The sequence below is a fragment of the Mustela putorius genome, unplaced genomic scaffold (assembly GCF_011764305.1).
Source record: "Mustela putorius furo isolate JIRA1106 unplaced genomic scaffold, ASM1176430v1.1 tig00537227_pilon_pilon_pilon, whole genome shotgun sequence".
Classification (NCBI taxonomy): domain Eukaryota; kingdom Metazoa; phylum Chordata; class Mammalia; order Carnivora; family Mustelidae; genus Mustela; species Mustela putorius.
In genome coordinates, this window is record NW_025422368.1 from 12,642,438 (window position 1) to 12,930,795 (window position 288,358).

Here is a 288,358-nt window from a genome sequence, read left to right on the forward strand (position 1 = left end):
TTTGGGGCGCCTGGGTGGGTTAATCTCTGCCTTCCGCTCAGGTCATGCATGATCTCAGGGTCCTGGAATGGAGCCCCACATGGGGCTCTCTGCTCAGCAGGGAGCCTGCTTCCCTCTCTCTCTGCCTACTTGTGATCTCTATCAAATAAATAAATAAAAATCTTTAAAAAGAGATTATTTCAGTTTTTAAGATCACTATTTTACAGAAATTTGGACTTGCTGTGAAACTAGGAATATGGGTAGAAGCACTACAAGCTGAGAGTAGAGGAAAATATTTTATGCAGAAACCAGCCATGTGGGTGAAGGAAGAGTTTCGGGAAAGGAATACATGAGTTTCATCTGCTCTGTTTGCCAGGAGGCAGCTTTTCTGATGGGGAGTCTGATAGGGAGGTAGGGATAAAGTGGGATCCTTGATTGCCAAGCTATGGTGTCTGAGAGCCTTAGCAAGATACCGGATCAGAGTGGTAGCCTGGTGTCAGTATTTTATTTTTAATCTGGTTGTATATTACCGAATGGATTGGGGTTGGGGGTGGGTGGAGCTTCTGGGACCCGTTAGAAAGTTATTGCCAGAGTCTATTATGAGATGAGGCATCTGGTACGTTGAGGTAATAAGACTTGGGAGATAAGTGTTCTTTTCTTAGTCAACAGATAGCATTCAGGGAATATGTAAACTCGTTATTTTAAAAAAAGGGGGGGCTTATGAGTTTTTGTGTGTGTGTGTTTTTAAGCAGCACTATAGAGTACTTTGCGGGGGGGGGTGTGTGTGCAAAAGAGTGCATTTGGAATTAAAACCAAGGTTAAATTCCTGGCTTTGCCATCTTCTAGTTATATAATGCAGAAGTTACCTAACCTCTTGAGTCTCGGTTTCGTTTCCTCTAAATTAAGGGCGACAATACCTTCTCGGTAGGGATTTGCGTATAAAATCAGTATTTTAAGGCACCTAGCAATGGCGCTCAATATTGGTTCCCGCCCTCCCCCAGGTATCCCTCGGGCTGAGTCTGCGGAGCCAAGGACCCCCGACCCCCGAGGCCGGGAAAGCGGTTCTACCTGGAGACCGCGGCCGGGCACTCCTCCCGAGCCCGGCTGACCTCCGATCGCCGGCCCCACCTGGGAGCACACTTCCCGCGGGATGACTGAGCATCCTCCGCCAGAGGGGCTCGGGAGCGGATGGGCACTCCCGCCAGCCCGGGAGGCGGTGGGGCAGCGCGGAGAACCCGGCGGAGAGGCTGCAGCGGCCACCCCCACACCGTCCGCCCGCGAACTCGCCGCGGGTGCTGGGCCGCGCTGGCCGCGTTTGAAGTCTCCGGCGCCGCCGCTGGTTGGCCGGCGCGGGTCACGTGCGCCCAGGCAGGAGTTTCCCCGACAGCTGGAGGCTGCGTGGGATCCGGCGGCGGCTCCCGAGCTCGGCGGTGCGGCCTTCCCCGCCCCCTCCTCCCTCCTCCCCCGCCCGCTTCCGCCCGGCTTATTATCCTCCTTATTGACAAACAGAGCGGCCGCGGCGGCGACTCTCGGCGTGCGTTTGTAGCCAAGCCATGGGAGACAAGAAGAGCCCGACCAGGTAACAGCGCCCGGGCCCCCGGGCCCGGACTGTGCAGGCGGCGGGGCCCTCGCGCCGAGCTTCGGGCGGCCGTCTCGCTTGCCGCCCGGGCAGCGGGGCCAGAACGGGGGCGGCGCCGGCGCCGCTGCTGCGCTAGCGCTGCCGCGTGAGGAGCCGGCGCCGGCCGCCCCACAATGGAGCCGCGATGGCGGCGGCCGGAGCGGCAGCCCCGGGTGTCAGAGCGGCGGCGGTTGCGGCCGCGCCCGCGCCCTCCCCCTTCCTGACTTCCCTCCCACTCCGAGCCGGAGCGCGGTGCGCCGGGGGCCCGCGGGGCGGGGGTCGCGGAATTGGGGCGGGGGGCGGGGCGGGGGCGGCCGCAGGGCCCGGGCGCCGGGCGCGGCCTGCTGGTGACCCCGCGCCGCGTCGTGTCCGGGTTGTGTCCTGCAGGCCGAAGCGGCAGCCGAAGCCGTCCTCGGATGAGGGTTACTGGGACTGTAGCGTCTGCACCTTCCGGAACAGCGCCGAGGCCTTCAAGTGCATGATGTGCGATGTGCGGAAGGGCACCTCCACCCGGTGAGTCCCGGGCCTGCCCCGCGCGCCGCCGGCCGCCCGGGTCGCGGCGCAGAGGACGCCCCTGCGGCTGCCGCCCCCTCGCGTGACACTCGCAGACCCGGCGGGAGGAGGCGAGACCGAGGTGGTGGCCGCGATAGGAACTGGGTCGGATTGATCGCGACCCGAGCGATGGTTTGCGGTGAGGGGTCATTGAAGAGGCCGTAACGTTATTTGCTGCCAAGAGAGAATAAATTATTTAAGAGAGGCATTAGCTACTGCGATTTAATTCGTACTGCTGGGTATAATGCCCCCCCCCCCATTCCGGGTATAATAATGTGGGCTGCATTGTTGTGTTAGTGTGTAGGAATCAAAGAAAAACCATGAAATCCTCTGTGGAAGCAGAAGATGTAATTTAATTTCGTTCTTCAAAAAAATAAAAAGTATCTGATTATAGAATATACAATAGGTTCAGCTTCCTTTTTTTAAATATAGACGTCTGGAAGGGTCAGATCAGGATTTTGGTTAGTACTTTTATTCTTATTTTCTAAGATTTTATAAATAGTTGGAGGTGAGCCCAGTCACAGGGACACATTTTCACTGAAAGTATCTGAATATTTTTAGTTTGATTAAATGGCAATCTATTAGACTATACAAATGAGATGAAATGATCTCTGCCTATTTTCAGTATTTTATTGTAGGCTTATGTTATAATAGCTCAGTCTTTTTTAAAAACCACTTAAGTGAATTAAGTGGATAAAGAAAATCATACAGGAAATTCAAAGTCTGACATTCTTGATCTGCCAACACTTGGTTACAGAGTTCCTTTGCCTTTATAGGAAAGTAGCCTTTAATTTGTTATAATCATGTGATTTATAGCCTAATACATATTTTGGGGGGGGAGTTTAAGTTTTATTTTTAAAATTTATTCAGTTTATTTAAAACAAAAACCAGTTCATCCATTTCTGTCCTCCCACCTCCAATCTGATATGAAAGTCATATGTATAGCCTAATATTTAGATATAATGTATTTTGATATTAGAAAGTCTGTTAGAAACTATGCTCTCACAATACTGTACCTATACTGATGTGATATACTGTTGCTTTTAAAAAAGGGCTACTCAATATTGACATGAGATTTATATATTCTGTAGAAGTTAGATTTCTAAAAATGAGATATCCAGATTTTTAAACACCATTTATAACAATTTATTAAAATTTTAAAATGTAGAGAAAAGTGACTGGCAATAATTCAAATTTTAAGATTTGTTTAGTTAAGCTAGCTGCTTTTGACATACATTTTTGTGGATCATAATATGCTTTTTTTACATTAATTTTTGTTTACTTTGGATAAAATGTATTGAGCATTTTTCATGATATCCTTTAAGAAGCAGAATTTAAGACATCTTCTAAATCCAAGGGAATATAATAGACCATTCTAAAAAGAAAGAAAAGCACTTATTTGCTGAAGTGAGTGTGGCAACTATTTTTGGACCCGTGATTTAAGTGTTCTGAAAAGTGGAGTATATCTTTATATAAGGTTGGATTTGGTTGAGAATATGTTTGTATATCTGTGTTAGTACTTTGTACTTCTTAAAACACTCCAACAATTTTTAGAAAATGGTTTTTGGAGGCAGGAACTTTAAAGTGGAGATAATTATTACATCTTAATCTCTGGTACGATGTTGTTGCTTTTTGTTGTTCCCTCTCTATTTTCTTGTAGCCATTAGAAAAAATACTGAAACTAGAAGAGCCTATATGTTTATTTGCAGGGACAGCAAGGAAGGGGGGAAGCTGTTGTCCTACTCCACAGCCAGTCTTGGGGTTAGAGGAACCCTAAGAAATAGAGTAGGTGGTGGCAGCTCAGAAGAGAAGAAACAGGCTGAATACCTGGCACCTGGAAGAAGAAGGAATAGAGTGCACAGGGGAGTTGGCCCAGGACAGAGAAGTGGGCCTAGTTTAAAAGAGGCTTGAGGCCCACATTGGGGCCCCTGATATTTTTTTACCAGTACATCTGAGCTCTTGTAGATCCAATTTTTAGTGGTGGAAACATTACTTGAGGAGGACTCAGAGAAGCATTGTCATTTGGATTGAAACTGAAGAGGCTCTGGGCAACTCACCAGAAGTCTAAGGGACACTCTGTTCCTAAAAGTAAGTGTTCTACAGTACGACCCTCTTAGCTTCTTCCTTCTTCTCTCTGAATTGTCTCTTCTCTTTTGATTTTTGGCCCTAAGTTAAACCTAAGAGCTCTAATTTCTGTGTTATCTGTTATTTTCCTGCCACTGTTTCTGCAATTCAGAGTGGAATCCATGTTTGGATAGAATATGGGAACAAGGCATTGTTAATAGGACAGATTGACTTCACCACAAAATATTTCCCTCTCTGGTAATGTTAGAAAAACAGGATTACAGAACACTAGTGAGAAGCAAAAGTTTTAGGAGCTGGAAGAAATAATTCTATACAACTGACATGTTAATTAGCAGTTAGGGTAATTTCATGTGTAAGGTTGGTGATTCTCAAAGCAGGGCCTGGATAGCGGCTGAGCAGGAGATATAGTTTGCTAATGACTTGTTTGTGTGACTGACCTAAGGGACTTGAATTGCTTGGGTCACACTGACCTTTGAACTGATTTTGCCTGGAAGTCGCCACATGTGAGGCCAAGTCTCAGCCATTCCAGACATTTGAAACGTCTTTTCTTTTTAAATCTCCAGAGAAGATGGAGCCCACGATTTCCTTCCAAAGTCTACTAACAGTTTTGTCTTTAAGGAATATTGAGTTCAAATCCTTTGTATTCCAACAGAAGACACCCCCCCCTTTTTTTTTGGCTATATCCTTGGTAGGTCACGATTTTCTGCAGAATAATTATGCAGTGAAATGAGGTCATATTCATAGTAGCATTTTAAAATAAAACATGATTTGAAGTAGCTTCGGTTTCTAAATTGATCAGTTATATTCTTTAAATTAATGCCATTTCTATGATTAAATTTCAGTTTGTGCTTGCTGGCCTTAAGTAGTTTAAATTTGATTAATCTCTTTTTTTATCCAGAATCTAAATAACTAGATAGTTCAAGTACCTGAAGTTTTCTACTTTGTGCTCTTTTGAGGGAAGCAATGATAAATGTCATACTGACAGGAAACATTTAAAAAAGAAAAAGCTACGGTGACAAATTACTATCAAAGGTACTATACAGCCTCCTTCATCTTTTTATCTCAAGTTTTTATATAGAAAGAAATGTCTCACATATAAACCTCAGAAATGTTAGGAAATTAAAAACCATTCTAAATCATCAAAGAAAATTTACTATAGTGTGAATAAGGGTAGTATAATCAATGTATAATGATTGAGTTAAAATGGTGTCTTAACTGCCACTTCTTATAGGTATGGAAATTACAGGTGGCAGATAATTTAAAAATGAGAATGATGAAGCAAATTTTTGATTTTGAAATGTGATCTCAATGAGAACATATAAAACACCTAGTCTATAGTGGGCTTTTCAGGTGTAATTTAAAGTATAACAGGTAATGTTTATTTTCTCCAGTTAAGTTGCAACAGTTCCCTTAGGTTTTTTAGAGATGTTGTTTTAGAGAACAATGAAAAAGATTTCACATGGAAGAAAGGCCACCTGTGTTCTTAACCATTTCAACTACTTCAACGTTCAGCAGTGTTCACTGAACATCTTAGTTTATATAAGGGTTGAGCTAGGTATTGGGCATACAATGGTGAGCAAATAGATGTTTCTTTGTTTCCTTTGTAAAATTTTATGATTTTTCAGAAATACCTTGAATAGTATCAAATACCATACATGCAGTAGTATTAGTAAATCTTCATGTATACGTCAAAGAGGTTGAGATTTTCTCATTTTAAAAAAGTAGTATTTGGACACCTGGGTGGCTCAGTCTACTGGGCATCTGCCTTTTGCTCAGGTCGTGAGTCCAGGGTCCTGGGATTGAGCCCCACATCAGGCTGCCTGTTTGGCAGGGAGCCTGCTTGTGTGCGAGTGCACACATGAGTAAATAAAATCTTTAAAAAATACGTTAAAAATTTTTTAAAATCATATTTGTAACTGAACACAGTAATATATAGGATCTGACTGTTGGTAAAAAGGTACCTTATTTCAGCTTCTGTAAAATGGAAGTAAATTGTTTTAAGATTTACATTTTGAAGAAATCTAAAAAAAAAAAAAACCCAACTATTTGATAAAAAATCTTTTCAGTATTATTGTTATCATAGTTGCTTTTTGTCTTCTAATTTGAGGTTTCCTGCAGATTCTCCTACTCTTGATGTAGGAATGGGAGAAAAAAATCGAGGGCCATCTAGGTCCGTTTGTTTTTCAGAAATGCAGAGTTCCCCAATCTTCCTTATCTGTCTGAGGAGACTTTCCAGCTACTACACAGCTGTTGTTTAGAGATTCTTTATTCTAGGCGCTTGGTTGGTTGGTTTTTCTCTTTCTATCTTGGGTTAGAGTAATCACAGGAATTCTTTTTTTTTTTTTTTTTAAGATTTTATTACTTTACAGTGAGAGAGGCAACAAAAGCAGAGGGAATGGAAGAGGGAGAAGCAGGCTTCCAGCTGAGCAGGGAGCCAGATGCGGGACTTGATCCCAGGCCCTGAGATCATGACCTGAACTTAACGCTGACCCATCCAGGCACCCAGGAATTCATTATTTACAGAGAAATTCCTAAATTGATTAGCAGTTGGATTAATGGTTTTCAAAAAGTGTGATCTGAGGAACCCTGGGGATCCCTGAAACCCATTTAAGGAAGTCTGTAAGGTCTGAACTGTTTTCATAATCATGTTAAAATGTTACTTGCCTTTTTTCCTGTGTCAACACTGCAGTGGTAGTACAAAGGCAAGGGTGGGTAAAACTGCTGGGCCCTTAGCATGAATGAAAGCAGTGGTAACAAATCGCTATCTTATTTATCATTATCTTCACCACTATGCATGTGAAGTAAAAATAACACTAGTTTCACTTAAGAATGTATTCTGTTTATGAAGCAGTAAAAGTTACTAATTTTAGGAAGTTTCATGTCTTTTTTAATATTGTTTGATGAACTGGGAAGTTACAAGTAAAGTACTTCTGTTGCATACCAGAATATAGTGGTTGATTCAAGGGAAAGCATTTGTGTACTTGTTTGAGTTGCAAGAGGAATTAGCTGCTTTTTTCATAGAACACCATTTTTACTTGAAGGAATGCCTGGCAAACTATGGGAATTCAGACTCAGGTACATAGTCGATATTTTCCTGAAAATGAACATAGTGAATCTGTCATGTCGAGGAAAACAATAGATAGTATTTGTTTCCAATGATAAAAATTGAACTTTCAAGTGAAAACTAGAGTTTTTGAAAATGTGTAACTGTGATAGTTCCTAGTATTTTAAAGATAAAGTAGGTGGTGATACCAATGAACGTAATATGATAATTTATCATGAAATTTGTTGATATTTGGAAGATTTGCATAACTCCGTGAACCAGTATTTTCTAATAATGTATGATGTTACAAAACCATGCTAGATAATCCATTTAAAGTACAAAATAACGAATAGATTTTAAGGGTCTACCATGAAAAGTTTGTTGTTGTGGTTTTACATGTCACATTGCAATTAACCTTTGAGAAATAACTACTTGTGTGTTTTCAGAAATAGGCTATTAAAATACTCCTCCCTATTCAACTACCTACTTGTAGGAGTCCACATTTCCCTCATATTCTTGAACTGAACCAACCTACTACAACAAATTGAATGCAGAAGTAGATATGACATTCCAGATGTCTTCTGTTAAGCCAGATATTAGAGGTTTGCAAAAGTATGCGAGTACTACTCTTCACACAGAATTACTATTGTTTTGGAAAATACAGGTTTTTAAAATAAAAATATTTATATTAAAATGTGTTTTTTATTTTTTAATGAACTACTATATATTAAAGTTTTAGTTGTTTTTATTTCTAATATAGTAATTTATTTCTTGCTAGATAAGGCTTACATAAACAAAAGCTTTTTTAACTTTGAGAGTTGTACAGAGAGCCTGAGACCAAAAAGTTTATGAACTGCTGGTGTAGGGCTTGCTAGCTTAGGTTTCTACAGTCCAACAGATTTTTTTCAGCAGAGATTCTTTTCCTTTCATTTATCCTTTGTTGAGTAAGATCTCCCTGATAACCTAGTGACCTACTTCTTAAACTCAGTGGCCTATCTCACTCTTCTTTCCATGTCACCTCCATAGTATTTGATGTTGGTAGCCTTTTTTTTTTTTAATTGAAATTCTCCCTTTTTGATGTCTCTAACACAACTTATTCCTAGTTTTCCTTGTATATCTCTGAAATCAATTTCTACACACTGAAAGCTGGCTTCTTCTCTATATACTTCACTTTGTACGTGGCATAAACTTTCTGGCATCTAAGCCAGAAACTGTCATTGTCTCAACTTTGATTCTAATTTATCATCTCCCATGCCCTGTCTTTGGATTGTCTCTCATATCTGTCCTTTTTCTAGTTTATGTTGCTGTAGTTTAGAAGCCTATGTCATTTCTCTCATGAATTATGACAAATTGGTCTCTTCTCCACAATGTTGCTAACATTATCTTCAGTATGTTTTTTGAAACTATGTGACTATGCAGGTCCCTTTATTTAAAAAAAAAAGTGAGAGACATCTCTCCAGTGAATAAAGATCTCTTCATTGACTAAAGGTTGAGATCCTGAGGGTGGTATTCAAAGCTATATTATTTATCTCTGAACTGTCTTCCTACCTTTGTTTCCTGCTGCAAATCCCAACCAATCTAATGCTCGATCAGCACTGAAGTGTTTTCATCAAATGGCCCTTCTGAAATTTTTTGGGTTATAGCCTCCTCACCCCAACTCTTTTATTGATTCAGTCTATGTAAATGTATATGTAATTATTCCTAGAGAATCACCATGTTGTAGTAGTATCATCTAGATGTTTATCTGCCTTTCTGGGCAGTCTTACCCTCTTTGGTATCCTCAGAAGCTAGAAAAGTAGTTGGAATATTATAGGCACTTAAACTTTTTCAGCCAACGTTCCTTTAAATTTTACTCTTGCTATTTGACACCTAGCATTGCTTTTCCAATAACTTTTTTTTTTAAAGTTTATTTATTTATTTTGAGTAATCTCTATGCCCAGCGTGGGGCTTGAACTCAGGACCCTGGGATCAAGAGTCACACCTTCTTCTGACTAAGCCACACAGGCACCCCCCAATAACTTTTAGGACTGTATAAATGTTATCAGACTATTTTGTTTATAATTTGTAGGTATATATTTTAGCATTACTTTTTAAAAATATTTCACATTTTTGTCTTGTATTTTGTTGCTATTATTTCGTTCAAAGCAAGTGTTTACAGTAGACTAGTAACTGAGATGAGTGACCCTGAATCTTCATATCTTTTGTCTTTAAACATGGAAATAGTATTTTTATAATATAGTAATGTTATAATACAATATGTGGTTATTTTGAAGAATTAACATAAAGAACTATTGCATCTCTTTTATGTACTTTTTTCTGTTACTATATTTGTTCTTGTCATATACTTAAAAAACATGTATGTGTGCAAGTAAAAAAATAATAATTTGCATCTCAATTCTGAAACATTTTTAACTTTACCATTTTTAATTTAACATATAACAATATATTAGTTGCATATTTCAAGGATGATATTGTGCATGAATACCTTAGCATTTTTATGGTATAATTTTAGAAAGTTGCTTATTATTCTTACTTCACAACACTTATATAGGTCTTGTTCAGATTTTTGAAATTTGCGTAGCATGGCTAAAAATGGGAAGTATTTCTTGACTGAAGTAAAGTACTAAAGTCATGAAAGAGTACACTATATTATGAAATATATTTTATTCCTTGACTAAATTTTAGATTTTCTGCTGGGGGATTTTAAAAGTTAGATAGTTGATATTGAGGGCTTGTCCAAACTAGAATATGCCAAACATAGATTTGTGATATTTGAGATTGTTTAATTGAAAAATAGTTTAGAATTCAGATTTTGCATTTGATGAATTTACAGTTTTAAGTTAACAAACAAATTAAATTTAATTATAGTTAAAATGGAACTAATTTTTACTTTTTATGATTGAGATAATCTTTTACTTATGAACTTGTTACTTTTAAAGATGAATCAATTATATAAAACAGCAGACACCTATACAACTGTAGAAATTAGGCAGACATTAAAGAAGTAATGGAATTTTCCCTCATCTTGTGCTTCTTTACTATTTCTAGTTGTCCAGAGTCAGACTAACAGGATTACTTGCTGATATTTTTTACAGTTCTGTTACCGTTTTGCCTACTGAGGTAACTGCTTATTCTTCAAAATGTAGTTTATGTCTCTGTTCTCTTTGACCCAACCAAAACATGCCTTCCTTTATCTTTTGTGCAAAGGATACATTATATGTACCTCTGATTGTGATCTTCATCAAGCTTTAGCATTTCTTTATAAATTTAGGCTTGATTTTTGTCTTTCTCATGAAGCTGAATATTCTAAGAGGACGAATTATCCAGAGAGAGGAGGGTGGCTCTTTGGTTAAAGTTGTGAGAGTAGCTGTATTCTCATTTTAGAATCTGAATAGTACCTCAGTTTGTGATGCTTATCGTCTTATCATTTAGCACATTAGAGTTGTGCTACATGTATGCATTTACTCTCTTGATGAGTTTAAGGGAACTATGAGCTTTTTGTTACCTTTTTCAAAGATACTTGACAAAGTACCTGGGAAATAATAGGTGTTCAGGAAAAGTTCGTTGAGAGAGGAGTATACATACTAGAAAGGAAAAATTGTAACTTTTTTAAATATATAAGCTTTGAAGAAGTAATTCTTATGCAGGTTGTGTAAGTCATTTGGAAAAAGAACTCTCTTGTATACATGTATGAATTATCAGAAGTAAATGGTCATGAGCAAAATTCTAGAATTCTGCCCAAGCCTCATGAAACCATACCATATGCCAGGAATTATGCTAGGACTGTAGAATCGTGGATGAGACCCAGTTCCATACTCAAGAGAGTTTGAATTCTAGGAAAAATAGATAAATGGTATTTGGTAATGAGTAAAAAGAAGAAGGAATTTGGAATTAATTTTCCAACATAGTCCTAGTTTTTGGAGAAGTCCTGTGCTCAAGTTAAGAAGGAAATCAGTTGGAGCGCCTGGGTGGCTCAGTGGGTTAAAGCCTCTGCCTTCGGCTCAGATCATGATCCCGGGGTCCTGGGATTGAGCCCCGTGTTGGGCTCTCGGCTCAGCGGGGAACATGCTTCCTCCTCTCTCTGCCTGCCTCTCTGCCTACTTGTGATCTCTGTCTGTCAAATAAATAAATAAATAAAATCTTAAAAAAAAAAAAGAAGGAAATCAGTTATTGCTGTAGTCATTATGAGTCAAGCCCTTTTGGTTAAGTGTGTTTTAACATCATGGCCAATTTCTAGTTTGATCAGTTAGCTTTCTCGTAAGAAATTTAAGCCAAATGAAGCTGCCATGTCACTATTAGGTAAAACCCTCTTTTTTCTTCCTGTATAGGTTTATGTGTATATAAATATGAATATTTTTAAAAGGAACTGCTGTTTTTAAGGTGATAATTGTCATATAATTGAAGTAAGATTTCAGAGAACTAAAATTATTTGCCTGTAACAAATTTACGTAGGATGGTATAGATTGTTGTATGTATAGATATTGAATAGTTAGTAATCCCAGAAACCATCTTTTTTGAGAATAGAATAATTTTATAATGGAACTGAATTTAACATCTTTCCCAGCTATCTTACTGATTATATTTATGGCAGTGATTTTCAGTGTGCTACTCAGTTGTTTTGTTTTGTTTTAAAGCATTGTTGAGAAAATGAAATGAGTTAATTTCTAAAAAGCCTTCATTAGATTGGTTCACTAAATGGTAGCCATTACTATTAAGGTATATATTTGAAAGAATATTTATAATGTATTGCTGTAAAATTAATTTTGTTATTGGTGGTTTCTGGAGGGTAGGAATTAAGTGAAAGCAATATCTTTACATTATTTATTCAGGTGGTGATTTTCTGTGTTCAGAATGTTTTCCTACATATCCTTCCATTTGCTGATCAGATCACCTTATGTGGAGGAGAGGAAGATGGTCATCAAATCACAAATTGTGTTAGAGCCTAGAGTGAAATGAAGATTGACTACTAGTTGATCTTTTTAATCCTTTTGTCTTTCATAAAGAGATGTATAAAACTCTATTTGAGTGAAAGACTTCGTTGCTTATTATTTTCTTTAAGATATTAGAGGACCAGCATATTTTGGTAGAAAGATTAGCATTTTTTTTGTTCTTTTTTTTTAAAATTTTTTATAAACATATATTTTTATCCCCAGAGTACAGGTCTGTGAATCGCCAGGTTTACACACTTCACAGAACTCACCATAGCACATACCTTCCCCAATGTCCATAACCCCACCCCCCTCTCTCAACACCCCTCCCCCCAGCAGCCCTCAGTTTGTTTTGTGAGATTAGGAGTCACTTATGGTTTGTCTCCCTCCCAATCCCATCTTGTTTCATTTATTCTTCTCCTACCCCCTTAACCCCCCATGTTGCATCACCACTTCCTCATATCAGGGAGATCATATGATAGTTGTCTTTCTCCGATTGACTTATTTCGCTAAGCATGATACCCTCTAGTTCCATTCACGTTGTCACAAATGGCAAGATTTCATTTCTTTTGATGGCTGCATAGTATTCCATTGTGTATATATACCATGGAAAGATTAGCATTTTGTAGAGTATTAAGTTTTCATTCAAGATTTAATGAAACAGGTTTTTTTAAAAATACACATTTTCATTTTCCTTAAAAAATCATCTTTCATAGCTTGAAATTTTAGTGGTATTGCAAATACGTAAAATATGTCCTTGTGATTTTAAAAATTATTTAACGAGTATTTACTGAATACTGACCATGTTTTGTTTATTGGCTTTCATGGTTGTTAAAATCTCTGACTTCCGTTACATGATCTATGATAATATCTAGAAGATTCACTCCATTTTGCAATATTGTTAATTATGGGAAATTACAGAATTACTGAGAATTTTAGAGCTGGAAGAAACCTTTCAAGAGCTTCCATGCTGTTTAGTCATTTCCTGAGACAGGCTAGTTTTTATAACTTGAAACCTTAGTAGTAGAGGGAGAAGATTGTCTTCAGAGGAAAGATCTTGAGGGGTTTGGGGTAAAAATGTTGGTATTAAAACTTTTGAAATAGGTTGAGGCCACCATTGTTTGCAGATCCTTCCTGATTGGAATTTTGAGCTCAGTTTAGAGGATTTCTTGTTGCTATACTGAGAACTGCCAGGTAAAGCATAGCAATTTGCTGGGTGAGGTCTTTTCTGTTTGTTCAAACTCATGGCTCTAGCCTAGTATCCTCTTGGCAGGTAAGAAAACCGGCCTGGAAAGATTGTAACTGTTTAAAAGTCAATAGCTTGTTAATGTCAGATTCAGATATTTGGATTTCTAGTCGTTTTTAATCACCTTGCTGTGGTAACATTTAAATTTGTTAGCAAGTAACTTCTTAAGGATTTCTTCTTATAGATTTCATATACCGAGATCTAGTGCTGTATGTCTTGATACTTTCTAACATTAATCCTTCTTCTTATAACAAATATAAGAATTTATCTTAAAACTGGGCTAGCAGTATAGGAAATGAAGAACAAAATGACAGCCCCCAAAATAATGAGTATTTTTGAAGTGCAAATGTTAACAAACTTCATTTTGGTGTTTTTTATAGTAACACTTTTTTTGCAGTGTATCCTGACTTCTTTGATATCATAGTATTACTTAGAAGAAAAATCCCTATGAATGTAATTTCCGTCTTTTATGGCGACAAAATAAAAGTCATTAATAGTATAATTAATAACCAATTTGACTACATGTATGTATATGAATGTATGTGAATAATAAAAAGTTTGTGCAGTCCACTGGCAATTTTTAGACATGAGTTAAAGCACTTCATTTTTACATGTTTTGTAGTCTAATCAGGGTTCTTCTGCACACTGTCATACTTCATAGGATGCACTAGGGACGATCAACCTATAACAGCAGCAGGTAGCTTATATTTGATGCCAGCAAGGTGATTGCTCAAAAAGTAGAGCTCTAGGCACATTTGCAGAGAAGGCAAAATTGTTTTGGTCTTCTATCATCTTTTTTTCCATCCTTTTTTGCTATTTATTTTTGGTCTCCCCAGTGCCCAAAGTCTCCTCACTATTATTCATTTCTAGGTTGCCTTTTTTTTTTCCTAGCTTGCTTGCATTCTGAGCGGTTCTGATTCCTTTATTTTCTTCACTCCACCAACAGTTTTTCCTTTACTAGAAAATCTTTTTTGTTTTATCTGTTCTGTAAATCTGAATAAAGTAATTGTTTCAAGTGTAACTATAAAGAACCTGAGTATGGGGGATAGTTATTTCTTTCTTAAGGTAGTAACTCTCATTCTGATGATAAAAGTATTACTTGTTCATTGAAGATACTGAAGAAATTGAAGGGGGGGGTGCCTGGGTAGCTCAGTCGCTAAGCGCCTGCCTTCAACTCAAGTCATGATCCCAGGTTTCTGGGATCTAGCCCCGCCTTAGGCTCCCTGCTCTATGGCAAGCATGTTCTCCCTCTCCCACTCCCCCTGCTTGTGTTCCCTCTCTAGTTGTCACTCTGAATAAATAAATAAAATCTTAAAAAAAAAAAAAAAGAAATAGAAGGAAAATAGGAATGCCTGTCATCTCTCCAGCCAGAGATAGCTACTTCTAAAATGTGTTTCCTTTCTTTAAACGTGGATATTAGTGTTTTTTTATTTATATTAAGTTTAGTGAACATACAGTATATTATTAGGTTCAGGGTAAAGTTGGTGATTCATCAGTTGCATGTAACATGCATTGCTTGTTACATTAAGTGCCCTCCTTAATGCCAATCACCTAATTACCCCTCCTCCTCCATCCACTTCCCCTCTAGCAACCCACAGTTTTTTCTCTAGAGTTAAGAGTCTCTTATGGTATGTGGTACGGTGAGTGCTGTGAATTGTGTAAGACTGATGAATCACATACCTGTAGCCCTGCAACAAATGATAAATTATATGTTAATTAAAAAATTATTTTTTAAAAGATTTATTTATTTATTTATTTGACAGACAGAGATCACAAGTAGGCAGAGAGGCAGGCAGAGAGAGAGGAGGAAGCAGGCTCCCTGCTGAGTAGAGAGCCCAATGGGGGCCTTGATCCCAGGGCCCTGAGGTCACGATCTGAGCCGAAGGCAGAGGCTTTAACCCACTGAGCCACCCGGGTGCCCTAAAAAAAAATTTTTTTTTTAAGATTTTTATTTATTTATTTGACAGAAAGAAATCACAAGTAGGCAGAGAGGCAGGCAGAGAGAGAGGAGGAAGCAGGCTCCCTGCTGAGCAGAGAGCCCGATGCGGGACTCGATCCCAGGACCCTGAGATCATGACCTGAGCCGAAGGCGGAGGTTTAACCCACTGAGCCACACAGGCACCCTCCCTGTCTGTTTTTATCTTGTTTATTTTTCCTTCCCTTCCTCTATGTTCATGTTTGTTTCTTAAATTCCATGGATATTAGCATTTAAAAGTGGAAGTTGAGGTGTCTTTCTTTAACATGGGAGAAAGGAGGAGACTTCTAAATCAGGGGAGTTCTCTGACTTCCCAAGATAGCTCTCACCTTGACTTGATTCTTTCTGCCCTTCAGTATGCTTCACAAACACCCGTCCTAGGGAATACTTTTTGGGGGAAAAAAAAAAAGCCAAGATTTTGGAAAATGCGGTGTATCCTTTCTTTGGAGTTTAATAAATTAAAAGTTCTGAGAAGTCCTCCAGTAGAACTTGTTTTAGCTTAGTTCGTTGAGCAGTTCTCAATCGCACCTGACTGGTTTTTTGTTTGTTTGTTTGTTTTATTTCCTCTCTACTATAATACAGAACTTGTTGGGGCATACTGTTTTGTAGACCCTTGCTACTGAAGGGTGGCGAAATACCACTGGCATAGACATCACCTGGGAGCTTTTGGAAATGCAGAATCTCAGAGTGCCATCTCAGTGTCTGACTCTTGACCTCAGGGTTGTGAGTTCAAGTCTCACAATGGGTGTAGAGATTATTTAAATAAATAAAACCTTAAGAAAAAAATATAGAAGCTCAGGTCCCACCAAGGATTTATGAGTCAGACAGAACCTGCATTTCAGCAGGATCTCTAGATTATTCAATATGCACATTAAAATTTGAGAAGCACTGCTCTAGTTTTTTTCAGGATAAGCTAGTGAAGTGGGCAAGGCTTTGACATATTCATTACATTTGAACTGCATTTTCCAAAGGTCTTTACTCTTTTGGGGGTGCATGTATGGGTGTTCATTTGTGTACAGGCAGGTAAGGATGGGTGTGTCTGTTTATGATGCCTCCTCTCTGGCCAACACTTCCCTCATGAACTCTTATGTTCATAAGTGCCTTCTCTGTTAACACTTCCTCCTTCTTATCCCTGTTTCTCATATCCGTACACAGCCATACGTCGTTCACCCATACAGCTCATTCAGGCTTGACTTTGGGAAACCTGTGAGAGGGCAGGTATCAGGAAGTAAGTGAGTAGAGAAGATGTGTTTGCCAGTTAGAATCAAGTAAGAGGTTTCTTGGGAGTGGAAGTGAGCTAGCCTTCCCTCAGGAGAGCTCAAAAGTTTTTAATTGTGTTGATTGGAGCCCTGAAGTCTTATGAAATTATCTCACTGCTTGTCACTGGGAGCAAGCAAGTTGGGCTTCATGCTCCCACACTCCACTTCAGCCACATCATCTGTGCTTTTATACACTTTATTTATTGGGATTTCTTTTAATTTTTATTTTTGAAAGATATTTTTCTATCAGAACATTTTTTCTTTAAAAAACCACTGCCCTCTTCCATCCATTTAGTCTTCTACAACTAAATTCTGTTCAGCACAAGGCTAGGTTAATTGTAACTGGACTGCTTATCCTCACATTTCAAAGATGAGCTAATAAGTTTAGTGTAGTGATGGGTGAATTTGAAACTTTCTTCCTTGAAAAGCCTTTTATTCCTCCCTCTTTCCAGATTTTATTTATTTATTTGGCAAAGAGAGTACAAGCAGGGAGTAGCAACAAGCAGAGGGAGAGGGAGAAGCAGGCTTCCCACCGAGCAGGAAGCCTGATGCAGGGTTCCATCCCAGGACCCTGGGATCATGGTCCAAGCCAAAGGCAGATGCTTAACTGACTGAGCCACACAGTTACCTCTTTTTAAATTTTTTATGTGTATTCAGCATAGTGGAAAGCAAAGCAAAAAACAAAACAAAACAAAACAAAAAAACCCCACAAAAAACCCATATATATGTATGTATTTCAGGGTTTCCTGCCATTAAGTACTATAGTGCTATAGTGGTGAAGACTTTGGACTCTGGAGCTTGATGGTTTGGGTTTAAATATTTGTCCTACCCACCACTTACTGCCTGTGTGATCTTGTGAAAGTTAATCAACTTTTTGAGTCTCAGTTACTATGTTTATACAGTGGACTTGATAATAGCACTTACTCATAGAGTTGTGAAGATTGAGATAATTCTTATAAAGTACTTAACAGAGTGCCTAGCATATAGTAAGTCTTCAATAAGTGTTAGCTTAAACAATCAAATACATGAATGGTGATATAATTTAAGTGTATAACAGTCCCCTTTGTCAAGCATGTGGGTTCACGTATGCTCTAACAAAACCAGAGCATAAAAACAAGTGTTTTCTACTAAAAGATAACATTTCCAGAAATTGCTTCAGGGAGAATTTCACCTACCTCTCCCCCTACCTCCCCCTCTTCTTGTTTCCTACCCTGTTTGTGCCTGCAGGGTGTGTGTGTGTGTCCTAGTAACTTAGTGTGGCTTGTCGCAGAAACATTGGGGCTTACCAGTAAAAGTTTTAACTTTAGGGGTGCCTGGGTGGCTCATTCGTTAAGTGTGTGCTTTCAGCTCAGGTTATGATCCCAGGGTCCTGGGATCCAGCAGTGCATGGGGTTCCCTGCTCAGCGGGAAGCCTGCTTCTTACTCTCCTACTCCCCCTGCTTGTGTTCCCTCTCTCGCTGTGTCTCTCTGTCAAATAAATAAATAAAATCTTTTAAAAAATAATAAAATCAAAAGCACTTTAGTAGTACAATAGTGGTAAGCAGTGTCTATAGACTTAAGAATTGAACAGTTAAAAACAGCATTTTTTTAACATAGTTTGCCATAGTTAAAGAATAAATCTGTTTCCAGGATTGAATTGTCAGAAAGCATGTTGATTGTCTTTTTAGGCCACTTTTATCTTCTGGTATATTATGCTGTTTCTTCTACCTTGCACTCTACAGTCCTTCACAGTTTCTTTCTTAATTTTTTTTGTAAGATTTTATTTACTTATTTGACAGAGATCACAATTAGGCAGAGAGGCAGGCAGAGAGAGAGGAAGGGAAGCAGTGATGCGATGCGGGACTTGGTCCGAGGACCCTGGGATCATGACCTGAGCCTAAGGCAGAGGCTTTTTTTTTTTTTTTTTAATAGTATGTTTACAAGTCTTTTTTTTTTTTTTTTAAGACTTTATTTATTTCTTTGACAGAGAGAGAGAGAGCACAAGTAGGCAGAGAGGCAGGCAGAGAGAGATGGGGAAGCAGGCTCCCCGCTGAGCAGAGAGCCCGATGTGGGGCTTGATCCCAGGACCCTGAGATCATGACCTGAGCCAAAGGCAGCGGCTTAATCCACTGAGCTACCCAGGCGTCCCTAAGGCAGAAACTTGAACCCATTGAGCTGCTCAGGTGCCCCTCTTTAATTTTTATGAGTGCTCAGGTATCATCTCTCAAGAAACATTTCTTTATCTCTAGGCCAGAATGAATGTCCTTTCAGTTACTCTTGAAGCATTCTATGCAAAAATGTGATGATTGTAATTACATAGTATATTGAAATCATTTTGTTTCTGTTTCCTTCTTCTTTCCAGGATTGTAATCTCTTGGAGAGCAGTATCATTTGTCCTGGAATCACATTTCAGCTTAAGTCTCCACCTTGCCATTTATAGCCCTATAACCATATGGCTTTATGGTGATGATTCAGTGTGATAAATGATGTAAGGAACTTAGCATAGTTTTTAGTTAATAATAATGATAATAATTATAAGTTATATTAGTAAAAATTCCCAGTGCCTGTCACTATGTCTTGCATAGGTATTGATAATGCTTGACTGCAGAGGCTCTTTATCATTTATCTGATTGCCGCTTTAAGCTGTTTTCCACTTCTTGTTTTCTAAGGAACATTTATATTATATCATTTTATTTCAGGAGTCTGTGAGTTGGATAGAATATGTTTTATTATGCCCATTTTACTTGACAAAAGAACTTGTATTATTCAAAGTTATCTTCTTACTCAACTTTTTCAACAGTTTAAAAAATGTTTTCTTTTGCCATCAGTATAATATATTGTTTAAACCACAACCAATAGCATTTTATTCGTATGTCATGCTTGCTTGTTTGTTGAATCTGAACTAGAGGTAGAGAAACCATTTAGTGGAAGCCATTACAATAGTTTACCCAAGAGATAGTAGTCCTGAACAAGGACAATGCCAGTGGGAGACAGAAATGCATAGATTCTAGATATATTTAGAAGAAAATTTATAGGATTTGATGAGTGGCTGGATATGGTTCTGGGAGGTAGGAAGTTGGGTTGTATAGAGGGAAGAATCAAAGATGAATCCCAGGAGTCTGGCTCAAGTAAGCAGCTTTGTAAATGTGTTTTTCATTGACATAGGAAATAGGAGGATAGACAGTTTTGGGGAAAGATAGTATTTCACTTTTAGATTTGTTGAAGTTCAGGTATCTGAGGGAAATCTGAGAGGGAAGATCTGTGAGACAATTGGCCATGTGGGGCTTAAGTTTATGAAGGAAAATAGGGCTATAAATATATACTTGGTAGTCATCAGCATACATGATTGAGTTGAAGCTTTGGAGTAGGCAAAACAGATCAAGGAGAGAGCAGATTGCATAGCATGAGAAACTTGAGAAACATCACTATGTTTTTGTGATGGTAGAAGAGTGTCCCACCAAGACAAGGAAAGAATTAGAGAAGGGGAAATAGGGAGAAAGAAACCTAGGGGAGTGTAATGTTACAGAAACAGGGAAGAGATTTTCAAAAGGAGAGGATGTCAAAAGGTGAGCCATGTCAAATGGCCTTTCATCAGATAGAATCTTAATTTTTCCCTTGCATTCTGTGTAATGTTTATTTTAATAGGTGTTAAAATTTTTAAGTTTTAACAAGATAATAATTGTGCATAATGCTTGTACTAGGCTTTTCATGAAAGCTACAGTAGTTCTATCTATACGTTAAATAGAGGAAGTTAATATTGATAGGTCCCGACAGGAGATGAGCAAAACTGTGTTAGTAATCTAACTTTCTCAAGGAAGAATGCTCTGATTATTTAGTAAAATCTATCATTAAGCCTGTACTTTTACAGGTAGCTCCTCATTATAGGTACAAAAATTAATAGACCTAATTTAAATAATTGGGTCCATCTTGGTACCAAGAATTTTTTAAGTGCTAAGTAAATGTAATTGCATAATTGTGCGGGGGAGCATGTATGGTTTAAAGAAGCTCTTCTGTTTTTAGAAGGAATGAATCATAGCACTCTATTGATCAGCTAACCAAGCAAATCACAGCACTTTTCATAAAACTGTTGGGTTCATAAAGTAATAGTTATCTGTGGAGCATATTGGGTTTGATGTGGTTGTTGATTCAGATTTTATGAGTGCTGAATAACAAAGTTATTATTTAGAATATAGGCAGTAGTTTGAAAACTATCACTGTTGACTTCAGACTGTATTGGAATTTATGTTAGAAAAATTTGCCATTTTTTAATAAAATCAGTTGTATACAGAAAATGTGCACTTAAACGTTTTACAGATGGTTATTAAGAATTGCTTTGAAAACTAATACAGGTTTTAGAATTTGGTCAGATTAATTTTAATATCAGAAGTTGAGAAAACAATTACAGAGTAAAGAAAGGTTAGACATGCTGGCATAATTGTTGTCATTGAGAGGACCATTAGCTGTTATTTTTGTGTGTTAACTTGGATACTAACTATAGTTGGTGTATAAGGGATTACATGTGATGCTTCTAACATTTTGGACTAGGATTAGAAAAATGTTTCCTTGGACTAGAAGCTATAAAGAATAGATGATATTAACTGTCTATGGAAGTATACCATTTTAAGATACAGTTTATAAAATGTGCTTAATTAAGGGACCTGGGGTAGCTGTTAAATTAGGAAGATCAAAATATTATTGAAGATCAATTAATGTGATTAAGGTATCCTTAGGAAGAATGAGTAGAATGATGTAAAAGAAAAACCACACAGCATTATAGCAGTGGAGAGTTGGTTAATATTTAGCATAGTATAAGGTGGTACGAAGTAAGATGCTATTTGATGGTCACTAGAATACTATATTCTGGGGTCATGGTAATGTAGTCATTATTATATTAACTAGTTCTTCACATCATTCAAATAAAAAAAGTAATTTGTAGACGCAGTAACTGGTTTCAGGGCTGCTACTGTACCCTTAGTCTGTGCATTATGCAAGTCTCTGTTAATGCTTTGGCCCTGTCCGAATATGTTGATACTGGGAAGGAAATACTCTGACTTATTAATCAGTTTGGTGAAATTGGTTGATAGAATTCTGTCATTGAATTGTATCTGCTTTAGCTTTAGGTTGAATTTTTGGACCTAAAAACCAAGAACCAGATCAAAATTGGGACCCCATCCATCAATTCATAGGTATTATTTTTCTTAGTTCCCATTTAGACAGCTAATTGGCTTTTGATTTATCACTTTTAGCTTAATACTAATTACTTATGTAAAGCTTTCTATATTAGTTATCTATTTGTGTACTGTATAACAGATTACCCCAAAATCAATATCTTATCCCCTCACCCCCCCTTTTTTTGAGTCAAGAATTTGGAAGCAGCCTATCAGGTGATTCTGGCTCAGGGTCTCAAGCTTAACTGAGGGAGGATCCATTTCCAGACTTATTCATGTGTTTATCAGACTTTAGAACACCTGCTTCCAGGTTACTCATGTGGCTGTCAGCAGGCCTCAGGACTCTGGCTGTTGGCCAGAGACCTCAGTTTCTTGGCCTCATGGGCTTCTCCATGGGGCTGCTCACAGTATGGCAGCTTGTTTACTCCAAAGCAAGGTATCTGAGCGAGAGCCCCCCAAGCGAAAGCCAGTCTTTTTATAAACTAATTTTGGTGTGATATCCTGTTACTCTGCTAAATTCTCTTCCTTAGAAATGAGTCACTAGGGTGCCTAGATGGCTCAGTCGGTAAAGTGTCTGCCTTCTACTAAGGTCATGATCTCAGGGTCCTGGGATCAAGTCCCACATCCGGCTCCCTGCTCAGTGGGGAGCCTGCCTCTCGCTTTGCCTCTGCTGCTCCCCCGCTAGTGCATGCCCTCTCTCTGTCAAATAAATAAATAAAATCTTAAAAAAAAATTCTTCTGTCCAAAACAGGGGTTCTAGGGAGATAGATCTTCGCTGCTATCATCCTTCCCCTTTAGCTTCCAAACAATTTGAGTATTAGTACCTTTACCATCAAATGTCAGTCAAAAACATAAATAAATACTGTTTTTCTCGTATTTTCATTTTAGGATGTGTCAACAGTTGTAAAATTCTAGCTTATAAAAATCAGGTATTTCAACATGGAAAGCAATTTGTATAAATGTTTCTGGCAACTTTTGAAGTCATGTAGCTTCCTTTAGTAAAGTAAGTCTAATGTAATAACTGGTTTTGTAGTATTAGCAAGATATAATCTGTATGTTGGTGTGATTATGCTATTAATTAGTTTAGTTTTGTAGTATTAGCAGATGTAATTTTTATATTGTATTAGATAATAATTTATATATTGGTGTGATAATAATAGTGATTTATTAACTGCTGCCTGAAATATTTCATTAGTTATTTCCAAATTGTATGTATTTCTAAAAAAAATCACAAATGTATAGCGGTATTTGGAATTCAGTTTTTTTTTTTTTCCAAAGATTTTATTTTATTTATTTGACAGGCAAAGATCACAAGTAGGCGGAGAGGCAGGCAGAGCGAAAGGGGTAAGGAAGCAGGCTCCCTGCTGAGCAGAGAGCCTGATGCGGGGCTCTATCCCAGGACCCTGGGATCATGACCTGAGCAGAAGGCAGAGGCTTTAATCCACTGAGCCACCCAGTCACCCCTGGAATTCAGTTTTAATATTAACATGTTCTTATGGCTTTTATGCTGTTAAGTTGTGATTCCTAATTAGTAACATAAAGTACTTTGTTTATCTTGCAGTATAAAGAAAATGTTTTCAAAATAATTGTGCCAAAATAAATAAGTTTAGAATTTCTTTATGTATTTCTTTTAGTCCTTAGACTATATCCCTCTAAAGATATGTAGAATTATTTGAAAACCATTTCTGGGTGGTTATGTCAACAGTTTGATACATAGTGAGATTCTGGGCATTGTTTCCAAATGTCTGTTTGCTTGTTTTATTTATTTATTTTTAAAGATTTTTATTTATTTATTTGACAGAGATCACAAGTAGGCAGAGAGGCAGGCAGAGAGAGAGGAGGGAAAGCAGGCTCCCTGTTGAGCAGAGAGCCCAGGGCAGGGCTGGATCCCAGGACTCTGGGATCATGACCTAAACTGAGGGCAGAGGCTTTAACCCACTGAGCCACTCAGGTGCTCCTTCAAATGTTTTATTTACCTTAATTCGTTCTACTGTCCTGCAAACTAGGTTCTGTTGTTACCTTATTTTACTGATGAATAGAGTTTTTGCCATCTTGATTTTAAGTTAATTTACGTTAACAAGAAAATAGTACTGGTTTTGTTTGTTTCTCTATGGGTTGCTGTACTGGGATAAAACTGAGGGAATGAAAATTTTAATTAGGAAGTGGGATTATAATTTGGAGACCTTGAAGGTAGTATATCATGAGACTGAAAGGGCAATAAGTCATAAAGGACTCAATTCAATTCAGATATAAACATACATACCCCCCCATGTTTGTTTACATATGAGCCATCAATAACATCACTTAAATATGTGTGAATATGTATATAATATTAAATTTTGTTATGCTGTTACAAGATTCTAAGTCCAGGATTTACTGTGAACAACCTTCTACAGCCATAATACCTTACATTAGAATTTTAAATCTTAATTGATAATTAGAAAATAAAGTGCCTGTAGTCATCACAACCAGTTGTAATTTAAATTGCTTCTAGCTAAAATATAATGTTCGAATCAGTGAGTAATATTGGAAGTGAAAGTTAACTACCACAGTTTTTTCTGACCAGTTTTTTCACAAGTTCAGATTGATTTTATGAAGTAGATTTTCATTACTGAAATGCTTGATTTTCATTCTTAATTACTGAGTACCTTTTTGTGGATAAGTGTTGTAATTATTAGAGCTTACACAAGATAGTTTTGAATAGAGCAGCCTAATTTCTGGAATTTCTTTTCTAAGTTATTTTGATAAAACCCATGTAAGTTGAACTTACAGCATGATAACAAACAGCTTTCAATGCTGGTCTCTAAGTGACCATTTTGGTTACTTTAAAATATTTTCAAGATATTTTAATTTTCTTGAGTTACTTGAAAAATGCAGTTGATTCTTTTAAAAAAAATTTTTTTTTAATTTTAAAGATTTTTATTTATTTATTTGACAGAGAGAGACACAGTAAGAGAGGGAACAGAAGTAGGGGGAGTGGGAAAGGGAGAAGCTGGCTTCCCGCCAAGCAAGGAGGCCCATGCCGGGCTCAATTCCAGGACCCTGGGATCATGACCTGAGCTGAAGGCAAAGGCTAGATGACTGAGCCACCCAGGCACCCCCAAAAATGCAGTTGATTCTATTTTAAATTCATAAGATGAGTCTAAGTGGAGACTGAATTTGCTATAAATAAAAATTGGAAATTTTTAGTTCTTAGTGACATCTTTTATTCTAGTTTATACCAAAAGGATAAAATATTTGGATTATTGCACCTTATCTGTTTTATTAATCCAAACATGTAGGACCTTTGCACCAGGTGCTTGTTCACTCTCAGGTAATAGTAGTTAATTAGGAATCTAGAAGAGGTGACTAGAGGATATCCTTTTGGTATTTATTTCTGTATTACAGTTAGAAATGGAGGTCTGTATAGTGTCCCTGTCTGCGTGAATGAGTCATTTAAAAGCAATGTAGCAATTACTATTTTTTAAAACTCAGACTTATTTTAAAAAGCATATGATTTTTTCCAAGACAGTTTGTATCTTTAAATTAAGTAGTAATATAGCAAAAATCTTGACATGTGAAGTCAACCTTACTAAATACAAACATCTCATAATGAGTGAAATGTAACATTTTCATTAGAATTACATTTTCAACTTGTTTTTGTTGAATGATAAGTTTATTCACCGTTTTATCCTATTTACTTTTATTTATTTAGTATTTAGTTTTTTAATTAACATATAATGTATTATTTGTTTCAGGGGTACAGGTCTGTATCCTCCTTACTTTTAAAACAAAGGAAAACCTGGGGCACCTGTTGGACTCTTGGTTTCAGCTCTGGTCCTGATCTCAGGGTTGTGAGATTGAGCCCCATCGTGGGCTCTGAGCTCAGTGTAGAGTCTGCTTGAGACTTTCTATCCCTCTTCCTCTGACTACCCATGCTGTACTTGCACTCTTTCTTTCTCAAATAAATATTTAAACAAAGGAAAAGCTATACATTATCTTTGATTTGTTTCCATTGAATTAAGAATCATAAAAACCTTACTTTTTTGATGGTAGTAGATGATTATTTAGCAACATAATGGTAAGAGGGAAGAGTATTACTGAAATATATCTGTAGCTTCAACAGGAACTAGTGTTTGAAGTCATCATTTCTGTAGTACATTAAAGTAAACATGCACCTGATCATTAGGTATTGAGTTAAAGGTAATAGAATATTTTCATGTAAGCTTGAAGATGAAATTCTTCTGAGGAGACCTTTTTTTTCTTTTTGTTAGAAGTCAGTGGTTTTTTTTGTTTGTTTTGTTTTGTTTTGTTTTTAATGACAGGACCATTTTAGGCAGTTATTTAAAAAGCATAACAGTTAATCAAAACTATGGCCGTACTACTTTGTATAAGTTATTTAAATTAAAATCTGTTGTTATTGTTATTTATCAGTGGCCTGGCATACATTTATATGTGTGTGTGCTTGGTTTCTTAGAGGTGACAAATGGCTATTTTAAAGACTTAATGAGTGATAAAAGGGAATTGTATTGATGTTTTTTGTCTGAAGTCTCATAATTTGTTAGTTCACTGTGGCCTCTTCACCAAAATTTGCTGAATGTTAATGACAGTGCTAGTTAAGAAATGGCAGATTTTGATCAACTAATTATCCTTGTACTAATATTAAAAAGTGGTGGTGTTATAGTAAAATGAATAGTCTAATAGCTGATATTTTTGTATATTAAAATATAGCTGACATTATAGTGGGAATTTAAAAACAAAACCATTTAAATCATATTTTCTTTTCCTTCTCTTTCTGATAGTGCCAGACGTTTCTGTTGACATTGTGGTTGGCAAATTGTTTTTGTATTTACTTTGGGGCATGCAAGTGCAGTTATTTGGTGAATTTATGTCTCTTTCCTCTGTAGTACTGTGTATATTAATAATCTCAAATAAAATTAATCTTCTTATTCTGCTAGAGAAGAAAAAGCTGGATCACTTACCAGTAACTGGAGTTCTCCTATTGGGTAATCTCCACAGATCCACATTCTTTGAAGTTATTGTGAATGCCTCGAGGACCAAGGAACCGTTGAAATTTCCAATTTCAGGAAGGTAAGCAAGTGCACTGAAGCATGTCTCTAGCATCTCCCAAATCCCCTCCCCCCAACTTTCTTACATATACGTCTGTACTGCATGCCCCCTCAGTTCCAGTGGATGCCCATCAGGAAGATTCTCATGCTGGACAGAAGGGCAAGAGAGGTGGATCTGTGAGGGAAAAGACCCAATAGGATAACTCAAGTTACTGGTGAGTAATCTAGTTTTCACAAACTTGAGATTTTTTTTTCTCACATTTCTTCTCTTTTTTCTCATATTTCTTCTCTTTAATTACAAAGAAGAAAGTTGTTTGAGATAGCTTCATTTTGTTAATTTGATGTAGATTATGGAATTTATTGTATGGATGATAAATACCTTGTTCTTAATGGGTGTATGAATAAGTGTGACAAGAGTATAATTTACATAACAGCTGTTTATAAAAATTATGTGTCTCTTACCTTTTGGTAAATAGTGTAATACTCAAAGTAACTTAAGGAAGCCATGTGTTGAATTATTTTATAATTTGTGATGTTGCTTTTATATGAAGTAAATACTTAAACTGTAAAATTTATGCTTATGCCAAATTTGGCCAAATTCTTTTGGCATAGTACTGAACAACAAAAAGTAATTTTATATTAATTGACTAGCACTTCTTACTGATATGCTTTTCAGTGTACCTTTTAACTTCATTATAGGTATATTTGGGAGATAATTCAGGGTGTGTTACCGTTCTGTTTACCACTTCCTTATTCATAATAGGTGGACTTATTAATGTGATGGGTGGCACAGTTGGTTAATTTTGAGTCTGTTCTTCCACAAGTACCAGCCGATTTATTGAACTGGCATATAAATGTTAGAACTGGACAGAATTCCTTGCTTCTGATTTCTCTCTTTCTCACTTACTCTGCTTTGTTACCAGTTTATCCTTTCTAAAAGGGCACTTTTAACCCATAAAAAAAACTGTAGTGGTGCTTTGCTCAAGTTGTTTTATAAGATTTTCATCCATTTGCTGCCTACTTAAGGCCTCTCATAATCCAATCCCATCCTGTTTATCCAGCTTTTATTTCTTCACTTTGAAACTTTTTTTTGGTCTTACTTGTTTACTTGTTATATTTACACTTTGGAGCTTGTGCCTTGCCATTTTTAAAAAATGACTTTTTATTTTACTCTTCTATACTCTAGGTTTGAGATCATGTTCCATCCCTTACACAATTCCTTTTGTGCTAGTATCTCTCTGTAACCTCTGTTTCCTCGGTAGAAAAATGAGATTGCTATGAGGATTGAATTAATTAATTTGTGGAAGGTACTTAGAACAATGCCTAGTAGCACATAGTAAACACTCTTGTTAACTATTATTTGAATGTAGGTGGAACACTGTTGCGAATATGGATATAATTTTTGTGTCTATGACACATTTAGCCTTTAAATATTAGCTGTGGGTGCTATTCCTATTTCTTTGATATGAAACTCTTACGATGATTTGTATGATCATGGAGAACAAGGATAGGATTTTAATCATTTTTAATTTTATTTAATTCCTAATGTCAGTGACTGGGATTAAATTATACCCATTAAAAATGGTTTTTTATGTAGTTGACAGAGCAAACTTACTTTTTCAGGAATATATTTACTAGTTTCCTCATTTATAAAACAGGGTCATTTGGCTTATCAGTCTTGTTTGTATTGCCAGTTTTTCTTAAGAACAAGTTTTTTTCCCTTTGAAACTGGAATAGTGAAATTATAGTTGTTTAGTGCAATATAAATTTCTTCTATGGGACGTTAAAATAGAATGTATAGTTTTGAGAGAGTTAACTAGTTTGGCTGCACTTTAAGACTTTGTGTAGTGTTAGAAAACAGACTGGGAGTTCAGTGTACTTGATTTTTGAGGTTCAAATATCAGAAGATTATTGCTTGATTTTCAGAAATGTTTGGGCTTAAGAATACCTGTCTGAAGAAGCAGTAGATGAAATCTAATATCAGGTTGCTGAAGAGAGGGAATGACAGATTGAGTGTCACTTTTAAATAGTCACCAGAGAACCAATTCAGGTCCAATTAGAGAAGCCAAAGTAAAGGACATTTAGGTGACTTAAGTGCTTGTTTTGAATTTCCTTCTGCACACCAAGCTTCATTGTTTTTTTGGTATGATAGTGCTGTAGTATATTAAGAATATCCTTATTCTTTATTCTTTAGGGATACATGCTGAAAATTTTAGAAGGAAATATGATGGGTTCAGAAAAAAAGTATGGGTATTTGGGTGTGTTGTGTATATGTGTATGTAGAGAGAAATACAGAGATAAAGCAAATGTGGCAAATGTTAATAATTTTGAATCTGGGTGAAGGATATATAGGGTGTACATTATAATTTCAGCTTTTCTGTGGTTTTGATATTTTTCAAAAGTTAAGAAAGTATTTTTAAAAGAACTGTATTGTGTTTCAATTTTTCTAATTCTAAAATGGGAATAATAGAACTTGTTCTTTCTATGCCTTGATACAGGTAGGCACAGTGGGGGTACCTTTGGTAGAATAGTACTCAAGAGAACTTTTAAGAAGTGGATTTTTTTTTTTCTTGACATTAAAGAAGAGTTTTATAGCAGACAACTTTCAAAGTACAATTCACATAAAAGCATGTTAGCTTAAAATATATCCCTTTTTTTAATTCAGAGCATATTGCATTATAATTGAACAAGAGCAGTCAAGAAGCAGTAAATACGTAGAAATATATGAAGTAATTGAAATAGAAAAATATAGCTGGTTATAAAATAACTCCGTAAATAGAAAAGGAGATTAGACCTAACTGAAGAGAGAAGTTGTTAATTTCAGGATAAAACTGATAACTCTTCCAGGACACCTACAGCAAGATAAAAGAGATGAAAAAAATGGGGAAAAAAATGCTAAGCCACCTCATAAGCAGGTTGAAAAGCTCCAGTGTAGGTCTGATTAGGGTTCCAGAACAGGGAATACAGAGAATGGTGGAGAAGCAGTATTGAAGAAAAAATGACTAAGCATTTTCAAGAGTTTTTTTTAAAAACTTTTGCTTCTGATTTCTCTCTTTCTCACTTACTCTGCTTTGTTACTAGTTTATCCTTTCTAAAAGGGCACTTTTTTTTTTTTTTTTAGAATAAAACATAGAGGAATGTTTAATACAAAAAGTTTGGTTATATTTGGCTCCAAGTAGTAACATGACGTGGAAAAATTACGAATAAAGTCAAAAGGCAATATTTAATAAGCAATATTTGCAATAGAAGTCATGAAAAAATTCTTCATATAAAATTCTTCATATAAAAATAACAATTGCAAATCAAAAAGAAATAGGGCAACAACTCAATAAAAAATTTGCAAGAGACAGGAAGGAATAACTAACAGACAAGGTAAAAGTGGCATTTTAAACATATTAAAAACAAAAAGTTCAACTTCACTCATAAGCAACATGAATATAAATTAAAGTATTGTCAATTTCATCTATTAAATTGGCAAAGATATGGTAGCTAATGTTAATACATTCTCTGAGTTTTATGGACAAAGAGATGGGCAGTCTGTGAAAGCTTTGGTGGGAGTGTAAATGGGCACGATCTGTTCTGAGGGCAATTTAAGGATATCATTCAAGATCACAGATGTTTGTATCCTTATGATTAGAAATGAATCATAACAAAAGCATTGTATCAGGGGTGCCTGGGTGGCTCAGTGGGTTAAACCTCTGCCTTCAGCTCAGATCATGATCTCAGCGTCCTGGGATCGAGCTGCACATTGGGCTCTCTGCTCAGCAGGGAGCCTGCTTCCCCCACTCTCTCTCTGCCTACTTGTGGTCTCTTCTCTTTTTCTCTGTCAAATAAATAAATCAAATCTTACAAAAAAAGCATTGTATCAGAACTTGAAGGGTACAGGAAAAGTGGTGCGTAAGGATGAATTTATACCTTTAAATGCGTGTATTGGGTTGAAAGAAAATAAATGAGCCAGATATTCGACTCAAAAACTAACAAAAAAAAAAAAAAGAAAAAGAAAAGGAGAAAGTAAAAGCTAAGAGAATGGAGAAATAAAAATAGAATTTAGTGAAGTAGAAAATAATCAACAATAAAAACAATAGCAATCTTTATTCAAATCAGAGCTGGTTCTTTTTAGTTGACTGAGTTCTGGATGTCCTCCTCAAAAAACAGATGATGCTAATAATAAAATTTAAAATGAGATATGACTACAAACACAATTATAAATTTAAAAATCACAAGAAATCACATATATAAATATATATTACACACATATATATACATGCACATACACATACATGTTATGTGTGTGTGTGTATATGTGTATGTGTGTATATTTATATTTTTATATATATACACATATATATATATATTTTAATCTAGGTGAACTGTGTTGTTTTCTAGGGGAAAAAAATCATTCCAAATTGTAAAGAAAAAAATCTAAAGATATTTAAACTCCATTAAAAAAAATTGAAGTTGTAGTAAATTTTCCCAAAAGGAATAGGTTTTTAAAAATAAAAACTTTAGGGGTGCCTGGGTGGCTCAGTCAGTTATGCATCCAAGTCTTGATTTTAATTCAAGTCTTGATCACAGGGTTGTGACCTAGACATAGACCTATGTTGGGCTCTACGCAGAGTGTGGAGCCTATTTTAAAAAATAATAAATAATAATAAATATTATATAAATATAAAAAATAATAATAAAAATAAAAATAAAAATGGGGGGTACCTGGGTGGCTCAGTCAGTTAAGTGTCTGCCTTCGGGTCAGGTCATGATCCCAGGGTCCTGGGATCGAGCTCTGCATCAGGCTCCTTGCTTGGTGGGAAGCCTGCTTCTCCCACTCCCACTTCCCCCGCTTGTGTTCCATCTCTGGCTGTCTCTGTCAAATAAATTAAAAAAATATATATTTTTTTAAAATTTTTTTTTAAAGATTTTTATTTATTTATTTGACAGAGATCACAAGTAGGCAGAGAGAGAGAGAGAGAGAGAGAGAGAGAGGAGGAAGCAGGCTCCCCGCTGAGCAGAGAGCTCGATGTGGGGCTCGATCCCAGGACCCCGGGATCATGACTGGAGCTGAAGGCAGAGGCTTTAACCCACTGAGCCACCCAGGTGCCCCCCAAAAATATATTTTTAATAAGAAATAAAAATAGAAACTTTATTGAGCTATAATTCACAAATCCTATCATTTATCCATTTACAATGTACAATTAAGTAGTTCTTAGTTGTGCAGCCATTACTCTGATGTTTTAGAATATTTTCTCACCCCAAAAAGAAACTGCTATACCTGTTAGCAGTCAGTCCCAATTCTTCTCAAACTCTTCAGACTTAGGCAGCCACTGATTTATTCTGTTTCTGTAGATTTGCCTACTCTAGACACTCCATATAAATGGAATCATTCAATATGTGGCTTTTTGTGACTCACTTCTTTCAATTATTATGTTTTTAAGGTCCAACCATGTCATACCCTGTATCAGTGCACTTTATTCCTTTTATGGCCAAATAATATTTCATTCTGTGCATGTACCACATTTTGATTATCCTTTCATCATTTGATGGATATTTGGATTTTTCTGCATTTTTTGCCTATTGTGAATAGCTGCTGTCAGTATTTATGTACAAATTTTTGTGTGGACATACATTTTCATTTCTCTTGGATATATACCTAGGAGTGAAATTACTAGATCATATGTAACTATGTTTAACCTTTTGAGGAACTGCCAGACTGTTTTCCGAAGTGACTGCCATTTTATTTTCCCACCAGCAGCTTATGAGTTTTCTAATTTTCTACACGCTCACCAACACTTTCATTATCTTTTTTATTTTATCCATCCTCATTGTGTGAAGTGGTATCAGAGGAATAGTTTTAACTGTGATATTTATAATCCTTTTTCAGATATACTTTTGTTGAACAGATAATTCTATTTTCTTTTTTTAAAGATTTTATTTATTTATTTGACAGAGAGAGATCACAGTAGACAGAGAGGCAGGCAGAGAGTGTGAGAGAGGGAAGCAGGCTCCCCGCTGAGCAGAGAGCCTGATGTGGGACTCGATCCCAGGACCCTGAGATCATGACCTGAGCCGAAGGCAGCAGCTTAACCCACTGAGCCACCCAGGTGCCCCAGATAATTCTATTTTTATACAAAATGATCCAGATAATAGAAAAAGAGGGAAAGCTATCCTGCCGTTTATCAGACAAGTGTACTCTGGAAACCTAAACTGGAAAGAATATACAAGGGAAAATACATTCAGTCTCATGTATGAACAGAGGCATAAAAATTTTAATTAAGGGGGCGCCTGGGTGGCTCAGTGGGTTAAGCCACTGCCTTCGGCTCAGGTCATGATCTCAGGGTCTTGGGATCGAGTCCTGCATCGGGCTCTTTGCTCAGCAGGGAGCCTGCTTCCCTCTCTCTCTCTCTGCCTGCCTCTCCATCTACTTGTGATTTCTCTCTGTCAAATAAATAAATAAATTCTTTAAAAAAATTTTTTTTAAATTAGGATAAGGATGTAAGGATAGTTCAATATTTGAAAATTATATCCATGTAACTTATAATATTTAGGGGAACAATATCTTTTTTAAGATTTTATTTTTTTGACAGAGAGAGGGAGAAAGAACAAGCAGGGGGAGCAGTTGGAAAAGCAGATGCCCCAATGATCAGGGAGTCTGACATGGGGCTTGATCGCTGAGATCATGACCTGAGCTGAAGGCAGGCGTTTAACTGACTGAGCCACCCTGGTGCCCCAAGGGAACAATCTTGAAAGATTTAGTGAAAGTTTATGATAAAACTCAGTGCCCATTAAGGTTTTGAGAAAAAAACCCTTAAACCATGACAAGTGAACTTTTTGCTTTCTGTAAAGTCTTTTAAACTGCCTTTCAAACAGCAACATTATGCTTAATAGTGAAACCTTAGAAACATTTCCGTTAAAGTCAAGAATCAGACAAATATGTCTTTACTAATAAGGAAAAAAAAGAACTAAAATCCAAAAGGATTGGAAAAGAGGAAAAATGAGTTGAATATGTTTCTAGAAAATTTTTTTAAAAACACTGTATTGATAAGAGAATTCAGTGTCACTAGATACAAGATCAAGATTCAAATTGACAGTAGCCAGTTAGAAAATAAAAAATTTCTCCTAGGGGCACCTGGGTGGGTCAGTGGGTTAAGCCTCTGCCTTCAGTTCAGGTCATGATCTCAGGATCCTGGGATTGAGCCCCACATCGGGCTCTCTGCTCAGCGGGGAGCCTGCTTCCTCCTCTCTCTGCCTACCTCTCTGCCTACTTGTGATCTCTGTCTGTCAAATAAATAAAAATAAATAAATAAATAAAATAAAATAAAATAAAAATTTCTCCTATACAGTGAATTCTATAAACTACCCGAAGTGATATTAAAGGACATAAGATTAGACCAGTAAAGGCAGAATATGCCATATTTATGTTAAGTATAAACATGGTTTAAAAAATTACTTCTCTGTGATTTATTATACATATAATTTCAAACAAAAATCCCAATAGTATTTTTTTTTTTTAAGATTTGATTTATTTATTCAACAGCGAGAAAGGGAACATAATCAGGGGAAGTGGAAGAGGGAGAAGCAGGCTACCCGCTGAGCAGGGAACCTGGTGCAGGGCTCAATCCCAGGACCCCAGGATCACAACTGGAGCTGAAGGCAGACACTTACTGACTGATCCACCCAGCCACCCCCAGTAGTTTTTTCTTTTTTTCTTTCTTTCTTTCTTTTCTTTTTTTTTTTTTTAATAAAATTACCTTCATATACAAAAGTAAAGCTACAATAACCAAGACAGTTCTGCAAGAAGAACAGTGAGGAGGGGCTTGCACCATTGTTTAGCAAGACTAATTTTAAAACTTACAGTATTTAGAATATAGTACTACATAGTGATGAAAAAGAATCAACTGCTGTACACAACATGGCATGAATCTCCCATGCTTAATGTTGAGGAAAAGAAATGAGAAACAAAATATTACATAATGGGGCACCTGGGTGGCTCAGTCGGTTAAAGCCTCTGTCTTCGGCTCGGGTCATGATTCTGGGGTCCTAAGATGGAACCCCGAATCGGGCTCTCTGCTCGGCGGGGAACCTACTTCCCCCTCTCTCTGCCTCACCTCCTTGTGATCTCTGTCTGTCATATAAATAAAACAAATTCTTTAAAAAAAAAATGACATTTTGTATGATGTCATTTATAGGAAGTTCAGAAACAGCTAATCTGTGGTATTAGAGATCAGAATAGTGATTATCTTGGAAACATGGTTCTAATTTGGAGGGAGCATTCTGGAGCATGAGAAATGTTAATATATTGATCTAGGTTGGATCCCATTGGGATATACATTATTTAAAAATCAAACTGTACACTTTATGTAAATTAAACCTCAGTAATAAAAGTAAATAAACTTATGGTAGTTAAAGTAGTATAACCTTAATACAGGAAAAGACAGATTAATAGAGAGTTCAGAAATGGATCTATACATATTTGAGAAGTTGGTAAGAGCTAGAGATGACATTTTCTATCAGTCGGGAAAGAAAGAGTGGACTATTGAATGAATAGGTTTTCTATATGAGGGGGGAATACTAGGTCTCTGCTTCAAATGATATGCAGAAGTCAGTTCTATTTGAATTTTACACTAAGTGTAAACAGCTGTTTGATAAAGAGCAAAGTATAGAAGAATATGTGTTTTTAGGATGTGTGAAGTGTTCTTTAACAAGTCAAGAAAAGAAGATAAGGACATTAAGGATAAAGGATCTGACTACCTCAGAAAAACTTAGGTTTACTAAAATAGCATCATAAACCAAACTAAAATGTGAGTGGCACAACTGAGAGATAGGTATAAGGTCTGTAATACTCAGTGGATTCGTGTCCAGAATATATAAAGAGGAAAATAATAAGACAGATGATACAGATGCTGAGAAAATGAACAATGGATATTAAGGCAATTCACAACAGAGGAAAGGAAATTGGAATGCCTAATGAACTGAAAAGATGCTTAGTCTCATTTGCAGGAAAATGCAATTAAAAACTTATGAGCCATTAGTTTTTACCCATTAGCTCAAGATCGGGTAAGTGTTACACAGTTGAAAGGTGCATATCCTAGTATCCAGAAATTACTGTTTAAGGTATTATTAGTCTAGAGAAATTTACACATTTGCCCAGGGAAATTTGTACAGGGATATTCATTTGGAAAAAAATCTAAATATCTGCCAATAGGAAGCATAGATAAATAAAATATAAAATATTTAAATAACAGAGAATTACCAAGTCTATGTTTAGATTCTTATCATGGGTGACTATTTTTATACTTTAAGAAAAAAAATATATTGTTTATGCCCAGGAATTGTTTTAAGCATTTATAAACAATTATTTTAGTCCTCATAAGAACTCAAAAATAGGCAGTTATTATCTCCATTTTATATACGGGAATACTGAAGCATACAGAGGCAAAAAACTTACCTACTTTCAAAGGTGGTGAATGGCAAAGTGGAGATTGAAAGTTGGGATTTGAATCTCAGTTGCCTGGCCCCAGAGTCCATTATGCCATGCTGCCTTTTGATGTGTTTAAATAAGGAGAGTGCTCAGAAATGTAAAGTCAAAGTAGAATGTGTACAGTGCGATCTCATTTACACCAAATTCATGAGGGTGGTTACCTCGGGATGGGGTTGGTAAGAGAGGGATACCTAGTGATAATGGTGAAAGCAAGCTTTATGGAAATACATGTTTTTCCTTAAAGAACATGTATATAATAGCTTTTAAACACCTACAGTTAATGTATATATAACTTATTTTTATTAAAAAAAAAACCTAGAAGGATTGATCTAATTGTGTTAATCTGCATTTATTCTTGATATTTGTTTATGGTAGAAAAAGAAGCAGTGTCCCTAGCAGAGTGACTGTGATTTAGTTTAGTTCTAAGATGGCAGCACATGAGCACCAGTCACTGAGTTGGGTGCTAGGAATAGGGTAGGTTTTGTCATGTCTCTTTTTAAGGAGTTAAAAGTTTTATAGGAAGGAGATAAATAACTGTAATTCAATATGTTATATATAGATCTGTTTTCTTCTTTGTTTCTCCATCTCCCTTTTCCCACCCTTTCCTCCAAATACAAATAGAGAAGGGGGAAACATCCTCATTTGGGGCATGGGAAACAGGCAGCGAAATGTCAGTGGCAATTCTACATCCTGTTCTTTTACAAAACTACCAGAGAGTAAGCTCGTGGTCAGAGATTTAGCTTGTTCACCATTGTATCTCCAAAACTTAGTATAGTCCTTGTGCTTAATTGAATAACTGGTGTGCTTCCCTCTCAGTTAACTAGCACTTAAACCCAAATTTCTCCTTAGTCGTCTGGGACGTTTTCCATTGGTTCTGTTTCTTCCAATGATTACCAGAATCTATGGCAGTTTGATGCCTTAAATTGATGCCAAAGAGCTTTGACTTGAGAAATATTTTAATCTGTGGGAAATTTTGGCTTTTTAATTTCATTGTGCTGAGTCCAGTACATTTTTTTTTTTTGAAAACTCGTAGTCTTCTAATATGGGGATAGTACAATTGTTTTCCTGTATTCTCTGTCTTTGGGTCAGTGCTGTCTTGTACAAGTATTTATGTTCTATTTCTTATTTGTGAAATTCTTAATTTCCTAAAATCACATTCTCCTCAAGTTTCTAGATGGATCATGGACTGTTGCCAGATGGTATTAGTGTTTATAGTGTGAAAATCCTAGTGTCTTTTAAAATTTCTCATGATAACCTCATCAAAAATAGTTGCTGTTGTTTCCTTTCAGCCTAATGAGAAGTGTGTTTTCTTTGGTAGCAAATTGGAGTCAGTGTTAGGTGAGAATCTTTCCCAAAAGAGCAAATGTGAATACATTAAAAATTGCTGAGAATGGGTAAATTTGAATAAATCATAGTGAAAGGTGTTTATTTTACTTTGTAAATTTAACAATTCGATTATAATTGAGACAATCCTAAAACAAGGCATGTTACTCTGCTGGATGGATTTAGTTAAACTATTGGTCAGATCCTGTTCCATGTGTACATAGTGCTGCTTTCTTACTATATAACCCTTTTGCCAGAGATAACATGAAGAGAGCCTGGTTACCATTTGGTGGAACAAGCCTGCTGGCTCAAGCCTCTGCCCAGAAATTTGATTCAGTCTCTTTTCTGGACAGTCTGGTAAGCTCTCATTGTTCTTCATGTTAAAATCATCTTATTCAGGATGTACCCAAGAGAAACTTAATACTAAAGGAGGAGACAATATTAAATTCAATGAAAATGTTAAAATAGTTACATTAATTGAAGACTCCACATTAAAGATGACTAATTTTTAGTAACACTGTCCAATAGAAATATAACAACAAAAGGGAGCCATATATGTAATTTAAAGATTTCTCATGACCAAATGAAAAAAGTGAAATGTAACAGATGAAATTAATTTTAATACTATACTATATTTAACCCAGTATATCTAAAAAATTATCTTTCAAATCAGTGAGATATTTTATGATCTTTTTTATACTGAGTCTTTGAACTCTGGTCTATATTTTATATTTATAACACATCTCAATTTGGGCTAGCATGTTTCAAGTGCTTACTACCCATATTTGGCTTCTGTATTATATAGCATAGACTTCGAACATCTGAAAAAACATTTGGTTATGTATATTTATCCTTCTGTTACTTCTCACTAAAGGTGCTTTGAGTTTCTTTTTTCTTTTATTATTTACCTGTTTGTGGGTGCTCAACTTTACTGTTGATCATTGGTAACCTGAAACCTACTATCCATTCCTATGTTTGACAGAACATTTAGGTCTTACTATAGTATTCCCTGATACCTAGGTCTACTTAATTTCTTCATATATATTTATTATATTTATTTGAGAGAGGGAGCAAGAGTGAGTGGGGGTAAGGGAGGGAGAAGAAGGGGGAAAGAATCTCAAGAAGACTCCGTGCTGAGCATGGAGCCTGACGTGGGTCTTGATCCCATGACTCTTGAGATCATAACGTGAGCTGAAACCAAGACTTGGATGCTTAACCAACCGATTAAGCCATCCAGGCACCCCATACTTCCCTACAAGCTTCCTATAAAAAGCTCCTGCTTTTTATTAGAATGTCAGATTCAGACCTACTATGTAGGCTACTCCAGGTGGGATTAGACATTATTGCCCTTGTCATCTCCCCAGCAGGGTAACAGACCTCTTCTTTCTTCATTTAAAGTCATTGTTCTGAACCAGAAGTATTCCTTATATGATGACTTTTAAAGAAGGAGGAAGTCCAGCTCTTTATGGGGATTGGGTATCCATTCTCTAAGATACTGATCGCTTGAAGATTTCCAAACAAATCAGTTTTTCTCTGTTTCTTCCCTTATAGATACTATGAGAATGAACATGTTGCAAAATAAAAGAATATCTAAGGTATAACACATATGACTTGACATTTTGATATCCGCTTGATTTTACCTTTCCTAGATGAGGATTATTTATGAGGATTATTCTCAGCAAATGAATTTATGACCTCTAATAGTGATTATCTCTGTGTCCCAATACCAGCAGAAGAATCTTCTATATTTCATTTCAAACAGTGCTCTTGAATGGGATTACTTGAGCTCTGAATATATAAATGCCCAGATATTGGGGTTTCTTGAGCTACCTGCTTTTTGTTCTTAATTGTTATTTTTTTTTTTTTAAAGATTTTATTTATTTATTTGACAGACAGAGATCACAAGTAGGCAGAGAGGCAGGCAGAGAGAGAGGGGGGAGGAAGCAGGCTCCCTGCCAAGCAGAGAGCCCGATATGGGGCTCGATCCCAGGACCCTAGGATCATGACCTGAGCCGAAGGCAGAGGCTTTAACCCACTGAGCCAGCCAGGCGCCCCATGTTCTTAATTGTTATTTAACTTTCATACATCTTTGAAATTTCCAGTATTCTCAGCCTACCTCTTTTGTTACTCTATCTCCTTCTAGCAGAATCTCGATCCCATTCTGTTTCCTTTCCAGTCCTGCTATGCAGGCATACCCATTATTGTTGGTAGGTATTGCCAAGCGCAGTGAACAGAGCATTTATTAAGGTAGGGTTTTTTAGCAAGTGTGGTAGTGTATGGTGTGGAATTAGCATTGGAGGGCCTAGTCTGTTGGTAAAGTGAAGCATAGAATATTCTCATTCTCCCATCCACTGTGACCATTCATCCTGTTTAATTTCATTGCCTCTACCTAGGTGAAAGCAGATAGTTGCTAATTGTGGTCGCTGGTATGATGGGCACGTTTTTGAGTTAGAGGCCTAGAACACTAGGCAGCATGTAGTAGCAACTGACTATGATCAAACTAAAGACTGGCGGAAGAGGGTTCTAGGATTAGAGCAAGGAAACACTGGATTTGTTTTATTCTTTTCTTTCCTGTGATTGGATAGTTAGTCCTATTTATGCCATCATGCTAATGTTCAAAAGATTCAGGTTTAGCTTCATCTTTGAGTATTTACTGAGACTGGTGAAGCGCCAGGTACTTTGTTAGCAGTGACCAAGATGGACATGTGCATTCTCAAGCAGTGGTTACTTGTTATTCCCCTTTCAATGTCCAGGAGCTCATTCTCTCCTGCCTTTAGGTCCAGGTCAGAGGCCTCAGCTTAGTTTTTGAGTTTCTGTAGTAGAAACTAGAAACTGATGACCAATTGTACCAGTTTGACTCTTAGTTTTGTTTGGTCCCCTCAGTGTTGGTCTACATCATGTTTCAAAGAAATTGAATTGCCACTATTAAAAGTTCAGGAATTTTTTCTTGATATTTTAAATTTCCTGCTTTTTATTTGTTTGTTTGTTTGCTTGCTTAAAGATTTTTTTGTTTTGTTTTGTTGTTGTTGTCACTAGTTGGAAGGTCTAGCAGCCCTGAGTCTTGTTGTTCATTGCAAAAGTTTAACCCACTTAGAGGGGACTTTGGCTCTCCATAGTTCTCATCATTCCCTGGTTGTCTCCTCGGTGTTGGTTTTGCCTGGTCCTCCTCACTCATTTTTATTAATTATCCAGTCTCTGTAGATAATTGAGTTTGTAACTCCTGTCCTAGGTAATCTCATATCTCACTACTCTAAACTTTCTTTTCTTTCATATGAAGTTTTTAGTATGGCCAAGAGACATCCTTATGTAAAGTCTATAGTCCATAACATGGCTTACAAATCTTTTCATGGCTTGATTCATGTTTATTTCTTTAGCCCTAGCTCTTACCATTCATTCCAGTAATGTTATGCCTCCCCCGTACCCACCATCCCCCTACCAGTGATGTGCTGTATTGTGTTTCTAGCCTTTGCACACACTCTGATCTCAAATACTATTTTGTCTTTCCTCTCATCCTCTATCCCCACTGCTTACCACCTCCCACCCCGAGTTTGGTTAATTCCTGTTAATTTCATGTCTTAGTTTAGATGTCACATGCTTCAGAAAGCCTTCCCTGTTCTCATGGGATCTGCCTTGGTATTCATCCTATATTATTTCCATAACTGCCTGCATTTAACCTAGTCTTAGCACTTGCCAAGTGTTTTTGGTTGTCTGCTTTCCAGACCTGCTCTAGAGATTTTTATTTTTAAAGATTTTATTTATTTGACAGAGAGAGATCACAAGTAGGCAGAGAGGGAAGCAGTGGGGGTGGTGAAGCAGGCTCCCTGCTGAGCAGAGAGACCCCGATGCAGGGCTCTATCCCAGGATCCTGGGATCATGACCTGAGCTAAAAGCAGAGGCTTTAACCCACTGAGCTACCCAGGTGCCCCTGCTCTAGACATTTTTAAGAGGATGTCTTTATCGCTTTTGATTCCTAAGGCCTGTCATAGAATTGGCTATATAGTAAATATTTCTTTAATGGCTCCTTTCTTTTAGTTCTTTTAATAGTTTCTGAGTCTTTGCTTATGGAATTTCTGTTGTATGGAATATTCTTTTTATTCTTCCAACTCTTGTTCATCCTCTAAGCTTCAACTTGGCTGGGGGAGGCTAACCTAAGTATTTTTTTGTTTGTTAGAGGACTAATTTCAGTATCTACTTATCTTTCACTTCTTTAGGTTCTGGGAATACTTTTTAAAAAATGTCTCATTTTAGCACTTGCCTTGGTTTCATGTACATTAAGTTATATTTAACGTATCTTAAAGTGTTATTTGCCAGTAACTTGTGCTTATTAGTAGATTGCTAGCTAAAGTAATTTAGTGATTAGATTCAGTTTATGAGCCAAGGTGCTACTATCTTAAATAATCTCCCTTGTTTATTGAGAACTCTGACATCTAGCCAGAAGTTTTATATCTCTACCTAAATTTGTTCTTCCATTTTATATCTCTACCTAAATTTCTTCTCCCACTTTTCCCATAACAACAGTGCATGTATCTTAATTGCTTGGTTTTTTCCGTTTTCTCACACTCAACTGGTGTGAGAAAACTGGTGTTTAGAATCCCACCTCTCTCACCCTCACCTGTTGCCACCCTACTATAGGCTACCATCATCTCCTGCTTGCCTATTATAATAAGTTTTTAATTGGTTGCTGTGATTATAGTGTGCTTTCAAACTAAGGGTTGAAACCATGTCTGCCTTGTTATAACCACCTGTTGGCATATCTTAACTAATACTGGAGTTGAGAAGATCTTGATATTCACCGTGTGCATGTTTAATATGTGACTATAAGACAGTGTTTTTAATAAGTTAGGCATGAACATTTCTCTTTTTTTGCATGATAATTATTAGGCAATTATGTAGGTGACTCTACTTTGTGTCTTTTTGGAATTTCACACTTTATATGTGCAAAATTGAACTTAGAGTTCTCTCCCCTAATTCTCCCTCCCTTGACACATACTCTTTCTCTCTGCTTCTTTCTCTCTTACTTTCTACTTCCTGCTGTTCATCTGCAAATCCTACATGCTATATCTCCAAAATGTATTTAGAATCCCACCTCTCCAGAATACATTTAGAATCCCACCTCTCTCACTCTCACCTGTTGCCACCCTACTATAGGCTACCATCATCTCCTGCTTGCCTATTATAATAAGTTTTTAATTGGTTGCTGTGATTATAGTGTGCTTTCCTACGATCTGTAGTCTAAATAGCAGCCAGGTAGTTTTTGTTTATTTTATTTTTTTAGTTTCCAAAGCTCATTTAAATTTGATCCTTGCAAACCCCTTTTTAGAATCACTATTATTATGGTAATTATTATTGCAATTATTTTACCAAGAAAGCAGAGTCCTTGCAGGTTAAGTGACTTACATGAGAACAGAAGCCATTCATTAGTAGAGCCAAAATTTAATTATAGATCTTCATGTCTCAGAGCTTTGCCTTGTGGTCCACAAATTCTAAATGTGATGACTTGAGAATCCATAAGGACATTACCTTAAAGTCTCCCCTAGGCAGTTTTCCAAAGGGATATGTCATTCATACTATTTATAGTTACTTTTTTTTAAAGATTTTATTTATTTGAGAAAGAGTGAGCACAAGGTGGGGAGGAAGAGGAGAGGAAGAGGCAGGCTCCCCGCTGAGCAGGGAGTCTGATGTGGGGCTCAATCTCAGGACCCTGGGAATATGACCTGAGCCAAAGGCAGATGCTTAACCAACTGAGCCACCGAGGTGCTCCTAGAGTCACTTCTTAAGAGTGGTTTTAAGTTCAGGGTTAAATTAAGCAGAAGGTACAGAGATTTTCCTTACACCTCTTGCCTCCACAGCTGCTAAGTACCCCCCCATTATTATCTTTCCCCACCAGAGTGGTACATTTGTTACAAGTGATAAACCTATACTGGTGTGTCATTATCCTGCAAAGTCCATTGTTTATATTTGCGTACACTCTTGGTGTTGTACATTCTTTGAGTTTAGACAAGTATATCATGACATGTATCCACCATTATAGTGTCATACAGGATAGTTTTACTGTCCTAAAAATATATTTTTTTAAAGATTTTATTTATTTATTTGACAGAGAGGGATCACAAGTAGGCAGAAAGAGAGAGAGATGGGGAAGTAGGCTCCTGCTGCGCAGAGAGCCCAATGTGGGGCTTGATCCCAGGACCCAGAGATCATGACTTGAGCCAAAGGCAGAGGCTTAACCCACTGAGCCACCAAGGCGCCCCTGTCCTAAAAATCTTTGATGCTCTGGCTGTTCATCTCTCTCGTCCCAATCCCTAGCAACCCCTGATCTTTTTACTATTTGTAATTTTGTCTTTTCCAGAATGTCATATAGTTGGAATTATATAGTATGTCACCTTTTCAGACTGGCTTCTTTCACTTAAGCAATATCCATTTAAAGTTGATCCATGTCTTTTGATGGCTTGATAGCTTATTTCTTTTTAGTACTGAATAATATTCCATTGTCTGGATGTACCACATTTTATGTGTCCATTCACCTTTTAACAGGTTTTGATAATTATGAATAAAGCTGCTATAAACATCCATATACAGGTTTTTCTGTGGCCATATCAGCTTTTTTGGGTAAATACCAAGGAGTATGATTGCTGGATTATATGGTAAAAATATGTTTAGTTTTGCAAGAAACTGCCAAAGTATCTTCCAAAGTGGTTGTTCCTTTTTGCATTCCCACCAGCAATGAATGAGAGTTTCTGTTGCCCTACATCCTTTCCAGCATTTGGTATGAACAGTATTCTGGAATTGGACTATTCTAAAAGGACAGCAAGATAATTTTTATTTTAACTTTAGTCAGGTCATGTTATTCTTTTTTTCAGAACCTTCCCATTCTACTTTGAATAATATTCTATGTTCTTTCCATTTTTTTCAAAGGAATGTCTTACATGATCTGGTCCTTTGGGGTTCCTCAAACTACTTTTACCATTTCCTTTCTCATTCATTGCAGTTGAGACATTTTGGCCATCTTAGTGTTCTTCAAATATGCCAGCCTTCTGCCATAGGGCCTTTGCAATTGGTCTTGCCTTTCCTGGGATTTTTCATATCTAGATACCTCCATCGCTTACTCCATCACTTCATTTAGGACTCTGCTTAAATAACCTTATTGGTGGTGCTACTTCGATTTCCCTATAGAAAAATAGCATTTCTGGGTGCCTGGGTGGCTCAGTTGGTTGAGGGACTGCCTTCAGCTCAGGTCATGATCCTGGAGTTCCCGGATAAGAGTCCTGCATCAGTCTCTCTGCTCAGCAGAGGGTCTGCCTCTTCCTTTGACCTTCCCCCTCTCATGCTCTCTCTCTCACTCTCTCTCTCAAATAAACTCTTTTAAAAATAAGAAAGAAAAAGAGAAAAAAAAATAAGAAAGAAAAATAGCATTTCTGTGTAGTTCTCTTTTCTCATACCCTGCTTAATATTTCTGCTACTACCTAAGAATATTTCATGTGCATGTGTGTGTACATGCATATATTTGCATATAATTGTGTGTGTGTGTGTGTGCGTGTGTAAGATATATATGTTTGCCCATCTTTACTAGAATGTATGTATGCTCCATAAGGGGATATTTCTGTACATCTATAGAATAGGACATGGTATATAAATGGTGTCTAGTAAATATTGAGTGAGTGACTGTATTATACCAAAAAATGTTTTAGCGTTACTGATTTAGAATATTATGGTAGGACACAATCATATACGTAAGAAAGGCTTAGTTTTATTTTATTTCACAACTTGTAAGCTTTGTGAGGCTAAGGATTTTCTTCTTTGCTGTATTCTTATGTATAGAATGTTGCCTGGTGGCAATATATATTTAATATTTATTGACTCAATGAGTTTATGTAAAGGAACAGCAATATCTTTATTATGGAAATAACCAAATTATACTGTATGTGCAAGTAATTTTTTTTTAAACATGTGCAAGTGATCTTGAATAGAACTAGGAGTAGACTATATAACTCCAAAGTTGGTAGAAAGGGGAGAGGAAGAGTGATAATACTACCTTGATTAAAATCTTTTGGATCCATTTATATCTGTGATTTGCTAGCTACTCCAAGCCACCATCATCTCTGGTCTGGGCTACTGTAATAGTGTACTACTTGATCTCTCCAATTCCAAATATATCCTGCTCTAGTTCATTCTCTACACAACAGTTTTAAAATGGAAATATGATGGAAATCGCCTTTCTTCTGAAAATATTTCTTTACTGTTAGAATAAAATTCAGGTTCTTTAACTTGGCCCATTTGTAGAGCTAGTGTGGCCTGCCTCCCTTCTAACATTAGGCAGTTCTTCCTCCTCATGACTGCATGATGTCATGCAGTATTCTCCAGTGTCACAAAGTCTCAGTTACTATCACTCATTAAGTTCTTTGCTGCCCTTGGACACTGAGGGCTTACTTTTTGCCAGATCGAATCTTTCTCCCAGTCTTTCATTGGAGTAACTCCTTTGTATTATTTAAATCTGAGCATGTCAGATCTTGTGTGCAGTCTTCCTTGAAAGCCTTATCTGCCCTCATTCCTGTTACGGTTGCTCATGGTGTTGGAGTGGACAGGGAAGAACAATGCCAGTTTGTAATTATATAGTTAGCTAACTTTTTTGTTTGCCATTGTATTCCTAATACTAAGCATGGTGCTTGGTGCATAGTAGGTCCTCAGTAAACATTTGTTCAATATATGAAATAACTGTATAACAAAAGATGGAAAACAAAAAAAAGAGCATGGAAACAAATAAATCCCCAGAAAACATAAAAAGAAGACCATATGTGCTTATTAAAACAGTAAATACCCATGACAATAAGCCCAGCTATTAAGCAAGACTCAGATTAGGTGAAATACAAAACCCAACTATACAGTGGATATTAGAAACACATCTAGAACAAAATTACTAAGAAGGCTGGAAGTAAACTGATAGTCAAACCAAGATACTAAGCAAACATAAGCAAGAAATTAATCAATGGATGGTATTGATAGACGGAGTTGAATTAAAAACATAAACATCAGGGGTGCCTGGGTGGCTCAGTTGGTTGAGCAACTGCCTTCAGCTCAGGTCATGATCCCAGGATCCTGTGATTGAGCCCCAAGGTAGGCTCCATGCTCAGCAAGGAGTCTGCTTTTCTATCTTAGAGAATAATAAATAAATAAATAATAAATAAATAAAATCCTAGGGGGGAAAAAGCAGTGTGAGAAAGAAGAGGGGTACCTCGTAATCGTCAAGGATATATATAGTTACCAGTAAAAAGATAACCATAAATCTTTATAGTTTAAAGATGAAGCATTGAAGTATGTAAAGTGAAAACTGAATCCGAGGAGGAAGAGAAAAAAAATACAGCAGTAATGGGAGACTTTCAGTCCTTGCCACATCAAAGAGATAAAAAATAAGGTATAGGTAGTCTGAATCATACAATCAATAAATCTGATATAGTAAACATACTCTCACTGTAAAAGAAAGAACACCTTTTTAATTTCCCAGGAACATTGAAAAATAAGTACTGGAAAGAAAATTGGAAAAAAAAGTAAAAATATTATCAACCACATATTCTACAATGAAATTTTAAATTTTTAAGATTTTATTTAGTTGACAGAGCACAAGCAGAGAGGAGCAGCAGGCAGAGGGAGAGTGAGAAGCAGCTTCCCCACTGATCAGGGAGCCCAATGCAGGGCTTGATCCCAGGACCCTGGGATCATGACCTGAGCTGAAGGCAGACTGCTTAACCGACTGAGCCACCCAGGTACCCCATACAATGAAATTTTAAGTTAATAACAAAAGCAGACTCAGAAACCAAACCACAAAACCTTCTCAAACCTTAAGACAAAAACCTCAGACACTTGAATTTAAAAATGTAAAAATAATCTCCTAATAAAATCTTAGGTCAGGGTCTAAAAGATACTGCAAATTGGCAAATTTAATCTATCTAGAAAATAATTACAATGAAAATTAAACACATAAATAATATATGGGACACAGGAAAAATTATTTCTAAAATGTCATTACTAAAATACTGAGTTAAAATAATGAGTTAATTTTCAACTAAATTTAATAAAAGAACAAAATAGGGGCGCTTGGGTGGCTCATTTGGTTAAGTGACTGCCTTAGGCTCAGGTCATGATCCTGGAGTCCTGGGATTGATTCCTGCATTGGGCTCCCTGCTCGGCAGGGAGTCTGCTTTTCCCTCTGACCCTCCCTCTTATACTCTCTCTCTCTCATGCTGTCTCTCTCATATAAATAAAATCTAAAAAAAGTAAAATAAAATTTAAAAAAAAAAAGATAAATGTAAGGAAAGCTGGAAAAAGTAATCTTAAAAGATAAAGATAGCAAGTAATAAATTAGAAGGTAGTTAAGATAAAACCAAGAGCTGGTTTTTTGATAAAAAGAAAAATAAGACCAGCTAAGAGCATTCTTTTTAACAAAGGGAGTGAGTACAAAAATCGAATTAGAATTATGAAAAACAAAGCAACTATAGATATAAATAATACTAATATAATTAGAATGGTTGGCATAATAAATTAGAACATACTGGGAAAATACTGTTTTCTAGGAAAATGCAGATAATCAGAATTGATCCAAGAGGAGACTGAAAACCTAAACCTGCCAGGCTCAGATGGTTTTTCAAATGACTTCTTTCAAACCTTTATGGGACAGGTGATTTTACTCATATTAAACTGACCTCAGTTAGAATTGGAAAGAATTGAGTCTTCTTATTAAAATAAGAGAATCTGGGGCACCTGGGTGGCTCAGTGGGTTGAGGCCTCTGCCTTCAGCTCGGGTCATGATCTCGGGGTCCTGGGATCGAGCCCCACATCCGGCTCTCTGCTCAGCGGGGAACTTGCTTCCCTTTCTCTCTCTGCCTGCCTCTCTGTCTACTTGTGATCTCTCTCTGTCAAATAAATAAATAAAATCTTTAAAGATTTTATTTATTTGTCAGAGACAGAGGGAGAGAGTGAGTGAGCACAGGCAGACAGAGAGGCAGGCAGAGGCAGAGGGAGAAGCAGGCTCCCCACTGAGCAAGGAGCCCGATGCGGGACTGGATCCCAGAACCCTGGGATCATGACCCGAGCCGAAGGCAGCTGCTTAACTAACTGAGCCGCCCAGGTGTCCCTAAATAAAATCTTTTAAAAAAAAAAAAAAAAAAAAAAAGAATCTACCACAATCTAAAGTTGCTAAGATTAAACAGGTTAATGCAAACACAATTCTTAGAACAATGCTTGACGTATAGAAAGCACTCAATAAATATTACTGTCACAAAAATAGAGCAGTAAAGCAGACGTGAAATTGATAACACCCAATAGAGATAATCATAATAAAAGAAAACTACAGATCAGTTTTATCTAAAAATATTGATGCAGAAATCCAGTAATATAAATAAAATATACTATATAATGATTAAGTGGAATTTATTACAGGACTGCAAAGATGAATGCTCTTAATATAATTGAACATATTAGTTGATGAAGGAGGAAAAGCTATATGGTCATCTCAGTAGATCTTTTTTAATTTTTTTTTTAAAGATTTTATTTATTTATTTGCCAGAGATAGAGATCACAAGTAGGCAGAGAGGCAGACAAAGAGAGAGGGGGAAGCAGGCTCCTTGCCGAGCAGAGTGCCTGATGTGGGGTTTGATCCCAGGACCTTGAGATCATGACCTGAGCTGAAGGCAGAGGCTTAACCCACTGAGCCACCCAGGGCCCCATCTCAGTAGATCTTGAAATGCAGTTAATAAAATTGTACATTTATTCCTGAAAAGTCTTTAATAAAACCTTTACTATTAAAATATGTATCTCGGGACGCCTGGGTGGCTCAGTTGGTTGAGCAGCTGCCTTCGGCTCGGATCATGATCCCAGTGTCCTGGGATCGCGTCCCACATCAGGCTCCTTGCTCGTCAGGGAGCCTGCTTCTCCCTCTGCCTCTGCCTGCCATTCTGTCTGCCTGTGCTTGCTCTCTCTCTCTCTCTCTGATTAAAAAAAATAGTAATAAAATAAAATATGTATCTCAGAACCATAGTTGGGAAAGTAGTTCACGGAGATATATTAGAAATAAAGTGAAATTAATAGAAACAAAACAAAAACATTCTCTTATCAGAAATATTTAACTTTGTTCTAGATGTACTAAAAGTTATAGCAATTAGAGAGTCATGATATAGGAGTAATTCCCTAGCCCTTTCAGTAACATCCAGTGCTTTGTTCTGGCCATTTAGTTAATGTGTGTTCACTGACTATTGTGCTTTTTTGAATTTTCACCCATTTTCCAGTAACTCCTATCCAACACAGTCTTAAAATGTTCTGGGAAGCTTATTTTAGTTTTTTTTTTTTTGTTTTTTTTTTTTAAGATTTGACTTATTTATTTGACACAGAGAGATTAGAAGTAGGCAGAGAGCCACCCAGGCACCCCAAAGATTTACTCTTTTAGCAAATTTCAAGTATACAATATTAACTATAGTCACCATGCTGTACATTAGATTCCCCAGAACCTACTTATTCTGTGTAACTTAAACTGTGTCTTTTGACCAACATTGCTCAGTTCTTCTACTCCTCAGCAGCCATTATTCTATTCTGCTTCTGAGTTCAACTTTTTTAGATTCCACATATATATGAGTTCATGCAGTATTTGACCTTCAACAGCCCATGCTTTCTATAGGTCTCAATGTTGAGATTGTGATGACTCAAGAGTCACCATTCAGAACTACACACAACATGTCTCATCAACATAGCCATTAAGAAGTTTTGGCCATCTCCCCTTATTTGAAAGGGCAGTTTCAAACATTCTATCTAGTTCTAGTTGGTAATTCTCTGGTCTCCTATCTCATTACCAGTTACCACTTCTTGATAGATCTGCTTTTGGCAACCTTAAATGATCACATTCACAAGCTTTTGGCAACTTTAAATGATCACATTCACAACTCCCAATACCAAGCTGTTTCTAATTTAATATCTACCATAACCAAACAAGAATCGAAAGTTGCCAAGAATAAGAAGATCTTATCAAATTGGTGACCATATTTTATAAAACAATTGTTTTCTATCACTATAATGGACTGCAACATAGAAAACTGCATAAAACAATAGAGTTGTAATTTTTTAAAGATTTTATTTATTTAGAGAGAGAAAGAGTGAGAGAGGGAGGGAACACAAGCAGGGGGAGTGGAAGAGGGAGAAGCAAGCTTCCCATCAAGCAGGGAGCCTCAACTGGTGCTTGATCCCAGGACCCTGGGATCAAGACCTGAGCCGAAGACAGACACTTAACGACTGAGCCACCCAGGTGCCCCTAGAGCTGTAATTTTTATTTATCTTTTAACTTTTTTTTTTTTTTTAAGTAGGCTACATGTCCAACATGGAGCTTGAACTCACAACCCTGAGATCAAGAGTCATGCTCTATCGACTGAGCCAGCCAGATGCACTTAGAGTTGTCATTTTTAGAGCTGCATAAAGTACTCCCAGAACCCATCAGTTAGAGTTCCCTAACCCCTCTGCAACCAAAGCGGCTTTGGTTTTGCTTTACTAATTAGAATTCAGTCAAAATTCTTTTGAGTTTTTTTTAATGTGAAAACTACTGGGGCGCCTGGATGGCTCAGTGGGTTAAGCCTCTGCCTTCGACTCAGATCATGGTCTCAGGGTCCTGGGATTGAACCCCAAATTGGGCTCTGTGCTCAGCAGGGAGCCTGCTTCCCACCCCCCCCCTCAGCCTGCCTCTCTGCCTACTTGTGATCTTTCTCTCTGTCAAATAAATAAAATCTTTTTAAAAAAAAAGTAAATCTTTAATGTTCTCATCACCACCACCACAATGAAGCCGGTGGGTATGTTAATTAGCTTGATTATGATAACCATTTTATAGTGTATTCATATATGAAATATAACATTTTACACCTTATATACAATTTTTGTCAAATGCACCTTAATAAGGCTGGAAAAAAAAAGTATGAACTTTAGAATCCAGGAGCCTGGGAGTTGACTATGACTTGGAATGTGATCCTGGCAGGTTTCTTAAACATTTTGATATCTAGTTTCCTCATCATGTGAAAAGGGATTTGAAATGAAATGAGTTAGTAGATGTAGAGCTTAGTTTGATTCTTGGCACACATAAGACACCCTTCATAGCTTTTATATGTTATACTGTTTATTAAAATGGTGAAGCATGTAACAAATTTTAGGAACAAAATTGAAAGATTTGGGTTTTTTAAATGTATGCTTTAGTTAGCCAGAAAATCAATTTTATTTAAACACTTCCATTCTCGATTACTCATAACCAAAATCTTGCTGCATTTCATTTAACTGAAGTATAATTAACATCTAATAAAATGCATAGGTCTCATATTTTCAGTTTGGTTGAATCTAACTTTGAATATTATTGTGATAGTATCTTTCATTTGTATCAAACTACTACTAGTGAATTGCTAAATATAGTTGATAACTGTTATAACTTAGTAAATTCTGTGTTAAGAAAACTCTTTTATGGGGACACCTGGGGGGCTTAGTCAATTAAACAGCTGCCTTCCGCTCAGGTCGAGATCTCTGGGTCCTGGGATCCAGTTCCCTGCTTGGTGGGGAGTCTGCTTCTCCCTCTGCCTGCCACTCCCCCTGCTTATGCTCTCTCTCTCTGACAAATAAATAAAAATCTTAAAAAAAACACACCAAACTCTTTTATGTAAACTTTATTCAAAAGTTCATTTCAAAGGACTGAGTTAATTTGTAGTCATTGTTGGTCTGTATTAACTCAGTGGCAGTAGTTTTTTAATAAATTGGGTTTATTCGTGGCCTGTCCAACAAAAATTTTTGCACGTAGCTTCCATTTGTTAGTACATATTCCTCTTTTTTTTTTTTTTAAGATTTTATTTATTTATTTGACAGACAGAGATCACAAGCAGGCAGAGAAGCCAGCAGAGACAGAGGAGGAAGCACACACACACCACACCCCCCCCCCCCAGCAGAGAGCCCAATGCAGGTTCTGAGCCCAGGATCCTGGGAACATGACCTGAGCCGAAGGCAGAGGCTTTAACCCACTCAGCCACCCAGACGCCCCTGTTAGTACATATTCTATGTGAGATTACAAAGGTAGTCTTCTCATATTTCTTTTTTATTTATCTCATTTGGGGAACTTAAATACTTCTGTTCTTTTTTTCTTTTTTATTGAAGTATGGTTAACACAAATTGTTACGTTAGTTTCAGGCGTATAACATAGTGATTCCACAAATCTATATTTTATGCTCTGCTCACCACAAGGGTAGCTACCATCTATCACCATACAACCCTATTACAATACCCTTGACTGTATTCTCTATATTATACCTTTCGTCTCCGTGATTTATTTGTTTCACTACTGGAAGCCTATCCCTGCCCCTCCCTTTCACCCATCTTCCCCAACCCCTCCCATTTCCCCTGAGAGAAGCTGAGAGTTCTCTTGTGTTTGGTTGAGAAATACTGAGAATAGAGGGACATTTGTCTTTCCTAAATTAGAACTCTGTTCATCAAGAGAAATCCATCTCTTCTGTAGTCTTTTCTTCTCTTCTTCAGGTAAGCCCCTTTTTGTTGCATGTTTCCTTATAGTAGCTTTTATTGTTAACCTTAATTTCCCCCTTTTCAGTTATTTTGGGGTATGTCTTTATGACCTGTTCATTTGAAAGTAATTTAGTCCTGGGGTGGGTGGCTCAGTCAGTTAAGCATCTGCCTTTGGCTCAGGTCATGATCCCAGAGATCCTAGAATTGAGCCCCATATCCATCTGTATCCCTCTGGATTCCTGCCCAGCAGGGAGCCTTCTTCTCTCCACTCATACTTTCTCTCTGCTCTCAAATTAACAAAGGGGCGCCTGGGTGGCTCAGTGGGTTAAGCCACTGCCTTTGGCTCAGGTCATGATCTCAGGGTCCTGGGATCGAGTCCCATATCAGGCTCTCTGCTCAGCTGGGAGCCTGCTTCCCTCTTTCTCTCTCTCTCTGCCTGCCTCTCCATCTGTTTGTGATATCTCTCTGTCAAATAAATTTAAAAAAAAAATTAACAAATAAAATATTTTTTAAAAATGAAGTAATTTCGGGGCGCCAGGGTGGCTCAGTGGGTTAAAGCCTCTGCCTTCGGCTCAGATCATGATCCCAGGGTCCTGGGATCAGACCCCGCTTCAGGCTCTCTGCTTGGCAGGAAGCCTGCTTCCTCCTCTCTCTCTCTGCCTACTTGTGATATCTCTCTCTCTGTCAAATAAATAAATAAAATCTTAAAAAAATATGAAGTAATTTAATTCTCTACAAATCAAAGCTGTTCACTTACTGTTTGTGATATGAAATGTTCACTTACTGTTTTGTGATATGATTTAACTGATTAGAGCTAAATCTGTCTTAGTGAACATACAAGTGTTATTCAGAATACTGTTTTTATTCTAAGAACTATGGTATTAGATCATAAACTTCATATATAGCCATTGATCCAAATTTTAGAGAACTTTATGAAGACTGAATTAGATCTGTTAGCAGGTAAAGATAATAATCATTTGTTGGTTTATGACTACCTTAATTGTGACAAATGTAATAATATGTAATATGCATATCACATACACACACAAAATGTAATATGTAGTATAATCAAAAGGAAGACTAGCAGTGATTGGTATTATTAGGTATAATTCTTAAAAATTTTTTCTAATTAGAGCATCTCTGAAAGAACATTTTTTAAAATTAGAATGAGGGTACCTGGGTGGCTCAGTCAATTAAGCATCTGCCTTCATCTCAGGTCATGATCCTGGGGCCCTGGCATCAAGTCCGAAACGGGACTCCCTGCTTTGAGGAGAGCCTGCTTTTCCCTCTGTCTCTGCCTCTCTCTCTCTGTCTCCCATGAATGAATAAAATAAAATCTTTAAAAATAAAATAACAGTGAAATTTGTGATTATAGGTATCTTGAATTAAGTAGGAAAAAATCTAAAGAAAATGACAAAAGTAAATTGTATGATATTGTATAATGTATTAAAACAAGCGTTTTGTGTTATTGTTGTTTTTTTTTTTTAAACAAGCAGTTTTCATCAAGATTTTTGTTCTAACACTTTCAAAATTAAATGTAGCTTGGGGCGCCCAGGTGGCACAGTTGGTTAATCATCCAGCTCTTCGTTTTGACTTGGTTGTGATCTTTGGGTCCTGATCTCAGGGTCATGAGATCAAGCCCAGCTTTGGACTCTCTGCTGAGCTGGACCCTGGGCTGAGCACGGGGTCTGCTTAAGTTTCTCTTTCCCTCTGCCCCTGCCTTCCTCATGTGCATGCTCGCTCTCTCTCTCAGATTAAAAAAAATGTTTTAAAAATACTAAATGTGGCTTCTTTTATTATTTAGAAAGAATGTGCTGTTGTAATATATACATTATTGATTCTTTTGTTGGTCTTGAACTGATTATTTATATATGAATTATCAACAAAAGGTGCTTATACTGGGTTAATTTTCTTCTGATATATAGTGTGGGTTTGCTTACCTTTCCTGTCTATCTGTAGCATATACTGTCAATTAATATTTACGAAATTCCATTTAATATTAATATTACCATAAGAAACATAATCAGGAAAGTATTTCTAAGACTCTTGTATCTGCTACCAATACGTTATATATAATTTTATAATATATAATGTGTATAACATTTCAATATCATATTATGTATAGATAATAGGTATATGTGTACAGATGTGTACACATTTACACCCTCACATTTATACATACACAAGGCCACAGAGCAAACTTGAAATAATGTTTCTGTTATTATGGCATCATCATGCTTTTAGGCATCCAGCCTAAGCCTTGAAGTCACTGTATACTCTCCTCCCCTCTGTCTCCACAGCCTCGAATCCAATAAGACTTGTGTTTTTCATCACATTATCTCACATAGCCCATTTAACCCCTAAAGCCCTACTTTCAACCCTTATTGCTTCTCTCTCAACTGTTGTAATAATTTCCTTATGGTTGTCCTTAGTTTAAGTCTGACCCTGATGCCCTTTCATTTTCAACAGTGAGGATTTGAAAATGGATTCCTTTTTTAAACTTTTCATTAAATAACATTTCTTTTTTTTTTTTTAAGATTTTATTTATTTATTGACAGAGAGAGACACAGCGAGAGAGGGAATAGAAGCAGGGGGAATGGGAGAGGGAGAAGCAGGCTTCCCACCGAGCACAGAGCCTGATGTGGGGCTCGATCCCAGGACCCTGGGATCATGACCCGAGCTGAAGGCAGACGCTTAACGACTGAGCCACCCTGTGCCCCTAAATAACATTTCAAATATGATAGAATAACCTGTGGATTGAACTTGTGGTAGGTAGCTCCCTGTTCCTTCAAAATGAAATTCAGACTTAAGACCACTTAATCTATAAATCAGAACTTTTCATAGCCTGGTTCCACCTTGCTTTTCTAGCTTTGATTCCTACTATAATCTCAGTATTCCAGCTATACTGGATTACCTACTAACTATGGGTTTTCTGAAAATGCTTTGGAAATTCCATGCATCCTTTTGACATTGTGACTGCTCACAGTGTTCTCTCTGCCTTAATTGCCATCTGTTGAAATTCTGCAGCCTAAGGCTCGGTTTAAGTATGAGCTCTTCAGGAAGGCTTCTCTGACATTTTTCTTTTCCACTCTGACTCTCCCAGTTTTAAGTGTGCTCTTTTAGTGTTTCCTACCTCTCATATTTATTTCACAAATACTCACTGAGAATATATTATGTTCTAGGCCATTATTGGATTCCTCATGTCTGTTTCTTCTTCTAAATTTGAGGCTCCATGATGTTAGGAACCATGTTGTCCTCCTTAATTTAGTCCCTTATTGCATTTAGCAGCGTCTTGTGTATAGGTGAGGCTTTGAAGGAATAGTCATCTCAACAGTTGACCTTCAGTTATTTTATAGTAACTTTATTATATAATAAAACCATACAGTGAATACTTTAGTTTTTAGAATTAAAAAGTGTATTTCTGTTTTTTATTTCAAAAAGTAAAACATTTTGTCAAAAGTATAGAGAATATAGCTAAAGACAAAAAGAAGAAAAGTAAAATCACCTTAGAAACCTGGAAATAATGGTAGTCTAAAACTTCTTTTTTTAAGTTGCCAAGCTTTATTTTAGGTTTTACTGGTTACAGATAACATATCTAACCCTATTCCGTCCATAGTATGCAGCCCTGCCTCAAACATTTTTGAACATTTCACATTGATGTATTCTATTCACTTTTTTTTTTTAAAGATTTTTTTTATTTATTTGACAGAGAGAAATCACAAGTAGATGGAGAGGCAGGCAGAGAGAGAGAGAGGAAAGCAGGCTCCCCGCTGAGCAGAGAGCCCAATGCGGGACTCGATCCCAGCTCCCTGAAATCATGACCTGAGCCGAAGGCAGCGTCTTAACCCACTGAGCCACCCAGGTGCCCCTCTATTCACTTTTTAGTTTAGCTGTATTCCCATTCTGCTCCCTTTTGGTCTCATCTGTATTCCTATACCTGAAACAACTCTTTTCACATGGATTTTTGCAGACAGATTTATTATATATTTCTGTTTAACAAACTATCTCAAAACATTTTCTCACAGTTTCTGTGAGTCAAGAATTTGGGAGCAGCTTAGCTTGATAGTTCTGGCTCAGGGTTTATCCTGAGGTTGTAATTAAGATGTCAGCTGAGGCCTGCAGTCATCTGAAGACTTGACTCAGCTACAGCATCTGCTTCCAAGATGGTGTAGTTACACTGGCTTTTGTTGGCAGGAGACCTCTGTTCCTTGCTATGTGTACTTCCCCATAGGCCTGCTTCAGTGTCCTGATAACATACCTGTTGGCCTCTGCTAGACTGAGCAACCCAAGAGATGGAAATCACTGTGAATTTTATGACCTAGCCTCGAAAATCCTACTCCGTCATTCAGCAGTATCCTCTGGTTACATATGTCAGTGCTATTCAGTGTGGGAGGAGACTATACAAGGATAGGAATTCTAAGAGAGGTCCATCTTCAAGGCTATTGCCAGTTGTCTAACTCTGGTCTGGAACTGAGCAACAGAGCGGTGAAATAAAAAAGCCAAATAATTTTTTAGTTTTTTCCAAATTGGGACTTCAGAGCATAAAGTCTAAAGTTTGTCATTTTTGTTTGAAAATGACAAAGTATGAAAGACTTAAACTCTCATAAGGATGCATTCCTAAATCAAATTTTAGTGGTATCTTCACATATTAGCTTTTAGATTTTTCATATACTCAAATATCTGAATAACCTCAAAAATAAAATAATAGTTCATTATTAATCTTTAATAATAGTGTGGATAAATCAGTGTGTTAAGGTGTTTTCATGTTCACAATGTTTGCTCCTCACAATATTGCTTCTCATAATTATTGGCTTTTAAATGAAAAATGAGACTTTAAGTGTCATATTCCACAGACAATCTTATTTCAGAAACAAGCTCTTTTTTTTTTTTTTTAAAGATTTTATTTATTTATTCGACAGAGAGAGATCACAAGTAGGCAGAGAGGAAGGCAGAGAGAGAGGAGGAAGCAGGCTCCCTGCCGAGCAGAGAGCCCGATGCGGGACTCGATCCCAGGACCCTGAGATCATGACCTGAGCCGAAGGCAGCGGCTTAACCCACTGAGCCACCCAGGCGCCCCAGAAACAAGCTCTTAAACATGCCATTGAATCTCAGTCTTTCACTATCCTTGGAACGCAGAGGATATACAAGCATACCACAAATTTTTTAAAATTAAAAAATCCTAAAGTAATAAAGATAGTATTTTTTAAAATAATAGTTATTATTAAAATAAGTCATATCTGCAAAAAAGATGTTTTTCTCTAGGTTTTCTCTAGGGCTCATGAACATGAACTATAGATTAGGTTCTACATTATGTATTTTTTTTTTCTGCCCTTAATTTTGCTAACTTAAAATGATGTATTGCTGATGTGGTAATAAGCAGTGGCTTGCTCAGGTAATTCTGGATATTCAGACTGAATATGACCCCAAAGTTACAGATAATTTCTTAGGCTGTTTTGGTGTTCTCAGACTCTTAATGAACCTTATCTCACTAAAATGCTTAGAGTTTGAATATTTCAGATTGAGGCGATGACAAATGTATTATTAAGTACTTCCTAGTTATTTTTAGTAGGAAAGTCACTTGGTGATCAACCTTACACCCACTGTTTGTCTTTTTCTTCAACTAAAAATTATTGTATTGCGCCCTAAATCAATATATTCGTGCTATTCACGATTCTAGATATATTGCTCAGAAATGCATGCCACTTGAGCAAGTCTTAGAAATCACAGGGGTGACTGGGTGACACATTCTGTTAAGCATCTGCCTTCAGCTCAGGTCATGATCTCAGGGTCCTGGGATCAAGTCCCACATCAGGCTCTGCACAGCGGTGAGTCTATTTCTCCCTCACTCTCTTCCTCTATGATCTTTCTGGCTCTCACTGTCTCTCAAATAAATAAAATCTTAAAACAAAACAAAACAAAACACAAGAACATTCATTTCAGATGTTATCAGTGTCTGAAAGAAATGTAAACACTTTTTCCTGCGACAGTTTATATTAAGATAGAAAACTCAATATATTAAATAATATTTTCTTTGTATAGGAAAGACATTATAGCTGTTCTGATAACATTGAATCAGAATTGGGAGGTGTATTTTTGATTGCTGTCTATGCATTGAAGACTAAAGCAAATTAAAGATTAGGCAGTCAATTACAACCTCTTTCATAAAAGCTGCATACCTACACAAATAGCTGGTGTTCTATCAGTACTGATCCCAACCCGCCTAATGCAGCTGACATTGTAGTTCATGGTTTTTAATATAGTTTCACTCTACTGGCAGTAACTTTTTTGTAGCTTGGCATGTCAGTGATAAATCTGTCATTGATCACTTTTCTCTCAAATAGGTTGTCTATAATGATATAAGAAGAACTGATATTTTTTCACATTTGTGGTTCTAACTGTAAAGCAAAAAATCTGCTATATTGAAAGAAATTTGTGCCTTCTGCTTTCTCTTCAAACATGTCATCACATTTGTGAGTTTTTTTTTTTTTCAAAGCTTCTCTTTATAATGTTTTTGCTGTTGTGAGTACAACTATAAATGATGCCTTTGTGGTTTTAGACCTCTTTCTGTTTTTGGTGACAGAATTAATCAATTTTACACCGAAGCCTATATTTTGCTCTTGTTTTGTAAAAAGTACTTGGTTCGCCAATAATTTTGAAAGTTGTTCAACAACTTTAGATGCTTAATGCCACTATTTGACAAAGGAGTATATTGTGGTTGGTAGAGGTAAAAGAATGCTGGTTTGTTAAAAACAGTTTTTAGGTGTACTTTTCATTTACGCTTCTCTTTCCAGGTACTTGGGCATCCACAACAACACTTACAGATTGACTTATCCCAGTCAGCTCTAATTGACATTCTATATTCTACTGAAGTCTTGTTCGGTGTTTATATCATTATTCTGAATTTTAGCACTTCTGGAATTATTTTCATCTCTACTTCTATGAGCTGAAACAATTTTTATGAGTTTGGATTGTTACAAAATAACAGGATTTCAGTGAAAAATCATTGATCTTACCTTTTAAATATATCATTATAACAGGCTGTCTCTATTTGACTGATTGATAGGCCTGCCAGTGGTGCACAGACTGTGCTTTGGGAATGTTGTGCCAAGCTGTTCTAGAAGCACAAGAAGTAACAGGTCTGGGTGGTAAAAGTAAAGGAGAGGTAAAATGAAAGAAGCAGCACTGCTGTCTGATGATGACTTTGAGAATCAGTGTCTTACCCACACTGGATCAGGAAGCAGAGGAAAGGCAGTAGGGTGAAGGAATAAGGAGAAACAACACACAGTAAACTGTGTGACAGGTATAACTGACAGCATGTAAACTACAAAGGAGTGAAGAAATACCGACTAGAACAACTGTATGAGGACAGTAAGTGAGGGACAAACCCAATAACTTCAAGCAAAGGACAGTGTGTCCCACACTGCAGGTGCTATAATTTGATGATTGATTTATTGTAGTCAGATGGTGAGCTAAGTAAGTACCATAACTTCTATTTGATACGTAAAGATTCCGTGGTATATCAAAGAAACCATCCTCTGAGATAGATACTAGATTTTCTGTAACAAAGAATGGCATCTCACTTCTTGGAATGGTAGTAGGTGTCAGTATGTGTATTAGTTACCCGTTGCCACATAACAAATTACCTTAAAACTTAGCTGCTTAAAACAACAATTACCTCATAATTTCTGCCACTTAGGAATCTGAGTGCAACTTAGGTGGGTGCTCTGATTTCAGGGTCTCTGACAGACCTCAGTCATCTCAAGGCATCGGTGGGGGGAGGGATTTCTTCTAGTCTTACTCACGTGGCTGGTGACAGGCTTCAGTTCCTCAATGGCTGTCGGACAAGCGGGCCTCAGTTCCTCACTGCTCTGTTGACCAAAGGCTTCCCCCTGTTCTTTGTTAAGTGAGCCACTCTGTAGGGAGTTCACAACAAGGCAAGAGAGTGTGGGCAAGATGGTAGCTTGAGTCTTTTAGTAACCTAATTTTAGAAGTAGCATCAGTTAATTTTGCTGTATTCTGTTTGTTAGAAGTATTTTACTAGGTCCAGCCCACTCACAGGGAGGGGATTAGACAAGAGCATGAATACTAGGAGGCAGCGATTATTGGGGACCAACTCAGAAGACTACTTAACACAGTAATTTTCATGAGTGAGTAAATTAATAAAGGAAAGGAGAGAAACTTAGGAAAAATAGCTTGTGCTAATAAGTTCTCCATAAATAAAGGTTGCAAGAATGGAAAGTATACCATAAAAGAGAAAATCTCCAGAGAAAACTTATTTTAGCTAAAAATAGACATATTTTGATCAGTAGGTACACTATCCATATCACATCATATAGACACGTAAACTCATCCATATCAGAAATGAAAGGGTTGGAGAACATGAGTGCTGTTCTCTGCAGACTCTAAATCAAATAACATCTTTTAATACTGCCAGTCCATATTTAGAAAAAATAGAGTCTCCAGATTTGATGTTTTTCAGTCACTGGTTCTCAGCTTTCCCTGCACGTTGGAATCACCTTGGAAACTTGGGGGAAGGGCTGGCGGGATGCCAAAAAGGGATACTTGGTCTCTCACCCAGCCTAGATAAGTCAGAGCCCCTAAAGGTGGGGCCTGGACAGGGTCTATTGCTTTAAAAGCTTGTGAGGAGGGGTGCCTGGGTGGCTCAGTGGGTTAAAGCCTCTGCCTTCAGCTTGAGTCATGATCTCAGGGTCCTGGGATCGAGCCCCACATCGGGCTCTCTGCTCTGCAGGGAGCTTGCTTCCCTCTCTGTCTCTGCCTGCCTCTCTGCCTACTTGTGATCTCTGTCTGTCAAATAAATAAATAAAATCTAAAAAAAATTTTTTTTAAATTAAAAAAATAAAAAGCTTGTGAGGAGATTGCAGTGTGTGGTCAGGGTTAGGAAGGGACCCTGCTGATTTTTTTTTAATTTAATTGAAATATAATTGACATTAGTTTCAGGTGTATAACATAGTGACTCAACAATTACATACATTAGGAAAGACTTGCCACCATAAGTATAGTTACCATCTGTCACCACACAAAGTTAATTACAATATTATTGACACTGTTGTCTATGCTGTACTTTTAATCCCTGTGACTTATTTTATAACTGATAATTTAAGTGGTTCTTAGTGGAAGGATGCAACTATGTACCCTTTCTCTGGTTTCATATAAATTGAAAAGGAGATAATTTTATGAAGAAGCTTTCTTCATTCATCATGTATTTATTCAGTGCCTAGTATATGCATAGCACTTATGGGGAGTAAAAAAGTAAGTAGTTTAAAAATGGGAGTAAGCTAAACTTTATTTTATTGTTATATATGTATTTATTATGATTATCCGACAGTCTACATGGTCTGTTGGGTTTCAGGGAGGGGAGAGATGAATGTAGTCTAAGAGTAGATAAAGAATGCTATTTGGAAAAGATGGGATCTAGGGTGCATTAGGAAAGTAGAAGGTGAAATGCAGTAACTTGCTTCACTTGACAGATCCAGATCCTGGAGTCCAATTTGGAGAGATCTGACGATTTAACCAGCACTTTGCTCTTATTCTGTAGGCCAGTGACTGTACAAAATGAGCAATGGAGAAGCTTTGAAAAATACCAGGTTTCACTCCTGAAGATGTTTATTTGGTTGGTCTGGTTGGGGCCCAAGTATTGTAATTTTTTATAAGACTCCATGTGATGCTGATGTTTAGCCAGGGCTGAAAAACTGCTATAGGATCACTTAAGGTCCCTGGAAATTTTTGAATGGGAGTGCTTAGCATTCACCTGTCCATTAAAAACACATTAGGTATTTTTTTCTGCAGGCGCAAGGCAAATGGCAATAAACCAGCTGAAACAAGAAAATGTCCCTGTTTATGGTCATGGTAGTGAGCTTATATTCTTTTCTGGTAGGGGAACACAGGCCATAAAATAATATATAATGTGGTAAGGGCGCGTGGGTGGCTCAGTGGGTTAAGCCTCTGCCTTCAGCTCAGATCATGATCTCAGGGTCCTGGGATCGAGGCCGCATTGGGCTCTCTGCTCAGCAGGGAGCCTGCTTCCCTCTCTCCCTGCCTGCCTCTCTGCCTACTTGTGATCTCTCTGTCAATAAATAATAAATAAATAAAATAATAAATAATAAAATCTTAAATATATATATAATGTGGTAAGTAAAACCAAGTGCTTTGAGGAAGAGAAAGCATAGTCATAGGGACAGTGTAATGGACAAGTGGGCAGTGAAGTTGTAGAGGAAAGTGCCATTTTATGTCAGGAAAGACTTAACTGTCATTTGAGCAGAGACCTGGAAGAGGTGAGAGAGTGAGTAGATAGAGGGGATAGCAGGGAGAAATCCCCAGGCAGGAGTAGAAGGCCAGTGAGGTTGGGTATTATGGACTAAATTGTGCCCCATCCCCTTATATTTGTTGAATTACATTGAATCCCCAGTGTGACTGTACTTGGAGATAGGGCTTTTAGGAGGTAATTCAGGTTAAATAAGGTTATAAGGATTGGTGAAAGGTATGATAGAATTGGTGGCCTTGTAAGAAGAGGAAAAGAGCGATCTCTCTCTCTCTTTTTCTCTTTCTCTACCATGTGAGGACATAGTGAGAAAGAGGCTCGCTGCAAGCCAGGAGGAGAGCATTCCCCAGAAGCCAGACCCTGCCAGACCTTGATCTTGGACTTTCTAGCCTCCAGAATTGTGAGAAAATAAATTTATGTTGTTTAAGCCACACAGCCTATAGCATTTGTTATGGCAGCTCAAGCTGGCTTACACACAAGAACAGAGCATTTCAGAGGGGAGAGTATAGAAGATGAGGTAGGAAGAGAGACTAAATCATGTAGGGTTGCAGACTAGCATCTGCTATGACTAGCACAAGAATTCTGGATTTTGTTTTCAGTTACCATATAGTCTGGTTGCCAGAGTGTTAACAAGGGGTTTGGGTGGGGGAGGAGGAACCCAATGAATGATTTTAAGCAGAAGAGTGACGTAATTTGATTTACATCTGCAAGGATCACCTGGCTGCTTTATGGGAGAAGAGTCTATATATAGCAAAGCAGTTGAGGAATCAGGCAGGATGTTACAAGGGTGGCCTCAGTGAAGTTGGTGAGAAATCCAATTCTCGACATATTTTGAAGGTAGAGTGGAAAGTAGTTGCTGGTAAACTAGATGTATGTGAGAGGGAATGTGGAGAATGAATATTGCTTCCATGTGTTTGGTCTGAGCAGATGGAAAGGTGGAATGTATTTACTCAGGAAGACGTCAGAGACTGGAAGAGTGGGGAAAGGGTGGAATCAGAGAAGTATTGTTGAATAAGCTGTCATTTTCAGTTGCTACTAGACCTTGAAGTGAAGATGTACATAGTTATGTAAAATCTCGAGTGTAGGGGAGATATTGGAGTTGGTAATAAAAACTTTGGAATATTACTGAATAGATCAGTTATTCTCAACCTTGGATGCGTTGATTTATTTTGGGAGTGAGACTCAGGCATTTTTTTAATTTGATTAGTGGTTAGGTTAAACATTTTGTAGAACAGCTTTTATTGAGGTATCACTGATGTACAGTATACTGTATACAATTAAAGTGTACTATTTGATAAGTTTTGACATATGAATACACCTGTGAAACCATCACCACAATTAAGGTAGTGAAGATATCCATCATCACCAGAAATTTCTTTGTATCCCTTCTCAGTTCTTCTCTCCCATGCCTCTCTCTGATCCTCAGTTGCTAGGCAACTACTGATCTGCTTTCTGTATAGATTTGTTTGCATTTTCTAGAATTTTATAAATGGAATCATACAGTTTATAGTCTTCTATGGTTTCTTCAAACATAATTGTTTTAATGTTCGTCTGCGTTGTTGCATGTATCAGTAATTCATTCCTTTTTGTTGCTGAGCAGTATTCCATTATATGAGCATAGCATGATTTCTTTCCTCATCTGTTTGTGGACATTTATTTTTAGTTTTTGGCCATTACAAATAAAGCTGCTATGAACATTTGTGTAGAAGTCTTTTTATAGATTTGTATTTTCTTCTCTGAGTAAATCTCTTGGAGTGGAATGTATCACATTTTTTCTCATGTTTCAGAATGAGGGGTTTTGTCTGTGCATGTGTGTGTGTGTGTGTGTGTGTGTGTGTATCTTTAAGGAAAACTCTTATGCCCACAAAAGATTATTCAGGGACTACTTCCATTATTAAAATTAATGTTCAATTTAGGTTTCATTTATAAAAAAATCTAGTTTTTTCTTAAATGTCTGTTCATTTTTACAAATCTTATTCTGTTTATAAAATTTAACAGAATTTAACTTTTTCCCCCTAGGCATAGTTATTTCTATTTTAATTTTTTTTTTTTTAAGATTTCTTTATTTACTTTAGAGAGAGAGTGCATGTATGCAAAGGCAGGGATGGTCAGAGGAGGAGAGAGAATCTCAAGCAGACTCTCTGCTGAGTGTGGAGCCTGATGAGGGGCTTGGTCTTATGACCCTGAGATCATGACCTGAGCTGAAATCAAGAGTTGAACACTTAGCTGACTGAGCCACACAGGTATCCTATATTTTTAAAAAGTATTGGTGGTTAAGTCTAATGTGGAGCCTGGACTGAGTACTGTTGTACAGATGGTATTTAAAGCAAGGACTGAATGAGGTCATCTTGAATAGCATTTCTCAAGTTTTGTGTGCATAAAAAATACCTGTAGTTCTTAGGCTAGGTCTGAGAATCTGCATTTGTGCTCATCTCTCAGGTGCTGATGCCTCGGTTTGATTAGTGGACCACCCTTTGTTTAGCACTGTCCTAGAGGGTTAGTGCAGATAGAGAAATATGTGAAGACTGAGGCCTGATGCACTCTGAAGTTTAGAAATTGTGAAAGAAGGAAAAGAACCAATAACTGAGACAGGGAAAGAGTAGCTGGTGAGGGACAAGAAAAATTGTGTGGTGGTCTAGAGGCTTATGACGAAGGTTCTGCCCAAAGTGAAGGAGTGGTAAACTCAGTTAAATGCTGTTTGAAAAGACTGCATGAGATGAGTGCTATAGTTGACTAGTGCGTATGGGGAAGTGATTGTTGGTGACTTTGAAAGTGAGTGTTAGTAGAATGGTTGGGACCAGAGCCTGATAGAGATGAACCTGTGAAAGAATGGAGGAAAGAGGTGTGGAAAGTAAGTATAAATAAATCATTTGATGCTTATAGTAAAAAAGAGAACAGAGAAGTGGGGCAGTGGCTAGAAAGTGATATGGACTTAGGGAAGAGTTTTTTCTTTTCCTTTTTTAAGGAACAGAGACCTGTTGTTATCTGTTTGTATGTTGAGAGGAATTACCTGTTTACAGAAGAAGTATCTTGAAGCAGGAGAGAAAGGAGGTCAGTAGCAGGAGTAGTGTCCTGGGGAAGAGCAAGTAGAGACATGGCCATAATTGGGAATATGGATAGGGAAGTTAGAGGATATGGGCCTAGATGAAAGCTTGTGGAAATTTTCATCAAATACCTTCTGTTTTCTCTGTGAAATAAGAATCACCCCATGATAAAACAGCACACAATAAAAGTAAGTTAGTGTTCTGTCCCCAGTGTTTCAAACGGTGATTTGAACACTATTTAATAAATGTTTGTTAAATAAATGAATGGAAGGAAGAGTAATCTTGGATTGGAGGGAAGAAGACAAGAAGTCAGTTAAGTAGATAATGTAGAAGGCTGCTATTGGGTTGGGTGAGAGTGGTAAACACGGGAATGATGAGGTGGAATCATTCTAATAATGTGAAAGAGAAATAAACTGAAAGGACTTGATATTTGTTTGGCTAAGGGGAAGGGAAAGTTGAGGAGGACCTGTTTATAGCTCTGGAGATTGTCCTTAGTCTTTCAAATTAAGTGAGCTGTGATGTCCTTTAATGATTTGAGGGGTTTGTCAGCGATTTAATTGCTGAACACTCTAACCTAGTTTTTCTAAAGCTGATGTGTAGTCATCTATTTTGTCTGTGCTTACCAAGGACTTTCTTAGTAGCTGCCAAAGAAGCAAGTATCCCCTGCTGCCACTTCCCAGTAGTTTAGGGAAAAATGTGTTCTAGGCTTTTGCAGAAGTGTTTGATGTTGAAAATTAGACCTCAGAGTAAAAAGTCTTCAGAATACTCAGGTTTTTGAAATGATGGTATAAGCACACTTAGGCAGGTGACAAGAAGAAAGAGTATGTTGAACCTGAGCATAAATTTAGTTGGTATAGTGTGAATCCTTGAACCAGTGGTTTTTGTTGTTTTTTGTTTTTTGTTTAAAGATTTTATTCATTTGACAGATCACAAGTAGACAAAGTGAGGAAGGGAAGCAGGTTCCCTGCTGAACAGAGAGCCCAATGTGGGACTTGATCCCAGGACCCTGGGATCATGACTTGAGCTGAAGGCAGAGGCTTTAACCCACTGAGCCACCCAGGCACCCTTGCACCAGTGATTTTAAATTGTATTTCTCACAGCCACACCTCAGGGATAACTGATGTTCAAGGATGAGCACTGAGCAAATGGGGATTCAGGAGTCTCCACATCAACTTCATATTGAGATTCCTTGTAAAATTTTGTTAGCATGATGATTCTGCTGCAAAAACAGTAACAATTTGAATATCAGTAATATTTGAATTTTGTTGATAAGTCAAATAGTTCCGTGATTAGCAGAGTAGATTATTTATTGAAGGTAGAGAAAACCACTTTATAAGAACTCTTTTATCTTTCTATTTGGCAATACATTTTTATAGAGGGGCACCTAGTGGCTCAGTGGGCTAAGCATCTGCCTTTGGCTCGGGTCGTGATCCCAGCATCCTGGGATAGAGCCCTATATTGGGCTCCCTGCTCAGCAAGAAGCCTGCTTCTCCCACTCCAGCTCCCCCATGCTTGTGTTCCCTCTCTCGCTGTTTCTATCATAAATAGAATCTTTAAAAAATAAAATAAAATAAATTTTTATAGAAAGCAGACATGCACATTAAACCCTTTATTGCATTTTCATGAAAAAGAAGTGAATGCCTCAGAAGATGACATCAGAAATTTTTTCAAGAAAATGAATTCTTGAAAGTTGGCCCATAGACAAATCAATTACACAGTTGTTTGATAGTTGTATTTATGCATCGTATCTAACTGGTATTGTTAATGATCATTAATAACGAAGTGTTTATTTGAGCTTCTGTACATGTAAGATCTATGCTAGGCACTGGGCATACAAAAATAAGTGAGATATGGATCTTTTCTCATGTGGGGGGGGTTAGAGTACAGTTGGTGGGGAGATAGAACACAGCCATATAAGGATCAACAGCATTGCAGAGTGATGTGGAAGACCCAGAGGTGCTGCAGTGGCTCCATAAATGTTTGGTGCACATTGCTTTTAAAAATATTTTAATCATTAAAATCCAAAAGAACATGTTATATAAATGTGTTCTATGCACCAAACAGAACATGCTCAAAAGGAAGACCACTAAAGGTAATTAATTTATTCTGCAGGTTAGATTAGCTCATTCTTTTTTTCTTTTTTAAATTTCAAAATAAAGTAGCAAATCCTTTATTTGTATTTCTTGAACACTGTGAGTAAAGACAGCCCTAGCAACATTTTTTTAGTTCTCATTTTCCCTCCTTTACCTCTGTCCTCACATAATCATTTTGCTTCCAAGCTGCAGTTCTCAAAACCTCTCTCATCCAGTCTTATTTCCTTCTTATTCTTTATCACAAAATCTCAAAACCCGATTCATTTAAAAATAAAAAATCTACCTTAGAGAGTCATTGAACACTGCCGAATGCTCCCCAGACTAAAGGACCTAGAAATCCAGGGAGTTCACACTGAGTAATTTACATCCCTTCTTGCTTTTTAACCCTTTGTAGGCATTGTGGTACTAGAGCTTTCTGATGTGTCTTCAAATGATAATTTCCTAGATGAGTTTTTTGCAAATTCAAGAAACATTACATGAACATTATATTTTTAAGGACAGAAAGGAAATGTGGTTTCTCACATTAGGAGTCATTCAGCAAAAAGGATTTTATCATGCAATATTTTGCAACAATAAACTTGAACCATCTTGTTTTGCCATAAGAAGATGTGATGGTAGGATGCCTGGGTGGCTCAGTCGGTTAAGTGGCTGCTTTTGGCTAGGTCATGATCCTAGGGTCCTGGGATCGAGTCCCACATCGGGCTCCCTGATCAGCAGAGAGCCTGCTTCTCCTTTTTCCTCTGTCTGCTGCTCTGCCTACTTGTGCTCTGTCAAATAAATGAATAAAGTCTTTTTAAGAAAGAAAAAAAAGATGTGATGGTGTTCTTTCATCTTTTATGACATTTGGCATCAAAATTTATGTGCTATGATTTGTAAATAGACCATACAGAAGGATAGGTACATATACCTAGTCTAAAAATGAAAATGGTGGGGCACCTAGGTGGCTCAGTTGGTTAAGCGACTGCCTTGGGCTCAGGTCATGATCCTGGAGTCCCAGGATCGAGTCCCACATTGGGTTCCATGCTTAGCGGGGAGTCTGCTTCTCCCTCTGACTCTCCCCCCCCCCCATGCTTCCTCTTCCTCTCTCATTCTGTCTCTCAAATAAATAAATAAAATCTTTAAAAAAATAAAAAACCAAAATTGAAAATGGTGGGTGCCTGGGTTGCTCAGTGGGTTAAATAAAGCCTCTGCCTTCAGCTCAGGTCATGATCTCAGGGTCCTAGGATGGAGGCTGCATCGGGCTCTGCTCAGCGAGAGCCTGCTTCCTCCTCTCTCTCTCTGCCTGCCTCTCTGCCTACTTGTGATCTTCTCTGTGTCAAATAATAAATAAATAAAATCTTTAAAAAAAAATGGAAATGGTAATTTTGGAGGAAATAAAATGGTTGTCCTCACTTCAAAAAAAAAAACAAAACTATGAACCATCAAGGTTTTTGAAGTAAAATGTTTTGATAATGCTGGTGCAAAAAGTGGAAATGAAGAGAAGCCAAAATCTACTAGAGGTGTGTTTGAAATCATGAAATCAGTATTTCAAGGTAGGTGTGTTCCTAAGAATAGGCATAATAGCTGATGAGGAGTAAGTCAAAAAACTTTGTCTATTTTAGGTCTATATACCTTCAAAACCCCATTATTACAGGTTAAAAGTTTGGGCTAAGTATGCTTTAAATGCTTAGTAAAAATTTAATGTTGGTTGAATTTTATTACTTTATTTCTTTTTTCTGTAAATTATTCATAAAATGACTTAAAGTATTTTTTTTTTTAAGATTTTATTTATTTACCAGACAGAGATCACAAGTAGGCAGAGAGGCAGGTGGAGAAGGAGGGGGAAGAAGGCTTCCTGCTGAGCAGAGAGCCCTGAGACCGTGACCGGAACCCAAGGCAGAGGCTTTAAACCCACTGAGCCACCCAGGTGCCCCAATGACTAAAAGTATTTTTTAAAAGGGCTTGTGGTGATGGCTCTTTTTCCTGGTGTACTGACAGTTTAAACATGAACTAAAAGCTCTTTCCACATTGTCTATAATAAATTCTCATTCTTTTTTCTGTATTACAGTATACTGGTTTTTTTCTTCTTAATGCTTTTGACAAAACTCACTTTCCTTTTTCTTTCTTCCTTTTTTTTTTTTCTTTTACTTCTGCATGGTTTTTATCTCATTTGCTATGTAAATTCTGTGAGGGCACAGATTATGTTTATTTTATCCGTAGTGAATCTTCAGCATCTTACCTATATCTGACTTGTGTGAGTATGCAATAAATTTGTTAAACAAAACAAGGTTGCCACTTACAAATCTACCTTGGTTAGATTTTTCGGGTTTTGTTAGCAGTGTATTAAGAGACTCATAACGAGTTTAGGTTTAGTTCAGTTATTTTTACTCACTGAGATTTATTGTATTGCTTCACTTTATATTTTAGTGTTATGAAAATGACTCTTTCTGAGCTATGAGTGATAGCTTTTTTCTTTTAGAAAGAAACCAGTAAATACTTTATACCTCACTTGTTTTGCTTGTCCCAACTCGACAAAGCTAAATTGTGATGAGGTTGATCAAGCTTGAGACATTTTTCTTAAAATATTTAGCATATAGAATTTTTGATGTGGGGTGATAGGATAGAAGGCAGACAGGTAGTTAGAAATGATATATAGTAAGTCAGCATGTACCACCATTCTTCCACCTGCATGGAAAGTTAAGCAGCTCCTAAAAATACTTTGTCTGATGAATAGTAGATAGCCATTACATTATTGTTAAATTTGCACTTTTTTCTTACATTACAGTAAATCAAAGGACCTGCAAAATTTTACATAGTCTATCTGGGCTGTTTATGAAGGATATACCGAGGCATATGAAGATTCCCTCAATTTCTAAATATCATATTTCACAAGTAACAGCTTAGTCATGATATATGTAAATAGGAAGAGGACAAGAGAATGTAGTTAGGATATGGTAATTAACTAACTAGATGATCTTTTGTCCTCCATACTGCAAAACCTCTGGCGTTATAGGTGTATTGTGAAAACTATGAATGAGAAATCACTGGACATAAAAGGCACTTCTTAAAAATGACACCCTGCCCCTTAATGAGTTAACAATCTTTCACCTCTAAAATTTCCCACTATTTTCCAGATTTTTCTCTTTAAGGAGAAGAAGGATCATAGTTTAAATCTTAAGATCCCTAGAGATATGAAGGCTTTCTTTTCGGTAGGGCATGGTATTGAGTCACTTTATGATATGTTAAAAAGGTAAGCTGTGCTCGCCTACTTTCAGTGAAGCATCTTTAAAGTGCATTCAGCCTCTAGAGAGCAGCAGAGAACTTCATTTCAGTAATTAGTCTACACACACACACACACACTTGTGTATTTTTATTTTGTGCTTCTTTTTTTCCCATAGTTGAATTAGATCAAATAATCATAGAGCGATGGAACACAATCGTAATCTTTTTTTTCCCCCCAAGATTTTACTTATCTGACAGAGGGCATGCACAAACAGAGGTCGCAGCAGGCAAAGGGAGATGGAGAAGCAGGCTCCCACTGAGGAGGGAGCCTGATGTGGGACTCAGTCCCAGGACCCTGGGATCATGACCGGAGCCGAAGGCAGACACTTAAGTCAGATATAGGTTAAGTGAATGAGCTATTCAGGCACCTCACAATCATAATCTTTAAGAGAAAATCAACCATCATTAAAAAGAGAATAAGGGAATGGAACATTGGACATTTAGGAAAGTCTAGGATAAAAAGATATCACTACTCAAGAACAGAAGTAAATATATTTTTTTTCAGAAGTAAATATTTTTAAGGGAAAAGAGAACCACTGCAGAAGATTTGTTAGTGATTGAAAAATAACAAAATCAATAACTACACTAGGTACATTAATAACGCACAGTTGCTTATTAGATCACTTGTCTCATATTTACATTTGCTCAAAGGAAAGCTTTGCTTATATTTTTATTAAATCTATAAATCCAACATAATTAACATCAAGCTTGTCAGTCCTTCTGATTTAGAGTAGACCTGTTCTTGGCTTTCCTGTAACTGCCTTAGTCCATTTGAGCTACTATAACAAAAATATCATAAATGGTATGGCTTATGAACAGCAAGCATTTATTTCTTACAGTTTTGGAGGCTGCAAGTCTGAGATCATGGCACGAGCAGGTTAGCTGTCTGATAAGGACCCACTTCCACATTGCCAGCTATTTTTTCAGATGGAAGAAGGGTCAAGGGATCTCTCTAGAGCACTATCCATGAGGGCTATACCCACATGAACTAATCACCTGTCAAAGGCCCCACCTCCTAATACTATCACTTTGGAGGGGTAGAATTTCAACAAATACATTTTGGAGGGAACACAAACATTTAGTTCATAGCACTGTCCTAAAATTTCCCATTTCTTTCAGTTTTATTCCCATTTGGAGGAGAGTTCTTTATCCCTCTTATTGAGGTAAACATCTGATCATATTTTCCTTCTGAAATGTCCTCACATTCAGTGCTTCAGTGCCATTCTCCTGATGAGTATAGACCCTTATTACTATTACTTCATTCCCAGTTTGATTTGGTAGTCTTCTAGCTTGTCTTCAGAGACCAGCCTCTCACTTGACCAGTTTAACTAATTGTTCGTTCTGTGTTGGTTTTGACTTGGATGGTGTGCGTTTATTGAATAGTTTGTTCTTACCACTGACAGAATAACATTTAGAAGAATTTTAGATTCATAACTCATTTAAAAATAAATTATATATTTTACTCAACCTCGTGGTTTTATGAAGCAAATCATGCTCTACTAATACTTTCATATTGATGGGCCATTTAAAAGGGGAAATGATTCTAGGAAGATTCTGGAGAGATAAAGTTTCTTAAATATGAATAAGACTTGATAACAATTGTAAGAGACCTGAAGATGGGGAATTAGGATGTCCCTTTCTCACATAAAAGTGGGAGTTGAGGAACAGTGTCACATAATAGATGGGTACCCACTTGGAGACAAGTCCTTGAGGGGTAAGGAAGTGATTGATCATGTTATAAAAAATATTCTGTACCTAACTACAGCACAAAGGGTTATATTCCTGAAAATCTTGATCAGAGAACCTGTGATTGAGATAGTCTGATCTTACAGCATTAAGTCATTAATGAACACAGGTCATTGGTGGATAAAGAAATGGATTAATGAATACAGAAAAACCTTGAAAAAATGTGCAATTTTACTTGAAGGCAGCACTAAATCAATGATATCTTGAGTAGTAATAATGGCTACTCAATAACTAATGTCGATTTATTGTTGGTAGAAACATCAGGATTTTTACTCTAGGTTCAAAAGCATGTAAATTTATTTTGATATTTATAATTTTATTTTCAATTTAATCAACATTTTTGTTAATTTATTTTGCATTAAATTTTAGGATGGAGGGAGTGACACAGTACAAAACATATTAAAGGAAGTTGTCAAACCTTCATTTGTTATGGAAGGAAGACATTCAGAGATCCATATTACCTTGGGAGACCAAATGATGACTACACCTCAGTTGCATTTTATATCTTGGAGTGACTCTCAATTTTAGGTGACTCACTGTTCACTAGGCAGTAGTTTAAACAACTCTTCTCAACCCTGCCACACCTTTGAGCTTTCTTTTCTCTTTCCATTTCCAACATAATTGAAAGATTTATTAATTCTTGTTGCTCTTACTTTTTACTACTTGTTTACTTCTCTGTAGTGAATGGTTGATCCTGGCCAACCATTGAGACTGCTCCTTAAAACACATCTTTCTTCCTTGTTAAACCCGATTTTATTATTCAGCAACAAATACTAAGTATTTTTTCAGTACTATGCTAAGTGCTAGTTATACAGTGGAGCATAAAGCTAATACCTTCTCTTTTCTTCTGGAGTTTTACATCCTAGAAGAGGAAACAGATAATAAAATTAAAATTGCAACTTCTCAGGGTGCTTGAGTGGCTCAGTGGATTAGACCTCTGCCTTCAGCTCAGGTCACAATTCCAGGGTCCTGGGATCTAGCCCCACATCGGGCTCTCTCCTGGGCGGGGAGCCTGCCCCCCCACCACCACCCGCCACTCCCTGCCTGCCTCTCTGCCTCCTTGTGACGTCTGTCTGTCAAATAAATAAAAATTAAAAAAAAAAAATTGCAATGTCTCCATTACTCCCTATGTTCCTTATTTTCCTGTAGCATTTGTCAACATTTAAGACTCTGTATTCATTTTTTGTTTGATTCCACCTGCATAATGTTGGCTTCATGAGGGCAAGGCTCTGTTTTCCTAGAGGAATATTTGTCGGTTAAGAAGTGAAAAAGGGGTGTGTGTGGGTGGCTCAGTGGGTTAAGCCTCTGCCTTTGGCTCAGGTGTTGATCTCAGGGTCCTGGGATTGAGCCCCACATTGGGATCTCTACTCAGCAGGGAGTCTGCTTCCCTCCCTCTCTCTCTGCCTCCCTCTCTGCCAACTTGTGATCTCTGTCGAATAAATAAATAAAATCTTTAAAAAAAAAAAAGTGAAAAAGGTGGGGACGCCTGGGTGGCTCAGTTCTTAAGCCTCTAATTCGGCTCAGGTCATGATCCCAGAGTCCTGGGATCGAACCCTGCTGAGCAGGAAGCCTCCTTCTCTGTCTCCCACTCCCCAGCTTATGTTCCCTCTCCTGTCTCTGTCAAATAAGTAAATAAAACCTTAAAAAAAAAAAAAAGTGAAGGGACACCTGGGTGGCTCAGTGGGTCGAAGCCTCTGCCTTCGGCTCAGGTCATGATCCCAGAGTCCTGGGATCCAGCCCCACATTGGGCTTTCTGTGCAGCAGGGACCCTGCTTCCTCCTCTCTCTCTCTGCCTGCCTCTCTGCCTACTTGTGATCTCTGTCTCTCAAATAAATAAATAAAATCTTTAAAAATAAATAAATAAATAAAGTAGCTTTCCTAACACTTTCTCTGCCACTGTAATACCTTTCCTCTTCAGGCTGCTGCCAGTAATCTTTGTAAAATTCAATTCTTAATTTCTTCTGTGATCTCTTATCTTTTTTTTTTTTTTAAAGATTTTATTTATTTATTTGACACAGAGATCACAAGTAGGCAGAGAGGCAGGCAGAGAGAGAGGAAGGGAAGCAGGCTCCCCGCTGAGCAGAAAGCCCGATTCGGGGCTCGATCCTAGGACCCTGGGACCATGACCTGAGCTGAAGGCAGAGGCTTAACCCACTGAGCCACCCAGGTGCCCCTCTTATCTTTACTTTTAAGGGTAAACCAGATTCCTTAGCTCATTATTGAATTTCTTCCCATCCAGTTAGCCTTGCTTTTTTTTTTTTTTTAAATTATTTACTTGCCATTCCCTGCTCTCCATCTCAAAATTTATATGGCAGCAATACCAATATTTGCACTTACAGCTTCTTTGTGAAGTGGGGGCTAGATCAGAGGCATCAGCTAACTCAGAAATCAGTTAGAAATGCAAATTATTAGGCTCCACCTCAGGGCTTTCTGAATTAGAGACCCTGGGAGTAGGACTAAGCAAGCTAAAAACAGGCCTTCCAGATGAGCCTGATATACCTTAAATTTAAGGACTATTGCTTTAATCCATTAAAAAGTATTTCCTTACCAAGCTCGGCCATTAATTACTGTGTTTTCAGTATCACTTTCATTTGTGTAACTTTTAATCTATATCATTAACCCTGATATCTGTGTCAGTTCTACTTCTTAAATTCTGTGGAACATCTTTCTTGGGTATCTGTCTGTGCTTCAGACTCTGTAGGCTCTAAACGAAATGCATTATTCATCTACTGAAACCTGTTTTACATGCTGTGTTTCCTATTTACTCCTTCAAAAGATTCCTCCTTATAGCTTTGAGTGATAGTGCAGCATTTCTCATTGGTTTCTATTTTGTCTTGTTCTAGAGGAAAAACAACAACAACAAAACAACAAAAAGATTCTTTAATAATTCTGCTGACCAAAAGAGGGTCAGGACTTTCCACGCAATAGAATTACTATGTTTTGTAGACCATTTGTTAAAATGTATGTTTATCTTCTCTCCCTTAGTCTTTCATTCCTCCCCCTTCTCCTCAGTCTTCTTTCTGTCTCTCAGTTTCAGAATTTAGAGATTGTTTACTTTGAATCTTGACCTCAGTTGCCCAGATTCTACCATAAAGCTGGAGGGATCTTTGACCCTGCGTCAGTAGAGTCACAACTTGGGTGCCACAACTTGTGGCACCAAAGGGTGAAACCAAGAAGCATTTTTGATATCTTGGTGCAATTTCTGCAGGAGGTTCCCAATATTTTTTAAAGGAATAAGTGAGTAAGTAGGCAAGTCTCAAAAGAATGGACAGATTGTCAGGGTCGAAAAAGCATGATGAGATTGTGACTAGAGATACAAAAAACTTCAAGGATTTTAGCAATGAAGAGTGAGGAATTTTGACTCTCAAGTATTAAATGAATAAATGAGAGATTTTTAGAGGAAAGACAAACCGTCATTATCAAAGATGGTTAGATTCTTTTTTCTGTGAGGGAGAAGGGATAAATTTAAACATTATTTAGTATAAATTTTCAAGTTTAATTTTTAGGACTCATGCTTATTTATATGTGTGCTTCCCTGTGAGTGCTCAGTTTGATATACTTTTTTAATAATTTTCACATTGATTCATGTATTGGTTATATTCTAATGGTTGACCATATATTTTAGTTTATAACTTTTACTGTTATTATAGTTCTGTTTTTGTTGGATAGGAAAGACAATAATTTGTGTGTGTGTGCATGTGTGTGTATGTAAAATCTATTAAATTGCACATTAAATTATCTCACATGAGGAATTTTTATACTTGAAAATCATATCATTTATCTATTCTTATAATTTGAGCTATTCTCATAAGGAATATATATTCTTAAATTATAATAAACAAAAACCTTTCTTTTTAACATACACACAGGAAACCTCGACCTGTCTCCCAGTTGGTTGCCCAGCAGGTTACTCAGCAGTTTGTGCCCCCTACACAGTCAAAGAAAGAGAAAAAAGATAAAGTAGAAAAAGAAAAAAGTGAAAAGGAAACAACTAGCAAAAAGAACAGTCATAAGAAAACCAGGTAAATTTGTGAAATAATAAATGAACCATTTAATATTCTCTGTTAACATTGATATATTCATATGTAACATGGACATAAAGGATTTCATCTCCTTTATTATAAAATATGAAAGTGTCTTTCTGAGCTTGAGAGGTCTGTTAGAAATTAAACACAGAGGCCACTAATATAAGCTTAAACGCTTGCCTGCCTGCCTGACTTCCTTCCTTTCTTCCTTCCCTCTTCTCTCTTTGCTTACTAGACTCAAAGACATTTGTGTTGGAGCTGATACTTTTTCGGTCATAAAGCCAGGAGTGACATTCATAATACTGAACAAATATTTGCATGGGCTTTAACCGGTTAAAATCCTCATGGGTATCGGCAGAACAGATAATCATGATGTCCTTCTCAGTGCATATCTCTGGAGTAACAGCCTTGCATATATAACTCTGCCTTAACAGTTATTAACTTACTCTGCAATCCAACTGTGTCATTGCTTTTCTAAAACATTTATTTAGTAAAATTGATAGGCTGTTTGCAAAACTATGATAAAGCTTTAAAAGCACGATTAAGAGACCATTGCTTCCAGAGTATTCATTTGTCATGTTGAAGAAGATTCATCAATGATTGGTTCAATTAATGTTAATGATTTGAAACATTTAATTATATTTTTGTGGCTAGTTCATACATGAATCTAGAGCTTTAAACATAGATGTATTCATTTTGTTATTTTTACCTAATTTATCCATTATATGTTCAGAAAGTTGGTAGAGAGAAAAGCTAGTTTAAAATTTTATCATCTTTTGTATTTAGGCCAAGATTGAAAAATGTGGATCGGAGTAGTGCTCAGCATTTGGAAGTAACCGTTGGAGATCTGACAGTCATTATTACAGACTTTAAGGAGAAAACGAAGTCCCCGCCTGCATCTAGTGCTGCTTCTGCAGATCAACACAGTCAGAGTGGCTCTAGCTCTGATAACACAGAGAGGGGAATGTCCAGGTCATCTTCACCCAGAGGAGAAGCCTCATCATTGAATGGAGAATCTCATTAAAGTTTATTTTCTCCAATTTCTTCGTCACTTCTGTCATAACATGCAAATACACAGATTATGCCAAGAAGTACCACATTTTCATGACAAACATTCATGCACAATCCATAATTTGCGTTTTACACAAAATAGAAATTTGTTAGAATTTGTTAGACTTCATTGCAATCTATGCCTACCAAACAAACCTTTTCAGACCTGACATTTTGGTCTCCACAGTTCAAGGTGCCATGAAAATGTGGTTGAATTATTCATTATGCAGTGTTATTGGTAAGTCTATTTTCACTTTTAGTTTAGTGAATTCTAACACATAATTCTTGAATTCTCCACTATTGGCATGTAACGAATTTAAATTTTTATAACATAGTGCAAGCTGCCTAAATATGTATTATTTGAGAATTGTGAATGAATAGTTATATGTATACAAGTCAAAGATCAACTTAATCAACTATTGCTGCAACAGGATTTTCTTAATGGTTATCCTCTTAAATACACCTGCTGGTACTTGGTGTGGTTAAATAGGAAAAATTGTTATTAAATAAAGAATTTGTATGAACCGTTGCCAATGTTTTTGACACATTTTACTAAATTATTGTTCCTGAATTATGTTTCTGGTTTTATCTTTGTTTTTGTTTTTGTTTATCTTTAAAGCATTCATTATTGTAATGTTTACTAGCAGAGTAGTAAACAATAAAACATTGATTATTTAGCTTTATAATTCAGGTTTAGTGCTCTTATCATTGAACACTGGTATTTTCTGTATAATATAAAACTTTAAAGTTCAAATAATTATAAGCATTTGGCAAAAATAGAAAAGAAACCTGACATATTTTAAAGGCTGCAATTTTGGAAAAGCTTTAACTTAATAATAGTTTATCACTGTTGTCTTGCCCCAAACTTGTGCAGGGTCATAGAAGTATGAATCTAATTAATACAGAAATGGAACTGTTTCACAGAACTGGGAAATAACTAATTTTAAATCAGTTTAATTGGCCTCTTATTAAATATAAGATTCTTATGAAAGTCATAGTGCCCTATTTTCAGACACAAATGCCAGTTTATGCATTTATCAATATTCCTGAAATAAAAGTATTTACAGCCCCACTTACTATTATGTAAAATTACCAATAAAATATTTTTATGACTACAGATTTTGCAGTTTTGTTCACAACTAATAATGTGTTTCATGTTGTATTTAAAAATCCAACCTAGAAACCACACAGTACTTTTCAAATTTTTCTAGGGTCTCCTGCTTCTTTTAGCCATTTGTTTAATATATATCCACCTCTAGGAGACTTCTGAAATATAAATTAAAAACATAGCTTAGATACAAAATATCACTTAAAAGCACTATGATTGCATTTGAAGAACAGAAAAAACAAAACTGTAGACCCTGACAGTTGTGATATTTGGTGGTTTCTCGTGGTAACGTAATTTTCTGTTTAATTGCAGTACTTTTTCCAGGCACAATGGGACTGTCTTTTTTGTAAGATGCTAGTTGTGAAATACAGTTACTTGCATACAGTAAAAGTCTGTGATTAAAACATTTATATACCTCATTCTTTAGTGTTGTTAAATGAAAAATTAAAGTTTGTTTTTATCATATGATGCTTTCAGTGGAACCCCAGTGAACTGGTTATGTTCTTTTAAAACACAAAAAATTTTTGCTATATTTTACTGCTTTTTATGTTTTTCAAATGTTTTAAATTTTAGACATAGTAAAAATTACAAGTAATAATTGTAATAGGGAAAATCTTCCAATTTTTAAGTCAAAACTGTGCTTGGAGGCACTAGGTCTTATGATGATCAAATTCTTTCTGGATGTATTTTAAATGCACTGTGGGAGAGAAAGAATCTTGACAGAGATGGGATTTTACCTGAATGGAGCATAGTCATTTTTTCATAAGGTGGGGGTGGCAGAGATAGTATAGTGTGGAAATTTAGAGTGCTAACTGGTATCTGATGCTTTGTATCCCGGTTGTAGAACCTAAATGAGCTTGAGTAAACGACTCGAGGTCATGTCCCATCTATTATATAGAGGTAACGGTAATCTAATCTAACTGATCGAGTCGTGGGGAGGATTTAATGTCAGTCCATATAAAATTCTTAACAACTCTATGGCACACACTGGCTGATCAGTAAATGAGCCTTTACTATCTTTATCGGTAAAATCCCATTACAAAAACAAATTGTTTCTACACCCTCTTGGATGACCAAAAGGAATTGTGTTCTGTAAGTTACACTGAATTTTCTACGTCTGATGTTTGCTCTGATCCCAGACCAGCCAACTTTCTGTAATTAAAGAACCTGATGGAATGCTATATGAGGCAGGACAACTGAACTGAGTCAGCTGGTTTGAAATTTTGTTTTCCTGTCATTAATCACAATTCACGTGCTTTTATTTCACCCTACCTCAAATATACTTATAAGCCAGGAAACAGACCCAAATTGAGTAAATATACCTAATGTTAAAATATGCAAAAAGATTCAGAGCCTGGGCTTAGGGTACCTTTGTAGCTCTGTTTCATCAATTTACACTGTGGTTTTAGCAGTGGGTTCTTTTAACCAAATTTCATACAAAAAGAGGATTTGAATGTTTTTCAGAGTTTATTAACTTATTTTGATACAATTAAGAGCAAAGATATAATTTGAGGCATACCAGAATATGTATTCTTAAAACCTTTTGTATTACACAGTAGAAATAGTTAACTTAAAAGCTTTATTTTTGTTAAATGCTTTCCTAAAATTATAGTGATAGTAGACAAAGTGAAAACTAAAAAAGGAAGAGAATCTCAGCTTTTCTAAGTTGATAGCATTTTTATTACCTTTCTTTTAGACAAAAATCTTTTATTTTCCTTGCCTAAAGAATGTAGTTTCTGCATGTTTATGCATGAATGCTAAACGGTCTAGAAATTTCAGTTTCCAGTGAGGCCCTTAATTTTACTTATTTTCTTGATCTGCACATTACCTCTTCTGGAGTTTTAAAGACATGATATAGGAACTGGACCATTGATAGGAATTTCTGTACTATGAACATTAAGTGAAAATAGAAAAGGGGGTGTATAAGGAAAACAATAACCATAAAGTAATATTTTGACTTATCGGCACTGCCCTCCCTGCCCTTCAAACATAGGCACCTTCAGTTTTCTGGAATAATGAATGTAGAAAAATTCAAGTGCAGAAAAGTCAGTGATCAGAATCAAGAGACACTGAAGTTTACCAAATACAGGATGTGACTGGTCATTTTGTGAAAGCAGAAGGAAAAGAATGCCCTCACTGGCTATTGAGGGTGATCGAAAATAAGCCCCATTAATACCAAAGGCAATGGAGGGAAAATGAGGGAGGGGGGTGGAGAAAAAGCAAAGATGGCAGAAATTAGGAAATGGGGTATTGAAACACAATCTGGATGATCATAGAGGAGAATCACTAGGGAGGCAGAGAACAAATTGTAGTATGTCTGTCTCTGAGAAGGTTTAGAAACTGCACTGTGATACATCCTCCTAATGACTCAGTCATTAAAATTTTAGCTGTGTTTACTAGGGCAGCAATCTGCGTAATAACTTCAGAACAATTTTCTTTAAAACCAGTTCATTTTAAGAAGCTGTGATAGAGAAGTTTTACTTTGAATTATATGAACACTACTTTCCTAAAAGCAGATCCCTTCTCTCCCAGATAATTTAAGTTAAGTTTTTAATGTGGCCTTTGTATTTAGCCAGTGTAGCTTTTCCTGTCTTTATGGGCCAGTTCTGTAGCTTGTGAAATTCCATACTAAGACTAGGTACTTCTATGGAAAGATCAAGTAGAGCTCTGAGAAGTTTCAGTGCTCTGGGACATGTTTCATGTTCTAAATCATTTTATGGGTGTGTTTGTTTTCTGTGTGTTTTCATCAGTAGGAGTCGTAGAATGTAGTAGCTATTTTACTATTGTTACACTGTTTTCCTGATCTAGGTTGTCTTTATATCAGTACTCAATTCAGAGAACATTTATTGAATATATTTTGTGCATGTGGCATTGAACTAGGGGTTGGAGCTCACATGTTAAGAGGAGAGACCTGTAAGTAAGTAATTACAGTGCCATCATTGCAACAGTAAAAAACGTCTAAGATAACTGAAATAGCAGAGGACGTGTTTGCCACTCCCCGCCCCCATTTTTTTCTAGGAAATGCAAGTCCACACTGAAAATTTTAGGATCTCATCTTGATAGTTGCAGCTAATAATGTTCAGTGTCAGTTTTACTAGCTCTCATTTCATTACTCCTGCTTGAATTTTCAAAGTTTAACCCTTTAGGCCATGTGAGATGATCATTTTCCTATTATAATTTTTAAAAACCAATAACCAGCTAGTGAGGTCTGCTTTTGCTTTCCGTGAAGCTAATGAAGAAGCATTACCCAGCATGCAAATGAGAAATTTTATTCAGACCTATTTCAGGAAAAGCGTTAATTCATGTGAGACAATTTGCCTTTTGCTTACAGATAATGCAAATAATTCAATTCATTGATTGCCCTCCATTTCTGAGAGAAGTCTCGGATTAAAATTCAGCTTTTAATAATTATGTAGGACTTAATCTCCTGCCAAATCCATATTCTTATTCTTGATTGTATTTTTTTGTAGATTCTGATATTAATGTTTTTCATTGTGTTCTTACAAAGTTCCTCAAATCTCTTCCCTAAGGCTAAATAGTAATACTATTTAGTAATGCTGTTAGTATTATAAAGTACTATAGTATTGTAAAGTATTAGAGTACTTTGTAATACTAACTTTTTAAAAAAGTTAGAAAATTTCTTCATTTCAATGTGTGAGGCTAAGCCCCACTGAGAACTTTTTGGGACAAGGTTCTAGTGAAATGGGTGCCTCCCTAACTGGAATTCCTGAGTGGCAAGTCTTGAGCTTACATGTCTACGTTTAGATCTTTTGGCCTAATTGGAAGTAGGGAGTTTGAATGAAAGCTGCCATCTCATCTTCGTATTTCCATGAACTCTTTTAGCAGGAGAATACAGGAACTAAGCTGGGTAGCAAGACTCATTGGAGTTTTTCATGTATATTATTTTCACTATCCTCTTAATTTATAATAATAGCAACAATGAAATGAGCCTGTGTTTACTTTTACAGTTAGCAAAATTGAGGTTGGGTTACTGTGTAAAACCAGTTTGGGAGAAGATTCCCAAGGGACAGAATGGTAGTGAAAGCATTTTTTAAAAACAGAAAGTAGGCCGAGTTCTCAGAAGAGCAAAATGATCTTGGCCCAAGAGATAGTTCTTTAATCAAAGAAGATAAAAAAGCCTGTGTTTTCCGTACAGGATAAGATAAACAAGGAACAGTTGAACTCGGAAGAAAAAGGAAAAAAATTTTTTTTTACTTTATTAAAAATATAGAAAAGTAAAAAGAAACCAAACATAACATAGGGTTGTCTAGTGATGTAATTTCTTTGTAGAAAAGAACAATATGGGTAACAATAAGAATTCTGATTCTATTTTTTGAACTGAGGCCTGGATTTATGAAGTGTGATAGTATCAGAATTCTCAATTATTTTCAGTCTTCAGCCTTTAAGGGCCCGGGTTAGGAAAAAGGTCTGTTACTTACTCTTGTTATAATCATGACCTCGACTGATGGCAGGTTTTAAAGAACTTGTGCATGTATGTTTTAATTCTAATTTCCCTCATGACTAAATTTCCCTACAAATCTAGCATTTACTTTTACTGAGAGTATTTAATTAAAAAAAATAAAAATAAAAAAGATTAAAATCCATTGTATTGGGGCACCTGGGTGGGTCAGTGGGTTAAGCCTCTGCCTTCCTGAGATTGAGCCCCACACCGGGCTCTATGTTCAGCGGGGAGCCTGCTCCCCCCCCCCCCCTGCCTCTCTGCCTTCTTGTGACCTCTCCGTCAAATAAATAAATAAAATCTTTAAAAAAAAATAAAATCCATTGTATTAATGGAAATGGAGTGTTCCTGAAGACTGAATGGGGCATAAGTGCAGGGATGGTTCAGAGGATATTCCTTACTCTCCTCCCTACTCCACCCTCTCCATACTCTTCCCTCCAGCTAAATTCAGGGATCCTATAGAAGCTAAGGTGTCCCCATTCATTGGTCTTACACTGACACTTTTTTCGAATCATGTGGTCTACAGCTGAGTATAAAGAGAAAGGAGAATGAAGAGAATTGCTTTTCTCTTTCATCCTACCCCTGACTCTACTCTCCCCCCGACATTTTCTGATCTGAATGAACACCTAAACTGAAATACTTTTTTTCAAACTGACGATAGTCTTTTTCAACTTCTTTCTTCCAGTCCCACAAGGTTTCTAGGAAATGGACTATGGGAAATGAAGAGATTTCATTAGAAGCCAACCGGAAGAGAGACTGGTTTTCACTTTAAGTCTGAGTTTTTGATCCTTGTGTTCTGCAACTAATCTGACTTGTATTTCTCTGATTGTAAATTTTGTTTTAATCCCAAAACCAGTCTAAGAGGTTTTCACATAACCTAGGTTTCTTCCTTTTTGCTTTTACTTGAATTTGCATCACTCAATTTAGCATTTATTTGTTTAGAGATAGTATGGTATAATGGGGAAAAAATGTGTGTTGGATCCTCAAAGATTTCCATTCGAATTATGAATCTTCATTATTAGTGATGGGGTTAACAAACTTCTGAGTTTCAGGTTCCTTGTTTTTTAAATAACATCTTCATATATGTGTTACAAGGATTGAATCAGATTATGCATAGACCTTTATAAACTGAAGTTATTTTTTAAAAGTTTTGAACTTTACTCTGAAAAGATCCCTGAAGAGGATTTCTTCTTCTTCTTCTTCTTTTTTTTTTTTTTTTGAAAGAAGTCCTAAAAGGTAAACGGATGGAGAAGGAAATGCTGAGCACAACCCTAAATTTGTTATAGAGTGATTTATTAGAGAAGATTTATTAAAAAAATAAAAATATTAATGGAATGTCTTATATATTCAAAATGTACCAGGAACTATAGGAATAACCAAGATTAATCTTTTGAATATAAGATTCTTGAAATTTGGATTATCCTAAATCTGAGAGTTTTCTAGATTGTGGAGGAGGTCTCTATCTCTATAATTTAAACAAGTATTGCTACTTAAAATATTTTTTGTCCACCTAGATTAAAATTTTTGACAGAATGATGGGAAGATCAATATAGATTAAAAATTTGTATATAGACAGCCTGTTACTAGAGAATTAGGGGGGTGGTCTAGAAATGAAAAAGTAGACTTAGGAGTATATACATACACACAGTAAATGACAGAAATACCTATCATGAAGTCAAGCATTTTAATCAGTTTCAATAACTTAAAATTAATTTCACGGATATAAAAATGTTTAGGGGCACCTGACTGGCTCTGTCAGAAAAGCATCTGACTCTTAATCTTGGAGTCATGAGTTTGAGCCCCATGCTGGGTGCAGAGATTACTTAAATTCATAAAACTTAAAAATAAAAAATTTAAAAATGTATGAATCCTGGAAATTATCATTAGGGCATGTGAATGGCTCCTTATACTCCAAGATAACCAGTTAACACTGTGGGTAATACAAAAGTCATTTCTAATTTTGGAATGCCTTATATACTTTGCAACAAAATTTTCTTTTTAATTACAGGATTAAAAGGAACCTAAAGGGGTGTGATATGGTCCACAACCTTGATGTCAAGTAAATGAGCGAGTATTCTTCTGGATGCGCTTGTCCCATAAATTGTTGCAGAATGAAAATTGCCATTTCAGTACTTTAATGACCTGTGGGGCATTAAATTATTCTGTTTTTCCTACATTTAGTTTCTTTGTTGAAATAGAAAACAATTGTGATAGGCATCTCTTTAAACATCTTTGATCTATTTGAGTACTTCTTACTCCAGTTTCTTGGTACCATATCCTTTCTTTTTCTCTCTCAAAATCTATTTTCCAGTCTTATAAATGCTTTTGCAATCCATTTCTGTACCTCATTAAGTTTATCCTTATTTCTCTAAAAATTGTAAGGTGTAGTAGAAGGATTAATTTAATATTGTCATTATTTTTACTTGCCTGTCGTCCCTTTGAGGGCAGTACACTCTAGCCCCTTGTCTGGCATGTAGAATATATTCAATAAATGTTTATTGAATGAATAAGTGTATGTTTTCATTATACTTACACATCTTGATAGCGTGCTAGTTGTCTTTTTTTTTGCCTGGTAAGTCAAGAAATGTAATCCTTATAGAAAAAACTGAGACTTAAATTTATTTAGTAACTTTCCCATGGTCACAGAGCCACCAGTTTTTGGTGTAGGGATTTTGAACGGATAACCACTGCTAAATTAAAAAGCATATCCCCACTTTGTTTTTCATGGCCAAACACTTCAAAGCTCCAAATGCGGGGCACCTGGGTGGCTCAGTCGCCTGGGTGTCTGTCTTCCACTCAGATCATGATCTCAGGGGCCTGGGATCCAGTCTGGCATCAATCTCTGCTCAGTGCGGAGACTGCTTCTCCCTCTCCCTCTGCAGCTCCACTTGCTTGTGCTCTCTCGCATTCTCTCCCTTAAATAAATAAATGAAATAGTAAAAAGAAAAAAAAAAAAGCTCCAAATGCATTTGAACAGGTTAGCCAGCATGATTTTTCTTCATGAAGTGTGTGTGTGTGTGTTTAAAGCCTTCTTTCCCTCACTTTGCGGCACTGTAACTGCTTTCTGGTTCCAATCTTAATCTTTGTCTCAGCCTGCACAGTGGGGCCAGAACCTGATCTCTAATAAAAGTCAGATGGGATCATGTTACTTCTTAATTTAGAAACCCTTCAATGGTCACCACTGTTTGTTAGAGTAAGTTCAAACTCCTTGGTATACTAACCAAGGCACTCAAATATCTGTCGCCTTCAACTTCCAGTCTTATCACTCATCACACCCTCCCTTGCATTCACTTAGCTGGTTGTATCAAACTTCTCACAGTTCCCTAAACACAAGAACCTGTTTCATTGATCCCTCAGCCTGCAATTCCTTTCCTTCCCCCAGCCAAGACCCTGATGACTCTTTTACCACCAAGTGCCTCTTGACCGTGACCTCAGTAAAACTGATCACTCCTTTTTGTGTTGGCCCACACCTTCACAAGCTTTTATATATCCTAATGTCTGTGTCCTGGTATTGCGCGTACTTGCGAGTCCCACTTATTTACTTATTGTCCTTCATTTACTTATTTACAGTTATTTACAAGTCCCACTTATTTATGTACTTATTTACTGTCCCACCCCATACCCCATGATGTGTCTTTAATACCCCCAAAGTACTCAAGTAGTGCTTGGCACACAGTGGTGCTTTATGAATGTTCAATAAATGAATGGAATGGAAATACGGCTGAAGAGAGAAGAAATGGAAAGCTAAAGAGAAAGCTTTAGGGAGAACATTAGGCCAAAAAGATCGAAAAAGATGTAACAGGGACGGCCTCGGTCGAACAGGCCCTTAACAAGTTCGTTAGGAGGCAAGATACGCCTGCTCCGCAGCATTACGACGTAATTCAATACCTGGATGAAATGGCTCGTACAGTCTTACAGAAACTCAGAGGCTGGGGAAGTCCCTGCTGCGGAGCACGGAACTGAAAAACGGCTTAATCAAATGCCTTCCAGGTGCAAGGTGCTTTTCGTGCGTTAAGCAATTTACTCTCTGCAACCAGCCTACGAGGAGGATGCTATCTCCGTTTTAGAGAAGAAACATGCTCAGAGAACTGAGCTTGCTCAACGTCACAGACTACCATATGGAAGAACCGTAATTTGAATTCGGGTCAGCGGTCTCCAACGCCCAGTTCATTTCGCCACACCCCTCCTCGGCAGTGCCGAGCCGCCGGGAGTTCAGACGCGTTCCCTCGGCGTTCCTCTCACACCCCGGCCAGTCCTGCTCTCTCGCGCTCACTGCGCCTGCGCGTCCGCCTGCTGCCGGGGCTCCGGGGAGGGGCCCATGGCGGCGGAGGCGGTGTCAGAGCTCCAGGCGGGTAGTAGGCTAGCGGGCGAGGCCAGGAGAGGAGGGAGGGAGGAGAGGAGGGAGGGAGGGAGAGGAGGAAGGCGGGGCGGGCTGGAGGCCGCGGCGGAGGAGGAACTTGTTGCGGCCGCGGCTGCGCTGTGCGCACCCCTACGCTCCAGTTCGCCCGGCGGGCGCGGTGCGGAGGTGGCGGCGGCTGCTAAGGCTGAGGCGCGGGGCTGGGGCGATGCGGCGCTATCTGCGCATCGTGGTGCTGTGCCTGGCCTGCGGCTTCTGCTCGCTCCTCTACGCCTTCAGCCAGCTCGCTGTGTCCCTGGAGGAAGGAGCGGGCGGAGGTGGCGGGAAGCCGCAGGCCGCGGCGGCTTCCTGGCTCGCGGGCGGCGGACGCGGCGGCGCGAGAGGGGTGGGCAGCGTGGGACCCGCAGCTCATTCCGGCCGCTCGGACAGGTACGGGCGGTTCCCAGTTAGGGGGCCGGGTTCGGGGCCAGGGGCCAGGGGCGCGGCGGGGGCGCGGGGGCTCGGCCCGGCTCGGGCTGCTCGCCGGTCAGTCCGGCGTCTCTCGCCGCCGGGCCCGCGCCTCCCGCCGCCCGGCCCGCGCCTCCCGCTTCTTTGCCGCCGTCTCTGACCCCTTCTCTCATTTCCCTCCTTCCCCTCCATCCGGGGGGTGAGCCTAGCCCGAGAGCACTCCACGCTCTTTGTGTTTGTCTTCTGGCCCATTCCTTATGCGCTTTTTAAAGCGGATAGAAATTAATTTTCAACTTTTAACTGACAGTTGCTCCCCCACCCCCTTACAGAAGTCATTGAAAGTAAAAGGTGCCCCACAAAAAAAGCCTTTTTGCTGTCTGGCTAGTGGGAATTCCCTCTTGTTTCCATGGAGTTTAAGTTGAGATATTTAAACATCAGGCTGGCGCCCTAGTTCAATTTTCCCCCCTCTTCTGGACGGGGCGTCTAATTTTTGTGTGTTAACGCTCAAATGTTCATTGTTAGTTTTTTATTAAATCTGGGTAGAGCTTTTATGCGCATTTTGCATTTTTCTGTAGGAAACATCGGTCTGCTCTGAAACTTACTGTAAGTCAGGAAAGGAGCGAGGCTTACCATGTTCACTCACGTGTTCTGTGGAATGGGATGGATATTTTTCTTTAAAAAATCGGTGTCTAAAAGGCAGCATAGTGCCTTGCGTGGATTTGCACAGATCACTGCCAGAGTTGGAATCTGCGTGAGATTTAGAAAAGAATGCGGCGCATTCTGAGAGCTTAGCAAAATCTGAGCGTTTGCACTTCCTCGAAAAATAGGCTCCTTTTTTTGTGGGCATCTCCTTGGGAACGACTCAGAGCGCTCCCTTACTAAGAGGCAAAGTCGGCTTCGGTATCAGGAAGTATGCGGTTGATGGGGGGGGAGGGCAGGTCAGCTGCCGGCTCTTTAACATTCTTCTGAGAGTTGATGGTCGTTTTCACAATAAAAGGGGGAGGACGTTTGGGCATGGGAGCAAATGGGAAAGCTGGACTGTCATGTTTTTGTCAGAGGAATCCTGGCCTCCATTCATTAAAGCAGAACTACTTCCAGTCAGGTTTGTCAGCTCTTATCTGCCCTGGGAAAGGCGGCGACGGACGACCTGAATGAGCTCATGGATAATGAGGCTCACAAAATGCTGTTCATGGTCTTTTATGGATTGGGAAGCATTTAAAATTATGGAAAAAATTATTTTTGTAGTGGGTAGAATCGTAAGGAAGCAACATTTTAAAACCTTGGAGGAAACTGGACTATGATGATTATGAGATTTCAGTTTGGTAGAGGGACATTCGTTGTTAGTGCTTTTTTGTCTCGGAAACTTATACTTTAGGGGCGCCTGGGTGGCTCAGTGGATTGAGCCGCTGCCTTCGGCTCGGGTCATGATCTCAGGGTCCTGGGATCGAGGCCCGCATCGGGCTCTCTGCTCAGCGGGGAGCCTGCTTCCCTCTCTCTCTCTCTCTCTGCCTGCCTCTCTGTCTACTTGTGATTTCTCTCTGTCAAATAAATAAAAAAAAATAAAATCTTTAAAAAAAAAGAAACTTAAACTTTATTTTGTGACAGATTTTTGTAAGCTGTATTTACTTGGCTAGCTGATTGGGACAAAGTTATTTGAGATATAGAATAAGAACTTCAGTAATTTTTTTTTTTAAAGTAATCTCTATGTCCAAGGTGGGGCTGGAATTCACAACCCCAAATCAAGAGTCGTGTGTCAACTGACTTAGCCAGCCAGCTGCCCCAGCACTTAGTTTTAATAAATGTTTCTATAGAGCTGTTACTGAATTTTCAAGTTTGATGTGTCCAAGTCAGCTAAAAAGCTGTATATTTACTGGTCATCTGAGTGGCATAACTTCTCATTTTAATGAGGCATGTCTGTAACTTTAAAGGTGTTTTAGGCTTGGTAAAAATGTGGTGAAGTACATTTCATGCTTGTATGAGAACTTTGGGCAGAGGAACAACATGAAAAGTTAGATTGTTAACACTTTTACTCTACAATTTGATTAAGGTCAGAAGAGTTCTTAAGACATTAGGAGTCTCAATTTTAGATATTATTTATAACATTTTTGAAGATTTCTCATAGAGTTTGGTCAACTCTTTTGGCTACCACAGGCTATATAGAAGATACCTGTCTTTAACTTCTCTTCCTATGTATAAATCATTTGAGAAGGGTCCAGAAGGCATCAATAATTGGAGCAGGATTGTATCTTTTGATTCTTTGGGGCTTTTTCTGTAAAGCTTCTGTGATGAAAATCTATTCTGCATAGTGTTTATTTGGTGGCAAATGGGGTATGAAGCAAGCAGCATCTTCCCTTTTTGGTAGGGCTCGATTATCATTGCATTGTTACCTTTTTTTTGAAGCAGTCTTACCTGAAAAACCTTATTTTTCTCATTCACTTAAAATATGGAATCTAGTTATACCCACTATGTTTTATTGGTCAAATCTTATAGAAAGTGTCTACTGCATGGAATTCCAGGACGGTAAATTACTTGGAAAGTTCCTTGTGAGTTTTCAAAGTAAAATTTCTAAAATGATAGGAGCAGCTTTTCAGTAAAATCTCTTAATTAGTGTATCCTGTTTGAATCCATTATATTTTGGTATTTAGAAAATATGCAGGTCTTAGAGTCAGACAAACCTGTTCTCTTCCTCTCTCTGTGTGAAAACTTGACCAGCTCTCTACTTCAGTTTTCTCACCTGTAATATGTAGATAATACTATCCTTAGTTAATTTGTAAATAGCATCCTAAATTGACAGTGATTAAAATCCAGCAAAATTGACTTAAGCAAAACTTATTTAAAATGGCTTATATGGGTTGTTGACAGGAGCAAAATTGGAAGGAAAATTCTCCCGGGGAACTCCAGGTACCTTCAGGACTAGGACTCTCTTAACTCTCTTTCGCTGTAGACAGGTTTTGTTCATGGGATCTTTGCAGTGTTTCTTCTCTAATCTCAAATGAAATGTCTAGGAAAAGGCTCTAATTGGACTTGTTTGAATCACATGTCCATCCAGGGACTACTCGGTGTTTTCAAGAATGGTGATTTCTGATTCTCTGGCTCTTTGTTACTTGCATATGCTTGTGGTAGACTGGATAATGTGATTGGTATTGGAGATGAATGATGCTTTAAAGATGTTCCCACTGGCTGGGCAGTGGCTCTTCCACATAGAGAAACTGTCTTAAGCTGTTACACATGGACAGACTGTTATTAAGTTACTCAGTATAAATACAGGACTTCTGTAGAAGAAGTTAGACTGTTTATGACTTTAGCTACTCAGAATGATTGTCACATTTCACTGATAAATCTTGATGGTGATTATGAGCATTTCATCCTGTTGTAGCTGTATGGTGGTGTGAAGTGGGGGAATCAAGAAACTACTAAGCATTTGAGTGGTAACCATTTCTGGATCCACCATGCTGTTTGTGTGTCAAGTCCCCTCACCGGTGAGGCCATTGAGTTCTCATTTCTGCTGGATCTTGTGAACAGTAGTAGGAGGTACTGAGCATGTTTATGGCTTTGGAGACAGACTTTAGCTTTACTACATGTTTGGCTATGTGAACCTTGAATACATTTCCTCAGAAGTTAGATTAGAGGTAAGAGTATGATATTGGGTTGGGGAATTGAAGTGAAGTAGCTTGAATGGATGACTGAATATGGTGTCTAGCATAGTAAAACTGTAGCCATATGGTGACAGTTTCAATCATTTAAATTAAAAAAAAATTATTTTTTAAGATTTACTCATTTAGGTGCCAGGGTTACTCAGTTAAGCATCTGCCTTTGCTTCTGGACATGATCCTGGGGTCCTGGGATTGAGCTCTGCATTGGGCTCCTCATTCAGTCAGTCCTGGGAGTCGGCTTGAGTATTGTCTTTCTCACTCTGCCCCACCCCCTGCTTGTGCTCTTTCTCAAATAAATAAATCTTAAAAAAATTATTTACGTGAGAGAGATAGAGTGTGCAGTTGGGGGAAGGGGCAGAGAGAATATCTAAGCAGACTCCCCACTCAGCACAGATCTAGGGATGCAGGGCTCAATCTGATTGAGATCAGGACTCAAGCTGAATCCCAGGATATGGTGCTTAACCAACTGAGCCACCCAGGGGCCCCTTAGTCATTTTAAATTTTAATCAAAAGAATTAAAAAAAATTTTCTTTTAGGATTTTATTTATTTATTTGACAGACAGAGATCATAAGTAGGTGGAGAGGCAGGCAGAGAGAGAGGAAGGAAGGGAAGCAGGCTCCCTGCCGAGCAGAGAGCCCGATACAGAGCTCTGTCCCAGGACCCTGGGATCATGACCTGATCCTATGGCAGAGGCTTTAACCCACTGAGCCACCCAGGTGCCCCAAAATAAATTTTTTTCAATTTCTGACCTCTGGGAAAAATCCTGTCCTTAGGCCTGAGTCCAGATTTGCTTAAACCAGTCCTATTAGTGGGGTCTGGGAATCTATATTTTAGATATGTGCCCCTGGTTAGTGTTACAAAACCAGAGACTGAGAACCACTAATGTAGGTGAGAAAGGTTTGACTATTTTCACACTACTCTTTTTAGTAGAGATATTTCTTTTCCTCTTTCCTGAAGTCATTTTGAAGTTCAGGCAGTGAATAGCGAAACAAATTACTTACTAAAGCCACCTTCATTTCTGCTTTGTTCATGTAGAGACATCTTATGTAAAACCAGTACCCTGCACTTGTATTTTAGTTCACTGAGGATCATACTTCACATGGTTGTAAAGTGTTTAGCACAAATCTGACTAATAATTATGTAATTAAAATTATTTTGTTGTATGTTCGAGGGGAAGCTGATTAGGCTAATAAAAGAGGAACGTGTACTTTTGATTTAGAAATCCTCTTTTAATACATTAAAGTTATTATCTGTGCCTGTTGAAAATACTTGCCCCCACATATTAACTTACCTGTGTATACCATATAAAGTTTAAAATTTTTGTTTATTCGGATGGGCGTTTTTTTCTTTACCATTTTAATCTTTGTCATACATAGTAAAACTTTCTACTGGAGGGTTTTTTCCTCCCACTCTTTCAACATTTAAATCTTTAATACAGTTTTGTTTTGTTTTTTTTCTTTTTCCTGGAGGAGGGAGTTGGGTATGATGTGAATAGTTAGTTTTGAAATAGATAAGTAATTGTTCATTGTCTTTTGTGTATAAGCAGCCCTTTTTACCCTAAGTATTAATTAATTTAGAGATTTAAGAAAAAGAAATGAAGACCTGACACAGCTAGAAATTATGTTGTCTGGAGACAATTTTTAGTTGAAAATGAGGGACCCCGATACAGGTGGTCTTCAAATAATGCTGATTTGTCAGTATCATGAGAATGTTCTCCTTTAATGTGGTTGAGAGCTTCTTTGTTTTCTTGCCACAGTCACAGTGTAGGTATCTGTGCCTTGAGGTTGCACTGGTGGCTTGCAACACTTGATTCAGACTTCCACATTCTTTTGCTGGATATGCCTAAACTTATCCCTTACTTAAAGTTGTGCATGGTTTTCACTAAAGCCTCATGACTGTAGTAGGTGTTTTGAAATGAAAAGTACATTTTCCAAGTTAATTTAAAAGTACAAAAGACTGTCTGTAACCAGATTTAAGTAAACTTCAAATTTGAGAACTGTTACTGTGGAGAATTTATATAGTTAAATGCTCTGCTTAATCCTGAGCATGAAATATCTCAATTCTTTAAGTACTGAAATTTTGGGGAATTTTGTTTTTGGTAATTTTTTTTAACTTTTTAAAATTAATATAAATTCACAGGAAGTTTCAGAGACACACTTGTATCATTCACTGTTTCTTCTAATAGTAGGATTTTATATGAGCATAGAATAATACTACTACAATTAAAATATGTATCAATCTAGTACAATATTATAACCCCAGAAATTGAGGTTGTACAACCCATAGGCTGTATTCATATATTACCAGTTTTACATGTATTTGGTATGTGTATATGTAGTTTCATGCAGTTTTATCACATATGTATATTTGTGATAACAAATAACAAACAACTGTGTTATCACCATAAGATGCTTTGTGCTACCCTTTGATCACTTTGTAGACAAGTCATCTAGAACTAGAAACATTATGCCATATGAAATTTGAGTATAAGTCATAGTAAAGTTTTATTTTAATTTATTCCACAGTGAAGATGATTGGTGTTTATGGACTTCATTGATTTTGGATGTCATTGTTTATGGAAGACATACCCAGGCTCAACTTACAGTTTTGCCCCATTAAAATTATTTGATAGAATTACTTCTTTAAATGTAGTAGTATATTTCTAATATATAATAGTTTTTTTTTCTTTTAAAATTTTTTTTAATCTATTTGTTTGAGAGAGAGAGGGAGTACTAGCCAGGGTGGGATGGGAATTGGGATTGGGTGGTGGGGATGGCCAGAGGGAGAGGGAGAAGCAGACTCCTGGTTGAGTAGGGAGCCTGAGCTGGGAGCCTGATGCAGGGCTCCCTCCCAGGACTTTGGATATCATGGCCTCAGCTGAAGGCAGACACTTAAGCAACTGAGCCACCCAGTTGCCCCTCCAGCAGTTTTAAGGAATAAAAACAAAAGCAGCTAATAACCAGAACTTGGAGAACTATCTTTACCAGTATTTTTTAACTTTATTTTTTTCTGGCCTAAAAGTACAGTTGCTTTCTGGCTCCAGACTAGTTTTTTTTTTCTTCTCTCCCCCTAATCTTTGCTTGTGATAACAGTTACTGGTACATAAGGAGTTTCTACTGTCAGTTTTTACTTTATTTTATTTTTTAAAAAGATTAATTAATTAATTAATTAATTGATTTGACAGACAGAGATCACAAGTAAACAGAGAGGCAGGTGGGGGGCGGAGGGGAAGCAGGCTCCTCGTTAAGCAGAGAGCCCGATGCAGGGCTCGATCCTGAGCCCCTGGGATCATGACCTTAGTGGAAGGCAGAGGCTTTAACCCACTGAGCCACCCAGGCACCCCACTACTGTCAATTTTTAAAAACTTTTTTAATAAGTGAGAGAATGTAAGCTTGGGAAGTAAGAAACATTAAATTATGCTACCTCTTGCCAGCAGCACATCAGTGTTTTATGATTTATTTATTTATTTATTTATTTGACAGAGAGAATTTTCAAGTACACTGAGAGGCAGGCAGAGAGAGAGAGAAGGAAGCAGGCTCCCCGCTGATTAGAGACCCCGATGCGGGACTCGATCCCAGGACCCTGAGATCATGACCCGAGCCGAAGGCAGCGGCTCAACGCACTGAGCCACCCAGGCGCCCCTATGATTTTTTTTAATAGTGGTATGTGTACTCAGTAGTGCATATGTTTTATATTTCCATTAAAGACAGAAAGAAAAACATTGCTTCTTAACAAACTATGTTTTGACATTGAGTTATGGTTATGAAACTTATGTAAAACTTGACTTTTTCCCTGCAATTTCATCTACATTAATAACTATAGTTTCTAGCAATTCCACTTGTGGGTATATAGGTATATATATGCAAGAGAATTGAAAACATGTATTTGTAGAAAAAATGTAAATGAGGTTCATAGCAGCATTATTTATAATAGCCAAAAGGTGGAAAATGACCCAGATGTCTATCAACTGATGAATGACTAAACAAAATGTGGTATATCCATCCATTATTTGGGCATAAAAACGAATGAATTGTACTGATAAGGAATGAAGTGTACTGAAGTATACTACAGTAGATGAAACTTGAAAATATATTCAAGGGTCAGACTGAAGGAAGTCACACTCGAGAGACCACATATTGTATAATTTCACTTATGTGAAGTATTTGTGACAGGCCAATCTATAGAGACAGAGGATAGATTTGTGGGGTTCCTGGGTGGCTCTGTTGTTTAAGCATCTGCCTTCTGCTCAGGTCATAGATCCCAGAGCCCCAGGACTGAGTCTTGCATTGGGCTCCTTGCTTAGCGGGGAGTCTCCTTCTGGCTCTAACCCTCTCCCCTCTCATGCTGTCTCTCACTCTCTCTTTCAAATAAATAAATAAAATCTTAAAAAAAAAAAAAAAAAGATTTTCTCTTAAAAAAGAGTTGTGGTTGCTTAGGCCTGGGAGATTAAAGACTGCAAGTTGAGACAGAAAATGGTATTACTTTATAATTTCAATGGATAATTTTTATGGAAGAATTTAATTAGGGAATAATTTTCCTTGAGACTTCGTTTTCCATTTCTATTTTCTATTGCTATAAGGTTTGACAGCAGGAGGTGGAATAACCAGATTAATTTTGTCCTTCTTGGAACAAAGGTACACTGTAGGTTTTGAGTATAAATAAATTGTGGATTTGTTGAAAGAAAGCTGTGATAACGTCTGTATCTGAAAGATGGAGATCTCTATTTGAACAAGTTTGTTGTGAGGCTTAAGTGGATGTGAAAGCTCTTGAATTTGAAAAGAACTGTGTTAGCGGTTTACCACGACCACTGAGCCTGTCTCTAGTATGGAAATGCAAGACTTAAAAAATACTTAACCATGCCTGAGAGGGGACAAACATTTCTTGATCTTGCTGGTCTGCATACATTTTCTTTCTTTCTTTCTTTCTTTTTTAATGCTGGGCTTGAAAATGGTGTCCATGTAAAGATAAACCAAATTACAATATTTTTTTTTCCTATCAGTTTTAAAATTCTGACTTTGTAGATTTTTATCAGTAGTATATAGAATTATTTAGGCAGCATTTTATTTTTATTTTATTTAAAGATTTTGAGAGAGAGCAAGCATGAGCACAAGCCTAGGGAGAGGGAGAGGAAGAATGAGACCCTCTGCGGAGTCTCATACGGGGCTCTATCCTAGGACGCTGGGATCATGACCTGAGCTGAAGCAGGATACTGAACCTAGTGTGCCACCCAGGCGTCCCTAGCCAGCATTTTATTTTATTTATTTTTTTAAAAGATTTTATTTATTTATCTGATAGACAGCGAGAGGGAACACAAGCAGGGGAAGTGGGAGAGGAAGAAGCAGGCTTCCCAGCAGAGCAGGTGGGCCTCGGTCCCAGGATGAGACCCAAGCAGAAGGCAGACCCTTAAGGACTGAGTCACCTAGCTCCCCGCCCCCCGGCCAAGCAGCATTTTAAAAACCATCTTGGCCCCACCCAGTTCTCAGAGATTCTGATATAATAGTTGTTGTATGGGGCTCTCTGGGTGATTTCCATGTGTGGCCTGAGTTTGAGATACTTTGTCCTAGACTGTTGGCATTTGTGAGAGAAATCTTTGCAAGTACGAAATTTCATAGACCTTTTGCTGTAAGAACAGTAACATATAATTGAATTTATAGCAAGAGAAAACAAAGTTACATGGTGAGGGGACATGAGGTGACCTGGTTTAGTGACTTACCCTGATTTCATACTTAACTGCTTTAGTCTTGAGGCCTCACTGCCGTGAATTTCAAACTTAACTATTATTTTGAAAAGTAGTAACATTGAAAAACATACTTCTGTAAGATGAGGTGTTATGGCTCTTGTTACTGAGCTCAGACCTACAATCTAAGAGGAAAGACTACACTGATTTCCTCCATTTTGGTTTGTATAATATAGTGAAACGAAGATAATGTACATAATGAAACTGAGCCATGGATATCAGTGTGCTTTCTTTTTCTTTTCTCCTCCCCGGCCCTCCCAGTTTAAAACATCATATGATTAGTTTGGATTGAAGATTAATTTAAAAGCCTTCAGGGATCCTCTCTTCCTTTTTAAAGTCAGCATATGTGGCATTTTAATTTTGCTCCAGGATAAGCAAATATTTTGTTTGGCTGAAATGCATTTTATTTTAGGGGAATCTGTATAGTAACAAAGGAAAATTTTAGACGTATTTCCATATTTTCTGTGCCATCTGAGGAGGGAATTTTAATATGTTTGGAGAGTTCCTGACTAGGAAGTGGTTTTTCAGTCTGTACTATATGCTACCTAAGAGGGTTTTTTTTTTTTTTTAAATTTATTAACATATAATGTATTATTTGCTTCAGGGTACAGGTTTGTGAATCATCAGTTTTTTTTTTTTTTAAGTAGTTTATTTATTTATTTGACAGAGACACAGGGAGAGAGGGAACACAAGCAGGGGGAGTGGGAGAGGGAGAAGCAGGCTCCCTGTGGAGCCGGGACCCTGACTGGGGCTTGATCCCAGAACTCTGGGATCATGATCCTAGCCAAAGGCAGACGCTTAATGACTGAGCTACGCAGGTGCCCTATGAATCATCAGTCTTACACAGTTCACAGCACTCACCATAGCACATACCTTTCCCAATGTCCATAACCCAGCTACCCTCTACCTAACAGTTTTAAATCTTGTTAAAATAATACCTTGAATAAGGGAGAAATTTCCAAAACTCCTCAAATTACCTTAGCCATATTGAATTTACAAAATTCGATTTGCAGTTTTTTTTACTGTAAAATTGAACAGTAAGTTGTTATGTTATTAAGTAAATTTCTTGTTAGTTTTAAAACTGAAATACTTACATAGGACTCTTTATTTCTGTCTTACTCTTGTTAGGTGTAAAGATTTCTCTCTGTGTTACTGGAATCCCTATTGGATGCTGCCCTCTGATGTTTGTGGAATGAACTGCTTTTGGGAAGCGGCTTTTAGGTAGGCACCTAAATTTAATTGGTAGGTCAGTGTAGGTAAGATTAGATAGTACATAGTAAGTTTTTGACTGTAATAGGACACAAAAATGTTATCCTGTAATTTAGTATTGTCTTATAAGCAAGGAATTCATTTTCTGCTTGGGTTTTCTATTTATCCTGCATTATAGTTGTTATAACTAATTTTTAGTATATACTGTGTATAAAATGCTCTAATTTGTTTTTAGGTGTTATTAAGGTAAACTGTTGTTTTAGCATTTATGTTATAATTTTAGGTAACTGAGTAAGAAACTGTTAAACAGGTGGTAAAGATAGATTTCCCTTGACATTTACAAACATATATATGGCATTTATCTACTTTAAAGCTGCTGAAAAAACATTTTGGTAGGTGGTTGGGGATAATTGAGGACAGATTATGTTATTGTCAGAGAAATTGAATATTGAGGAATGAGAGGATAAAAATAAGTGTTTAATGAAGGGACAAATATTGATATGACATTGCTAATTGAGCTTGTATGTCACTCAGTAGATTGGCTTTGTACATGGCTCTGGATAATGAAGGCCTTGGATTCTGCTCTCACCTTCAATGAAAGAAGTGATGATAGGAAAGGGCAATCAGACTGTCTCGTTGACATAGTGGCAGGGGATACTTAGGCAATAGCCTGAAATGCCCTTCCTAACAGTAAAATTTCTTTGAGAGCCACTTATTTTTACTGTCTTTATCATTAATTTAAATTTTAATTCTACTCATTCTATTTTCTAGGTACTGTGCCAGGTGCTTAGACCAGACTCTGAGTCTTGTTAATGTGGCTCCATCTTTCTGGGGCTTGCATTCTGTAGGAGTTTCACACTAATAACCCCGAGATAAAGATAGAGGGTGACAAGTTAGAGCTGTGATGAGGGGAGAAGCAAATGAGTCATCAGATGGGATCATCTTAAGGCCTCAGGGAAGGCTTCCTGGTGGGAGTGACTACATGAGGAACATGGAAATGAGTCAGGCTCAAGGCCAGGTGATAAAGTATTTTAGGTGGGAAGAACTATGTTCTTTATACATATTAGTAGTATATACTTTTATATTCTTGTATTCCTAATACATTATACATACCATGAACAACTAGGAAGGAGTCATTGAAATCCATTATTTTAATTATATCTCATTGCTATGGAAAAGATTGGGTGATTGAAATTCTAATATGAGTTAGTTAAATCAGATTATTCAAACTTGTAAAAACTAACTTTTTAAAGATAATATTTGTCCTTCAGCTTGTTTGTAAATTTGGAGAATTGGCATTCTATATTGTGCTCTATATATCTAGCTTTTCATTGTTATAAAAGTTTGCTAATGAATAGAGTATTGACAGCCACCACTTTGCTATCTCCAGCTTTGTGGCATAAATCTACTCACTCTGAAAGCTGGGTAAGCTTGAAAACTATACCCTGATTTGTACAACCCAGGTCCTTTTGTAGGTTACAACATGGGCAGTAATCTTCCCTCCCCCTCCACTGAGTACAAGAGTACCAGAGGGAAGTTGATCTAGTCTGAATACTGGAGGCTCTGCTTATTATTTTTCTTGTTTTGTCTTCTCCAGCTCATTATTTTCCTAATGCTTCCAAGTATTCCTTGGAAGGAATTACATGTGGATGGATACATAATGTTGTAAACTCTTGTGCTATTACTTTTCTGACTTTGAGATTTTAAGTTATACTTTTCTGTTGCACTCTCTACTTGTAATATTAAATCCACAGTATATGTCTATAACCATATTGTTGTATGTATCAAATCATTATGTAAAATCTCTCAAACTTAGTTTCTTACTTAGAATTTAGGATCTTTCTTATTTACTCTGTTTGAACGTGGGAGACGAGCCAAGATGCCATATAATTGCCGTATCATTGTCACCCAACATTGCAGTGTTAACTCTGAATAGCACCTTAGTTTTCCTAACTCTAAGAGCTTGTCTGCCCACCTGGTAAAGCTTCTTTGAAATTCCCAGTTACTACAGACCTTAGGTCCACATTTTGCCAGGCACCAGTGGGCCCTTAGCTGGCGCCGTTTTCCTCCCAGGCCTGTCCCAGCTTCCCCAATTGGAATTCTTTATAGTGTGTGACTTTTATTTTGATCAAAGCTTATCTAGGGGATTATTTCTCCCAATTAATTTATACAGTGAACATAAAATCATATAAAAAAGAAAAACTGCTTTTGATGTGCATAGGCTTTTAGTAATTCAAATCCGTATATACTAAATCATTTCCTGACCAACTGAATTTGTCCCAGCAGCTTGTCAGAACGCTCACACCTCTCCTGTCTTTTCTGTTCTTGAAACAAAACCAAACACAAAATTTCTACAACATTCTGCACTCAACCCTTTTTTACCATCAAGAATTCTTTGTTCACTCTGTTTCTCTTCATCAGCAAGACTTGTGAGAGTATCTACTGACTTCATGCTCTTAAACAACAACAAAACGCCTTCCCTCTTCAGCATGTCTGAGCAGCACTGGCCATCTGACTAACCCTCGTCCCCTACTGTGAAGTCACCTCTGACCTCTGAATTGTTCTTCTGGGCCCCAAATTTTTTTGGTACCTTTGACACTGGTTACCACTTCCTCTTTGTTTCAACTCTGTCAGTCTCTGGCTCTTAAGACAAGGATCTCAGCTACTTGATCTCTCTGCTTCTCTACTCCTCTCCCTGTCCTGACCGATATTCATGTGCCTTAGGACTCTGCCCTTTTCTCTCCGCACTCCCTGGATAGTCACAGAATAATCTTTTAATTTTAATGAATTTTTAAAGATTTTATTTACTTATCTGAGAGAGGAAGAGAATGGGCTCAAGCAGGGGGATTGACAGAGAGAGAGGGAGAAGCTAGCTTCCTGCTCAGTAGTGAGCCTGACACAGGACTCAATCCCAGGACACTGGGATCATGACCTGAGCCTAAGGTAGCCTCTTGACTGACTGAACCACCCAGGTGCCCTCAGAATTATCTTTTTAACTGATAGCTTTACTTCAGAGCTGTTTTCTGAGCTCCAGAACTGAGTTTCCAGCTGCATTTTGGTCATTTTTTTACCTTGCTGATTCAGATGCCTCAGACTCTCTTGTTTACACCGGAATTCATGATCTGGTTTCTCATTCCTTCCCTCGTCTGTATTTTGTATCCTGATTTATGGCTGGCTTTGTTCATGTCAGTTCACGGTTGACTCTTATACCCAGCTCCTTTCACACTGTTGTTCCTGATAGCCTCTTGCTTTCTATTCCCTTAGTCATTGTGTTCATTCCTTCCTATCCAGCGATTTCCCTTTCCTACCCACTGCTTCCCCCTTCTCAGTATTCTCTTTATCACTATGCTTATGAATCTGTTGTGGTTGTGCATCTTCCAGACTGTTGGCTTTGCAGAGAGATACCCTGTGGGTATACCCTGTTCATCGTCTAAGCCCCATGTGGAACAAGGTGCATGGCAACTGGTAAATAACTAATGATTTTCCCCAGCACTTCCAGACTGCTACTTTTGATGTTTGTATAGTGAGCTTCCATAAGTCTTTATTTTTTTTTCTCCCCCATTTAGGCAGTTACCATGCTTTCCCATGAAATCTTTTAAAATTCTTTCTTTTTGCAAGTGGCTGTAAATTGTATGAGGTCAGGATTGTGGCTTTCTTGCTTATCCCCAGTGTCTAGCATATGGAAGAAGTTCAAATACTCATTAAAGAGGATGAATTATATTACTAAATTGTGTTCTAAAAACTGTATGAATTTAAGTTTGCATCAACATTGTGTAAATGTACAGATGTCACCATGACCTTAGCATTGTTGGGAATTAAAATTTTAGCATTTATTAGAGTAAAATGATAGAGTATTACTGATTTATATTTTGTTGATTATTTGATGAATGTATTTTCATATTTGTTGAGCTTCTTAATCTTATGTTCTTTATATTTTCTGTATTGATAATTACCTCTTAAGTTTTTAATGCTTATTTTATGTTCTCTTAGGATAATCTGTTTTTGCCATTGAGTATAAATATCATTCTAGTTTCTTTTTTGTTTTAGTTATTTCATTAAGCAATCTGTTTCTCTCTCTCTCTCTCTGTCTTTTTTTTTTTTTTTAAAGTAAGCTCTGTGTCCAGTATGGGGCTTAAACTCAACTACCCCAAGATCAAGAGTTGTATGCTGTACCTACCGAACCAGCCAGGCACCTCTAAACAGTCTCCTAATTTTAGTGTTATTACTTAAAAATTCTCTTTTAATGTACTAATTTTGTTTTGCAGCTGGAGTTTTAAAAATATTTAATCTTTATGAAGGGAATTGATTTTCAATTAGTGGAATCTGTGGTTACAAGTGAATTTAGTGTTATGTGTATTACTTTGAGTGGCCCATGCTAGTTTTTAGAGCTATATTTGTACAGATTATTTAAAAACATGTTTTAACAATTAGTACATCATTTCATGTTAAGTTTCTAGATTTTCTTTTTTATGCTATATGTAAGACCCTGAAGATTTTTCCAAGTATTGCATTTTGCTTCAAAAGTGACTATATAAGGGTGCCTGGGAGGCTCAGTCATTAAGCGTCTGCCTTCAGCTCAGATCATGATCCCAGAGTCCTGGGATGGAGCCCCACATTGGGCTCCCTGCTCTGTGGGAAGCCTGCGTCTCCCTCTCACTCTGCCTATTTGTGTTCTCTCTCTCTCTTTGTGTCAAATAAGTGAATAAAATCTTAAAAACAAACAAACAAACATGATTATATACAACTCTTTGTTTTTAAAAGATTTTATTCATTCGTTTGACAGAGAGAGTACAAGCAGGGGGAGCAGCAGAGAGAGGGAGAAGCAGGCTTCCACTGAGCAGAAAGCCTTAAGTGGGACTTGATCTCAGGACACTGGGATTACAATGCTAGCCAAAAGCAGATGCCTATCCGACTGAGCCACCCAGGCACCCCTGTACAATTCTTTAAGTAGTTTTTTTTAACCTAGTATAATAATTCAACACTTTTTTTTTTGTTTTTTGTATTTTTTTTTTTTTTTAACACTTTTTTTTTTTTTTTGAATAGTGAGAGGTAAATTTTCTTTTTAAGCTATACAGTAAGGAAATTGCCATTAATGGTTTTTTTTTTTAAGATTTTATTTATTTATTTGACAGACAGATCACAAGTAGGCAGAGAGGCAGAGAGAGAGAGAGAGAGAGAGGGAAGCAGGCTCCCTGCTGAGCAGAGAGCCGGATGCGGGGCTTGATCCCAGGCCCTGAGACCATGACTTGAGCCGAAAGCAGAGGCTTAACCCACTGAGCCACCCAGGCGCCCCGCCATTAATGTTTCCGAACACAGTTTTCCATTTTGTTTAACTGCAAGGTATTTTTTTTTTGTTTGTTTCTTTTTTAAAAGATTCTATTTATTTACTTGACAGAGATCACAAGTAGGCTGAGAGGCAGGCAGAGAGAGAGGGAAAGCAGGCTCCCCGCTGAGCAGAGAGTCTGATGCGGAGCTCGTTGATCCCAGGACCCTGGAATCATGACCTGAGCTGAACACAGAGGCTTTAACCCACTGAGCCACCCAGGCACCCCCCTTAACTGCAAGTTTTTAAGGATGGTTCCTAGCTGTTACTTTTTAGTGGAGGTGATTGTTACCAGAAATTTAATTTGGTTTGACTTTGCATGTTTTATTATAATGCTAATTCTTGGCTTAAATACTATTAAACATTGTTTTATTTTCTAGAGAGAACACTAGGTTGAAAGAATACCCTGAAAGCTGGGCGCCTGGGTGGCTCAGTGGGTTAAGCCTCTGCCTTTAGCTCGGGTTGTGATCTCAGGGTCCTGGGATCGAGCCCCGCATCAGGCTCTCTGCTCAGTGGGGAGCCTGCTTCCCACACCCTGCCGACTTTTGCATACTTGTTGTGATCTCTCTCTCTCTGTGTCAAATAAAAAAATAAAAAAAAAAAATATATATATATAAAAAGAATACTCTGAAAGCTTTTTGTGCTGTCAAAATAAAAAAAGGAAGACACATGATTCCTTCATAGCAGAAATGTTACTTGAAATAAGTCTATTCCTAAGTTTTAGAAATCTGTTAACAGTGTTTGTATTAGAATTTATCATCTAAAATACTCTATTAACTTCTACATGTAACAGTACCTTTATCCCCTTTGTAATGTGTGGGGATAGTACCTTGATACTCTGTGGTTGTAGCATGCATTATTTTTGTTCAAGGTACTGGTTACAGTGATGATTGCAAAATAGTGATTTTTTGGAATTCTCTTTCCTTCTACATTATTGGCTGATACTTGTTTTTAAAGAAAGGTTTTTCCTTTCCCCCAACGCTTTTATTTAGTGTCTTCTTAGATTTATGGATTCATTTTCTTCTATGTGTTATCATTCATTAGTGTCATAATTCCTATTTATGATCAACCAGATGCCATATGATCAACCATATTTAGCCATGGAAGCAGTGAGCTATTATGTTTGAATCATCTGTAGAATTTTTTCTAATTATATTATCTGTAGAAAAATAGGTTTGAGGGACACCTGGGTGGCTCAGTCTTAAGCTTCTGCTTCCAGCTCAGATCATGATCCTGGCATTCTGGGATCGAGCCCTATATCGGGGTCCTGCTTGGCGGGAAGCCTCCTTCTCCTTCTCCCACTCCCCATGCTTCTGTTCCCTCTCTCACTGTGTCTCTATCAAAGAAATAAACAAAATCTTCAAAAAGAAAAAAAGGAAAATAGGTTTGACTTAAAAATGGCCTTTTGGGGGTGCCTGGGTGGCTCAGTTGGTTAAGCAACTGCCTTTTGCTCAGGTCATGATCCTGGAGTCCTGGGATTGAGTCCCGCATTGGGCTCCGAGCTCCACAGGGAGTCTGCTTCTCTCTCTGACCTTCTCCCTTCTCATATACGCTCTCTCACTCTTTCTGCCTCTCAAATAAATAAATAAATAAATAAATAAATAAAATCTTTAAAAAAACTTTTAAAAAAATGACCTCTTGGATAATATTTCTTTAAATTTATAGGGACTTATCTCTTATTCATGCTGTGGTTAAAATATAGCACATTTTTACAGACCAGTAATCATTTTGGAACCAAATTACTTGGTTGGCTGCTTCCCTTTATCTTATTACAAGGTTTTAGTAATCCCTTCCTCTAGTGGTGGAAGATTACTTTAAAAATTTTGGGGTCGCAATCATTTCCTGTTTTGGGGGTCTAGGGGCAGGGTGGTAGGCAGTGAATCTTTAAAGTATGGTTTGTTTTATCATTATAGGTGTTGAAGTCTGTACTGTATATAATGCTTCTGCTAAAAAGGGGCATATAACCAAAAGCAAATGCAATGTAGTTGACAGGACTCCTCCCAAAGAAACTGGTGGAAGGAGTGCTGGCGGTGTGACTAAAACAAGTCTTGCTAAAATGCCTGGGAGGAGTCAGACCTGGTACTGATTTTAGAGGGCTTTTTTTTTTTTTTTTTAAACCCTGAAGAACATTTCACTTATTTTCTTAAGAAGGTTTTATAATATTTGTCTTTGTGTGTAGAGACTTCTGTGAAGTCTTGCTGTGGAATAAATTTGGGTGGCTCAGTGGGTTAAGCCTCTGCCTTCGACTCAGGTCATGATCTTGGGATCCCAGGATTGAGCCCTGCATCAGACTCCTTGCTCAATGGGGAGCCTGCTTCCCCCTCTCTCTCTGCCTGCCTCTCTGCCTACTTGTGATCTCTGTCAAATAAATAAATAAAATCTTTAAAAAAAATAATTTTATTTAATAACAATGTAGTCACACATAATTCTTTTCTTTATATGCTAGTGGATTATTATTAGTTCACTGTTAAGTTGCATGAGTTTTATTATGTACCTTAAGCCCAGTGCTCTGCACCCCTGTTCTGTATTAGAAGTAGGGTCTGACATAGCCTACGCCAGTAACTTGGGTTTAGGGAATCTTTCCTTCCAAAATGCCATGCTGGTGTTTAAATACATTTTAGACCACATCAGAAATTTTTACCTCTCATTGATTACTTGGTGAGTGGAACTGAATGTTTATAGGTGAAAAAATTTATGTGAAAGAAACTTCTTCCTATAATTAGTATGATTGAAGATTGGGTATAATACTGAAATATTTATGGATGAATTTATGTCTGGGTTTGCTTCAAAATGATATGTTGGTTAGTGAAGGGGATGTGAAGAGGGATTTTAGGTGAAATAAGAATACCTTTGAATGGTATGATCATAGCAGTTAGGAGAGGGGTCCATGGGGATTTATTCTATTCTCTCTATTTCAATATGTTTTTGAGATTTTTTTTTAAATAAAAAAGCTAAAACGTAATTGAACAGAAGATCTTCAGTCGGTGATGCTCCCTTTGTCATTTGGGGGGTTCCTTGGGAGAATTAAGCTCCAATGCATGTAGTCTGAGTAATGAATTAACTTTTCTCTTGTGTAGAATGGTGTTACTTATGTGCTATTCTTGGGAGAATTGAGAAAGTAGTAGTTCTTTTTGTGGTTCCTAGTGAGGAACATTGGCTGAGAAAGACTGGTTGAGGATGCAGAAATATAGAATTGTTCAACCTTGTACTGTTGTGTAATTTGATATTTCTTTGCCTTTTAAGTATAAATTTTTAACTTCAGTTTTTGAACATGGTCAAAAACATGTTGTTAACATGTTACCCTATACTAAAAGTGTTGGAAAATGTGGTTCTCTTTTCTGTTAGGTATGGTCTGAATGTACAGCCCATTCAGAGAATGCACCTCGCTGTGGTTGCCTGTGGTGAAAGACTGGAAGAAACTGTAACCATGTTGAAGTCAGCTATCATTTTCAGCATCAGACCTCTTCAGTTCCATATTTTTGCTGAAGATCAACTACATGATAGTTTTAAAGGCATAGTAAGTATTCGAGACTTTGTTAAGACTCTAGAGATGAATATTTAATGATATACTGTCATAGAATGTTGTTTTATTCCTTCATTGAACAAAAATATTTACTCGGTACCTAACTGCCCTCCTAGAGTTGGGCTGCCACTCCATCTAAGAGTCCAGATCTAGGTATAAGAGGAAGGTTTGTTTTCAAAAAGAAGTACATTGTTTAAAGTCCTTTAACAAGCATGGAGGTTTTATTTCATTGACTGTAGATCTAGGATGATTTGACTGAAAGTCCTATGACTTAATTTCATTCCCATCATTGGCTTGGGAGTGCCTCAAACAAAGTGAGCACAAAGATTTTAATTTTGTTTTCAGGGGTGGGAGCTCTAGATTGATGGTATGGAAGGAAGTGGCTTTTTGTTTTGATAAGAAAGTTCATTATTTTGGTTTTGTATTAGTTACAATCAGTTTGGCTATATTGGCAGAAAACCCAAACTAACAGTGTATTAAACAAGATAGAAGTTTATTTCTCTCTCACATAAGAGTAAGCAGTCTGTGGTATATGGTAGCTCTGTGTCTTCAGGGACACTGGCTTCTGTCTTATGACTGAGCCATTTTAATATAAGACGCCTCCTTCATGCTCCAAGGGGTCTACTCACTCTTCAGCTCTCACACCCATATTTTAACCAAATAAGGGAGAAAGGAGTGAAGAAGGCCAATCCTTTCCTACCCTCTGTAAATATTTTCTAGAAGTTGCATCTGACAGTCTTGCGGGTATCCTATTGGTCTAAACTTAATTGTGTAACCATACTGTTACAGCTGTTTGTGAGGGTTAAGAATATTCTCTTTAATCAGGACAGCTATGTAGCCTCCTAAACAATAAAAAAAAATTTACTGTGCAAGAAGAATAGAATAGATATGGGGGAAGAACTTTTAAGAAAAAGAAAAATCACCTAAAATCTCACTACCTTGTGTTCTGAGACAGTAGTAAAGATAATAATAGTGACTCTCCCCCTCCCCATTATCTCAGTTTATCTCTCTCTATACACTAAATTAAATTTCAAACTGATTTGGTTTTTATGTTTGGTCTAAATATGTAGAGAAACATTTATTTGATGTTTTCTAAAGTTAAAGTAGTTCAAAATAGTGAATGAAAAATACTACTTGTGACCTCAAGTCTTTCAGTTTCCTAACAAAACCTTTGAGTCCAAGGGGTATTAGGCTTTACTTAAATATATCTAGTGTCTGTATTTTTTTTAAAGATTTTATTTATTTATTTGACAGAGAGAGAGAGATCACAAGTAGGCAGAGAGGCAGGCAGAGAGTGTGGGGGGGAAGCAGGCTCCCTGCTGAGCAGAGAGCCTGATGCTGGGCTCGATCCCAGGACCCTGGGATCATGACCTCAGCTGAAGGCAGAGGCTTAACCCCCTGAGCCACTCAGGCGCCCCAGTGTCTGTCTGTGGTTTTTAAAAAATATTTTATTTTTAAGTAATCTCTACACCAATATGGGACTCAGACTTAAACCCTTAGATCAAGAGTTGCATGCTCTACCGACTAAGCCAGCCAGGTGCCTCTGGTGTCTGTATTTTTGATAGATGCTTTTGTGAGCTTGATCTCTTTGGATTGTTTTTGAAAATATTAACTGAGGAATTACTCTTGTCTTAAGAGTTCAGAGAACAGCAACAGATTGCTAGGGAACTGTGGAAACTTTTGGCAGTGTAATAAAAAAATGAAATTATTGTTTCATCTTACACACAGCCTCAGTGTTTTGTTCAAATCTGGCTGAGTGATTACTTGTGTAATATATACTGTATTTAAAAAAAAATTATGTAATTATTTGCGTGGGGGTAGGGCAGAGAGAGAATGCTCAAGCAGACTTCCCACTGAATGTAGAGTATATTGAGGGAATATCCATCCACATTAAAAATACACAGATAGACAAATATTTTCTAACCAGTTTCATATTGGTCTGATTTTAAGTGTAGACATTTTTTAGTATACACACTCTGGTAATAAAATTAGTGCTTAATTTTTTTGAGTTTAATTTATCCAAGAATTGATAGGATTTATGTATCAGGTAAAGATGAGGTAGATGAACAACATGCAAGGCTTTCAGCTTTGTGATTTTGTGGTGGTTAACTTTCATTGTGCCTCCGATCTTTACCGTGGAGTCTTCCTAGACTATTACTATATTAAATCAAGTTGTTTTAAATTAATTGATTAAATTATTTTAAATTTATACTGAATTATTTATATGAATCATATGGTCTTATAAAATTAATTAAATTATACATTACTATATATTAATTATATATAATTATATATTACTATATATAAAATTTGAATGTAAACAAATGGCGGGAAAGAAGAATCTGATTTTCTCTTAACTGTGTATAGCATAATATCTAATGTCTTTAATTTTTAGCTTTTTAAAATAATCTAGTGGTTTATAATTTTACAGTGAAACTTGCAAATGAAATAATCTAAACTAAGTTTTGTTTTTTTTTTAATAGCTTGATAGCTGGTCATTTCTGCAGACATTTAATTATTCATTATACCCAATAACTTTTCCAAGTGAGAATGCAGTGGAATGGAAAAAGCTTTTCAAGCCATGTGCTTCCCAGAGATTATTCTTGCCAGTAAGTTTTTTCTCTAGTGATTTTTTTTCTTTTTCTAATTTTGCTTCTACACACATGAATTAATGAAGAGTTGCATATAAATGAGTTAAATAAACATATACATGTAAATTTTCCCTTTCAACATTAGGGAAAAAACTTTCAATAGAACAAATAAAAGCTACAAAGAAAACATCTGTTAAAAATGAAAAATGTAAGTAATTTCTTTGGAAATACTATTTCTTACATTTTAACTTACTCAGGTGCTATAAACTGTTTTACTTCTAAGAAGAAATTGAGGTTATCAGATGTTACTGGAGCCAGGGGCCTCTTGCCAGCAGAAATTCAGGGGCAATATTACCTTCTTATTACCCACTGCATTTGTAATTTGGGAAGTGAAGTAGATTGTAACATTAAATAGTTGTTTCTATCTTATACCAAGCCACATTACCCTTTACTGGTTATATTTTAACACAGACCCAAATTTAAAGCATGTGAACTCTAAGGGGAATGAGAATGATTTATTCAGTGGAGCTGTTCTTTGGTAGTGTTCTCTGGTGATAAACTCTGATCTTTTTTTTTTTTTTTCTTTATTTGACAAAGAGCACACAAGCAGGGGGAGCTGCAGGCAGAGAGAGGGAGAAGCAGGCTCCCCACTGAGCAGGGAGCCTGATGCAGAGCTTGATTTCCCAGGACCCTGGAATGATGACCTGAACCAAAGGCAGATGCTTAACCAACTCAGCCACCCAGGCGCCCCAGATTATTATTATTATTATTTTTAGCTAAAAATATTCAGAAGCAAGGTTATCTGTTCATTTTGAATTGATTTCATCTACATCTATAGTAGTTGAAATAATGAATTTAAGAAGCTCACAAGTTTGGGGAAAGTATATAAATTATAGGGGAAGAAACTTTAGCTCCTTATTATTCTTAAGGGAACAAAGCAATTCTTAGCGTATTAAAATATAGTTTACTGAATCCAGGTCATCAGTAAGATTTAAAGTTATAATTTTGAGGGGCGCCTGGGTGGCTCAGTGGGTTAAAGCCTCTGCCTTTGGCTCGGGTCATGATCTCAGGGTCCTGGGATTGAGAGCCCCGCATTGGGCTCTATGCTTGGCAGGGAGCCTGCTTTCCTCTCTCTCTGCCTGCCTCTCTGCCTGCTTGTGATCTCTCTGTGTCAAATAAATAAAATCTTAAAAAAAAGTTATAGTTTTGATCACTGAGTTTGCCTAACTGGTAACTTTGTTTCCATGCATAAAAAATTTGGATCCTAGGATCTTTCTCAGTCTCTGTTGCCGTTGTAAGAGGCACACAAATAAGGGATTAGGATGGGGGAAAAAAAAAGGCCCCAAAAGTTTTAGATACTTCATATAGACTTTGTAAGTTTAAAACACACAAAAAATTTTTTCACCAGAGATAAACTATTCAGCCATTTATTGAATTTCTAGTAAGTGTCACACCTGGGATTTTCGCATCAGTTTGAGAAGGGATTTGAGGCTGCTGTGCATATTGTAACAAAATGTAGCTCTTCCCTCAATAGTTTATAGTCTAGTCAAACAGCAAAGCTGTATATAATAACCGCCTCTCCCCCAAAACAATAATGAGTAATTGGTATTTATAAATGTGCCAAACAGTAGTATGGCCAAATGAGAAAGAGGATGGTTTGGTGTTTCTTGGACTGACAATCTCTAATGCAGTAAACAAATCATGTATTCTCTCTCAGAGTCTCAGTTTCCATGTTTATAAAATGAAAAGATTGGACCAAAAATATCCAAGTTTACTGCAAACTCTAATAAACTTGGGATTCCAAAGTTCATGCTGAAATTCTAGCTTTAGAGTTTGTTCAGACTTTCTACAGACTTTCTGTTTCTGAGTCTTGATTTCCTTATTTTATTTTATTATTTTTTTTAAATTAACATAGAATGTATTATTTGCCCCAGGGGTACAGGTCTGTAAATCATCAGGCTTACATATTTCACAGCACTTAATAGCACATACCCTCCCCAATGTCCATAACCCAGCACTGTCCCTCCCCCCCAGCAATCCTCAGTTTGTTTCCAGAGCTTAAGAGTCTCTTTTGTCCCTCCCAATCCCATCTTGTTTGTGTCACTCCCAATCCCATCTTGTTTCAGTTTTTCCTTCCCTACCCCCCACCAACCCTCCACCCTGCCTCTCAAATTCCTCATATCAGAGAGATCATATGATAATTATCTTTCTCTGATTGACTTAGTTTGCTCAGCATAATACCCACTAGTTCCATCCATGTCCCTATAAATGCAAGATTTCATTTCTTTTGATGGCTGCATAGTATTCCATTGTATATATATACCATATCTGTTCCATTCATCTCTTGATGGACATCTAGGTTCTTTCCATAGTTGGGCTTTTGTGGACATTGCTGCTATAAACATTCAGGTGCACGTGCCACTTCAGATCACTACATTTGTATCTTTAGGATAAATAACCAGTAGTGTGATTGCTGGATGGTAGGGTAGCTCTATTTTCAACTTTTTGAGGAACCTCCATCTGTTTTCCAGAGTGGTTGCACCAGCTTGCATTCCCACCAACAGTGTAAGAGGGTTTCCCTTTCTCCGCATCCTCACCAGTATCTGTCATTTCCTGACTTGTTAATTTTAGCCATTCTGACTGTTGTGAGGTGGTATCTCCTTGTGGTTTTGGTTTGTATTCCCTGATGCTGAGTGATGTTGAGCACTTTTTCCTGTGTCTGTTGGCCATCTGGATGTCCTCTTTGCAGAAATGTCTGTTTATGTCTTCTGCACATTTCTTGATTGGATTATTTGTTCTGTGGGTGTTGAGTTTGGTAAGTTCTTTATAAATTTTGGATACTAGCACTTTATCTGATATGTTATTTGTGAATATCTTCTCCCATTCTGTCAGTTATCTTTTGGTTTTGTCGATTTTTTGCTGTGCAAAAGCTTTTGATCTTGATGAAGTCCCAATAGTTCATTTTTGCCCTTGCTTCCCTTGCCTTTGGCGATGTTTCTAGGAGGAAGTTGCTGTGCCTGAGGTCGAAGAGGTTGCTGTAAAACAAAATTTTTATGTTGAATCACTGTAGTATCACATTTTATAAATTGCCTTATTTTCTGTCGAGAATCTGTACTGAATTTCTGGTATATAGTAATGAATGGAACAGATGGGTTTCTTCTTTTCATAGAGCTTATTGTCTGATGTGGGAGGCAGGGATTAAACCAATACAATATGATGTTCAATAAACAAATGTATTACTGAAAAAAATAGTACATGGTGACAGAGACCTAAGGTTACAACCATTTCTCTTTGATTTTGTTCTGTATTATTAACAAGTTTAATTGTTGATGTGATATGAAATTTTCCAGATCATTTAGTGATATAATCTGTTAAATGCCTAAATGAAATTTGAGACACTAAACAAAAATACTTGAAACCTGTCAAACTGCCCTCTATTTCACTGTTAGTTCTGTATCTTTTTAACTAGATTTGAGTAAATTGGTGCTTTATTTTTCTAAGTGATAGTTTTTTTTTTTTTTTACTGAGTTTCTCTTCTTTGAAATAGATTGATGAAAACAACTAATGTAAGCTCTACCAACTCCTTCCTCCAAAAGGGACCATAGAAAAAATGCTGATATGGCTATTACTTAATGTCTGACCTTATGTCTAATCTCCAGTTGGCAGTGGTTCCTAACAGTTAACAGTGTTTTCCAAGTCTGCTAACAGTATAGTAATCTGTAAACACACATTGTTTCGTGGTACAGAAACAGCATGTTGATAAAAAAACAATTTCCCTTACTCTTCTGCCCCCAAAAGAGAGACAGATATACATACGTACCCTTTCACTGGGGTCTTTGAACAAGTGAATCTTCCCTACTCTGGCTCTGCAGTCAAACCACATTTTCCCCCCAGTTTGATATTAAATCAGCTGATGGGGGAATGGGGGTGATTGCAGATTTATAGCTGCTCATTAAGGTGGTGGCTTAACCTTAGCAGAAGGAGGAGGCAACAATTTTGAAAAGGAGAACAAGGAGCAAATGCTTCTCTTTATATTCTTAACTGAAAAGATTTAGTTTAATCTAATAATTGAGTTAGTTCTACTGGTATGCTGATACATGCAGTAAATTTAAATTTGCAGGAGTTGGATTCTAAATTTTGTAGGTAAGACAGAAATAAAAAATTTTCCTTAAAAATCCCTGTAGAAGACCCATTTAGCATGTGTCAGAAGGTAATAATGTAGCCAGTCCTTATTTCTAAACACATCTTGTCCTCACCCTTGCTAAGTATGTGCACATTTACTTTGATTTGTTGGGAGACAGTAAATAAGAAAATAAAACAGCATGGATTCCCGAGCTGGGTGGTCTGTATTGCAGTTTTGGCTCTGTCGTTTACTAGGTAAGACCAAAGGACACAAAGATGCCAGCCATTAGTGTATGGGCCAAGGGAACAAATTCAGAAGATCTTCATTTATATTGGTTTATTTCTGTATTTATTTTAGGAAATTAAGATTCAGGATATAAATTCAGCTAAGTTAATGTTAATTCCCATTATAAGAAACACTCTATCTCTGATCTTTGAGAATATTGCTTTTATTTTATTTATTTTTCTAATTGTTATTATTTAGCTTTTTGTCCTGATTTGTTTTTATAGCTTTTGTTTTCTGAAAGTTCATATAAAGATTAGCATTATTTCTCTATATATACTATTATAAAAAATGACAGATTTAGGAAAGATTACTATAAAAAATTGATGTAAATTAGCTTATCTCGTAGGTATTTATTTTATAATTAAAGCCTTTTATGTTTTATATTAAATAAATAGAATTATAATTAATGCTTCAAATATCTCTTCTAATAGTTAATCCTGAAAGAAGTTGACTCACTATTGTACGTCGACACTGATATCCTTTTTTTACGGCCTGTTGATGATATTTGGTCTTTACTAAAGAAATTTAATTCTACACAAATTGCTGCAATGGCGCCAGAACATGAAGAGCCTCGGATAGGATGGTATAATCGCTTTGCCAGACATCCATATTATGGAAAAACTGGAGTAAACTCTGGAGTTATGTTGATGAACATGACTAGAATGAGAAGAAAGTATTTCAAGGTAAGTCACTGATATAGGTAGTTGATTAACAGTTCTCTACTTTCCTTCCACAAATTGTTTGGTTTCCAATTTAGTTTTGTTTTATTAAGAACTTGATGAAACTACTCAGAATTTCCCACTTATTTAGAATAATTGGAAAAAAGTATGTTTTTAGTATTCTATTTATTGGAGCATTATGGCAGATCAAGCCAGATGTCCTGATAATGAAGTAAAATAACAGTGTATTAAGTAGCGAATGTCATCTTTCTAGCTTGATACTCTAGGTCATAGTTGTCATTCTGTAGTTGTGCAACTGTAGAACATCTTGGGGTGACACATAGATGTGAAGAGCTTAAGACTCTGGATCCTGTTGGCCAGGTTTAAGACTCTAGGACTTTGAGTAAGTTTTGAACATCTCTGGTGTTTAGTATTCTCATCTGTGAGATGAGGATGGTAGATAAGATCACTTACATCATAGAACTTTTATAAGGATTGAATTAGAACAGTGACTAACGCATTGTAAATGGGAGCTGTTTGGGGCTATTAAAAAAAAAAAAAATTCTTGAGGCACCTGGGTGGCCCAGTTGGTTAAGTGTCTGCCTTCAGCTTAGGTCATGCTCTCAGAGTCTTGGGATCCAGCCCTGTGTTGGGCTCCCTGCTCAGAGGGAAGCCTGCGTCTCCCTTTCTCTCTGCCCCTCTCTCCTGCTGTGTGCTCTCTCCTTTTCTCCCTCTCTCAAATAAATAAAATCTTTAAAAAAAATATTATTGCATGTTTTTTATCTCTCAAATTGTGGGGCCAGTGGAAGAATCAGGCTATCTAGATTCTCTGTGCATTCTGAACACAGGAGTATGTTGTATGGCTTACCAATTTTATGTTGAGTTTTATATCATTGTAGTTTGTGGGCACTGGAGTCAAACTGTCTTTATGTTTAACCTTGTCACCTGTGCATTTATTTAACCAATAGCCAGTTAACTTTAAATGTCAGTTCTGTCAACTGAAAAAATAGATGATAAATGGACTTGGGTAGGTTATCAGTTTAAAGGAGATCCTTTTAAAATACTTAGCACATCTCTTCAACAGATGGTGCTGGGAAAGCTGGACCACTTTCTCATACTATACACAAAAATAATCTCAAAATACACTTGATCTTAGCCAAAAGGCCGAGAAGCGATAAAAATAATCTCAAAATAGATTAAAGATCTAAATGGGAGACCTAAAACCATAAAAATCATAGAGAACAGGTAGTAATTTTTGACATCAGCTGTAGCAACATTTTTCTAGATAAGTCTCTTGAGGCAACGAAGACAAAAGCAAAAATAAACTATTAGGACTACATCAAAATAAAAAACCTTCTGCACGGCAAAGGAAAATCACCAAAACTAAAAGACAACCTACTGAATGTGAGAAGATATTTGCAAATGACATATAGAATAGTTAGTATCCAAAATATATAAAGAGCTTACAGCACCCAAAAAGCAAATAATTGAAACAAAAAATGGGCAGAAGACATGAACAGATAGTATTCCAAAGAAGACATCCAGATGGCAAACAGACACAGGAAAAGATGTTCAACGTCACTCATTATCAGGGAAATGCAAATCAAAACTATAAAAATACGACTTCATACCTGTCAGAATGGCTAAAATCAAAAACAACAAGAAACAAATGTTGGTGAGGGTTTGGAGAAAAAGGAACCCTTGTCCAGTGTTGGTAGGAATGCAAACTGGTGCAGCCACTATGGAAAACAGTATGAGATGCCTCAAAAAAGTTAAAAATAGAATTACAGTGTGATACAGTAACTTCACTATTGGGTATTTTCCCAAAAAATAGAAAAACACTAATTCAGAAAGACACATGAACCCCTATGTTTATCACAGCATTATTTATAAGAAGCATAAAATTATGGAAGCAAGCAACCCAAGTGTCCACTGATGAATGAATAAAGAAGATGTGGTTATATACCACATATATACCTACATATACACATATACATGGTGGACTATTACTCAACCATAAAAAGGAATGAAATCTTGCCATTTTCAATAACATGGGTGAAGCCAGATGAATGCTAAGTGAAATAAGAGAAAGACAAATTCTGTATGATTTCATTCTTATATGGAATTTAAGGAAACAAGTGAACAAATAAAGAGACAAATGAAGAAACAGACTCTTGACTATAGAGAACAAACTGATTGTTACCAGAGGGTTTGTGGGTGCAGAAATGCATGGAATAGGTGATGGGGATTAAAGAGCACACTTAGGATGAGCACTGACTAATGTATAGAATTGTTGAATCACTATATTGAATACTTGAAACTAATATAACGTGTGATTATTACATTGGAATTAAAATGAGAAATGAAAATAAAATGCTTAGTGCAGAGCATGGCATGTGGTACGCGCTTAAATGTTAGCTAAATACATTGGCTTCTTAGATACCTGTATAGACTTGCTGTTTATCCCTTTACATCTGGTTGGGGCTATATTAAACATTAAGGAGTATTATATCTTTGATGATATGAGAAAATATGTGTATGTGTACATATGCATATATATTTATCAGATATTTTTCTTATGGCTTCTGGTAGCCCAGACTTCACACTGTTATTCATTACTCCTCTTGTGTATCTTATTTAAATCTTGGCCTCATTTAGAGTTGTTTCCTTGATTCATCTTTGGTGTAGGCATAATAACTGCTCGTAGCCTTGCCCACACCTTGATGTTTCAGTGTTAGGACTGTTTGTACCATCATTCTTATTTTCTGTAGATTTAGTAAGCCTAGTTTTTTTGTTGTTGTTTTAGCCTTCTCATTTTCTTGATGAAATCTTGATTTTATTTCAGTTTTGTGTGCTTTTCAATTTTGAATGCTTTAATGAGGCTAGTGTAACCTCTACTCTTGATTCACAACATTTCTTCAACTACCCAATTGTTACCCTATATTGTTAATATAGCTTGAGTTGTACTAAATAAAACTGGCATAATAACATGAATTCCTCCTATTCTGATTGTTAGCCTATGCACAGTAATATTATACCAGAAGATGGTGCTGTAAGATTACCTGCTAAGGGATAATATGACTTCTCAGTAACTCTTCATTTGAAATTCATAGAATTATGAGAAGTTTACTGTTGCAAAGAACCTTAGAGATAATGTAGTATAACACCATTATTTTTTAAACATTTCAAAATTATAACTCTGTAGTTCAAATCTGTGATTGTCTTTTACTTATTTAAATGTCACTCCTAAATACTGCAATGTTTTCTCCCCCTTCTTTTTTTTGTGTGTGTCATGGCATGTTCTAAAATCAACTAGAGCTGTAGATATGGGAGTTGAAATCATTTCTAAACTTTGAACTTTGTTTTCATCTGTGTGTAATTAGACTTAATGAAGAAGACTATGAGAGGCATGATTATATTATACATTAATTCAGTAGGTGCAGTTTTCTTTACACCTACTATCCCTGTGTTCCAAATAATCCTGTTCTTGCCCAGTGGGAGCAACACAGATTTGCTTTATTTTCAAATATTACTATATTTATGATTGCTAAGGTGTTTCCATAAAATTTATTTTGATTCCTTTTTTCATATATATGTCTTTGTTTTTCCTGATTGTTTTCCAGACTGTATCTGTAACAAACATTGCCTTGTTTTTTCCTACTAATTCTGTAATTTTTGGCTCTAGTAATATAACTGATTACTTATAGTAACTTTCTAAACTGTTTCTTACACATCTGTGAATGTTGACGCATGGTTCTTACTGCATGAAAAGCTGTAAGACTACCAGTGGCCATATTTTAAATTCTTAATTTGCTTTTCTGTCACCCAGTCCCTATCATTCATGACTGTTTATTTCCAAACTGATGTATAAAAGTTGTATACATCACAAATTAAAATAGTAAAAATTCTACTTTTTTGTTGTTTCTCATTATGCTGGGATCATGACCTGAGCTGAGGCAGTTGCTTAACCAACTGAGCCACCCAGGTGCCCCTTGTTATTTATTTTTAAAATACACTTAACCATGGGGCTCAAACCCACAACCCTGAGATCAAGAGTCACATGCTCTACTGATAAGCCAGCCAGGCACCCCAAATAAGGCATCTTGAGGGTACTTTTCTTGAATATTTGGTGTGTACTCTGTTTACATCCTGCTATATATTACTTTGTAATCTTTGTTTGTTTTCTCTACCTACTGAGAGCAGAATGTGTGTTTTGTACAACTTTGTATTGGGAATATTTAGGGTGGGATATGACATGAGTAGCAACTTAATAGATAATTACTGGCAGAGGATAGATGGAAGTTTTAGAAACTGGGCCCTTAGTGAGTTCTTTTTGGAAAGAGATGGGGCACCTAGGTGGCTCAGTGGGTTAAAGCCTCTGCCTTCGGCTCAGGTCATGATCTCAGGGTCTTGGGATCGAGCCCTGCATGGGGCTCTCTGCTCTGCGGGGAGCCTGCTTCCCCTCTCTCTCTGCCTGCCTCTCTGCCTACTTGTGATCTCTGTCTGTCAAATAAATAAATAAAATCTTTAAAAAAAAATATTGGAAAGAGAACATTTCCATGTCCATGAAGTAGACATGGTGGTTATTTTTACATATTTGCAAAATGTATGTCATGAGGACTTTTACTCTATTATATATATAGCTTATGAGAACAGAGTATCAATGGACATCTTACTAACAAGGATAGAACTTTTCAGAGATTAGTGCAATAACTGATCTTTGGAAACTGACGAGTTCCCAGTATCTACACTGTTGGAACATGCTATGAATAGCTATCTATCAGTTTTATACTTATGTAAAGATAGACTCATAATGATAATTTTCAAAAGCATACATTATTCTAAAGTAAAATTAATTGACCTTAATATGTGTACATTTTGGTGGCAGGTTTGCTAAAATTAGTAAATTAGAGCTACACTTTCCTTTTTAAAAATTACAAAATGGGGGCACCTGGCTGACTCAGTCAGAGGAATATGTGACTTGATATTGGGGTTGTGAGTTCAGGCTCCACATTGGGTATAGAGTTTACTTAAATAAATGAATAAACTTAAAAAAATTAAAGAATTGCAGAATGATATTAGGCTTATAAAATTTTAAATAATTCATTGTATGTAGAATAAAAGAGAAAAGTCTTCCCTTACATACCACTCTTCTCAGTTTCATTTCTTTGCCCAAATGATATTACAAACTTTACTATACATTTTTAAGACCCATTAGGAAAATGTTTTGAAACAGATGTACATGTACATAAGCACTTAAATAGAAATAGTTTTATACATCTTCAGTTTGCTATTTTAACTTAGTAAATATATAATTGACTGGTTTTTATGTCAGTACAGAGTCTGTCACACTTTTAATGTGTATATGAGATAGCAGAGAATGGATGGTTTGGTTTTATTATTTGTGTGTACTAGTATGAGCATGTAGTTATATGGCTGGAATATATCATATTTTAACTTATACTTTCCTGACTATACTGTCAGTTTGGAAAAATTCTATTTTCATTTATTTTTTATTTTTATTTTTTAAAGATTTTATATGTTTATTTGACAGGCAGAGATCACAAGTAGGCAGAGGCAGGCAGAGAGAGAGAAGGGGAAGCAGGCTGCCTGAGCGGAGAGCCTGATGTGGGGCTCAGTCTGGGATCATGACCCGAGCTGAAGGCAGAGGCTTTTAACCCACTGAGCCACCCAGGGGTCCCTATATTTTCATTTAATTTTTGGCCATTTGTTTTCTCTTTTGTGAATGGCTGTTTGCCCATACTGCTTGACCATTTCTCTACTTAAAAAAATTTTTTTCTAGGGGCGCCTGGGTGGCTCAGTGGGTTAAGCCGCTGCCTTTGGCTCAGGTCATGATTTCAGGGTCCTGGGATCGAGCCCCACATTGGGCTCTCTGCTCAGCAGGGAGCCTGCTTCCTCCTCTCTCTCTGTCTGCCTCTCTGCCTACTTGTGATCTCTGGCTGTCAACTAAATAAATAAAAATCTTTAAAAAAAAATTTTTGTTTTCTATAACCTGAACTCTTTTATATGTAATGACTCTTTTTAAAAAAATTTTATTTAAATTGAATTTAGTTAACATATAGTGTGTTATTAGTTTCAGAGGTAGAATTTAGTGATTCATCAGTTGCATTAACCCAGTGCTCATTACATCAAGTGCCTTCCTTATTGCCCATCACCCAGTTACTCCATTCTCCCACCCTTCTCCCCTCCGTCAACCCTCAGTTTGTTCCCTATAGTTAAGAGTTTGTCTCCCTCTTTTTTATCTTACCCCCTCCCATATGTTCATCTGTTTTAAAATTTCGTGTATAAGTGAAACCATACGGTATTTGTCTTTATCTGACTTATTTCACTTAGCGTAATACACTCGCTCCATCGATGTAATTGCAAATGGCAAGATCTCACTATTTTTGATGGATGAGTACTATTCTCTCGTAGATGTATACCACATCTTCTTTATTCATTCATCTGCCAATGGACATCTGGACTCTTTCCATAGTTTGGCTATTGTGGACATTGCTGCTCTAAATGTTGGGGTGCAGGTGCCCCTTCAAATCACTTTTTGTATCCTTTGGGTAAATGCCTAGTAGTGCAATTACTGGATCGTAGGGTACTTCTATCTTTACCTTTTTGAGGAGCCTCCACACTGTTTTCCGAGTGGCTTCACCAGCTTGCATTCCCATCAGTTTGCATTCTGCATTAGTATAAGAGGGTTCCCCTTTCTTCACAACCTTGCCAACACCTGTTGTTTCCTGAGTTGTTAATTTTAGCCATTCTGATGGGTATGAGGTGTTGGTATCTCATTGTGGTTTTGATGTGTATTTCCCTGATGTCAAGTGATGTTGAACATCTTGTGGCCATTTGTATGTTGTCTTTGGAGAAATGTCTGTACATGTCTTCTGCCCATTTCTGGACTGGATTATTTGTATTTTTGGGTGTTGAGTTTGGTAAGTTCTTTATGAGATTTTGAATACGAGTCCTTTATCTGACATGTCATTTGTGAATATCTTTTCCCATTCTGTAGGTTGCCTTTTAAAGGTTTTGTTGATTGTTTGCTTTGTTGTGCAGAAGCTTTTTATCCTGATGTAGCCCCAATGGTTCATTTTTGCTTTTGTTTCCCTTGCCTCTGGAGACATGCCTCGTAGGAAGTTATGGCAGCTGAGGTCAAAGAGGTTGTTGCCTGTGTTCTCCTCTAGGGGTTTGATGGGTTCCTGTCTCACATTTAAGTCTTTCATCCATTTTGAATTTATTTTTCTGTATGGTGTAAGAAAGTGGTCCAGTTTCATTCTTCTGCTTGTGGCTGTCCAGTGTTCCCAACACCATTTGTTGAAGAGACTGTCTTGTTTCCATTGGACATTCTTTCCTGCTTTGTCAAAGATTAGTTGGCCATAGAGTTGAGGGTTCATTTCTGGGTTCTCTATTCTGTTCCATTGATCTGTGCGTCTATTTTTGTGCCGGTACCGTATTGTATTGGTGACTTTAGCTTTGTCATATAGCTTGAAGTCTGGAATTGTGAAGCCTACAGCTTTGATTTTCTTTTTCAACATTTGGCTACTTGGGGTCTTTTGTGGTTCCATAAAAATTTTAGGACTGTTTGTTCTAGCTCTGAAAATACTGGTGGTATTTTGATAGGGATTGCATTAAATGATTGCTTTGGGCCGTATAGACATTTTAACAGTGCTTGTTCTTCCAGCGCATGAGCTTGGAACATGTTTTCATTTCTTTGTGTCTTCCTTAATTTCCTCCTTCATCCATCCTTCCCTCTTCCTTTCTTCCTTCCTGTCCTTCCTCAGTTCCTTCCTTCCCTCTTTCCTTCCTCTCTGTTTCTTTGTCTCTTTTTTCTTTCTTTCTTCTTTCTGTTCTTCCTCAGTTCGTTCGTTCATTCGTTCCTTCCTTCCTTCCTTTCAGAATTTTTACTTATTTATTTGACAGAGAGAACAAAGCAGGCGGAGTAGCCAAGAGAGGCAGAAGGAGAAGCTGACTCTCTGCCAAGCAAGGAGCCCCTTGCAGGGCTTGATCCCAGGACCCAGGGATCATGATCTGAGCCTAAGGCAGTTGCTTAACCAACTGAGCCACCTAGGAGCCCCCCTAACCTTCTTTCATCAGTGTCCTGTAGTTTTCAGATACAGATCTTTTATCTCTTTGGTTAGGTTTATGCCTAGATATCTTACTGGTTTTGGTGCAATTGCAAATGGGATTCATTCTTTGATTTCTCTCTCTGCTGCTTCATTATTGGTATATAGAAATGCAACAGACGTCTGTGCATTGATACTATAACCTGCAACTTTGCTGACTTCCTGTATCAGTTCTAGCAGTTTTTTTGCTTGTCTTTTGGGTTTTCATGTCTGTGAAGAATGAAAGTTTGATGTCTTTTATAATGCTTCTTTTCTAAACTCATTTCTTACCATATTTCATTGGTTCTCTTGGATATTTTAGGTTATATAATTGCATTTAAAGCTAGTGTTATTGCTTCTCATCCAAAATTTTTGTAGTAGGACTTTTTCTTTAACATCTAAGGATTGTTTCACCCCTTTGATTTTTTTTTTTTCCTAAGACTGCACTAGACCTTGTAATTTGATCCTTCGTTGATTTTTTTTTTTTATTAATTATTTTTCTTAACATATAATGTATTATTTGCCCCAGGGGTACAGGTCTGTGAATCTTCAGGCTTACACATTTCACAGCACTCACCATATCACATACTCTCCAAATGTTCATAATCATTTTTTTCTTTGAATATGTACATTTATATATATTTTTATATATTTATATTTATTATATTTGAATGGAAAAAATTCAATGAAGATTTGAACATGGCATGGTACAAGAGGTCCACCGGCCCTGTCTGTTGAATGTGTTGGTTGTCTTTGTCCTTGTACAATTCAGAGTTCCCTTTTCAGATGCTAAGAATATTTAGTTAACATGCTAAATGACTTATTTCAGTGTTGTCCTTTCCATAAAGTATCTTCTTATTATTTCCTTAGGTAAAACTTCCTTCAGTTATTTTCCAGAGTGTTTTGGTGTTCTGAGAAACTTCACACAAGAGTAATAAAATTATAGCAGATAATATTTAGTTTAAATATATAGCTTTTTCCCCTTTGGAATTCTCTCTTTTCTTTTTCTTTCTTAAAAGATAGATTGTTTATATTCCCATTGTGTTTATTATGTATCCTAGAATAGCATATAACAGTGTCTTTCAGACTGTGTATGAAGGATCAGTTTTTTTGTTTTTTTAAAAGATTTTATTTATTTATTTGACAAAGAGAGATCACAAGTAGATAGAGAGGTAGGCAGAAAGAAAGAGAGAGACAGGGATGCAGGCTCCCTGCTGAGCAGAGAGCCCGATGCAGGACTCGATCCTAGGACCCTGAGATCATGACCTGAGCCGAAGGCAGCGGCTTAACCCACTGAGCCACCCAGGCGCCTCTCAGTTTTGTTTTTTAAATTTAGTTTTTCCATGAGGCAATGCTTTTGTAAAAATGATATGTTACTAGAAAAATATTAGATTAAATAGACATAACATTCTGTTGAGTTGCTGTAAAGGTTTCTAAATGTTATTCTTAATTTCTGTACTTAACATTGTGAAGCATTTTATTTTATTTTTTTTAAAGATTTTATTTATTTATTTGACAGACAGAGATCACAAGTAGGCAGAGAGGCAGGCAGAGAGAGAGAGGAAAAGAAGCAGGTCTCCTGCTGAGCAGAGAGCTGGATGCAGGGCTCCATCCCAGGACCCTGGGATCATGACCTGAGCCTAAAGCAGTGGCTTTAACCCACTGAGCCACCCGGGTACCCCATTGTGAAGGATTTTTAAAATTCACTGTGCACACTGAAAACTGTGCGTTGAGGAATATTGGGTTAAGTCTGAAGAGTTTAAGAATCAAATTAATTGGAAAGACTTAGTATTCAGCTCCACTCCTTCTCATATTTACAAGATTCAGACCCTCTTTCAACTTGGTTGTTTCCTTGGGTATTTGACTTTGTGTCTTAAAATAATGAACTTTGAGCAACTTTATAGAGGTTGAAAAGGCACCTGATGAAATTCATAATCTGTTTTTGATTTACTGGTTTCAAATTGATCTCTTTGAAATGTCAATTATGAAAGATTGGCTAATCAGTCTAAGAGTGATAGTGATCCTGGTAACAATAATAGCTAACACTGAGATGTGTCATGTGCCAAGTACTGTCCAAGTACTTTGTATGTTAACAGGTTGAATCCACAATAACTGTGATATAGACCTAGATACTATGTCTAGACATATGACATAGGTACTAAAACAATCTGATCTGCGTTTTAGGATGAGATCATGGTCATAGTACTTAAAACTATCATCTACAAAGTACTTAAAACTATCACCTAGTTTTTCTTTCCCAGTCTTTCCTGACTTTTATTAGTTTTATTACTTCTACATGCAGCTTCAGATACCTTCTTTTATTATCTTTCCTACTCCCAAATGGACAGTCCTAATTACATTAGAGTCACTTGGTTTTATAACAGAAGAAGTTTGCATTTCTTCTTGTTGCTCTGTGATACTGAGGGAAGAATGGGGAACTGCCATTGTGCTGCCATATGAACCATGGAGGCCTGAAGATCTTCTCAATGTATTTACCAACAGAATGACATGACAACTGTACGGCTGCGATGGGGAGATATACTTATGCCATTGCTTAAAAAATACAAACTTAACATCACATGGGGGGATCAAGATCTGTTGAATATCATCTTTTTTCATAATCCAGGTAATCATTTAAATTTCTTTAATTCTTCCCATTTGTAAAAAATCATAGGTATTATTTAGTAAATAAAGAAACACATTTAATTTTGGCTTATATTTGTGATTATCACTATGTTTAAGACAGAGTAGAACTTCTTAAAAAACTTTTCTTAATATTGTTTTTGTAGGAAAGGATCTAAATTTTAAACATTTTTCACTATTTTAAATCTTTTCCTGTAAGAGCTGTGTGTTTAAAATTTTTGCAGAATGTTAATTCTGTGGAATTAGGGTTATTTGCTTCATTGTTTTATTTTTCTTCACATAGAAAGCCTTTTTGTTTTTCCGTGTCAATGGAATTATCGACCAGATCATTGTATATATGGAAGCAATTGCCAGGAAGCAGAAGAAGAAGGAATCTTTATTCTTCATGGGAACAGAGGTGTTTACCACGATGATAAACAACCAGCATTTAGAGCCATTTATGAAGCACTGAGAAATGTAAGAATGTGTTTTTTTCTTTTTTTAACTGTCTATGTTGAAATTCTTACAAACTTAGAGTATTTGCAAGAATAAACAAAGAATTTCCATATCCTTTACTCATGTTCATTAGTTATTAACATTTTACCTCATTTGATTTATCATCAGTTCTCTTTCAGTATAGATATGTTTTGTTCTCAACCATCTGAATGTAAGTTGCACACATCATGCTCTTTTACTCCTTGAAGATTTTAATGTTTTCAGTAAGAACAGGGATGTTCTCTTATTAAGCACAGTACAGGTATCAACTCAGGAAATTTCATATTGATACAGTACTTTGATGTATATTCTCTTTTGATATAGAACAGTTTCTCAGTTTTTGTCTTTTATGACATTGGCATTTTTGGAGAATAGAGCCTCTTTATCTTTTTTCTTACTAGAATATTCTTAATATTCACCTGTCTATTTCCTTATGATTAGGTTGAGAGTATTCCCTCCTGGTCAGAGTACTGTGTAAGCCCTGTGAGCTTCTCAGGGTATCACATTCATAGTCACCTTTGTCTACCTGCCTTTCATGGGTGATGCTGCTTTTGATCACTCATGAAAAATGTTGTTCAGTTTCTCTACTATGTAGTTGTTTTTCTTTTTGTGAGCAGTCTGTGGGGAGACTCTTTAAAATCCTATAAATATCCTCCTCTTCAGAATTTCTGTGCTACATTTAGCATCCATTGTTGATTCTTGTTTAAACCAGTCTTTACTATGGTAGTTGCAAATTGCTGACTGTCCAGGCATAGTTGTCCTTCTCTGTACAATTTTGGCACTAAGCATTCTCCTGTAAGGAAGAGCCATCCCCTTTTGCCAATTTATTGATCCATACATTATTAGTAAGAAATCATTGATAGGTATTTTTTCTTGATGATTTATAATGCATTATTGGTGTTGATGCTTAAGTTGTTTCCAGTTTGGCCATTAGAGTCCCTTTTGCCAAACTCGTGTGCCCATCTGACATATTCCCTTCACTATTTTGGGTACCTCCTCATTATCTTTTTCAAAAAATATGCTAGGCTCGACTTGTTTTACCTTCCTTGTCCTACCCTGAAATTACCTCTCTGTCATAGGAGCTCTGGTTTCTTTTAGAGGGCTCAGGGTGCTGGGCATGCTTATTGCTATAAGGTTGTCTTCACTTCTGAGCCCTTTCAGTGACAGGTAGGAAATATAAATACACAGCACACACACAACTTATACATACAATCATGTAGTTACACTGATGCCTCCAGTTCTGTTTCCCCAGAGTTCTTCCTGCTTTCTCTTACTCTGTTTTCATGTTTTATCGCCTTCCGCATTTAGAATCCTGACTCATAAAATGAAACACTTCCTCATTTGTGTAATCCTACAGTACATTTAAAATAATTTCAGAAATGGTCTAATCTTTGCTAAAAACCAACCTACTAAGAAAAGTTAAGGATTTGTTCCCATTATCTACCTGCCCCTTCCCCCCTCACCATGAGGGCATGTACTCAGTATTGTGTTCAGCAGTTACTTGGATTAGTTTTTTTTTTTTTTAAAGATTTTATTTATTTATTTGACAGAGAGAGATCACAAGTAGACCGAGAGGCAGGCAGAGAGAGAGAGAGGGAAGCAGGCTCCCTGCTGAGCAGAGAGCCCAATGCGGGCCTCGATACCAGGACCCTGAGATCATGACCTGAGCCGAAGGCAGCGGCTTAACCACTGAGCCACCCAGGCGCCCTGGATTAGTTTTTTTATCCTGCTTCTCATTGTGGTTATTTTATTAATTTGGAATACAGCTGGGTTTGTTTGTTTCAGTATGCTTTCAGTTTTAAAAAGTTTCTTCTCCTCCATCTTTATTGGTTCAACTTTAATTTGATAGGGTAAATGTTAGTATATTTCAAAAACTGAAAACTAAATAAGGGTTTACTCAGGGGTATCACTTTTTATTCACCCTTTCCACCCCAAATACCCTACACCATAGGTTACTGATTTCATTGTTTTCTAATTGATCCTTCCTGTAGAGATGACAGAGATATGTATATTTTGTAATCCACCTTTTCTTACACAAAGATAGCATATTGTTTATATTATTTACTCTTTTTTATTGTTTTTCACTTAAAATAGTCCAGAAATTCATGGATTTAAAATCACTTCCTCTTTTTTTAAAATTTTAATTCCAGTGTAGTTACCATACAGTGTTATATTAGTTTCAGGTTACAATATATAGTGATTCAGGGGCACCTGGGTGGCTCAGTGGGTTAAAGCCTCTGCCTTCAGCTCAGGTCATGATCTCAGGGTCCTGGGATTGAGCCCCCATGGGGCTCTCTGCTCGGCAGGGAGCCTGCTTCCTCCTCTTCTCTGCCTGCCTCTCTGCCTACTTGTGATCTCTGTCTGTCAAATAAATAAATAACATTTTTAAAACAAACAAACAAACAAAAAATATAGTGATTCAACAATTCTCTACATCACCCCATGCTCATCATGATAAGTGTACTCCTTAATCTCCATAGCTTGCTTCATCTATTCCCCTTCCCCTTCTTTATTTTTTTTTTTTTAAACAGCTATATTTGTACTGCATTTTGTGTATATACCAGAGTTAATTCAAGCAGTCCCTTAGTTTGAATATTTGGTAGTTTCCAAAATTGTGAACTGTGAATTCTAAATAATGCAGCAATGCATAACCTTGCCATATGTATATTTGTATTGATGGGATGTATCTTTAGGGTAAGTTGCTGCAAGTGGAATTATGGATTGAAGATATTGCCGATTTCCCCTACAGAGGGATTGTTTGAATTCCTGCCCATAATTTATGAGGAGGCCTATTCCCCAATAGCCTCATCAATGGAGTGTATTTTCAAGCTTTTAAAATTTAGCCATTCTGATAACTGAGAAATGGAATCTTAGTTTAGTTTTTGTTTGTTTACGATTTTATTTATTTATTTGACAGAGACAGACACATCAAAAGTGGGAATACAAGCAGGGGGAGTGGGAGAGAGAGAAGCAGGCCTCCTGCGGAGCAGAGCCCCATTCAGGGCTCGATCCCAGGACCCTGGGATCATGACCTGAGCTGAAGGCAGACACCCAATGACTGAGCCACCCAGGTGCCCCTCAGTTTTTTGTTTTTTGTTTTTTTTAGTTTAGTTTTAATTTGCCTTTCTCTTATAAATTAAGTGAACATCATTTTATATATTTAAGGGACATTTTTTATCTTTTTTTTGGTGAATTTTCTTTCAAATCTTGTACCTATCCTGTAGGTTTTAAAAATGATTTTATTGATGTATAATTTATATCTCACAAAGTTCACTCATTTAAAGTGTATAATTTAGTGGATTTTAACGTATTTTAAGAGTTGTGCAACCATCACCATGAGAGAGTTTTTCTGGTCTTTACTTCCCCTCTTTGTATAATGGGGACATTAGTCCTTTATTTGTGATATCTGCTGGAAGAGTTTTCTCCTAGTTCTACTTTGTTTATAGCATTTTTTGCCATTAAGAATTTGGTTTTTAGGGGCGCCTGCATGGCTCAGTTGGTTAAGCCTCTGCTTTCAGCTCAGGTCATGATCTCAGGGTCCTGGGATCGAGCCCCACATCAGGCTCTCTGCTTAGTGGGGAGCCTGCTTCCTCCTCTCTCTCTGCCTGCCTCTCTGCTTACTTGTGATCTCTCTCTGTCAAATAAATAGATAAAATCTTTAAAAAAAAAAAAAAAAAAGAACACCCATTTGTTTAAAAGTCTATCTTTAACCCAAATATTTGAGATATGGACTTTATTATATACTAAAGTTCCATTTCTAGTTTCTGAATTTTCTTTTTTGTTCCACTGGTTTGTCTAATTGTGCACTAATGTCACACTATTTTAGTTATAAAGGCATTGTGGTAATACTATGTTTTAATATCTGTTAAGGTTACTCCCTCTTCAGAGCCTGTTCTCAGTGTTTTCCTAGCTATTGCGTATTTACTTTTCCACAAATTTTAATTCATTAAACTAAAAAAACAAATATTAACTCATTAACTCAAAAAGCTTTTTATTGGGAATGGATCAGTTTCTTTCTTTCTTTTTTTTTTTTTAAATTTTTATTTCTTTTCGGTGTTAACAGTATTCATTGTTTTTGTACCATACCCAGTGCTCCATGCAATCTGTGCCCTCTTCAATACCCACCACTTGGTTCCCCCAACCTCCCACCCCCCGCCCCTTTAGAACCCTCAGATTGTTTTTCAGAGTCCATAGTCTCTCATGGTTCACTTCCCCTTCCAATTTCCTTCAATTCCCTTCTCCTCTCCATCCCCCCATGTCCTCCATGCTATTTGTTATCTCCACAAATAAGTGAAACCATATGATAATTGACTCTCTCTGCTTGACTTATTTCACTCAACATAATCTCTTCCAGTCCTGTCCATGTTGCTACAAAAGTTGGGTATTCATCCTTTCTGATGGGAGGCATAATACTCCACAGTGTATATGGACCACATCTTCCTTAGGGAATGGATCAGTTTCTTATGTTAACTTAGGAGCTGCTAATGTTTTGATGGTGATGTTTTGATGGTGTTGAGACATCTTAATGAAGAACAAGGTGCATCGGGGTGCCTGGGTGGCTCAGTGGGTTAGGCATCTGCCTTTGGCTTGGGTTATGATCCCAGAGTCCGAGGATCGAGTCCCACATCAAGCTCTCTGCTTGGTGGAGAGTCTGCTTCTTCCTCTGCCCCTCATCCCACTCGTGCTTTCACTCTCTCTTTCAAATAAATAAATAAAATTAAGAAAAAAAAGAACAAGAGGTATCCTTCCATTTGTTCTTTCAGAAATGTTCAATAGATTTCTTCATTCAGATTTTGAACACATCTTAAGTTTATGCTTAGGTATTTTATCTTCTTTGTTGCCTTTGTAAATTGGGTTTCCTCATTTAAGCATCTGCTTTATATTGAGTTTGAGAAAATTATACTGCCCCTTTTCCTCCCTTGCCCCAGATACCTCTAGTTTGATGCCTGAACCAGGTCTCCATGAGTATGTTGGGGACCAAACTTGGAGCAAGTCCAAATGAAGATTGGATTTATGATTTATGATTTTGCTTAATGAGCAAAGTTAACTGCTTAATGCAGTTAATTCACTGATACCTGGGGAGAAATATATGTGACCATTTGTCTCTCATGCAGATGTGTACTTTGTTCTGTTAGACTGTGCCTAATCTTATGTGGATGTGAAGACAGAACATAAGTAAATAATAGGAGTGCTAGTTTAAGTGTGGAGGTCAGGAAAAGAGCTGATTGCCTCTGTTTTTTAGATTCTTAGTCTTTTTATTGCTAATGACTGGTCTAGTAGAGCTTCATTAATAGAAATGAGGATGAAAATACTTCACTGTAATCCATTATGACAGAGGCTATACTGGAACTATAAGAGAGTTTTGTTTGCCTTGAAGTGCCAGGGAAAGCCTTGTGCCTCACTCAAAGGAGGCCTTTAAAGTGGGCCTTGAAAAAATGAAACAAGTTGGAATCGGGAGGGAGCCAAACCATAAGAGACTCTAAATCTCACAAAACAAACTGAGGGTTGCTGGGGGGAGAGGGAGTATGGGCGGTTGGGATATGGACCTTGGGGAGGGTATGTGCTATGGTGAGTGCTGTGAAGTGGGTAAGCCTGACGATTCACAGACCTGTACCCCTGGGGCTAACAATACATGATATGTTAATAAAAAAAAAATAATAAAGTAGCCTTGAATGAGGAAGAGTTTTCCAGGAGCAGGGACTATCTGGGCAGAGTGCTGCCTGAGTAAAAAGCTCGGGGGTTTTCAGCACAAAAACACTTTTTTCATGAAAAGTCCATGGAGAGGTCAGGTGTGGAGCTGTTCAGGAGTGGAGTGCTGGGTGAAGGTAGGGAGTGACTGGGCTGGGATCAGTGTGGTGAGGATATGCTGTGTCAAGGTGATGATCTGCAATGATAAGGAATTGAAGTTTTTTCCTGGAAATCAGTGTTTCTCAAACTTGGTGGTAAGCAAAGTGCTAATGGCATTGTGGGCTATCATTTTGTGCATTATTTGCTAAGTTTCTTCTGTAAACATGACAGATGAAGTTTCTGTATAATCAATTTATCATGATACAGCTACTCACTAAAGAATTCTAAAATTTAGTGTTTGTGTTCATTTTAATGTAGCAGACTTTATGATGCCCCCAGAAATCAATTTTGTATATTAATGCTTTATCACGGGTTGTCAAATGAGAAGTACTTTTGGTGTTCTGAGACTGCAGAATATAAAAGAAATGCATTCTTATAAAAATATGCTATCTTTGTTTCCTTTGAGCATTAAAGAATCCATTATTAAGGGATTAAATTTCACTAGTTTTATTTGATCTTTGATCTCTGATAAGTATATATTTTTAAAAAGGTGACTAATAGTTTTAAGCTGACTAATTACACTTGATTTGAACAAAAATCCGTTAAAATAATTTCAAGTACTGAACTGATAATTTGTTTGGTTTGAATCTGTATTAACTATAGCTGTATCTTTCCATTTTTCGATTTAATGAAGTTAATCAGTCTTTTATGTAAGTGCTCTTTGTTAGTGTTTTTATCTTCCCTTATCTATAATTCAATGAGAAGTGTAATTTTTAAAAGCAATGTATTCAGACAAGGGTATTTATGCAAGTTTCAGACAGAAGCTTAGTCATAGCCATTGAACGCAATGAACAATATGAATTAAAAAGGATATGAACCATCTTTAAAATGTAAATGCATGGCTGTGCCTTCCAGCAAATCAAGTTTTACAGTCCATACATATTTGTTAAATATTAGTTGTTGAGTGAATAAAAATATTAAGATTAAAATTGCAAATGTAAAATGGGAACAAAACATTTTATTGCTCTATAAGGTATTTTCTGCTTCATGTATTTCATTCTGAATTACATTTCTTGGTGGTTCTGTGTTAACTTTGATTTACTTCATATCCTGCTTATATTTGCATAACTATCTCTGCAAGGGAGTTGTCCTGAGTGTTTCCCTCTGTGCTTTGGTCTTTCCCCTCTTGTCCATGGGGGACATATTCCAAGCCCCCCAGTGGATGTCTGAAACTACAGATAGTACTGAACCCTGTATGTACTATGTTTTTTTCCTGTACGTACATAACTTTGATAAAGTTTAATTTATAACTTAGACACATAAGAGATTAAGGAATAATACCCAATAATCAAGTAGAATAGTTATAACAATATATTGTAATAAAAGTTTTGTGAATGTGGTTTCTCTCAGGATAGTTTATTGTCCTATATGTACCCTTCTTGATGATGTGAGATGATAAAATGCCTCTGTGAGGAGATGAAGATAGGTGCATGGTAGGCATTGTAACATAGCGTTAGGTTATCGTAGACCTTGTGACAGTATGTTAGGAGGAGGATCATCTGCTCCCAGACTGCAGTTGGCCGCAGGGAAAGTGAAATTGTGGTTTAGGGTGTAATGTTGTACCTTCTTGCATATAGTTGGCTCTCAGCATTTATTGGATTGCACTGCCATTCTGCCTTATTTTTAAAACATGTATTCTTTGAAAATGCCTCAGATTATCTAATTGTAGTCATCTTAACCTCAATACTTATTTGCTGCCTTTCAACTGACAGTTTTATGTGTAAAGCATGACCTTCTTAAAAGTTTGTGCACTGTGCCAGTGAAGGAGTGATTAACTGTATCAGGAAAGGCTTCCCAGAAGTACTGACATCTGAACTGAGCTATGACGATGAGTACCAGGCAGAGAAGGAGAAGTCAAAATCAGTCAGGCAAACCATACAGGGTGGAAAAAGGCCTCCAGTCAGGTAAGGCCACATGTGGCCTCTGGGAAGGGGAGCACCTAGATGCAAGTTATGTCCTGCACAGCTCTGCAGCGCTGCAGATTTGTGAATGCCAGAATGTGCCATGACTTCAGGCTCTATTTATATGGGTGGCAATTTTGGTAATTTATCATCTTGTCCCTGAAAGGTCAAATTTGTTGTGTTATACGGTGGACTAAAAGAGCACTAATTCATGAGGCACTGTTTTTATTTCAGAAAAACCTTCTTCAAAATACTTTTTAAATTATTTACTTAAGTAATCTACACCCAACATGGGGCTCAAACTCATGACCCTGAGATCAAGATTTGCATGCTTCTCCTACTGAGCTAGCCAGGCAACCACAAAAAATTTTTTTTAACCACAAACACTGGGGTTTTAAAACATGAAAATGAAGGAACTGAGTCTCAAGTACTTCATATTTCTGGAAATCAACTTTTAAACACCTTTGTAATACTGTCATTTTATTTTATTTAAAAAAATTTTTTAGTTCATTATGTTAGCCAACATATAGTACATCATACGTTTTTGTTGTAGTGTTCATCTATTCATTAGTTGCATTATAATATTCAGTGCTCATCCCAACATGTGCCCTCCTTAACACCCATCACCCTGTCACCTCATGTTGTCATTGTATTTCCATTGCTTAGTAAGAAAAAGATTGTAGTTTGGTCTTCCCATTATTATTGGCCTCTCAACCACAGTTGTCCAAGGATGGTTTTTGACACATTGAAATGTTATTTGATGGTGTTACTTGATAAAGCCTACCTTTTTCAACACGGCTGCTGTTTTTAACCCCAAATAAATTTTGCCATATCTATATACAGCACTTAAAAAAAATAAAAAACAAAAAACCCAACCAATCCAGCTTTTATTTGTTTCTCCCAGATACCTCCATGCCAGTCAGTACTGTTTACATTACATTCAGTTAAGCATCTGCTCCTCTTTTTGTTTTTAATCTTCTAAACTATATTTATCCTCTGTATATGTTATTGAGTTTAAAAAATCACCCCAAGAGTGATGGTTTCATGCAGTTAATGCTCATAGTTTTCTTCCTAAAGAGATACTGAAGTTCAGCATCTCTTTACATCTCTACATTGATAAAAGCCATGTTACAAATTATCCTCTAACTTCATCCTGTTCTCCAAAGATTGGCTGTGGTTTCCCATAGATTCACTATTTGTGATTCAAGTGGCATTTTCCTTTCTTCTCCCTCAGTGTCATGATAGTGAACCTTGGGGTTCACCTCAGGTCATTTGAACCCTCAGAGATTTCAGGTGCTGCATTTCTTTCAGGAGCTTGCATTTTTCACTGACTTTAAACTTTCACAAAACTCCTCCATTTTTAAGCCCCATCTATCTTTCTAATTGAAAAATATGCCTAGTTGAAAATACCAAATCAAAAAATATAGCTAGTTGAAAACAATAAAGTCGCAATTTCTTTCCACTTAATAACTGCTACATAGTATTTTACACCATAAAAAAGGACTCTGGTCAAAATATATTTTGGAACCAGTAGGCCAAACATTCAACACATGTGTTTTTCATTTCACTGTTTACAGCTTTTCATGTGCCAGTGTGAGTTCCCATAAAGAGTGCATATGTGGAGCAGCTCCCAAATGCATTTACCCATGGGACCATTAGGGCTTTTTGGGAAACCCTGAACTGTGCTGTCATTTTGCATTCATTCCTCCCACTCCATGCCTTTCTCTGACTTCTTTGTAGCCTAGCCTCAACACTATTATTGGAGTGAATTTTGGCTTTCCTTAGAGTCTCTCAGATCTATACCTTCAGAGCTTTTGGTCATCATCTCACACCAGTCGGTGTCTCTGGGCCTTCTCTGGTCTTGAATGTGTACTTGCTTTGGCTTGGAATGCCATGCCTCCATTACTTCTTCTCTGAAAAACTTACCCTGATGCCCTCAGTGATTTACTGTGTCTTTCTTCCTCCTCTCATGTGAGAACATACATCCATTTAATTCATTGAAATTATTTGTTGAGCATATGTACTTTTTGTGAGACTAAGTGGAAGTCCTAAATATTAAATTGAAGAAGTTTGGAGCATAATTGAATTTTATATGTATCTTTGTCTTTTTATTTTCTTTCTCTAGTGTTCTTTTAAAGATAACAACATCCGTTCCTTATTAAAACCTTTAGAACTGGAACTACAAAAGACAGTCCATACGTACTGTGGAAAAATTTACAAAATATTTATCAAACAGCTAACAAAAAGCATACAGGACCGTTATGATAGACCTTCAAAGGAAAGGTGATCCTTGGTAACCATTAAATCAAGTGAATTAAAACAACAAAATATCAGAGGACATGCATGAAGGAATGGTCTTGGATGAAGTATTCAGGAAGAAATTATTCATCTACAGAACAATTGTTTCTCCTGAAGAAGTTAAATGAGCATATATTCATGTAATGAAGAATAAAGTAAAGTCTTGGACTCCAACAAGAAGACATTTTTGATCTCTGATGTTTTGTAATGCTATTTGCCATCAGTCCAGTATTGATGAAATATTTTTGAATGGTTTGTAGCCTGCTTTGGTTGACTCTTCTCAAGTGAGTAGGAACAGTAGGGGTGTATGGATGGAGAAAATGTACCTCATACACAGTGAAAACACTCAAACTGTGAGTATAGCAATAATTTTATGTCAGCACTAACCTCACTTTAAATGTGTGACAGAAAGTTTACAGAAACAGAGTATGTTCTGTTTCTAATGCAATGTGATGTAACTGATGTAATCATTGACAATCGATGTGTGCCTTTATACATTTCATCTCTGTTTTAAAATATTCCTGTGACAATCATGTTAAAGTTAGATTATAAGTAAGCTGCATGTTTAAAACTGAGCTGTATAAGAAAATGGGAAAACCATAAAAATGTTAGGAGTTATAGTTTGTATGTGTTTGTGAAATGTAGTATTTTCATTTGTATATGTTAACTTGTGTTGCCAAACTCAGATCTGAGATTGTTAAACAGATATTTTTGGAAATTTTCATCACTTTAAATGAAAATTTTCAGCTTTACTGGGCATTCTGGAAGCAAAAAATACGCTGATCATAAAGTGAGAATGGAGCTTAGTATACTTACATGATTATGGAAAATGTGATGGACCAAAACACATAAGCTATATACTTCCTGTGAACAGTAATTTTAGTTACAATGAAGCAGAAAAAAGTGATCCGTTTAAACTTTTTTCTTCTACCTCAAAATGGTTTTGCAAGATATTTTTGAAGAAGCAAATGTAGAGAGCCTTACTTTTAAGTCAGTTAGACAACTTTTGTGGATGATTTGGATTAAGAAGATTGTTATATCTGAGTATAGAAAAAGTAGTTTTGATTGGGTTAATGTGCATATCTTTCTTTTTTTAATATCACTTAAGACATTTTCTTAATCTCAAAGAGAAGAAAAATATTACTTAGTGTTCTTGACTGCTCTCTCTAACATAACTAGATTCTGAGTACTTGGCATGTACTATGCTGTGCCATATATCTGACTTTATTAAGTGCTATGTGGTTATTCTTTTTACTTTTTGAAATTTTAATGCTTAATTAGAAAAGGAAAAATCATGAAGGAAAAAAAACCACTTATGTGAAAAAAGTGGTGATTGGCTTTATAGTGTCCTCTGTGGAGACGTGGCATACGCAGAAAGACATGGTCAGTGCAGTTGTCCCCTGTCTTTTGCAGTTCAGTCAGGGCAAATTGAGAGAGGAAGGTGTAAAAAAGGCAAATTAGAGCACTCTTTGAACAGATGCTTTTAGAGAACACAATCTGTATGTCTTTGACAGAATGTCATGGTGAATATAAGCACTTGTGAACTGTGCTGACATTGAGTTTACTGAGTAGAAAATGAGAATCCTAGGATTTTGAAGTTTGGAGGATATATATCAGACCATTTCTAATGGTCTCCGAAAGAAAACTTGGCCTGTCTAGATTAGACTCTCGAGGGGGCTTGTGAGCATGGATCCCTGGGCTTCCCCTTAGACTTCTTGGACACTGTGTCTAGGAGAGGGGCTGCAATTGTTTTTTAATGAAGAGATTTAAAAACTACATAAAAACAGAACAGTACAGTGGTACTCACTGCCCAGCTCAAACACTTAAATATTTTACTGTATTTGTGTCATCTATTCCTTTTCCCTTCACTGAAGTATATTAAAGAGAATGCCAGATAGTCTGTTATTTTTCTGCTATGAGTACTTTGGTAACTACGATGACATCATACCTCCTTTGACTTCATTTACTTTCCATTCCTAAGCAAATTTCCTTAGTTGTCTTCAATGTTAGATTAGGGTACAAATATAAGTTATCTTATGATTCTATTTTTAATAAGCATCTCAGATGATTTTGATGTAAGCTAGTTTGGGAACTACTGGGAATCATTTTGCCAAGTTGAAGGTTGAAGTTAGGATACCATAATTCTTGGCACAGTTAGTAGATTATAAATGTGATTCTGAAATATTAGAGGAACTGGGGTTATTAGCATGATACGGATTTATATTATTAGTAAGTTTCTTAGGTTTAATTTCCTCAGTGAACAGAGAATCTCAGCCCCATGGGCTCTAATAATGGGGGTGGGGCTATGTAGATTGTGGTCATGATTTAATTCAACTGGACTGTATATCTCTGGTCTCATGTCGTGACTTATTTCACTGTCACACACTCCACTTTGTGGATCAGTTAGAAGGTTTTTTGTCTGGTTTTATTCAGACCTGACCTAATTGGGCATTTTACCATAAATTCGGATATGGTAAAAACTTTCTACTTAGGGACTATATTTATCTAAAATTTAGAATTCATAGAAAATCCATAACAATAGTAAAATGAGTTTTCTGAATTTATCCTTAGATATGGTAACTTTTTCTTTGTGAATTCCTAAGAAATGCTATTCTCAGCATTAATGAGGTTAAATATATATAACAACTTAGAGAATATATTATATTTCTTTTCATAAAACAGTATATCTATGCAGTTTATATAAATTACATTATGTATTCTTTGAGTCTTTGTGTTAGAACAACCTCAACTATCTCTGGGCTGACGTATTACCAAAGTTGAATGATTTCAAAATGTAGTCAGACTTTATTTGTATGAAGTAGCCATCTTAAAAGAACTTGGAAACCTTTAGAAAATATATAGTGACTTGCTTTTTAAAGCAATACAGTTGCTTTTTTTTCCCCCCTTGTGAAGAATAGTTCATAATGTATAAGGTAACCCAGTTATCTTTTAGACACTTTAGAACCTGAAATAATACTATTACCGCTTATTCATTGCTTTTTCGTTCTTGCCTCCTGTCCGATGTTACTGGTATAATGGCAAGAAAACAAGTCTGTGTATTATACCTGGATTCTTTTCTTGGTTTGGGACCTCAGGCATATCTGTTCACCTTCTCTGTGCCTTAGGTTTGTAAACAATCAATATGTTCTTCCAACCTCATGAGTCTCAGAAATCATAAGTCAGAAAGTATCGTGACCCAACAGAGATAATGGAGTTGAATGCATTCTACATGACTGATACATGCCACACAAGAGCATTAGTGTTGAGTTCTGTTTTGCCTCCTATACAGATCATTCTGTTTCCTAAATGTTTTCTGACATGTATCTCCAGTAAGAATTTGCTTATATTATGTAAGGAGGAGTTTTTAAGGAAGAGAAAGCAGAGAAGAAAGGAGTGATTATAAATGAATGATTAAAAAAAAAGAAGAAGGAAAAGAGAGAAAGTGAGAAAGTAAGGATCGAGAAGGGAATAAAAGTGAGAATGGCAAAAAGGCAGAGTAAGAGAAAAGATGGAATGAGAATGGGGAAATCGAGAAGTGGAGGTGGAGAGAAATGCTGTGGAAACTGTCACTTTTTGAATTGTAGGCCCCCCACCCTGTACCACTGTCTGCCTGCCTTCGGTTTCAGTTCATGAGGCACTCCAGGGTCAGGAAGGGTGCTGGCTTTCATGGAGGCAAGTAGCATAGCTACTTTGGTTTGATTCATCAATACTAGAGATCTGTTCTAGTCACTTTACTCACTGATCTAAATTCAGTGATAATGATTCAACATTTTATTTCTTTACTGGATCCCAGTTTGTGAGCAAAGACCTATGGAAATATGAAGACAGATACCCTCTTTTTAATGTTGTTGGTTTAGTCATGCCAGTTGTTGGATTATGCAAGATTAACCACATGGATTCACACAGGGGAGACTGGGATGGAGGGGATGGTTTGATTGGGTCTGAAGGGGCCCCAGGAATCTATTACAGCAGTTTTCCAGATGATACTGATACGAAGCCAGATTTGGGAATCACTGCTCTACCTTGAATGGCAGCTTACACAGTAAATCATATCTTTTGATTCTTCAGTAGGCATACTTTCAGTTGAACTGTTATAAATGGATTCAAGGCAATAGGAAGACAGGAGAAACACATTGAAGGGAAAAGCCTGAAAAGATACTGTTCAGTGTCTTTGAGAAGTTTGTATTCTAAGTAATAAATACCTTAATAGTAATCAGAACCTCTTTAAGTATTTTAGAAAGATCATGGATCTGTTTTTTAAATAGCTTTTTTGATTCCTTAGAGTAAATAGAGAAGGATAGTAGTGGTGCAATATGTCAGGTATCGGGCCAGTTATCCATTTATTAAATGTACTTTCAAGTGTCTTAAAACAATTGCCTTACTGCATTTTAATATTTAATAAAAGTAGATTGATGATTTGTACTGTAACAGTTATCCTTTTTACATTGCCAAAGCAACCCTTTTATGCCTCTTAAAGTCTGGCTAAGTTGTTCTGGTGTTTGCTGTTTCCTAATTCACTGAACAGGAAACGAGATTTCTAAAATCAAGTTATATAAACTTAAGTCTATATGGCACAGGAATGTTTTCTTTTAAAACTGAAATGAGTATGATATTAATTCAGATGTCTAAGAGTTAAAGAGCATGAGAAGAATGTGGAATAGCATGTTGGACTAGGCAATTAAAAATTGATTAAAAAAATGTCAAATTTACTTTTAAATGGAAAACAATGTCTTGTCACCTCATCTCTACCAATAATTCCAAAGGTCTAAAAGGATTATTTCTTTAGAATTTTCTGTAAACTCGGTTTTTAAACAAAAGAGTGCCTTTGAAAAAATAGGGGAAAAAAAAAGAAGTGAAAATTTCTCTTCCTACCAATACTATGAATGCTGTTTGGAGGGTCTGTGGTCAGGGTTTTTAATATCAAACTTAAGAACTGATGTAGAGCATTTGCTTATGTTTGGTTTATATATACAATCTGAATTTATGAGCATATTCACTCACATAATACCATAGTGACTCCTTATAAAACGTGAAGGGAACCCATCAGTTTTATTTTCCATTTAAAAAGTAAACTGACTTTGACTATGATGGCAAATAGCTGTTTTCAACTTTGTATAAAATCTCTTCAGGGAGTATTGGAATGTTATGCAAAAGTAATTCAGGGCTTATTGTATACCTGTAGAATATGTCATCCATTCAAGACTTAGCAGGACCCACATGCAATATGCATTGTCAGTATTTGAGAGCTGGACCAATGGTTTTTGATGGATGTCATAACAGAAGATCTGTGAAGATTGTGGTTTGCACCTGTTCCTGAAATAAAAAACTGGAAAAGGTTGCAGGTGTTTCAACTTTTCACAGGCATTTTGCATAAATATATTAATATTTTGAGTGGTAATGATTCTAAAACTGCAGGAAGGCCTGTTGGTGTACTGTGATATGTAGAAATCACTACCTTTAAACTGCTTTTTACCTTAAAATATGATGTTAGTATAATTTTGGTATCTTCTCCAAGTATTTTGTGTATCTTAAAATTTATTAAAGGGGAATAAGGTTATAGATTTGGATGTAACCTGAGAATAATGGAAAGTTGCTTTGTTCTGTATTGGTGGAGTTCAAGTCATCTTTTTCTTGAGAAACTGTATTGCTGTTTCTAAATAAACATATACTCCATAAATGTTTAATGTCTTCAAATGGCGTGTCTGAACTATTCTAACAATCAAAAACAATTTTGGAATGTTTAGGTTTGGGATGCCTGATAACCAGGAGCCTAGGCAGTGGGCAGTTTCTGGAGTATTTCTGCAGCCGATCAGTGTCCTCAGGAACTGAGTACTGTCTGTTTTTCCATTACCATTCTCACCACGTGAGCTTGGTCTCACCACATGGCCATAGAGTGACAGCTAACATTCAGATTGCAATCACAACCACAGGCAGAGGTATATGTCTTTTTTGTAAGAGAAAGGTTCTCCTTGCTCTCATAGCCATATAATATCTGTGCCTAAAACAGTCATTTTGCTAAGGTGATAAAACTAACAGTTGACTCAGACCATGAAGATTTGCCCTAAACTTAGAGATGGTTTCCCTTGAAGAATGGCTGCTGGGAGGAGAAGGAACACATCAGGGTTATGTTAAAAGTTGTTTGGGTGGCTCAGTGGGTTAAGGCCGCTGCCTTCGGCTCAGGTCATGATCTCAGGGTCCTGGGATCGAGCCCCGCGTCGGGGTCTCTGCTCAGTGGGGAGCCTGCTTCCCTTCCTCTCTCTCTGCCTGCCTCTCTGCCTACTTATGATCTCTGTCAAATAAATAAATAAGGTCTTTAAAAAAAAAAAGACAGTATTAAAAAAAGAAGAAGAAATTGGTTTGGTAGAAGCTTGGGAGCTTGGGAGATAGCTACTGGGTAGGCAACAGACCATACATTATTTTACTGGCCCAAGTATTTATTATAATTTCCAGGGGGATCACATTTCAGATTCAAGCTAAGCACCTTTTCTGTGCCAGGGTTTAATTTTGCTTTCAAAGTTCCCTGTATTGTTATGATCTCACAGTTTGCAATTTTACATATTATATTATTTATCCAATGGGTTTTCTAGTCACGATATTAAGGGTGTTAAAAGATTATTGAAGTGATGACTGCTTCCAAGAAGCAGTTCTTTTAAATTCATGATGAAAATGTATAATAAATACTAGCAATTTTATCATATTTTCAATTAAATCTTTTGTAAGTTACAAAATGTCCCCATTGAAACAAAAATTCAAATAATACAGGAGAATTAAAAATGTGTGAAATAGGGTGCCTGGGTGGCTCGGTTAAGCAACTGCCTTCAGCTCAGGTCATGATCCCAGGGTCCAGGGATCGAGTCCTGCATCGGGTTCCCAGCTCCATGGGGAGTCTGCTTCTCCCTCTGACTTTCCCCCCTCTCTTGGTCTCTCTCACTGTCTTTCTCTCAAATAAATAAATAAAATCTTTAAAAAAGTATGTGAAATAATATATATAATAATATATTATAAGTAATATAATCCCTATTAAAAAAAAAAACCAGTAGCATTTTTCATAGAACTAGAACAATCCTAAAATTTGTATGGAACCACAAAAGACCCCAAATACTCAAAGAAGTCTAGAGAAAGAAAAACAGTTGGAGGTACCATGGTCCAAGATTTCAAGATACACGACAAAGTTTTAGTAAACAAAACAGTATGGTGCTGGCACAGAAATAAGAGATCCATAGAACAGAATAGAGAGCCCAGAAATAAGTCCACATTTATATGGTCAATTAATTTATGACCAAAGAGGCAAGAATATATAACGGGGAAAAGACCATCTCTTCAACAAATGGGAAAATGGACAGCTACATGCAGAAGAATGAACGGGACTACTTTCTTACACCACACGAAAAAAAATGGATTAAAGACCTACATGTGAGGCATAAAACCATAAAACTCCCAGAAGAAAACATAGACCATAATCTCTTTGACATCAACTACAGAAACATTTTTCTAGATATGTCTAAGGCAAGGGAAACAAAAGCAAAATTAAACTACTGGGACTATACCAAAGTAAAAAGTGTTTGCACAGTGAAGGGAAACCACAAAACAAAAGGCAGCCTGATGGAGAAGATAATTTGCCAGTGATATATCCGATAAGGAGTTAATGTCGAAAATACAAGAAGAACTTAGTAACTCAACACCAAAGAACCAAATAATCCAGTTAAACAATAGGCAGAGGAACAGAATAGACATTTTTCCAAAGAAACAGATAAAACAGACAACATGAAAAGATGCTTAACATCACTAATCATGGAAATGGAAGTTAAGACCATAATAAAAATGTCACCCTACACCTGTTAGAATGGCTAAAATAAAAAAACACAGTAAGTCTTGGTGAGGATGTGGAGAAAAAGGAAACCTTGTGTACTGTGGTGAGAATACAAACTGTTGCAGCCATTGTGGAAAATAGTATGGAGGTCCCCCCAGAAATTTAAAAATAGAATTACCATACGTTTCAGTAATCCCAGTACTTGAGTATTTACCAAAAAAGAAGAAAACACTAATTTGAAAAGATGTATATACCCCTATATTTATTGCAGCATTATTTGCAACAGCTAAGATATGGCAGCAACCCAGCATATCCATCTATAGAAATGGATAAAGAAGATGTGATATTAGGGCGCCTGGGTGGCTCAGTGGGTTAAGCCGCTGCCTTCGGCTCAGGTCATGATCTCAGGGTCCTGGGATCGAGTCCCGCATCGGGCTCTCTGCTCAGCAGGGAGCCTGCTTCCTCCTCTCTCTCTCTCTGCCTGCCTCTCTGCCTACTTGTGATCTCTCTCTGTCAAATAAATAAATAAAATCTTTAAAAAAAAAAAGAAGATGCGATATTAAAAGATACAGAGATTATAGATATATAGAAGAAATCTCTAAACATATACAAGATGGAATATTGCTCAGCTATGAAAAAGAATGAGATCTTGCCATTTGCAGCAACATGGATAGAAGCAGAGGATATAATGCTAAGTGAAATAAGTGAGAGAAGAAAAATACCATACGATTTCACTTATATGTGCAATTTAAGAAGTAACAAATGAACAAAAAATGGAAAAAAATAAATAAATCCAGGCTCTTAAATACAGATAATGAACTAGTGCTTGCCAGAAGGGAAGTGGATGGGGGGAATGGATGAAATTGATAAAGGGAATTAAAAGTACATATACTGCAATGAGCACTGAGTAATGTATAGAATTGTTGAATCTCTATACTGTGTACTTGAAACTACAGTTTCAAGTATGTTAAGTATATTAATATATATGTTATATATATATAATTATGTTAAGTATACTTAAAGTATATGAAGTCTTCTGCTATGCACATTATAAGATACAACAAAGGTATGGATATCCAAAGGTATTGGATCCTACTTTGCACACTTCTACAACTTGCCTTTTTCCACATAATATGATATTTCCTTAACAATACATTAGATCCACCTCATTCTTTATAGCTGCTTATTTCATAGTAATGTACTTATGCAGAGATTAGCGCACAGACTTCTGAAATATAAGTGTGTTAAGTAACGAGTTTTAACTTCATAGTAAATAACCACTTAGCCCATTTTGCTAGTTAGGTGTAATTTAATTTACTCTAAAGGGCATTAAGTTGTGGACAAAAAGGTAGTGTACCTCAGGCATCAAAGCAAATGTCAGATTGTTATATTTTATTTTTTATTAGGTTCTTTGAATTTTATTTAGATTATGAAATCAAGGTAACCTCTATATCATTTTATAGGCAAAATACCTTGAAAAAATAAAAAAGTATTTTCTTTCCTTTTTTTTTTTTTCCAATCTATCCCCATCCCCTATATCCCCCAGCCTCCTACCCCCTCTTCCCTCCAGTAGCCATCAGTTTGTTCTCTATAGTTAATATTGTTGCTTGGTTTGTCTCTTTTTTTCCTTTGCTCATTTGTTTTGTTTCTTAAATTCCACATATTGAGTGAGACCATATGATATTTGCCTACCCTGACTGACTGACTTCACTCAGTACTATACTTTCTAGCTTTATCCATGTTGTTGCAAAATATAATTTTTTTTTTTTTTTTTGTCAGAGAGAGAGCAAGTGAGAGCGAGCACAGGCAGACAGAGTGGAAGGCAGAGTCAGAGGGAGAAGCAGGCTCCCCGCGGAGCAAGGAGCCCGATGGGGGACTCGATCCCAGGACGCTGGGGTCATGACCTGAGCCGAAGGCAGCTGCTTAACCAACTGAGCCACCCAGGCGTCCCGCAAAATATGATTTTATTTTTTTAATTAAAAGGATGAAAATGTTTGTATAGATTAATACATACTAGCAGAATAAGACTATTTTTTGAGACTGGCACATCTGAATATTGTTACTTTAGGGTTCTTTTCTACCTCTACATTCTTTATCATTTTTTAAAATTTCTTTTTTATAAATTTTTTATTTTTTATAAACATATAATATATTTTTATACCCAGGGGTACAGGTCTGTGAATCGCCAAGTTTACACACTTTACAGCACTGACCAAAGCACATACCCTCCCCAATGTCCATAATCCCACCCCCCTTCTCCCAACTCCCCTCCCCCCAGCAACCCTCAGTTTGTTTTGTGAGATTAAGAGTCACTTATGGTTTGTCTCCCTCCCAATCCCATCTTGTTTCATTTATTCTTCTCCTACCCCCTTAAGCCCCCATGTTACATCACCACTTCCTCATATCAGGGAGATCATATGATAGTTGTCTTTCTCTGCTTGACTTACTTCGCTAAGCATGATACGCTCTAGTTCCATCCACGTTGTTGCAAATGGCAAGATTTCATTTCTTTTGATGGCTACATAGTATTCCATTGTGTATATATACCACATCTTTATCCATTCATCTGTTGATGGACATCTAGGTTCTTTCATAGTTTGGCTATTGTGGACATTGCTGCTATAAACATTCGGGTGCACGTGCCCCTTCAGATCACTACGTTTGTATCTTTAGGGTAAATACCCAGTAGTGCAATTGCTGGGTCAAAGGGCAGTTCTATTTTCAACATTTGGAGGAACCTCCATGCTGTTTTCCAGAGTGGTTGCACCAGCTTGCATTCCCACCAACAGTGTAGGAGGGTTCGCCTTTCTCTACATCCTTGCCAGCATCTGTCATTTCCTGACTTGTTAATTTTAGCCATTTTGACTGGTGTGAGGTGATATCTCATTGTGGTTTTGATTTGTATTTCGCTGATGCCGAGTGATATGGAGCACTTTTTCATGTGTCTGTTGGCCATCTGGATGTCTTCTTTGCAGAAATGTCTGTTCATGTCCTCTGCCCATTTCTTGATTGGATTATTTGTTCTTTGGGTGTTGAGTTTGCTAAGTTCTTTATAGATTCTGGACACTAGTCCTTTATCTGATATGTCGTTTGCAAATATCTTCTCCCATTCTGTCAGTTGTCTTTTGGTTTTGTTAACTGTTTCCTTTGCTGTGCAAAAGCTTTTGATCTTGATAAAATCCCAATAGTTCATTTTTGCCCTTGCTTCCCTTGCCTTTGGCGATGTTCCTAGGAAGATGTTGCTGTCGTTGAGGTCGAAGAGGTTGCTGCCTGTGTTCTCCTCAAGGATTTTGATGGATTCCTTTCTCACATTGAGGTCCTTCATCCATTTAGAGTCTATTTTCGTGTGTGGTGTAAGGAAATGGTCCAATTTCATTTTTCTGCATGTGGCTGTCCAATTTTCCCAACACCATTTATTGAAGAGGCTGTCTTTTTTCCATTGGAAATTCTTTCCTGCTTTGTCGAGTATTAGTTGACCATAGAGTTGAGGGTCTATTTCTGGGCTTTCTATTCTGTTCCATTGATCTATGTGTCTGTTTTTGTGCCAGTACCATGCTGTCTTGATGATGACCACTTTGTAATAGAGCTTGAAGTCCAGAATTGTGATGACACCAACTTTGGCTTTCTTTTTCAATATTACTTTGGCTATTCGAGGTCTTTTCTGGTTCCATATAAATTTTGATTATTTGTTCCATTTCTTTGAAAAAGATGGATGGTACTTTGATAGGAATTGCTTTAAATGTGTAGATTGCTTTAGGTAGCATAGACATTTTCACAATATTTATTCTTCCAACCCAGGAGCATGGAACATTTTTCCATTTCTTTGTGTCTTCCTCAATTTTTTCATGAGTACTTTATAGTTTTTTGAGTATAGATTCTGTGCCTCTTTGGTTAGGTTTATTCCTAAGTATCTTATGGTTTTGGGGTGCAATTGTAAATGGGATTGACTCCTTAATTTCTCTTTCTTCTGTCTTGTTGTTGGTGTAGAGAAATGCAACTGATTTCTGTGCATTGATTTTATATCCTGACACTTTACTGAATTCCTGTACAAGTTCTAGCAGTTTTGGAGTGGAGTCTTTTGGGTTTTCCACATATAGTGTCATATCATCTGCGAAGAGTGATGGTTTGACTTCTTCTTTGCTGATTTGGATCCCTTTCATTTCCTTTTGTTGCCTGATTGCTGAGGCTAGGACTTCTAGTACTATGTTGAATAGCAGTGGTGATAATGGACATCCCTGCCGTGTTTCTGACCTTAGCGGAAAAGCTTTCAGTTTTTCTCCATTGAGAATGATATTTGCGGTGGGTTTTTCATAAATGGCTTTGATAATATTGAGGTATGTGCCCTCTATCCCTACACTTTGAAGAGTTTTGATCAGGAAGGGATGCTGTACTTTGTCAAATGCTTTTCCAGCATCTATTGAGAGTATCATATGGTTCTTGTTCTTTCTTTTATTGATGTGTTGTATCACATTGATTGATTTGCGGATGTTGAACCAACCTTGCAGCCCTGGAATAAATCCCACATGGTCGTGGTGAATAATCCTTTTAATAATGTACTGTTGAATCCTATTGGCTAGTATTTTGGTGAGAATTTCGCATCTGTGTTCATCAAGGATATTGGTCTATAGCTCTCTTTTTTGATGGGATCCTTGTCTGGTTTTGGGATCAAGGTGATGCTGGCCTCATAAAATGAGTTTGGAAGTTTCCCTTCCATTTCTATTTTTTGGAACAGTTTCAGGAGAATAGGAATTAGTTCTTCTTTAAATGTTTGGTAGAATTGCCCCAGGAAGCCATCTGGCCTTGGGCTTTTGTTTGTTTGGAGATTTTTAATGACTGTTTCAATTTCCTTACTGGTTATGGGTCTTTTCAGGCTTTGTATTTCTTCCTGGTTCAGTTGTGGTAGTTTATATGTTTCTAGGAATGCATCCATTTCTTCTAGATTGTCAAATTTGTTGGCGTAGAGTTGCTCATAGTATGTTCTTATAATTGTTTGTAGTTCTTTGGTGTTAGTTGTGACCTCTCCTCTTTCATTCATGATTTTATTTATTTGGGTCCTTTCTCTTTTCTTTTTGATAAGTCTGGCCAGGGGTTTATCAATTTTATTAATTCTTTCAAAGAACCAGCTCCTAGATTTGTTCTATTGTTTTTTTTGGTTTCTATTTCATTGATTTCTGCTCTGATCTTTATGATTTCTCTTCTTTCACTGGGTTTAGGGTTTCTTTCTTGTTCTTTCTCCAACTCCTTTAGGTGTAGAGTTAGGTTGTGTACCTGAGCCCTTTCTTGTTTCTTGAGAAAGACTTGTACTGCTATATTTTCCTCTCAGGACTGCCTTTGTTGTGTCCCACAGATTTTGAACCGTTGTGTTTTCATTATCATTTGTTTCCATGATTTTTTTCAATTCTTCTTTAATTTCCTGGTTGACCCATTCATTCTTTAGAAGGATGCTGTTTAGTCTCCATATATTTGGGTTCTTTCCAAACTTCCTCTTGTGGTTGAGTTCTAGCTTCAGAGCTTTGTGGTCTGAAAATATGCAGGGAATGATGCCAATCTTTTGATACCGGTTGAGTCCTGATTTAGGACCGAGGATGTGATCTATTCTGGAGAATGTTCCATGTGCACTAGAGAAGAATGTGTATTCTGTTACTTTGGGATGAAATGTTCTGAATATATCTGTGATGTCCATCTGGTCCAGTGTGTCGTTTAAGGCCTTTATTTCCTTGCTGATCTTTTGCTTGGATGATCTGTCCATTTCAGTGAGGGGAGTGTTAAAGTCCCCTACTATTATTGTATTATTGTTGATGTGTTTCTTTGATTTTGTTATTAATTGGTTTATATAGTTGGCTGCTCCCACGTTGGGGGATAGACATTTAAAATCGTTAGATCTTCTTGTTGGACAGACCCTTTGAGTATGATATAGTGTTCTTCCTCATCTCTTATTATAGTCTTTGGCTTAAAATCTAATTGATCTGATATAAGGATTGCCACTCCTGCTTTCTTCTGATGTCCATTAGCATGGTAAATTCTCTTCCACCCCCTCACTTTAAATCTGGAGGTGTCTTCGGGCTTAAAATGAGTTTCTTATAGGCAACATATAGATGGGTTTTGTTTTTTTATCCATTCTGATACCCTGTGTCTTTTGATTGGGGCATTTAGCCCATTAACATTCAGGGTAACTATTGAGAGATATGAATTTAGTGCCATTGTATTGCCTGTAAGGTGACTGTTACTGTATATTGTCTCTGTTCCTTTCTGATCTACCACTTATAGGCTCTCTCTTTGCTTAGAGGACCCCTTTCAATATTTCCTGTAGAGCTGGTTTGGTGTTTGCAAATTCTTTCCGTTTTTGTTTGTCCTGGAAGCTTTTAATCTCTCCTTCTATTTTCAATGATAGCTTAGCTGGATATAGTATTCTTGGCTGCATGTTTTTCTCATTTAATGCTCTGAATATATCATGCCAGCTCTTTCTGGCCTGCCCGGTCTCTGTGGATAAGTCTGCTGCCAATCTAATATTTTTACCATTGTATGTTACAGACTTCCTTTCCTGGGCTGCTTTCAGGATTTTCTCTTTGTCACTAAGACTTGTAAATTTTACTATTAGGTGATGGGGTGTGGGCCTATTCTTATTGATTTTGAGGGGCGTTCTCTGCAACTCCTGAATTTTGATGCTTGTTCCCTTTGCCATATTGGGGAAATTCTCCCCAATAATTCTCTCCAGTATACCTTCTGCTCCCCTCTCTCTTTCTTCTTCTTCTGGAATCCCAATTATTCTAATGTTGTTTCGTTTTATGGTGTCACTTATCTCTCGAATTCTCCCCTCGTGGTCCAGTAGCTGTTTGTCTCTCTTTTGCTCAGCTTCTTTATTCTCTGTCATTTGGTCTTCTATATCGCTAATTCTTTCTTCTGCCTTATTTATCCTAGCAGTGAAAGCCTCCATTTTTTATTGCACCTCATTAATAGCTTTTTTTATTTCAACTTGGTTAGACTTTAGTTCTTTTATTTCTCCAGAAAGGGCTTTTATATCTCCCGGGAGGGTTTCTCTAATATCTTCCATGACTTTTTCAAGCCCTGCTAGAACCTTGAGAATTGTCATTCTGAACTCTAGATCTCACATATTACCAATGTCTGTATTGATTAGGTCCCTAGCCTTCGGTATTGCCTCTTGTTCTTTTTTTTGTGGTGAATTATTCCACCTTGTCATTTTGTCCATATAAGAGTATATGAAGGAGCAAATAAAATACTAAAAGGGTGGCAACAACCCTAGGAAAATATGCTTTAACCAAATCAGAAGAGATCCCAAATTGTGAGGGGGGAGAAAGGGGATAAAAAGAGGTTCAGAAAGAAAGAAAGAAGAAAAAAAAAAAAAGAAAAGAAAGAAAAGAATTAAAAAAAGAAAACAAATAAAGAAAAGTATAAAAAAGAATATATATATATATTAGATAAAATAGTTAAAAAACATTAAAAAAGAAAAGGGTAAAAGTTAAAAATATTTTAGCAGAAGAAGAGAAAAAAATGAAAAAGAAAAAAAATTAAATTAACTGCTCATAGGGAGAAAGTCATGAGTTCCATGCTTTGCTTTCTCCTCCTCTGGAATTCTGCTGCTCTCTTTGGTATTGAAACCGCACTCCTTGGTAGGTGAACTTGGTCTCGGCTGGATTTCTTGTTGATCTTCTGGGGGAGGGGCCTGGTGTAGTGATTCTGAAGTGTCTTTGCCCCAGGCGGAATTGCACCGCCCTTACCAGGGGCCCATGCTGAGTAATCCGCTCGGGTTTGCTTTCAGGAGCTTTTGTTCCCTGAGCGCTTTCTGTAGAGTTCCGGGGGACGGGAATACAAATGGCGGCCTCCTGGTCTCCAGCCCGGAGGAGCCGAGAGCCCGGGGCCCCACTCCTCAGTGCTCCCTCAGAGAACAGCGCCCAGTAACTCCCGTCTGCCTGACCTCCAGCTGCGCTCTGAGCTCAGGGGAGCCTGTGACTGGTTCAAGGTAACCCTGAGCTGTGAGCTCACTGTCGGCTCTGTCTCTGTAGCCGGCTTCCCCGTTCTAATACCTGTAAGCTCTGCAACACTCAGACACCCCCTATCCTTCTGTGACCCTGCTAGTTTGCTTTTTGGCACCACTGAGGAATCATGCAAACAATCTCAAATGTATTATAAAACTGAGTCTGCTCCCTTGGATTCTGGCTTCTCCATGTTACTACAGCTTCCATCTAAAGCCAGTTATTTCATTTTGTACTAGATCCTATACCCTCCTGTGTAACTCAAGGACATTGTTCCATCAATTCTTCCCTCTTAATTTTTTTCTCACTCTACTGGATCATTTCCAGCAAAATTCCTTTAAAGAGTTGTCTATATTCTATTTCATTTACTCTTTTGTGAAGGTTATCAGTGACGTGTGTTCTTAATTCCAATGTCCAGTTGCTAATCATCGTCTTATTTGACCTTGGCAGACTTTGAAGTACCATTTTCTCTCTCTCTCTCTCTTTCTTTCCTTCTTTTGTCTAAATATTTCATTTATTTATCTGACAGAGAGCACAAGCAGGGGGAGCAGCAGGCAGAGGGAGAGGGAGAAGCAAACCCCCCACTGAGCAGAGAGCCTGATGCAGGACTCACTCCCAAGACCCTGGAATCATGACCTGAGTTTAAGGCAGAGGCTTAACCAACTGACCCACCCAGGTGCCCCAGAAGTACCATTTTCATTGAAACACTTTATTCAGTTGGCCTCTGTTTCATCATATTCTGCATTTCCTTTTTCTCATTCAGCACTTTTTTCAGTTTCCTTTCTGGCACTCCCATTTTTTCCCCATTTTCTTAATGTATCTAGAATATATCAGACCTCAGTGATCTCATTCAGTTGATATCTTTAGAAACATCAACTATGTCCCCAATTTGTATCATCAATCAAGATATCTCTCAAATTCTAGTGCCCATTCCTACTTGATATCTCTGATAAAATATCTAGTATCCATTCCAAACTTAACATTTCCAAAACAGATATTTTAAAAAAGTTTTTTTAGAATATTCTTTACTTAAATGATGATAAATCTATCCTTCCAATTGCTCAGGCTAAAATCTTGGTAGCCATTCTTTACTTCTGTCATGTTCATTCACAGTTCACACACAAGCCGTTAAAAATACTAGTCTATCAACCTTCAGATTAAATCCAGAATCTAACCCCTGCTTACTACTTCACTTTCTAATCTGCTTGTGTGAGCCATCATTTTCTGTTGCTTAAATTAGTGTAACACATTCCTAAACTGTAGCTGTCAAGCTACAGTTTATTTTCAACAAAGCAACTAGACTGCTCCTTTTAAAAGGTGAAATCACACCATATCATATCTCTGCTCAAGTCTGAGTGACCCACCACCTCACTCATAGTAAAAACCAAAGTTCTTAATTAAATGTCTAAAAGACCTTAGAGTTTCTGCTAGTGACCCGTCCTTTCCCATTATTTCTCTAATTTCTTTGAGTACTCTTTGCTTGCTCATTCTTCTTCAGCCACACTGGCATGTCTGACACACTCTTGACTGGGAGGTTTTTTACCATATTTTCCTTTCTCTGCAAATCTTCCAAACATTTCCTTGGACAACTCCCCCATCTCCTTTAAGTCTTTGGTTAAATGTCAATTCCTAAGAAAGCCTACTAGATAAATAAAAGATGGCTGCAAATTTTCTGACATTCCTCTTGAATTAAGGTTGGTTTATGACTGCTTAGACCAGTAGAGTATGGCAGGCTTGCTTTGGGACTAACAACTTCTCGAACTCTTAGAAATGTGAGTTTCCTTGTAAGAAGTGTGACTGCCTTAATATAGAAACCCTCTGGAGACATCCTAAGACTCCATGGGGAAGGCAAAGATCCCAGCTGAGAACAAGCTTCCAGCCATCTCTGCCAAGTCCAGGCATGTGACTAAAGTCGTCTTAAGCCCCCTTGGACTAGTGAAGCCATTTTGGATTCTCCAGCCCAACCCTGCCACGGGTGCTGTCCAAGAATAAGCATGGCAAGATAACTGTGTGATACAGAATTAAAAAAAAAAAATCAGCCTAGAAAAAACTATAGCCTAAGGAACAAATTTCACTCAAGTGCTTCATACTATGGAACAACTTATTAAGGTCATGAATTCATTAAAGTAAATCTCAAAAATGAAATGATAAAGCAGTTGAAAGATTTAAAAAGAGGTCTAATTGGGGTGCATGGGTGGCTCAGTCAGTTAAACCTCTGATTCTTGATTTTGGTTCAGGTCATGACCCCAGGGTTGTGAGATCAAGCCCCATGTCAAGTCCTGTGTTGGGCTCCATGCTGGATGTGAAGCCTGCTTAAGATTCTTTCCCTCTGGGGCGTGGCTCAGTGGGTTAAAGCCTCTGCCTTCAGCTCAGGTCATGATCCCAGGGTCCTGTGATTGAGCCCCATGTCGGGCTCTCTGCTCATCCAGAGAGCCTGCTTCCCCCTTTCTCTCTGCCTGCCTCTCTGCCTACTTGTGATCTCTGCCAAATAAATAAATAGAATCTTTTAAAAAATCTGATAAATAAGAAAGGAACAGAAGACAGTTGAGAATTAACTTGCTGACATAAAGAAAAGTTTTAGCACAGAGAGTCAAATGTCACTGAAAAAAATCATCACAGTTAGAAAAATGCCAATAGCACCACAGACTAGAGATTGTGCATGAACACATTGAACAGAAAACAAGAAAGTATTTAAAGATACAAGAAAATTTCCTTGGAATGAAAACTTTAGTGAAATAATCAGCAGATTGAGAGAGCACATCTTATTCCAGAAAATTTTGTTTCTGAATACTAACAACTAGATATATTCTGGTTAAGTTGTTAAATTGCAAAAATAAAGATAGAGTTCTTCATATGATGTTAGGAAGAGCAGATTATGCTCACAAGAAAAAAAAAAGCTATTTTTAGATTTCTGTATGGCAACTTTCAATAGACTGAGAAAATGTCTACAAATGAATGAAAAAAAGTGACCCAAACATTTTATGACCAGACAAGATCTCATTTAAATATATTTAAATAGAAAGACAAATATCATATGATCTCCCTGATATGAGGAAGTGGTGATGCAACACTTCCTCATATGAGTAGAAGAAGAATTGGGAGGGAGACAAACCATAAGTGACTCTTAATCTCACAAAACAAACTGAGGGTTGCTGGGGGGAGGGGGGCTGGGAAAAGGGGGTGGGATTATGGACATTGGGGAGGGTATGTGCTTTGATGAGTGCTGTGAAGTGTGTAAACCTGGTGATTCACAGACCTGTACCCCTAGGGATAAAAATATATGTTTATAAAAAATAAAAAATTAAAAAAATAAAAAATAAAAAAATATATATTTAAATACATCTCATTTAAATATAAAGGCAGGGGCACCTGGGTGGCTCAGTGGGTTAAAGCCTCTGCCTTCAGCTCGGGTCATGATCCCGGGGTCCCGGGATCGAGACCCACGTCAGGCTCTCTGCTCGGCGGGGAGCCTGCCTCCCCCTCTTTCTCTGCCTGCCTCTCTGCCTACTTGTGATTTCTCTCTCTGTCGAATAAATAAATAAAATCTTTGTTTAAAAAAATAAAATAGATATAAAGGCAAACATGATGAACTCAAAAAATTGTAAACCCTTGAGCTGTTCTTGAAAAATCTACTTATAAATGAAGGCAATCAATTAACTAATGAATCAGCATAAAGACCTCAGCAGTGGAGACACAATGATTAAAAGAATTTATGATGAACAATGAACATTCGATATGAAAGTAATTGGAAATAGTGGGGATATGATTACACACCAGAATTAAATATAATGCACTTTGACAATAATAATGTAATTTGCAAAAATTGGGAGGTGGAAACCAAGGAGGTTGTAGGGAGAGTTAGCAGCCTTCACTAATAAGGAGTTTGAAATGTATCATGATATCAATCTCATTTTAAATTATTTCAAGTTTTAGTTACGGAATTAGGTTAATCTTGATCCTTCATGCAAGGTGTGCTCTAAGTTTTTGTCCATTTTTAGTCTTTCATTCATTCCTTCATAACATGAATAGTATAACCCTATTTTATAAAATGTATTTCTACCTGTATATATGTAGAAAAAAATCTGTGAAATGATGTTCACCTGATATTAATCATAGTTATTTCTGAGGGGTGCAATTTGAGATGATGAATACCCTAACTTATTTTTGCTGAGAAGCATAAGAGAAGTTAAAGAGCTAGGGGTGGGGGCGGGATTGAAACTCTGCCTCCCAACTAATATTGAGCAATTCCTTAAGTACTATTTTTCAGTTTCCTTCTCTGTAAAATGGGTACAGTAGTAGTCCTACTTTGTAAAGCCATTGTGAGAACTCAGTGAGTTAATGTCCACAAAATACTTCAAATAGTGTTTGGCATATGGTAAGATCTCAATAAATATTAACTTCTTTGTTTCCTTTTTTTTTCCCCCTCACTTCTACTAGTCTTTGTCATGCTAGGCATTCTTTTAAATAAGCACATATCATTTTTTATATAAACAAAGTGATTTAAAAAACGGAACAAAATCTGCATGTTTGGTTTTAAAAAAACTAGTTTGCATCCAGTTCTCTGCAATAAACGTATCTGGTGACCTATTCTTATTGATTTTGTGTGTGGGGGGGTTCTGCACCTCCTGGATTTTGATGCTTGTTCCCTTTGCCACATTAGGGAAACTCTTTACAATAATTCTTTCCAATATACCTTCTGCTCCCCTCTCTCTTTCTTCTTCTTCTGGAATCCCAATTATTCTAATGTTGTTTCGTCTTATGGTGTCACTTATCTCTCAAATTCTCCCCTCGTAGTCCAGTAGCTGTTTGTCTCTCTTTTGCTCAGCTTCTTTATTCTCTGTCATTTGGCCTTCTCTATCACTAGTTCTTTCTTCTGCCTCATTTAGCCTAGCAGTAAGAGCCTCTATTTTTTATTGCACCTCATTAATAGCTTTTTTGATTTCAACTTGGTTAGATTTTAGCTCTTTTATTTCTCCAGAAAGGGCTTTTATTTCTCCGGACAGGGTTTCTCTAATATCTTCCATGTCTTTTTCGAGCCTGGCTAGAACCTTGAGAATTGTCATTCTGAACTCTAGATCTGACATATTACCAATGTCCGCATTGATTAGGTCCCTAGCCTTCAGTATTGCCTCTTGTTCTTTTTTTTTGTGGTGAGTTTTTCCTGCCTTATCATTTTGTCCAGATAAGAGTATATGAAGGAGCAAACAAAATACTAAAAGGGTGGCAAAGACCCAGGAAAATATGCTTTAACGAAATCAGAAGAGACCCCGAATCATGGGGGAAAAGGAAAGGGGTAAGAAGAAGTTCAGATAAAAAAAAAAATTAAAAAAATAAAACAAATAAAGAAAAAATATAGAAAGAAAAAAATATATATATATTAGACTGGTGACTATGACAGGGTCACCCACTTAATTTTGGCCTCTCAGAAGAAACTACCTCCCAAAATTTTAAAGAATGAAAAATATATGTAAGGGTAAACACAATGAAGGGATGGAATATGACTATAAAGATGAAAAAAAATTTTTTTTAAATTTCTTAAAAAGGAGTTGATAAGGTAAGTTAGTTGAGAGATTGAAGAAAAAGAAAGTGGAGAGAATTTGCTCGGGCAGGAGACTAGAACAAGCCCGGTGCTAGACTTAGGGTGTATTTTGATCTATTAGAAGAAGTTGTACCCCAAAATTTATTAGAAGAAAAAACCCCTATATGTATACAAAAAATAAAGTTAGTTACAATGAAGGATAAAATAAGACTAAAATAATGAAGCTTCAAAAAACGATTATTTGGGGGGCACCTGGGTGGCTCAGTGGGTTGGGCCACTGCCTTCGGCTCAGGTCATGATCTCGGTGTCCTGGGATCGAGTCCCGCATCAGGCTCTCTGCTCATCAGGGAGCCTGCTTCCTCCTCTCTCTCTGCCTGCCTCTCTGCCTACTTGTGATCTCTCTCTGTCAAATAAATAAATAAAATCTTAAAAAAAAAAGATTATTTTTTTAATGAAAGGTATTGTTAAGATAAACTAGTTTAAAAAATGTTAAAAGAGGAAAGGGTAAAAGTTAAAAAAATTTATAGAAGAAAAAAATAAAATTAAAAAAGTTTATTAGCTTTGCTAGACTAAAGAATCATGGGTAGAAAGCCTTGAATTCCATGCTTTGCTTTCTCCTCTTTTGGAATTCCGCTGTTCTCCTTGGTAAGTGAACTTTGTCCTGGCTGGATTTCTTGTTGATCTTCTGGGGGAGGGGCCTGTTGTAATGATTCTCAAGTGTCTCTGCCCGATGCAGAATTGCACCACCCTTACCAGGGATCAGGCTGAGTAATCCGCTCAGGTTCCCTTTCGGGAGCTTTTTTCCCTGAATGCTTTCCATAGAGTTCCAGAGGACGGGAATGAAAATGGCGGCCTCCCAATCTCCAGCCCGGAGGAGCGGAGAGCCCGGGGCCCCACTCCTCAGTGCGCCCTCAGAGAATAGCGCCCAATCACTCCCGTCTCCTTGACCATGGCTGCGCTCTGAGCTCACCCAGCCTGTGACCAAGCGTCTCTGTCTCTGGCACCCTGGAGTCTCCGAACCCCGCAGATCCCTGAGCTTTTCCAAGGGGAGATCCCCCCAGATCTTGTGGGGACCCCACTCACAGAGAAGAGGCCTGTGCCTCGGATTACGGTTCAAGGTGACCCCGAGTTTAGAGCTCACTCCTTGGCTCTGTCTCTGTAGCCGGCTTCCCCACTCTAATATCTGAGAGCTCTGCAACACTCAGGCACCCTCGATTTTTCTGTGACCCATGGGACCTGGAGCCACACTGTCCATGTGGGCTTCACCCCGGCTTAGCCTCTGGACTGATCTCCCTCCGTGGAGCCGACTTTTAAAAGTCCTGATTTTGTGCTCCGTTGCTCCGCCGTTTGCTGGGAGCTGGCCCCTTCCCCTGTGGTCTATCTTCCCGTCGCTTTGGATTCACTTCTCCGCCAGTCCTACCTTTCAAAAAGTGGTCAATTTTCTGTTTCCAGAATTGCTGCTCTTCTTCTCTTCGATCTCCTGTTGGGATTTGTAGGTGTTCGGAATGGTTTGATAACTATCTAGCTGATCCCCTGCTACCTGGTGTCTTCTCAGCCTGTTACTTCTCTGCCATCTTGACTCCCCTTCCTCACCACTGCATTTGGCACCATGATGCTTCTCAACAAAACACCATAAAACCAGCTTTGCTGAAAATTGCCATCAGCGGAAAAAGACAAAAATGCCAATGCCAAGTTCTGGTTTCAAAAGTTACTTTTAAAGGCAAAGTGTTAGTTTCATTTTCATTATATTAATTTACAACTTAGCTTTAAAAAATTAAATTATTGGGGCGCCTGGGTGGCTCAGTGGGTTAAGCCGCTGCCTTCGGCTCGGGTCATGATCTCGGCGTCCCAGGATCGAGTCCTGCATTGGGCTCTCTGCTCAGCGGGGAGCCTGCTTCCTCCTCTCTCTCTCTCTTCCTACTTGTGATCTCTGTCTGTCAAATAAAAAAAAAAAAAAAACCTTTAAAAAATTAAATTATTAAGGGGTCAGTTGAGGAACAAAACATCTTAGACATGTTTTCTATTCTGCTCAACTCTTACTTGTAATGGAACCATGTTTATTGTAATTTTGAAGGATAGAAGAAACTTGCTTTATATGAGGAAAAGAACCCAAGAAAAATATAATTTTATTTGGAGCATTTTGAGAGCCTTTTTATTCCCAAGTTCAAAACATCCCCATCTGTCATTCTCTCTTCTCCTCCTCCCTCCACCACTGACTCTCACTGCCCAGTGCAGGTTTATACCTGTGCTCACAAGTTTACCTGCAACTCTGACTGCAAAGTAGGACCTGTGTGTATTTGAGCAGACGACCCCATGTCTGTTAGACCAGTGCAAAGAGTGACAAAATTGACAGCAGGATCGGGATAACAGAAAAAGTTTCAGTCAGCATTCTGTGTTACCAACGAAGACCTGAGAAGGTCTGCATTTTGCATCTTTGAATAACATATATGGAGATAATTCTATTTTAGAGGTCATGTTATGGAGAAATAGCGTATGTTTTTATGCTTAACCTAACATTTCTGAGTCACAGGCCATTAGGCAATAAAGACCAAACAAACACAGTCAGGATATTAGAAAGTATTTCCTTCCATCAGATGGAAGCAGAGGGAGCAGTAATAATGTGAGGCTCTTCATGTCTGCATCAGTGTGATACAACTGAGGTGTATTTCTTGTCTTTTAGATTTTTAAGATTTATTTATTTGATGGACAGAGAACACAAGTAGGCAGAGAGGCAGGCAGAGAGAGAGGGGGAAGGAGGCTCCCTGCTGAGAAGGGAGCTTGATCCCAGGACCCTGAGACCATGACCTGAGCCGCAGGCAGAGGCTTAACCCACTGAGCCACCCAGGTGCCCTCTGAGGTATATTTCTAACTTCACCTTGCTCCTTCTGTGCCAGTTTAAAAAGGTAGTAACAGAACACCATTGTACATTCCAGGTTCAAGGGGGAAAACCCCACGATGTAATAAAGTGAGAGGTAAATCATATGTTTTGGAATTCGCAATAAAGGAGGCAGATGCTCTGACAATAATGCTGGTATATCCAGGGAGGCATCAAGAATCTTGTGGGTTGACTCTTCCTTAGATTAGCATGGCCTAATTAAGAATAATTGAATATGGGCACTGTGTATGAGGCTTGTATCATTTGTCTTGTTGATAGTAACTCCAAAATACACCCACATTTGAATTAATTTGCTGATAGTTGTTGAAGGAGAATAGCTCAGCAGGCTAATCAGAAGGGCTGGACAAGTTGGCCTGAAAGATGTGCTGTCAATTGCATATAATGACTATTGCCTTGTAGGAATACCATAGAATAGAACAGGTCAGTGGAGCCCTCTGCTCAGTTTCATAGTTGGTGAAGCTGGAAAACACATACGGTTCAGGCCTACATAGCCTTCTGCTCCTCTCAACAACCTACACTGAACACCGGTGGCACCCAATTCCACTTTGATCATGTAGAAGCACAAAGGGACACTTTGTCCTGCTTCTGGGATGATTAAGCACTTCATATGGGACCGTCAGATAAGACCTGTAACTCTGATGTAAACCAAAAATTAAAAGGTCACCCTGACTAGGCCTGATCCCTACACAGAGAAACCTTGAATATTTCCTATAAACCATTTTATACCAGATATTTTCTAGGTTGGTATCTGAAGATACATCATGACCATTTGAATATAAATAATCATGCAAGAAAGCAACCGTTTTTCCTTCATGAATAAACTAATGTAAACTTGGTTACCTGGGTAATTTTGTAGTTTTAAATTTAATACTTTGGCCAGCCAGTTCTTTTGAAGCCTGACTCTCTGCCCTTTTGGAAAACAAATGTTTCCTTTTTTTTTCTTAATTTATTTTTATTTTTATTATTTTTTATTTCATTATGTTATGTATGTGACTAACAATTGTTTTCTTTTCTAAATGCATCTTTGTTGGATATTAAGGAGGGCACATATTGCATGGAGCACTTGGTGTGGTGCATAAACAATGGATCTTGGAATCCTGAAAAAAAAATAAATAAAAAAAAATGCTTCTTTGTCTTCCTTTGACAATCACCTCAAAAGTCTTTTTACAAAACTGCTATTTAGAGTGCCTGGGTGGCTCAGTGGGTTAAAGCCTCTGCCTCCAGCTCAGGTCATGATCCTAGGATCCTGGGATCGAGCCCCACATTGTGCTCTCTGCTCGACAGGGAGCCTGCTTCCTCCTCTCTCTGTCTGCCTCTCTGCCTACTTGTGATCTGTCTGTCAAATAAATTAAAAAAAAAAAAAAACCCAAAACTTCAAAGCTGCTTTTTATCCAGTCAAATGCAAATGCCTCTGGCTGATACGTCATAGCTTCTGAAATACAACCTTTAACCACCACCCGGCTTTGTGGTTTCTGTCACATGGTTCCCTCACAAGAATCCTAGAGCAGCTCTGTAGACCACGTTGCCTGGGTTTTCAGCTCTCCACCTTTGTTGGCGCTACATTTTCCAACTGCAAGCTCTTCCAGACGTCTCTTTACCCATGCCAATTATATCCATCCCTCCAGGCACAGCTAGGCCCTGTGTTATCTTTGAGACCTCCCTGGGTGGCTCACAGTACTTTTCCTTCTCTCAACTCATAGTCTGTGCTACTCAGCACTTCATCGTTTGCTGCTTGGTGAAGTGTTTGTGTTAACACTTTATGCCTGCCTACCCCATCTCTTTAGATGGTGGTAAACGTCAACCCTTACGTAAAATAGGCTTTGCTAATGCAGGCCTGATATTCAAGCTGGGGCTTGAAAACAGTAGTATATTGTTTTTTCTGCTTTTCACATAATTGTGATTGCATTATTGAGATGTGGAATAAATTGGGCATTTAAACTGTTTTTAAGAATCCTTTTAAATTTTTTTTAAATTTTTTATAAACATATAATGTATTATTAGCCCCAGGGGTACAGGTCTGTGAATTGCCAGGTTTATACACTTCATAGCACTCACCATAGCACATACCCACCCCAGTGTCCATAACCCCATCACCCTCTCCCTGTTTTTAAAAATTCTTTTTTTTTAAAGATTTTTAAAAAAATCTATTATTTATTTGACAGAGAGAGATCACAAGTAGGCAGAGAGGCAGGCAGAGAGAGAGAGGAGGAAGCAGGCTCCCTGCTGAGCAGAGAGCCCGATGCGGGACTCGATCCCAGGACACTGAGATCACGACCCGAGCCGAAGGCAGCGGCTTAACCCACTGAGCCATCCAGGTGCCCTGTTTTTAAGAATTCTATGCCAAATTTCACTTTCCAACCTTCTACCAACACTTTGGGCAGATCCCATAATTTTCTAGTCATTTTCTTTTAGAACAGTCTATTCTGTAAGTTATAGACTTTGATTGTGTATCTGGTTCAACACTCTTCCCCAGGGTCAGGCACACTTGTTATCATCCTGTCTTCTGTCTAGAGGGTGGGAAAAAGGTTCAGGGGGAAGGTCACTTCTCTCTTCTGAGTGATTGCAATCTCCTTGCTTTTCTGGGATGCTGATGGCAGAAGATGCCCTCCTACCAGAGGGTAAATGCTGGCTTTCCAGTGGGACTCCCCACTGCTGAGTTCCGGGTAGGATCTTTGGTCTCAAACCAGCCTCTTCCCTTAGCCTCTTTTGCTACTGGAGATGGCTACCTTGGGTGCTGTCTGGTCTGACAACTCTAGCCCAAGTACTTTCTGTGCTTCCACTGGATGTACAGAAAAGTTCTGCTCTTCATACCAGGCAGGGCGAGTGCTGACCCCATTCTCACCCTTCTGTCAACCCTCTTTCTTTTCTCACTTGGTCACATTTCCCTGCTCGGGGTACTGGGGAGCAGATGGGCAAGCACTTTCGAAGCAGCTGTTAAGCGGGGAATGAAATGGCAGTGCCCCTTATTTATACACACCTGCATTTTTAAAAAATCTTGGGACACCTTCCCACTCACTCTTGACTTACATATATAGTGAGCAACAAGGTACCAATTTTGTGAATCTACTTTTCTAAGAGAGGCTCTTTGTAAAACTTATTCTTGATCAAAATTGTAAAATGAGTATCTGTTTCATTTCTAAATAAGGTAGTTCTAATGAAAACCCAAGATCTTCTTGGGCATCTTATTATATTATAAAAAGCACAGGATTCTTCATTGTAGCAAAGGAGAGACTAATCCAACAGTTTATTTGCAGTCCTGAACCTTTCTAAAATATATGATGTATACATTTCATTCTAATAGAGACAGTTTAGGAAATCTGCCTAAATTCCAGACATCCTTCAGATAATCCTATTATATTTTATAGTCACGCATTCTCCCCATAATTTTTTCAGTTTAACTTTCATTTTCAATTAATTTTTGTATGAGTATTCTTCTCCATCATCAGTGTATTTTTACCCAGATTTTTACTTTTAGGTTCCAATATGCTTCTTTCGTGCATTCTAATTTTGTATTCTCTATCTGATATTTCTAATTGCTGTAGTCTTGGAGGGTCTAATTTCTTGTTTTTGCTGACTTTTTTTCGTGGGGGTTTGTTTTCTGGTGTGTTTTGTAATTTTGGATTGTGAGGTCATATTTGCCTGAACTTTGCAAGTTAATTTATTGTTCTGGTGGTTCCCAGACCAACCAGAGATTGAATTTTAGTCTTAAATCCATGAGGGTAGGCCAGAAGTCATAAATTTCAGGGGAATTTTTAAATTTTAAACACCTGAATCTACGCCAGGACAGACAAGTCTCCTTGGGTTTTCTCTTTGCTGGTGGATGATCAGCCTTCTTTTTCAATGAGAATGAGTACTTTATGTGGGGCTTCAGTTCTAAAACTCTATATAGTTGCAAGCCCAAGGTCTTTCTTTCCATCCCCAGGTAGCCATTAAAACCCAAGTCTGTAGGTAATGGGAGCTGGCAATCACCTTGAGGCCAACTGCTTCAGTGTCAGTCTATGACTGTAGGTCACAGCTTGTTTTATAGTCTTGGTCTTTGGGAATTTACCTTAGTTTCCTCCCTACCCTCTCCCCTGCAACATGGAGCATGAACTCATAGCCCCGAGATCAAGAGTCCTATGGTGTACTCACTGAGCCAGCCAGGTGCCTGTCTTACTTTTTTTTTTTTTTTTTTTTAATGAACTCAGTTATTCATTAGAAAGAATGACTGTTAGATTTGATATAGTTTTTCTAGGTATCTTGTGGAGAATTTTTGAGGATTGCTAGTTATTATTCTTTTAAATTTCAAATCCTACTTACTTGTAGTATGTAATTTTCTTCATATCTTGTGCTGAAGCAGTATAATAATAAAACCTCCTTCTTATTGAATGTCTTTTATGTGCCAAGTGGTTTATATCTGTGATTACCATTTTGTAGTAGTCTTTAATATCATGGACCATATATATAAATATAAACCTGTTACTCCCCATTCTACCTCTTGTGTGTATTCTGTATCTGGATGTGATATTGTGATTTATAACAAGAAATATATATTTACTCTCCATCCCCTTGAGCTCCTAAAACACTAGGAATTTCCTAAATGATGAGAGCATTAAAGGTACCTCTTATTATGTTATTGAGGTGACTTTGGGCTCCACCTAAGGATGAGGGGAGCTGATTGCCAGGAGAACAAACCATATAGTTAGAGGGTGTAAATTCTAACTCCCTTACCTCCTTCCTGGAAGGGGAGAAGGACTAGAGGTTGAAACAGTCCTTAATGGCTATTGATTTCATCTGTCATGCCTATGAGACGAAGCCACTATAAAAACTCTAAAGAGCTCCTGGGTCAGTGAACAGGTGAATATTCAGCAAGAGTGACACTCCTGGAGTGAGGGTAGAGTTTCCACACCCTTTCCCTATGCATCCTGCAAGATTCCCTATGCATCTGTCCCTGTGCATCCCTATGCACCTTGTCCTATGCATCTCTTCTAACTGGCTATTCCTGAGTTAATTCATTTATAATAAACCAGTAATTTAGCAAGTGAAAAGTTTCTCTGGGTTCTGTGAGCCACTAGGAAGTTAACCAAGCTTAAGGAGGGGGTCTTTGGGACCCCCATAGCCAGTTACAGCACAGGTGACAACCTGGACTTGGGATTGGTGTTAGATGGTGGGGGGTGGTGAGTCTTGTAGGATTGGAGTCTTGTTGGAGCCTTTAACCTATGGAATCTGATGCTATATCTGTGTAAATCATGTCAGAATTGAGTTGAATTATGGGATGCCCAGCAGGTGTTGGAATTCCACCCCAATCCATTGGAATTGGGTGCAGAATCTTAACTGGTGACCAGAAGTGGGATTAGAGTCAGAATATTGGAAGTGGTCATCATGGCATGCAACTATTTTACTTGTCTACTTAGTTTCCTGTTCTACTATAATGTAAGTTGCATAAGGATAGGGGATCATGCCTATCTTGTTCTTAATTGAATTTCTAATATCTATGTGACTAGCTCCTAGTGAGCACTTAGTACATATTTGTCATATAGAAGAGCATAATCTATGCTATAGGTGTTACTGTGCCTATTTTCAGATGAGGGCTTGGGTCCACTGAAGTGAAGTGACTTGTCCAAGGTTACAGAGGTAGTAAGTGGTGTGTGATAAAAGATCAGATGCTAAAGTCCATTCCCCCCTACCATTTGGGAAGCTATTTCTTTCATTAGTTTCTGGAAGCCAAGGTGAAGAGCTAAATTATGAAAGTGGTTTGATTAAATGATAACTGAAATAAATTCTTCACATCATTAATTTCAAATTACACTTAATTTTAATACTGTTCAATGATTTATATTGTATAGAATTAAGGCAATTTCATGGAGTCAGCATGTCAGAGTAGAAATTCCAAGCCCCATTGATTGTACTTGATGCCTATTTTTGTTATATATCTGAAAAGTAGATAGCATTTATTTGGGAAAGTATGTTTTGAGTTCTCATCCTATTCAAGAGAAATATTAAAAATTGTTGTGCTTTCTTTATTCCCTCCTCAATTTTTCTTATTCTTTGATATAAACAAGAGGTTTGGCAAATTATTGTTTTTACTGAATCCTTTATAAAAATCAGTTTATTATTATTTAAAAAAATAGCCCAGACATTATCAAGTTCAAAATGCCCTAATCCTACAAGTCTCTAAAGATTCTAAAATAGGCAAAAAGTGCTTTGCTTTGACTATTCTATTATAGTTTTCATTAAGGCTATATTTTTAAACTGGAGAATATTTCCTGCAGCAGAAACCATACAATTAAAATTGGTGATCAAAGTCAAGTGGGTATCACAAATAATAACCATAACTTAGAGAAAGTATTCATCAAAGATGAGATTCTCACAACAGAAGAGTAGATATTGTATGCTGAGTAGAAAGACCATTCTGGGGGTGCCTTGGTGGTGCAGTCAGTTAAATATCTAACTTGCTTTTGGCTCAAGTAGTGATTTCAGGGTTATGAGATCAAGCCTGACATAGGCCAGTGTGAAGTCCCCCTAGGACTCTCTCTCCCTCTTCCCTTGCACATGCATGCACATGGGCATGATCTCCTTCTCTTAAAAAAAAAAAAAAAAAAAAGATAAATCAAAGAAAAAAAGGGACACAGAGAGAGAAAAACCATAAAACCATTCTGGGTCTTTTCAGGATAAATCTCTCTGTAAGAAAATGTAGGTCACCACTACTGTGGTTCATTCACAGCAGTGAATGTCTTTGATCTATAGTGTCTTTTTCAGTTTGGTGCTATGAAAAAGGTGACTCCCATTGTCTAGAAAATGTTTTTGTATTTTTAATAGTAAATTTTAAAATATTGTCAACAGGAGTTTATATTGTACAACTGCCTGCAAAATCTGTGTTCACTTCCCAGATAGCATGGAGCCTTGATTACTAGATGGGTTCCCATGGTGGCATGCACAGAGAACAGCTTTCCACTCTTAAGAGTACAAGTATGGGTTTGCTTATGTTAGATGGTAAATCAATGCTATTTTTTTTATCTGAAAAACTGGAATAAAGAGATTTTGGTGATATAGTTTTTTTTCTTAATACACAAAGAACTGTAAAAGCTAGTATTTATGAGAAATAACCTTTAAAAAATAAGACAGTTTGGAATGAAAATATAATTTGAATAAGCCTACACATCCATGAATATAGACCATGATACTATTGTGAGTGCCTAGAAGGCAGGGACATCTCTTACTCATTTTTATCCTTCTCTCCTACCACACCTAGTCAGCACTGGATGGTCTTTGGAGACATCCACCCAAATGATCATGATCAAGGCTCTGCTTGAATGTGTTTCAACACAATAAACACCACCAAGACAGCCCATCTGAGTTTGGAGGGTTTAGGCAGAAACTTTTTCTTCTCTTGAGTGAACATGAATTTCCTCTAACCTCCCCCCGCCAGATCTGTCTTCTGAGGCCTCACAGAACAAGTCTGATCCTTCTTCCCTGTCAAAAGCCCTGTAGACCTCCGAAGGCGAATACAATGACACAAAATTTGAATTGTAGTGTGGCAAGCACCACACCATAAAGTCAGATTCTGACTTCTCCCTTTGAGGACATGGATTTTGTTTGTTTTATGGGTTACCCCTTCACTCACTTGAATCATATTAACCCCGTAGTCAGAAAAACCCCTACGTCTTTTTCAGCTGCTCTTAATCATTGCCACCATGTTGAATAGTTAGATTTTAAAATTTGGATTTATCCCTTTTGGGAGTATCTTATTGTATATAGTCTATCATTCTGGCCTGACAGAATTTTCTGGAGTCCTACTATGTTCTCTAATATCACTGCTGTTCCTCCAAAGCTCTTTTATGTCATTTCCCGCCTCATCTCTCATTGTTCCCACTGTTATACACTCTTCATACATACAGTCAGAGTTTTAGTTCTTGGAACAGATCATGCTTTATCTCAATCTGAGTCATTGCACATGCTCTTTTGTAATACTTTCCCCCTTTTTCTATCAACTAACTTATTCTTCAAGGTTCAACCAAGATGTCACTTTTTCTAGGATTTCCATTACTGGGTGAGATTCCTCACCTCTGAGGTCTCATAGTACTCTGTGTATATGGTTAAGCCCTAGCACTTACCAAACAATTTTATGATAGTCTATATTCTATTTTAAATGCTTTTATGTATTTATTTGAGAGAGGGAGGGAAAGAGAGAGAGAGAACACAAGTGGTGGGGAGAGGGGCAGAGGGAGAAGCAGACTCCCCACTGAGCAGGGAGCCTAATGTGGGGCTCAATCCCAGGACCCCGAGATCATGATCTGAGCTGAAGGCAGATGCTTAACTGACTGAGCCACCCAGGTGCCCTGATAGTCTATACTCTTGATTTCTTTTACTCACTAATCTATGAGATTCCTGAATGTGGAACATATTTGTTTTCACCAATTTCTAGTACGTAACACAATGCATGGCATGTAGTAGTGTTTTAGTATATATTTATTGAAAAAATAAATAAGTCAGGTGGCCTCACCAAAGTAATAGGCAATTGTATAGAACCTAAGAAGTTACCCTGTGATGTGCTTATTAAACTGTGCTCCTTCAATCCACAATCTGTTTTTCAGGCTCTGGCCATTCAACTAGTATTTGACCTACCACAGTGAGTGATTTCTAGCAGGTATCTCTTACCTCTTCATGTCTGCAAGGGCATCATAAAATATCATGTAACCCTGTCAAATGTTATCCTGAAATTCAGAAATTTTATGCATGTGGCCTTCATGTGACCTACCAGTCCCAGGAAGGAAATATTTGTGTTGATCTTGAACTATACTGGCATTTAATTATTATATCCAGATTTTTCACTTATCTTTCCCTGCATTGGTTATAGAATGCTTTAATCTCATCTCAGTTTTCTGTAGATTTTATATGTATTTTCAAAATATTTTTAGTAAATGTAGAATACTTGAATTTTTTTTTTTACAAATATTAAACACATAATAATATTTAAGGATCACAGATCCTTGTTTTTGACTCCACCTTACAACCCCATTTGTTAAAATGAAACTGCAGTTTTATTTATAGCTTACGGGAGTCCAGAGAAAGGGAATGAAACTTGATTAAGTTCATGTGTGTTAAGCAGTTCCCTGCATTATTGCTTATTTTTCGCAACACTGCAAAGTAGATGTTATTAATCCTGCCTTATATGAGGAAAGGAAGTCAGGAAGCAAGGAAGAACCAGGATTGGGATTGGAATTCACTTAGGCTTGGTTCTAAAGCGGAGAACCCCTGTGAGAATCTGGATGAAGCCGCAGCCTCCATCCCAGCAAATGCACAACAGTCACCCATCGGCTGGAATTCTTGTTATAAGCTGTAGAAGTGAATCTCATTTTGAAATAGGAAGGCTTCATGCCTTTTTTTTTTTTTTTAAGATTTTATTTATTTATTTGACAGACAGAGATCGCAAGTAGGCAGAGAGGGAGGCAGAGAGAGGGGGGGGGCGGGGGCGGGGGGGGGGGGGAAGCAGGCTCCCTGCCAAGCAGAGAGCCCGATGCAGGACCCTGAGATCATGACCTGAGCTGAAGGCAGAGGCTTAACCCACTGAGCCACCCAGGCACCCGGCTTCATGCTTTTTAAGATATTGGTAGCTCCTGGAATCACTGGGACAGCTGTAGAATCAGAAATGAGGTTTAGACTGCCAGGAAGAAATGCCCAAATCCACCCTATAGAAGAAGTGTCTCCGGAGGAATCCACTGTTAACACTTCCACTAAACACTAGAAGCTACAGTTTGCACTGCTATTTCAGGAATTCAGTGCTGTTGGAACCACTGCTGCCATCACATCCTCCTCTCCCCCTTTTTGGACTGGGCAGAGAGAGAGAGAGAGAGAGAGAGAGAGAGCGTGTGTGTGTGTGTGTGTGTGTGTGTGTGTGTGTGTTTAAGAAGGAGACAAATCCCAATAGCCGCTGGGCTTGGAGGGGGCGGAGCCAGGGTGCCGCCTATGAGAAGGTGCCGCTTGTAGAAGGCAAGGCCATTGGCGGTGCGCTCTGTGCGGAGGCACCGCCCGGCTGGCCCTGCGCTGATCTTGCTGTCCCTTCACGGAGGTGAAGCTAGGGGGTTAGTTCTGAATCTGGCTCTTCCAGTGCTGGTCGTCGCCAAAAGGAAGCCATCCTTCCACAGCTCCTGGCTCGTCCACCTGGAGCTTGCACGCAGGTCAGGAAGGCCCGTGACCCTGGGAACACCACCAGGTCAGTCTCAAGCAGCAGGCCGTGACGCGTCTGTGCAGCATCTTGGTGCTTTCTAGAAGGTATAACCGGAGAGGGCAACTCCCTGCTGAGCACCTCCTGCAAGTTTACAGCAAACCCCAGCAATCTACATGTATCAGACACAGATGGGTGAGGATTCCTAGTCCATCTGGCACTGGGAAGTAGTTGAACAATGTTTGGTGTAGGCATTGCCACGAGGAGCTGGGCTGTCGCTGGAGTCCACCACAGACGCCCCACGCACTTGGTTCTGTAGCCAAAAGCATCCATACCGGTTGATGTCACAGACGCAGACATCCATACCTGTTGACGTCAATAGACACATCCATACCTGTTGACGTCACATGATGCCATGGGTCCTTGATGGACCCATGGCAGCCACCATCAGCGCCATGTGGACACGGCCACGAGGCCTAACTCAGAGGCCTGCAACCTTACTACCTTTAAAGCTACTGTCTAGTCGTTGGAGCGTCAGGGAGAGCACATAGACCGAGTAGAGGAGAGCCTGTGATACTAATAATTAAAGGGATATGCTTACGCATGTGAATGCAACTTTTTTATTGTCTAGGACTTGAATTGTACTCCCGTCATTGACAATTGAAACCTGGGACTGACATTCAAAAATAGCAATGTCATAGCTCAAAGTTTTGTGGGATATTTTAAAATATGGCATTTGAATTTATACATGAACTGAAAAACGAAACAAGTCCTGTCATAATTTGACAGGCATAATCACTCATCCTGTAATGCAAATAGTAACCTAATAGCGAGATGCTAATAGTGCCTTGGTGCAGGTGTTGCTAATTAGCTATTGGATTAGGCGAAGCGTATTCTCTTCTTTTACCTATGTATGATGTTTGTGCAAAATGCAAATGTGAGCTGTAAGCTGAAATGTTTAAGTGTCAACGATACCTCATGGATTGACCTTGAAACAATGAGAATTTTGAATTGGGCGATGATCAAAACTTCATTGTAGCTTAGAACTCAGTCAGGTTCCTGGTTTCCCTCCTGACCGTCAAGTTTTGCCCTCAAACAGGAAGTTAAGTTGATTTGGGCTCTGGCCAGGTGACTAGGTGAGAAGACAGAAATCATTTCTTATTTGCTCTTCCTATCCATTTCTAGCAGCTGGACTACTCTGAGAGAAATGGTGGCAATTACTTGTATAATTAGGGATCATTCATTTGTTTATTCAGCAAATATTTATTAAATGCCTACCATGTACCTGCACTCAGCATGTGGTAGGAATAATATAAATATTTGTTGGATGAAAAATAATCATTTGAAAGTGTGAAAAGTCTTCCATGATTTGTAAGCTTTGGTCTTCTTTGTAGTGAGGAAATTATTTTGAAGTATGGAAGAGAAAAGAATTTATTTTACTCTCCTACATTTTTCAGCCTCTTTTCAGTTGGGAAGGAGAAAATACGAGTTCTGGCTAGGAAGCTATGAGTCTGCTTCCAGGCTGACATTGTGGAAAGCCCAGAGATGGAGGCTGGAGGCTGTTTGTTCTAGATAAAGCAGAGGACACACAGAGCTGTGTGGGCAGAAGTGTTTGCTGACACCTGCAGGATGTGTCACTTGAGTGAGAAAGAGAACTGGAGGGTTTTTTCTTACTTTAGTTAAGGGTTTGGGGGTTGTATTTAAACACCATATTGCCTAGTCTGTTCCAACTAATGTAAGCACTCGTGTGTACTGTGTACTTTCTGTTCTAGAGGATTTTGTTGTTGTGGCCTCGCCTATTGTAACCACGGACTGTAGATAAACTGATCATTTCTAACAGCTTGGATAAATGTTACTAGCTCATATCACAGAATGTCAAGCAGCCTTGTAAAAGACTGTGCTAATATGGAATTAACTCTAAGATTTTGTTATGAGAAGAAAGGAAGGTGCAGAAGAACATTCACAGCTTCATTTAGTATAAAAAAGAGGATCTCTCTCTCTCTCTAGTCATATATCCACACACACAAATTAACACATGTAGTCTTTTTATATACATAACATGAAATTTAACCATTTTAAAGATTTTATTCATTTATTTGACAGGGATCATAAGTAGGCAGAGAGGCAGGCAGAGAGAGAGGAAGGGAAGCAGGCTCCCTGTTGAGCAGAGAGCCAGAGGCAGGGCTCAATCCCAGTACCGTGGGATCATGATTTGAGCTGAAGGCAGAGGTTTAATCCACTGAGCCACCCAGGTGCCCCAAAATTTAACTATTTTAAGCCTACAGTTTGGTGATATTACGTATATTCACATTATGGTACAATCGTCACTACCATCCATTTCCAAGACTTTCTCATCTTCTCCAATGGAAACTATATATCTTTGAACAATAACTCTCCATTTTCCCATTATCCCAGTCCGTGGCTGCCACCGTTCCCCTTTCTGTCTCTCTGAGTTTGACTCTTCTATGTACCTCATATATGTGGAGTTGTACAGTATTTTTTCTTTTGCAACTGGCTTATTTCACTTGGCATACTGTCTTCAAGGTTCATTTGTATTGTAGCACGTGTCAGAATTTCCTTCCTTTTTTAAGGTTGAATGAAACTGTCACTGTATATATATGTGACATTTTGTTTACCTGTTCATCTATTGATGAATACTGAGGTTGCTTCCAGCTTTTGGTTATTGTGAATAATGCTGCTCTGCATATGGGAGTGCAAATATCTGTTCAGGTCCCTGCTTTAGTTTTTTGGGGTATATACTCACAAGTGCAGTTGCTAGGTTACATAGTAATTCTATGTTTAAGTTCTTCAGAAATCTCCATGCTGTTTTCCACAGCAGCTGCACCATTTTACATTCCCAGTGGGGCACAAGGGTTCTAATTTATTTTTCCACATTGTCTCCAACACTTGTTCTTTTTGCTTCTTCGATGATAGCCATCCTAATGGGTGTGACGTAGCATCTCATCCTGGTTCTGCTTTGTGTTTCTCTGGATTATAAGTCTAGAAGATTTAAAGGTTATAAATGATAGGAAATCTTCCCTGAGTATTTTATTAAGCTCTAGGATAACTTAATTTTTGTTACTGTTTAAGTTATTTTCCTGAAGATCAACTGGACTAGGTACTTAAAATACTTAGATTAAGTACTTACTTTTTTTTAAAAAAAGTACCTTTCCTTTTTTACCTTCTTCAGATGCAGAGTAAATGATTAGTATTTGAATAATTTTTATTTGCAGCTTTGACCAACTAACTTCTCACATTTTCCATAGCATTTTAGTGGTACTATCATGTAGTAGTTAAAAATATAATTTCTAGATCCAGGCTATTTGAGTTCAGAGCCTGGGTCTGCCACTTACTAGCTGTGTGACTTTCAACAAGCTACTTAACTTTTCTGTGCTTCAGTTTCTGCTTCTGTAAAATGGGGATAATATTGGTACCTAACTCAAAGGGATGTCGTGAATATTAAACAAATAAATAAATGTAAATCAACTGGAATGATTTCTGGGAGATAGTAAATCCTAAATGTATTGGTTATTATTATAGTCAAAATACAATGAATCATTTGGTAATAGTACAGCATATGTTTGTATGTATTTAGAAAATACATTGACAGTTACTTGGATCTCAAGCAAGGGATTCATTATGGCTTCTGGAGAAGAGTCTATGGCTTTGAATAGAAGGATTTATCTGGTCTACCTTAGTCAATAGAAAGTAGTTGAAAGTCACCTTTAGTACTTCTCTTAAAAGTAACTAATCTTTTGACACCATGGGGCCTTGAATCAATGGTTGCAGATCAATATTTTCTATATACAGTTATTGTTTCCTTTCACCTTACACACCGTGGGCTGAAAATCAACACACTGTAGGCTGAGAAAATCAATGGGGGTACATTTGTGGTTTAGGGAACAGTGGATAGGAGACATATGTCCTTTTGGAAAACACATACAAAGGAAATTATGTAAGCACTTTCTCAGAGGACTCCTGAAGTAATTACTGGATGAATTTGTGATCCAACAGGTTTCTCCTCAATTACTGAGAGAGCACACCAATTCATTTACCTTGTGGTAAACAGGCTATCCTGATCGTCCAAATAAAGACACCGAGATTGTCCCTGTTAAAGTAATTGCCTCTGGTGGGCCCAAACTCAGAATTTACAAACTGCCTCTCATTTCTGGCCCATTTGGCCTTGATTTACAGAGACGATTACTACTTGACTGCTTTGAAAGAAATCTTATTTTCAGCCGTCTCAAGGTAATGTGTCTGAATGGTTTGGAGCTTTCTGTGTTTTCGTGGAACCAGATGAGTTACTACCAAAAACTAATTCACGCTGTGAATTACATCTTTTTAACAACATGCACTCCCTCCCAGGCAATTAAGAAAGGGTTTCCTTGGTTTCAAAGCCAGGACCTCGAGAGTGTTGGTTGGCCTTTGTATTGGGACTTAGCTCTGCAATGGCAACTTTCAAGAAATAAACACATTTGTGTGGTTTGAATAGGGAGTAGAATTTAATGCTGCCTCTTCTGAATCCCCAAATGCTGTTTACTGGATGAAGTCTGTGGCAAGACAGATATGCTGTGAGGTTTTCTCAAACGGATTACCACTTCTTTCAAATAAGAGAAAGTTAAAGAAGAATTTGTATTACATTTTTTGGAGTGTACTAGAATATTCAAGATTGGCTGCTTATATTGTTACTTGCAAATTAGATTCACACAATTAGGTAGAAACTCATCCCCACCTTCATTGTGTAGTTATTTCAAGCTTTGTCACATTCTAACTAAGACATTGGACAACTCATTCATTGAATCATTTATTCATTGTGCAAATACACTGTGTGCTGATAGGCAGCTAGGTAGTGAACAAAACAAAATCCGATCCCTTGTGGGTCTATAATTTAGTTGTAGAGAGTCGATTGTTCTAATCTATTTAGGCTGCCATTGAAAAATACCACAGACTGGGTGGCTTAAAAAACAGATTTATTTTCTCACAGTTCTGGATGCTAGGAAGTTCAAGATCAAAGTATGGGCAGATTTGGTTCCTGGTGAGGGCCCTCTTTCTGGCTTGCTGAAGGCCACTTTTCAGCTGTGTCCTCCAGTAGTAGAGAGAGAAAGAGAGGAAGCAAGCTCTCGGGTACTCTTTTCTTAAAAAAGCATTAATCACATCATGAGGTCCTACTGTCATAATCTCTTCTAACCCTGATTACCTCCCTAAGATCCTGTCTCCAAGTATCATCATATAGGGTTGGGGCTTCAACATATGAAACTAGCAGAGACATAATTTAAGTCTATAGCAGGGATACAAAATGCTAGATAAATAAATACATGCTAGGTCAGATGGTGATACACACAAAGGAGAGTCCTGATCGGGTTGCTGTTTCATATGAGGTGGTCAGGACAGGTCTTCGAGATAACATGGCATTTTACACTCTTGACTTCACTCTGAACAAAATGGAGTCGTTGTAGAATTTGAGCAGAGGAGAGCTGTGATCTAACGTATATTTTAGGTGGATCTCTCTACCTCTGTTGTGTTGGGAATAGACTTGGCGTGGGTTAGGAGACCACTGCAGAAATCCAGGTGGGAGCTTGCACAGAGTTACACAGGTGGAGATGATGATATGTAGACAATTTCTTGAACTACTTTGAGCATAGGGGTGGTAGGATTTGTTGAAGCACTGTATTTGCCATGAGAGGAAGAGAAAAATCAAGAATGACTTTGTTGATATCAGCAACTGAAAACAGAATTGTTATTGAGATGGGGAAGCTGAGAGGAAAATTTTCTTGGAGGGAATCAAGAGTTTTCTTTGGGCTATTAGATGCAAGGGCAGAGAAGTCAAGAGGACACTCTTGGGTATCCTCAGTACAGAGATGTTATTTAAAGTCGTGAGAGAAGAATCAACAAATAGGTCCCAGGACTGATCTCTGGGAGATGAAGATGAAGCATCATCTGACTGAGATCGAGAAGGAGAAAAATAGGCAAAAGGTGATCCAAGAGAAAGTGGTATTTCAAAATCCAAGGGAAGAAAGTATTTTGAAAAGAAAGAAATAGCCAACTGTGTCAAATACTAAAGGTTTTAGTGGAGGAGAAATAGTGAAGTTCTGTGTATCTGTCTGTTGCCAAGTCCATAGCTAGGACTACAATTCTCAGAATCATCTTCTCTGTATGGTGAAAGCTGGGCAAGAGAGAAACTTGCATCGAGTTTGGAATGAGGAAGCAAAAGCCATTATTTGCAGGAGTCTTGGTGGCCAAGAGTGGTGGCTTTGCAGGTTTCTCTAGAGCAGCCCCTGGTAGTTTTGATGGCCAGCTGCAACCATTTCTTAGGCTTCTCTGGGATCTCCAGTTGCTTGCTTCTCCTCTGCTACTTTAATTTAAGCCAAGGTTTTGACTGTTTTCCTTCTCTGCAGACTTTAATTCCTATGTTAAACTCCTGATTCCGTGCCCCCCCCCGCCCTTTAAAGTTTGTTTGTTTGTTTATTTATTTATTTTTAAGTAATCTCTACACCCAGTGTGGGACTCAAACTCACAATCCCAAAATCAAGAGTTGCATGCCCTTCCTACTGAGCCAGCGAGGTGCCCCTAAACTTTTGATTCCTTCCTTCCATTTCTTTCTTTCTTTCTTTTTTAAATTTTATTTATTTGACAGAGAGAGAGAGAGAGAGAGAGAGAGCGCGAGCACACAAGCAGGGGGAGTGGCAGGAAGAGGGAGAAGCAGACTCCCCGCAGAGCAGGGAACCATACGTGGGACTTGATCCCAGGACCCTGGGATCACAACCTGAGTTGAAGGCAGATACTTAACCGACTGAGTCACCCAGGCCACCCTAAACTCCTGATTCTGAATACTTGCAGTGACTCTGTTCTCCAACCAAATCCAGACTGGTATATCCTGCTTGGATCTTTATGGAGTCACTTCAAATATCTTAGCTATTTCTTAGGACTAAATAAAAAAGTCAGTAAAGCCCCTGAAGTCCTTTTATAAATTCCTCTTTTATGGTGCTCCCCAAGTTCTGAAATGGGTTAAGGAAGAACATTAATTTAGTAAGCCTGAAGGCTACATATAAAACAAATTCTGGTAGAGGTAGAGGTCTCTGTACCCTGGAGAATTCACTCATTTCCCTTTTCTCTAGTGCATTGGACATAAGTAATACAGTATGCCCCAGATTTGACAGTGAGCATTCCCTCACGGTTAATAAACCCATTGATTTCACAGAAAAGTTTCTCTTCTCATTAACATCACATTTTTCCCTAACAAAAAATTAAAGCTTGGGGCACCTGGGTGGCTCAGTGGGTTAAGCCTCTGCCTTTGGCTCAGGTCATGAACCCAGGGTCCTGGGATCAAACCCCGCATCAGGCTCTCTGCTTGGCAGGGAGTCTGCTTCCTCCTCTCTCTCTCTCTGCCTGCCTCTCTGCCTACTTGTGATCTCTGTCTGTCAAATAAATAAATAAAATCTTAAAAAAAAATAAAGCTCACCCAACTTACGAAATCTTCCTTCTGTTGTTCCAACAAAGTGCAAAATCTGGATTTTTTCCCTTCCTTTTGTCTCCATAACAAAATTAAGTCCCACAGTATCTCCTTCTATTTCATATTATTTTCTTCAGTCACAGCCAGAGGATTTTACTCAAAGACCTGGAAGGAGGTTGGTTACCTCTAGGTACTATGGGGTTCCCAGTCTTACCCTACATCTCAACTTCAGAACTCCAAAAAGGAACCTCCTCCTATGCTACAGTTTTCTAAAGACTCAAGGGTCATGAACACATAAAAACTTTGCATCATCCCCACATCCTCCACAGAACTAAAAGAATACAAACAAATCTGTAGACTAAACAAATTCAAGGTAACAGCTTATAATTTAAACATCTAGTTTCTTATTGGACCTCAAACAAAAGAAATGACCCAAGGATCTAATCCTGTTATATTCTAGACTCACATTCATCTTGTCAACCACAGACCATGATAGGAACTTAATATTTCATGGGGAGGAAAGCAGAGGAAATGGCAGAGAAATGATGAGGAAAGTCTTTTGGCCTCAGCATGGCCATGGTGCCAGTTTGCTGTGCCAACTGGCCTGGATACAGAGCCTGTGAACTGAAGTTCAGCTGGAAGAGAGATCTACACAAGTGTTCACCTGCTGTACATGGTATTCTGTATCTTGCTGTTTAAAAACTCTACCCTGGAGGGACACCTGGGTGGCTTAGTCAGTTAAGCATCTGCCTTTATCTCAGGTCATGATCCTAGGGGATCCCTAGGGGATTCCCCTCTGCTCAGTGGGGAGCCTGCTTCTCCTCCTCTCTCTGCCGCTTCTCCTGCTTGTGCTCTCTTGTTCTCTCTCAAATATGTAAATAAAATCTTTTAAAAAATGAAACTATAACTTGGGAGATTCTTTGTATTGGTACATACATATTTTTTTTTTGAGATGCATTTTTATTTTGACAACTATATAATATTCCCTTTTTTTTTTTTAAAAGATTTTATTTATTTATTTGACAGCAAGAGAGACCACAAGTAGGCAGAGAGGCAGGCAGAGAGAGAGAAGAAGCAGGCTCCCCACCGAGCAGAGAGCCCGATGCGGGGCTTGATCCCAGGACCCTGGGATCATGACCTGAGCTGAAGGCAGAGGCTTTAACCCACTGAGCCACCCAGGTGCTCCAATATTCCATTTAAAAAAAAAAAGATTTTATTTATTTTTTTGACAGGGAGAGACATAGAAAGAGAGAGAACACAAGCAGGGGGAGTGGGAGAGGGAGAAGCAGGTTTCCCGCTGAGCAGGGAGCCCGATGTGGGGCTTGATCCTAGGACCTCAGGATCATGACCTGAGCCAAAGGAAGATGCTTAACGACTGAGCCACCCAGGTGCCCCTAATATTCCATTATTTAAATGCACCTTCATTTTTTTAACCAGTTCCTTGGTTGAGTGACATTTAGATTATTTTAAAATCTTTTTCTCTTAAATACAGTGCATGACCCATGTATCATCTAAGGTTCATTAAAAAAAACAACAACCACCAGAATTTATTGTGTATTTCAAAGGGAACTCAATATAGGAAACTGGTTAGAAAGGTCTAGGAAGAGTTGGCATAGCAAAAAGAAGAAGTCTTAGAAGAGCCTGGAAGAAAGATGGAGGATGGCATGCTAATCTGAGATGAGAAGCTGTAATCCCTGGAGCAGGAATCTGCAGGGGCTGCTGCACCATTGGTAATACTGTTGCTGCTATTTGGTTCTGCACCTGCCGAAGCTGGGCCCCTAGACCAGAACTGAGTGAGTTGGAAAGATGCTGTTTACGGTACTGACCTCAGAATTCTGCCGCCACCATGGTACCTGCTAGCCACCAACGGCAGTCACCACACTGCCAGAGCCAGCAGCAGAATGGTGGTCATTTTCCCCCAACTTTCTAATCACCCCTCTCCCCTTACCCCCAGGATCTCTTACTGGCAGAACCAACAACCAAACAGGAAGCCAGCTAGCAAGGGAGGCTGGAAAGTGGAGTTTGCACAGTCCCGGTCTCAGGAGTACAGAGCAGAGTGGAGAAGGGGGGCAGTGTGGGAAGGAGGCTGACTAGCAGTGGGTATGCCTCTGACTTTCTCACTACCCATAAAGGTTCTTCCAGCCACATTTTGCCTTTTATGAGGATATTTATAGGTCAAGTTTGTCAAGTGGGATTCCCAGCCTGTGGATACCCATCTTTGAAAATTCGAAACATACAATCAAATTGCTCTCTCTAGAGTAATATTTGAGAGTGCCTCTTTTTCCATACTCTTGCCAAATCTATGTATCTGCCCATTTGGTAGAACTAGTCCATCTCTAAATCCCTATAAGTTATGCTCCAAAGCCTTTGTTTGCAGCGAACAGCATGCTTATTACCCCTAAAAAATAATTCTTTTTTTAAAAAAAGTATTTATTTGAGAGAGAGTGTGCACAGGAGAGTGGGGAAGAGGCAGAGGGAGGGGGAAGGGAATCCTTGAGCAGACTCAGTGAGTGTGGACCCAGAGACTGTGACCTGAGCTGAAATCACCAGCTGAAATCAAGAGTTGGCCGCTCAGCCAACGGAGCTACCCGGGTGCTCCCGCCAAAATGATTCTTTTTTTTTTTTTTTTTTTAAAGATTTTCTATTTATTTGACAGAGAGAGAGAGAGAGAGATCACAAGTAGGAAGAGAGGCAGGCAGAGAGAGAAGGGGGAAGCAGACTCCCCGCTGAGCAGAGAGCCCGTTGCGGGGCTCAATCCCAGGACCCTGGGATCATGACCTGAGCCGAAGGCAGAGGCTTTAACCCACTGAGCCACCCAGGTGCCCCCTGCCAAAATGATTTTTTTTTTTTTAAAGATTTTATTTATTTACTTGAGAGAGAGAAAGTGAGAGAGAGCATTAACGAGGAGAAGGTCAGAGAGAGAAGCAGACTCCCCGTGGAGCTGGGAGTCCGATGTGGGACTCGATCCTGGGACTCCAGGATCATGACCTGAGCCGAAGGCAGTCGTCCAACCAACTGAGCCACCCAGGCGTCCCTGCCAAAATGATTCTTAAAGATACTTGAAATCCCCTTAATTAGAGACTCATGATTATAATATTAAATATACACCCGGAAGGGTTAAGGTTGTCTGTCATTCATCCACACAGCCCTATAAATTAGTTCAGCAGCTTGCTATCATAAAGAAGTACCAACTTTGGGGGGTGCTTGGGTAGTTTAGTTGGTTAAGGGTCCGACTTGATTTCAGCTCCGGTCATACTCTCAGTGTCTTGGGATTGAGCTCAGCAAGGAATCTGCTTGAGATTCTCTCCCTCTCCCTCTGCCCCTTCCCCTGCTTGCACGGGCTCTCTCTCTCCCACACACACACACACACACACAAATAAATAAATCTTTAAAAAGAAGTACCAACTTAAAAAAAATGAGGTCAATGGTATCACCGTTCAGTTGCAAGCATATTTTTATACAACTTTTTCTAGCTGCTGACAGAAGTCTGATTCTATACATGTCAGGAAGTGCAGAAGAAAGCTATATGCTAACACCAGACATTGATTTCTGACCCATTCATCTTCAAACAATCTCATCCCTTTAAGGAGTAGTTTCTGAAAATCTTTGTACTTTTTTTTTTTATAGTGACAGTTTTCTTATTATGGTAAGCTGTACTATTTTGTTTTGAAGGCAGGCAGAGAGAGAGGAGGAGAGAGGAGGAGGCATTTCCTCTTATGTCTTTGAATGTCTTTGTTTCATGATGTAGAGAGTGATAGTGAGGGATCTTTACCAATTTCAATACAGACATATTCATATCTCACTTGTTCGGGAAGTCTTTGAATTTCAGTTAAGACTTATCCTCTCAGTGAACACTTTGCCATTGCTTATTGTGGCTTTATGAGCATGGCTTTGCCTAGGCATTTTATGCCTAGGCATAAAAAAGCACTAATTTGTTTTGTGGTAGAAATTAAACAATGCAGTCATTGACTTCTGAATATATAAAGAATTTAGAGTTCATATTCTTCCGAATACTAAAACAACAGTATCATCCAGAACTAAATATGTATTTCAGTACTTAAAAGAAACATAGTATCCCAGAATCCTGGAAATGGTGTCGCAAACACTAAGTATCAATGCCATTTTTTGGATCCTTTTCTTTTCCCTTTGTGCCTTTCAGCTTCCTGCGCTTTCTGCAGTTCAGGTTTGTGAATGAACACTGTGGTGTAGCTGGCATTGTGTGTTATGCAGTCTCTCATGAGCTGGCTTGGGAACTTTTCCACTTTTTATTTCTTTGAGGAAGTGCTTTCTTACTTTCAAGCAAGTGTCTTATAAAAGGACTTTTGCAATGGAGCATGTTTACTGGTTGATGTGGGACAATGTTTATTTTATATATAGTTCTTATGTACATTACAACAGGAAGAGTTTGACAGAGACTTAATTAGTAAACAAGGATGAGACACTAAGTCTTCACACCCAAATTGATGGCCGTATTGGAAGCTTATTTGAATGGATGCATTCTGCTGAATGATGGTGCTATTTTATAAAACTCATATAGCAAGCTAAAAACATTTGTCCAACTTAATGTTGCATAAACATGACCTCAGTCATAAATAAAGTTCTGTGCAGTTAGAAACTGCACTTACAAGGGACGTTATTCCCTAGTCACGTCCCTGCTGGTCTATCTTTCCCGAAGTTTCTTAAGTGTTAAGGTGAATTCTATGAAACTGCCTTATTTTAGGTGACAATAGTCAAGTAGCAGCAATTTCTTCTAGTTCAATCTGGAATTTGTTTCATGAATATTGCTATTTCTAGCATCTTATTTTGTCCCAATATTTTGGAGAATATTTGTAATGAAAAACAAGCATATTTTAATCTTTTGGTATCACTCTTACGTCAAGTTATAGGAATAGAAGCATCTAATTAATAACAATCAACTGTAGTCAGATGTTGGGAGGAGGGGCCGGAGGAAGCTGTCTCTGGGCATCTCTGTCCAGGTCTCTACAATGATACCAATCCAGAATTTTAGGGATGGCTGTATGGTAGGTAAGGGTTCAGACACATTTGGGGCTGCCTTTGACATCCTGTTCACCAGTTTCTGGTCACAAACGCCAAATCACCTAGTGTGAAAGCCAATATCTAGTTCTGAATGGGTTTATTCATTCATAGTTCAAAGAATCCCAGTGCCCCACTGTCGCCTCTAAAAATAGGCTTCATTAAAATAGAATGACATACCAAAACCAGTTTGGAAAGATCAGTAAATTTGGTGCAAAGTTTAAACATTTTTAGGAAAGCAAAACTACTTTTGAATCAATTTCCTTAACTTCAACTATGTTGCTTTAAAGATACTTATTTTCACCACTTGAAGTGCTGTTTCGTTTACAATATTGTTTGAATATATTTCCCTCTTCTTTAATAGTTTCCTTTATATTTGCATAAGTATCAGCTATGTGTATGGCATTCATCTTATGGGTACTTAAAATGAACACAAAGGAAAGTATTGTAATTAAGGTCGGATGCTTTAGTAAAGACTGCATGTTCTATGAAGTGCATAAATTAAAATATTATAAACTAGGATTTAAACGTCACCTTTCACTTTTGTCTGAGACCCACATCTAGAATACCAGACAAAAATAAAAGATAGGGAAACCCATGCTACAAAAAACGTATTTCCGTATTTTCAGTCTTCCTTTATATGAAAGAAAATTGCCTTAAAAAAATGTAGTTACAGCCCTTTTGGAAGGAGCCCCTTCAGGACACTAGCTATTCCTCCACAGCTCCAACACTGCCCCGGAAGGACAGCAGATGGCGCTGCGCTTCCCCTTTTGTCTGCCTTGCGCGGTGGGACGGAACCCAACTTTGGCAGAACTGAGCCGAAGAGTGTAAATAATAAATTCACAATGGGGTGAGCAATTGAAGCTGTGCATTCAGCATCATAATTTACCTCGCCTCATACCGATCTGTACTCTGGAGGTCATAGTTTTCGTTGTCCTCGATCTGGGGGGCCTGCTGTCCTGGATTAAGGGTGCTCATTCCCGCTAAAGGAAGGCGCTGCCAGCCCGGAGAAGGGACCCCATTGCTGGTGCGGCAGGGTGGTTCAAAGACCGTTTTGTTCTCAGCAGCATCCAACAGACACCAAGAAAAGGACGTTCTCTTCTTCCTCATAACCTCTTTTGTACTTATTAAGTGTCCCTTGGGCTCTGGTGGACTGGAACAAAAATCTGTGACTTGTAACTTTGGGAGATTTGTGATGAAGAAGAGGAATCGCGGATGTTCAGCCAAAACGACTTTCCGCCCACCCACGCTCCACCACCGCGGTTTCATTCTGCTGCGCGCCTGCACCGCCGTGCTGGTTGTGTTCCGCGCTCACCAGCAATCTCTCTTTCCAGTGCACCGCCGTGCTGGTTGTGTTCCGCGCTCACCAGCAATCTCTCGTCTCTGGGGTTGTTTTCTTCTTCCTGGTCTGTTCCTTTAGCTGAATTTGCATTTGCTGACCTTGGCAAACAGATCTATTAAGCTTTATTGCTTTAAATAATTTAATAACATGCTTTTTGTGGGAAAGTGATGACAGTTCAGTATATTAATCATGTAATTTTCAGCTGGATGAGCTCTTAGAGTTTATTTAACCGAATTGGTGAAAGAACACGGTGAGAAAGCGATGTCTACAAGTGTGCAGTGACTCCCCCAAGTTCACAGAGATGCAGAGTAAGAGTTGGGACCCAGATTTCTTGAGGAGTAATCTCATAACCCGCTTTAGGTTATGCTCTCTTACATTTTTAAGCAGGTTGGGATCAGAAATGTCGAGCTTGATTTATGTCACTGACATGCTGATCGTAGATGGATTCGGGCTGGTCTCATTCATCACACACAGCTCCTCGCTCCTGTTCCCCTCTGTTCATAGGCCTGAAACAAATTCAGGTTTGTATCCCCTGTGTCTTGCATAGTGGCTGACACCTCAGAAAGGTTCAGAAATGTCAGCTGAATGCATACATGAAATTTTATGGAGATTACCCTGAGGAGCCATAGGAAGTCCTCCTTGGGCTCTGAACCCATAGACATGCTGGATTAAGAATCAGAGAAACCTTTAGACAGCGAGCGTGAAAGCAAGACAAGGAATCCTAGGTGCTGAAAAGGCAGCCAAAGCCCCAATTTAGAGTGTTGTCAAGTGGGAGCAGAACAGGACATGTGAGGGTGGCTGGATAAGAGACATTCTTGACTAGATGAATATCAAGTGAGTTTATATTCATGGACTCTTCGATGACAAGGAAAGATTCACAGAGCCACCTTTTATATTCTCATGCCAGGGTGCAAAAACTTGTTTAATGATTATGTGTCCTGGGAACCCCTTCCTTGGTATGTCTCCAAGGAGCCACACCAGCTGCTTTGGCGTCACATGCTTAGGATGGTAAATGGTGTTAGAGACAATCAAGTCAGTCAGTAAAGGATGAAGCACCCTGAAGTCACTTTAAACAATTAAGGTCCATATGGGAAACAACGGGAGAACCACAAATTAGCTTAAGAGTCTTTCTAATAAACACAATGTCTCGTTCCAAATAAGAGTGGGTCTTTTACCTCACATATGTGTTTTAAGGGATGTATGGCATCTTAGTTTTTCCTTATTCATGTCGTGGGCAGGAATTTGGTCACAAAATAAGGTCTGCAAGAAACTTCATATTTCTTCCTTAAAAAAAAAAAGTCAACACAAAATTTGGAAGCAACCAAGACGTTCTTCAATGAGCGAATGGATCAGTCTGCTGTGGTTTGGCCAGACGATGGACTGTTATCCAGAACTAAAAGGAAATGGGCTAGCAAGCCATGAAGAGACACGGAGGCACCTTAAATGCAATATACTAAGTAGGAGAAGATAACTTGAGAAGGCTACATACTGTATGATTCCAAATATATGGCATTCTGGAAAAGGGAAAAATGGTAGCAGTAAAAAGACCAGTGGTTGCCAGGGGTAGGGGGAGGAAGGTATGAGTAGGTGAAGCACAGAGGATTTTTAGGGCAGTGAAAATTCATAGTATTATACATTTGTCCAAACCCAAGAATGTACAGCACCAAGAAGGAACCCTAAGGTAAACCGTGGACTTAGGTGGTGATGACGTGTCAATGTGGATTTGTTACTTGTAACAAATTTAACACTCTGGTGTGGGATGCTGATAATGGGGGAGACTGTAGGTATGGAGGAGCAGGGGATAGATGAGAAATCTCTGTATCTTTTTCATAATTCTGTGAACTTTCAGCAGCTCCAAAATGGTCTTAGTAAAACAAACAAACAAACAAACAAACAAACAAATAAAAACAAGAAGAAGTTAAGATACACATGACTGTGAGTGCTCATCTCCCAGGGTGAGCAAGAAACTTACTTACAGTTTTTGTTGGGCTTCCTTCCAGCTCCCTTGGGTTGTGCAAGAATATAGGGAGCTCAGTCATGCCTTGTTTTATGGAAAGGACTGTTCAACCTTGGTCCAGCATGGTTGCAGTTGGCATCTACACTCCCTAAGCCTTTTGCCTTGGAGTTAGGCAGCTACATGGCTTCTGGACCAAGTTTGGTCACTAAAACCTTGCCTAGCTCTGAAAGTCCCACTCTCAGTGGGCTGATCTTCATGAGTCTGCTTCTATCCCCTCCTTCCCTGTAGCATAAATGCAGAGAGAAAAACCATGATGTAGGGGCACTTGGGTGGCTCAGTGGGTTAAGCCGCTGCCTTCTGCTCAGGTCATGATCTCAGGGTCTTGGGATCGAGCCCTGCGTCGGGCTCTCTGCTCAGTGCAGAGCCTGCTTCTCTCTCTGTTTCTGCCGGCCTCTCTGCCTGCTTGTGATCTCTGTCTCTCTCTCTCTGTCAAATAAATAAATAAATAAAATCTTAAAAAACAAAACAAAACAACAACACCATGATGTAACATTCAGAATATTATCTTGCCCCATCTGTAGAGCGGGGACAATCCTACCTCTCCTATCTCAAGATTCCCGTTCTCAGGGATGCTAACAGAATTGGGTAAGGTGAGGTCTGTGAAAGCCTTTTCTCAACTACATGATGCTGGACAGTGGTGGTGCACAGCTCTGAGGAAGGTGGCATGTGGGGGCCTGACACTGTCCCTCACTTGGATTTTTCCTCCGATATCTAATATATGGTTGTTTCCTTGGGTTGAGTACTTAATGAACTAGTCATGTTTATGTGTGTTTAGGGGTTGTATTGTCCCAAAATGCAGGCATTAGTTTGTTTGTTTAGAGAGGGAGGAGAGAGCAGAGAGAGAATATTCAGCAGGTTCCATGTCTATTGTAGAGCCTGACGTGGGGCTTGATCTCATAACCCTGAGATCATGACCTGAACTGAAATAAAGAGTTGGATGCTTAATGGTCTGAGCCACCCAGGTGCCCCTAAAATGCAAGCCTTTAAACCTTAGACTCACATTCAGTGAGTGAGATGCTCTCATTATGGAAGTATCTGAGAACAGAGTCAAACTGAGTGAATAATGTGGCCCTGTTTCAAATCATATGCTCTTGCATGGTATGCTTGCCTTAAAAAGTTGGGTCAGGGATATTGCCTGCACTATTCAAGAGGTTTCCCCTTGACTTTTCCTTCTCTCTGTACTTTTCTCTTTTTTTTCCTGCATAATTGAATTCAGATTTCATGGGAATATGCTGTGACCTACGGTGTTGGAGAGAATCACACGATTTGAAATCAAAAGCCTTGGATCCAGGTTCCAGGTCTGCCCCTTACATGGTGTGTGATCTTGGCAAATCACAGAACTTTCTGTAGTGTCTTTTTTCTCCCTTGTAAACTTTGGGCTAACATTGCTGATCTCATGGGGCTGCTGACAGATGGAAGTGAGGTCATGTGCCTGGAAGCCCACTGCAAATAGAAATTGCTTGTCAGGAATTCGTCATTATGGCTTGATTGTGGTTTTTGTGATTTTTTTTTTTTGACTTGTATCTTTGTTATCCTGTGACCACTGTACAACCACCAGTTTTTTAGATATTCTTGTCCCTTACGCAAGAACATTATGATCATCAAAAACCTATTAGCTTTCAAGTTCATGAAAAAAGGTTTTTTCTAAAGTGAAAGTTCACATTTTTAGTTTCCTGTGCTGATTGGGGACATTGTGAAGAGCAGAGTTTAGAGACCTGTTTAAGGAGGCCTGGGCTCCCTGACCCAAGGAAGAGAGGCTTCCATGGAGGTCCAGGGAAAAGACTTCCTGGGACACACCTAGGCTGCAAAGCTCAAGGTCAGGGCCTTCCAAATGGAGCAGGCCATCAGTATCTGGAGGATCTCCTACTTCCTCAAGGCTTTTTTCCTTTGTTCATCCACGAGGCTGGTATCCTAGGACAGCTGCTTCTAAGTAGGTGCAGGTAACTTGGGGTGTGGATAACCGCAGAATGTATCCTCCACACCTGTGTGTGCGTGAGACAGGGTGTCTTATTCATGATTATGCCAGGGTGACCCCCAGCAAGACGAGGCTGGGGGGCTGCTCTCCCTAGGAATGTGGTTTAGGGAAGGTGCTCCCTTCTTCTTCTTTTTTTAAGATTTTAATTATTTATTTGACAGACTGAGATCACAAGTAGGCAGAGAGGCAGGCAGAGAGAGAGGGGGAAGCAGGCTCCCTGCTGAGCAGACAGCCCGATGCGGGGCTCGATCCCAGGACCCTGGGATCATGACCTGAGCCGAAGGCAGAGGCTTTAATCCACTGAGCCACCCAGGTGCCCCGGTACTCTCTTCTTTGCTATCCTTTGTCTCTACAGCTTCTTTCCAAGGAATGGAGAAACTTTAAGACCTAAGATCAGGGGAAGAGGCCACAGAAGTCTCTCCACCTGGGTTTTTAGGTGGCTTCCTATAAGGCTTAAGGCAAGAACGTAGAGCAATCAATTAATCGATTAATTAAGCAATGAGCATTTTACTGGCCATGACTTCTGTCTATGTGAGGGTCCCAGCTGGGGGCTAGCTGTGGTAGAATGGGACATCGAGGTACTCCTCTCCATTTCATTTATCACCTGTTGTACTGGGGACCCAAAATGAGTAATACTGTGTATGTGCTAACATTTATTGAACCAGCCACGTTTGTAAAGCATTTTACACAGATGATCTCCATTCAGATAGCCGCTCCTCTAGAGAAGTTACTGTTGTGTCCATTTTGCAGATGACGGCGCTGAGGTTCGGACAGTAAGTTGCTGATCTCACGTGGCCAGTAAGTGGCAGGTCTGGATTTGCATCCGGGGCCCGCCTCTACAACGAGCTCCTACCCATAATACTGCCAGTCTTACACGCCACCCTGAAGGACTTTACTGTCCCAGAGAGACGGTGAGCCATTCCAGGACACTCTGCTGTAAAGAGCTGTGTGATCTAGACGCATGTTGGAGCAGGAGCACAAATAGAGAGCAGGCACCTTTGCTCAGAGGAGCCGAGAGGCCTGCAGAAATATGACATTTGTAACCTCCTCTCCTCTGTATTGGCTTCCACCCAGCTTCCCAAGAAGCTGGATTTCACCTGTTTTCTGCTTCAGCCTGACATTATAATGCTAGGTTCCTGGAAAGATGCAGAGCCCATAGAATTAAAAAGCCAAATGAGAGGCACCTGGGTGGCTCAGTGGGTTAAAGCCTCTGCCTTCGGCTCAGGTCATGATCCCAGGGTCCTGGGATTGAGCCCCGCATCGGGCTCTCTGCTCCTCGGAGAGCCTGCTTCCTCCTCTTTCTCTCTCTGCCTGCCTCTCTGCCTACTTGTGATCTCTCTCTGTCAAATAAATAAATAAAATCTTAAAAAAAAAAAAGCCAAATGAAAGGAGATGCCTGTTAAGGCTGTCGGGGATTCTCTGTGAAAATACCTTTAATCCCTTGGCTGGGGTACCTCCCCAGCTAATTTCTACTTGGACTCAGGACTGGAAATACGTTTTAAATGCTTGACCATTTTCCGAGTCTTAAATTAAAAAAAAAAAAAAAAATAGAGACTTGTTGTAGAAAAGATTCAACTTGCAAAAATTTTCTTAGAGCAAGCAGGTACATCGCATTTAAAATAAATTTTTTAAAGTAGAAAATGGGTCAGATCCATGGAAAACAACTGATACTCTAAATCGAAGCATATCACCTAGGATGTTGGTTAAAAATGTAGATTCCTGCACAGAATCCAGGAGCTATTAAATAAGAATGGTGGTTGGTGGGATGTGGGACTCTAGGAATCACATTTTAAAAAGATTTCAGGTGATTGAAAAAAGATGCCAACTAAAGTTTGAAAGCAACTGTTGTAATTAATTAGTCCAGCGACTTGATATTTAATAAACCCGTGACCTGCTATTCATTGCCTGGGTTCTAAGGACCTTCATAGCAGCAGCAAAAGCGGATGTTGAGTGAAGGAGCAAGGTAACCCGGAATTCGACAAGGGATCCCCGATGGCTCTCCCGGGCCCAGGGCCACAGTTGTCTGGATTGGTATGGTGCTGCCTAGCAAGTGTCTCCTAGTTCAGTGCCAGATGCCGGGGGACTTCAAGATGCCTGCGAAAGCCAGGGTCCCCCTCTTGTGGAGACTGGAGCTGGGTGAGACCCTTCCCACGCTATGGCGGGAGACAAGCAACTACCACAGCGGCGCTAGGAAGCCACAGAGGGCCTTTGATTTGCATGTGTCCACAGGCATCGGTTCAGTTCAATGAGCTGATAAAATTGATTTTCCCACTGCATTGGCTGATTGTCATACTGAATCGCTGAGGTGATGGACTGGTTCAGCATCTGCAGATACAGCCACAAACTCCAGTGACTCGATCGCATTAAAAAAAAAAAAAAGAATTTTAGAAATGCCATGTTTTCCCTTTACCAGTTTCACCCTGTTTAAGAAAGTTAGGAGTTTGTGAAGGAAAAGGGCGGGGTGCCTGGCTGGCTCAGGCTGTAGAGCATGTGACTGTGGATCTCAGGGTCGTGAGTTCAAGCCCCACGCCGGGTAGGGAGCCTCTTTAAAAAATAAAATAAAATAAAACAATATTAAAGAAAAAGAAATAGGTAAAAATCTCTTATTCAGGGACACTGATTAAGAGTGATGTTGGGTAAGGGTCAACTCAGCTGAACTTGACCCCAGCTTGACTATATTCTACTTTGCATTTGGTAGGTTAGCAGATTGCCATTTTTTTCTATCTGCTGTAACTACCTTCAAATGTTGTGAGTCATTAGGCTATTAATTGAAGGTTGTCACCAAATTGTGAAGGATCCTCACTGCTAATCAAGAGGCTAGCTTTTCCATAAAGCACAATTTTTGCCTGAATTTCCAGACACCATTTGCGTTTTTCAAAGTCTGTGTAGAAAACAAATATACTCTGCTTTCAAGTAGGATATGCATGGTGAGAACTCTCAGATGATATTAGTACCACTCATATAGCATTAGTGAAATCCCTGTCATTAGGAAATGTTATTTTATATAAAAAAGTTGATAATAGGATACAGAGATGCTAATATGATTAGGTGATGAGCTGATAATGGGGATTTTTTCATATCAGTGATTTTCATTTGTCACCAGCAAAGCTGATCTCCCTAATATGATATGATATTATAATAAAACCCAGGCAGAGAGTCAGCAGTGAAATTTATGATGCAAAAGAAAAGTCAATAGCATTATAAATCTTAGAAACTGATTATATTTCAGCTGTCAATGTTCTTGGCTGGAAAATCTCCTTTAATTCCCGTGTCTTAGTCCTATTTACTTTGGTGATACCAAGCAAGGAAATGAAATAGATTTAAATCTTTATCTTAAGGATAACTTTAATGAGTGACAGTCAGTTCCACAGGGCCTGGTGGCCACAGTTCTATCACCTTTGCCTGGCTAATGTCCCATCCAATTAAGTATACATTTAAATGCAAGTAGTTGGCAGGGTGTCGTCAGCGGAATTTGATTCTATGAGAGATAAACCTACTTTTCTCTGATATCGTGGTTTTAGGAACAAATGGCTGCCTGGAGGTGGGGGACAATCATTTGAGTTTCATAAAAGGATTCCTGGCAGGCTTGTTTCACTGATTACAGAAGGTAGGTGAACGTGGAGCCTATTCACTGAATGTAGAGTCTGGCCAATGAGAATTTTTATAAAAGGGCCAAAAGCCCTGAGATTCATTTGAGCCATCCAGTCATCCAACTATAGTCTCTTGAGTTTAAACAAAAATATATAAGCAGTTCACATCAAAGTTGAGATTAGATGGCTGCTGAGGCTTCCGGGGTACTGGGGCACTCTCTGAGGGACTCGGTAGTCCTAGAGTCTACAAGAATGTGGCGCTAACAAGAATGTGAAATGCACCAGTGAAGTGCTGGATGATGGCAGTCCCTTCTAACTTATAAATTAAGAAAGGGTAAGCATATAAAAGTTGCTTTCAACAGTACCACAAACACTGTAATATGTCGTGAAAATCCCAGTGGGATTCTGAGGGATCCTAATATATAACAACATCTGCTACAGCGAGGAATGTGGAGGCAGGAAGATCTTTCTATCAACCTTTTGTAGAAGTGTTATATTGGGGATACCAGGAGAGCTTTGTTAGAACCTCATTTTACCCATGACAGGCCAGGGCTGTGCCACCAAGAGAGACGTCCCACCCATTGAAATTTCCGAAATATCTTCACCCTCAGAGTCTCCTGAACGCTTTATGGAGCAGATTCCGTGACTCACCTTACCCATGTTGGCTTCTGGTTATGGAGGGAAATCTCATGCATTATGCTTGGACCGGTTCACTTCTTCATGAGATAGCCACTGGCATAGTTTAGAGCTAGAGAGCTCCCTTTCTTTCTTCCAGTAAGATATTTATTTTTTTTAAAAAAGATTTTATTTATTTATTTGACAGACTGAGATCACCAGTAGGCAGAGAGGCAGGCACAGAGGAAGAAGCAGGCTCCCCACTGAGCAGAGAGCCCGACGCAGGGCTCCATCCCAGGACCCTGGGATCATGACCTGAGCCGAAGGCAGAGGCTTTAACCCACTGAGCCACCCAGGTGCCCCCCAATAAGATATTTAAATATAATAAAATTTCTACTTCAAAATCTGTGCTGAACTTTCCATTTGACCATGAACTTGCTGGGCTGTGCTTGGATTTGATCGACTAAGCTTGGATCAGAAGCGGTTTTGTGCGGTTTCCTACTCCAGGTGGGAAACTGGCTTCGAACAGGCAGTGAGGAAAATAGCCCCAAGGAACCCAGCACAATCCTTTTTGTGAACTCCCAATACTTCTGGGGTTTGACCTTTGGCTTCCTCTCAGTTTGTTTCCTACCCTTGTTAAAATAACCACATGGACTGGATTCAGAAGTTCTTTTGGTTTCTGGTTATCTACTCAATGTTGGCCTAGAGCCCCTCCTGCTCCTGCTTTCCTTGACTTGGGAATGCATCTCCCACTGTGCACACAGATACTGCTTTTAGCTCATTATGCGAGAGCCCGCTTCTGCCTCTTGGTCAATTTTGTCCCAAGAAATGTGGCAAGTGAACCAGAACTAAACTCCCATGTCTGATTCATATGCAGGAGTTGGCTTTTGATTTGTCAGGTGGTGGGCTTTTGAGAACTTAAAAAAATTTTTTTTTATATTAAGTGTATTTTTTCAGTTTCTCCTTTTCGTTCATCAACATCTTGCCCCTTAAGTTATATTTGACATGAATGCATTTTTTGCATATACCAGCCAGTATTAGAATACATCTTTCCAGTGAGTGTCTAGCTGTAGATCCTTCGAGGCACAACACACGCATCAGACACTGTAACAGTCACCCATCCAAATATAATATATGATGAAGGGAGGGAAGGGCTGGGGGCCGGGAGAGGGGGGTCAGAGTAGGAGACAGAGTTCGCTAGAGCAGCGCTTCCTGGCATCGCACTAATGACAGAGCCAACTGTTTCTGAGCGTGAGACGTTGGCTCTGCGTTTTCTTGTGCAGTCCTTGAAGGTACGCGGTGAAGTCTGCCTCTGTCCCCCATTTAGAGGTGGAGAAATTGAGGCTTCATGATTTTCCCAAGGCTCTGCAACCACTAGATAGAGGGATTTAAATTCAACCCTGTCTGAATGCAGAGCTTGAATTCTTAATCATCTTGATAGAGTCTACATTTTTATGAGTTTATTGAAAAGATAATTAATGGCTACAATTCACCAATAATTCAATATGCTTCAGTTAATTTGTATTTTATCAATTACACATTGAAAGACACTTGAAAAATGACAGTGTTCCTATCAAGAAGTAAAGTCTAATTGCCTTGCCCTTAAATCAGGCTAACCCTTCGAGTGATCGGGCCAACAGGAAGTGGAAATGACACTGTGGGTTTCCAAGGTAAAGCCATTAGAAGCTTTGCTGCTTCTATCCAGTTCTTTGGGGTGCTTCCTTTTTTGGGTGCTACCTTTTGCAGCCCGACCACCAAACCGTAAGGAACTCAGTCTGAGTGTGGAGTCCACATGTGGATGTTTTGTTGGTAGTCTCAGCCGAGCTCTTGGACAAGACCCATTAACAGGCAGTCATGTAAGTGAAACGTCTGGGACATTCCAGCCCAGTCAAGTCCCCAGATGACTGCAGCCATCCAGCTGACACCATGCAGGGCAATGGAAACACCAGTCACCCCACAGAGTTATGGGAGAGAGTACATTTTGTTTTAAGCTCCCACCTTTTGAGGCAGTAGGTCACACAGTGATAGAAAACTGAAACACATAGTCTTTGTGATGATATGCTTTCCGGATTCTGTCCGCCGTGACTGATAGTGCTCAGACTGGTTTAGGGATCCCTGGCAACAGCTCTGTAGCTCCGTCAGGTGCTAGGCCCACTATCTGGGACTGCGGAAGAGGTTTGTGGGAAGATTCCTCCAGGGACATATCCCATGTGTGTTGGCCTCCTTCATATCCATCTTAGTCCCGGACAGTATTCTTAACTCTCTCCTAAGGGAAGAAAAATACCGATGAGGTGTCATGGAAAGCTGAGTGAAAACGCACGCTTGCGTGTATGCATGCCACATACGATCTCAAACGAGCACTAGAGATCTGGATGATATTTGAAAGCAAGCAGCCATTTGGGTCTCTCTCTTCCAAAGACAAGCTGCGGGCTAAATGATGCATCAGTAAGCGCCTTCTGCAGGCGTTCTTAATGGCCCTGGTTTATACGCCCGTAATTCTCACACGGGATTTCAGAATGCAATAAACAAAGAACAAAGTACAACCAAATTTTATGGTATTATTAAAATAGTGCCTATAATTGTTGTCTGGTAATCAGAATATGTTAAAAGATACTTGATTATAATGAGTGCTATGGTTTAAATGTTTCTCTTCTCTCAGCATTGGTTCACTTATATAGAAAGTTTTAAAATCATTCTTTTAAAAGATGACCTGCACCTGTCGACTTTGGTTGTAGGCTTAATGGTAATAATGATAGCTCTTGTTTGTGGAACATCAGTGTGCACGACATCACGGTTAACCCTTATGCTACCTTGTGAGGCAATCATTACCTCCCCTTTATAGATGGAAAGACTGAGGTCTAGAGCATGTAAATCACTTGCCCGAGGTTACTCAGTTAATGTATGCAGAGCTGGGATTTGAACCACATCTGTCTGATTCCAGAGCCGTCTACTCACGCTGCCTTATGATGACTGCGTCTCCAACTGCCCTTCTAAAAAGCTTCTGATTCAAAAGGCAATTTGTAATAAAGAGCCAGCCTGGAATTGGGGTTTTTAAAAGCACTGCCTGCCCTTTCAGGTATAAAACATTTTGTTAGAAGCAATAACAGCGTAATTACAGCAAACGTCTCCACCTTCCCTGTCGCCACGGCATGCGGGTCTAGGTTACAAGTTCGAAATTTCACCGATTATTGGCGCATAATTGGCTTCATGTAGATGATAAATGTATTACTGATTGATTATCATGACTTGGTCATATTCGAAATGTCAAAGTAGAAAATTGAATTGTCATATTATCGCATGTTCTCATTCAAGCACCAGATAAATATTACAAATGATGATTTTCCACTGAGTACTATATAAAGAATTTATGGAATATTAATAATACTGTTATCCACAACCTTCATGCTTGGTGGATGACCCCAAACTGAAATCATGTTTGACTTTTGAGAAATAAACCTTAAGGATGATGGGCTTTACCGACTTCTCTGCCGCCTACAGTTGTAGAGTGTAGCTATTCCTAAAGACAGTGCTTGCCTCCCTTAGGGAGAACTGGGTAGTTATGTCCTGCTTGACAATTTTTTTTTTTTCTGCTTCTTCTTCATCCTTTTACTACCCACCATGCTGCTTGGCAGTTAGGATATCTTCTGAGGTGAAATCAGATTTTCAGAGACAACAAAAGAGCTGTTCTGGGAGGGTGCCTGGGTGGCTCAGTGGTTTGAAGCCTCTGCCTTCAGCTCAGGTCATGATCTCAGGGTCCTGGGATCGAGGCCGGCATCGGGCTTTCTGCTCAGTAGGGAGCCTGCTTCCCCCCCCCACCCCCGCCTACTTGTGATTTCTGTCTGTCAAATAAATAAATAAAATCTTTAAAAAAAAAATCTGTTTTGGGACAATCTAGGCTCACTCCCCAATTCTCACCACTGTGCAGACCCTGACAGCTTTCAAAGTGCTGCTGTAAACCAGCTGCAGAAGCCAGCATTGGCTGGAAGCCTTCCCATTTCCTGGCAGGTGTGACGTCCCTGCTCTCACTGGGCCACTGGGAACCTCTTTTCAAAGACCAGTTAAGGAGAGGCGTCTGGGAGGAAATTCTTTACAACAATAGGCCAGGGCAACAATCTCAGCCTGTGGGACTCAGACACCTCCTCTGGGCCCTTGAAATCTCCTTGTTAAGGAATCTTCAAATTTCCTGGGGCACCACACATGGTCTGTAGACTGGATAAACCATTTGATATAACTCCTTTTAGGTAAATGAAGGTAGATACCAATGTGCTCAATAAAAGAAAGAAGTTAATGTTAAGATAATACCGAATTTATGGTGCCCTTCAACAATATGCACTTTCTTAACAGATACTAAAACAATAATGCAATAGACGAGGCATGCATTTTTTTTTTTTTTTTTCAAATTATCTGGAGTCATTGGGTCAAGGAACCATTTGTTCAACCATAGTTGCTCAGGGGAGACAGAAGGGGCCATTGCTGCTCACTGAATCCTGCTAGTTGGTGAGGCAGTTAGGAAAAGTTGTGTTCTAGTTTATTTTTTATGATCTCTTTGGTCAGACTGAATGAAGAAGCTTCCTAAATGCTCTAGGTCTTCTTAGGACCCAGCTTAATCCTTCTTTCAGATACGGAAATCTGTAGGTCTCCATGTCTAAGGCTTCAGAATTTTTCAAACCTTTATTTCACATTACATAGTAGGTGCTCAATAAATGTTCATTAATATTGATGTAGCAGTCGGTTTACTCTCAGTACTCCAGATCGTTATTGTTAATCACATTCGTATTCAGGGTGGCATCTCTGAAGTGAATGGAGTATGTCTAGGTTAGGAAGAAAGGAAAATCAGTGCTTCGTAAATGTTATTGAAAATGTGTCTTTTGGTTCCCCCTTCTTAATCAGTAAGAAACAATGTATTCTAATTTGAATTAGCCACCTGGCTTTTAGAAGTGGCTTCTTATAGACCTTGATTTTAATCTCTGGCACCCATTTTCCTTTGTTATACATCTGTGTGTTGGGAGTGGAAATGTCAAAAGGGTATGGATACTCTTTGACTCATAATTATGCAGTAAACATGAACCCCAGGAAATGAGCATTTTGCAAACCACCATGTTTTTTTCTTTGTGTTCTGTACTTAATTTTTCTTCAGTAATTAGTACAATAATTCAACTCGTTCCGTAGTTGAGCCCCATTATGGGTAATTCAGCTGTGGTTAGCGAACTTAAGAGCCCAATAATTGTTTATGTCTTGCTTTATGAGAAATGTCAGATACCTGGACAACCAAATCTTCCTGGAGCTGGTGCATCTCTCGCGTGACTCCAAATGGCCTCTGGGTCAGCTTGTGATTAGTACACACATTCCATGCAGGATGGTGCAAGGCAATGTCCTCAAACATCAGTGAGCTTCGGAATCTGCCAGTGCAGAGTTAAACCCCACTTTCCTCAAGTATAATTCCTTTGATTAGGGATGGGGCCCTGGAGCCTAAACGCTAATCGGCCACCCTGGGTGACTGTGATGCCTGTGTTCTGGTGGAAAGACTGCAGGGGAGGCAGGGAACTTGGGAACTGATGCTTTGGACCATGATTAGGATTTGGAGAGAAGGCAAGGCATCCAAGAGTGGGATGGTAGTGTGAGTAGAAGTACGGAGCAGAGCGTTGGAGGTCATAGAGGATGGAGTCAGGAGGGTGGGCAGTGAGGCTAGACAGCTCTGGTTCTGAGGCCCCCTGCTCTGCCCCCACCGGCCCTTTAGACTTGCATGAGTTACTTCATCTGTCTCATCCTCAGTCTCCTCGTCGCTCCTGGGATCTGTCTCTAAGGGTTGGTGTTAGGATGAAGTGAGAAAATGCAGTTAATGTGCTTGACATAGATTAGGGCCTTAATTGATATTAGCTTTTATTATGCATACATAAAAGTGGTGTATTTATATTCTCTTTTTCTCTCCGAAGTCACAGGTGCCAGGTCTGGTGAAAGCCAACAGAATTCTTTGGGAAGGTTGTAAAGTATATATTCTCCTGGAAAAAAAAAATGAAACTCCTGAAAGTTTTCTGTATTAACATATTTTGAAAAGAGCCAGGGCTGAGCTGGAGAAGAACCTGGGACCACCATCTGGAAGGACTGACTCCAAGTTCTGGCTTTGCCACTTGCCTGCCATATATATAAAATAATAATATAGGTAACTTAGTCAGGACTTCTCTCTGTGCCTCAATGTCCTCATTAATAAGTTGAGAGGATGCTAACAGCTTGTTCATAGGGAGCACAGGGAGGTGCTTTTGAATGGAGCGTGCGTAAGCATGTGTATGTGGGTGCACACACGTGTATGGGTACACACAGTGTATAGTATAGTGGCTCTGGGGCGGAATTGCCTGTGCTCAAATCCCCCATTGTTTTACCAACTACAACTATGGGCTACTTATGCCACTTTCTGTGACCTCAGTTTCTTCATCTATAAAATAGGGATAATTAATATCATGCCTACCTCAATGGATGTCCTGCGAGTATAAACTATTAATACTTGTGAACTGTTTAAAAGAGCACCTGGCATCCCTGGATTTTGGTGTATGTTGGCTGTTATTATGCTCATGTATTGACAGTTTGGAAGCAAAACATTCCTTTTAGGGAAAATCTTTCTTATTGGGTGGATTTTGGTACGTTTCCAGTTCTCGCTGAAGACATCTCTTATCTTTCATTATTTCTCTGCCTGAATCTTTTTTTCCCCCCCAGAGTGAGGCTTTCCTCACTGCCCACCCAAATTCCTCTTGCACTTACTGGGAGATTAATTTGTGCCCACAAATTGCCCCTCTAGCATTGTCACAGTGAACCTTTGCCACAACCGCACAAAATGTGCATTAACAGCTCTACTTGAAGACAGCTTGCTGAAGGTCACATATCTAGGAAGTGGCAATGACTGCTCCAAAGCATATACTCTTCACTTCTGTGTGTTACTGTCTCATAAACCTTCACTCTCCCACCACACCCAATCTCAATGCCTCCCTTTCTTTTCAAAACTTGATTCTTTCTGTGATCCATGCTGACCTGTCTTGGCTTTGATCTGCTCTGGGTAGCTCTTATTTCCGCTGTTAGACTCCTATTATTCTCTAATTATCTTGTTTAGGTATGTGTCTAAGACTCTAAGTTCCTTGACGAAAGGGTCTATGATATCCCTGATACTTCTCTGTATGTCTACATTTTTCTCTTCTTAAAATGGGCTACAGTTATATGGGATGCCCTAGTGGCTTCATTTTTAACTCAGTCACCTCTTTGGAAGGCCTGATTTCCAAATAAAGTCACATTCAGAGGTCCTGGGGGTCAGTGCTTGAACATTAGAGTTTTGAGGGAACACAGCATATATCTTTAAAATAACTCATAGTTGTACTGAATGCGAAATGCTGATAAAAATTTAGACTTTGTGTAAATATATCATATTATGTATGAAGGTCATATCATATGAGATACATGTCCCTGCGTATGAGAGATACATTGAGAATATCTCATATGATACATTGAGATATCCTCAGTGTATCTCTCAGACAGGGAGATTTAATGAAAATTAATTTCAGAATTTATTAGGCTGATTACAATAATTTCCAGGTGTCCAACAGGTAAGCCAATGATAGCAATGTGGCCTGCCTAATCACTGCCCACTGGAGATTTTTAAATAACATTTATTTTATGTAATTAGCACATCTACTGTAGACCAATAAGGCCTAACCACCCACCCACATTGACTCCCTTCCTCCAGGTGTCACATCAGCAGGTGTGAATCAAATTAGTAATTTGTGATGGAAATGGAATGTAATCAATTACACGACTTTGAACTGTTCAAATTTAATTCCATTAAATTATATCATGAAACTGGTCCATTGTGTAGTGAAAATAAGATGAAGAAAAGTATGACTAAGGGCCTTGCACTAGGAAATGCCGTGAAAGAGTTTATAAGAGTATGGTCTTTTGTTTTTTTCAGACCTGGATATGAGTCCTAGTTCTGTCACCTACGACTGTACTACTGTGGACAGGTTTGTTAACTTGATGAAGGCTCAGTTCCCTCACCTGGGAAGTGGGGCTAATAATGATCGCTGCATGACTGTGTTGTGAGAATTAAATGAAATGATGAAAGGAAAAAGCATGAAAGGAGCAGCGTGGGAGCAGGGAAGGACCTGGTCACTTTTCTTTATTGTAGCCCTTGTGTTTAGAACCAGGCTGGAAAATGGAGACTATATTTTAATAAATAAATATTTAAATCAACATATGTGAATACATCAATATTTAAATAAACAAATAAACATCTATTTATTGAATGGATGAGTGAATAAATGAATTAATGAGAAAAAGCAAAGAACCCCCATAGAGCAATAGTGGTAATTTCCACAGACAAGGGCAGTGGCTCTAAGTCTGAATGCACAATAGAATCACTTGAGGAGCTTTTTAAAATCACTGGTACACGGGCGCCATACCCACAGAATCCAATTTATTGGTTTGCATTCAACCTCTAGCACTGAGATTATTTTTTCATTGCATGTGTCATCTTCTAATATTCTATTATGCAGTCTTATGGTATTTATAACATACAAAATACAATAATATAATAAGTTTTGCACTTTTATTTATAGACTGTCTCCTCCCTTGTTGAAGGAAGGGGAGCTTTGCAAGTGCAGAGATTTTTAAATTAAAAAAAAATTTTATCTAAAATTAAAAAAAATTTTTTTTTAAATTTATTCGAGAGAGAGAGAGAGAGACTGAACGTGAGTGAGTGGAGGGGCGGAGGGGAAAGGAGAGGGAGAGGGAGAGAATCCCAAGCAGATTCTCTGTACCCAGCACAGAGCCTGACACAGGGCTGTATCCCATGACTCTGAGTTCATGACCTGAGCTGAAACCAAGAGTCAGACCATCAACCAGCTGAGCCACCTAGGTGCTCCTGTAGAGATATTTTTTAACGTTTTTTTCCTTCATGTATCCTAAGTGCTAAGGACATATTTGACACAATAGTAGATAGTCAATGATAAATAAATGAATAAATGAATGATCAATGTATATTATCCAAATTATTTGGATGTAGCTAAAGTTTATTATTCTTTTAAAGATTTTATTTATTTATTTTAGAGAAAGAGAGCTCAAATTGGAGGAGGGGCAGAGGGAGAGCATCCCAAGCCGACTCTGTGCCCAGCGCAGAGCCTGGCATAGAGCTTGATCTCACGACCGTGAAATCATGACCTGAGCTGAAATCAAGAGACAGACATTCAACCAACTGAGCCACCCAGGCTCCCCTGAAGTTTATTTTTTAAAAGATAGATCATAACCACTTTTACTGCTCAAAAAGAGACATAAATTCAATCAGTTGGTGGTAGGAGGTTGATTGGAGGTGCTATAATCAGAGCTGGTGGGTGCTGGAGAAAGGATCCCATACTCCCTGGGAGAAGTTGTTGGCAGAGTTTAGACAATGGAAAACCCAGATAAGTCTGGGGGAAATTTCAGAGCGGGGGCACCTGTGCTTTGGTTTTAGGTGAAGCCTGTGAAAACAGAAAGCTTCTTAAACTCAGGACCCTTTGCACCAACTGAGTCCCAGTAGATTAAAAGTGGTGGAGTGGTTTACTTAAATAGTGAAGAGCTGACAGCCCACAATCAAGTTTCCTCTTTTGTAAAGTAGTGTGGAAGAGTAGAGAAAGTTTTCTGTGTCCTTAGGAGGGGTGCACAAGTGACTGGAGTGGCCAGTAGACCTCAGAGGCCTGACATCTAAGCAAGAAGGATGCCGGTGAACCAGCATGGTCCCGACATTCAGAGGGCGGAGTGGAGCAGCTGCAGCATGGTTAGTGCCCAAAGAGTAAAAACATCTGGCCAGATATATGAGTGGTAGACAGAGTGTAGGACACTGTGGAAGATGGAGATGGAGTCAAGATGTCGTCTACCAGTGGTACACATGGCTACTCAAGTCCCCATGATTGAAATACTGTCTGGGTAACAAAAGTTAAAAGGAGAGGGCGAGAACTCTGAATTGACTAAGTTTTTCTGGAAGTGATTACACAAAGTTTTCTGCTCCAGGTCAAATGGAGGTTTGAGAGCTGTAAGTTAGGTTGAAATAATTTTTTAGAAATTCTGATTTTATTCATCTGATTTTTTTTACAAAAAATTCATGCACATTCAGTAGCTGTCTTTTTACCTCTTATCATTACTTTATACTTGACTCATGTCTGTGTTGTGTTCAGTGACTGTACATCAAGCAGTCTCCACAGCCTCCTTATTACTAGTAGAACATTCACCTACTCACATGGCTGACAGGTGTGGATGGCTGATGCTCTGGCCCAGCTCTAGAAATTCCTGCCAGTATCTGGTCCTGTGAGCTTCTTGGGTCCTAGCAGGTCTTACCCTTGGATGCAGTAGCCTCCAGAGAGCAGCTTGCAGATAGCAGGTCTCTGTGCTCTATCTGGATTTCTCAGTCAGTTTGTATAGTCTGTTTGATTTCTGTGCCCAACCCTTCCTCAAACTCCAGGATGGATCTGGAAGTTTAAGGGGCTTTAGGGAACCAAACTGGAGCCCACATATAATCCCAGAAAAATGGTGAACTGGTCTCATGCAAACATATCTGACCTGAAAATCTTTTGGTTGTTACAAGGTTCAGCTCCTTAAGACTGACATGAAGAGATCTGCACATGCTCCTCGCTAAACATTCCATCAAATACACATGAAATTCAGTTTTCTCTGAGTACCAGGCTCTTTCAGCTGCCTCCGCTGTCTTTCATACCTGCTCCTTTGAGAGTCTGAAACTCCCTACTTGACCTTTTTACTTGACCTATTCACTATTCAAGTCCCAGGTCCACCTCCTTTTTGAAAACTTTCCTAACCTCCCTAGACAGCTAATTGCTTCCTCTTTTGGGCTCCAGCAGCATTCAGTACACACTTTCTCTGTAGCTCTTTTCACATTGTTCTTTATTTTTGTATCTCCTTCTCCACTAGTCTGTGAGTTATTCAAGGGGCAGGATTGACTATGTGTCTAATTTACTTTGAATTATTTCCAGTGTACCCTGCATCTTCCTACACGTGAGTGTGTGCGTGTGCCTGTGTGTGTGTGTGTGTGTGTGTAGAGAATCTTTTGGGAATCACATAGCCCTGGAGTCTTTCTATGGAATATGATGTTATTATTAGGCCCAGTATTTGGAATTATCCCAAGCAGGGCTCCATTCCCTTTGAATCTGATCAAGGAAGCCTTGGTTCCTGAGAACCAAGTTTTTTCCCCCAAGTATGGTTTCTAGTCCAACTACATCAGCATCACCTGGGAATGTGTTAGAAATGCAGATTCTAACCAATTTGGTATAGAAGAGCTGTAACTCAACATAATAAAGGCCATATGTGACAGGCTTGCAGCTAACATAATCAGTGGTGAAATACTGAAAGTTTTTCCACTAAGATTAGGAATAAGACAGGGAGGCTTACTCTCGCCAATCCTATTCATCATAGTACTGGAAGTCCTCGCCAGAGCAATCAGGCAAGAGAAGAAATAAAAGGCATCCAAATGACAAAGAAAAAGCGAAATTGTTTCTTCAGATGACACGATCTTTATACATAGAAAACCCTAAAGACCCCACCAAAAAACTGTTTGAACTAATAAATAAATTCAGTGAAGTTGCAGAATATAAAATCAATATACAAAAGTAAGTTGAGTTTCTGTAACTAACAACAAACTTTCTGAAAAAGAAATAAAGAGGAGCACCTGGTTGGTTCAGTCAGTAGAGCATGGGACTCTTGATCTCAAGGTTGTGATTTCAAGCCCCACCTTGGGTGTGGAGCCTACTTAAAAAAAAAAGGAAAGAAAAAGAAAACAATCTTGTTCACAATAGCAACTCAAACAATAAAATACTTAGGAATATATTTAATCAAGGAGGTGAGAGATCTGTACCCTGAGAACTATAAGGCACTGATGAAAATTACTAAAGGAGACACAAATAAATGCTTTCTGTGTTCATGTGTTCACATTCATAGATTGGAAGAATTCATACTGTCATAATGTCCATAATATCTAAAGCCATCTATAGATTCAGTGTAACTCCTATCGAAACTCTAATAATAGTTTTACAGAAATAAAAACTAATACATTAAAATTGATATGGAATCACAAAAGACCCCCCAATAGCCAATGCAATCTTGAGAAAGTTGAATAACGCTGGAGGTAGTATACTTTTTGATATCAAACTATATTCCTAAGCTATAGTAATCCAAATAGTGTGGAATAAAAACAGACACACAGATCGATGGAACAGGAAATAAACCCATACATCTGTTATGAACTAATATTTGACAAGGGAGCCAAGGAAAAGATAGTTCCTTTAATAAGTGATGTTGGAACAACTGGATATCCACAGTCAAAGGAATAAAACTGGGCCCCTATCTTATACCACTTAAAAAAATAACTCAAAATGGATTAAAGATTTAAATGTAAGATTTAAAACCATAAAACCCCTAGAAGAAAACTTAGAGACAAAGCACCTTGACTTTGGTCTTTTAAATGATTTTTTTTTTTGGATATCATGCCAGGAGTACCAGCAACAAAAGCAAAAATAAAGACTGGGACTAATCAAACCAAAAAGCTTCTGCACAGCAAAAGAAACAATCAACTAAATGTAAAGGCAACCCAGAAAGGGAGAAAATATTTACAAATCATTTATCTGTTAAGAGATTAATATCCAAAATATATATAAGGAACTCCTACAACTCAGTAGCAAAAAACCCAGTAATTTGATTAAAAAATGTATGAAGGACCTGAATAGACATTTCCAAAGAAGTTACAGAAATGGCCAAGAGGTAGATGAAAAGATGTTCAACATCTCTCATCATCAGGGAAATGTGAATCAAAACTACAATGAGATGTCCCCTCATACCTATTAGAATGGCTATCATCAAAGCAACAAGAGGTAACAAATGCTCTCTAGGACATAAACAAAGGGTACCCTGTACACTGTTGGGGGGAATGTAATTTGGTGCAGCCATTGTAGAAAACAGTGTGGAGGCTCCTCAAGAAACTAAAAATAGTGTGCCTGGGTGGCTCAGTGGGTTAAGCTTCTTCCTTGAGCTCAGGTCATGATCCTAGGGTCTTGGGATCAAGACCCGCATCGGGCTCTATGGTCAGCAGGGAGCCTGCTTTCCCCCCTCTCTCTGCCTACCTCTCTTCCTACTTGTGCTCTCTCTCTCTGTCAAATTAAAAAAAAAAATCTTAAAAAAAAAGAAACTAAAAATAGAACTAACATAGGATCCAGCAAATCCACTTCTGTGTATATCTCTAAAGGAAATGAAATCACTGTCTCAAAAAGAAAATGCCTTGAGGGCATTATGGTAAGTGAAATAAGTCAGACAGAGCAAGACAAATACTATACGATCTCACTTATATGTGGAATCTAAAGAAATGGAACTCATAGGTACAGAGAATAGATTGGTGGTTGTTGGGCCGAGGGGGTGGGTATGGGGGATGGGGTTGGGAGAGATAGGTGAAGGTTGTCAGAATATAAGCTTCCAGTTAGAAGATTAATAAGTTCTGAAGATGTAATGTCCAGCATGGTGACTGTAGTTAACAATACTATATTGTATACGTGAAAGTTGCTGAGAGAGTAGATCTTAAAAGTTCTTGTCACACACAAATGGGCAGCTATGTGAGATAACGCTTGTGTTAACTAACCTTATTGTGGTAATTCCTTCATAATATATATGTACATCAAACCATCACAGCTAACAGTGGTGTATGTCAATTATACCATAAGAAAGCTGGGGGTGGGGGGAGGAAATACAGATTCTCAGGCCCCACCACACACCTCCTGAATCAGGAACTCGAGTAAGTCCTAGCCATCCGTGTTTTCAGGGGATTCTGCGCAGGTCAACCACGGCTTTCTACCCATTCTAGGGATCTCCGTGGTTACTAAGACAGGGGATTGGGGATTGGCAGCCAAAGTGGAGGAAGCTGGGTTGGGAGGAGTGAACTTCACCCCACAGTGCCTTTCACGGAGACTCCACCAGGAGCAAAATCCCTGTGGGAGAAGGCGAGTCACTCCTCTGTCCCCTACGTGCTGCTGTCCTGACAGATTTTCACCTCTGAACCCTTTTGCTAAAATTAGAGCCCTCAGAGGAGGAAATCAAGAGCTATCCCATCTTGCCGTGGATAAAATCATCCTGCTGCTTTGACGGATAAAGTGAGATCCACATTCCATGAGAACTGGCAGGCTTCTGGGTGTTCTCCGTTGTCAAGGCAGCGCCTGTGGAAGACTCGGCAGGGGGGGCAGAGCAGCTTGCCACCCCAAGGATATACGCTGTGGCACTCTTGACAGGCAGAAAGACAGGGAAGTGAATGTTTTAGTATTTTATAAATCATTTGGAGGAAATTATGTTTTATTTATGTTCATTTTTGAATGTATTTGAATTTTTATTACAGATATTTTTCAAAGATGCAAGCGTCGCAGGCAATCCTGGGGGAACAAGCACCTCAAAAGGATGTGGCAGGGGCCGACCTGATTGGCTGAGGGGGCGAGAATTCTTCATATTTTAAAGAGCAGACTGAAGTTGGCTTTCCGAGGGACCAAGTCTGAACGGAACTCAAAAGTTTTAAATTGTGACTATGAAGTACTTGGTTTTAAAAGGAAGATTTAGGGTGAGCGAATCACAGTGCCACCGAAGTGGTGTGGAGAGGAATTCAGATGGAGAAAACAGAAGGAAAAATTAAGATGAGTCTTAGTTAAATGGGCCACACTGTGGACCACGTGACAGGCTCCTTCTTCAGAATTCTTCTCTGGAGCACCTGAGCCTGCAGATGTATCCACGTGCTGTCCTTGGAACGCAGCTCCGCGGCCCTGACTCTTTCAGCTGCCTTCGTTACCAGTGCTGGTCAGGGCTGCTTGCCCTGTGGATGGACTGTGCGGCTGTTGGCACCAACCAATGAAACGGGCCAGGGTGCCGGTACTGCACGTGTTATAAGGAAGGTGTTTCACGTGGAGGTGTGATGGGGCTTCCCCTCCCTCCCTGACCAGCAAAGGACTTGATGCTCTTGGAACTGAAATTAAAATGGACATCCTAATTTAAAAGTTTTCAGCTTGTGACTTTTATCTTTATAAACAGAGGTATACACTCAGCTTTTGCAAGTGTTTAATTTAGGAACATAGCCCCCCCCCCCACCATGGCATGAAGTTAGTCATGGGGAAGAACATACTCTCAATGATGAAGAAGCGCAAACGGAGACAAAGAGCTGTTCTTCTCCAATGTAACATTGACACAGGATATGGGACAATACTTTAGGGTAGAAAGATACCTGCCAATGCTAGAGTACGGTACTTTTCTTATATTGGATTTCATAGTTCTCCCTGTTATGTGATATTGCGACAAAAATGTTGCTCCTGGAAGGAAACAATGCCTTTAGAATGGGAAAGTGAGAGTCAGATAAGGACATTTTTGTGGGTGACAACTATAAAAGAAAAGGTTTTAAAAAAGTATTATGTAACAGCATTGGCTGTCATTTATTGATGATCACCATGCCCAGAACTTAGCCTTAATTCAGTGCGTATTTACTGAGTTACTAATGTGTGCCAGGCCTGCGTGAGACCTGCCAAGGAGCCAGACGTGTCTATACAATTGACACAGCTTGTCAAAGTGTCTACCAAGTGTAGGTCCAGCTGAGGAAAATAAAGCTTAGGGACTTGAAGTCAGGGGGTCTTGACTGTGCTACTCTGGAATCATGGGGTTCTGTGTTTAAAAAAAATCCTGAGGTCTGGGCCCTACCCCAGTTACTAATAGAGTTACTGATGGTGGGGGGCTGGGCCAGGTATTTTCTTTTACATTCCCCCTGGGGGCTCTGATACGTAGCCAGGGCTCAGGCACACTTCTGCGAAGGTCACCCTGGTCTGACTGGGGTCAGAAGTCTAAGCCGTGAAGTCAGGTGAATATAGCACACCAAGGTCAAAATTCGGTGTCCAGGCCTTGGCGTGACATTTTTGAAAGCCGGTTGTGATCAGCAGGGCTGTGCTGTGAGGGGTTCATTGTTTCTCAGCACCATCTCCCCTTTGGGCCTCTATGTCTCTCGAAAAGTCCCGTCAGGTTTTCCAGCAGGAAGACAAATCTGAGATCCCCTGAAGACTCTCCACTTAATAGGCTCCTACCCACCATGTAGCATGTGTGCTCTGTAATTTCACTTAAGAGGTTTGTTATATATAGTCTGGTAACAGGAGTGGCAGAGATAGCGGAGAGAGATGAGCCTGCCGCGGAAGGCGCCGTGGGTCCTCTCTGAGGACAGCAAGTTATCACTTTGTTTTCAAATAATGCAGTTGGTAATAAGTTTTTGGATGTGTGTGAGCTGTAAATCGTTCTGAAAATTGAACTGAAGATACACTATCGTAAATCTCTTCCTTGGTGCTGGAATATTTATGGGGAGAGCCCTATAATCAGTTATGTGGGTATGCTCTGTCTGACACCTGATGGAGCAGGGCTCTGTCCTGACGATCTGTCGCCTATTAGCCAATTCCTCTAGGTGAGCACGTGGGTGTGTAAGTTGGGGGGCCGTTTTAAATGGAAATAATCAGATGATCCCTTAATACAATCAGTGTTTCGTGCATTAGCGGAGCAGGTGGGGAGGTCCGGAAAGGTCCAGGAGACGCAGACTGTGTCTTTCCTTCCTGGGGCAGCCTCCTTTCCCGGTGGCTGTGTAATTTGGTTCCCTAAATCAATGCTTGTTTGTTCTAGGAACTCACAATCCTATGAAAATGCACATTTCATTAGGTTTGTTTTGAAACTCATTATCGTCACTATAAATACCTCTGTGTGGAAAGTAATGAAATAAAGCCAAAAGAAATCGTGAAATCAAGGCAGACTGTGGGAACTGAAGAATCAAAGCAGCAGTAGGCAACACTGTCATGATTTTTCTTTCAAATAATTATTGCAATTATTTGAAAGAAAAAAAAATCCTACAACCACTCATGATTTTCAGACTTTCTTTTTTATTTATTTTTGGTTGGTAGTGATACACGTTTTCAAACAAAACCTGATTTGCAGCCCCACTGTCTAACACAGATCAAAAGTTGAAGTTGGGGAAGCCATTCAGATCTTTGCCAGGCTCCTGAGGAAACTCCACTGCCCTTGGGTGGTGCCTGTCACAGCTCTCTGTTGACCTGGTCGAATGGAGAGTGACTAGTCCAACGAGCTCCAGTCACCAAAGAGGAACCAAGCCCAGGAAAAGTCAACAGGCAGAGAGAAGACAGGGACTGCATCCTTGGGTTCCTGCCGCCAAACCACATGACCTCTGCTCTCTGTACTCCTTAATGTATTCTATATGTTCTTTTATAGTTCTTATCCCCTACCTTCCTATGATATCATCTGTATTATTTCTCTGTGTTTATGGTCTCACTGGGCGGCTGTTCCCAACCACCCACACAACTAGCCTCTACTAGCATCTCACTTCATGAGATTTCTTTTTTGGTCTATTTTGTTCACTGATATATCCCCAGCATCTAGAACAGTGCCTGGCAGGTAGTAGATGCTCAGTACATATTTGCTGAGTGAGCACATTTTATGAAGACTGATGATAGATGAATGAGATGGTCTCCATAAGCTATCCATGACCATCTCACTCATGACAATATAAGCAGGTTTTACTGGGGGAAAGAAAAGCCTCAACACGTCTGATCGGCTCAGCTGTCCTCTCCATCCAAGTGAAAGGTAATGGCTCTCTGAATCAGCACTCCTCTGTGGACGCTGTGTAAGATTGGCTTTTAGGAATGTCTGCCTGCTGGGGAGATGAGAACAGGCAGGAAACGACCAGGTAAGGGATGCTTCATTGAGGTGTCCGTGAACTTGAATGGGGAAAAGACTACATCCTTATTTTAACTCACCTCTAGCTGAAATTTACCATTTTCTTCAGCGACGTATACAGATGACAAACCCCAAGAGACTTTGTCAGTAATAGAAATCACAGATTTTTTTTCCTATCACATTATTGCAGATTTAGCAAAATATTATTTTTGAATATTACCATTTCAAAATTATGGTAGTTATTACACTTATCGGTAGAGTTTATTGTTCCATGCATTAATAAAGAATTATATAGATTATAAAATCACAAATTTATTAAAAATGTTTGATAACTATTATTTTGGCATACTCTGCTCCCTTTGTAATACCACGTATTTTACTTTATGTCTTCAAAAACACTCTAAAAAGGAGTTCAGTCTTCACCAGATTGCTAAGAGTGTCTGGGGCATTGTCTGTGCCAAGAAAGACAGCAGTGGGAAGGCCCTGCTGCTGGGTGTAGCCAAAGAACCAGTCAAGACCAGGCTCAAAACAAAAAGAGCCAAAATCTTGCTTTCTGCTAGGGAGAGTTCTGTAGGTACCAAGTCTAGTACCTACGGAGGCAAACTCAGTCCTGCCAAGGACATGGGCAAACCCAACAGAATTCTCTAGCATTTAGGCTTTCCAGCCCATGGGAGATGGATCTTGAACCTCTCAGGTAAGTGAAGCCCTCCTTGAATTCTCTATCTGAAATTTCAACAACTCTCCTTTCATACATACTTCCTAGCCCCGTATCTTGTTTAATTTTTACCGCTCTTTATCATATTTGATTCTCTCTCTCCCCTGCTAGGAGGTAAGCTCCATGAGGGCAGGGAATTTTGTGGTTTTTTTTTTTTAAGATATACTTTTTTTTTTCATTTATTTATTTTCAGCATAATAGTATCATTATTTTTTCACCACACCCAGTGCTCCATGCAATCCGTGCCCTCCATAATACCCACCACCTGGTACCCCGACCTCCCACCCCCCTGCCACTTCAAACCCCTCGGATTGTTTTTCAGAGTCTATAGTCTCTCATGGTTCACCTCCCCTTCCAATTTACCCCAAACCCCTTCTCTCGAACTCCCCATGTCCTCCATGCTTTTTGTTATGCTCCACAAATAAGGGAAACCATATGATAATTGACTCTCTCTGCTTGACTGATTTCACTCAGCATAATTTCTTCCAGTCCCGTCCATGTTGCTACAAAAGTTGGGTATTCGTCCTTTCTGATGGAGGCATAATACCCCATAGTGTATATGGACCACATCTTCCTTATCCATTCGTCCGTTGAAGGGCATCTTGTTTCTTTCCACAGTTGGGCGACTGTGGCCATTGCTGCTATAAACATTGGGGTACAGATAGCCCTTTTTTTCACTACATCTGTATCTTTTGGGTAAATACCCCGTAGTGCAATGGCAGGATCATAGGGAAGTTCTATTTTTAATTTCTTGAGGAATCTCCACACTGTTCTCCGAAGAGGCTGGAGAATTTTGTGTTTTATTCTTGCTGTGTCTTCTGTGCCTAGAATGATGCTTGGCACACGGACAGTAACAAGACGTAGATCAAGTCAATGGATGTGTTGTGCAGCTCTTATCTTGGAATACGTTCTGTGTATCTGTGGGGGACTCCAGGTACCTCCTGGCCTTCTTCTTCTTCTTTTCTTTTCTTTCTTTTTTTTTTTTAAAGATTTTGTTTATTTATTTGACAGACAGAGATCACAAGTAGGCAGAGAGGCAGGCAGAGAGAGAGGAGGAAGCAGGCTCCCTGCCGAGCAGAGAGCCCGATGCGGGGCTCAATCCCAGGACCCTGGGATCATGACTTGAGCCGAAGGCAGAGGCTTTCACCCACTAAAACACCCAGGTGCCCACCTCCTGGCCTTCTAACTGGACTTTCTTCTTAATATCACCCTGCTGTATCTAACACATTGAATGATTAGGTAAGTGCTTTTTGCTTTTTCAGTGACCTCAATTTCCTACACTGGACTGGACATTGGGCCTGAATCATAGGCATCTGGGCTGGAGCCTTAATTCTTAGTTTCACTAGTCAAGACTGACAAATACGGGGCATGTGGACCACCCCTTCTACACTCATGGCAGACATGACCAATGGACTAAGCACTCTTTTTGGCTGGCCTCAGTCTTGGTTTCACAGTTGTTCCTAACCTACTGGTCATAGAGCTATCATTCTTTCGGAGATGTACACAGGCTTGACACTTTGGTTGAATCCCAAATCAAATCCTACTTTTTGTACCCTCCAGCTGCTGTCTGGGATCCTGTTTCAATTTGAATGCACTCCTAGGATCTTGATGCCTCCAGGAACCCCTTGCCATAGTCTCTGCCTCCCTCCTCAGGTCCAATTCATTCATTCCACAAACTCTGTTCTAGGTAATTTGGTGTATCAGTGAACACTATGACTAACTTTCCTGCCTTTGTCATGTGTATATTCATTGTGGGAGAGGAGCATTAAATAACAACATAACATAATTAAATTATGTAGTATTTTTGGACATGAGAAATGCTATGGAAAAAACCTAGAGCAAGATTTAGAGTGAGATTTAAGATTTTCATTCTCCTGAAGGGAGGCAGCCTTGGTCCATTGGTCCTGGTCGTGCTTGATCCTGCCCTCCTCTCATTGTCTTATTTGCCCCATTCTTCATCCTGGCCTGGTGCAGGGACAGTTTGGGGGGCACTATGAAGCGCACTGTAGATGTTCTGAGGAGAGGCAGGGCAAAGCAGATCAGATCTGTGGGAGGCTCAGAAAATAGCTTCTGATATGATATATATGTTTGGGGGAAGAACGTAGAAGTCCAACTGAAAACATGTTAAAGACAAACTTTATTCTTGCCACAGCTTCTATGGCTAGTTCCAGCAAAATCTGTTTGAAAATGGAAAAATCCAACAAAACTTCATTCTTTTTCCATTCTCTCTACTGAAATAAGCTTCCTACCTTGAGGCTATTGAAATTAGAATTAAAGTTAAATAATATTAAAAGTTCCTTTCCTCAGTCTCACTAGCCACATTTCAGGTGCTCAATAGCCCTGTGTGCTAGTGGTTACCACATTGGACACTGTAGATAAAGAACGTGTCCATCACAGAAGGTTCTGCTGGACATCAGAACTTGCTCTGGACTGTGAGTGTGCATGGGTCCAGAGCCGAGTAGTAACACAAGTAGCTCAAAGCCTGAGGTTAACGAGAGTTGGGCTTACAACCAGGATTGAGCTGCAGGATGATATGAAAGCAGGAGCCTAGAAATGAGTCAGGAAATAAAGAGCCAAGAAACCAAATGAGGTCAACCAGGAGGGCAGTAGGAGTAACAAGAATGGGCACATCTAGAAATGAGCTGGAGTAGAATCCATTTGGCTGGAATCCAAGGCTGTCTGTGCACAGTCTGTGGGGAGGACTTGAGTGGACAGACACTTAGTGACCTCCTTCTTAGGACTCTTCTGGCCCCAGGAACTAAAGCTTCTTGCATCTCCTCTATCCTCAACTTCCTCCTTCTAGGCATCCAGCCTTCCAGGTGAGACATTTTGGAATGATCTTTGCCTCTTTCTGAGGTCTTGGTCCTGCCCCTCGCTTCCCACCTAATCCCTGTGCTTCCTTAGCAAGCCCTCCTATTGTTCCCTGCCTCCTCTTTATTTTTCTCTCCCCTGGACTCGTATATAAACCAGCTGCATCATCTCGCTGGCACTATTCTCTTTCCAGTCTTTCCGATGCACCACCATGAAATCAGACTTCTTAAACCACAGCTTTGATCCGTATCTGCTGCAGTCCCAACTTCAGCGACCCCACCTGCCTCCAAAATCCAGTCCCCAGCCTTCTTCCTGTCATTTGAGACATTCTGTGACATGTCCCAATTTATCTTTCCGATGTTATCTCTCCTCACTCGCAAACTTGTGTCCTATTTTACAGCCAGATTGGATTAATAACGTCTCCTAAACCTGTCTTGGCATTTCCTATCTTGACCTACTCATGCTATTTTTTCCGCCTTGGATGACTGCCTTTATCCTTTCCACTTCACCTTCTGGATAAGCCAGCTTCACCCAAAGGCTCATGTTACATTCCGCCCCACTCAATCTTTTCCTCATTTTCCCCTATGTTAAGTGTTCTCCGTTTACTTTCCCATCCTTCTCCACTCTGCTCTGTTCCTAGGAGGCTGGCTTGTATGAATTATATCATTTGCCCTCTGGCTTCCAGTCGGGTTTGGCCAACTGGACAAGATCCGAGGGCAAGAGAGAGAAGTCAGGTTATTTATTCCCATGGCTCCCTTCCTGCATGACTGTAGGGGGCGGACACTGTGCTCCTTATTGAAGGCCGCAGCTCTAATCAGGGGCCCCTCTGATCAGAGGCCCCCCATCTTCCACCCTTTCAGGTCTAGTGGTGGTCATGATGTCTGCTGTTGTTAACCCTGTGGAGCTCCTCCATGTTGTTTGTCTCTCTTCATTTATCCCATACCTTTGTGAGTCATTATTTCAGGAAATGCCTCTTAGTGATTCCTTTTGAGTGCTTCCTCTGTTTCCTACCAATGTCCTGAGTCATATGTCCCAAGCTAGATACAATGACTCCTTCTTTAACTCCCTTCTGTGCTAGGCACTTCCCGTGCAGGAGAAGTGGGTTTTCCCATTAGATGAAAAGCACTGATTGAGCACTTACTGTCTATCCACCATGATTCTGGACACTGGGAATACAGTGATGAGCAATATAGATGATGTCCTTGCCACCTCGAACTAAAATAATAGAACTAGCATTTGATAAGTGTTGACTAAGTGGCAGATGCTTTTTAAAGTTCTTTACATGCGGTAAGTCATTGAAGGAAGTAGAACTTGAGAGAGATGAAGGAATTTGCCTGAGGTCACACATTCTGATCCAGGTGGTCTGACTCCAAAGAGGATACTCTTTTTTTTTTTTTTTAAAGATTTTATTTATTTATTAGAGAGAGCGAGAGCGCGAGCATGAACAGGAATGGGATGGGGGAGGAACAGAAGTAGAGGGAGGAGCAGACTCCCCACTGAGCAGGGAGCCCTATTCTGGCTCAACCCCAGGACCCTGAGATCATGACCTGAGCCAAAGGCAGATGCATAATAAACTGAGCCACCCAGGCACCCCTAAAGTTCATACTCATAACTGCATCACTGTGCCATCTGTCTCTAGCCTGGTGTCTTTTGCAATAACTAGTGCACAGCCGACACACTGCACATATTTACTGGGCTGATTTGAGTAGAGGATTCCTTTAGCTAAGGAAGACACCCAAGGGACTATGCTTTCTGTAGGCTCAGCAAAATTTTGATTTCAGTAGCTTTCAAGAATAATTTGGTTTTGTTTTATTTTGTGTTGTCTTTAAGTCTTTCTCTGCAGTAGCAGCTGGTAACAAATGGAGTCTCTTCCCCATTTAACTGAGCTTAATATCTGGTCGCATGGCTGGATCTTCATCACAAACAGAACTGTGTACTGCAGCCCTGGGCAGGAGACAGCCTCTGTTGTGACACAGCAGTGCTCAATGGATAGTATGTGCAGCAAATGTTTAGTTACAACAGTATAGCACCCAACTTGTAATCATTAATAGAAACCCATGCAAGAGTTCACTGCAGCTGTGACTTCTTCTACTGGTGAATCATTCTGTTTGAAATATAATGTACTCAAAAGGCAGCAAGAACTGTAGTTAGAAATCACTGTAATGGCTTTCATGAAAGCTATCGCTAATTTAGGGCCCAATTAAAACTAGAAATCCAATTATTGCTGAATAACATAATTGCAAGAAAGTAACTTGAATTGCACGTATGTCAGTAATTAAGGAGGAAGCTTTAATAACAGAATATGTCTGAACCATTACAAGGAGGTTCTGCTTTAAGATCTGCTTCGTTTCTCCTCCAGTGTGGGTCAGGGCAAGAAATGCCTCAGCCCTTGGGTGCTGGCAGTAGGCTCTGAAACTTGTAAACATGGCATGCTTTTTATAGCCTAGTTCAGGAGGTCCCAGTGAGATAAATGCAGAATCTATGATCAGCTCTAAGGTTGATATTTGAGTCCATGTCCTGTGAACATCAAATACATCATTTGTCCTGAAAAATTAAATAGTAGGGAGTGTTGTTTGTTAAATACTGTTCTGTGGAAAGCAGTTGGCGGTGTAAATATCAAATGCTATACCTTTATAGTTCAAGCTCAGATTTTGACCTTGTAATTAATTTCAGAGAATTAATTCTGTTGCTTGCTATGGAGTGGCCAGGCTGTGGAGGGGAAAGAGGAGGTGTGGGCTTAGAGAGCCACAGACTGGGCACCCCCAGTGTGTCAGCTATTAAGAGTGTTGCCCTGGGTGAGGAAGGGTGTAGCTCTGGTCAGTTTCTCTCCATAGCCATGGTTTGCAGAGGGGGCTAGCAACGTCTTTGACAGGACCCCAGGTAGGCGATTTCATTTTATTGCAGAGGCTATTAGGTGGTGTGAACTTTCATAGAAATATATTGAATTATATTTGATTCAATATATATTTAACTTAATATATATTGAAATATATCTCAAGTTGTGTGCATCAAGTTACCTAAAGGGTTTGTTAGAATACAGATGCTAAGCCCCACTCAAGTTTTGGAGTCAGTAGGTCTGGGGTGGGGCTTGAGAATCTGCATTTCTAGTAGCTTCCCAATTTGGATACCATTTATTTCTCTTTGTTTTCTGATTGCTGTTGCTAGGACTTCTAATACTATGTTGAACAAGAGTGGTGAGAGTGGGCATCTTTGTTGTGTTCCTGATCTCAACAGGAAGGCTGCAAGCTTTTTCCCATTGAGGATGATATTTGCTGTGGGTCTTTCATAGATAGATTTGATGAAGTTCAGGAATGTTCCCTCTATTCCTATACTTTGAAGCGTTTTAATCAGGAACAGATGCTGGAGTTTGTCAAATGCGTTTTCTGCATCAATTGAGAGGACCATGTGGTTCTTCTCTCTTCTCTTATTAATCTGTTCTATCACATTGATTGATTTGCGAATGTTGAACCATCCTTGTGGCCCAGGGATGAATCCCACCTGGTCATGGTGGATATTCTTTTTAATGTGCTGTTGGATCCTGTTTGCTAGGATCTTGTTGAGAATCTTAGCATCCATATTCATCAGTGATATTGGTCTGAAATTCTCCTTTTTGGTAGGGTCTTTGCCTGGTTTGGGGATCAGGGTAATGCTGGCTTCATAGAGAGAGTCTGAAAGTTTTCCTTCTGCTTCAATTTTTTGAAACAGCTTCAGGAGAATAGGTGTTATTTCTTCTTTGAATGTTTGGTAGAATTCCCCAGGGAATCCATCAGGTCCTAGGCTCTTGATTTTTGGGAGGTTTTCGATCACTGCTTCAATCTCATTACTAGATATCGGTCTATTCAGGTTGTCAATTTCTTCCTGGTTCAATTTTGGGAGTTTATAGTTTTCCAGGAATGCATTCATTTCATCTAGGTTGCTTAGCTTATTGGCATATAACTGTTGATAATAACTTCTCATGATTGTTTCTACTTCCTTGGTGTTAGTTGTACACAAAGATAAACTCAAAATGGATAAAAGACTTCAACGTGAGACAGGAATCCATCAGAATCCTAGAGGAGAACATAGGGAGTACCTCTTCAATATCAGCCACAGCAACTTCTTTAAAGATATGTCTCCAAAGGCAAAGGAAACAAAAGCAAAGATGAACTTTTGGGACTTCATCAAGATCAAAAGCTTCTGCACAGCAAAGGAAACAGTCAACAAAACAAAGAGGCAACCCATGGAATGGGAGAAGATATTTGCAAATGAAAGTACAGACGAAAGGTTGATATCCAGGATCTAGTAGCTTCCCAGAGGATGCTGATGTTGGTCTAGGGGCCATATTTTGAGAACAACTACAAGTAGGGAAGGGAGGGTACCAGGACCTAGCAGGACCAGGGTAAGGAGGACTGAGCAAAAAACAGCCTCCATCCCCAGTCATGGGTTTTCAACCCTGCCTGAACTGTAGAACAATATGGTGCCCAGAGCCCTGGGATTCTGACTTCATTCAAAGTGACAGTGAACTTGGGTCACTGTAGTAACTTCATAGGTCAAGTTGGGTGGAGTCTGGTGACAGTGGTGCAGCAACTGGGTAATAATTAACATCATGGAAGGCGGCTAATTTGGGAGAGCAGCATGGACGGCAAGAACCAGGAAGGGGCACAGAGGCCATCATTTTGGGGCGCAGGGTAGGCTCCAGGCTCACTGGGCATCAGGCAAACAAACAGAGAACAAGAGCGGTAGCAATAATAGGCATCATTTCTTGAGTCCTGCTCTACGCCAGTTGCTCTACCTGCATTCTTTAATTCTTGAAATAGCTCAATGTGGAAGGTGAGGAAGGTGATATCTCATTTTACTGGGGAAGAAATGAGAACTCTGAGAATTTTTGTATGTGATCCAAGGTCAAAGGTAGTAAAGCTACAGTCTGAACTCTGATCCAGAAGCCTGAGTCCTCCTGTGGATGAACACCGATGGGCTCGCTTCTCTCCTTGGGTTTTGAGGCAGGTATCAGCTCACATATTGGAGGAGGTCCTAGTGGGGGTTCACCATTCACATGGGCAGGGTTCACGATCATCTGTGGAACGGCGCAGCATGTACTCTGACTTTACAGCTTACCACTATGTGGCTTTCTCCTCTAATCAGTTAGCATCATTTCCTAAGCCTCTGTCTTCCTCACCCCCAATCAGCAGCTATCTGTGAATGATTTTTACTCTTTGTTGTGTCTCTTTTATCCCTCCTCCCCCTTTCTGCCTTTATTCTGCTTTGGCCTGGCACCATCTTTTGCAAAACACACCTCAGCTGCTGCACTTCTGGTCTCTCCATCGGTTCGTTCATCCCTCACACAGCCACCAGAATTATCTTCCTACACACAAGTTTGGGAATGTCACCTGCTTATTCGGAAAACTCGAGTGGATTTTTTTCCCCCTCTAGAATAAAGAATTAAAAAAAAATCAGAATGTAAATAATAACGGGGTTATGTCTAATGATAGCTATATTCACTAACTGGAAACAAAACAAAACAAAAACACCGCATTCAAACTTTTCTATTTTGTTTGGCCCTGCAGTATCTGAAGCGACATGTGGTTAGAGGCTCTCCGTCACCTGGGATGAAGGAGAATCGCTGTCTCTCTCCCACACAGGTAGCCAAGGCCGATAATGAGAGTTCGCTTTTGTTAGTTTATGTCCTTCAAATATGGCTGGTGGAGATTTCTACGAAACATTTCATTTTTTTGGGTGGACGGTGGAAGAAGAGTATAAATGAAACACTTGCTGTATGCATTATTACTATTACTACTATCCCTCTTGACAGTGGGAGTGTCTAAGAAACTGTTGCTCCTTTATCGTCAATATAGAAGGAACAGCTCATCTCTTTGACTTAAAAAAAAAAAAAGATTTTTATTTATTTATTTGAGAGAGGCAGGGAGAAAGACAGAGGGGGAGAGCTTAAGCCTACAAGCAGGGGCAGGGGCAGAGGGGGAGGGAGAGGGACGAGCAGACTCCATGCTGAATGTGGAGCCCTACATGGATCTCAGTTTCATGACCCTGAGATCATGACGCTGAGATCCTGATCTGAGCCAAAATCATGAGTCGGTCATTCAACTGACTGAGCCACCCAGGCGCCCCGCCCCCCCTTGACTTTAATATACACATTTAAACTTACTTTTCCATAAGACTGGTCTTGAGCTAGAATTTACCTCTAATACTTGATGAAAGTCATTTGTTAAAGACCATGTTCAGGAAGTTTCATTACCCTGGTCCTTTCTAGAACTTCTCAGCAGAGAAGCACTAAGTCAATCAGAGCTATCCTTGTTCAGATATTCCTGGGGGCAAGAGTGCCCATGTAGATTTCAGTGGGTTTTCTGCTGGCAGTGCCTTTCCAGCAAGGAGAGGAAACAGTTGCTCTCAGAACCCAAAAGAGAAATCCCAGCTGATATTACCAAGTAGATATCAACAATGCAAGCCATTTTGACAGTTCAGCCTACAAAGAACCTGCTTGGAAGCCTTTTCCCTTCGGTGTGGTCATTCCTAGGTCATAAGTGGGAGTGCCTGGGAGGAAGAAAGACCTCTGGAAAGGGATGAGAAAACAGGAAGACAAATGCCTGAGTTGCTTTGCATTCAAAAGCAATAGCTGTGGGGCGCCTGGGTGGCTCAGTGGGTTAAGCCGCTGCCTTCGGCTCAGGTCATGATCTCAGGGTCCCGGGATCGAGTCCCACATTGGGCTCTCTGCTCGGTGGGGAGCCTGCTTCCCTCTCTCTCTCTCTCTCTGCCAGCCTCTCTACCTACCTGTGATCTCTCTTTGTTAAATAAATAAATAAAATCTTTAAAAAAAAAAAAAGCAATAGCTGCTAAAGGAATAATTTTCTGATGTTTCATAGTCTGTTCTGTTTTCCCCAGACTTTTCAATACTGGGACTTTCTTTTTTTTTAAGCAATTGACACCTCCTTCATGTACCTAATTTTTAAAATATTTTGTCTAAAAAATGATTTTATTCAGTCATGACTAATATATGTATATTTTATTAATCAAGAAACAACGTGGTTGTGAATCAGAATGTCTGATGAACATAAGTGTTGGTATAAACTTTTTGTTGTTGTTGGCTAGTACAGTTATATTATTTAATGTTCACTGGACCTTCAGAAACACAAAACTATATAAAGACCCCTATTTGCACCTTCCCAAATTGTAAGGAATCTAGGAAACCCTAGAGTTGTTACTAGGTTATTTTATGAACTTTCCAGATAGGAAGTAACCATCCCAAGGCATTAAAAAAGGTTAAGTGTACAATTTTGGGTATTACAAAGTTATGCCATGGACTTCTGCTGAACGTTAGTCAGAGACACACCAAAGATAACTGAATTATGAGCACTTAAAACTAATCTGTGCTGATCTGTCAGGAGGAATTTATGATTTCATTTCTAGAAATAGGATAAAGAAATGAAATAAAGCCTAATTCCAGTGTGTAAATTAGGGAAATCAAGCTCTTCCCAGCGTGGACCTCAATAAACTGCCTTCTATTTGACATGCTCAAGAGCACGGTTTTCCTTTAATTCACGTTGTGAAATAATTGCCCTGGTGGAAATCAGAAACATGCGAAGTAATATATTAGTTTTACTCAATGATTCTTGAGAGGTGATACCTCAATTAACCAATCTTCAGGGAAAGAGGAGGCACTGAAAAAAATTATGCTAGAGCAGCCAGGCAGGTTTATGCCTCTAGGCACCGGCAAGACAAAAACACCTCTGAGCAGAGTGGCTCTCAGTCTTGCTCAGATGGAGAAGAACAGGACCACTCTTTGGCAACTTTATCAAATACTTCAAAGTTCTCTGTTTCTCCACATTCCATTTTCCGTTACCTCTTAACAGATCGTCTCCTCCTGACTAACGGAATCCCACCTTCTCTTTTTCCCCTTCTTCTCCATCAGAAACTGATTTTGTAGCAATTATATGTATCCATTAATACACGGAATACTAATTTAATGCAGATGAATTTTAATGAATGTGGCAAATCAACCAGGCCTTTGAATTCAATCCTTTTACCAGCTTTGAGAATCCCGGGACTCAGAACTTCTCACCGTGGTATCCCCAGCATCGAGCTCCGTCCCTGGCAGGCAAGTAACAATCTGCTGTTGAATGCATAATGAAAGGCTTGGTTCTTTCTCACTTGAAGGGATTCAAGCTGATGGGGTATGAGGTGGGAAGGCTTGAGAGGGCCGGGCAATTAGGAAACTTAGGGGAGTAAGTCCACTCCAAGGATGAATGGCCAGCTTTGTCCCGGTGTCTGACAGGTACATCAGAAACAGGTGGCTTTCTTCTCTTTCCTTCACACTCCAGTCTTTTGTCTCTGGGGGGAAAACAAGGAGGCTGTATTTCATTTCTTTATCTTATTTCTAGAAATGAAATCATAAAAAATGATAAAAAATTATCATAATTTTGCTCCATGTAGGACCAGCTATGTAATTTGCTGAGCCCAAGGTAAAATGAAAATTAGGGACCTTTCATTCAAAATTTGTTAGGAATTTCATGCAAATCGGAACAATAATGAAGTAACCCTTACCACTCACTAGGATGGCTATAATAAAAAAGATGGACAGTAAGAGTTGGCACGGATGTGGAGAGATTGGAACACTTGTACATTTCTGGTGGGAATGTCAAATGATGCTAATGCTTTGCAAGACAATCTGGCATCTCCTCTAAAGGTTAAAGATAGAGTTACCATATGGTCCAGCAGTTCTACTCCCAGGTATATACTGGAGAGAATTGGAAACATTTATCCACATAAAAACTTGTACATGAATGTTCATAGCAGCACTATTTATACTAGTCAAACAGCATCAACAACCCCAATGTCCATCAACTGATAAAGGGTTAATCAAAATGTGATATAGCCATATGATAGATATATTATATCCATTCAATGGAATATTTTTCAGCAGCAATATTATTCAGCATTCAATGGAATATTATAAAAGTAAGGGTGTTCTGATACATGATACGACATAGAAGAAACCTGTAGGCAAGCTAAGTGAAAAAAACCAGGCACAGAGGCCGTATACTGTAGGATTCCATTTGTATGAAATGTCCAGTATAGGCAAATTCATAGAGGAGGTAAGAAATAGATTTGTGATTGTCAGGATCTAAGGGAAGAGAGAATGGGGGTGGTGGTGACTGCTAATGAGTATAGCTTTTCTGTTTGGGGTGTTGGAAATGTTCTGGAATGAGATTGTGTTGATGGTTACACAACCTTGTGACTATACTAAAAGCACTAAATAGTACACTTAATTTTTAAAAAGATTTTACTTATTTATTTGGTAGAAAGAGAGAGATAGAGAGAAAGGAGATACAAGTAGGTGGGGTGAGTGAGGGAGAAGCAAGCTTCCCATCTGAGCTCGGAACCCAATGTGGGGCTCAATCCCAGGACCCTGAGATCATGATCTGAGCCAAAGGCAGAAGCTTAATCCACTGAGCCACCCAGGCACACCTACCTCCTGTCTTAACCCTTATGGCATATTTTCTCACATGTAATGCCTTGTTAGGTGTGGTAAATAAACCAGTTGAGAGGGGGAACAGCCATCCCATTTGCTGGGCACTGAGGGATTTCCCAGGATGTGGAACTTCCAGTGCTAAAACGGGGCAAGTCCTGGAGAAACTGAGATGAGCTGGTCACTTAGTGGCCAGTGAACAGTATCATACCACCATCATTTCCCCTTCCTGAGATTCTGAAGCACATATTTCTTCCAGTGATGATGGCAGCGTGGTGTGGAGCATTGGTTCTGGGCCTCGTTATCACCCAGGTGGTTGGTAGAAATGCAGAATTGCGGGCCCCTGCCAGGCCTACCGAAGGAGAACCTGTGTGGAAACAAGATTCCCCAGGTGGCCTCCATGCATGTCAAAGATGTGGAAGGCCATCTTCTGATGGCTGAGCGGGTAGAAGATGTGGGCCCTTGTTCAGAATTTGCCATTAGCTGGAGGCATAACCTTGGATAAGCTGCTTAACCTCTCTGGGCCTCCATGTCTTCCCTTGTGAAATGTGGGAATTGGAGTCCTAAAGCTCATGGTCAACGGGCATACAAATATTGGTGAAATCTGCAGCATCGGAATTTGAACAAACAACATCTATGGGAATCTAAAAACAGACAGCTCTGCTTTGGTCATCTACTAGCTTTGGTAATGCGTCTTTCAGTTTTCTCAAGGGGGCTGTCATGGAGACCATGTGAGATAAACAGCATTTATGAAGTATAGGTAGAGCCTCATTAAATGGTGGCTGTGATTTTATATACTCTCAGAGTCTAAGGGTCTGCCATGAGAATACACCCTCACTAATAGAGTTGGGTCTGGGTGTCTTCTAGTAATTGCAAGAATCCTTGTGTTGGGTATTAAAGAACATGTAGAATCTTTGTGTCAGGTGGGGAGATGAATTTGAGCCCAGAGTTTTTTATTTGGACAGTTTCAGGTTGGAGCGTTCCTAGAAATCCTGTCTACATCTATCTCATGCACAGCTCTTGTGTCTTAGGATAGAGTCGTCAGTTCCAGAGATGAAAAAATAAGTGTCTGCAAGCAGGGTGCATCGATATGGTTTCCGTGGTTAAGCCAACTAAGCTTTGATCTTGGAGAAAGAATGGTGACAGAAGTTCAGAATCTGAGCTTTGCCATGCCGGCTGGATTTCGCCAGTTGACGGTGCTGAGTTTCCAAGGTCTTTGTTGGATATTTTTTTGTTGTTCTTTGGTCCCAGCACTCCATCAGATTTACATGTTGGAGATATAATTAGCCATAGACTGATTGCAAAGAATCAGCCATAATTTAAAAATACGAATTAACATAAAATGGCAAGCATTAAAAGTTAATGTTAACTTGATGCTCATTTATTTTTGCATCCAAATGAGCCTTATTAAGTTACTTAGTCCATCTAAACATGAGGGTTTTTTCTCATATGTGAAGCTGTGACAACAATTTCTTCTGTGCTAAACTCTGATAATGATTTTGAAAGAAAGCAGGCTCGGTCTGCTGCTAATATTCAATTCTCGGGTCCACCTGTGACCAGGTTTAAACAAGCACCACTATTCGGTCTGGCTTATTGAAGATCAGAATCTCAGTGTGGACTTTGTTTTTTAAAGGGCTTTCTGATGGAAATTATGTTTTGACAGTCAGTGCCCTGTGGTTTCCTCCACTATCAGCACAATCAATAACTTTGGGCAGGTGGGTGAAGGGCAAATGGGGCTGGAATGTATGGAAATGTAGCAAGCCTGTGGGATATGGGCTTAAATAAGCAAATCAAGCCAATTGGCTTAGAATTATGACGGTTGGCTTTCTAATGCATATTCAGAGAGGGCTGGAAAAAAATGTATGAAATTTAATTGTACCATAAAGCTGTCACAAGAAAATATATACTGAATATCAAGTAGGGTAACACTTCTTCTGGAGAGTTAATCTGTGAAAGTTAAAAAAAATTTAAAGAATATTATAGTGGAATAAATAACAGGAAGAAATAGGTGGTGCTAGGAAATGGGAAGGAAAAGGATTGCACAAACTCAAATGTAATATGTAAAACATATTTGATATTTCATAGGTATTAGCAATTCCTCCATTGAAGATCTAAAACACATTTGGGAAAAGAGTTTAAAAAGTGAGATTATGTAAACTTTTCCTAGCCCACAGGTTTAAGAGAATGTATCAACAATATTTAGAGAACCGTTGATATTGTGATGCTATGTGCTAATGCAGTGAATGTTTTGCTCCTTTGTGTTGAAAACCCAGTGTTTCTATAAACCGGATGGAAAATGTACCTGATACTCGGTCTAACTGAGTTTGCTCCTCAAACTTTAATGGGCAAAGTCATCACCGGGATGGGGCAGAGTCTTCCTAAAACGCAGATTTTTATTTTTCCTTTTCTTTTTGAGGTAAAATTTGCACAACATAAAATTAGTCCTTAACCATTTTAAAGAGTACAATTCTGTGGCATTTACTTCTTTTATGTTTTTAAAATTTAAAGATAATTTATTCATTTATTTGAAATGTATTTTATTTATTTTAGAGAGAGAGTGAGAGGCAGCATGAGTGGGAGGGGCAGGTGAGGGGAAAGGGAGAGAATCTCAAGCAGACTCTACGCTGAGCATGGAGTCCGATTCAGCGCTTGATCCCAGGATCCTGACATCGTGACCTGAGCTGAAATTGAGAGGTGGTGCTCAACTGACTATGCCACCCAGGAGCCCCTATTTTTAATTTTTATTAAAATATTTTTTGAGGGGCGCCTGGGTGGCTCAGCGGGTTAAAGCCCTGCCTTCTGCTCAGGTCACGATCCCAGTGTTCTGGGATTGAGCCCCACATCGGGCTCTCTGCTCAGCGGGGAGTTCTGCTTCCTCCTCTCTCTCTCTCTCTCTGCCTTCCTCTCTGCCTACTTGTGATCTCTCTCTGTCAAATAAATAAATAAAATCTTTCAAAAAATTTTTTTTAAGGTTTATTTATTTATTTGAGAGTGAGAGAGCCAGTACTCACATGCTGGTGAGTGGAGCAGGGGCAGAAGCAGAGGGAGAGAATCTTCAAGAAGACTTCCTGCCAAAGGCAGAGCCCACTGGGGACTGGCTCCCATGACCTGAGATCATGACCTAAGCCAAAATTAGAGTTTTGTAAGAGTTGACACTTAACCATGTAGGTGCCACCCAGGCACCCCCAGTTCAGTACATTGACAATCTGGTGCATCAACCACCTCCATCTAGTTCCAAGACATTTTCATCACGGAATCCCCATAGACACCAAGCAGTCACTTCCCATACTTCCCTCTCTCCTAGACCCTGGCAACTCATTAACAATCTGCTCTCTGGGGATTACCTGGATTCTTTATGTTTCAGAAAAATGGATTCACACAATGTGTGATTTTGTGTTTGACTTCTTTTCTAAAATCTTGATTCAGAAGGTTTGGGAGCAGAACCTGAGAATCTGTATTTCTAACATGCTTCCAGATAATGTGGAAGCTGATGGTGTGAAGATGGTGCTTGGTTGGGGCTGGCTCCTAGTGGAGGGGCTTCAGCCCAGTGAGGAGTAGGGCAGGTCAGAGCACTCACTGGTTGACTTAAGCAGGATAGCCAGCCTGTTGAGCCACCAATAGATCAAATGCACGTATCAGCTTATTGATGCTCAGAGATATTTAGGATCTCTGGTAGATCTCTTCTATAGTGTGTGTAAGACTTCTGAACATGTGCGCTGTCATGTGTACTTTATTTTGTTAAATCCCTTTTGCCATCTCCATCAGGAACTGGTAAACTATGGCCAGGGAGCCAGATCCAGGCCACTGCCTGTTTTGTATAGCCACTGCCTGTTTTGTATAACCTTTTGTATAGCTGAAAATGGCTTTCATTTCTTTTTTTGGATTATTCTATTTATTTATTTGACAGAGAGAGAGAGAAATCACAAGTAGGCAGAGAGGCAGGCAGAGAGAGAGGGGGAAGCAGGCTCCCTGCTGAGCAGAGAGCCTGATGTGGGGCTCCATCCCAGGACGCTGGGATCATGACCTGAGCTGAAGGCAGAGGCTTAACCCACTGAGCCACCCGGGTGCCTTCATTTTTTTTTTTTTTTTAAATGGCTGAAGAATAATGTTTTGTGGCATGTGAATGTTAAATGAAATGTCAATTTCAGAGCCCATAAATAAAGTTTTATTGAAACACATTCACACTCGATTGTTGATGCATTGTCAACATCTGTGATGACAGACGTTTTAGAGACAACAAAGCCAAACATATTAACTGTCTGGCCCTTTGCAGACAAAGTTTGCCAGCCCCTGATCTCTATGATCACTTCAGGCCGCAGGTACAGAGTACAGGCATCAAGATGACCTATGAAGTCCTTGAGAAGAGCAAGGCATATGATAGTAGGCATACAAACCAGCAGCTAAACATTAGGAAAAATCAGCTCATAGACATGAGTTTTACAAAGTGCAGCTTTTAAAGAACTTCTAATTTTCTAAGAGAGGAAGAGCTAAAGAGCTAAAAATCAGACTTTTGCTCCTGACCAAGCACTGGGGTCTTTTTTCTTTCTTTCCTTTTTTTTTTTTTTTTTTTTTTTTTTTTTTAAAAGCCATCCTTGGCCACTGCTTTTGAGCCTCCTCACATTTCCATGGCTGTAAAGCTGTATGTGAAAATGTCAAGTGCTTTTTAAGAATGGATTTTACACTTGCCATTTTCAAGTGCAGTGGATTTACACTTCAAAAAGTCAGATGCGACTTCATAATTGAATTGCACCTGATCTTTTCAAGTGCTGGGCTCTGGAACCTGGAGTCAAGGACAAGTGCAGAACTAGACTGAGTTTTTAGAGGTTGAATATACCCTGAATTCAAGTCCACAAAACCAGTAACAAATGACCTCTGCAGCTGAAGTGTAGGCAAAGAGGAAACACTTTTTAGTTCTAGCCCAAGTTGTTAGAGTTGATAGAGGTTCACAATGTTAATTTTCCTGGGTTATTTTTCAACATTTAAAAAATAATGAATGGGCTGATGACCTAGGATGTATGATATACCCACATTTGACTTGGGGGGGCACTAGGACAATCTCTAAGGAAGTAATTGACTAAGCTTTAGGGATTTTTTTCAAGTTTTCACACCTTAAAGATAAATGGACTAAGCAGCTGCCATTACCAAAGGCCCAAGGTTGTCCCTAAGAAATGTTCAGTTGAATTTGTTGACTACCTAGGTACTCATCACTCATAAATAGGACATACATACATCTAAGCTTTCACAAAGACATAATCTTTGTGGCTCCTTTGGGAAAAAAAAAAAAAAAGAAAAGAATATATCTAGGAGGTTCCTGGGTGGCTCAGTTGGTTAATCATCTGCCTTTGCCTCCGGTCCTGATTCCAGGGTCCTGGGATCAAGCTCCACGTCAGGCTCCATGCTCAGTGGGGAGCCTACTTCTCCCTCTGCCACTGTTGCTCCCCTTGCTTGTGCTCTTTTGCTCCCTCTGTCAAATAAATAAAATCTTTTAAAAAATGGAATATATCTAAACCTTGGGGTTCTAGAAAACATTGTTTTTAAATAGAATTTGTCAGGAAACTAAATGAAATATGTTTTTCTGTGACTCACTAGAAAGCAGTCAGGCAAATATTTTGGCAAAATTGTGCTCTTTGCCTCAAGGAAATGCACTGATTTGAGTCGTCGAGTCCTAATTTGCTTCCCATATATTCTCAAGTATGCTCTATTAATATAGAAAAAGATTGTACTTCAATCTTACCAAGACAAAGTTACAAGTAAAGTATGAAAATAATATATATAAATGTGCCCTAAGGACATACCTTTTATCAGGATAGTTGCACATCTTTGTAAACTCTGAATGTACTGCGCAATTATTCCTTTAAATCTGGTGAATGATGTTTGAGATTTGGAAGAAGTAGAGAGAGAAAGTGGCCCAGAGCCTGTGTGGTCTCACTACAAATGGAAATTAGTTCCACTAATACATCGATTCTCTTCTTCCTTTGAATGCTCCCTGTATGGAGTTAGCCAAACTGCAAGGTCTGAGGGCACAGTCCTTCATAGGACCAATCTTACTTCATCAGTTGCAAGTTTAGGGGTCCTCAGAATCACTCACTAATTCCATAATTCAGAAAGACAAGAATTCACTGAAACCAACTATATTCATGGTTATGATTATTACAGGGAAAGGACGCAGGAAGTCAGCCAGAGGAAGAGATGCATAGGGCAGAGTCTCGGAGCCATCCCAACATGAGCTTCAGTTTGTACTCAGACACATTGACCTCCCAGGATCAATGCACGACAGTAAATGGAGACCGCCAGTGCATGAAGTTCACCAGGGTTTTGCTGTCCAAAGTTTTTATTGGGGCTGCATTCATAAGAATGATGGCCCATGCAGCTAAACTCAGTTACCAGGTCAGCTGATACCATGAGAAGATGCCAAGCTCCCAGACCAAATCATGTGATTGGTCTTTCTGGTTTGGACAGCCCCCAACCTGGGACTGTCAGGTGTGACCAGCCCCCACCCTAATCAAAGATACTCCCATCTTTGACATCTTTGACAGAGATGACCTCCCAAAAGGCAAGGGCAAAGTCCAGACCTCTGTTTAGGTAAAGCACTTTTACTATACACTTTCCTTTCCAAATAAAAAGAAAATAAAAAAAAAAAAATTTTTTTGTCATCTGAAAACATTGCCAGACTAATGGTTATTGCTCTTGTATACTTCCTTAAGCACTTTGTTTTACCCTTGAGATCAGTGACTGAGTGGAGAAGAATTAAGGTTCTCTTGTCTGTCACAGAGTCCCTCATCCATATCCCAAAGACAAGGGTTTTTATTTGCTTGTTTATTTATTTAGAGAACAGTAAGACCTTTTTCCCCCCTAGGTAGACAGTTTGAAAGACAAAACAAGTCACTTTAAGAAATGTATAGATCTTCCATTATTCTAAATCCATCAGACTTTTGTGCTCAGTAGAAAACACGAATTAAACTTTTATCCTTTTCATTACTTAGAACGTTTGGCGACTAGCTTCATTGTTTTTGAAATGCTAGAACATGCTTATTGTAAAAACTTCAAACAGCAGAGGAAAGTGAAAAAGAATAAAGAAACAATCATTAGATACTTCACTACCTGAGGGTAATGTGAGTGATTGCCTTTGCTTCTTATCAGTATTAACAAACTATAGTTGTTCTTTTCACTTGTTTTCTTATCTGTCTTCTCCACTAGCAATGAGCTTTATGAAGGCAGGCACTAAGTCTCTTTTGTTTACCATCCAATCACAAGCTTATAACAGCATGACTTCCAGCACAATCCTCTAAGATTTGCTTAGTGAATGGTTGATGGACAGCCCTCTAACCGTATTATTCATAAACAGATAGCTACAGAATGTAAGATCCAAGGAGTCAGAGCTTTTTGCATGTTTTGCTTCACTTATATATTCTGGTTGTCCAAAACTAACAGCTAGGAGCCAAAACAATCCCACAGCCTAGTCTTTGTCAATAAAGTTTTATTGGAACACGGCCATACCCATTTGTTTCACCTATTGCCTGTGGCTGCTTTCATTCACAATGGCAGGCTGGAGCAGAGGCCACAGGAACCACATGATCGGCAAAGCCTGAGATATTACTATGTGGACCTTTACATAAAGAGTTTGCCAACCTCTGCTATAGAATGAGCCTGTTCCTTAGTAGGTGTTCGGCAAATATTTATTGCATGAACAAATTGTGTGTGAATTCTATATACTGTACAAGATGTTTCTTATGATACAGTACTTCAAATATCCTATTCTGAACAGTTGTGTTTAATTTTATTTGCATGCTATAATATATTTGACTAGTTACGTTTTATTGGGCATCCAGGATGTTTGTTTGTTTATTTCCTATTTAAACAGCAATATAGAGAAAGTACATCCTCTATGTGGGCAACTATATCAGGATAAATTTATCGATGTGGGATTTCTGCATCAAAGCATAGTCACATTTTCACATTTGGGATACATGTTGGCAGATTGCTTCCAGAAAGGTGGTAGCAATTTACTCTTAACAGTAGTATATTTTCCCATAAATGTACCAACACTTGATATTAGGACCAGAATTTTTATTCAGGCAAGACATAAACATGAAAAAAAAAAAAAAAGGTCCAATGGCAATCAGAGTCCCTCCAAGCTTCTTTTGGTAATGAAACTGACTTGTCCTGCCACAATGATGGGAAACATAAATGGTTTTTACTTGCCACATGAAAAGCACGGTGGTGCCCTTGATTACATTTACATTTACCACTAATTCCCTTAGCTCCTGAACACAGGAGGAAAAATCATTATGATAATGAAGGCAGCTATTTTTAAACAAATGTATGCATGTACATTTTAGAAATAGAAATTTTATGTTCTTCTTTAAAGAGGGAAAAATGCTTATATATCATTCATTTGTTCAAGGCAAAACTTAATATCCACAACAAAATAAAAGGATTTTTTTTTTCTTTTTAAAAATAAAGTCTCCTTTTACCTTTAGAAAAGGTTGAGATAACAGTCCGATTTTGGGGGCTCTTTGATGACAAGGCTCTGGGTGTTTACGGACAGTGATGTATGTAGAAGTCACTTTGATTCAAGGTTTCACAAAGACAGGAACTGGGATGCCCAGTGCTGGCCTGCCTTTCACCACTGAGAGTTGCTCCTAGATGGGGTTTGGAGGTGTGTTAACTGCCTGGCTCCAGGGGGATGGTTAAGGGCCGAGGGGAGGGGAGCAGAGCCATTCTGTCCTCATCAGCTTTTTCAAAATGCCAGCTGGAAACTGAAATGAAGCTCCTTTAGCAGAGCACCACTAGGGCACAGCGGGTTAAGTTCCTAGACCTGAATGCTAAGCTTCTTATGTTCTAAATCTTCTGTCAAGAAGATTACTGACCTTCCCTTTGATGCAATGCAACAGTTAGCAGGTTGAGTAGTAAAATTTCAGACCTCTTAGTCACAGATGAAACTAGTTATTTAGAAGGAAGAAAAGCCTGTTCATGTGCTGAGCTGGGGAAATGGATAACTTCATTGTGCAGCAAAGGTGCTCTTTCCCTCCTGTTTAATGACTAGAGCTGCGGATGCAAATAGTGAAATGGCGTGTAATGGAATTTAGGGAGCTGTGAAGCAGGTGGGTTACTGTGAAGAAGTCAAAGAAAACAGAAGCATAATGCTTTGCCACGTGGCCTCAGGACATGCTCTGGGGCGCTGTGCCCTTCCGTCCTCTGCTGGATCAATCCAGCATAAAATGAAATGAAGGCTTGGAACCAGCCGTTGAATAAGGTGATGGAGAGATACAAATAAGGCTCTACAGAGCCAGACGTCCTTTTGGGCCATTGCCACAGTACAAAACTTCCATTGAGGCTGGTGCTCTAGCTTCTGTGAGGTGAAAGCCTGACATGTTTTGTGGGAGAGTTGATGTCTCCCTGGCAAACTACAGATAAGGCACAGGAAGGGTCATCTTCCTCGTTTGGACTTTCCAGCTGACTTAGTCCCATGATGCAATTCATTTATTAAGGGAGGATCAAATACTGGTTTAAAACAATAAAACTAACTACACCTCTATGGCTAACCTTCTGAACCCAGGAAACAATTGCCATTACCTCTGCACTGTGTGCTTTGCAGATTGGGCATCACAGAACGTCTTCATTTTGGTTTTACTTGTGGCTGTCTGTGCAATAGGACACAGGGAAGAATGTCAGCAATCATCTAGAAATTTTGTCAATGGAAATAGAAAATATTCTCAAACATATTTGACACGTGTGCGGCCGTATACAAACCCCAAATTAGCTGGATAATTGCCATCTTTGTTTCCAACTTCCTCCCAGTTTCTTTTACAAATTACAATCGACAACGAGAACTTAAACCACAGAAGAAAATCCATACGATTGCTGATTAGATCACTCAGGAATAGGGAATATTTATTTGTTAAGTGACTTCCAAAGGTTATTTGTGGAAAGACGGCTGCTAAACTGCAACTCCTAAATGAGGACTATTGACTGTCACTCTAGGGGTCAGTTCATCAAAAACAAGTTAGCAAGGAAACTAGTGGATTATTATTTTAATTGTTGAATAGATTTTGGATAGATGAGAGTATCTCATTTGAATGAGATATAGGTCTGGGAAGTCATTTAGTTACTTTGCTGTTAATTTCTCCAATAGCTGATCATGGCGAGTATACCTGAAACTGACAAGAGTCAAGTTAATTATTCTGTAGGTGTTTTATTGTGATTGATTTTTTGGGTAACATCTGCCTTTTTCAGTTTCTGGTTCTTCCAGGTTAAAATTGTGGTGACCCAGTTCTTAGAGTAAATATTTTTACCTCAGTGCATGTATTTATGTAGCAGAGAAGATTTAAAATTACCTTCCAAGGAGAATTTTGTTCCTGCCCCTAAATGCTCCCTTAGCTTACCACCAAGCGGAAGTGAAATTACCTTTCTGTGCTTGTCAGGCTTTTCAATTTTCACCTAAGAATGTCAACGCTGTCCGTAGCTCGACCGTCTGCTCAAGTGTAAGGATCTGTACTGAGTCGACAGCATAAAATAGAGGCACTTCAGCTGTTTTTTGAGTTTAACATTGAACTCATTGCCGTATGCTTCATCTCTCCAGAGCTCAGCAGTGATTGACAATATTCACCAATGATTGTGTGAAGGCGATGCTCTATAAACATTCTTCCAAATGACTGAAAAATACCCCTGGATTGAGACAGGCCAGCATAAACCTGTGTACCTGGACTGGTTCATTGCAGATTTGCTTTTTATTGACTTGATGCTGGAGTTGTATTATCACCAGCGTGACCAACTGTCCCAGTGTGCCCTAGACCTTCCTGGTTTTAAAACGGAAAGTCCGACGTCCCGGGAAAACTTCCTAGTTCTAGACAAAACTGGACAGTTGGGTCACCCTACCAGCCAATCAAACACATCTCCGTGAAATTCACCTATGCGTCAAATGTAAGGCTGTGAGGATCTTTATATGAATGCTCAGGAGGTATTTCTCTTCGGTTTTGGTTTTTCCTGAGCAACTGTGTATTTAACTAAACATCTTAAGGCTACTGGAAATTATAGAACTGACGAATTTACTTTTTCTTGCATTGGCAAAAATGAGTCACATTCATGTCTCAGAGCGGTTCAGCCTGGCTCTGTTTCATGTCCATTCTCTTGGGTTCTTTATTTTTACTTACTCTCTTTCTTTTTAAAATAGAAACTCAATCTTTTTTTTTTTTTTTTGAGGTTTAAAAAAATTAAAATCAATTTAATTAACCTATATGTATTATTAGTTTCAGAGGTGGAGGTCAGTAATTCATCAGTGCCATGTCACACCCAGTGCTCATTAAGTCAAATGCCCCCTTTGATACCCATCACCTAGTTACTCCCATCTCCCCGCCTTCCTCCCCTCTAGCAAGCCTCAATTTATTTTCTTTAGTTAAGAGTCTCTTATGGTTTGTTTCCTTCCTGATTTCATCTTATTTTATTTTTCCTTCCCTTCCTTTATGTTCATCTGTTTTGTTTCTTAAAATTTTTGTTTCTTAAATTCCACATATGAGTGAAGCCAGGATATTCTCTGACCAACTTATTTCACTTAGCATAATAACCCCTAGTTACATCCATGTTATTGTAAATGGCAAGATTTTATTGTATTTGATGGTTGAGTCATATTACACACACACACACACACACCTTCTTTATCGATTCATCTGTAGATGGACATCTGGGCTCTTTCTGTATTTTGGTTATTGTGGACTTTGCTGCTATAAACATTGGGGGCAGGTGGCCCTTTAGTCACTATGTTTGTATTTTTGGATAAACACCTAGTGGTGCAGTTGCTGGGTCATAGGGTAGCTCTATTTTCAATTTTTTGAGGAACGTCTATGCTGTTTTCCAGAGTGACTGCACCAGCTTGCATTCCCACCAATAGTGTAGGAGGGTTCCCCTTTCTCCACATTCTCACCAACATCTGCATTTCCTGATTTGTTAATTTCAGTCATTCTGACTGGTGTGAGGTGGTATCTCATTGTGGTATTCATTTGTATTTCTCTGATGCCAAGTGATGTGGAGCACTTTTTCATTGTCTGTTGGCCATCTGGATGTCTTCTTTACAGAAATGTCTGTTCATGTTCTCTGTCCATTTCTGGCTGAGATTATTTGTTCTTTGGGTGTTGAGTTTCAGAAGTTCTTTATAGATCTTGGCTTCTAGCCCTTTATCTGATAAGACATTTGCAAATATCTTCTCCCATTCTTTTGGTTGTCTTTTAGTTTTGTTGACTGTTTCCTTTGCTATGCAAAAATATTTTTTATTTCTTTATCCTTTCTCTGCCACCTCTAATATGTTAACTTGTATTTACATATTCATGAAACTGCCTTTGATACTTTTTTGCTAATGGAGAGGCATAAATAAAAATTGCTGTGTTTCATCACAGAACTCTAATGCTCTAGGTCAGGTTTTCCAAGAAGCCGACAGACCCTGATAAGGAAATTTGTACTACAGGTAGTTAAGGGAGTGCACTCAGGATCTCCATATTTCAGGGAAGGGAAGGAAGCAGGACAGACAGAGAAGTTGAGGTGACTTGCAGCTCCCAGGGGAGCTCTGAAACTGGGATGGCTCTTCAAAGTGGTCCCAGATTTGGCCAAGAAGGCTGGTCCTTACACTCCCGCCCCCTTGGAGGAATTGTGGCATGTGGACTGCCCTGGAAAGACATATGACCTTGGGTGAGCAGCTCTCTTCAGCTGAGGAAAAATCTCAGAGAAGTCCCAAGGCGAGGCCTGTCAGGCAACAGCACTCCCAGCAGCTAAGACAATGAGTCGTCCAGCATCACTACCCCCTACTAGCAGCAATTCCAGCTCTCCATAGAGCCCCCCCTCTTGCCCCTGACTGTGTGTAGTAGCAGAAGGAACAGGGAAGTTCTTAGCTCTTTATCTGTAAAATAAAGATGACAGTACCTTCCTTGCAGAATTTTTGTGAAGCTTGATCAGATCACATGTCTATATAAAGAACTTATCTCAAAGTGTGCTATGTAGTAGATACTCAATAAATGGTAATCACTGTCATTTCTCTCTCGCTCTTCCATATGGGCCTAATAAAATCAATTCATGCCGGTGGGTCATTTTACTCGATAATTTGTGCATGAAGGTAGTTATAGCAAAAGTTTAGGTTAAGAAAAACAAAACAAAACAGTTTGGAATATGCCCAGCCTAAAACTAGTACCTGTTATAATGTGACAGACTTTCTCTAACAAGTTAGGAGCAAAAGAAAAATGACTTAGAATATTCTAGGTAGTTTATTTGAAAGTCTGTATTGTGGGATTATTTTTTAGACTCTTGGGTCTTTAAAATAAAGAATTAGGGAGAAGGCAGAGGAGCAAGTACAAAGGTGGCTGGGCAGCTCTGATACTTTCCTGGTTGTAGCTTGATTCCTTTCATTTTGAGAATTCCTATGACCCATTTTTGTGTTAAGCACTGTAAAAGCAAGAGGCTAAAAATAGAAAAGCAAAGGGATGCCTGGGAGGCTCAGTTGGTTAAGTGTTCACCTTCGGCTCGGGTCATGATCCCAGGGTCCTGGGATTGAGCCCCACGTTGGGCTCCCTGCTCAGCAAAGAGCCTATTTCTCCCTCTCCTTCTGCCTGCCTCTCTGTCTACTTGTGTTCTATCTGTCCGTCAAACAGATAAATAAAAAATCTTAAAAAAAAAATAGAAAAGCAGGGGCACTTGGCTGGCTTAGTTATTAGACCCTGTGTTTTGATCTTGGGGTTGTGAGTTGGAGCCCATGTTGGGTGTAGAGTCTCCTTAAAAGAAATAAAATTAAAAAAACAAAAATAGAAAAGCAGAAGGTGAGAATAGTGATGGTTAAACAAAATGAAAGAACTTACAGAAGGTGAGATAGTCTTAAAAGTAAAAAATTTAAGGGGCGCCTGGGTGGCTTAATTGGCTAAGTGACAGGATCAGATCATGATTCTGGAGTCCCACGATCAAGCCCCATATCGGGTTCCCTGCTCATCAGGAGTCTGCTTCTCCCTCTGATTCTCCACTTCTCCTGCTCTCTCTCTCAAATTAAAAAACAAAACAAAACAAAACAAAAAGCTTAAAAAAAAGAAAGTAATTTAAAAACAAAGTAAAAAATTTAAAAATAACGTAACCATCACTAGTGATACATCTTTAAATAAAATACTCTTAAAGAGCCAGTGTAAAAAGCTTAAAGGACAATTAAGCCTATGAATTTAAAACAAATAAAATAATGTTCAGTTAAAAATAAATAAGAAATGAAATTTAAAAGAAGAAGGGTTAGAAATAGAGCACAGAAATATTTGAATTCATTTTAATAATAGCTACAGAGGTAACATTGCATAAATATGTGTTCAGAAGATTATTTTATAAATCTCAGGCCAAAGTTATATAAAATAAGACCAAAAATAATCTATTTAAATCTATGATCATAAAGAAGTGATTTAAGTATATTCATCTTATTAAGTAATTTCAAACTGAATGTCTGGTCTTTTTTTTTTATATTTATTTATTTGACAGCGAGGTAGAGATTACAGTAGGCAGAGAGGCAGGCAGAGAGAGGGGAAGCAGGCTCCCTGCTGAGAGAGCCCGATGTGGGGCTCGATCCCAGGATCCTGAGACCATGACCTGAGCTGAAGGCAGAGGCTTAACCCACTGAGCCACCCAGGCACTCCAAATGTCTGGTCTTTTAAGAAGTCATCTGGTACCGGGAATATGAATTTACCTAGAAAATGGGAATAAAGTCACTGAATATTGGCAGAATAACCATATGTTCAATTCCCTTAGAAGACATTTGGGAACTGACAGGACACTTAGAAAATCTAATTCATTTCTACCACTGTCTCCCTCCCCCCAACACCATCCCTGCCCACAGATTCAGCAAAGCAGAAGTTTTTGGACCTTAAGAAATGTTTAAATATCATGTACAGGTTAATCATTAGTCATTTGGGGTGCTTTTTTTAAAGGCACTTTTTTTTGGAGCTTCTTCTCCAATCTACTGAATCAGAATTGTGAAAGCTTGAACCTGGAAATATGCATTTTAATAAAAGTGGCAGATAATGATGATGTCCACCAATGTTTGAGAACCACTGTTCCAGGTGACAGGACTAATAATCCTAGACTGGGGAGGTTAGAACTCCTGGTGACACAGTGTATCACATGGAGCAGCTGAGAGGCAGTGAATAGGTCTTTAACACTTACATTTGAAAAATTAGATGTCTTCAAGCTGAAACTGACATAGAAAAGAAAAAAAATCATATAAGGGATGCTTATCAAAGCTGTAGACAACTCAATAGAAAGAAGGGTTAACATGATAGATGATAGCATTAAAACTCAAAAGAGTCTTGACAGGCTGTGAAATAGGTTTGAAATTAAGATGTTGAAATGTAACAGGGATAAATGTAAAATCCTATATTTGGGTTGACAAAAAAAAAAGTCTGCACTTCACAAGGTCGAGATGGAAGAAAGCAACTTGGTAGAATTCATAAATGAGGAGCTGGGAGCTTTTGTTGACTGTCACCATGATGGCAGTGAGCAGAGTATATAGGCCACTGGAAAAGCTGGAGAGGTAGAGGCTGGAGAGGTAGAGAGAGGCTGGGTGGGGAAAAACAGCCTTGATCTTCTCCATGCCGGTCAGCGTGTGTGCATTCCCAGGTGAAACATTTCAAGGGGAGTGTTGGTAAACTGGAGTTCAACAGAGGAACCTCTTATCCGGGGTGAGAGCATCTTATAATTATGCTAAAGGAGGGATGGCTGAGATTTAACTTGGGAAAAGCAGGTGTTTCAAATGTTTGAAGGTATCGATCATTTGCAACAGGGAAAAACCAAAGAACAGATGAGACGATGGTGAGATAATCTTCAGGAAGCTAATGGTTGGCGCATGGAAGGACTGGGGAGAAGCAACTAGAGCAGAGAGTTCTAGGAGAATGAAGACCGAAAGAGGGAGATTGGATTGAATACGGGGAGAGTTCTGTTGAATGGTAGATGCAGAAGATCAGGTGACCGGAGATCAGGGAGAACACGGATGGTGACTACATGGCGGCCACATTTGTAGACGAGTTCTAGAAGTTTGGCAGGGAAAGGAGGGGGAGAAATTGAACAGAATTGTTAGAAAAGACATCAGTCCGAATTGTAGTTTTGTTTTACGGATAGGGAAGTCCTGTGGCTATTTGTTGGGGTGACTGGATGTAAGTTTGCGGATTTATGCCTGGTGTCCAGTGTAGTGTTAATATACAGTCCCCCTTTGCTCTTGGAAGTATCCTGGTGTGGACAAGAAACATCATGGTTTTGCGGTATTTGATGGCTGAGGGAGCTGAGCCAATAGACAGAGCATGAGATTGGAGATTTGGTAGTGAACATGCATAATGAGGGAGCAAAACCTGCCAGGTCCTGGCAGGACAGCAACAGGCCTGGGCTGGCCAGGGAGCTGGGCCGGGAATACAGTTGGATGGGGGAAGCTCTGGCAGGTGCCGTGGTTACAATGACTACACGCCAAGTCTGGAACTCGGCTGGAACCAGCAAGGCTCTGGCATTCTTTCTGGCAATGATGAAGACTTCTGCATTTTAATAGAGGATTCTCTAGAAGGGAAGGCTTCAGGACTCCAATGGATGTGAGCGAAGGAGATATTCTGGGACTTCTCTAACCAGACCATTCAAAGACCAGCTTCAAAGTCCGTTAGTTTTCAAAGGCATGTGGCCAGGAGCTCTCATCTGCTGGAGTTTCTTTTTCCTGAGTAGAATGGGAAAGATCTTGCTTCATCGGCAATAGGCAAAAAGTAGAAACCTATTAAATCAGAGTGCGGTGTTGGAAACCATCTTAAATACACCATCAATGAGGGCCACAAACATTGGCCTCTTTTGTGAATGCACATTTAATGGGACCCACAGATTTGCATGTCCTGCAGAATCCCCACTTACAGCAAACAGATAATGCCCTGGGCTTTTCAAATGCAAGGGAATCCTGAGCTACTAGCCATCCTTTTAACTGTTCTTTTACTAGCCTCTTAGGGCTGAATTTTTTTCTCCAACATGAAGGATAGATGACGATACTGTAGTCTTGTCTGTGATTAAGAGCACAGTTAGAGATGCCAGGTTGGAAGCTCATTTCCTTTAGTTAGCATTTGTTGCTTGCTTGCCTTTGGCAAACAACTTTAGTAGCTGAGCCTTAGTCTTCTTATCCGTGGAATGGGGATAATGACAGTACTTCCTAAATTTGTTGTGGGCATTAAATGAGGTAATGAATGTAAAGTGATTGGCATATTTTGCCTCTTACATAGAGTTGACAAATAGTGCTTGTTGTTATTTTTATTGTTCTCCTCGAGCTGCCTCAGGGTCATATGTTTGAGAAAAGCCCAAGTACAGTTAGTGAGGGCTTCATTTTGGGTCTATTCCTCAAACACTTACTGAGTGCTTCCTATGTATGCGAAGGATTTAGCCACTCAAGAAAGTTGCTTATCAATAAAGAGCTTTGCCTTGTGTTAGTCTAGTGGGTACCACCTGTGCATTTTGGTGAACTGCAGTTGTTTCCCTCCTGATGTGGATGTGGAATTTTGAATAGTATGTAATAATATGTAATAATAATAGCGTATAATAGCAATGATGACAACAACAGCTACAACGATACATGCCGTCTTAAAGCTGTCGGAGCCCTGGGCCAGGCCACTAGCACCCTCTCTGAATGTCACAACTCATACAGACTTATGTTTTTTGATTAACCAGTGTCTTCAAACAAAAATGTGTGTGTGTGTGTGTGTGTGTGTGTAAAGGTCATTTTCTCATCATAGTAGCCACACGGCTGTGGGCAGGGCAGATACTGTTCCCCCCATAATTTCGGTTGAACTCAGCAGGTTTGTGTAACTGCTTTATGAGAATAAGCAAGATTATACCAGGCTTCGTAATCCTGAATGATTGTTTTGGAGAGTTACGAATTCAAATTTGGTAGCAAATATAATCTCTGCTGCATGTCAGGACTGCAGATAAATTAAAAATGAATAAGCCTGTGAACCTTGGAATTAGCGAATTCCCGAGGTTTCTTTTCATTCTTCTTACAGTTGGAAGAGATGCATTAGAAAAGACGGTCTTTTCCTCCCTCCCTCCCTCCCTCTCTCCTTCCTTTTTTTCCTTCTTTCCTTCCTTCCTTCCCCGTGCACATTTATTTGATGTTTATTGGGTTGAAATTACAGATCAGGATGCTTTTAAAATATACTTTAATTTAAAATGTCTCTGCAAAGAACCATGTACCTTTCCCGTGAGCCTGGTCTCTTTTTCTCCACTGGTTTAGTTTGTGGGTCTGAAGCCAATTTGCATAACTGATTAAAACAAACCTAGATAGTTTGTGGCCCATTTTTGTTAGAAGTTTTTCTCTCTCTCAACTGCTACCATGGCAATTAAGATAGTTTACACTAACCTGGCTAATGATTTTCAGATTTGAATCTTCAGGAACTGTTAAGCATGAGGTTTTCAGAAATGCTTACAATCAGGTTGGGTTCTCTCATCTGCAAAATTGTGGTATTAACATTTTACTGAAATATGTGAATTGTAATTCTTGTTTGATGGCCTTTTAAGGCCAAAACTTTAGCCTCTGTAATTTTTTATAGTGAAGTATGAGCAACTTGATTACAGAGAGTTCTAGGCCATCATTGACATTCTCTTATTAATAGCAGCGCTGGTAGTGATGCCAGTAGAAATAGAGGAAAAAAGACTCATAACTGTAACAGCGTAGTAATTAACATGTCACTGGCGATCCTTTGGCATTACAGTTTGAGATAATAATGAAAATGTCATTTTAAGTTATTCTATCATTTATTAAGAAGTAAATGAAGTCCTCAAAATACAAGTTAAGATCAATAGGTGTTCTCGGAGCCATTAGCCACAGGGTCATCTTAACTTCAGTTTGGTGCAGAAGGCACTGTGTCTCTATCTCTCCTTTTGCTGCCCCACATTGTTGCGTATGCACACTGTGCATTTTGCAGGATAGTGTGGCCTAGAACACTGAGCAGGGTGTAGCCATCAGTCACACCAGGGGTCGAATCCAGAGTGGTTTACTTACAAATTGTGTTACGTATTTAACTGTTACGAGTCTGCTTTCTAAAATGAAGGTCCTGGTACTTTTCTCAGTGTGGTTATGAGGCTCACATGTGATAATGCACAGAAGTGCCTGGCACAGAGCTTGGGAAACATTTATCCAGTACTGACTGTATGCTGTTTATATGTATTCTTTTTATTCCTCACTCAATCCTGTGAGATAGACACTCTCTTTCCATTTTACAGAGGAGGAACCAGAGAGGTTCAGTGACTTGTGAATGTTACAGAGTTAGTGAACAGCTGAGGTGGGCTTCAAATCTAGGTCCACAACCTCCACAAGCATGGGCTGCTATCATGGTGACCCCTGTGGGGCAAGTCTTCAGCAGACCGTAGCTCCTCTGCTCCTTCTGTGAGCAGAAGGAGGGTCCGAGACTGAGGCTCTGAGAGATATAATTATTTTTAGATTAAGTTTGTATATATATATGACCTTCAGTTAAGATAAAAATTTATGACCTTCTACATTGATACTCTGTGAATCCAGGTTCTGGATGTTAAGTCTCACAGTCGTCATAGCAGAGCTTTTTCAAAAAAAGTTTTATATTTTTAAATAATTAAAGGAAATTTATATAGAATAGTACAAAGACATTTCATACATGCTTTATCTGGATTCACCAGTTCTTTATGTATTTTACTTCATTTGCTTTCTGATTTGGTTGTTTTAGAGGTATGGGTGTGAAATATGTATGTAACTTGGGTTTCTGAACCACTTCAGAGTAAGTTGAAGGCATCAGATACATTGTTCTCCTTTGCCGCTATATACTGTAATGTGTGCTCCCAGTGAAAGAGGATTCTTCTTATATAAATGTAGTGTGATGACCAAATTCAAGAACTGTAATGATACAATGTAGCCACTTAATAAATAATCCGTATTCATATGCTGTCAGTTCTCTAAGACCAGGCCAGAATCGCTCACTGTTTTTGGTTGTTGTAAGAGTGAATCTCTTTACTCTCCTTTAATCTGAAACAGTTCTTCCACCTTTATTTTGTGTTTCTTGACTTGGGAATTTTGAATCGGACAGGACAGTTATTTTGTAGACTATTCCTCAGTTTGGCTTGTCTGATATTTCTTCATGATTAGATTTGGGTTGTACATTTTTGGCAGGAAAACCACAAAAAAGGTATGCCTTACTAAGTTCATTGTATCTGGTGCATTATTTTCATTATTTATTTTGATGCTTAAACTGTCCCACATGTGATCACTAGAAACATCTTAACTGGCTCCTCATTGCCCCTCGTTCTTTTAACACTTCCTTGCTTTCCGGTGCAAGATGCTCTGGGCTTGACCTATATTTTTCCCTGCTACAAACCTGGAATTGGCCTTCTCCCTAGAGAAGGTTCTTTTAGCGGACAATGCTATATAGAGACCAAGATCTGGCACTCACTGATGCCCAATGTTATTTACCTTTAGTGTAAACAGCTCTCAGTGTTCAGAGCTAGGAAACACACACACATGTTCTCATCAACACTTGTTTCTCTTGTATCTATTCATCTATATATTAAAGATCATGAGTGAGATTCTGAGTGAGAATCAGAGACTCTGATATCTCTGATTCCAACTCAACATCACAGAGTTTTGATAATAGCCTTCCCCTTTCCCTATTTATAATTCCCTTCTCCCACAATGAAGATCATGATCCCAAAATATTTACTTATTTACTCAGACTACATAGAAAGTATGTTTTAGAGTCTTAAAGTTTTAAAGTTATTAACCTACACTATTGCCAAAAACAGATATACACATTAGAATTCAATAGTTTTATACAGTTTTTTTTTTTTGAGGATGAAAATTATATATAATGAAAAAAGCAATCCAGTTTGCTGAGCTTGGCAAATGCATACACCTGTGTAACCTATAGTCTTATGAAGATACAGATGTTTTCCATTACTTCAGAAAGTTCCCTTGTGCCCCTTTCTAATCAGTCTTCCCCAGAATAAACCAATTTTCAGATTTGTCTGGCTTATAGTTTGTCTTATAAATAGAAGCATCAAACATGTATCTTTTTTTGCATTCTCTTTTAAATTTCTCTAGATTTTAAAATTATTTTCATATTTTTTATAGCATAGATCTACATGATTATTCCCCAATTTTAATGCTCACCTTCATAGCTAAATGAAACTTTACCCCTATTGAGACAGAGATTGTGGCTATAAAAGAGTGCAATCCTGCTGAACTTAAACTAAAACTCTTGAATGGCTTGAAATGAGTTGTTATGAGACCCAGAATAAAAGCGATTGTATAAGTGAGCTTATAGTTGTCCCATTGTACTATTCAGTTTCCTCAAAATGCACATCAATTAATCAGCCATACATTCATTTAGTCTGACATCCATTTACTTATTTAGAAATATTTTTTGAGCACACCTCAGACACTTTCCTAACCCTTGGAGATCTAGCAGTGAACCAAACAGGTGATGTTCCTATTCTATCAGAGCTTCATATATTCCATTGGCAGTGCTCTTTGTTTGTGTGTGCATGTATGTTGGTGTAGATTCAAGTTTGTCTGACATTGTTATAGACTGAATGTTTGTGTCTCCCTATAATTCACATGTTGAAATTTTAATCCTCAGTGTGTTGGGATTTGGAAATGGGGTCTTCATGATCTGATTATCTCTCATAGGATGTGGAAGGGCCCTGGTCTGATGAGATTAGTGCCTTAATAAAAAGGGGTGCCAAGGAACTTGCTTTCCATCTCTGTGCCATGTGAGGACCCATCAAACCAGGAAAAGAGCTCTCTCCTGAACCTGACCATAGTGGCACTCTGAACATGAACTTCTATCCTTCAAAACTTAAACAAAACTTGTTTAAACCACCCAGTCTATGATATTTTGTTATGGCAGCCCGAGAAGACTAAGACAGATATCATATTCCTTCTGCTTGAAGAACTTCCTTTAACATTTTCTACAGAGGAATTACACAGGCAATGGCATCTCTCCATTTTCATTTATCTCAGAGAATCTTTACTGTCCTTCATTTTTGAAAGATACTTTTGCTGGGTATAGAATTCTCATTGGCGAGTTTTGTCTTCTAGCCCTTTAGACAAGTCACTCCCTTGTCCTCTGGTTTGCATAGGCTCTGATGAAAAGTCTACTATAATTTCATCTTTTCTCCTATTTATGCAGTGTGTCTTTTTTCTCTGGCTACCTTCAATATTTGTTTCTTTTTCTTTTCTTTTCAGCAGTTTGAATATGATATCCCTATGAGTTGTACAAAAGGGAAATAGAAGCCTTATCTTCTTTATTTATGGTAAGAGTGTTCCATTAAGAAGTTTCCCTGCTGTTTGACACATGTTGGTTCTTTGCTTATGGTGCTTTCCCCAGCCTCCAGTTGTCATCAAATCCTATTCAGAAATTAGGAACTAGTACTAGGTTTTCATTGAAGGTAGGTAACATGACCTCCCAGCTCTTTCTCCTTTTGTCTAGACACATTTAGATGAAACCCATTGTTTCTATATGAAATTATTAAAAAATGATTTACCATACATAACCTTCCTTTAAATACTTTCTTCTGAAAAGTATCCTATTATTTAAGCAGGCTGTTTTTTTATTATTTCTATTGTTGTTGTTTTTGTGCATTGTTAAGAAAATCTTTCCAAGCTTTTCCTCTATTAGTATGATTATTTCTTCAACTCACATGATTAATTCAATCAGGTTGCTTTCCTTTTTTAATGGGTGATTCTAAAAATGAGGTAAGAAAGACAGGTAAGGGCCACACTCAGAAGAAACCCATGGTTGATTTTGTGCTCCACTGTTGACAACCTGGAATTCTTTTTTTTTTTTTTTTTAAGATTTTTATTTATTTATTTGGCAGAGGGAGAGAGAGAGAGAACACAAGCAGGGGAACAGAAGAGGAAGAAGGTTCCCCACAGAGGAGGGAGCCCAATGCAGGGCTTGATCCCAGGACCCTGGGATCATAACTTGAGCTGAAGGTAGATGGTTGGCCACCTGAGCCACCCAGGTGCTTCACAGTTTGGAATTCTTAATAATACTTGAACAAAGGGCCCCACACTTTTGTTTTATATTGGGTGGCCCTGAAAATTATGTGGCTGGATCCTGGGTTTGGGATTAACATCTCAGTTGGGAATTTTAATAGCCAGAAGATGGTATAAAGATATTAGGTGTCTTGAACAGACAGGAAAGAGAATGCAAGGACATAAGGCCATCTCTGAGGCAGAGTCCCAAAAGTTGTGATTCAGGACATTTCATGTATATGGGTTATGTGTGAAAAGGCGTTAGTAGTCAAATTTGAGAAATGTACTAAGGAAAGTTAAATAAGTTTCCTTAGGATAGAGCTTCTCAGTCTTTTAACTGTGGCTCCTGGCCTGGGGGAGCAAGTGGTCTTTGGGTTATGGTTTTGGGACACAGCTTGCAAAATGGGAAAAATAGTTCCAGGCTCCCAGGGCAAGGGTGCCTGCTACTACCAGTAGCTTTGGGAATGTGGCTTGTGGATTTGTTAGTAAGAGGAAAGGAGTCATTGCTCTTTACTGGTAGGCCAGTAAAGGCATTGGTCTGCCGTTGGTCTTATCCCCATTCCTACCACCAAATACATCCTGAGTCATGTCTTTTTTACCTTTGCACTTTTTTTAAAAAAGGTTTTTTTATTTATTAATTTGACAGACAGAGATCACAAGTAGGCAGAGAGGCAGGCAAAGAGAGAAAGAGGGGGAAGCAGGCTCCTCGCTGAGCAGAGAGCTCGATGTGGGGCTCGATTCCAGGACCCTGGGGATCATGACCCGAGCTGAAAGCAGAGGCTTAACCCACTGAGCCATCCAGGTGCCCCATCCTTTGCACTTTATGACTGCCCTTCAACTTACATTTTAGTCAGTTTTTACCTAGGTGAAAGATGACTGTTAAATTGTATATATGAATCTGCAGTGTGCATGACTCCATTGGAAGCTATGGAGCGGTATTCTCTAAGGGGCATTAAAAAAAAAAGGAGGAGACTTGGCCTCGGTGATGTAGATGCACAAAAATATTTATTAATAAATGAATAAGAGCTGTGATCAAAGTCTGGGTCCTTTCCTCTTAGGGGATCCCTGTGCACACATGTGTTCTGCATATTACATTATACCAACCCTGGCTGAAAGCCATAGAAATAGCACCGTAAGTGATCCCCTATTACCGTCTAATGTAACCATCAGCCTTACTCTATAAATCAGCTGGAAAATAAGCCTGCACTTCAGGAGCTTGTGCCTAGTACACAAGAGACCACTAAGAAGTGTGTTAGTGAAGAAGGGAGGAGAAATGTGGAACACTAGGTGCTGTTTGGAAGTCAGAACGAGTTAGTTGGTAGATTGCCAGTGAGTCTTTATTATGCGCCTGTTGCTTGCAGAACATATTTAATATCCAGTAATAGCATGGTTTGGAGGCCTGGTGCTCAATTCTGGCTTAATCACATATGAAAATTTAAAAAGTAATAAGAAAAAAATTACCCTACCTTTCTGAGATTCTGATTCGGTTGGTAGGGGTTGGGCCCAAGAATCTGGAATTCTCAACAATATTTTCTAGTGATTCTGATACAGGAGGTCAAGAACTATAAATTGTTGGAAAACACTTATATGGGCAGTGACCTGAGCAAAAAGCATTAAAAATACACTTCAAAGTCACAGTGTCTGACCTAAGAAATAGCAGATGTTAATATAATCTGTGAAACATCTTTGTAGTCTGATTTTCCTTACACATCTTCTCCTTTTTTTAAGAATATTTTTGGTGATAAAATAATCTGTCACACTCCTTCTGGGATTACGATCTTGTGCTCATATTCTTTTAATCGTATTTTCATTTCATGATCACTATAACTTTTAAACACTATTTTTATGTGTTTTGGGAGGAAAACAGTTATACAATAGACAATACTATAAATGCTCTAAGAAGCTCCAATTATAATTTAAAAGACTATATGTATCTAAGTCTGTGATTAAAAAAAACTGTGCCCTTCATGGAATGTCTTAAGCAATTAATGTGAAGTTTTTGCCATCGGTGAGTTTTAAAATTCACTTTTGCATTATTCCAAAAAAGTTTTCCAGTATTTTCTTATGAAAACAACTAATTTTAATAAACACCCATATGCCCACTGCCTTGGTTCTACTATTAACATTTCACTCCACTTGTTTTCACACAGATCTATTTAATTATTTGTCCTCTTCTTATTCTTCAATCCATTTTAACTTTTGACACATTCCAAAGTAAACTGAAGAACATCGGTACACAGTCTGCAGTGTTTGTTTATGGCTATTTTTCTTTTGCTGGAAAATTTACATACAAAGAAATTCACAAATCTCAGGTGTGTATTTATTGAATTTTGAATTTTGACAAATGCAAATTTCTATATAATGCAAAACACATATCAAGATAGAGAACATTATCACCCTCTCAGACTCTTCCCTCCAGGCAATCCTCAGCTTCTGCTTATTCCAGGATTTTACGCAAATAGAATCCTACAGTGTATAGTGCTCTTCTTTCAATCAGAGTAATGTTTGAGACTCATCCACATGGTTGCGTTTATTAGTAATTCGTTCCTATTTATTGCTGAATTGTGTTCCACGGTATGAATATACTTCAGTCTGTTTAATCCCTTTTCTTATGGAGGATATCTGGGCCATTTCTAGTTTTTGGCCATTATGAATGAAAGTGCTTTGTACATTCTTGTTCAAGTTTCCTGTAAACATAGCTTTGTTCCTCTTGGGTGAAAACTTCAAAGTGGAATGGCTGGGTCATCGAGTATGAAAGTTCTGTTTATTCCATATCCTTGGCAACATTTGATGTCACTTTTTAAATTTTAACAGTTTGGGTGGGTGTATAGATTATTTTACTTTGCATTTTTCGATGGCTACTGACTACACTTTTCGATGCATTTATTGACAATTCAGTGCATTTATTGACAATTCAATTGACAATGACAATTCACATATCTTCTCTTTTGAAGGGTTTGCCCAAGTTTATTGCCCATTTTTTATTGGGTCCCCTTTTTTATTATTGAGTTTTAAGAGTTATTTACATATCTGGCATATCAGTACTTTGTCAAATATACATTATGCAAACATTTTCTCCCAGTCTGTGGCTTATCAATTTCATGCAGTTCTTAAAACTCATGTCTTAAATAAGAAAGTAAAAAAAGGGAGATAAGGTCAGATTTAGTAAAAAGGTAAAAACATGATGATTAGTGGCTAGTGAGACACAAGGTTGACATTTGTAGGAAGAGGTAGTTGTTGAAGCAGGTAGTAGGGAAGATGGTAGTTGAAAAATGGAGCTAAAATTTTAGAAGGCTTCTTATGTATCACTTGACATACATATCTGATGTAAATTTCTCAGCATCTCTAGGAAGTAGAGTCCTAAAATCAAAGTTCTGGAGAATTTTAGTAAGTTGTCCAATCTATTCAGGTTTAAGCTAAGTACTCTGACCCTCAAGAGGGTCGGGTCTGTCTGATTTTTTTGTTACTCTACCAATTTTTCCTCTAGTGAAGAAAACAGATTTTTACATAATTTAATGATTGCTTATGTTCTGTGGTAAGATTTATTTTGATAAAAATTTGTACTATTATTTTGCCATCAGATGAAAAAAGATGAGTATAATTTAAATTAATGTGTCTAAAATAAAGCACAGAGAAAAACATGTATATAATATATCAAGCATTGTTTTGACTGGAATCTTTCCTCCAGATACTTAATATGAGAAGAATGTTTTATAAATTTTAAATTCATTGTAGGAGTCTAAACTGTGGACTTTAAAGTAGACGAATGTGTATTTAAATCAATATCAGTCTGAAAAATAATACAGATCCAACAACTTAAAACCTCTCGTATGATGTTAATATAATTAACAATTTTGAACTTGAGTTAAATTTCTTTTCCTTTCTCCAAATCTTCCAGTGGACACTTTAGCAAGAAACCCCATGTTCATTTGCACCATGACCGTGCCCCAGAGGTACACATACTCTTGCAGAAAAAGCACAAGAGGGAAAAGTATTCAGGATTGTGTTCATTATATTGAATTTTTTACTCAACAAATTCACTGTACTTTTACTAGCAAATCACTGCACTGTGCCCTCATGATATAAATCATGAATGTTTTGTTGTGTCTACTACATTTTGTTTCGTATATGAGACACTTTTTACATGTATCAACTCACTTTATCCTTCTGCAAACCTTATGCTTTATATAATTTTTACTCCCCCTTTACGGGCCTGGGGAAGTGAAATAGCTTGTTCATGGTCATACAGTTGCAGGTGGAGAACAGAGGATTCCAACCCAGGTAGTGTGACTCTATGTCTTCACTCTGGATTGTGATTAGGTAGATGACCAATCATCTCATCTCATTATAACAAATATCATGGTGATACTTGCTGATTTAGGAGGAGTGAAAGCCAGAGTGAAAGTAAGTAGCCTGAGTGTAGACAAAGGAAACACCTTGTTTTAAAATTTCCAGTGCAGCCTTTCCCCCACCCCAAACCCCCAATTTTTCCTCCTCATGCTGCATCGTAAGACCAGTACAGGGTCAGACCAGCCTGTGTCTTCCTGGCTGTCCTGTGAGTTAGAGGGCTGAACAGCCCAGTGCGTGAGGGTAACTGATTTCCATGGTATCCTGTCTCACAGCTCACCATTGAGAAGAGCAGCCAAGAACACAGATTCTAGGATTTATGACTTGAAGACGACGGTAAAGACCTTCAAAAAAGACTTGCTTGTTTATTGCAAGGTCTTTCTTCCATTTAGATCTAACTGAAGATGCTCCTGTAAGAAATATTTTTAACTTGATAGTCGATATTTATTTGTTTAAATCAATTACAGCCATGTTTTAAAAGGCATTGCCAAGTAGAGATGGATATCTACTTTGGTAAACATCAAGATTTATTCTTCTAAGAAGTTTCAGATATATTGATTAGAATGAGGCTATCATACTTGATTCATCTTAATAGTTTAAAAACTTCCGCTTACAAACTTGCAACATTTCCCTGTTGAATAGTGCATTAGACTGACACATTCCATTTGACTTTCTAGAATTCTTGTGCTTCTCCAGCTCTCCAGCCCTCTGCTTCCCCCACCATTACATACCCAAATCAACTTTTTTGTAATGGAGCCATCTCCTCACTCTCCCATAATACATCCATTCTTGCCTCTTTGCTCCTGTGGGTTCCCTAATGCATTCTCCCAGATTATTCAGAATCAGCCATTCAAGCTCTAGTCTTACCTACTCTTTGACCAGTTTCTTGGCCCTATACTGGTTAAGAAGGCAAATTCTGGTTTTAGATATGCTTGTGTTCAAACCTGGCTTAGCTATTGACTGGCAATTTATTTGAGCTTTCCCACTTTGTTTTTCACCTGTGAAGTGAGGATAATAGTAGCAGGTGGTCTTTTAAGGTGGCTCCCATCATTCCTGCTGTTCGGGTGTACACCCATGTATAATGCCCTCCTTCTGAGTGTGGGTGGGGTCTTGTGAATTACTTCTAACCAATAGAATATGATAAAGGCTACAGGATTTACAGGATTGCATGTACATGATGATGTTACCTGTGATTGGAACATTTGTCTCATTAGGAATTGCTCTTCCTTGCTGGCTTTGAAGAAGCAAGCTGCCATGTTGTGAGTTGGCATCTGGAGAGAGCCATGTGGCAAGGAATGGAGAGTGGCTGACAGCCAAGGAGAAATTGAAGCCTTCGGTCTGAGAGCCTGAGTGTTGCCAACATTCACGTGATCTTGAAAGGCAATACTTCCCCTGTCAAGCCTCAGATGAGAACCCAGTTGTGACTCACATCTTGATTGTAGAGGACCTAGCTAAGCCATGCCTGGACTCCATAAAATGATGAAATAATACACGTGTGTAGTTTTAGGCTGCTAAGTGTATGGTAATGTTGTTATATGGCAATAGATAATATACAAATTCGTATCTACCTGTGACATAATAAGAAACATATTTCATCTCTGTCCCTGTTTTCAACATATAGCTCCTAAAACTCTTAGAATCTCCAAAGTGAGAGGTGTCTTTTTGCCTGCTATCAAGATGGCTGGTGACTGAGGGCTCCTAGATAACTTTAGGATGGCTGTCAGAAGCTTTGATGAGAAGGGTAGAGGTTGGAGTTGATCAGCAGTGGCCAGTGATTTTAGTCAGTCATGCACAAGTATAAAACTTCTATAAAAATCCTAAACAATGGGGTTCATAGAGCTTTCAGGTGATGAACATATCCATGCTTTGGGAAGGTGGCCCATCCTAATTCCACAAAGCTCCTGCCCTTGGGACCCTTCTGGACATCACCCTATGGATCTCTTCGGCTGGCTGTCCATGCACATCTTTTATTTTATTCTTTATAACAAACTGGTAAACATAAGTAAGTGTTTCCCTCAATTCTGTGACCCATGCTAGCAAATTATAGAACCCAAAGAGGAGGTCTTTGGAACCTCAGTCTATAGTTGGCTGGTCAGAAGTTCAAGTGACAACCTGGGACTTGCCATTGGCATCTGAAGTCGAGGCATTTTGTGGAACTGAACCCTTAACTGGTGGGTTCTGATGCTAAGTCCAAGGAGATAGTGTCAAAACTGAGTTAAATTGGAGGGCACCCAGCTGGGTCTGAGAATTGATCAGTGTGGAAAAATCCCCACATATTTGGTGACCAGAAGTATGAGTGTTGTGTGTAGAGAGGAGGAAAAGGTTAGGTTTTCCCTTATACTATCTTATATGATTACTGTGATAATTAAATGAATTAATGCATGTAAGGCTTACTAGAACCCTTGGCATGCAATAGACACTTATAAAGGTTTGTCCTCTGACTTCCACTGTCTGCCTCCCCATTCTCATTGACTTAGCAGGGGTTGAATCCCTGTGGCCTGTGCCACTGTTGGAAGAGACATTTACGTTTACTCAGTCCACCATCCGGCTGGTATTTACATTCCTCTATAAATTTCTTTTTTGTCTAGTCTTTGCTTAAATATCTCTGGTGACAGGCAACTCACTCTTGAGGTGTCTCCTTTTATGATTCGTGGCTCCAGCAGCTTCTGCTAGTTAGTCAGGACACCATAAGAACAGGAGATCTCCATCCTGGCTCTTTGAAACATCTGTCCTTCTCAAACAGCTCAATAAGCTTGATTATAAAGACAATATTCAGATAGCCAATGAGTATGTAAACGGGTGTTCAACATCACCGGTTATTAGGAAATTGCAAATTAAAGCCATAATACTTGGCCGTTGTAGCTATAATTAAAAGACTAATGATAGCCAATGTAGAGAAGTATGTAGGGCATGTGAAACTCCATCTCTAGGAGATACAGGGGTTGGTACAAGCACTTGTATCAAAGCTAAAGAGATACCCATCTAGCAATTTTACTCCTTGATTTATAGATGCCTAACAGAAATGTGTGCTCATGTCGATCCATGACATGGACAAGAGTGTTTATGGCAGCTTTATTCACATCAGTTCAAAGCTGGAAAAAAAAATCCCAACTGTTTATCAAAAGAGAATGGGTGAATAACTCTGGTATAGTGACACAATGGCCTACTACACTGCAATGAAAAAGAACAAGCTACTCCATGCAACACCAGTGAATCTCACAGACATACTGTTGAGTGAAAGAAACCAGGCATCAAAGAGTAGAGCACTCTTCATTTATAGGAAGCTCAAAAAGAGACAAAATGAATCAGTGGTGATAGAGGTCAGAAGGATGGTTATCCTGGGGCAGTATTGATTGGGGGAGCATTCTGGAGTGCTGGGAATTTTTCTGTGTTGATCTGTGTGGTAGTTACCTGCGCAGATACTGCCTAAATGAAGAGCTCACTGAGCTATATACCATTAACGTTTGTGCACTTGACAGTAAGCTATACTTCAATGAAAAGCTTTGTAAGAAATGTCTGTTGGGTGCTTAGCATCCAGATATTTCTGTCCATCCATTCAGGACATAGTAGATTATTATTAAAGCCAGGCTAGTTAAACTTCACAAAATGTAACAGAGTTTTCAGTCTGTGGATCTTTCTCTTTTAGATGATAGTTTTTTGTATCTCCTAATTGGTTCATGCATATTATCTTTTCAAAATATTTTTTTGAATTGTAAGCATTTATTTATTTTTTTGAGATCCAAATAGGTTTTTTAAAAAAATTTTAATTAACATATAATGTATTATTAGCCCCAAAGATACAGGTCTGTGAATCACCAGATTTACACACTTCATAGCTCATACCCTTTCCCAATATCCATAACCCCACCACCCTCCTCCTAACCCCCTCCTCCCCAGCAACCCTCACTTTGTTTTGTGAGATTAAGAGTCTCTTATGGTTTGTCTCCCTCCTGATCCCATCTTGTTTCATTATTTTCCTTCCCTACCCCCAAACCCCTGCTTTGCCTCTCAACTTCCTCATATCAGGGAGATCATATGATAATTGTCTTTCTCTGATTGACTTATTTCGCTCAGCATGATACCCTCTGGTTCCAACCACATCATTGCAAAGAGCAAGAGTTCATTTCTTTTGATGGCTGCATAGTATTCCATTGTATATATATACACCACATCTTCACATTATCTTTTCTACACTGCTAATAAGTCAGAGACCATGTACAAAACATTTGTATAGCCAAAGCACCCAGCAAAGAACGGAACACACATATCTGTTCAATAAAGGTTTCCTGAGAGAGACAATGAGGAGAGGCAAACCGTGTCTTGACTGGAAGGCACTCTGTTGTTTAAGAATCACCTTGTGGCCTACAGGAGTCTTTACCTCCTTCTGAAAGGTCTTGTCTTGTCCTCCTCCTCTTCTCCTTCTTCTTCTTCTTCTTCTTCTTCATCTTCTTCTTTTCCTTTGGCGGGGGCATGATTTTTTTTTTTTTCCCTTTAAGATTGATTTAATATGAATTGAGGTGCTATTTATCCCTGCCTGGCCATCGTCTTACTGCTCACTGAAATGTCCCCAATGAGATTAGAAATAATAGGTAGACTCAGATGACTTTTAAGGCAGCTTGGCACATTTTATCTTGGAAAAACCTCGGAAACAAATGATGGTGGAACCAAACCAAACCAAAACACAAGAAAAAGCTGAAGTCAGTTCTTAGATTAAGACTCCATATCAGGGGGCACCTGGGTGGCTCAGTGGGTTAAAGCCTCTACCTTTGGCTCAGGTCATGATCCCAGGGTCCTGGGATCAAGCCCCGCATGGGGCGTTCTGCTCAGCAGGGAGCCTGCTTCCTCCTTTCTCTCTGCCTGCCTCTCTGCCTACTTGTGATCTCTCTCTGTCAAATAAATAAATAAAATCTTTAAAAAAAAAAAAAAAAGACTCCATATCAGTTTGGTTCTATACATGGTGGGATCTTTGTTTTGTTTCTTCAGAGGAGGTCTTAGCCCTGGAGACATGACCCTCCCCTAAAGAGCCTGTGGCTAAGGGTGGCTCTAATAGGAGTTGCTAGAAATCCCACCTGCGCCCTTAGCAAACCACGTGAACCGAGAGTGAAATGTGTATCCTCATTGAGACTCAGTTTTTTAACAGGGAAAAGAGAACGATAATATATACTTGTAAGTATGACCAGTTCCATCAGGGGCTCCTTTAGGGTAAGATGAGCCTCTGAGTGTCTCTTTCCACGCAGTCTTCAAATTCGGTAATGGGAGAATCTACTGGATGAAGGGATTCTTTGTCTTCTCAACCAGCGTGCTAACCAGGAACAAGGGCAGAAACTGCTCACCCCCTCCCCCAACTCCTTTAAGGAATGGAATTCCTTTTCTGTCCCTTCCTGTGGGCTTCCTAATTCTCCGATTTGCAGTTTCTTCTGGTGCCCGATGTTACTGTTCCATTAGCATGTTTTGCACATTTTATTGCTAAGCAACAATTAGCAGTGTGAATCCTGCCTTCTGTGGTTTCCATTTGGGCTTCACACATGGAATTTTGCTTTCATCTTTGCAACACAGCAACAGTGTGCAGGGTTCAACTAAAGCTGCTTTTAGGAGAACGTCAGGAAAAAGACCGAGGTGCAAACAGCAGGTATTTGGCTCTGCCGTGGTACAGTTTTGAAATGTTATTTATGAAAAACAAACAAACAAACAAACCCCAAAAGACCCCCACAAACCTTCTCTAATTAGATACCCTGTAATTTGAAAGTAATACTAAAGGTCGGAGATAAACTCAAAGCAATTTGATACAGTTTTATATAAAAACCATGTGGTAGCCTTAAGGGGGGGAGGACTGATAACAGTAGCATAATTATGGGAATCCTGGAAGAGAGCAAAATAAATGTCCCCAGGAAAAAAAATCTTTTGTCAAAAATATTTCTCCCAATAATAATGAAAGGAAATGATTTCCTTCTAAACTCAATACCTTATAGGATTCTTTTCAGTGAGTTAATAGAATATTATGAAAGTTTAATGGGAATGAGAATCTAGGAGAAGAAGTAAGTAAAAGAGTAGAGCAAATGGGGGGATGACTGATTCAATTACATACAAACTGGTTCCTCTTTGCCCACAAGAGAAGAAAATTGACCATGTTTCGCTTTTATGACAATGCAGTTTCTTGTGAAATACTCGTGTTAGAAAAGTAAAATCACCAACAGTCAAGAATATGAAAGTAGAAAAAGCATGCTTATTTTTCTACACATATTAGAATAATGGTTAAAAAATTCTGCTAGATAACTCTTTTCCTTGTCTTCCACGGAAGAAGAGAGGAACTTGTGGTTCAATCAGTTAAGGAAAATAGGGTTTAGATGTTGTATATTTGTACTCTGTTCATAATGACAGGCCTAACTTCTAGTCTCTTCCCAGAATCTTGAAGGAAGACCCAGGAGGGATCAAAACAGAGGAGGTGCATAACTGAAGGAGAGAACATTTGGTTACTGATTTTCTCTTACAGATTTCTGAAAATCACAAAAAATGTTTTAAGTGGAACAAGTATTTATAGGGGATTAAAATTTTGGAGTTAAGGGGTATTGGTCATGGAGAGCCAAATTCCCTCACAATGTAGACAACTCTTTGACTAAAAACTGGCTTTGAAGATAATTCACAAGCATTTGGTTCTACTTAAGTTTTTGAATTTGGCTTTGTGGAACAAATCCTCCTCTCTTTAACTTCATTTCCATTCAGTTTGACAATTTATTGAACTTACTATGTAGCCTCCATGCATTTATCCAATACATAAAAGCCTTCTTGTCCTCAAAGAACACACTCTCTCAGACCGATATGTAAATAGAGTTGTGCATCCTGTTTAAGTCAAGGACAGAGAATGGCTCTGGTGCTGTCCTGGTACCAGAGAAGCTTCCTTAGCTCATGTTGAGGGCAGAAACTCAAGGAAGGACTCCTGGAGGTCATGACATTTGAACTACTTGGTCTTTGTATAAAACTGCAAATAATCTATGGATAGACGCTTGAAGCTGTTAACAAGGATTACTCTGGGGGAGGGGAGCTGGAAGAGGGATGACCAGGGACTACCTTGGCTTATTCTTTGTCCTTGGTTTATCCTCCTGTCTTTTTAGAATATGTTACAGTGAGAATATATTCATGCATAATAAAAAGTACACAAAGAGATTTTAAAGGGAGAACTTTCTGTCCCTAGAATAGCCCTTCAAATGCTGGAAGATGGTACCTTCTGCTCCAGGCTCAACCCTAGGTCCCAGAATTGAATGGCATACTAGAAGTGAAATGCTCTGCGAAGTGCTAATGAATGAATGAATGAATGAAATGTTTGCATCGACCCTCTTTTGTTTCCTTCTGCCAACATTAGGAGACCATCTTAGTCTTTCCCTTTAGGTCATCTTGTTTTTTAGGGCTCTGCGAATCCCAGAAATGAACCCATTTCTTTAGGATATCAATGGAACAGATTTGATCTGTGATATAATCAGTTGAACATGGTTAAAGGTAAGACTTCTAGTGATGCCTTGTACTGGTTTGGGTAGGCTAAAGTTATAGAAACAGAAAGATCCCTTAAATCAGTAAGTTCTCTTTCATGGAGCAGTCAGAGGTGATAATTTCAGGTTGGTGGTCATCTTCTTGGTTGAAGCTGGTTAGCAGCCATGTATGGGTTCTAGTTAGAGAGATAAGAAAGGATAACAAGGGGAAGGCAGTCCCACTGTGGGATCAGAAGTGGCATGTATCACTTCCAGTTAGGTTCCTTTGACAAGAAAGGCACAAGACTACACCCATTACAAGAGTGGCATGGCTACTCTTCTTAGCTATGTCACTTGCTAAGATTCACTTACAATAGAAGAAAGGAAGAATGGATTTTATTAGACCACTAATACTTTCCACCTGTTAGCAGAATCTCAAAATTGTGCTAGGCTTCCTTAAAAAAAAAAAAAAACAAAAAACCCTTCACGTTTCATTTATTAGCTCCTATTGAATTTATAATAATTAAATTATCATTAAAATATATTTTTTGGTCTTGTAATTCTTTGGTATACCTTATTCCCTCAGAAGTTATTATGTACTTAATTTGACATAAAAATATTATATCAACTTGTATCATTTTTCTGTGTTTTTCTTTCTCACTTTCTCATTATGTCATGTACACATTTCCTGCAAATTTTACAGCCCATATATTTGCTCTTAATGTGATACGATATCTTTGGGCTGCATATTGCCACCTACTAGTTTGTTCTATTTTGTTTTGTTTTCCCGGGTACTTTCTTCTAATTCAAGCAAATAGCCTGTACTTCCCTTTGTTGCCTTGGGACAGATGTATGTCAAGGTGGAAAGCAGAAGCAGACTTCTGAATGTAGAATATAGACTTGTAGAATGCAGGCTTCTGGACCTTTCAAAAGCCTTATAGTTATAGTGAAACTTGTAAGTTATAGTTAGAAGCCTTATAGCTTATAGTGAAACTTAGAATGTTTCTTGAGGTGATGGAAGGGCCAAGGGGATTTACTCAGGGGAAAAAAAATAGCATTTCCTAAGACCAAAAAGACCTGAGGACAGGAGAGAGTGGGAGAAAGAAGTCTGTGGGTTCCTGAGTAGTGGTGACATAGTCCTACTTCTTGGCCACAGAGCCAGGGAAGTGGAGAGCTGGAAGAGCTCAGACACAGGGTTCTCAGTCTTCACAAAGGTCCTAATGGCCCCAGCGTGCCATGCAGCAGCAGGACCCCTGGTTTCTACAGGCTGTGCAGATGGATAACGAGAGAGAGGAGGGACAACCCATCACACCATGCCTTGACATTGGGAAAACTTCGCAGACCTTCCTGGAGTAGTGAAGAATCTTCAAGAAGGACAGATTAAATTTTCTGCCTTTTTGGCAGATTTAGGTCTCTAAATCATAAGTTAAACAGAAGAAAAACAGTAAATAGATATTTCCTGCACATCTGCATTTGGTGACTGACATTCATTTCTGCTGCGTAAGTGTCGTTGGCTTAATTATTCTTTGGCCATGTACAGGCTTTTTTTTTTTTTTTCTTTCCATAAGCTATGAAAACATGGGTCCCCATTTTACATTTATATTATTGAGTTTCAAGAACTTAAATTTAGACTTTAGATTAAATCCTGCTAAGTTTTATCTTCCATCTACTGGAATAATTTCAAAGATTGGTCTTGTCATCTGAAATATTATCTGTCTCTCCCGGTTTAGAGCTCTCTTCAGAAATGATGAACTTGTTTTCTCTTTTCATTGAAATAGTTATTAGAAATGTTGAGCAGGCCAGAGGCAGGGGCTGAGGTATGTGGCACACTGCTGCGGTTCTCTCCAGTTTTAACATTTATTAATTATTTCTTTCTGGGTTTTATTACTTATTCAGTTTTGATTCTACATATCTGTACGGTATCCGGCCCAGAGTTCCTTTTCTTGATTTTAGATATTGTGAATGATGTTGTTTATTGCTTAGGTGATAAACATCTGCTTATCCATCCTCTGTTCATATTGCACAAAACATGAGTTCTTGTGGTGGTAGGAGAGGTAGTGGGAGGAAACAGTGGACTGACACAATGATAATGCCCCGAGGGGAGAAGTTCTTATTCTTACTAAGTCTCAAATATTCCTGGAATCAGCCATATACCTGATGTACTGCATGACATCGCCCCATGAAACTTTGATTTCTAAGGGGCAGTTAGAAAACTGCTGAGAGGTGTTTTTTCTGGGAGGGGTGGTGGTGGGATTGGGGACAGCGTTTATGTCACGGAGTGTGTATTTCTGAATTTCTTGAATCATATTGATCTATTCATCCATTCATCATTCATTAAAAAACAGAGTGAAAGACTATATGTGCTAGGCGCTAGGGATACAGTGCTGGGCAAAGTCAGGTACAGCCCATATATCCTCGTGGTTAAGAGTAAGAGTTCTGGAATCAGTATGTGTGGATTCAAATTCTGGTCTGCCATTTATTAGCTGTGGGATCTTGGTCAAGTTCCTTGAGCACTTTATGCCTCAATTTCTTCATGTATAAAATGGGATAATCATTGTTCTTCCAAACTCTTATGCTTAGCTGAATTATGGTAAGGATTAAATGAAAAAAAAAAGTGTAAAACAATGAACGTAGTGTATGGAGTATAGTCATTTATAGTGTATTAATCAGTGAGGGAGGCAGACATTACTCACATGCTCACGTAACAAAGATTAAACGGTGGTTGTGTTAGCTCCCTCAGGCAGAAGTATGTGGTACCATTAGAAGGTATGGTTCCTCTTATGGGAATAAGGTGGGGGATCTTCTCTGATCAAAGAGGTGTTCCCGAAGAAGTGATAAGTTAGCTGAGAAAAAAAATGTTAAAATATTCTTGGAAAAGAGTATTAAGATTTCTTCTAGAAGAATAGGTAGGGAGAAAGCCTGGAAATCGATTGTCTGGCTATTGCCTCCTTGCTAGTACCTGCTGCTTCTCTGAGCTTTTTTCTTTCTTTTTTAAATTTTATTTATTTGACAGAGAGAGATCACAAGTAGGCAGAGAGAAGGGGGGAAGCAGGCTCCCTACTGAGCAGAGAGCCCGATGTGGGGCTCGATCCCAGGACGCTGAGCCCATGGCAGAGGCTTAACCCACTAAGCCACCAGGCACCCCTGCTTGTCTGAGCCTTTGTGCACAGTGATCTTTGGTGAATGCTATGAGGGACGGGGCAAGAGCACATGGCGCAAGAGAAAAAGTCAGAGGACTCAAGTGAGAGGAGGAAGACCCCCGTCTGCTGGCCACAGGAGGGTGGATTGATTTGCCTGTAGCAGGTGGATACCCACCACCAGGCGACAGTGCGCCTGCTTGCTCTTCCGCTAGTTAGAGCACCAGGATACTAGATAAAGGCACAGGTGCTGCAAATTATTTCTTTTTTTTTTTAAATTAATTTATTTATTTTCAGAAAAACAGTATTCATTATTTTTTCACCACACCCAGTGCTCCATGCAATCCGTGCCCTCTATAATACCCACCACCTGGTACCCCAACCTCCCCCCCCACTTCAATCAAACCCCTCAGATTGTTTTTCAGAGTCTATAGTGTCTCATGATTCACCTCCCCTTCCAATTTACTCCAACTCCCTTCTCCTCTCTAACACCCCTTGTCCTCCATGATATTTGTTATTATTTCTGCCCTAAGTGTGACTGGGGAGGAAACTTCTGCTGTAACTCTTGCCAGAGCAGACTCCACGATCACTAATTTATTGGATTTAACAGGATTTTAAAGAAAGTTTTTTTTTAAATAAAACATGGTAAATTTTAAACAAATTTCTTTATTATAGGCATTTAAAAAACTTCTAATATGTGAATAGCCATTCTCAATCCTCTAAAGGGAGGCTCTCAAATTGTAAATGATCAGGTCCTCTTGGTCGTGGGAAGTCATGGCTGTCTTTCAGGGCTGGTTACGTAGAAGCATATACATGCGGAAATACCCTAATAGGATGACAGGGCTGGCTCTCTGTCAGCCTGTGGTTCAATGGAGCTTTGAAGGACCTGAGAAAGGTGTGCTTTGGGGCAGACTAGAGCCTGGTGAGGTCGGAAGGGACCAGTAGAGGGAGACTGCAGAATGCTGCGAAGACAGAGGAGTAGGCATCTGGGAAAAAAGGTAGGGCCAGGAAAAAAACGTGAACTTTGGCCTTAACTTCCAGAGGCTGACAGTTGCAAGTCGACTGCACTGGGACTCAAAGACCACAGCACTGGAGTGTGTGGGGGCTCTGCCTTTTGTCTCTACCAGGTTTAGGTAATGCTCGTGAGCCCGCTTAAGCTCAGTCGAGGGGTATGGTAGGCAGACTCAAGCAAGCCTATTCCTTTTCTGTCACCTTTTCCAGGTTTTCAAAGCCATCAAGTCAATAGTTTCTCTGAGGTATTGCGCCCAAGGGTTTAAGAGTCCCATAATTTTGAAAACTAGAGCTTTCTGGCCTCTTAGTTATGGTTATGGGTCCTCAGGTCTTGCTGATAACTGTTTCCCTCGCTGCAGCTCCTTGGGCTGGGATCCCCGCCTTATTTAATAGTGGCTTGAAGCTGCTTTATCACAGCTTGAAGTGTCTTGGGCTTCTATTTCTGCATTTGTTTTTAATTTTTCTATTTTTATTTTCTGATGATCAATGAAAAAAATGTTAATTGTTTGAAGGTTTATAAAAAATATATAGAGAAAAAAGACCCATAATCTTACCAATCACAGACAACCATCTGGTATTTTTTTCTCTGATTTTATTTTTTCATAAATCAAGATTATTTGTGATTCAATTTTGTATCTTGCTTTCTCCCCCAACTTAATCTTATGCCATGTTTTTTTCCATGCCATTAAGAACTCTTCATAAATGTAATTTTTAGTGGCTGCCTAATATGCGAAAGATGGAAGTACTGTAATTTATTTAGCTGTTCAATTTCCTGTTAACCATATTTGTTCTTTTCCTAATCTGAATGCCTTTCCTTTTTTTCTTTCTTTCTTTTTTTTTTTTTGTAGCACATAAAGGCTGTCGGGTCTTGGGTTCTCTTCTTAGTCTTTTATTACTACTGCATGGTCTTTCTCAAGATGTAGGCTTATTCCTTCTTTTATCATTGATTCATCGAACCTGGTTAACCTTTTTGTTGTCTTAGCATTTTCCCCTAAGCTTCAGCTTACTGTGCTATTTAACTTTCCTGTCCTAATCTTACAGATGCTACTGACTTGCCCTTTTTTCTGTCTTTGGTACATGCCCTTTCAAAACATCAATCTCAGAAGTTTCCTGTACAGATGCTTTGGATGGTTGTAGTTGGTGCTGAGAAGCATACTACCTTGTACAGTCCTGCCTGAAAAACTTCCAGCCACTTGCCACGTAACATACTCATTCCTCAGTGAAAGGGATGGACTTTTAGGCAAATCATCATGAAGAATGCTTGAACTTGCAGGGATTCGGTTTTATTCCCTCAAGAAAATGTACATAAATCTCAACAAAAGGAGGTGTATTGGTCTGTTTGTTCTGCTATAACAGAGTATCACAGACCTGGTGGCTTTAATAGCACAAATTTATTTTTCACACTTTGGGAGGCTAGAGGTCCAAGATCAAGGAGCCAGAAAATTTGGTCTCTGGTGAGACTTCTCTGCCTGGCTTGAGGAGAGCCATTTTCTCTCTGTGTCTTCACCTGGCCTTCCCTCTGTGTGTGCACAGAAAGAGAGTGAGGTCTGGTGTCCTGCCTCTTCTTCCAAGGAACCCATTCCTTTAGAAAGGGGGCCCCACCCCTAAAGCCTTCACTTACCTTTAACTACCTCCTTTAAATGTTCTGTCTCCAAATATAGTCTCATTGAGGGAACCTCAGCATAGGAATTTGGGAAAGGACAGCACAATTCAGTCCACGAGGGATGACGCAATGTTGTGATATTCCGCAGTTTCTGTATTTACTCTATGTCAGGAGAATTTTTGTTTGCTTGCTACTTGGAATATATATATTTTAGCTCTCATTGCCCCCAAATAAAAGGATGATGTCATCACTGGATGTGAGCCCTACCAATCATTTGAAGAGTAAAAGATCCAACCTTAACCATAATCCTGACAGGTCTAGACAGCTTGACCATGGACAGACCTTTTTCTTCACTCTTTCTGAGGGATTTTAAATGCTTGAAAATATGAAACGCTTCAAGAACAAATATCGCTTGTAGAGGATGAAGAAACCGCTGTGGGTTATCCTGAGTATTTAGTCAACACCTATTTTTGAAGTCCTACAATGCAACAAGCACTGTCCCAAGCCCCCAGAAGACAGAGGAGACCAAACAAGATCCCTGGCTTCAGGGGACCAACTTTCAAGTGAGGAAATGGACAATAAACTGATAACCATAGAAATACATAATATGGGGTGCCTGGGTGGCTCAGTCATTGAGTGTCTGCCTTTGGCTCAGGTCATGATCCCAGGGTCCTGGGATGGGGCCCTACATCAGGCTCCCTGCTCAGTGGGAGGCCTGCTTCTCCCTTTACCACTTTCTCTTGCTTGTGTTTCCTCTCTCACTGTGCCTCTCTGTCAAATAAATAAATAAAATCTTAAAAAAAAAAAGAAATACATAATATGTTGGTGAATAAGGGCTATAAAAAAATAAAGCATGGTAAGTGGTAAGACAGTTACTGGGTTGCCATACTAGACCAATAAAGTCTTTCCCAAGGAGATGTCCTTTGAAAAGGAGCCTGAGTGGAGTGAGGGAGTGACGTAGATCTCTGGCGGAAATGTGTTCTGGGGAGATGAACTTGCTGATAACACGTTTCTGATGTTTGCCTCTTAGAAGTCTTTGCTATTTGTTCATTGCATATAAATAAGATCTATTAGAAATATAGGACATTCCTAGATCTTTGACCAAGAACTTCCTCCCAATAAGATCCTCTTCCAGTTTTCTGGTAAGGACATGTGCTTTGTATTTCTCTTCTCAGGGCCCTGGCCTGTGGTTTGCAAAGCACATGCATTCTGAGAACTCTCTGAGTCAGATGTTTAATGTTGTGTAATATTTTTCAGACTTATTGACGACGGGACTCTAAATACACAGCCTGCTCATTTAGAGTAGATCCTTTAGGGTTTAGAACTTCTGCACCAAAGGGATATAAACCCTAAAACTGTTCATATGGAATACAAATGTCGTATCACTTATAATCTTTTATTTCTAACTGGCAATGAACAGTCATCAGTAGCATTGTCCAAGTTGCTCCTCCAGGCTAACATACGGTCAGCGACACAGACACAGCTCAACGTGTTGAGGGCCCCGTGCCTCTGGGATGTTGTATACAGTTGAGCCCAACTTTACCAGGCAGTGTCCCTCTCAGCCCCGTCCACTCTTCTTTTCCCACATAAGACTCCCCACATGGCTTCTCATTAGGCTTCATTTCATGCTCTTCTGGGCCCTCATCCTTTCTTTTCGCCTTGTCCTCTCCCTGGCGGGAGTCCCTTCAGCTGGATCTGTAGAATGATCCCTGCTTTCATTCTCCAGCCTCCATTCTTGGGAGATGCCGGTACCAATGGTAGCTGTGGGGATGGAGAAGCAAAACTGGGTCTGTTTGATGCCTGGGTTTGCTTCCCAGCCGGCCACCTACCTCATACAGGAAAGCACACGGGGGCATGAATCCTTATGGAAATGGGGTGTGTGTGTGTATGTGTGTGTGTGTGTACAGACTTCAAGATTCTTCTGCTGCCATTTGATAGAGTAAGTGTGAGGATTAAATAAATCATTTAGCCCGTCCCTCAAATGGTACTTGTACGATTTCCTTCTCTAAATCAGATTACAAGATTTTCTATTGTTGATGCCGAAAATCCTTTTAACTGATGAAACCCCTTTCTTTCTGTAGAGTTCCTTTACAACGTATCCTTTTCTCTCCGTATTCAGTACTGTTTTCTGTTTTTTCATGCTTGTCCTTTATTGTACCATGAGATCCTAAGTAATTTGATATTATTTGTCACAAACGTTGTGCTAAGATGTAGGGGAAAAGAGAGCCCTGGGCAAAATCGTAAAGATGCTTTAGTGTTTGTCTTTTGTTCTCCCTTCCTTCTGGTATTTCTGTCTCCATTAAAGCTCCCGAGTCCTTTCCCCAGGCACGCAGGCCCCTCATGCAGTAAACCCCCAGCCTCACCTCAGTGGCTGAGATGCCTCAACCAGTCTGGGGCTTTCCCTACCTCATCAGCTTCACTAATCGATGCTCTTTTCCCTCCCCACTCCGCAGATTTCAAGTGCAGTGTGGATAAACCCATGTGGGACAGCTTCTCGGTAACTGATGGTGGCTACACACAGCCTCTCATTTGTCCTGGCCAGATACCTTGAGTTGAGACCCGGCTTACATTCAAATTTTATACTGCTTTCTTTAAAGTTAATCTTGCTTTCAAATACTACTTTTTTCCTATTATCTTTTCTTTCCTTTTTCTTTTTTTTTCCCCCAGATCTTTGACCTAAATGTTAAGAAATTCAGATTCTTAAGAACATTTATGCTTAAAAAAACCCACTTTTTCAAAATGGATCTTTTTCATTCTGGGAATGAAGCTGGGAATACATTCATCTGTGAACAACAAAGATCTGAAAACTAATGGCTCAACCCCAGATGCCTGTAACAGAATTTCAGAAGAGGGTGGTGCAGGACTGGGACTCCACTGTGCCAGAGACCCCGCCTCTTTCTCTTCTGCTCTGCCATGCATGGTTTTCCATTCTTAGAAAAGTGTGCTTTGGGATGCCTGGGTGACTCAGTCGGTTAAGCATCTGCCGTCTGCTCAGGTCATGATCTCAGGGTCCTGGGAATGAGTCCTGCATTGGGGCTCCCTGCTTCGTGGGGAGCCTGCTTCTCCCTCTGCTTGCTGCCCCCTGTTTGTGCTCACTCTCTTTCTGGCAAATAAATAAATGAAACCTTAAACAGAAAGAAAGAAGGAAAGAAAGAAAAAGAAAGGAAGGAAGGAAGGAAGGAAGGAAGGAAGGAAGGAAGGAAGGGAGAAGAAAATTGTGCTCCCTCCAAGTATTACACAAGGTGTCCTCTTATGTCTTGGTCAGAACTTAGTCACAGGGCCACACACTTTGAAGTGAATGAGAGGCTGCTAGAGGCCTCTGCTGGCTGGCCAGTAATAAGGCCACTTCAGATACTGGGGTTCTTCCATCAAGGAGGAAGAGGTGGCTAGATATAGAAGGTAATTGGCAGTCTCTGCCGCAATTTTCATTTTGCTAATTACGAGAGCAACATATACCAAACAAAGAAAAGTAAAAAGAGGTAAATACTCCCAGAATTAAGTACACCTGACGTGTGGTCTAGAACTCAGTCTCTCTCTTCTTTTCCCCCTTTTTAAAAGTAAGCCCTGTCGCCTGGGTGGCTCAGTGGGTTGGGCTGCTGCCTTCGGCTCAGGTCATGATCTCAGGGTCCTGGGATTGAGTCCCGCATCGGGCTCTGTGCTCAGCGGGGAGTCTGCTTCCTCCTCTCTCTCTCTCTGCCTGCCTCTCTGCCTACTTGTGATCTCTCTGTCCAATAAATAAAATATTAAAAAAAAAAAAAAAAAAAGGAAGCCCTGTGCCCAACATGGGGCTTGAACTCAGGACCCTGAGATGAAGAGTTTGCATGCTCTAGCGACTGAGCCAGCCAGCCGCCTCCTCTCTTTTTACCCCACTCGCAAAACTTCAATTTTTATGGACTTGTGAGAAAAGATGGATCATATATATAATTAAAAAAAGCATATAACCAAAGTAGGGTACTACCATATCGTTGCTTCCTCGTGTTTAAACTGGTTCTATTTGCTCTAATATGTATCTTTCTATCTGTCCTTCTTTCTGCCCTTTCATCAATGCATCTTATTTTTGAAACACTTTAAAGTTGCAAATATTAGTAACTTAAGCATAAACATTTTAACATGCGTATCACAAACGGGAGTTCAATATCTTTTACCATTGTTGTCCTTACTTATTTAAGGTAATATTAAATGCAGTGAAATGCACAGGCTCTAAATTCAATTAGTTTACATTAACAGTTTTAAACTTGCTTTTTCCAGTAAAGAAATCCTTATTGTAATTAGTATGTGAGGTCTTTACATGTTAATAATGTAGATTAAAAGAATTATTTTGATGATTTGCATATACCCTTAATCAAGTCCTTAGGTTGGACATTTGGTTATCTCTAAAGTTTTACTGTTTTAAACAACATTGTGTTAAACACTCTATATATACAAACAACACTATATATATAATATATGTGTTAAATTAATATCTATTTTACATTGTTATATACTATGTATCTATAAAACACCACATGTAAGAATAGTATATATTTATTTCTTTAGTCTAAATTCCTAAATGTAGAATTTCTGGTTCAGAGGTATATGAAAATGTGTAGGGCAGTTGAGCCCTGTTGCCAAATTGCATTCCACAATCATTGTGCTATTTTACTCTCCCACCAGCCAAGGATGTGATTGATTCCCTCTAATTCAATTTATCTAGAGCTTTAAGATTATGTAATTTCATACAAGAGGCAATCTTACTATTATTTTTACCAGTTTTCCTGCTAGTGGTTTCTAAAAATACCCCTGTATTGGGTGCCTGGGTGGCTCAGTGGGTTAAGCCGCTGCCTTCGGCTCAGGTCATGATCTCAGGGTCCTGGGATCGAGGCCCGCATCGGGCTCTCTGCTCAGCGGGGAGCCTGCTTCCCTCTCTCTCTCTCTGCCTGCCTCTCTGTCTACTTGTGATCTCTCTCTGTCAAATAAATAAAATCTTTAAAAAAAAATAAAAATACCCCTGTATTGTATATTTTTGAGTCTGTTATTTATTTATTTATTTATTTAACTAGCTAGCTTCCCAGTCACTTTATATTCTTTCTTCCCTGTCTATATTCCCTGCCACTGGCAGATCTGTCTTCACCTTACCCTTATCCCAATCGAAAGCCTGACTGTGTACTTAGTTATTTTGTTGAATCAAATTGTCAATGGATGAATCAAAGATTGCCATATTTGCATTTCTTTCTACTAAAAAGAATTTTATCTTTCAGTACCAGTTAACGACAACAAGGCCACATGTTCTAAGAACTTTGTATCAGTTTTATTTCCAAATACAATAAAGACTTCCATAGATACCCTTTTTTCTTGCTGCTGCATTAGTGGTAATGAAAATGTGACTTTTCCTTTAATCTTAAAGCATTTGTTCTGGTGGCATTCAAAATCCTAAATTGTTTTCACATTGAAAAAGATGTTTCCTTTCTTTTAAAGAAACCTCTTTCTGGAATTCATCCTATGCTTTCTTTAACATTGGCACACTATTGTGCTCTGACATTCCAATAGGGACCAAGGCTATGTGGTACAACAGCTCATTTTAGAGATGAGAAACCTAAAACCCAGAGAGGTTGGGGTCTTGTTCGCATTTAGTTAGGATAACTTTGTCCAAACATTGATCATGTTCAGGAAGTACTCAGAAAGACTAAAATCTGCTCAGAAGAGGGGGTGCCTGGGTGGCTCAGTGGGTTAAAGCCTCTGCCTTCGGCTTGGGTCATGATCCCAGAACCCTGGGATGGAGCCCCGCATTGGGCTCTCTGCTCAGCAGGGAGCCTGCTTCCTCCTCTCTCTCTGCCTGCCTCTCTGCCTACTTGTGATCTCTGTCTGTCAAATAAATAAATAAAATCTTAAAAAAAATAAAATAAAATCTGCTCAGAAGATGAGTTGGTAATCCTTACCAAAAAAAAAAAAAAAAAGCACTAAAATAATGATTATTTGGTCTACTTTTCAACCTTTCAGAGAAAGATATGGTTTCCAATATGTGATGTAATTCCAACATAGGGCAAAAATTAATTAATAACCAGGTAATTTTTTTCTTTACAACATAGAAGAGAGAGAAAAAGGGGCTTTTGTTCACTAATCATTAAAAAAACAAAACATTTGCTCAGCTTTAAGAAACTTATGGATGGAATATAGTGCAGTTACAAAGTAGTGCCTTTGCTTGTCTTCCTCCCAGACATGAAAGCAGTTGCCCTCCTCTCTCCTGCAAAGGGCTTATCCCTCTCTGCTTTGTGACTTTCCACAGCATAACTGAAGGTAGAACTCTTTCCTTATTTCTTTTTTTTTTTTTTTTTGAAGATTTTATTTATTTATTTGACAGACAGTGATCATAAGTAGGCAGAGAGGCAGGCAGGGGTGGGGGGATAGGCTCCCTGCTGAGCAGAGAGCCAGATGGGGGACTCAATCCCAGAAGCCTGACACCACAGGACCCTGAGGCCATGACCTGATCCTAAAGCAGAGGCTTTCCTTACTTCTTGATCCTTTTTCACCACCCTGGCCTTACACTTAATGCCCTCGTATCATGATTTGCTGTCTCCCCTTCCTCTGTTTGCACCTCCCTGCCCCAGTCCAGACCCCACCTTCAGTGTTCTGTTAGCATCCAGGCCACTTAAGCCAGCACAACCTGTCTGTGTTCCCCAGTGGATTGCAAGTTCCTTAATGGTGTGGACTGTTCCTCCAACACTGACACATATATAGTAGGTGCTTAATAAATATTGGTTAAATGGAATAAGTTGCATAAATTCTACCTTTTCATCATTCACTGATTCTTTTCTCATTAATCAAGTCACTCACGACTCAAGCATTATAGAGCATCTACTGTCCCAGGAACTGGTGGGAGAAATACCAAGAAAAATGGTTCCTATCACAAACACAGGCTCCTGCTTTTAAGGGACTAGGGGTGTGTGTGTGTGTGTGTGTGTGTGTGTCTTTTCTACTCATAAGGCTCAGCAAAAGCTCTTCTAATAGAGGCCTCCTGACCCCAGCCCTTACTTTGTGCAATTCTGGGGTTCTGTTAGGTGTTAGAGAGTGGGTGGATGGCCCCAAGGAGGGGGGGTTGGCGGTGGAAGGCAGCAAGGTAGGGAGGTGCTCAGCTGACTCCTGGAGGCCAGGGAAAAGCAGCTTAGGAAGGGAAAGCCCTTTGGATCCTGATAGGTCCCCATCTAAGCTGCCCCTACTTTGATTTTCTTCCCCCAGGGAAAAAAAACAAAAACAAAACATTTTTAGTTTTTAGTCAAAGAATTACAGATTATGGTATCTGTAATTACAAATACAATTTAAACAAAATAATTGAACAATAAAAGATGTGAAAAGAGGCATCCCCTTCCAAAACCTCTGCACGTGAATTTAAAAATCCATTCCCAGCTTTTTTCTGTATATTGTATTTTTGCTTTATAGGCATATGGGGGCATCCCTCCCCTTCTCTCCCCATCATACCGTGTTAAAAATATTCAGGAGCCTTGGCAAGAAATAAAGTCATGCTCCACGAGTAACAATAGAGTTCCGCCTGCAAGCACTTGTCCTTCAAAAGCAGGAAGATCCCGAGCAAGGTAGAGGGACAAACGTAAACAGAACTCAATGAGTCGCTGGATGTTCAGGAGCATTTTAAATACTAGAAGCCGGGCCAGGGGGGCCTGTTCTGGGCAAAGGTGAGGCGTGGGGGACGCCAGGTCAGCCTGCTGTCAGCAAGGGGTCCGCATTGGTTGTAGTCAAATTGGGGAAGTGATGAAGGCTAATTAAAAAGCACTTAGGCTCCGGAAACCGGGCGCTGCGCCAGCGCGGAGGAGGCGGCTGGGCGGCGCGGGACTCCGGGAGCTGCGCGCACCCGCCGCCCTCCTGCTCGGGGCGGGAGTGGGCTGGGGGTCCTGGGGCTGCCGAGCACCCCCGCCCCACCACCTGCGGCGCGCCGCGTTCGTGTCGCTTTCCTCCTCACCGCAGATTTCGATAAAATGCCGCGCTCACTGGGTTGATAAATCTCCACGCCTCTTTGGTGAGGGGTTGGGGCGACGGTGTTGGCACGTTCCGCAGAGCTTTCCCCGTTCACTTAAAAAAATGCAGCAAAAGGTTCTTGATGAGGAAGGATTGGGAGTGATGAAGTGCTGGGGGCAGCGGCTGTGGGGCGGAGGCCCCCAGAAATTCTGACACCTTAATTCCTAGAGTTGGGTTAGTATGCTGACTTCTTTTTCAGAGCCGGAGCGGGTAGCCGCGAATCCCCAGCTGCTGCAGTCCTGTTTCCAGGTGCCCTTAGGAGCGTGCAGAGCCGAGTTATGCGTTAGGAGACTAGTGCGAGGCTTTCGTCCCTGGTCATCTTGGAAATCCTCTTCGCATGATTACGACGCGAGGAGGGGACTTGATCTCTCCTTTCTTACTCTGACCACATCTTTTTTTTTGTTATGAATGCGTTAATGAGGTTTTAAAAGGTAATATATAAAGTTCATATATATATATAGTTCCAGTTGAACTGACCACATCCTTATTGTTATGAATGCATTAGTGAGGTTTTAAAAGGTAATATCGTCAAACCAAAAAGTTTTTGAGTACCAACTATATCTCGTTACTAAATACTCTGAAGTTAAATATAAGCAAGTCTTCGTTTTCCGCCGAGAAAGTACTTTGGATATTTAACATGTGCGTGCATATAGCATTGTGCTGGCCAACGCGATTTAAATCCTGATCTGCCATCCGAGGACCTCTAATACCAAAAAAAACTGTAAAGACGATACAGAGATGTTCGTTATTGTTATCAAATACACAGATTCAGAAAGTAAAAGTGTAACGTTAAATTATGCGGTGAATTGTTAATAAGCATATATTCAGATAAGCTACATGAGGGCAGGGTGTGTGTGTGTGTGTGTGTTTGACAATTGTGTTCCCAGCTGTATCCCCAAAGGGTCTGGAACAATGCCTGATACACAGCACTTCAATAAACATTTGTTGACTAGTGAATGGAAGATGTACTCGTCCCCAAAGTGGTTACTTAAGATGCAAAACTCTTATTTCCATAAGGCTGTCATTACTCAAACTATTTTTTTGAAAAGAACTTTTCTTTGGGAATTTCCTTCAAAACTAGTGCCGTTCCTTTACAACCATACTTCAAGTTTTGTATCAAATCAATACACTCTGAATGAGTGAGTTTACTTATGTTGTTTATCAGGCATAGATCCAAATAACTTTCTCAGTTCATTCTCAAAGGGTGAATTTACCATCCTTGAGGTTATTAAAAGAATGCCTTGGGCCCTGAAAACAATTCTCCAAGAAGCATGCCAAAATGTTTGCATTAATAAAAACTTCATTGGAAAAAGTGTCTAACTTCCTGAGATGAATACCATGAAGGGAATAGAACTCTTCTGATTTATTCTTGTATGTTTGATAAAAAATCAATTCCATTACTCATATTTACATTACACTCCTGGAACGAACTTAAGTGCTTTTGATTGAGTAAAGAAAGAGGCCTATAAGAATTGTTTGTTTTTTACTACCATTCTTCCAAAGGTTTTAAGCTGGCTGAGAATAGGAGCTATTTTTCCTTATTGATTAAACTTCCATTCTCTTATCATTTTACCCACTTCCAGAAATTGCAGAATCTTTCATTTCCCTATGTTTCATACATATTGTTTTAAATCACCGACTAATACAGGACTATTTTTAAAAAGCTCACATGGTGTGGAATTATATGGAGTAAAATGTTATAGACTATGGAATAGACAGAGCAGATTCAACCCATAACCACAACCCAAATTCCACTACAATGAAAACAAAGGGATTCCCCCCGCCAAGCATTTCTGTTTAGAAATATGCCTCACCTATGAAAATATGCTTAAAACAAAATGTAGAAATGTAATGAATTGTTATAAAATAATGCCATGAAACTATCACCTAAATCAAGAAATTGAGCATTGCCAGGACCTTAGAAGTTCCCTTGGGTGCCCATTCCTTCCCATTCATTTCCCATTAAAGATAAACAATTTCCCTTTTTTTGCGTGCGCGTGTGGTAATCATTTTCCTGCTTTCTTTATGCTTTTCCATCTACATAGGCATCTATAATCCCCATGGACTAGTTTTGCCTGTATTTAAATATTAGGCATAACGTACATATGATCTCTTTCAGTTAACATTATATTCAAGATTTATTCGTGTCAATTATCTTTGTTGCTTAGAAATCCATTGTATGAATCTACCATGGCTCATCTGTTCTCCTGCTGATGAACATTTGAGTCGTTTCCAGTTTTGTGTTATTATGACTAGTGCTGCTTTGAACATACTTGAGCATGCCTCCTGGTGCACACGTGCGTGTGTTCCTGTGGGTGGATAACTGGGAAGCATGGGGTGGGAGGGTGTGTGATGTACACTCCCAACACCACCAGAGTTTCTGTTTTTCTAGATCCTTGTCAATGGTGGGTATTGTCAATATTTAAAATTTTTGTGTTCTGGTGAGTGTATATAGTCCTCTAATGTTTCTCTGCCTTTTCAAAGTTTTGTTTTGGCTCTTCTAGGTCCTTTGCATTTCCTATGTATTTTAGAATCTGCTTGTCAGTTTCCATAAAAATATCCTGCTGGGATTTTGTGCCAGAATGCATTGAATCTATAGATCAATTTAGGGGAGAATTAACATCTATTATTGTCATGTATTTTTCTTTTACATATGTACCTAATCCTATATATATTGTTATTATTTTCATTTAATCAATTGTTACAAATATTGATTTGTTTATATCGAGATATAATTCACATACCGTATAATCCATATTCACACACCATATAATTCACATACTTTTTTTTTTTAAAGATTTTATTTATTTATTTAACAAACAGAGATCACAAGTAGGCAGAGAGGCAGGCAGAGAGAGAAGGAGGAAGCAGGCTCCCTGCTGATCAGAGAGCCCTATGTGGGGCTCGATCCCAGGACCCTGGGATCATGACCTGAGCTGAAGGCAGAGGCTTAACCCACTGAGCCACCCAGGCGCCCCACAAACCTTTTTAAGGTATATAATACAGTGGTCTTTAGTATATTCATATGGATGTTAAATGCTCACCACTGTCTAATCTCATGATACATTATTTGGCGATTTTATGTCTGTAAAAGCCTATTTTGCCTTAATTTTTATAAGCTGTTTTCACTGGGTATAGAATTCTAGGTAAATTCTTTTCTTTTAGGACTTTCAAGACATTGCTCCGCTTTTTTCTTCTTTGCACTGTTTGAAGTGTGGAATCCACAGTCATCCTTTTCCTTGTCCTCTGTTTGTAACAGGTCTTTTGAAATCTGGCTGCTTTTAAGATGTTCTCCATCACGGGTTTTAAGCAATTTGATTATAATGTGCTTTGGCACAGTTTTCTTCATGTTTCATGTGCTTGTGTTTCCTTGAACTTCCTGGATCTGCAAGTATATAATTTTTGTCCAACTTAGAAAACATTGAACCACTATTTCTTCAACTATTCTCTTCCGCAGAACTTCCTCTCTTTTATTTAATCCTGGGACCCCAGTTACCTATTTATTAGGCTGCTTAGCCAGCACATGGATACTCTTCTCTTTCTTTTTGGAATTCTTTTTCCTGTCTGTTTCATTTGGGAATGTTTCTGTTAGGGTATATTTAAGTTAATTAGGCTTTTATCCTCCCTCATCTAAGTTGCTACTGGTCTCCTTTTAGTGTATGTTCCTTTGAGACGTTGTGGTTTTCATCTCTAAAATTCAGGTTTTTTTTAAAAAGATTTATTTATGTGTTTTAGAGATAGAGAGGGAGAGAGAATGAGAGAGTGGGGGGTTGGGGGGACAGAGGGAGAGGAAGGATTTTAAGCAGACTCCCCATTGTGTGTGGAGCCCAACCCTGAGATCACGATCTGAGCCGAGATCACGACCTGAGCCGAAATCACGAGTCAGACACTCAGCTGACTGAGCCATCTGGGTGTCCCTCAGGTTGGGTCTTTGATTAAGTTGCCCGTCTGTACCTAATTTTTTGAGCATGAGAAAAAATTATGAGAACAGTTTTAATGTCCTTGCCTGCTACTGTTGTCATGTGGTAAAGCTTCATATATCTTGAACTCTAGAAGGCAGTACTATTATTCTTTTACAATAATTATTTTTGCAATTATCTGTGTTCACTTAGATTTACACATATGTTTACTGTTTACCCCAGGTTGCTATTTATCTTTAACCCTTTTTGTAGTATTTTTTAAATTCTAGAAATATTTAATTTTGGTACTTGGTTGAATCTATCAGATGTTTATTTTAGGTCCCTGGGTCTTGCTTGGAAAGGCCTTCCCAAACTAGATTATAAAATTATTGTCAGATAATTTTACCCGTGTTTTTATAAATTTGATTTAAACTCTTAATTCATTGCATTTTTTGTTCTCTATTGTGTGAAGGTAAGAGTCTGGCTTAATTCTTTCCGGGTAATTAGGAAATTACTCTTTATTGAATATCTATCCACTTCCTCTGATTTGAAATATAACCTTATTATATAATCTTTCCTTATAAACGTGGGTCTTCTATTTTCTTGCACCAGTGCCCCAATTTTTAAATTACTGTGATATGCAATAATTAATATGGAACTACAGGGTGACAAAAATCCTTCTATTTTATCATGATAAGCCATTGCACTCAACTTGATAGGAATCTAATGCTTTTGGGTCTATTAATGACAGACATATAGGCTGATACCAGTAAGCATCCAGGCTCTCTGGACAAAACTGTGGTGTTGGTAGAAGAGGCGATCTTTCCTCCTTTCTTCTGAACCTTTCTAGATCTCTGGGGTTGCGGGGTCTTCATGCAGTCCCAGGCTACCCAGATCCCTCTCGGGACTGCTTTCTTATGGACAATATCTGTTTCTCTAAACCTACTTTTGAAACCTCTCCTCCGGATTTTATTGTCAACTAACCTGTTGGAAAGACTGAGAAAATACACTAAAGGATTGATGACTGACTGGGAAAGATCCAATGTCGTCCTGGTGCATGCGTGGCTTCCTCTCAATGTGTGTCTTCACTGCCCAACGTAGGTCGTTGCGGTGTACTTTGTGTGTCAATCCTGGGCCTTCCCTGAGAACCCTGTGCAGCACAGCACTCCAGGAGTCCCTAACAGGTCATCAGCATAGGCATGTGGGTTGAAATTACTTTTCCACCCCTGGAATATGTTTTCTTTTCTGTAACAAAATATACACTGAGGGAGTGGAAGCATGATGGTGGCTGTATTCGTTTCCTAGGTCTGTCTGAACCAGAGACTCCATGGCTTTAAACAGGAGAACTTCAGGGGCACCTGGTGGCACAGTTGGTTAAATGTCTGACTCTTGATTTCAGCTGAGGTCATGATCTCAGGGTCATGGGATTGAGCCAAGCATTGGGTTCTGTGCTCAGTGTGGAGTTTGCTTGAGATTCTGTCTCTTCCTCTCCTTCTGCCCTACCTGTTCATGCTCTCCCTCTTGGAAACTAAATAATAATAATAATAATAATAATAATAATAATAAAAAACAACAAACCTTAAAAACAAAACAAAACAACAAAACAGGGGTGACTAGGTGGCTCAGTCAGTTAAGCATCTGCCTTCAGCTCAAGTCATGATCCCAGGGTCCTGGGATGGAGTCCCACATCGGGTTCCCCGCTCAACAGGGGAGTCTGCTTCTCCCTCTCCCTCTGCCCCCGTGCTCGCGCGCGCGCTCTCTCTCTCATTCTGTCAAATAAATAAGTAAAATCTAAAAACAAAACAAAACAGAAGAACTTCATATCTCACAGTTTTGGAGGCCACAAGTTCAAAATTCAGGTGTCAGCAGGGCTGTGTCCTCTCCAGCAGTTCTAGGGGAGAATCCTCCCTTGACTCTTCCAGCTTCTGGGGTTTGCCAGCAATCCTTCGCATTTCTTGACTTGCAGATGCATCTCTCCAGTTACCTGGCCATTCTTCTCCCCGTGGGTCTTCACACTGTCTTCCTTCTGTTTGTGTCTGTATCTACATATAGCCAAATATATGGATATACCATGTTTGTTCAAATATCCCCTTCTTATAAGGACACCAGCCAAATTGGAGTTCTCCTTCTTAATGAACTGATTTTTTTTTAAAGATTTTATTTATTTATTTGACAGACAGAGATCACCAGTAGACAGAGAGGCAGGCAGAGAGAGAGAGGAGGAAGCAGGCTCCCTGTGGAGCAGAGACCCCGATGCAGGGCTTGATCCCAGGACCCTGAGATCATGACCTGAGCTGAAGGCAGAGGCTTTAACCCACTGAGCCACCCAGGTGCCCCACTTAATGAACTGATTTTTAACTCGATGACCTCTGTAAAGACCCTATTTCCAAATAAATTCACGTTCAGAGGTGTTAGAGATTAGGACTTCAACATACAAATTTGGGGGTGGGCAGGGACACATATCAATTTTTCACAGTGGCACGCTCTAAAGTTGTGTGTGGAAAACTCTTTAACTCTTTGTGTAAAAGCAGCCCTGTCAGGGTCAACCACTTCTGCCCTAAAAACAGCATTGCCTGATAGTGGAAGAGCATTGAAAGTTGTTATTATTTATGTGGTTAAAGAGATTCTGGGCTGAGAGTCACAATCCAGAATCAAACCCTTCACAATTTCCAGAGGATTTAAGAGGATTATTTTATCTTTGTTTTTATTTAGCTCTATTTTAAAGGGATTTTGAGGCAGTGTATATTGCTCTGTAAATTTTTCTCATGCCTCTTCACTGTGGATGCAACAAAGCAAACAAGATCTAGGTATGACTGAACGTGCTGGCACATTTCTAGAACAGGGTTTGTTCATTTGTTTGTTTTTAATGAACCTGCAAAGTTTTTGAGCTTATGAAGGAAGAATCTAGTTCTTTCGTATTGACTTTTTGGCATCACAAATTACAGGTCAACTGAAATTTACGAGCACAGGCTCAACATGCTTCATGTGTGATTTGAGTTCATCTGTGGGAAATGAACAGAGACAGGAAGTAAATTATGAGGTAAGGAGAGGTACTCACTGGGTGTTTGTGAGATTTCTTGGTCAGCAGATTAGTTGATTCATGGCCAAAAAAAGAACTTATTAGACCACTTTATGAGGGATTAGCTTTTTATTGCTCCTACGAAATAGGTATAATCTAATCTTATTATTAGTGCAGAACAAATGTCCTTAGTCTTGAAAGGTATGCTCATCCAGGAATGGGTGAAAACTGTTCTAGAAGCCGCATCCACTTGCTTCTCTTTGGGAAAATGTTTCTGGGATGAGTGACTTGCAGTTTCTTTCTTGGTTAAAAGTAAACTCAGTAGTAGTTCTTTCTTAAGGAAATCATGATGGGAAAGCACAGGCCCTTAACCACAAGAATACACTGATACTGCTAATTTTGCAGGTGATTTGGGGTGCCTGGGTGGTTCAGTGGGTTAAGCCTCTGTCTTTGGCTCAGGTCATGGTTTCAAGGTCCTAGGATCAAACCCTGCATCGGGCTCTCTGTTCAACAGGGAGCCTGCTCCCCCCCACCCCCACCTCCCTCTCTGTCTACTTGTGACCTCTGTCTATCAAATAAATAAATAAAATCTTAAAAAAATGTTTGCAGGTGATTTGCTGTGGACAGTGAATTTAAAAATTGTTTGGTGTGCAGAGGGCAGGGCAATTGTTTGGCTTCATGGGGTGGGAGCACGGGCATTTTGGAGTTACACGGTCCTCAGTTCACAGCTCAGTGTCCTCTCTGTGTTCTCACGAGCACAATTCTTAATCTGAGAACCTCAGACTTCTCCCTTTTGAAACATGGGCATTGATACCTTTCTCATAGTATGTGAAGATCAAATCAGATTATCACTGTAAAATGCCTGGCCCAAAATTAATTTTGTAACAAAATTAGTTTCCTATTCTCTCTGTGAAATCCCCCCCCTTTTTTTGTTTGTTTTGTTTTTTTGTTACATGATTATGTGATTTTGAACTAGAACATAAGCTCCATCATCTTAAACTAAAACCTAGCTTCAGCTGGAGGAAAAGTTGGTTAGGTAATTCTCTTTTCCGTCCTATGGCTCCAAGACGAAGGTGCTGTCCACATTGTTTGGGTTCAGTGTTTTAAATAAAGGCACTTCTCTGTAGGAGAGACACTAGTATAAAGTATGTTAGGAGAAAGGACATAAATATCCTCTGGGGCACCTCGGTGGCTCAGTGGGTTGAGCCTCTGCCTTCGACTCTGGTCATGATCTCAGGGTCCTGGGATCTAGCCCGGAGTTGGTCTCTCTGCTCAGCAGGGAGCCGGTTTTCCCCTCTCTCTGCCTGCTGCTCTGCTTACTTATGATCTCTCTCTGTGTCAAATAAATAAAGAAAATCTTAAAAAAAAAATAGAGCTCTTGCTCCGGGGAGCTACTTTAGGATTTTTGAGTAATTTGGAATGGGAGGAGCTCCAATACTATTATTTCCCTTCTTTTTTCACTTTAACCCCGTGCATAGTTCCAAAGAGTCATTTATTGGCTTTTTTGGCAACTCTTGCACTATTAGAGAGAGATTAAGTTTGGCAGTGTTTGCCAAAGTTGGGACAGCTGGGACGACAGGAAAATGGAGCCCACTGTTTCTTGCTTTAATTTTGTAAAACTTCATAGTTTTGTTTGGGTAATTAAATTGAAAATAGGAAAACTGGCTTTTTCTAAGTCTTAAATTTCCTAGTGTTCAAAATCTTTATTGATGCCATCTATTTTGAAAAAAAATATATTTTTCTTATAATTAAGAGTGCCAAACTTGGGCACAGTTTTTAAAAACAAACCGCATGGATCACAATTTTTATTTTAATGGCATCAAAATTAACAGATTGCCTCATCTATGGCTATCGTGTCGTATTCTGTGATTTTTTTCTCCCCTGAAGAGATGTTATGTATACATGCCCACTAATGTCATTGTTTGACTCATAAATATCTATCTTTGGTTTCAAAATAACGTGTGTGAGCTGCATGGTGCTGGCCATCTGTAATGTTCTTCCTTTCTTAGTAAAGACATGGTGTGGGAGGGTCAATAATTAATTGCTTAGCAGCATAGGACTTTTAAACAAACTGCTGCTTTTCAGGATCAGGGGAGAGAAAACCTGTCCATGTGCTTGGTCAGTGATTGGGGCAGAATTTGCTACACATAGCTCTTTTTAACAGCAAAGGATGCCAGCAGGGTTATGACTCTATCTCTAGAGTTATTACCCCAAGAACTAATATTTCAATTGCAGCTATCTCTATGAGATATCTCTATAAAGATTCTCTTTTACTTTGTGCTCTGAAACATATACTGTCAATGGACCAGCCCTTCTTCTGACCAACACTGGTGATGATGTAGATAACAGAGGTGTCTGTATCAGTAAAGATATTTTTAAAAAATTGAAATATTGAATGAAAACAGTGAAGTCTGCTGGAAACCACAACAATATCTAATGCTAGAACATCTCCAGAATCTTTATGTTGCCAGAAAATAAGAACTATTTGAGAGAATCTCGAGATCTTTTGGCTTAGTAGAGTGATTTTCCACTCCCGAACGGTAATACAATGACAAGCCTTCTTGAAGTTGGCCCGATGATCTGTGAAAGTCTTAATTTGGACATATTGTACAAATAAGCACTATCTTCTCAAATGTATATTGCCTGGGAAGTGTGTTTTAGGAAGAAGTGTGGTGCAAGCTGGCACATTGGTATAAAATGTGTGAAAATGATAAATGTAGCAGACAGCTCAAGCTTTACTCTGCTCAACACTTGAAATATAATTTCCACTGAAGTTATCTTTAGTAATTACTCTCTGATGTTTCTTAAAAAGGTCTGCTAATCTGAATCTTTTTTTGGGTGCCATGGAGTTTCGGATGATTGTTGTAGACACTTGGAATTACTGCTGTTCTTTTGAGGCTTGTCTGGAGAGGGGCTGGTTTTCCTCATTCCTAATGCAGCAGCAATAAGAACAATATTTAGCACTTATGAGGCTTCACTTCTCAATTTCAAAGCACTTTACAAATATCAATTAATTGCTTTGAATGGGGAGTTCTGCAGCTGCTGGAGGAAAAAAGGAGCATACAGTGATTGGCTCATTATCATTTACAGCTGTTGAAAAATGTTTTTCAAAGAAATAATTACAGATTTTCACATATATTTAAGGAAAAAAGGAGCAAGGGGAAGGCTACTAAGGATTTTTTTTTTTTTTGAACAGACGACTCTTATCTTTTCATTCTGGTTTGAGAGCAGCAGCTTTATTGCAAACAATTACCCTTCCCTAGACAAAAAGAAAAGGAGCCATCCCCTTGCTAAGAAAATGCAAGACTGTAAATCCTCTTTTGGAAAATAATCTCAATCTCACCGCTTTTCAGTTTGGGGCTGTTGAGAATTTTTGTTTATCAGTCGTAGGACCGCTGCCGGACTCTCCTCGATGCAGCCTGATTTAATGTCTGATCCCGGGCTGGCTTTGTCCAGCTTTAATTATGCATGAAAGCCGAACAAGTAGACAATAATTGATAGTGCTTCTTGCATTGTTTTCAGCAGAGCTTTATCACCACAGGGGGCCAAAGGAAACTATCCAAACTGTCTCTCTGTCACCAGGCAGCCCGAGCCATGGAAACAGATTTCTTCCTTTCTCTTTTCTTTTTCATTCTTTTTTCTCTCCTTTTCTTCTTTTTCATAATGTGACTCTCCTGGCAGGGCAGATAAGCTGCTAATTCTATTAATTTTCTTATCAAAATCAGCAAGGTAACTGAAGCTTCCAATTTAGTGATTTATTATCCTGAGCAAGCTGTGCGGAGTGCACCTTTCATATTCTGTAATTGGCACTAGAGGGGAAGAGACTTTCAAGGGAGATGCACTCAGCTAACCGTTTCCATTTCAATTGACTATTGAGCAAACAAATGGAGTGTCCTTTCATTGGCTTAAATCATTTAAAATGATAAAGCTAGCAATTCTGCATTTGAATATATGCCAGTGGATATCTGTGTGCAAGATGCTGACCCCTAAGACATTAAAATATGAGCATAATAACATCCCACTATAGGATTTTTGCCATCAATAAAACATCCAAGTGCGATATGTTAATTGACGTGCAAAAGGCCAAAATTGATCACACATGTAATCCTACCCTTATTATTACACCATCCTCCAAGCCCCTGGAAATACACATCTTTCCTTTGCACACTGACTGCTGGATTCTTTTGTATGGGGGGGGCATACAGTGGATGTTAGTTCAGCACTGAAATGGAAACTGGTGTCAAAAGCAGGAGTCTCATCAATTGGGAACGGTTAGGAGTTGGATGCCAAGGGTGAGCGGGACTGATTCAGATATGGATATAGAAAGGAGACTTGATTTCAGATGGAAAAGTAGCTGCTACTTGGTTGGTATCATTTGAAAAGCTCAGGAAGTCTCCTCTTCCCCCGATGTTACTCTTATTGAAATAGAAACTCCAGTTGTGGCTTACGACCACTACTTGCCTTTGCAGAGTAAATTTTATATAGTAGTTGTCATCAACTAGATTAATGACAGCAAATTGTACTATACACATTGCACTATGTGTTAATTCCCGCATTTCATAGATGATGTTTAGGGATTGGAGAGATTAAGGAGCTTGTCTGATTTCACTTGGTTAGAAAGTGCTCCATCTGGAATTCGAATTCAGAACCGTGATTTTCAAAGCTCTGTTTTCTAATCACTGTACTGGTCTTCCTCTAGACTCCTATTTCTGGAAGAAAGAACACCCCAGGTCCTCTCACTTCAGTATAAATCATACCTTGAATCACGCCACACCCAAACCTTTGGATTAGTTTTGGGTACTTAAAACTTGAAAATATTAAAAACGAATCACTGTTTCTCATGAAATACAGCTTTGACAATTTGGAACTCCCCCCCACTAATTCTTCGGGATCTTTTCCCCGTGTATTTCCAGGGACTGTTCTCCCTCGCAGGGGGCTGTCCATGGTGCTGGGGCTGGGAGATGTACTGTGGTAGTGTGCACAATGATTTAGACATTTGTTTGGGCTTTTAATCTTTCCTCATCTACACGCACCACCAAAATAAAAACCAGTGAAGTATGTACCCTATAAATCTGCTTGTTCTCTCACTCCTCAGAAATATTTCAAAAAGAACCTGACACTTGTAATCAGAACTGGGCTTAGATGCTGCCTCCTTTTGATTCAGCGATCCCGCACCCCTTCCTTTTCTGTTTTCAACAGCGCGGAAGTAGTGGTGGCCAGAAGGGCACGGGCAGGGGAAGCGCTGTGCATAGGAAGGATGGAAAATCAACTCCTGTGAGATGAATCTCCGCCTGACTGCAAGTGTATAGATTATTTAGTTAAGAGAGGAACAAGTGATAGTGCAGTTAGTAAATGCTGAAGCTCATACAGGTGTGGGCGAGCCCCCAGAGCTTTCCAGGGGGCGCAGTGAAAAGGCAGGTGTGTGGCGATAGTGACCAGTGATGTAGGGCAAATGTTCTTCAAGAGTAGAATTGCAAAAGATCTTCAGAGGTTATTTAGGAACAGAAGAGGCTTGACAATAATTAGTAAGATTTGGGTTTAAAGAATGGCTATGTGGGACCTTGTTAAAAAGAAAAGGAGTAAGTAAGCAATACTTATCATGGGGTAATAATTCTCTGGGTTGCTGGGAGATATGTAAAACCATATATTCTCAAATTGGTGAGAGGAAATATGGAAAAGTGGACCAAAGGAAGAGGGGAAAGAGCTAAAACTATATTTGCAGTAATTATTACTATTTAGGAAACACTGTATCATGCAATGGGTCAGGTACTTTCCCTGTGTTACTGCATAAGATTGTTTTCCCCAGTTTACAGATGAAGAAATTGTCACATCCTCATTCTGTGCTCTAAATTATTTTGCAAGAACATTACCAATGTGATACATTTTAGAATTTTTGTATGTCTACCATTAGTCAAATACTAGCTATAAAGACATGAATATTATGAATTAAAAAGAAAAAAAGTACATAGAAAACCAAAGAGTTTGAGAATAGTTGATACAGGGGTTGGAATAATGTACAAAGATTACATAAACTGTGATTACTAATAGTGTAAATGGTCAAGTCTCAGAAATTCTCCGATTTTCAATGTGAGATGGCATGAAGTTTCTGCTGTTATCTACGAGAAATATTTTGAAAGTAATCAAAGCAGATATACTAAGGCAAAGACTAATTTTAAATAAAGGCAGTAATAAGACAAATTATTTATGATTTTAAAATGACCATTGATGCGCTTTTCAAGAGTGCGTCGACAATGACCTGCCAGGTTAGCTGGGATAAAACTAGAACTCTCTTCTCCATCTGCTTCCAAGTTTTTATCTGTACCTTCTGTGTACAAAGGTGACTTTGACTTCAAAGGGCAATGGGAATTGGATCTGGTATGAAAATGGGACTAGGAAATATATGGTCTTTCAGGAAAAGGTCATTACATACTGTACAGAAGCTCAACTTTTATTTTGATTAAATACTTTTTTTCAGTGGGATTTACTAGCTAATTACTTCCCCGGCTTTGTGGCTTGCCAAGACTTACCTGATCTGTAATGTCTGCTGAAGGATTTTAAGCCTCAAGGTTTGTGTGATTTTATGTAAAATTATTAATATTAATAATAATTAACCACGAGTAGTAACTAGGGTGGGCCAGATGGCCTTTCCTCCTTTCAAAACTTCTTTATGTTCTTAGTTTCAAAAGGTAGAGGTGATAATGCAAAGATACAAGTGACATTTTAAATTAAATTATTGATCTTGGAGTGACGTTTAAATAATTTACTCAACAAGAGGACTGCCTTTCACTTGTATCAAATTAGAAGCTCTTAATACCATCTGCTTATATCACAGGAAAGCTGTTTGTCTATTTGTAGTCATGCTGACTATGGGGCTCCTCTTGGCCCATTTTTAAGCCCTCATCCATTAATCTTACTAGGTATTAGTTGAGATCACTGGTAATTAGTCTTTTAAGTTGCATCCAGATGGGATGTATAAATTATTAGTTTACTGCCAGGCACAAGTGGGGATGATTCATGGACCCACGGCACTTTCCTCTGCTCCCTGATAAGAAGTTCTGAAGAGTAGGCACTTGGGGAGACGAACTGTCACGTTTTGTCTTGGTTCCAACAATTGCTGACTGTTACTTCTGGTATGTCTGAAAATACAAAAGGTTGAGATCTGTTTAAATTTTTTAGAGTTATTTTATATTCTCTATCCCCTTTTGTTCTTCCTTCCTTACTATCAGTAGCATGTCTTTCCAGAAGCAACCTTGATTGGGTTGGACGTAGTATCGCCAGGAATCTCCTTGCCTTGGCCATTGAGCGTGGCATTGTGGGTTGGGGGAGGTGAGTGGGAGGGGTGCCCAGATTAGATTCTTTATCAATGGGGACTTAACCTAGAATATATGGGTCAACCGATTATAATCCTGACCTAAGGCATATAGATTAAAAGAAAGAAGTTGGTCATGTAGCTTATGCTGATCCTCTTGTACCTTTTTCTAACTGTACTTTCTTGGCGAAATCTTTCTCCTTCATGAACTCTGGTAACCACTTATGTTTTCCCATGCCTGTACTCAAACAGTGAAGTGTACTGGAGACAGTGAGGTGAGAATTTGGTAGGACTATACATTTTATTATTACTGTGTAGTTAATGTACAATTAGAAGTTCAACTTAAGCTAGCTTAAGGAAAAGTGGAGATTTGTTGACTTATGTAGTGAAAAGCTATAGAGATGGTCAAGCTTTAGGCATGGCTGGCTCTAGACATTCAAACAGTATCATCAGAGAACTGCTTTCTTTCTAGCTTGGTGAAAAGATCACATCTAGCAGCCTTAACTAAGTTTGCATTATTTGTGTACTTTTAATGGCAGTGGGAGGGAAAGAATATCTTTCCTGACAATTGTAGTGAAAAAAATTTTTAAATGTTTTTTTCTTAAAGATTTTATTTATTTATTTGAGAGAGCGTGAGCCGGGAGAGGGACAAAGGGAGAGGGCGAAGCAGACTTCCCACTGAGCAGGGAGCCCAATACAGGGGTTGATCACAGGATCTGGGATCAGGACCCTAGCCAAAGGCTGAGGGGCTTAACTAACTCAGCCACCCAAGCACTGGTAGTGAGAATTTTAGACTATATTCTGAGTGGCCTAGCTTGTGTCACATGCTCACCCCTGGACCAATAACTCAAGTCTCAGTCCTATGTCTACTGGGAGGGTAGGATCATGATCTATGCTAGATCCACTGAAATTTCTTGGGCTGAGTCGGCTTACAGTAGAGCAGGGAAGGGGAACATGATTGTCAATAATCAAACCCAAAA

General features: G+C 38.8%; 2 protein-coding genes, 1 non-coding gene and 1 pseudogene across 7 annotated transcripts; 3 read left to right on the forward strand and 1 right to left on the reverse strand.

Moving 5' to 3' along the window:
- The first annotated feature begins 1,374 nt into the window (after nt 1–1,374).
- YAF2 (YY1 associated factor 2) lies at nt 1,375–86,763 on the forward strand. Of its 4 annotated transcripts, none has more exons than XM_045072857.1 (5): nt 1,389–1,558; nt 1,985–2,110; nt 26,770–26,902; nt 77,484–77,636; nt 78,426–86,763. In XM_045072857.1, the coding sequence occupies exons 2-5, from the start codon at nt 2,086–2,088 to the stop codon at nt 78,661–78,663; spliced, it is 549 nt and encodes a 182-aa protein (XP_044928792.1). In that variant the 5' UTR covers nt 1,389–1,558; nt 1,985–2,085; the 3' UTR covers nt 78,664–86,763. The 4 variants fall into 4 exon arrangements, with proteins under 4 accessions (XP_044928794.1, XP_044928792.1, XP_044928791.1 ...); XM_045072856.1 differs by having other exon boundaries at nt 1,393–1,558; nt 26,831–26,902; XM_045072858.1 differs by lacking the exon at nt 26,770–26,902 and having other exon boundaries at nt 1,401–1,558.
- A 1,949-nt stretch (nt 86,764–88,712) lies between these two features.
- Nucleotides 88,713–143,119, forward strand: GXYLT1 (glucoside xylosyltransferase 1). Of its 2 annotated transcripts, XM_045072975.1 has the most exons (8): nt 88,713–89,042; nt 99,580–99,672; nt 108,329–108,500; nt 110,990–111,115; nt 115,937–116,188; nt 126,778–126,901; nt 127,202–127,374; nt 137,266–143,119. In XM_045072975.1, the coding sequence occupies exons 1-8, from the start codon at nt 88,822–88,824 to the stop codon at nt 137,425–137,427; spliced, it is 1,323 nt and encodes a 440-aa protein (XP_044928910.1). In that variant the 5' UTR covers nt 88,713–88,821; the 3' UTR covers nt 137,428–143,119. The 2 variants fall into 2 exon arrangements, with proteins under 2 accessions (XP_044928910.1, XP_044928911.1); XM_045072976.1 differs by lacking the exon at nt 99,580–99,672.
- Nucleotides 117,224–117,340, reverse strand: LOC123390093 (annotated as a pseudogene).
- Nucleotides 143,120–192,099: 48,980 nt separating the features above from the next.
- Nucleotides 192,100–192,172, forward strand: TRNAH-GUG. Its single transcript has one exon. It is a non-coding gene; the product is annotated as a tRNA-His (tRNA).
- Nucleotides 192,173–288,358: the final 96,186 nt, after the last annotated feature.

Bases quoted from the DNA above. Each gene is read 5' to 3' on its own strand.
- YAF2 (XM_045072856.1), top strand. From the start codon at position 1,533: ATGGGAGACAAGAAGAGCCCGACCAG. The intron at 1,559-1,984 runs GTAACAGCGCCC...TGTGTCCTGCAG, and splicing joins GACAAGAAGAGCCCGACCAG to GCCGAAGCGGCAGCCGAAGC. The intron at 77,637-78,425 runs GTAAATTTGTGA...TTTTGTATTTAG, and splicing joins AACAGTCATAAGAAAACCAG to GCCAAGATTGAAAAATGTGG.
- GXYLT1 (XM_045072975.1), top strand. From the start codon at position 88,822: ATGCGGCGCTATCTGCGCATCGTGGTGCTGTGCCTGGCCTGCGGCTTC. The intron at 111,116-115,936 runs GTAAGTTTTTTC...CTCTTCTAATAG, and splicing joins CCCAGAGATTATTCTTGCCA to TTAATCCTGAAAGAAGTTGA. The intron at 116,189-126,777 runs GTAAGTCACTGA...ATTTACCAACAG, and splicing joins TGAGAAGAAAGTATTTCAAG to AATGACATGACAACTGTACG.